This window comes from Ambystoma mexicanum, chromosome 5p (assembly GCF_040938575.1).
Source record: "Ambystoma mexicanum isolate Mex_15411 chromosome 5p, UKY_AmexF1_1, whole genome shotgun sequence".
Classification (NCBI taxonomy): Eukaryota; Metazoa; Chordata; class Amphibia; order Caudata; family Ambystomatidae; genus Ambystoma; species Ambystoma mexicanum.
Genome location: NC_090930.1, coordinates 734,574,406 through 734,862,763, shown reverse-complemented (window position 1 = coordinate 734,862,763; position 288,358 = coordinate 734,574,406).

Below are 288,358 nucleotides of genomic sequence, written 5' to 3'. Positions count from 1 at the left end.
AAAGCTTTTTAATAAAGTAATGCAAGTACGGTTCACTTCCACACGCCCGGAGCTTCTACCATAGCCTGGCTCTGGGGACTGTGTCGAATGCCTTGCTAAAGTCCACAAAGCAGAGGTAAAGTCTCTTTGGGCCTCATTACAAGTGAGGCAGAATGGGTTAACGGGACCCGCTAAAGGAGGCGGACCCGATAAACCCGTTCCGCCTCATTACAAGCTCCCCTCGCGGGACCCGGTAAGTAACACCTGGTCAAACCAGGCGTTACTTACCGGGTCCCGCGAGGGGAAGAGGGAGCAAACAACAGGCCTCTCGTAATCGGCCCGTTGTTTGCTCCTTCCCCCATTCCCATTCAGCCCTATGGGGGCTGAAATGGGAATGGGGAAGGTCTGGGCCTGGGTTCCTGGAGGGAGGAATTACCGGGCCCTCCGAACTCGGAATTGCCCGGTAATTCCCCATTCTGGTAACCCAGACCCAATTTTGGCGGCATGGCTACCGCCAAAATCGTAATGAGGCCCTTTGCCTTGGGACGTGCAGCCTCTGACATTAAGCAATGTAAAGCACAGATATTAAGCCTGGTGGAATGCTCCTGTAAAAATCCTGTTTGTAGTTTGTAAAGCAAACCCTGTCCTTCAGCCCATCTATTGAGTTTCCTCAGAAGCAACTTGCAAATATCTTCAGGCTACTATCCTATCGATCATTGCCAAGAGCCTATAATTATCCAGGCAACACCTATCTCCCGGTTTAACTACGGGACAGAGCACTGTCATCCACCAACTCTCAGGTATGTTACCAGTATTTAAGACCTTAAGAAACCATTGAGACAGAGCGATCGCCCAGAACGATGGATTTGCCTTAATAACAGCGTTCGCCAGACCATCGGGTCCTGGAGCGCGGGAGTTATTGACTTTCTTAATAATACGCAGTACATCATCTATATCAAATGGCAGATTTTGCTCTGCATCCACAGGCTCATGCTTAATGTCGGTATCACAGTACAAGGTTCGAACTGTCTTAGACCATGTCGAATCCGAGACAACATTATCTTCCTGTGCAGTTTGTGCTGCTGTAAAGTACCTAATTAGGAACCAACATATCAAAGCGACCATGGGCACGAAGCAGTCGTAAAAGTATGTTTGTTAATTAGCCAAGGTGTTTACCCAGTGCCCTCATAAGCTCATCTTTCTAAACAGCCTAAAAAGGGAAATTCCCTAGCAAGAATGTGTGCATGAAATGTACTAAGATTCGATCCAGTTCAAACAATACGGTTCCCTTGGGAATTAATTGTAACGTGAAGTGTACCCAATAAACTAAAATAATCTCTGTTTACAACTCTAGCTAGAAAGCACCAAATAAATCTAATACCTTCTTGAGCAGTTGAACCGTGAAGTGTGCCTAAAAGCGTGTCATCACCGACCTTAGAACTACAATCAGAAAACCCTCCTAAACCAATCTTAAAACTCGCACCAATCATGAGTGCACCCACTCCACCAGAATCAGTCAGAAACACCACCCATGGACCACCCCCACTCTCCGATCTGTCTTCCATCCCTTCCCACCTCTCCCAAACCCCCCCACCCTCTCTCGCACTCCCTGCTTTTCCCCTCTCCAAACACCAAGCAAGGGGGGCACGATGGCGAGCCACCCACCCCAAGACCACTCATCCCCTGAACCCCACCCCGACCCACCAGCATTACCCAAACCTGCTCCCCTCTCTATCATACCTGACACACCCCACCCTGCAATCACCCAACTCCCGCCCTCCCCTTGTACCCCTGCCACCATCCCCACTCGACCTCACCCCTTCCCCTCCCTAAAAACTGCACGGCTAGCCCTAGCAAGAACCGAAGCTGCCTCCCGCTCACCCTCCGACCCCCCCACTCTCTCCCACACACCAGTCGCAGCAAGGAAACTAAAGAGGAAACGTTCTTGGTCCCCCTCAATCTCACAGCACTCCTCGCCCCCCCTATCTCAACCAATCACATCTATCCTGCAATCCCCCCTCTCCCCCGCGGCTTCCCCCCGCCTGAAACCCCTCTCCCTCGATTTCTCATCAGCTGCAACTGAAACTCCTAACCGTCAACATCCCTCTTTCAAATCCCCCTTCCAAAACCCGACCATCCTATCACACGCAGCCTCCCAACCCCTCCCGAAGCCTGCCAATCTCTCTGCTCGCCCACTATTCCCATCTATCATCCCCCAACCTACCCCCCTCCCCCCAAACTCTCCACCACTGCACCCTCCCCCTCCACCACCAAGATCATCCCTGACTGCCGATGTGAACTGCATCCTATTTAACGCCCGATCAATAGCAAAAAACAGACATTCCATCTTTGACCTCCTCACCTCTGACAAACCAGACCTAGTTTTCATCACTGAAACCTGGTTCTCTGACGACTTCGGCCCAATCGCCAACGAAGCCTTTCCCATCAACTACTCCCTCAACCCACTGAACCGTCCGTCCAGGGGAGGAGGGGTAGCATTCGTCTTCAAATCTCTCTTCCGCGCCTCAATCATCGATAACCAACCCTCCATTCCATCCTGCGAATCTCTCCTTGTTAAACTATCCCTCTCACCATCGCTCTCACATAGCTTCCTAATAATCTACAGGCCCTCAGGCTACGATAGACACTTCGCAAATAACCTTTGCGACTCTATTGCCACCCTCCAACTAAACCATCCCAACCTCACCCTTCTTGGGGACTTCAACATATGGCTCGACATCCCCACCAACCCTATGACATACTCCCTGGTTGACGGATTAGATGCAATTAACCTCCAACCCCACATAAACGGACCGACCCACTATAAAGGACACACTCTCAATGCCATCTTTAGCTCCAACAACCTGATTCAGCTAATGCCGCCCACCCCTATCATCTGGTCTGATCACTTCATTCTCCTTTCACCATCCACTCACCCGAACCCCTCCCCTTACTCATATCCGAACCTCCGAATATAGGCAAATGCTGGAAGAAACTAATAATCAACCCAGACCTAGCCGAGGTTCTCCTCCAGTCTCCACCACCATCCTGCCCTCTCAACAACCATCTCACCCCTGAGGCCCTTGATTCATGGCTTAGCGCATCTCTGATGCGCCTCACCCCCTCCTGCAAACCATCAACCCGCCGTGGCCCTTTCCCCAGATGGTTCACTCCTGAGCTGAAGACCACTAAACGACTATACAAACACCTAGAACGCAAATGGCATAAAGAGAAAACCCATGAGAGCAGGACCACCTTGGCCCGAACCTGTATCGGTACAAAGCCGAAATCCGGAAAACAAAAAAGGCCCACTACAACTCCCGAATCCTAAACTGCAAAAACCCAAGTAAAGAACTCCACAAAATTATCTCCGAATTCACCAATCCAGCTTGTAACACAACCATCCCGACCGCATCGCAATCACTCTGTGACTCACTCTCCCTCCACTTCTACTCCACAGCTATAGAAAGGACAAATACTCTAACCTCCAAACTAGCACTCTTACAGCCACTAGACAATCCTCAGCCCGTACCACCCAACCCATCAGCTGCAACCTCCACGCAACCAACGTTCGACTCCTTCAGTCCATTAACAACAGAACAGTTTCTCAAACTCCTATCTGCCCGCAAACCATCCGGATCACCATTGGATCCATGCCCAGCCACTACCCTTAAAGAAATCTTTGCCTCCACCTGCGCAGGCGAACACGCAAGATCCATCATAAATGCTTCCCTCTCTTCCGGTACCTTTCCGGACGCATTCAAATTGGTGCACGTCAAACCCCTGATTAAAAAACCCTCGCTCGATCCGCTCGAGCCCAAAAACTACCGCCCCATATCAAACACCAGGTTCCTCGCCAAACTCATTGATCGAACCGCCTACTCTCAACTTAACGCCTTTGTTGAAGCCAACAAACTCCTAGACCCTGCCCAATCAGGCTTCAGAACTTGTCGCGGAACTGAAACCACCCTAACCTCTATCTGGGACGACCTTAAAATGACTGCTGACTCCGCGGGATGCGCCGCACTAATCCTTCTCGACCTATCAGCCGCCTTTGACACGATCAATCACTCAATACTCCTTGATCTCCTCCACTCCCTAGGAATACGTGGAACCGCCCTCAAATGGATAGCCTCATTCCTCAAGAACAGGCACCAAATAACGACACTCTCCAACTTTACCTCCCAAGCCCGACCAGTCGACACAGGAGTCCCACAAGGAGCGTGTCTATCCGCCCTCCTTTTCAATCTCTACCTGATCACCCTCCCACCGATAATTCGTGCACACAACATCCTATGTTACAATTACGCCGATGACACACAACTAATTCTAAAATTCTTGAACACGAATCCTAACTCACGACCTGACCTGGCATCCTGCCTCCTTAACATTGAACGCTCGATGACCCAAAACCACCTCCTGTTAAACCACTCCAAAACAGAAATCATGGTGTGCGGCAACCCAGATCTTCTCCCGCACCCACTACCCTGGCCAACCGCCATGGGCAACTCACCGATACCCTCCAACACAGTGAAAAATCTTGGATGCACCCTAGACTCTGACCTAACACTCTCGCGCCAAGTCAACAATGTCTCAAAGTCCTGCCACTACCACCTCAAAAACCTTAGGCGCGTCTTTCCATATCTATCATTTCCTAACAGAGTCTCTGCGGTACAATCAATCGTCATCTCACGACTGGACTACGGCAACCCCCTATACCTCGGAATCCATGCCTACCAAATGAACAAACTTCAAAGAGCACAAAACGCGGCGGCCAAAGTGTTACTTGCGCTTGGTCCAAGAGACCACGTATCCCCAGCCCTCAAGACACTGCACTGGCTTCCAGTAGCCCATTAGGGTAGCTTTCAAAACCTATGCCTCACCCATCGAGCAGTACATAAAACTGGACCGCAATATCTTCAAGAAAAACTAATAGCTTATCACCCCACTCGCACCCTTAGATCAAGCACAGCCGGCCTCCTAGTAATTCCTAAAACAAACTCAGTCAGGTTAGGCGGAGCATCATTCTCAGCCCTAGCCCCAACCCTGTGGAACTCTCTCCCACCCCACATCAGGCTAACCGAGGAGCTAACAGCTTTCCGCAAACTACTGAAAACCTGTCTCTTTCCCTAAAACCAACCAGTTCCGTTCTAGCATCATCAAAATAACACCGACCCAGCGAAGCACCTAAAGCAAAAGCAAAAGCAAAAAAAAAAAAAAAAAAAACGGATTGTATCAAATATTCACAAAAGAAATTAAAACGAGTAATGTAGATCTAAACAGTGAAGTCAATAATACGAATTGATCACTGGATAAAAGAAAAATAGAGCGTGGACGAGCTTGGAAAGCCGATGAGTGTGGTGAACGGATGAGTGAGAAGGGCAAATGAATAATGATGATTCTAGACAAGTATAAATGAGTGTGGTGAACGGATGAGTGAGAAGGGTGAATGAATAATGATGATTCTAGACAAGTATAAATGAATGTGGAGGATGAAAGCGGTTGACAGGTGCGTCTGGAAGACGGTTGAGTCTGGAGACCTGATGAATAATACGAGCAAAATCAATGGGGATGACGGATGAGTGTGTAAACCAATTGACTGTAGAAAGCGGTCCGAGTATGGAGAGCAGCTATGTGTAGAGAGTGGAGGAAGGTAGAGAATGGAAGAGCATGCAGAGCGAAGGAGCTTGTTGAGCGAAGAGAGCATACAGAGCAGAAGAACGTGGAGAGCAGATGCGCGTAATGAATAGAGAAAAGTATCAGCGACTGAATGGGGGAGCGACAGGGTGTGGAGAGCGGAAGAATGTGGAAAGCGGAGGAATGTGGAGGGTGAGAGGCCGGAAGTGGGAGACCGACTGAGTACCAACGAGTGGAATGCGCGTGGAAGATGAACGCTGCTGACAGATGATTGTGGAGGGCGGATGACTGTGGAAGGTGGATGACTGTGGAGGGCGGATGACGGTGGAGGGTGGATGACTGTGGAGGGCGAATGACTGCGGAGGGCGGATGATTGCGGAGGGCGGATGACTGCAGAGGGCGGATGATTGCGGAGTGCGGATGATTGCGGAGTGCGGATGACTGTGGAGGGCGGATGTCTGTGGAGGGCGGATGACTGTGGAGGGCGGAGGACTGCGGAGGGCGGAGGACTGCAGAGGGTGGATGATTGCGGAGGGCGGATGACTGTGGAGGGCGGATGACTGTGGAGAGCGGATGACTGGGTAGGGCGGACGACTGGGCAGGGCGGATGACTGTGGAGGGTGTATGCCTGTGGAGGGTGTATGCCTGTGGAAGATGACTGTGGAGCGCGGATGACTGTGGAGGGCGGATGACTGTGGAGGGTGGACGACTGGGCAAGGCGGATGAATGTGGTAGGTGGATGCTTGTGGAAGATGATTGTGGAGGGCGGATGTCTGTGGAGAGCGGATGTCTGTGGAGAGCGGATGTCTGTGGAGAGCGGATTTCTGTGGAGGGCGGATGACGGTGGAGGGCGGATGACGGTGGAGGGCGGATGACTGTGGAGGGCGAATGACTGTGGAGGGCTGATGACTATGGAGGGCGGATGACTGTAGAGGGCAGATGACTGTAGAGGGCGGATGAATGTGGAGGGCGGATGACTACGGAGGGCGGATGACTGCAGAGGGCGGATGACTGCGGAGGGCGGATGACTGCGGAGGGCAGATGATTGCGGAGCGCGGTTGATTGCGGAGGGCGGATGACTGCTGAGGGCGGATGACTGCGGAGGACGGATGATTGCCGAGGGCGGATGACTGCGGAGGACGGATGATTGCGGAGGGCGGATGATTGCGAAAGGCGGATGATTGCGGAGGGCAGATGATTGCGGTGGGCAGATGACTGCGGAGGGCGGATGATTGCGGAGGGCGGATGACTGTGGAGGGCGGATGACTGTGGAGGGCGGATGGCTGCGGAGGGCGGATGACTGCGGAGGGCGGATGACTGCGGAGGGCGGATGATTGCGGAGAGCGGATGATTGCGGAGGGCGGATGATTGCGGAGGGCGGATGACTGCGGAGGGCGGATGATTGCGGACTGCGGAGGGCGGATGATTGCGGAGGGTGGATGATTGCGGAGGGTAGATGATTGCGGAGGGCGGATGATTGCGGAGGGCGGATGATTGCGGAGGGCGGATGATTACGGAGGGCGGATGATTGCGGAGGGCGGATGACTGTGGAGGACGGATGACTGTGGAGGGCGGATGACTGTGGAGGGCGGTGAGCGTACAGAGCGAACGAATATGAAGAGCAAATAAATGTGGTGGACAGATGAATGTGGAGAACACATGAGTGTAGAATGCGGCTGAATGAATATGGAGAACACATGAATGTAGAAAACGGTTGAGTGTAATGAGGGGAAGAACATGGACCGCGGAGGAGCTTAGGGAACGGCTGAGTGTGGCTATCGGCTGAATCTGACGAGCGACGGAGTGTAGCGAGCGGCTGAGTATGGCAAGCAGCTGAGTATGTCGGGCGACCGAGTGTAGTAAGCGGCTGAGTATGGCGAGAGAACGGGTATGCGTCGAACGAACGAGAATAAGAGCGAGAGAACGGGTGTACACAAAACAGATAAGTACATTGTACGGAAGAGTGAATGGAGCTGATGAATGCAGAACTGACGAGTGGCAGATGAGCCTCTGAAGCGAATGAGTGCGTAACAGATGAGCCTGGGGAGCAGGTGAACGCACGAAACAAATGAATGAATGGACCAGAGCGCATGATTATGCTAGATGGAGGAGTATGCTATACGGATGAATTCGCTGAGCCGATGAATAGTGCATGAGAGCAGATGAGAAACAAAACACATTGCACAGACCGGACCCCTCTGAATTGCGTGATGTGCAGACTTTGATGTGGAACGCAAGGAACCGTTGTAAGAGCATACTTCATTTCACACCCCACGCTTACTCTCTCCTTACACCACCACTCAAGTAGAACACAGAGATACTATGACACCATTCGGTATAACTGTTCATATCAACATCCGCCGCTCACTCCCCATCACTCTAAGTAAACATTGCTGGTTTCTCACCCCCAGCCAGGCGTTCTAGTCAGGCCTAACGCTGCCTCATTCGGACTGGATAACTCCTGCCAGACCGAACACATACTCCTGATTCCTCAACCACCACACCTATTCGCTAGGAAGCAGCTACCACAGAAACTCCGCACCAGCTGCACACATACCTGGTGCGCACACGCACCTTTGACTCTCTCTAATCTCTCCACTGACCCGAACCTCGGTTCCCAAGGGCATTCAACCTACCAGCGCCTTCAGACCATACCAATGGTATATAAGGCGCTATATAAATGCAAAATAACAATAACAATAACAATAACAATATTTCTACGATACCTCGTTTTATCCAATGGTATAGTTCATTTCAAAACAGCATGATCACTGTATCGAGTGTGATGAATGTCCAACTCACTACAGCGACCTGCTGTGTCATAGTCTGCAAAAATATAGTCTAGGCAGGAGTTAACTCTACCATTCTTCCAAGTAGGACAAGGCCCCCCTTACATTAAGACATGCCATATCTTGTGATTCAGTGAGTATATCCGGGTCCAAACTTCCCCTGCCCTGTTTACCACACATACCTAAGCAGGAATTACCACTCCAATGGTTGTCTCTAGTAGCCAGGTGATCATACAATGTGGGAGAATTGAAGGCCCCACCCACGGTCACTCTTCCCTTTGGACATTGCTATGCCCATTAGGATAGTAATTTCTCTACCACCTTTATTAAATCAGTGTGTCCTCCTCTGTTAGGGGGAGCATATACATTGATGAGCAGTATGTGCACCCAAAGAGAAAAGGGGTCAGAGATGTTTGCAGGTAAGATATAAGAATTAGGGGGGGGCACTGATGAAGGGTGTTAATGTAAAATAGACACGAACACCAATAGCTAATCCTCCTGTTAGACGGCCCCTTGGATGACTGCTGGATGACATGAAACTGGAAATCCATCAATATGAAAATCACGAGTGAGCCAGGTCTAACAAATACCTGAGAGTCCATGATGTAGTCGAGTCCCCCCAAATACCTCAGAAAAGAACTGTATTGCCTGGTGTTCCAGAACATACAGTCAATATTTGACTTGACTTTATTATGGGACTCATTAAAAGTCGGCCGGTCCGGGAAATACGGTAGCGGTAAGTTTGCTGGTACTGTAGTTCCCCGACCGCCAAACTAGGAGTTCTGCTTGTGGGTGCCATTACGTCCACCAGTTCTGACCTGGTGGCCGTAAAGGCACCCGCGAGCAGAGCATGTCAAATGCACCAGCACCATTCAGAATGGTGCCGGTGCATCCAACCTCCCCAGTCCCATTGAGCCCTGTAGGGCTCAATGGGAATGGGGAGCATTCCATTCCGGCGCCCATGAATAGGCAATTACCCGGTCCGGCAGGGCCGTAATGACCCGGTAATTGCCCATTCGCGGCGCTGGAAAAAATTGCAAGTTTTGGCGGCAGCCTGTCGGTTTTACCGGAAAGGCTACTGCCAAACTTGTAATGAGGCCCATGTCAATGATTGCCAAATCTCAATGTGTCAGGTGTCCATTGTGTGACTCGCTTTTGATCAGTCACTATATTTTTGTGATGGATTAATGAGGCACGTAGACTCTCCCTCTCAGTAGTTCATTTAGCAATGGAGTCGGGGCTCACTGGATTAACCTGTGCTGTGTTGGTAATATTTTGCTCGGGGGTACTGATTACATGTTTCCCATCTTATTTAGTTCCACATTACAGGTACTCAGCAACGTAGAAACAACTGGTGTGATAAACTCAGTCAGGGCCCAGTTGGTAGTGCTCTATGGAGTTAGGAGTTCTATGTGAAGAATGTGTTCTGAAGCAATTCCACTCAGCCTCGGAATTTCACTCCAGAGTTCAAGGAGGAAGGCATGATTGAGGTGTGGGCTCATATCACTCAGGTTCACCTCTTCCAATGTAACCCATTTACCCAATGGGAGATTCGATTCTGATTCATCATAGGGTGGTACATAATGTACACTATTTTTGTCTGGATATGGTGTACCCCTTTGATGTGGTTGGAAGGTTAATGGCAAATGAAGGGGTAAATGTGAGGGTAAATGAGAGATAGAAGGGGCTGTGAAGGTGGAGACAATGGGCCACATTACAAGTGTGCCGGTCTGGTAACAAAAGTGCTGGTAAGCCTACCGGCACCTTTTCTACCGGACCGGCACACTACGAGTCTAGGGGCGGGTGCTGCCCTGCCCGCCAGGGTAAGACCTGGAGGGCGGAACAACACCCGCCCGCAGTCTTTCGCGGAAGCATCGGCACGGTTATTAACAGTGCTGGTGCTTCCTTTATCCCTGTTCCCGTCGGACTCAATGGTAATGGGGATTTACATTTACCGGAACCTGACTTGTCGGAACGCCGGGGTCGTAATACCCCAGTGTTACCGGGAAGCTAGGTGCCGGTAAATATTGCAAGTCTGGTGGCAACCTGCCGGTTTTACCGACACGGTTACTGCCAGACTTGTAATGAAGCCCAATCTCTGCATTTCATCAGACAGCAGTGCGTTATGACAATGTTCCTGAACACATAACCTCTGAGTGTGATTATTGCCAATGGGTACAGAGATAGTTATTGAATTCCTCCCATTTATCGAATTACCACCCAATTCCGAAAAATGTACCGGACCATTAGAATAGGTTAGGGTGGTCGGCTGTGGGCGTGAATTCTTAGGGACCGTATGGTCAGGTACCACCACTTGTAAGGGACCATTTTGTGGAGCTTGCCCACCTAACTATTACCATAATTCCATACCATACCTTTTCGAGACCCCTGGCCATACTGAGTGTTAACATTACCCACATTGTCATTCATATTCTAAGGATCAGGAAGTTGCCAAGACTGTAACACAATTTAGGGCACCATAGGCGGCACAGTGGGAAATGTTCTGGGGCAAAGCCATATATCCAAGGGGCCTCTAAGTGTAACCTGTTTAAAGGTACCGTCCGCTTGGTCTACCATATAATTGACACCTGTATGGGCCCCAGACTCCAAATCAGTATGGGGACCATGCACTTCCTGGTCAATATGCTGGGTTTCATTGTTGTTCATATTAGCAACCACAGATCCAATATTCCTTGGCTTGTTCCTCTGTTTCTTGTTGATTTATTCGTTTTTATTTTTCCCTTTTCTTTCCCTCCCAGGAACCCAACGATGGAACCAGAACACCTTTGTAAGGTGCAGACCGGTGTCCAGTCATTATCTTGAAAACAAAATGTCGAATTACAATAATGTCGAAAACAAAAATGTCGAATTGTTTTTTTTTAAATTTACATGTTTTTTTGGGGTTCCGGTGGTAAAAAAAAGGGGTAAAACATAAATAAAAACAAATAAAAAAGGGGGGCTGGGGGGGAACCCCCCCATTTCGAATAAAAATCAACAAAAAAAAGAAATTCGACATTTTTGTTTTCGACTTTATTTTTTCGACATTATGACTTTCGACATATTTGTATTCGAGATTATGACTATAAACCGTGCAGACCCATTACTTGTTTCCACCGTAGGGTGCTCTTTCTAATACCCCAATTACATCCGAGTTCTCTTGAATGTTTGGGAGTGGTGGTATGGGGACCATCCCCTCATCAGTCGATGTGGGCCTTTGCAGGATAGAAGGATTCATAGTCGCTAAACAAGGTTCATTAGTCATGTCCATGGAAGTGTTCACGGGCAAATCCACATTGCATGCAAGAATGACATCTACAATTTTGCCCAATATATGCTTTTGTTCACGTTGCTTATCTGCCATTACAGAACATAGTTGGAACAGAGATTCCATTTTAGCCAGGAGCATGTTATCATAAGATGTGGGAGTCAAAATTGCAGTTGCTTCTGCCAAGGTAATGGCAGCCGAGAGGAGTGAAGTCTCATCGGCACTACGAGTCTGATGAATCAGAGAAGGTGGAGATCAGTCTCTCTAAATCCAGGTTAGCCGAAAGTTGTGTTATCATGTTATCAATCCCCAAGGAAGTCTTAGGTAGTGCAACCCCCCCCCCCCCCACCCAAGGAATATCTCTGATGGCTAACACACATCTGAAGAAGAGAATGGTTATTATCCATGGCCGGTGAGTCAAACGAGTTTCTTTCTAAGAGAGTCTCATTATTAATGGGTGGAGTGGGGAGATCAATCTTCTCAAAGTTTTCAATTTGGGATTCAATAGTGTGGTATTGTTTGTCTTTATTAGAAGCAGGTGGGACGTGCGTCCCTGGCGCTTTCCCTTTCCTTTTCCCTTTAAAAGGTGCTGGACACCGAGCCCTTTTTTGCAACTGCACTCCGAAGGGAATAATTACCACTCGTCATGTTCAACAGGCACAAAACTCACCAATGTCTTTCTGTGTATTCGAAGAGCTAGAAAGAAGCCAGTGAAGTCGTACGCTGTGCTTTAACCTCCAGTCCCCGACAGAGCACACGATTGATAACCAAGTTTCCTGTCTACAGAGGAAGGAGAAGAGCAAATCAGCCACACCACGACTCACACAGCGAATTGGCAAACTGGCTTCTCCACGTTGCCACACACCGCCGCCATATACGTTCCCTTGGTCTGATGTGTGCGTGTGCCTTGTTAAGTTGCCTTCATGCAGGACCGCTTCTCGCCAATTCCCTTATTCTGGAAAATGATTGATCAAGGATATGATTGGCAAGCAAACATATTAGCAGTGTCTCAGGCCAAAAAGCTAATGTTCAGGGACACTGAGCCACTGACACTGCTTTCAGAAATGGATACGCTGAAATATCTGAGATCTTAATCTCCAAACACCATGCAGAGAAAGTCAGCGAACAAATGCTTTGCGCTCAGTGTAACTTAATTTCTTTCATCCCTTTCCTAAGCGGTATGATCGATCTGTAATCACGGATACAATGTTGTGGATCCTCAGCTCCCTTGCCTCCCTTCAAGAGAAGCTGAGTGTCGGTTTCACTCGAATGCACGTTCTAGTTAAATTCGAATCCAACCCCCAGACCACCATCAACATGTTACTCCTTTACCGCCAACCCAACAACACCAGCAACCCAGATGGTGACATGCCCCACCTTGCCACCCCCCTCCTTAAACCTAACACCAAATTCCAGCTCTGGGGTGACTTCAACCTAGGTTTTAATGATCCAAAGGACCGGAAGTTCACAGCCCTTACCACATCTCTTTACGAGATGAACTTTACACAATCAGTCTCTGCACCCACCCATTCTAAAGGCTGGATCCTTGATTGGACCGTAAACCTCAATTTACCTTTCACGTTCACCTCCATTGACCCAACTACCTGGACTGATCACTCCGTGATCTACTTTACCATGACACTCAAGCTCACCACCACCCAAAAATAATATCCCACTTGCCCATCACTGCAAAACACACCCGTAAATTGACCAAGGAATTACTAGAAACATACTTTCTTGCCTCCCTGGACACGCAACCCGACAGCGCTGACTCCGAAACCATTATTAGCGCCTACAATACTGCCTTCCTCAGGGCACTTGACCTGCATCGTCCCCTTAAATCTATGATACCCAAAAAAAGTATTTGTCACAATTGGTTTACTGATGAATTAATCTCCACAAACTCAAACGTGCCCAGGGACATCTATGGAGAAAAAATACCCTCCCCGTCCAACAGAGAGGTGTTCAGTGGCAATTCCTACAAAACATCCAGCATATACAATGCCAGGATTCAAGAAACCTCCTCTAACACCAGAGCGTGCTTCAAAATCCTCAAGGAACTGGAAGCCCCTGCCCCCGCCCCCATCATCCAGCTTCCCTAAGAACAAAGCCTGGTGCTCTTCAGTACAATCAGCTTTGACCAATAAAAGCAACAACCCCAGAGAAAAAACTATATTCAAAAAAGCCCTGCTTACTGCAACGAAAGCTGACCCTGCCGCCCCAATAGCCTCCCTCACTACCACCAGCCCTACATTTCACTTCTCCCCGTCGCACAGGATGAGGTACTCACCACCATCCAACAACTTAAAGCATCCAACTGCTCAGGCACCATCTGTCCAGCTCATATCATCAAGACTTGTGCTGGCCCCCTCGATCCCACCATTGCCAAATGTATCAGTGCTTCATTCAAGGCTCACCTAGTGCCCAAATACATCGAAGAAGATTGGGTCACACCCCTCCTGAAAAAACGCTCCCAGGACCCTACCCTCCCCACCAACTACCGACCTATCACAACAGTTCCTTTCCTCCTGACAATTCTGGACCGCACTCCCTACACCCAACTGCAAACCCACCTAGAAGCATAGAATCTACTTGGATCTCGCCAATCCAGTTTTAGGCACAGACCGAGCACCGAAGCTGCCCTTTTCGACCTCAAGATTCAAATTGATCACATCCGTGACACAGGGGACGTTTCCATCCTCTTCCTATTAGAGCTTTCGGTGGCTTTTGACCTCGTCAACCACAATATCCTGCGTCACCATCTCACCATAACCTTCAACCTTTCCACTAATGCAGCTTTTTAAATTGTATGTATTTATTTAATTTTCATATAGCACCACATGCCCGCAGGACTCAGGGCACATGTGTTTCCCAAGAATAACTGTGCTTACCAAGGACAGCTGCAAGGTCAGGAATGAGTTGGAACAATATATCATACTCAAGCAGGGTTTAAATGGTGGGGTAAAGCTCATTAAAAATGCAAGTTTTCACCAGCTTGCACAAGGTAGTGTTCCTATCAATATTGGTCAATGCTTCGAGTCATATGATCCACAGGAAAGCACCTATGTTAGATGGTGTGTTCCGTCCAGCGTCTACTTTACTGTATTTTACAATGGAGAGATCAGCCCTGCCAACATATCACAGTATTTATTCTAAGGTGGTCAAATTGGCCTTACTCATTGCTGGGAGTAAGAAGACCTTATTACTCGCATTTCCCGAGGGACCACACACTCTTGAAGCGAACTCTCCATACGATGAGCAGTGGTGAGTCTGGTACAGATTTGGGTGGACATTATTACAGGGTTTGATCTTTGGAATCATTAGTATGCTTACTTTTATACTTGACATATTTTATTGCCTTCAATGCAGTTATCCTGGAGAAATGTGAATATGGAATTGCAGTGATCTAGAAAGGACACAATCAGTATGTACTTCGTATAATATATTTAAGTCCAGACTAAAGTTTGCAAAAGCTTGAGTCTGTAGCTGCAGTCCGGTTTGCCTGGGGTGATTCAGTGCTCAAAACGAGATTTGAGACAAATATCATTCCTGGATGCCCGGTCCCCCATGTGGAGGATAGGATGTTTCTCTATTGTTCTAAATCCACATTTTACATTTCAATTTCACTTGCACTTTCATTCAATGCTAAGATGTTTTATTGCTTGCAGGCAGGCATGTTTTTTTGCTGGTAGTCATCCTTTCAATGATTTGCTCATGGCTCAGAATCTGTGTTTCCAGAGTCAATAATTTGAGTAAATCGGTTAGAATTGAACGATTAAGTTGTTCAGGATGTCCCATACATTTCTAAGTTAAGGTCAATGTCCGCCTCACACAAATGAAGCAAATCTAGAATGCCCACTTGAGGTCAGTCAGTTAGAAATGCTTTGATGAAAAAAAATGATGTTAGCTTGCCAATGGTGATATCTGCATGTTCGTTCTTTGCATTCTCAATGACGGGTCAGTAGCACAAGGCTTTCAATCATGAGTGAGTCGGACAGTCTTAAACTTGCATCTTGTAGGCATTGAAGTCACACATGCATTCCCCTCATCCCACTCTACACCAAGGAAGATGATGTGCTTTTTGGTCTCACATTTTCGTAAGCATATGGTTCTCTTTTTAGGGTTCTATGCGTTACAAAACTCGCCCAGAGTCAGGCTTGTCAGTGGGCCTCATTACGAGTTTGGCGGTAAGGGAAACAAGTGTCAGTAACAGAATTACTGCCACTTTTACTGCACCGCCTAATAACAAGTAGCACAAAATAGGTGGTAATTCCTCTGATGCAAGTTCTATCAGAGGAATCAACAACAGGGGAAATATCACCAAAAAACAGTGTCACTTACTCCAGTGCAGGTTCCTGCAGATAAAATAATGGCAAAAAAGAAAATGCTAATTCTGCATTATTAGAAGGAGAAATGCTACCAAAATACAGTTACCTCCACCTCATAGGTCTAGCTAATTGTATCCAGATGATATAAATAAGCAACAAATGCTTCCAATTGCACCCAAAATAGTATTTAAGGCCAACACCCTTCCCAAAACCCATTTCAATACAGCATGGACCCCCCTAGCAGACATTGGGGGTCATTACAAGGTTGGCGGTAAGGGGTTAACGGCACTGGTAAAGGTGCCGGTGCCGTTAACCCCTTACCGCTGCATTACGAGGTCCTTTAGCGGGTCCCGCTAAGGGCGGCTGATTTTACCAGGCGCCCTTAGTGGGGGCCCTTAAAGGACCAGCATGCTAACAACGGGCCTGTTATTAACAGGCCCGTTGTTAGCATGGTCCCCATTCCCATTGAGCCCTATGGGGGCTCGAATGGGAATGGGGATGGGTTCCCTGAATGGGGAAATACCGCATCCTCCAAGGTTGGAATGGCCCGGTAATTCCCCATTAAGTGAACCCGGACCCGGTATGCGGTAAGGGGCCATGGCTACCTCCAACCTCGTATTGACCCCCCATTGACTATGAGCTTCACAGATTGTCACTGTACATCAAGCTGCAGAGACATTCAGTGCAACACCTGTCAAGGATACCGACTCGGCAAATGTAGAGGGCACATGTGATGAAGAGTATCTGATCCTACCCCTGGGGACATTGTACGTGGATTTCTGGTAAATAGCAAGACTAACAATGCAATACATGTCTAGAATAAATAATGAGAATGGGGTGACACGGGGGCACAGGACCACTGCCATACAAATATCATGCTTCCATGATCAAACCCTTGTCAGTACATAATGCATGTAACTAAAAGAATGCAAGTCTACATGGGCAAACCTCTCTAAAATCATGAGTGTTAGCATAGCAGAAGAGCTTCATAGGTCCTTACACACAAAATCCTGGATGTCACTACAGGTCCTGCAATGCCTTGCACAACATTCCTGAAATAGATAATGGCCAATATAATCCCCTCCACCAGGAGCAGTGTGAAATTAGTGGGCAAAATATTAACAGGGTAATTCATAGAATTTTGCAGAAAAGTGTCGCAAGCGGCTGGCGCAGAGTGTCCGCGTGCGATTGTCTGCGCCAGGCGCGTGCGCCAAAACCGATTTCCGCGCACAGCGTATTCATGGATTTTAGGCTCCCAAACCAGCCATGGCGCAGAGTATCGCAGCGACCCTGCAGCAACGCCAGTAACGCCCCCAAGAACGCCCTCGCGCAAGGAAAAGCCATCAAAATCGCTAAATCATTGCAAAGGGCTGCGCTAACCCTGGACCAGTTTACAGGGCTGCCAAACAAGGAACGCAAAGCGGGAAACGTTCATATCAGGGGTACGCGGGAAGTTTTACATGCGATTAGCCAGGGTAAGTGTATTACAGGGGTACACGGGAAGGTTTACACGCGATTAGCCAGGGTACGTGTATTACAGGGGTACGCGGGAAGGTTTACACGCGATTAGCCAGGGTATGTGTATTACAGGGGTACGCGTGAAGTTTTACACGCGATTAGCCAGGGTACGTGTATTACAGGGGTACGTGGAATTATCACACACGATTTGGCTGGGTACGTGTATGACAGGGGTACGCGTGAAGTTTTACACGCGTATCACACGCGATTTGGCTGGGTACGTGTATTACAGTGGTGCGCGGGAATTATCGCACGCGATTTGGCTGGGTACGTGTATTACAGGGGTGTGCGGGAAGTTACACACGTGATTAGGCTGGGTGGGTCCTCACAGGTGTTCCCTGTACACGCTCCACGGCCCCTGCAGGCAGCCCACAAAACAGGGGACTACCCTGCACACCTGCTCATGTCTCCCACCCCCCACCCCCCCAGCAGTGCAGGGGCAGCCTCCACCAGGCCCCCACCCATGCCTACCACCACCCCCACCCCCCAGCAGTGCAGGGGCAGCCTCCACCAGGCCCCCACTCATGTCTCCCACCACCCCCACCCCCTAGCAGTGCAGGGGCAGCACCACCAGGCCCCCACTCATGTCTCCCACCACCCCACCCCCTAGCAGTGCAGGGGCAGCACCACCAGGCCCCCACTCATGTCTCCCACCACTCCCACCCCCCAGCAGTGCAGGGGCAGCCTCCACCAGGCCCCCACTCATGTCTCCCACCACCCCCACCCCACAGCCACCAGGGCAGCCTCCACCAGGCCCCCACTCATGTCTCCCACCACCCCCACCCCCCAGCCACCAGGGGCAGCCTCCACCAGGCCCCCACTCATGTCTCCCACCACCCCCACCCCCTAGCAGTGCAGGGGCAGCACCACCAGTCCCCCACTCATGTCTCCCACCACCCCCACCCCCCAGTCACCAGGGGCAGCCTCCACCAGGCCCCCACTCATGTCCCCTATCACCCCCACCCCCAGCAGTGCAGGGGCAGCCTCCACAAGGCCCCCACTCATGTCTCCCACCACCCCCACCCCCTAGCAGTGCAGGGGCAGCACGACCAGGCCCCCACTCATGTCACCTATCACCCCCACCCCCCAGCAGTGCAGGGGCAGCCTCCACCAGGCCCCCACTCATGTCTCCCACCCCCACCCCCCTCAGCACTGTGGGGCACCCTCCACCAGACTCCCACTCATGTCTCCCACCACCCCCACCCCCACCCCCTAGCAGTGCAGGGGCAGCACCACCAGGCCCCCACTCATGTCCCCTATCACCCCCACCCCCCAGCAGTGCAGGGGCAGCCTCCACCATGCCCCCACTCATGTCTCCCACCACCCCCACCCCCCAGCAGGGCAGGGGCAGCCTCCACCAGGCCCCCACTCATGTCCCCTATCACCCGACCCCCCAGCAGTGCAGGGGCAGCCTCCACCAGGCCCCCACTCATGTCCCCTATCACCCCCACCCCCTAGCAGTGCAGGGGCAGCCTCCACCAGGCCCCCACTCATGTCTCCCACCCTCCACCCCCCCAGCACTGTGGGGCACCCTCATCCAGGCCCCCACTCATGTCTTCTACCACCACCACCTCCTAGCAGTGCAGGGGCAGCACCACCAGGCCCCCACTCATGTCCCCTATCACCCCCACCCCCAGCAGTGCAGGGGCAGCCTCCACCAGGCCCCCACTCATGTCTCCCACCACCCCAACCCCCAGCAGTGCAGGGGCAGCCTCCACCAGGCCCCCACTCATGTCCCCTATCACCCCCAACCCCCAGCACTGTAGGGCACCCTCCACCAGGCCCCCACTCATGTCTCCCACCACCCCCAACCCCCAGCCACCATGGGCAGCCTCCACCAGGCCCCCACTCATGTCCCCTATCACCCCCACCCCCCAGCAGTGCAGGGGCAGCCTCCACCAGGCCCCCACCCATGTCTACCACCACCCCCACCCCCCAGCAGTGCAGGGCAGCCTCCACCAGGCCCCCACTCATGTCTCCCAGCCCCACCCCCCCAGCACTGTGGGGCACCCTCCACCAGTCCCCCACTCATGTCTCCCACCACCCCCACCCCCTAGCAGTGCAGAGGCAGCACCACCAGGCCCCCACTCATGTCCCCTATCATCCCCACCCCCAGCAGTGCAGGGGCAGCCTCCACCAGGCCCCCACTCATGTCCCCTATCACCCCCACCCCCCAGCAGTGCAGGGGCAGCCTCCACCAGGCCCCCACTCATGTCTCCCACCAGCCCCACCCCCCAGCAGTGCAGGGGCAGCCTCCACCAGGCCCCCACTCATGTCCCCTATCACCCCCACCCCCCAGCAGTGCAGGGGCAGCCTACACCAGGCCCCCACTCATGTCTCCCACCACCCCCACCCCCCAGCAGTGCAGGGGCAGCCTCCACCAGGCCCCCACTCATGTCCCCTATCACCCCCACCCCCCAGCACTGTGGGGCACCCTCCACCAGGCCCCCACTCATGTCTCCCACCAGCCCCACCCCCCAGCAGTGCAGGGGCAGCCTCCACCAGGCCCCCACTCATGTCCCCTATCACCCCCACCCCCCAGCAGTGCAGGGGCAGCCTACACCAGGCCCCCACTCATGTCTCCCACCACCCCCACCCCCCAGCCACCATGGGCAGCCTCCACCAGGCCCCCACTCATGTCCCCTATCACCCCCACCCCCCAGCAGTGCAGGGGCAGCCTCCACCAGGCCCCCACCCATGTCTACCACCACCCCCACCCCCCAGCAGTGCAGGGCAGCCTCCACCAGGCCCCCACTCATGTCTCCCAGCCCCACCCCCCCAGCACTGTGGGGCACCCTCCACCAGTCCCCCACTCATGTCTCCCACCACCCCCACCCCCTAGCAGTGCAGGGGCAGCACCACCAGGCCCCCACTCATGTCCCCTATCATCCCCACCCCCAGCAGTGCAGGGGCAGCCTCCACCAGGCCCCCACTCATGTCCCCTATCACCCCCACCCCCCAGCAGTGCAGGGGCAGCCTCCACCAGGCCCCCACTCATGTCTCCCACCAGCCCCACCCCCCAGCAGTGCAGGGGCAGCCTCCACCAGGCCCCCACTCATGTCCCCTATCACCCCCACCCCCCAGCAGTGCAGGGGCAGCCTACACCAGGCCCCCACTCATGTCTCCCACCACCCCCACCCCCCAGCAGTGCAGGGGCAGCCTCCACCAGGCCCCCACTCATGTCCCCTATCACCCCCACCCCCCAGCACTGTGGGGCACCCTCCACCAGGCCCCACTCATGTCTCCCACCACCCCCACCCTCCAGCCACCATGGGTAGCCTCCACCAGGCCCCCACTCATGTCCCCTATCACCCCCACCCCCCAGCAGTGCAGGGGCAGTGTCCACCAGGCCCCCACCCACGTCTACCACCACCCCCACCCCCCAGCAGTGCAGGGGCAGCCTCCACCAGGCCCCCACTCATGTCTCCCACCCCCCCCCGCACTGTGGGGCACCCTCCACCAGGCCCCCACTCATGTCTGCCACCACCCACACCCCCTAGCAGTGCAGGGGCTGCACCACCAGGCCCCCACTCATGTCCTCTATCACCCCCACCCCCCAGCAGTGCAGGGGCAGCCTCCACCAGGCCCCCACTCATGTCTCCCACCACCCCCACCCCCCAGCCACCAGGGGCAGCCTCCACCAGGCCCCCACTCATGTCCCCTTTCACCCCTACCCCCCAGCAGTGCAGGGGCAGCCTCCACCAGGCCCCCACTCATGTCTCCCACCACCCCCACCCCCTAGCAGTGCAGGGCAGCACCACCAGGCCCCCACTCATGTCCCCTATCACCCCCACCCCCCAGCAGTGCAGGGGCAGCCTCCACCAGGCCCCCACTCATGTGTCCCACCACCCCCACCCCCCAGCCACCAGGGGCAGCCTACACCAGGCCCCCACTCATGTCCCCTATCACCCCCACCCCCCAGCAGTGCAGGGGCAGCCTCCACCAGGCCCCCACTCATGTCTCCCACCACCCCCACCCCCTAGCAGTGCAGGGGCAGCCTCCACCAGGCCCCCACTCATGTCCCCTATCACCCCCACCCCCCAGCCACCAGGGGCAGCCTCCACCAGGCCCCCACTCATGTCTCCCACCATCCCCACCCCCCAGCCACCGGGGGCAGCCTCCACCAGGCCCCCATTCATGTCCCCTATCACCCCCACCCCCCAGCAGTGCAGGGGCAGCCTCCACCAGGCCCCCACCCATGTCTACCACCACCCCCACCCCCCAGCAGTGCAGGGGCAGCCTCCACCAGGCCCCCACTCATGTCTCCCACCCCCACCCCCCAGCACTGTGGGGCACCCTCCACCAGGCCCCCACTCATGTCTCCCACCACCCCCAACCCCCAGCCACCAGGGGCAGCCTCCACCAGGCCCCCACACATGTCTACCACCACCCCCACCCCCCAGCAGTGCAGGGGCAGCCTCCACCAGGCCCCCACTCATGTCTCCCACCCCCCCAGCACTGTGGGGCACCCTCCACCAGGCCCCCACTCATGTCTCCCACCACCCCCACCCCCTAGCAGTGCAGGGACAGCCTCCACCAGGCCCCCACCCATGTCTACCACCACCCCTACCCCCCAGCAGTGCAGGGGCAGCCTCCACCAGGCCCCCACTCATGTCTCCCACCCCCCACCCCCCCAGCACTATGGGGCACCCTCCACCAGGCCCCCACTCATGTCTCCCACCACCCCCACCCCCTAGCAGTGCAGGGGCAGCACCACCAGGCCCCCACTCATGTCCCCTATCACCCCCACCCCCCAGCAGTGCAGGGGCAGCCTCCACCAGGCCCCCACTCATGTCTCCCACCACCCCCACCCCCCAGCAGTGCAGGTGCAGCCTCCACCAGGCCCCCACTCATGTCCCCTATCACCCCCACCCCCCAGCAGTGCAGGGGCAGCATCCGCCAGGCCCCCACTCATGTCTCCCACCACCCCCACCACCCAGCAGTCCAGGGGCAGCCTCCACCAGGCCCCCACTCATGTCCCCTATCACCCCCACCCCCCAGCAGTGCAGGGGCAGCCTCCACCAGGCCCCCACTCATGTCCCCCTGCCCACAGGCCCTGACAATCCTCAAGCATGGGCCTCATGGCCAGCCACCACAGCCCAAAGACACAACCAAGTATTACATGCGCCCATGATACTACTCCAATGGAAACAATGTAAATGAACACATGTGTCTCACACACACACAATGGTTGCAAGTGAACCTGAAAACCCATATCATGACATGCATGAAAACAATGAGATGAAACCACACATTGAAGAATGAAAAAATCAAAATAATGTATTAAAAACAACAGTAATGGCAATCAAAATGAAACAAAATACACAAGTAAAAAAAAAAAAATTAAGCTGGCTGTCCCTTTTGAAATTAAAATCAATAAATGATAATCCAAAAAAATGTCTTCCAAAGTTCAAGTCCATAAAAAGGAAATGAAGGGAAAAAAGAAATAGAAAACCATTGCTCCATGGAAAAAAATATTCATAGTAAAAAAAATATCCAAATGCAAAATCCAACTATGTACAAAGTATTCAGGGTCCATCATCCCAACAGAAGAAATGAAACCTACCAAAAAACCTATCTAAAATGGAACTATATACAAAAGGTGGAGCAGTGTCCGTCGACTCCAAATAAAAATAAACTATAAAGGAAACCTATCACTAAATAACTATATACAATGGCGGCGGGTCAGTCCAGCGGCTCACTCAGTGGTGTTCCGGGCCAGGGCATCATCGAACTCCTCGTCTATGTCCCGGAGGCGGTCCTGTTCCATGGCCCCGAGGGTCCGCAGGGACGCCGACATGTTCACCTCCACTCGGCCCGCCTCAGGGCCCTCCGCATGGAGTTCTCCGCCCAGATCATCGTGAGCTGCGCCTCTTCCGCCTGCCGCCGCTCCGCATCTATGGCGTGACCCAACCGCTGCCACACGGAAGACACTTCCCGTCCAGGGTCCTCCTGCCCTCCGGCCAATGCCTGCCCCTCCGATGTTGAAGGCCCCGAGCTATCGTGGCTCCCACCTACAGCCTCCTGCTGCTGCAGCTGCTGCTGTCCATGTGCCCTATCCGATGGTGCCTGCACATCCTCCTCCAGCTGGGGTGCAGTCGTTGATGTGGCCACCCCTGCTGGACGTCCGACTCCCGACTGTGGCAGGGATCTGTTGTCCACCAGCCTGGCTGCACGGTCGGAGGCAGCTCCACAGGGCACCCAGGTGATACATGGGTGGGAAGATGGCATGGAGGACGACTGGGGCATAGGGGGTTCAGTGCAGGAGGGGGTTGGAACAAGGTCCAGGAAACGGAGGAATCCAGCCCTGGTGAGCTGTCCCAGTGGGTTAACGCGGTCAACGAGCCATGCGAGAAGACGTGCAGATTCATCATGAAAAGACAGTGCAGGGGCAGCACCACCAGGCCCCCACTCATGTCTCCCACCACTCCCACCCCCCAGCAGTGCAGGGGCAGCCTCCACCAGGCCCCCACTCATGTCTCCCACCACCCCCACCCCACAGCCACCAGGGGCAGCCTCCACCAGGCCCCCACTCATGTCTCCCACCACCCCCACCCCCCAGCCACCAGGGGCAGCCTCCACCAGGCCCCCACTCATGTATCCCACCACCCCCACCCCCAAGCAGTGCAGGGGCAGCCTCCACCAGGCCCCCACTCATGTCTCCCACCACCCCCACCCCCCAGCCACCAGGGGCAGCCTCCACCAGGCCCCCACTCATGTCCCCTATCACCCCCACCCCCAGCAGTGCAGGGGCAGCCTCCACCAGGCCCCCACTCATGTCTCCCACCACCCCCACCCCCTAGCAGTGCAGGGGCAGCACCACCAGGCCCCCACTCATGTCACCTATCACCCCCACCCCCCAGCAGTGCAGGGGCAGCCTCCACCAGGCCCCCACTCATGTCTCCCACCCCCACCCCCCTCAGCACTGTGGGGCACCCTCCACCAGACCCCCACTCATGTCTCCCACCACCCCCACCCCCACCCCCTAGCAGTGCAGGGGCAGCCTCCACCAGGCCCCCACTCATGTCTCCCACCACCCCCACCCCCTAGCAGTGCAGGGGCAGCCTCCACCAGGCCCCCACTCATGTCCCCTATCACCCCCACCCCCCAGCCACCAGGGGCAGCCTCCACCAGGCCCCCACTCATGTCTCCCACCATCCCCACCCCCCAGCCACCGGGGGCAGCCTCCACCAGGCCCCCACTCATGTCCCCTATCACCCCCACCCCCCAGCAGTGCAGGGGCAGCCTCCACCAGGCCCCCACCCATGTCTACCACCACCCCCACCCCCCAGCAGTGCAGGGGCAGCCTCCACCAGGCCCCCACTCATGTCTCCCACCCCCACCCCCCAGCACTGTGGGGCACCCTCCACCAGGCCCCCACTCATGTCTCCCACCACCCCCACCCCCCAGCCACCAGGGGCAGCCTCCACCAGGCCCCCACACATGTCTACCACCACCCCACCCCCCAGCAGTGCAGGGGCAGCCTCCACCAGGCCCCCACTCATGTCTCCCACCTCCCACCCCCCCAGCACTGTGGGGCACCCTCCACCAGGCCCCCACTCATGTCTCCCACCACCCCCACCCCCTAGCAGTGCAGGGACAGCCTCCACCAGGCCCCCACCCATGTCTACCACCACCCCTACCCCCAGCAGTGCAGGGGCAGCCTCCACCAGGCCCCCACTCATGTCTCCCACCCCCCGCCCCCCCAGCACTATGGGGCACCCTCCACCAGGCCCCCACTCATGTCTCCCACCACCCCCACCCCCTAGCAGTGCAGGGGCAGCACCACCAGGCCCCCACTCATGTCCCCTATCACCCCCACCCCCCAGCAGTGCAGGGGCAGCCTCCACCAGGCCCCCACTCATGTCTCCCACCACCCCCACCCCCCAGCAGTGCAGGTGCAGCCTCCACCAGGCCCCCACTCATGTCCCCTATCACCCCCACCCCCCAGCAGTGCAGGGGCAGCCTCCGCCAGGCACCCACTCATGTCTCCCACCACCCCCACAACCCAGCAGTCCAGGGGCAGCCTCCACCAGGCCCCCACTCATGTCCCCTATCACCCCCACCCCCCAGCAGTGCAGGGGCAGCCTCCACCAGGCCCCCACTCATGTCCCCCTGCCCACAGGCCCTGACAATCCTCAAGCATGGGCCTCATGGCCAGCCACCACAGCCCAAAGACACAACCAAGTATTACATGCGCCCATGATACTACTCCAATGGAAACAATGTAAATGAACACATGTGTCTCACACACACACAATGGTTGCAAGTGAACCTGAAAACCCATATCATGACATGCATGAAAACAATGAGATGAAACCACACATTGAAGAATGAAAAAATCAAAATAATGTATTAAAAACAACAGTAATGGCAATCAAAATGAAACAAAATACACAAGTAAAAAAAAAAAAAAATTAAGCTGGCTGTCCCTTTTGAAATCAAAATCAATAAATGATAATCCAAAAAAATGTCTTCCAAAGTTCAAGTCCATAAAAAGGAAATGAAGGGAAAAAAGAAATAGAAAACCATTGCTCCATGGAAAAAAATATTCATAGTAAAAAAAATATCCAAATGCAAAATCCAACTATGTACAAAGTATTCAGGGTCCATCATCCCAACAGAAGAAATGAAACCTACCAAAAAACCTATCTAAAATGGAACTATATACAAAAGGTGGAGCAGTGTCCGTCGACTCCAAATAAAAATAAACTATAAAGGAAACCTATCACTAAATAACTATATACAATGGCGGCGGGTCAGTCCAGCGGCTCACTCAGTGGTGTTCCGGGCCAGGGCATCATCGAACTCCTCGTCTATGTCCCGGAGGCGGTCCTGTTCCATGGCCCCGAGGGTCCGCAGGGACGCCGACATGTTCACCTCCACTCGGCCCGCCTCAGGGCCCTCCGCATGGAGTTCTCCGCCCAGACCATCGTGAGCTGCGCCTCTTCCGCCCGCCGCCGCTCCGCATCTATGGCGTGGCCCAACCGCTGCCAGACGGAAGACACTTCCCGTCCAGGGTCCTCCTGCCCTCCGGCCAATGCCTGCCCCTCCGATGTTGAAGGCCCCGAGCTATCGTGGCTCCCACCTACAGCCTCCTGCTGCTGCAGCTGCTGCTGTCCATGTGCCCTATCCGATGGTGCCTGCACATCCTCCTCCAGCTGGGGTGCAGTCGTTGATGTGGCCACCCCTGCTGGACGTCCGACTCCCGACTGTGGCAGGGATCTGTTGTCCACCAGCCTGGCCGCACGGTCGGAGGCAGCTCCACAGGGCACCCAGGTGATACATGGGTGGGAAGATGGCATGGAGGACGACTGGGGCATAGGGGGTTCCGTGCAGGAGGGGGTTGGAACAAGGTCCAGGAAACGGAGGAATCCAGCCCTGGTGAGCTGTCCCAGTGGGTTAACGCGGTCAACGAGCCATGCGAGAAGACGTGCAGATTCATCATGAAAAGACTGCAGGTCAGCTCGCATCGGCCGTTGACGCAATGCCACCCCACCCTGGACAGACTCAACCTGGTGCAGGATAGCCACATCCGCAGGGAGAGGAAGGCCAGGTGTTGTAAGCCAATCCCCTCCCTGAGAACAGGTCTGGAGGTAGGCATCCCCGCTGGTGCAAGATGATGCAGTGACAGGAGCAGGGACAGGATTGCACACAGGCACCTCCGCAGCAGCCTGTGCTGCCTCCTGTCCCTGATCCTGCACTGCACCACTAGCACCAGTGGAATCCCCACCTCCAGACCCCGCCTCTGTCGCTTGCACGGCCTCCTCCTCCTCCAAACCCCCACCAACCTGGATGACTCCGTGCCATCTTCCTCCGTTGGGCCCTGTGGGGTCCCAGCTGCCCCTTCTGCTGCTGAGGAGTCCAAGTCCAACCTCCGCCTCTTGGACCTCCCCTCGGCAGCTGCGGCCTGGGACACAGCACCGGACTCCTCACTCCCTGACGAGATCAGAACCTGGGAGGGGATCCGGGCCTTGCGTCTCCGGCTGGTGGTGCGACCCCTGCCGCTGTGCTCCACAGCACCTTCTCTGCCCTCTTCATCAGTTGACGTTGCAGACAGGGAGAAAGAAAACACAGGCATCCATCAGGGCACTGTACAATGGACTCATACACACATGACAGTTATACATGAGTGGCATTGGGAAACCTCAGACATGGCATCAAAATCCCCAACACACATGTCATTTCAACTTGCACACATGAGCCATACCACAGCCATATTGCAACAGCCAGCACCATCCATTCACATACAACAGCATGAGCAGCCAAAGGTCATCCACACATCACATGCAACATAGGGAGTACACTACACATGCACACACACCACCAAACTTGCATGCATGTGTACACCTCTGCCAACTGTCGCAGTGTTCCGATCGACATCCATGTCACACCTGACAATCATTCCTCCACATCCTGTGCCATGCAAGCCCACACACACAAGCACCATCCATGTGTCACACATGAGACCCCTCGCATGTGTCACCCTCACGGCCCTGTACACCCCCCCTACTTGCCCACATAAAAATACATGTTCAACCTGCACACTCCTGGCACACCACACGCACAGCTTACAATCAGTATGCATGTACAATTACCGCTTGACTCCAGATGGGTCTGCCTCTTAAGGACCTGGACATGGAGCGCTGGGCATATGCGTTCCAGGACCCTCATCTGATCTTCCGACAAGTGGCCCCGGCGCCCCTTAGCATCCGCTGCCTTCAGGAGGCACCCGGCCTTGTTGAGGGTCCTGGACCTGAAGTCCACCCAGCGCTTCCTGACACGTTCGTAGTCGCGGACTGCCACCTCCTCCGCGTTGATGGCAGTCACGATGTCATCCAGATCCGAGTCCGTCCTTCCTTGTCGGCACGCAACCTTCCAAAGAGGGCATCATACTGCCCCAGGACATGCTCCACCAGGACACCAACTTCAGTGGCAGTGAAGCTGGTGCCCCTCTGCCTCCTTGGCCGGGGGTTGCCACTGGTGCCAGATGTTGCAGTGCCCGACATGGCAACCCCGGAGGCAGGAGTGGGTGGGCAACTGGGTCCTGGGGCTGGGCTGTGGGGCGATGGAAAAGCAGTCGGGAGTCTTCGGTTCCAGCAGGGGTGGTCACAGCAACAGCACCCCTGGCTGATGTGCAGGCAGCAAATGTCAGGGCACGTGGGCAGCAGGCAGTCAGGCAGCAGCAGATGGCAGGTGGGAGCATGCTCAGGGCTCTGGGGGGCAGTAATTGGGCCTTCTGGGCAGGAGCATGGTCTTCCGTGTGTGAACGCGTGACCAGCTTGATACGGAGTGATTTTGCACGTGAAAATCCAGCACGTCTGCATGTAATTCGAGGAAAGGCCCTTAGCGCGTAAGCGCGTCAGCACACGTCTGTACATTCATTGGCCCAAAGGCGTCTATGAAGTCACGTGCACGTTGAATATGGCACACGTTTGAAATGTTGCGTGTTAAAAAAATGAAAGACACGTCCGAGTGTCAAAGCGTGTAATTGGTGGAAATGGCCTTAGCGCGTACACGCGGAAGTGACAAAGCGTGTAATTGGTGGAAATGGCCCTAGCGCGTACATGCGGAAGTGACAAAGCGTGTAATTGGTGGAAATGGCCCTAGCGCGTACAAGCGGAAGTGACGCTGGACGTGTGGGCCTGCATAAAAGGTACGTGTAGAACACCATTTCCTTGTACGTGCTTTTCGTGGAGAGCGAGTGGGTGAAATCTGTACTTCTTGTCGTTTCACACGCGATTTACTTCACGGCGTTTCAAGTTCGTACTCCCTGTTACCTCTGACAGCTTTTTCTCTTTTTTCTCTTTTTCTGGTTTTCCTGGGCCTGTTCCCTCAAACAGCGTTCCCTTCTACTGTTGTCCTGTCTCCTCAGACAGCGTACAATTCTTCTTTTGGCGGGGGTGTTGTCAACGCGCACACGCGCTTCTTTTTCACGCTCTTTTTCCTGGCAGACGGTGAGTAACGCACGTATCTAACATCTGTGCTTGCACCGTGTGTAGCCTACCCCTTCAGAGGTCATTCTAGGCTGCGTGTGACACGCATACGTTCATTCTTGTGTTACTGGGTGCCACAGCGTAGTGCAGGTTCATTTTTCCGCACACGTGGTCTAGGAGGGGTTGCGTGCACGTTATCTCCCTTTTTTGGGTTTCCTGTGCGTTGCGTGACCCGTCATCTTTCCCCAGGGGTCACATTCAGCCTTGCTAGAGCACTAGGGTACGATTACCATCTGGTACCCAACCCCTTTGACCCCCAATTGCCCAGGACAATAGTTTACAGCCTCTCCCATACGCACATTAACATCTGTGCCATGGTTGGGAGGCGAGGAATCCGTAAGGGTGGCAAAGGTGGACGAGCCACAAGTGGTGGCCGTGGTGGATCCGGTAGGGGACGTGGTCGTTACTTGCAGGGTGACCCTGCCCCCATGTGTGGAGGACCAGTCAAGGGCACCCATAATCCCCCCACGCCCCCCTGGTTGAGGGTGATGTGGCCGACACCATCCATGCTCAGCCCTTGTTGGACCAGCCCATTGTGGCACCAGACCTGGCTGACTCCATGGCTGACTTCCAGGTCAGCAGGCCTATGACACGTGCGCTGGTGCACGTTGATGTCATCAGGCCACGTGGATCAGGGGCAGCAAGGTCATCTGCTGCCCCAAGTAGGCAGGGTGGAGAGGCTGCGGGGCAGCTGCGGCTCCATCCACCCCAGCTCTCACACACCCAGCCAGGACAGTGTCGGTCCTAGTCCATCCTGCTGACATTCCCCCTGACATCATTACACTTGAGCCAATGCCTGCACCAACTCCCATGCTGAGTATGCAATCCCACACTCCTGATACAGAGTCCACCAGGGCTCCTGCCCCTAGTGTCCAGAGCGGCATAGGACACTCAGGATCACCACCACCTTCCAAGCGGAAGAGGAAGAGTGCTCGTCCGGCACAGGCTGATGCCCCAGACACGGCTACACAGTCCGGCCCGTTGAGGAAGCCCAGCTTCACGGATGCCGAACTGAATGCACTTGTCGAGTATGTGTCCGCACATGATAACAAAATGGTCATTGTTGCAGGATCCAAGACCACACCTGCACAACGCCAGGCACACTGGCAGACCGTTGCGGACATCGTAAGTGCCCTTGGAATCATGAGGTGCACAGCCAATGATTGCTATAAGCGCTGGAATGACCTAAAGCGCAGGGCAAAGAATATGCTGGCCTCAAGTCATGCCGCAACTCTAGTGACTGGAGGTGGGTCTCCAGTAGAAGACATGGAACTCACTCCACATGAGTCAGTCGCTGGGACCTACGTCACGGAGGAACAGATCCAAGGCGTGGGAGATCTGCCAGATTATGGGGCATTGTCCGGTGAGTGCACATGCATGTATGTGTCATCCATGTGCATGGTGTGTGTGTGAGGGCTTCTGTTTGTGTGCCAGGTGAGGGTGTGTGCGCCTGAGTTGTTTGGGTCACCCATGTGCTTCATGCAATACATTCTGCGCAGCAGCATTTGGCCATAGCAGTATTCCTTCTGCCAACAGTAGACATCTAGCCCAACAGCACGCCAGTTGCCCTTGAAGTGTCACCTTGCCACAACATTGTTGCTTATTTTTCTCTGTTCATTCAGGCAGATTGTTTGCATTCCACCACTTTTACTAGGCATTTCTCAGTCCGCTAGTCACATGTCTGACATGGCTATGGTAAAGTGGAGTGACTTTGTTACCTGGATATCATTTGTTTAGACATGTCCCTGTGTAATCGGACCATTTTGGACTGCCAGCTCCAGGTGAAAAATCAGACCTGTTTGAATTAGAAAAGCTATTACATGAGGGAATTGGACTGAATAAATAAGTGATACCCTCCTCTCCATCTTCACTCAATAGCAATGGTACATGCCATCTGTGTGATGGCATGTTTATTTCACCTGGCAATCACAGGCCAATGTGTGATGCCACTGCTAGGCAGCATGCAGCAAATGTGTTCATCTTCCATCTTGGTGTCATCAATGTGTGCCATTTTCCTCCCCTTCATACGCAGTGAGGGTGCATGCATGGGAGGGTTTTAGTCATGTGGGACATGTGTCAATCAAGTACTGGTTCTGTTGCTTCTCAGCCCTCATTGTGTGCCATGGTGCTAATGCCTGTTTCCATTTGTTTTCTTTTATGTCTTTGCAAGGGAAGACGCACCTGATACTGCTGGGGTTGTGGAGATGGTGCAGACCCAGGAGGGGTCTGAGGGCCGACCGACCACCAGTGAGGGACGTGGTGTGGTGGTGGGTGAGAACCCACAACTGCTGCAGGTCGTGCTCTCAAGGGGTGTCTCTGGCTGCACCTCCCCCGAGCTGTACTCAGGTGTTGATTCAGATGATGAGACCTACGTGCCGTCGCAGGTGAGTGTTCCTGGGAGGGATTCTGTTCTGTCCGACCCACCTGCACCAGGGTTAGAACCCTCAATGGGGATGTCAGTGTTGGCAGGTACGCCTTTGGTGGTTACGGATGCAGGGTCACACTCTGCGACATCTGATCCTGTTCCTGGGCCAGCAGATTAGAGGGGGAATGCAGTCCTGCAGCCTCAGGCAGTGCCGGCGCAGCAAGGCGCAGTTCGCCCTGCCCCAGACAGGTGTGGTGCCCGCCGACGTGGTGGCCGTACGCCACCTGGCAATACCGCATGGGAGCAATCCATTTACGGTATGGCAACCCAACAGGCAGCATCATCAGAGATGATGGCTCAGGCCATGGATAGGGTGGCCACTTCCATTGTCCCCCCCGAAAGGCTGATGGAGCGACTACAGCAGGCAACCGACTCCATCTGCCAGTCACACAGGGAGGACATGTTGGCGTCCAACAGGGACAGGCGGGCGGCACTGGCGACTCTGCAGGAAGCCATCTCCATAGAGTCCCAGGGCCACAGGGAAGCCCTGAGGCTGGAACTCCTTCACCTCAGGACGACTCTTGTTGAGCTTGAGGCTTCAACAAACCTAAGGACAGAACAGCAGCTGGAGCGTCTCACCCGTACGCTCTCAGCTGAGATGCAGGCAACTAGGGCGGAGGTCCGGGCATCCCGTGAGTTGTTGCATGGGGACCTCCGCACACTCATCCTCCAGAACGAGACCTACCACACCTGCATGCTTGCAGCCATGGAGGAACAGACTAGGGCCTTGCGTGGGCTGCCTCCCATAGTGCCACCACCTCCGGATGCAGCTGCACAGGGTGAGAATAGCGACAGCAGTGATACTCCCACAATAGGGTAGCCGTGTGGGCCATGAGCCCATGGAGGTGTTTTTTTTTTCGCAAGATCCACACAGGTGGGTTTTGGTGTGCACCCTGTCCTCGGACCTCCTGGGTGGCCTCCCCAAACCCCCCGGGCCCATTAATGGCCATTTTTGATTATTATTATTATTTTTTTTTTCTTTCTTTTTTTGGGACAGTGTGTTGCCTTGTGTGGCTCCCGTGGGCATACGCTGCATTGTGGATGGGCACATGCAGGCTTGTCATGTATTTGGTTCAGATGCTTGGGTTTTTGTCACACACACCCCTCCTGCTTCCCGTTTCCATGGGCTTGCAAAGGGTGTGCCCAAGTGACATTGACGTACATGGTGACATTGGACTCCCACTACATGTGTGGGTAGTCTAGTCAATACTGTGTATACATTCCTAGTGCATATTGCTGTTGTGTTGTACACTGCATGTTGCATAGATGTGTAACTCATCATCCATGTCTACCTCCTAATTTGCAGGTCCTTTCCTCATGTCTACACAAGGCCCTCTACTTTGGAGATGGAGTCCATGTTGGCAGCAGTGCACCTACAACTCTACATGGCGGCAACACTGTACAGTTGGAAGTGGTGGGAGTGCAGGCATTTCCAGGTGGTGAGACTACTAATTTCTTACATTCGTAATGTCATGTTAATGGTAGTTTTGAGGGTCAGTAGCTGATAAGTGTTATTGCTAAATACCTGCTCAAGTGTGTTGTTGGTCCTGCATTACTGTGAGCATTTCAGGTGTCGCGAGTTTCAATTAGGGACACTGTACTTTGTGACACTTGTGTCATGTTGTGGGGATTACTTTGTTTACCCGCACATAGCATGACATGGTATGGTGTGTCGTGTGGCAGTGCTGGGGATGGGTTGGGTGACATGGCACTGTCCTCATGTTGCATTTTGAAAGTGGGTATTCATTTTAGCTGCATGAATGTGTCTTTTCACGAAACTGCATTGGTGGTGTCTGTGTAGGTAGGGATGCACACATTGTAACACTTCCAGGTGAACAATCACAGGCTGATATGGTTTTGACGGTAGATTCTCCAGACATTCAGGATCATTGTCAGGTTGAGTCATCATTGATTGTCAGATGGTATGTGCCTGGGCAGTGTGCACTCCACAGGGGTGTGATTTCTATGTGAAGTAATTAGCCACTAGCTGTGTACGGGCTGCCTCCCCCGTGCCCTTTCCACTCCCATGCGCAGCGGGCGTGCATGTGGTTGGGGATGTGGGGGCACCACCATGTCCACGGCCAGGCCCCGGCGTGTTGCAACGTTGTGCAGGACACATGCTGCCACTATGATCCTGCACACTACTGGGGGAGCGTATAACAGCTGCCCGCCAGAACGGTCAAGGGAGCGAAAGCGTGACTTAAGCACTCCGAATGTGTGCTCCTCTATGCCCCGGGTTGCAATGTGGGCTGTGTTATATCTTACCTCGGGTGGCGTGGTGGGGTTCCGAATTAGCGTCATCATGTGGGGGCTGAGAGGGTAGGCACTGTCCCCTGTGGAGGTGGTGATGGGTATCATTGGTGGGGTTGTGACCTTGCTCAGTATCTGACATGCAGTGGCATTCATACTCACCAAGCAGCCATGTATCGCCATGCTGCCCAGGGTGGACATTCGGTAAATGAAGCTGTCGTGGGTGGACCCTGGATAGCTGGCATATACTGAGGTGATGATTCCCTTGGCATTACATACTACCTGCACGTTGATGGAATGCCAGTGCTTGCGGTTCCTATAGATGTGCTCAGATGCCCTAGGGGGACGTAGAGCCACATGGGTGCAGTCGATGGCACCTAGCACTTTGGGGAATCGTGCCACACCGTAAAAATCCAGAGCGGTAGCATGCCTTTCTGCAGGTGTTCTGGGCAGGTATATGTGCCTGCCGACTGATGGGCGTGCAGTGATGATGTTCAAGACCTGGTGTAGGCAGCGTGACTGCGTGGCCTGTGACACCCCACCCATTATGACACTTGTCCGCTGAAATGATCCAGTGGCTAAGAAGTGCAGTACATTGAGGACCTTCTCCAGGGGGCTGAGTGCTTGGGAGCACAGGGTGGGTGATGTGAGGTCATCCTCCCACTCACTCACCAGGTCCAGTATTATGTGTGGTGGAAACCTGTACCTCCCATACACCTGGTCATCAGGCATCCCAAAAAGGCTGGTTCTGGGTGTGAAAATTCTGGCCCTGACTATCCTCCTCCTCCTCCTTTGGTAGCCTACGGCCACTGCTGCTAGGAACAGTATATTCAACCTGGCGTCTGAGCTTGTTAGTTTTTTGCGTGCAAATTTATGCGTCGCGGGTCAACGTATGCCTGCTTCCTACTGGCGTACGTGTTTCTTTGCGCGTGTTGTAGGCAAGCGTGTGAAACTTCCCGCGCACCCCTGAAATCCACATACCCAGACCAATAGCGTGTGGAAATTCCCGCGCAGCCCGGAATACAAGTGCGCTGATGTACTCGCGTGTGTAAGTGCCCGCGCACCCCTGAATTACACGTACATAGGCCAATCGCGTGTACGCGCACTTTTGTCCAATTACACGCGATGACACTCTGAAGTGCAGTCTTTCCACGTGTGCTCCGTCATCACGTGCTATGAGGGAAACACCCGTGCGGGTCACGTCACAGACACGCTTACGCGCTGAGGGCCTTTGGTCCAATAGAATTGCGTATGCGTGCCGACGCGCTTACGCGCTAAGGGCCTTTCCTCGAATTTCCGCTGACGTGCAGGATTTTCACGTGCCAAATCACTCCGTATCAAGCTGGCCAGGCGAAAACACTCGGAAGGCCACGCTCCTGCCCAGAAGGCCGAATTACTGCCCCCCCAGTGCCCCGAGCAGCCTCCCACGTGCCATCTGCTGCTGCCTGCCTGCCTGCTGCCACCGTGCCCTGCCATTTGGTGCCTGCACATCAGCCATCTGCAGGGGTCCAGTTGCTGTGTCCACCCCTGCTGGAACAGAAGACTCCCGACTGGGATAACATCGCTCCACAGCCCAGCCCCAGGACCCAGTTGCCCACCCACTCCTGCCTCTGGGGTTGCCATATCGGGCACTTCAACATCTGGCACCAGTGGCAACCCCAGGCCAGAGGGGCAGAGGGGCACCAGCTTCACTGCCACCGAAGTTGGTGTCCTGGTGGAGCATGTCCTGGGGCAGTATGATGCCCTCTTTGGATCGTCCCGCGTCAGCAAGGAAGGACGGGAGAGGATCTGGGCCGACTGTGTGGTTGCCATCAATGCGGAGGGGGTGGCAACCCGCGACGTCCAGAAGATCAAGAAGCGCTGGGAGGACTTGAGGTCCAAGACCCTCGTGAAGGCCCGGCGCCTCGTGGAGGGGGGCCGGGGCCGCATGAGTTCCATCCAGATGAGGGTCCTGGAACACGTACGCCCAGCGCTCCACACCCAGATCCTTGAGAAGGAGACCAGTCTGGAGTTGAGCGGTAAGTGGCCAAGCATTGCTGTGTGAGACAGGGCATGTTGCGGTGTGCTGATTGTCTGATACTTGCCTGTATGTGTGACATAGGCCATGTACGCATGTATGTGTGCAGGGACATCATGGTAATGCATGTGCGACCAGTGATGTGTGAACCACATGGTCGTTGCATGTGTTTAAATGTGACATGGGGAGCCCTATGCAGATTTTACACATGAGAGCATGCCAGTCTCCTGGACATGGGTGGGGGTGAGGGATGGGTGCTGATGCCAGGTACATATATGGTAGCCATGTCTGTGTGCCTGACCTGCGTGTCTGTGACTTGTGAATGCCATGGATGCATGACACATGTCTGTGACAATGCACAGATTCACTGATGCAGCCTAGTTATCCTTGTATCCGCTGTGTTTGGGGTGTATGAGGCCAGATGGATGTGACTGAGGTGAAGTGTGTGCATGTGATAGGCATGACCTATGATGCATGTGAGTTCCATATCATTGTATGTTTCAAGAGTCCATTGGACATGTATGGAAATGTCCATGGCATGCACCATGCCTGTTACTGTGTGTGTTTTGCCTGGACTGACCCATGTGTTGTGGAGGGGCATGATGGAAGTGTACTTTGACAGTGGTACTCATCTGCTATTGCTTCCTGTGTAGGGGACCATTGTACAGTACCCTGATGCTTGTGTTCTATGTCTCCCTCTACGCAGCGGCTAGTGAAGAAGAGGGCGGAGACGGCGCTGTGGAGCAAGGCGGCGGGGATGCCCCCACGGCTGCATCGGAAGGGGTGGGTGAGCCCCCAGAGGGGCCTGCTATGGCGGAAGACGGTGAGGAGCCATCCAGGTTGGTGGTTTCCACAGAGGAGGAGGAGGCCGCCACTGAGGCACACATGGGGCCTGGTGGGGGCATCCCTGCTGGTGCAAGTGGTGCAGTCCAGGGGCAGGTGCAGGAGGCAGCACAGGTCACCGTGGAGGGGCCTGTGCATGTCGCTGTCCCTGACCCTGTGAGTGCACCACCATGCACCAGCAGGGATGCCCCGTCCCAGGCCCGTCCGCAGGTAGAGGGGATGTCCATGTCACCTGACTCCCCTCCACCTGTGGACGAGGGGACCCGTGGCCGTATGGAGAAGGTCCTCATTGGGTTCGTGATGCGCGCAGGTGCAATTCGTGATGACGTGCGTGCTTCCCAGGAGGAGCACGCACGTCATCACGAAGAGCACCGTGCCGACGTGGCCCAATTGGGATCTTCCATGTTCGGGGGTTTCCTGCATGTGTCAGCCAATCTGGCGGCCCTCTCCTCCTCTGTGGAGGCTATACGCCGGTCGTTCTCCTTGCCGTCTTCCGGCCCAGATGCCACCATGGCCCCCTGTGGACCTGCCCTGACCAATGCAGCCAGCTCGGTGGGGATCCCATCCCTGCCACAGTCGGGAGTCGAAGGTCCAGCAGATGGAGGATGTGCCGGCATCATCAGGCAGGGCACGTGCACAACGGCGTCGGTGGATTCCATCAGTCTGGATGCCGTCGTGCTGGCAGAGGCGGTTGCGTCGGAGGCAGCAGCAGAGTCAACGTGGGAGGCATCATGGCTCGGGGCCATCAACATCGGAGGGGCAGGCATCGGCCGGAGGGCAGGAGGACCCAGGACGGGAAGTGTCTTCCGTGTGGCTGCGGTTGGGCCAGAAGATAGGTGCGGAGCGGCGGCGGGCGGAAGAGGCGTGGCTCATGATGGTCAGGGCGGAAACTCCATGCGGAGGGCCCTGAGGCGGGCCAAGTGCCTCGAGGCAATCCGCAGGGGGTTGGAGGAGCAGATGGCGTCGTCCCTGCGGACCCTCAGGGCCATGGAACAGGACCGCCTCCGGGACATCGAAGAGGAGTTTGATGATGCCCTGGCCTGGAACACCACAGAGTGAGCCGCTGGACTTGCCCGCCGCCTTTGTATATAGTTCTTTAGTTTTAGGTTTCCTTTGTTTCTTCTTATGATTTGGAGTCGACGGACACTGATCCACTTTTTGTATATAGTTGCATTTTAGTTAGGGTTTTTTGTAGGTTTCCTTTGTTCGGTTGGGCTCATGGACCCTTGGATGTTTTGTACATAGTTCTTCATTGGATTGTTTTATTTTTTTTGTTTTTATTTATTCACCATGGAGCAATGGTCTTTGCATTTATTTTTCTCTCTCGGATTGATTTTATTTTTAATGTGACTTTGGACAAAATTTTTTGAATTTGGATTTGTAGTTTAATTTTTTTTACGGACATGCAGCTTATCTTTATTTTATTGCCATTGTAGTTTGTTTTATTTCATTTGCATTACATTTTTTACAATACAATTTTGTTCTCATTCTTCACTGTGTGGTATCATCTCATTGGTTTCATGCATGTCATGTTGGGTGTTTTCCCATTCAATTGCAACCATTATGTGTGACGGACATGGGTTCATTTGCTTTATGAACATTGGGGGTGTAACATGTAATTTCCATTTCCATGTGGGTGAATGGGTTACTTGGTTGGGCCTTTTGGCTGTGGAGGCTGACCATAACGCACATGATTGGGGATTGTGAGGACCTGGGTGCAGGGGGACATGAGTGGGGGCCTGGTGGAGGCTGCCCCTGGTGGCTGGGGGGTGGGGGTGGTGGGAGACATGAGTGGGGGCCTGGTGGAGGCTGCCCATGGTGGCTGGGAGGTGGGGGTGGTGGGAGACATGAGTGGGGGCCTGGTGGAGGCTGCCCCTGCACTGCTAGGGGGTGGGGTTGATAGGGGACATGAGTGGGGGCCTGGTGGAGGCTGTCCCTGGTGGCTGGGGGGTGGGGGTGGTGGGAGACATGAGTGGGGGCCTGGTGGAGGCTGCCCCTGCACTGCTAGGGGGTGGGGGTGATAGGGGACATGAGTGGGGGCCTGGTGGTGCTGCCCCTGCACTGCTGGGGGATGGGGGCGGTGGGAGACATGAGTGGGGGCCTGGTGGAGGCTGCCCCTGCACTGCTAGGGGGTGGGGGTGATAGGGGACATGAGTGGGGGCCTGGTGGAGGCTGCCCCTGGTGGCTGGGGGGTGGGGGTGGTGGGAGACATGAGTGGGGGCCTGGTGGAGGCTGCCCCTGGTGGCTGGGGGGTGGGGGTGGTGGGAGACATGAGTGGGGGCCTGGTGGAGGCTGCCCATGGTGGCTGGGGGGTGGGGGTGGTGGGAGACATGAGTGGGGGCCTGGTGGAGGCTGCCCCTGGTGGCTGGGGGGTGGGGGTGGTGGGAGACATGAGTGGGGGCCTGGTGGAGGCTGCCCATGGTGGCTTGGGGATGGGGGTGGTGGGAGACATGAGTGGGGGCCTGGTGGAGGCTGCCCCTGGTGGCTGGGGGTGGGGGCGGTGGGAGACATGAGTGGGGGCCTGGTGGAGGCTGCCCATGGTGGCTGGGGGTGGGGGTGGTGGGAGACATGAGTGGGGGCCTGGTGGAGGCTGCCCCTGCACTGCTGGGGGGTGGGGGTGATAGGGGACATGAGTGGGGGCCTGGTGGTGCTGCCCCTGCACTGCTAGGGGGTGGGGGTTGTGGGAGACATGAGTGGGGGCCTGGTGGAGGCTGCCCATGGTGGGTGGGGGGTGGGGGTGGTGGGAGACATGAGTGGGGGCCTGGTGGAGGCTGCCCCTGGTGGCTGGGGGGTGTGGGTGGTGGGAGACATGAGTGGGGGCCTGGTGGGTGGGGGTGGTGGGAGACATGAGTGGGGGCCTGGTGGAGGCTGCCCATGGTGGCTGGGAGGTGGGGGTGGTGGGAGACATGAGTGGGGGCCTGGTGGAGGCTGCCCCTGCACTGCTAGGGGGTGGGGTTGATAGGGGACATGAGTGGGGGCCTGGTGGAGGCTGCCCCTGGTGGCTGGGGGGTGGGGGTGGTGGGAGACATGAGTGGGGGCCTGGTGGAGGCTGCCCCTGCACTGCTAGGGGGTGGGGGTGATAGGGGACATGAGTGGGGGCCTGGTGGTGCTGCCCCTGCACTGCTGGGGGATGGGGGCGGTGGGAGACATGAGTGGGGGCCTGGTGGAGGCTGCCCCTGCACTGCTATGGGGTGGGGGTGATAGGGGACATGAGTGGGGGCCTGGTGGAGGCTGCCCCTGGTGGCTGGGGGGTGGGGGTGGTGGGAGACATGAGTGGGGGCCTGGTGGAGGCTGCCCCTGGTGGCTGGGGGGTGGGGGTGGTGGGAGACATGAGTGGGGGCCTGGTGGAGGCTGCCCATGGTGGCTGGGGGGTGGGGGTGGTGGGAGACATGAGTGGGGGCCTGGTGGAGGCTGCCCCTGGTGGCTGGGGGGTGGGGGTGGTGGGAGACATGAGTGGGGGCCTGGTGGAGGCTGCCCATGGTGGCTTGGGGATGGGGGTGGTTGGAGACATGAGTGGGGGCCTGGTGGAGGCTGCCCCTGGTGGCTGGGGGTGGGGGCGGTGGGAGACATGAGTGGGGGCCTGGTGGAGGCTGCCCATGGTGGCTGGGGGTGGGGGTGGTGGGAGACATGAGTGGGGGCCTGGTGGAGGCTGCCCCTGCACTGCTGGGTGGTGGGGGTGATAGGGGACATGAGTGGGGGCCTGGTGGTGCTGCCCCTGCACTGCTAGGGGGTGGGGGTGGTGGGAGACATGAGTGGGGGCCTGGTAGAGGCTGCCCATGGTGGGTGGGGGGTGGGGGTGGTGGGAGACATGAGTGGGGGCCTGGTGGAGGCTGCCCCTGGTGGCTGGGGGGTGTGGGTGGTGGGAGACATGAGTGGGGGCCTGGTGGGTGGGGGTGGTGGGAGACATGAGTGGGGGCCTGGTGGAGGCTGCCCCTGCACTGCTGGGGGGTGGGGGTGATAGGGGACATGAGTGGGGGCCTGGTGGTCTGCCCCTGCACTGCTGGGGGATGGGGGTGGTGGGAGACATGAGTGGGGGCCTGGTGGAGTCTGCCCCTGCACTGCTGGGGGGTGGGGGTGGTGGGAGACATGAGTGGGGGCCTGGTGGAGGCTGCCCCTGGTGGCTGGGGGGTGGGGGTGGTGGGAGACATGAGTGGGGGCCTGGTGGAGGCTGCCCATGGTGGCTGGGGGGTGGGGGTGGTGGGAGACATGAGTGGGGGCCTGGTGGAGTCTGCCCCTGCACTGCTGGGGGGTGGGGGTGATAGGGGAAATGAGTGGGGGCCTGGTGGTGCTGCCCCTGCACTGCTAGGGGGTGGGGGTGGTGGGAGACATGAGTGGGGGCCTGGTGGTGCTGCCCCTGCACTGCTAGGGGGTGGGGGTGGTGGGAGACAAGAGTGGGGGCCTGGTGGTGCTGCCCCTGCACTGCTAGGGTGTGGGGGTGGTGGGAGACATGAGTGGGGGCTGGTGGAGGCTGCCCCTGCACTGCTAGGGGGTGGGGGTGGTGGGAGACATGATTGGGGGCCTGGTGGAGGCTGCCCCTGGGGGCTGGGGGGTGGGGGTGGTGGGAGACATGAGTGGGGGCCTGGTGGTGCTGCCCTTGCACTGCTAGGGGGTGGGGGTGGTGGGAGAGATGAGTGGGGGCCTGGCGGAGGCTGCCCCTGGTGGCTGGGGGGTGGGGGTGGTGGGAGACATGAGTGGGGGCCTGGTGGAGGCTGCCCCTGCACTGCTGGGGGGTGGGGGTGATAGGGGACATGAGTGGGGGCCTGGTGGTGCTGCCCCTGCACTGCTAGGGGGTGGGGGTGGTGGGAGACATGAGTGGGGCCCTGGTGGTGCTGCCCCTGCACTGCTGGGGGGTGGGGGTGGTGGGAGACATGAGTGGGGGCCTGGTGGAGGGTGCCCCACAGTGCTGGGGGGTGGGGGTGCTGGGTGACATGAGCAGGTGTGCAGGGTAGTCCCCTGTGGTGTCGGCTGCCTGCAGGGGCCGTGGAGGGTGTACAGGGAATACCTGGGAGCACCCAGCCAAATCGCGTGTAGAATTTCCCGCGCACCCCTGAAATCCACATACCCTCCCAAATCGCGTGTGAAACTTCCCGCGCACCCCTGAGATCCACGTACCCAGCCAAATCGCGTGTAGAATTTCCCGCATACCCCTGAAATACACAAACCCAGCCAAATCGCATGTGGAACGTCCCGCGCACCCCTGAAATCCACGCACCCTGCCAAATCGCGTGTGAAACTTCCCGCGCACCCCTGAGATCCACGCACCCAGCCAAATCGCGTGTGGAAATTCCTGCGCACGTACCCGGCCAAATCGCGTGTGGAACTTCCCGCGCACCCCTGAAATCCACGTACCCTGCAAAATCGCGTGTGAAACTTCCCGCGCACACCTGAGATCCACGTACCCAGCCAAATCGCGTGTGGAAATTCCCGCGCACGTACCCGGCCAAATCGCGTGTGGAACTTCCCGCGCACCCCTGAAATCCACGTACCCTGCCAAATCGCGTGTGAAACTTCCCGCGCACCCCTGAGATCCACGTACCCAGCCAAATCGCGTGTGGAAATTCCAGTGCACGTACCCGGCCAAATCGCGTGTGGAACTTCCCGTGCACCCCTGAAATCCACGTAGCCTGCCAAATCGCGTGTGAAAGTTCCCGCGCACCCCGAAATACACGCACACGTTATTTTTCAGTCAGCGGGTGTCCGTGTTTGTGGGTACCCCTTTGCACGTCATTTGTCCTGGAGGGCCACAGTATAGGACATTCATCATAGCTGTATATAGGTGCTATTTGTTGGCGCACCTTTTGGCGCACATTTATTACAGGCGCAGAGACGCTACCGCCTGCTTTCTTGTGGCGGTCGTGTTTGTGCCTGTGCGCTGGTTTGACCGTGCGCTTTTTTGCCCTATTCGATTCCATGAATATGTGTTGTAGGCGAGCTAGTGGCCATTCCACGCACTTGCACCCTGTACTTCCCCCGTGACGCCCACATTTTTGCAAGTTGTTCCCCATTCCGAGTGTTACGCCCCATGTTCCGCCTACTTTTGTTGTGTGCGCCGCGCTATGTGCGATTTTCGCTGTGGCCTGTGCGATTTTCGCTGTGACCTGGCGCACGCCGTTAGATGGCCTGTGCGCCAACGTGCGCCGCGCACTTTTTTAGCGAACATCCGATGGTTTTCTCGCGCACAGCCTTCCATGAATCGCTGTGCGCTGCTTTTCGTGCGATTTTCGCACTTGCACTGCGATTTTCGCTATTCCACTGCGAATCGCACGTTTTTGGCCACTTGCGCCGCGCTAATTATTCCATGAATCGGCCTGTAAGTCACACAGGCATGCAATAAAGCATGTACCCCAATCCTTGACAATAACAGTGTCTCTGTAACTTCCTGAAAGGAATGCCAATGACAAGAGCACCCAGAAATGCACAATACAGGCAGCATAGAATCCCTGCAACAGGTCTGCAATTGGAAACTGACATTGCAGCTGGGTAGTAAGGTAAGAATTCTGACCAACTCATTCCCCATGGAGCCAGATTACCAGTGCCTGTTGGCAATTTCCTTTTGTAATATATGACACCCCAAATGTTATGGAATGAGAGATTTCATGTATAAAAAGATAGGCCACTGACACAGTAGAATTATGTTCACTTACAGAACATACACTCCCTTCATGAAACAGTTCTCTCGCCTATTGCACGTGACTCTCGCCCTCCACTGCTGCAATGGCTGATGAAGCCCATCAGAAACCCTGCAGCACCACAGGAGGTGGCCTACAACGTGGAATAAATACAGACATGGGTATATAGAAGGCACATAAGGACTGCTGAAGGACATATTCTGGTGTCTCCATCTGACAGGTGGGGCACTCATGTAGAGCCCTGAGAAAGTGGGGAAGATAGTCATGGTCTGTGCATTGCTGCACAGCATGTGCATTAGAAGGAATATCCCTATTCCTCCAGAGGACAGCAATGCTCGCCCAGACTCAGGTGATGATCGTGATGATGCAGGTGATGACAGTTCACCTCAGGGTGGATGTGATGATGGAAGGGAAGGATGCATCATCCATTATAAGCTCATTGAAAACTATTTTTGAATACATATTACTCCACATTTCTGTAATTACCATTAAAGGGCATCTTCTGACAGACACTAAATAACAACTGGATTTGTTTGCTGGAATGTGAACAGTGGCGGCTGCTTATTTAGGGCGTAGGGGCACCGCCCTCCCAGCCCCCAGGGAGCACAGCGAAAACAGTGTTGGCTATGTTTATTCCTTTTTGTTACACGCGATGTGGCTGCAATGTTAAGTACATATATAAATAATGAAATCATCTTGCCGTGTCAGAGCTGGGCCTGCCACATACAGAGGGATGCGTCCCATGTTACGCATTTATTTCCTATAGTATAGTGCATGGAGCTCAAAGGCTCCACGCACTTAGCGTAACCCATTATCATAAACGAGGCTGGCGGGGCGCTAGAGCTGTGGCCCCGTCAGCATTAATGTGTGCGCAAGCAGTGCAGTGTAGGATCCTCATCTGCATTACACCATAGCAACAGAATTTTCGGGATTTTCATTGGCTGTTTGCAAGCCAATGATAATCGTGTTGTGATGACTGTGCGCCACCGTCTGAGTATGTTTCAAACTTGCAGAGCCCTCAGCCAGGGAGTGGTCGGTCAAGCTTCTATATCCCCCAGAACAAGACAGCATGCAGCAGCAGAGTAGAGCCACGTGCGCAGTGCAGCCTTGCTTTCACTTGTGGACCCTCACCCATCTGAGGATTCTGAATCTGAACGTAAGTGCTGCCCCTCTAGCCTGTACCACGTGGCTGAACCATTACTAGCCCAGCCGCGGTACGGCCACAGCCATGCCCTGCCCGGGGCCCAGTTTTCAATTTCAACGCTCTCCTTTCCCCTGTGACAAGAGGTCACGACGGAAACCGAGAGGGGCGAACTGTCGAACAAGTAGCCTGGGCTGCCTCAACGCTTGAGGGTAAGATGCCGGAGGCAGTAGGCAAATGAGTGCACTGAGCAGGGGTGACTGGGCGATCGGGGCTTGTTCATGAGATTCCATCAAATCAAACATATAATACTGAAACAGCAGCAATGCTTTGCAGTTTGTCTTGATGTTAAGACGGATTTGATGTACTAAATGCCTGGGGTAGGTGCCGCGGAACTGGTTTTCATTCCAACACTGAATCCACGCAAATCACACAGATCGACCGAACTATGCTGGCTGTGAATGCCCCCCTCCCGCTTCCATCAAGATACACGATATCACTTTCAGGCTATGCAGTGCTTCAATCACATAAGTGCTTTCAAGATCTAACGCTGTCCATAGTTGTTGCTAGATAGGCCTCTGTTCATCACAGTGCGCACAGAGCAGGTTGATGCACCGACAGAGAACTCTTTGATATGAATTGTATTTGCACATTGTGTGCACATATATGACTGGAATATTTCACGGTGCAGGCGACACAACCTCACGTTTTAAATAGATGCCGTTTATTATTTTTGCATTTTTAATTCCGTTGACCGACGTACATCAGCATTCCCCGTTATGTACTTTAGCAAGCACAATATTACAGCACGCCTGCCAGGCCCAATGCCTTTCCTGGTGTTTTCCAATAAAGGGCATTCAAGAATACCTTTACCCAATCTCTATTTAGCTTTTGTTCTTTTAAGATGAAATGAATCAACCCTCCAAATTACGCTCTAAGGAGCGCATTGCTTAACTTTCACCCATTTATGAAAGCGCGCGCAACCCGTCCGCAAATGTACTTAAAAAAAAGCAAGGCTATTACAAGTTTAAAGATGGCCTTTTTATGGAGAAATGTAAGGATGTTAGTTTTATTGACTACAAAAGTGTGTCTCCCTAAAAATTGGAAATCCTCGTCAAAAAGAACATGCAGTTATGATATTGCTAGTGCGTTGAATTAAAACTAACATTACATTGTGGACACACACATTTATAATTAAAGTGTCGTTCTCGAGTCGAAAGGATCGTGTTGAATGTCTGAGCCAAATGCTCCAAAAGCAGAATGCGGGTCTCGAGCATTAGCACAACAGCAGGCGCTGCCTTATCACCCCGTGATATTACTGCAGGCGATAATCACCTAAGTGTACTGGGTAACCCCTCAACTAACCGGACCGCATTTGGGTTGGAGCCAGATCACAACACTTTCTGCATTCATCCATTTACGCCAATTTAAAACAATCCCAGGATACATTTCACGTGGCATGGAAACGCTCAGGGTCCCTTTCTCCGATTTCTTTTCTTGCATCACAGATGCCAGACATGACATACACTGCTACCAGGACCAGTGCGCTCACAAGCCTCACTTGCACATTTGTCCTTGATGAGTCTTTGGAGGTTGCACTGGCATGTATGCACTCTCTCTACTATAAGATGTGCAACCTCACTTCTCGGCTATTTGCCTTCTCTGGATGTGTACCCATATTGTCATTTGTCTGGTCCCTGCTGCCCGTTCATTCACCCAGAGGGATTGCATGGGATATTTACGGCATTGGGTACGTAGAAAGTACTGTGAGTGGTAAAAAAACAATATTTACTCCATGTACTTCTTTATATACATGCTGTAAATATACCATGTGATTGCTGCTATCGAGCAGACAGAATTATACAAAGAAGTGATATTTAAAATGCCACAGCCTCAATATATGTATGGAAGTAATGGTGTAAACATGTGGGGTCAGATTTTCAAACAATCACTCGAGAAAGCAAGGGGGTGCCCTTTTTAGTTCTAGCTATTGGGTGGAGCTAAAGTGCAACCTATAAGCAAAAACGATTAATTTGCAGTACAGTAGTGGGGAAAAGGGATATGAGCAGGCACACAAAGCTTGCATGTGTTCTTTGATTATTTACCCACCCACTGACTTCCGTGGCCATGCTAATCCCTATGACGATTCCCACCCACTTCCTGCCCCTCCCCACCTAAAACACATCCACCTGGGATGTCGTTGAGTAACATCGAACTTTGTGCTTGAAGTGCCTGCCAGTGTTATTTCAAAGCAGTCTTCGGAGTGTTAATCTTTAGTTGGAGCTGTAAATGGATTACTAGTGTAATGAACATTTCTTAACCAAGTGTGCATTCAGAGCTTGTTGCATATCCTTCATTGAAATCCGGTCAAAAGCAAGCACTGGCAAATCCAACAGTTTGGCCTTCTGTATAGGTATTAGGCATTTGCCAGGCACTGTTACTATATGCTCAGGTATTCACACCATTTTGAAGCTGCTACAATTAATGGCCAATTAGTCTAATTATTGCAGTGCCTGGCAAATACCTATGCCAAGCCTACACACAAGCCAAAAATGTTGGCATTGCAAATACTTACTTGCACGGCTTTAAGAAATACATAGTTGACATTATCTGCAAAGGTGACCTGAACATTTTGTGGGATTCAGTGAAAAAATGACTTTCTGTCTTGCCCCTTAACATTCATTAGTGCTAGGAAAGCATTCCAGACATTAATATGGTAAAGCCTCCCATCATTAGTACCTAAATCCTAATACTTTTCAGGTAATCTTTGTGTTGGTTTGGTTAGTAAATTGGACATTTTGGAAGCCCTTTTTCCAAACATTTTGCACGGGAACCCCCATCCCCCGCTCACCCCTTGATGTGGGTCGGACTCACTCACTCGCTCGCTTCTAAATTCGCCCTGCTAAATTTACGCCCCACCACCTTTCAAAGTCACCAGCCGCGACATAGCCATACCCACAAGCCTCCCTCATTCCCAGCAGCCATGTGCATCCACCTCCCTCATCCTCAACGCCCATGCCCACCCACCTTACTTATACCCAACACCCATGACCACACAAATTCCTAATTCCCAACATCCATGCCCACCTAACACCCTCACCTCCAACACCCATACTCACCAACCTTCCTCATCCCCAATGTCTGTGGTACTCCATCCCCTAATTATGTGTGTTATTGCCACTTTCATTTGTAGTCATGAGGGGAGCACTCTCCATCGATAGCACCTCAACTGGGTGCTGGGGACAGACACCGCCTGTGGCCGTGGCCAAAAGGGAGCTGGTCATGTCACCCCATGAATATTCCATAGAGTGAGGGTAATGGCCATCCGCATGATCATGTTGCTTGAGGAAACTCCTGTAGCCGTGGCCCCAGTACCATGACAGCAGCAGTGGTATCTGCTATTCTCCTGCTCTGCCTCTCCACAGCGGATGCCACCCGCCACAATGCCCCCTGAATAGCATCACACATGGCCTCAGAGTCTCCCCATTTTTCATGTGTCATGGGCTTTGTATGCTCCTGTCTCTATTCCATTTGGCTGAGTCTCTGCCATATGATATCAAGTGTGCTTTGGGGGACTGAGTATAGTAGCTCTGTATCACTACATATTATCCCCACCAAAAATAGCGCCGTATATATGGTTGTTTAGAACGGCCATAGGTAATATTTTAGGGGGGATAATTTTCAGGGTTTTTGCGAGCGGGACTTGCGGGGGTGTCCCCCGCTCCTTTAAAAATAATGCAGGGGTTGCGGGGGTGTCTCCCGCAGTTCCATGCCTTAATATTGTCGCACAAATACCGCAATTATTTTGTATGGCGACATTTTTGCAGGGATGCTAACACATGGAACCAGTAAATCATGGTATAACCTCCCCAATGCACAAGGCCTGGCATCTACAGTGACATCATTACAAGTAGAATCAGTATCATGTTCATGATGCCACTGAAGAACATGGCTAGTGTATAAGGGGGACAGCATAGTGGAAAGAGGGAAGAGGGAGAGAAGGTGGCAAGTACAGCAGATGAGTATCCCGCATTGAGGTAACAGGAGTATGTGCGATGGAGTCTTCGATTTACACATGCAACCTTGTCCCAGAGGTGGTAATATCCTCAGTGATGGCTGGAGACACAAAGTCATATGGGGATGGGTTGATGGCTTCAACAGTGGTTGCTGTGGTGGAGAGTCACCTGTGGTGATGTGGTGGTATATGTGTCACTGCTACTGGAGGTGGGGATGGCACATGTGCTTAGTGTGCTGACATACACTGTAGGTTAAGTGTTGGAGGTTCCCGGCAAGACAGTAGTAGAAGCTGACTGTGTTGTTTTCCTGTAACTGAAAACACTCTGCCATTCATCCCTGGAGGTATGGCTGGAAGGTGGAGATGGGGTTAATGAAGTGGTCATAGAACTAGCTACTGTGTTCGTGCCTTCAACCTCTTCCTTGATGGCATTGTTACCTGTTTTGAGAGAAGGGACATATTGTCACTTGCAATGTCCAAAAGTAATTGGTTGTGTATAGCAGTTGAGTATGTTCTAGGCCATGAAATAAAGGTCATGTAGGGAAGTGTGTGGATGTTACACCTTTTGACATCTAGGACTTGAATGGTTGTTTCCATGCACCCAGTGACAGCATGGCATGTCTACCAGTTAATGTGCTTGCCAGGCAAAGTGCTCTTGTGGACATATCATCTAGATAGTGCTGATGGTATGGACAATGCCTGATGTCTACCTGCATTAAGAAGTTAATGTGAGATAATAGTGATAGTGGTTTGGGTACAGGTGGTGTTCAGAGCAGTGAGGTTTAATGCTACTTATCATGGAGTGCCCCTTCACTGATAGCTAATGCATCTTACACAGGTCTTACTGCTTCTTGATAGGTCATGGATAGGTGACAAGTGTTCCATATATGCCTGTCAGGCACACTACATTTCTTGTGCGGGATGCAGGACTGTCACAGTAATGGGATGCATATCTATGAACTGGAGATTTTGTGGGAAATTCAGGATACATTGTGCAACCTCTCTCTGACTGGAATAGTATTTTGAAGTGTGATCTCTCACTGCATGTCAGGTTTTCCAGGATGTGAACTCTCTGGTGACCCGATTATTGCTTTACTCTATTGTGCATGTGAATGTCCAGCCCAAGAGTCTGCAGGTTGACAGGCAGTGTAGGTATTGCCATTCTGTATTGAATGTTACATTGGCAAATGAGTTTTCATTAACTTACTGTACTGGGCTCAGCGTGGCTACCAGCTACACACTCCGTGGGTCCTGCACCTTGCAAGCCAGCCATATGGATGCTCTCGACTATATCCTCCCAGGGCATCAGGTTAGATGGCTCTATGTACCTCCTCCTGTGGCAGCTGTCTTCTTGCTATGGAGTGCCAGGAGACTGCACACCCTGCCTTTTAGATCATTCCCGAACTTTATTTACACCTTCTGTGTCCTGGGGCACTGTCCCAACTACCACTACCTTCACCGTGCACCTTTTCCTAGATGTCAGCCTTCCTCTCATGGGTGCTTTTTTTATGTGGCCCCAAATGGATGTTCAGCATATGCCACCATCTCATCAGCAGGCGCGATGAACTCTGTCCCTGTAACCTTTGGCTTTTGCAGCAGAGTTTCTGGCACTTTAGGTTTGCTTTTCACCCTTGCTGTATCCTTCTCTGGTACGGCAGCTGGAAATGGGTGCTATCCAGTGTAGTGGATTTTTCAAAATGGCCACCTGCCAGGTTACAATTTTTGCCTGGTGCTAATTCTACAGATTTTTTGGAGGGATTACCATTTGGTAAATCCACCAAATACTAGTTACAGTAATGATAATTCCTTCAAGTATTGCAGAATTAGTATGTGTTGATGGTTTTTGATGGTAGTTCCTCCAAGAGGCCCATTAATTGTGTCTTAATATGCAGTGCTGACTTTGGGCTGTATCCCGCAAAACAATTCTCTGTGGATCTTAGAATGCTGTGGCCCGTTGTTTAAAGTTTGCTGTGGGATGGGATTTGGACCATGGTTGCTCGTTTCATAGGTGAGACACTTTCTCACAAGACCAGTTAAGGCTCTTAGCAGGAGTGTGTGGAATTCCTGGTTAATTCTGCACTGTATAGGATATACTAATCTATATATATAAAATGCTTAGGCAACCCATATATATATATATATTTATGAATACACTCAAAACCCAGACAGTTTTGTAAGTGTTAATGAAACCAATTTGAGAAGGAGGGTTAATTTAAACATTGGGCCTCATTCTGAGTCCAACGGTAGCCTTGCCGGTAAACACCGGCATGGCTTCCACCGGAGCCATACATTTACTGGCACTCGGCAATGGCCAATTACTGGGGCATTCTGGCCCCGCCGGACCCGGTAATTGCCCATTGCCGGGTGCCAGTAATAATTACTCCCCATGGTCACCTGAGGCCGGATGCACCGGTACCATTCATGAACGCATCCGACATGGTCTGCTCGCGGGTGCCAGCACGCCTTCCACGTCAGACCTGCCGGGCGGGAAGGCACCCGCGAGCAGAACTCATAGTTTGTCGGTTCTTTGTGTTGATGGGCTCAAACACAAATTGCTCTTAATTTACGATGAACATTTTGAATAGGTTTTACTTTCCAGCGTGTTTCTGCAGCAGCAAAAGTGCAATTGATTTATATGAAACATTAAAAGCAAGCCATTTATTGATATTGCATGATCTGGGCCTTACCGTTTCTAAAAGCACTTTTGAATGGACATTATTTGTAAATGTTCTGTTCTATCACTACTATAGATGAAATATCAATACGATCAGAGGTGTTTTAGCTTTGTTGTAGGCTAGGAAAGGGCTTGCATTCAAGTATGTAGATTGTGTTTATGCAAAATTGGAAACTGCGTTTTGAGCTCCCCTAGCCCCCACCTTAAATATATGTCTTAAACAGCACGTTCCATGCCCGCTGACTTGGCTGCGTCTCAGGAGCATAGGTTGGTGTATATCGGTAGCGATATGCATTTCCCTATATAGTCCACCAGTTTGTATATTTTAATTCAAACGCACATGGGCCTTTGATTAACACATATGAAACATTGAACACAACATACATTTTAATTTGAGGAAATTACAAGAGTAGTGTACAGAAGGCCATTGCTCTGCTCAGCTCCAGATAGCTTAAAACAGAGATGTCTGCCGCCTCTGCTTTCAGCTATCCGGAGCTGAGCAGAGCCATATATCCGGAGCTGAGCAGAGCCATGGCCATCTATATACTAGAACGGCTAATGTACTTTAAAAGCCATGCACATTTTATACTTTGATGATAACATAAGAAACAACGCTATTTTTTAGATTGTTCATAAATATTTATGGGGGGTCAGAAACCCTCCTCTGCTGATGCTGCTTAACCCACACTCCTCTTTTACCCTCCCCGCCCGCTGGCATTAATGGTAATTCCATATTGGGTAATTAGTGTCATATTTCCTGCCAAGCTCGTAATGAGGCTCTGTGTATTGAACAGTGTGGCTATCATTGCCTTGACCTACTGATCGGTTACAAAACTCGATAGCCTACAGCACCATGAAACTGAATGGCTACGCACAGCAGAGGCCTGCAGAGGACTCAGTTTGGCAGAACATGACGTTTGGTGGATGGGCTGTAGCAATGCGTTCCAAAGGTGTGTGCTGTGACATAGGCACGTGGCCATCTTTGATATGTCTGACATTGCTGACACCTTTTGCCATGTTTCATTGTTTGATGGGATGATTTCACAAGGTCCTCTGTTGGAGTGCTGGTATGTGTTAGCATTTGAGGGATGTGCAGCCTTTTGATTGCTGTTCATCGTAGTTTGCGATTTGCCAGGAGTGCAGATCTCTTAAATTTCGCTTTGCACATCCTGTTTAATTTCCACTTCATTCTGGACTTGTAGTTCTCCCCATTTGCGAAGAGTAAGAATTGCTGAACGCAGAGCGCAATGAACGTGAAAGACTGTCCTTCTCACGCATCCCACGTCAGACCATGATAGCTCTGCAAGGGCAGCCAGATAAAGGTTTCACTTGCGTGCATTGATTTGTAAAAAAGGGGTGTTATGGGCCAGTGCAGTGTGGCCTCTTGATGGCTCCTGTGATGTAGGCAGGATCCACAAATGCCACCAGCTGCATTTGCAAGTTGTGGAATCAGCGCAGCAATCTGTGTTAGTACAAAAAGTATACTGGCCAACCTGACCCTTACAACTGACATGCACTGATTTCAGGCATGCACTAGTTACTCCTCTGACACAAAGGCAATTGAACTTTGCTAATGTTCTAACACTTATTACACTTCATGTCAATTTGTATACGCTTGTTTTGTGGCTTTTTTAAGTAGGGGGAACACATAGATTGTGTTGATTGTTGTTGGATCCCATTTAATTTGCGAACATGACATTGCAAATGTGTGGCATCGTGTTGCATGGATGGGCGGACGTGTACTATTGGTCACCGGGTGTTTTACATGCTGGTAAAATGTCATCAAGCACAATGGCCCTCATTACGACCCTGGCGGAAATCGAAAAACGATGGCGGAAATGTAATACCGCCATCGAATACCGCTCGGTGCGATTATGACCCGTCACCGTAAAGTACGATGCCATTAGCGACACCGTAGTGAACGCCAACGCTAACTGCACCAAGTACGCGCACGCGCGCCATGCAAAACCGTAATTACCACCATGGCGCAACGGTACGCAAATTCTGACCCTAGCGGACATTTACTTAACGCCATCAAGCATGGCGGAAAGTACCATTCCGCCATGGTGAGAATTACGGCATCGTGAACCAACCGTAAATGGCCCTACTGAGTGCCTGTACACCACTCCCTGCCCACATTGCACAACTCCTTGTAGGTGCAATGAAGTTACACAATGCAACCAGTGAAATGTACAAGTCACCCATGCATGCCAACAAACAAATGAATGTAGGGGCTCCAAGTGCCTTGTGAGTGGCCATCCATATTTGGCATGTCACCATTGCCGTACTGATGCAGCACAGGCATGTGAAGGTTCAAGTACAGCAACATGAACTGAAATGTGAGACAAAACAACAACAGGCCCCCATCGCTTGACACCAGTGTAAGGCAACATTCAAAGCAGTATCCTGAGGGAGACTGCACCAGCCCTGTACTCTTGCCAGTAAACAAACCAACCATCAGCATAAGCATGTACCACACAAGTTGGCAGAGTGACTGAGCAGCCAGGCTCATCTCAAGAGGGGCCAATGGGAGCTGCAGGGCACAGATGGCACGAATACAGAAGCTATTCCAATGAACATGACCTCAGTCTCCCTCCAAGAAACGCACACAAACACAGGCACCTGTGACCAGCCATTTTCTGATAATCACATCATTCCACCAATCCACCTGGCTGACCGGCATCTGTTACACAAAAGCTAATCCCCCGCCCCTGAGCATGACATCATTAAAACAGTCATAATGGCAGCCCCTATCCCTGACCTTACTGGGCTTCGTAGGCAAACGCGGCCAGCACAGTACCACGCAACTATACTCAGAAGCCGGAACCCAATGCAGATCTTCTCACAATACATCGCTCCACAAATAGGAATATGCTACATTACTTGCAAAGAATAACGCTACACGGTTAATATCAGAATAAAAATTTAATGCACATCAAATTCACCAAGCCCATACAGCTATTAGGTCATAAACTCCAAAATATTTTTCATTACTGTGGGCTGCATCCGCAATAAATGACCAGCTTCTTCTTGTGTGACGCCCTGTTCCTTCATGGTACACAGGGGCTACATTCACGTTAAAAAAGGCAACATGGAAGCGCCTAGAACCGCAGGGCCGTCCCATTAGGTAGGCACTAGTCCAGCTGAAAGGTTGATATGTTGCTCCTAGCCACTAGTACTGCGTAAGGGCATGTGGCCCATTGGCGATCGTCCCATAAGATCGTAATTGTGCTCCACTGATTAACTCGAAGCAGCAGGTGTCGGGAGTAAAAGCCATCTGCAGGAGTGGCATACAGATGGCAGCGGCAAAAGGGGAGGAGATACCTGTCACCCAAATGAAATGAAAAAGAATAGTGTGGGCATCAGAACTTCATTTGTATTACTCACTTCAATGATCACACTAAATCTACAGCCATATGCATGCTAGCCCACTCAAAAGGATTATTTCCACCCAAAAATCACTTGCGAATCATAACTATATAAATCGAGGTGAAAACACTATTACAAACGAGTGTTTGTGTGCATGCGTCTGTTAAAACAGAATCCATTAGATGGGATTAGTAACGTGCATAGACACAAGTGTTTGAAGGCGCGTCGAGACAGGGAGGGTTCAACAAGGGCAGATAGACGATGGTCCCACTATGGCAGCTCTGCATCACATAGCGCAGGGGAAGGGGATAGATTCCAAAAAGCCATGTACATGGCAAACTCTCAATTAAATCATCTGTCCATGCATCCATACATCATTCCCTCATCCCGGTATAAAAACGCCAGATTATTTACTCACATAACATTTGAAATTTCCATTGAGTCTGTGCGTAATGCAGTCTGCAAAATCCACTGTGCTCCAGCCCGGAATTCTAGTGTTGTGAAGTAACATGTATTTGGGAACGTCCTGCCTTATCGTCCACTACGCTATTGCGCATCCCATACTATTCATATCAATCATTGCATTCTCACCATGGCCCCTGTCCCAAGGACATTAAACAATAGAACGTTATATTTGCAGTCAGACCTGTGGGCGTCTCCTCGCCGCTAGCTGAAAAACGAAAGCGCTGTCCTTCGAATTCCTCATTTGCAACATCACGTCGAAAAGGCATCTGTGACCGCTAGAAATCACAAATTCATCCATGTAGTGCGGCAGTGTGTGAAAATGGCAACTGGCTTCACTCACAAATGGGACGCCCCGCCCGTCGGTGAACCTCGGTACAGTGCTGCATGAGGGTCCACCGTTAATCGAGTACTACATTCCACTGACCCTTCACAAGTTTGTTCGCGACTGCAAAGATAGTATGTGAAACAATGGGACCATAGCAGAATGAACATATAAACCAATATTTCACTGCCATCGGGATTAAATACATGATTGTAATAGCAAGATGCCATGCGTCAAATTGCAGCGTTGTGTGCGGGACGTGCTCGCCCAAAGGGGATTGCAGCTGGCACAGGTGGAATGAATCACCACAGGTGGAGGCTATACAGCCTGAAAACACATAAATTGCACACCCAACCCCCTCCCACAACCACACCCACTCCAAAATGCTACCGGCAGGACTAGCGATGTTGGCCCTGGGGGACCTGATAGCACTGGAAGTACTCCAACTTCAAGAAGAAGACGAACACCAACTACTACAACAACCGGCCGCACAGAGGAGACGCAGGAGGAGGAGGAGGGCAAGGCAGGGCCAGCAAGGCCCACCAGCACAGCCACTACCACCACGCAGGCAGCCCGCAATCCCATGCCTCCGAGCTCATCCGTTCAACCTCACTGCTGAGCAGATCCACACCCTCTACCGTTTGGACCGGGACACCATAACCGCCATTGTGAACATGACACACGCTGACCTTGTCAGCATGATAGATAGCCCAACCGCCATCCCACCCCTACTGAAGGTGGTGTCTGTACTCCACTTCCTGGCCACTGGCACATACCAGCACACAGTCGGACAGTTGCATGGCATTTCACAGCCACTGTTGTCACGGACACTATTGCAAGTGCTCGATGCCCTCCTGAAGCACGCAGACGACTACATCTCTTTACCACGCTCGGAGCAGGAGATTACAAACACAAAAGTGGGATTCCATGCACTTGTCGGCATACCGGGTTGCATTGGTGCCATCGACTGCACCCATGTGGAATTGGTTGTCCCACATGCCATGGAGGTCCAGTACCGCAACCGGAAACAATATCATTCTCTTAATGTACAAATGGTGTGTGACTCCAACAGGATCTTTACACATTGTTGTGCCCGATTTCCTGGATCAACCCATGATTCTATGGTCTTGAGGAACTCTACAATATCACGCTACATGGAGCGACATGCAGGGAACAGATCCTGGCTACTCGGTGAGTCTCATTTCATGCATGATAATGTGAGGTATGTGATGCGGCAATGACATGGCAGGAAGGGGGGGGATGCGTACGTAGTAATGTCATTCCACAAACATCCTTTATTGTCCACATACAGGTGATGCCGGGTATCCACTGAAGAGATGGCTCCTTACACCACTCCGGAACCCACAGAACCAGCATGAGGAGGACTACAACCATGCCCACTCACGTACCCGTGTAGTCATAGAACAGGCATTCGGCCTACTGAAGGCTCGTTTCCGCTGCCTCAGCAGGTCTGGCGGGGCACTCCTGTACCACCATGAGAAGGTTGCAAAGATGGTCATGGCATGTGTCATGCTACACAACATGTGCGTACGTAGAAATGTGCCCATGCCCCCTGACGCAGAACTGCAAGCACCTGAAGATGGTCATGATGAGGGTGGGGATGTGGCAGCACCTCAAGGAGTCCGCGAGGCACAGGAGGCCCGTGAAATTCGTCAGAATATCATAGATTCATGCTTCTAGCACTCACGCCTGGTGGCTGATACATGGACACTGGACTTGTGGCACTGTGTGTGTCTGGAACATGCACAATGTGGACTGTACGCCTATAAAGGCCTCGTACACAAAGATCAATGTCCACACATCTCATTGGATGATCATGAAATTTTTATAGCATATGTGAAATTATATTACACACCCCATCGACCCGCCACCCAAGAAAGCCCAACACCCCCGCTCCACCCTCCTACCTCCCCCCCGAACACCAGTGTCCAAAGATGCTCATTGTCAGTGGGCAGACGCTATTGCAAGCCCCCTCTCCGGGTATCAGGGGCACCCCTGCCTGTGGAGCGCAGGTTCCTCCCAGATCTATTTTGGCGGCTGCCCTGGACGGAACTTGCAACGGATGATGTCTCTGCCTGCTCACGTCCATGCATGTCCCTAAGGGTTTGTGAGAGCTCAGTGAGCACACAGCGCACAGCGGCAAGTTCAACACATACGTCTTTGGACGTCGCATGCAGTTCCCCCCTCAGGCTCTCGGTGGTTCTCTCCATTTGTACCCTTAGTGTCTCTGTACTTCTCTCCATTTGTACCCTTAGTGTCTCTGTACTTCTCTCCATTTGTACCCTTAGTGTCTCTGTACTTCGCTCCATTTGTGCCCTGAGTGTCTCAGTAGATGTTTCTATGGCTGCCTTAGAACCCCCACATTCATCAGCATGCTCCTTGAGGAGCGTGGCCAGTTGCTGCTGTTGCACGATCACCTGGTCGAGGGACTGTTGCCTCTGCTGGGCCATGCCCATTTGCGGTGGTGTCACAGAGGGGCTGATCACCTCATGTTGCCTTGCCACAGGGCTTGTGGGGGATGGCCAGTCGTCATCTTGTGGGTGCCCCTGCGTGGTATCCTCATGGTGTACGGGATGAAACAAACAGGGGGATTGAGACAGGTCATGGATGGGTCCTACATCGACAGCACCGTTTTCTGTGTCGGAGCATGCTGCCATTAATGCAGTGTCACCTATGGTGCTGCTGCCACCAGAAGCAGTGCCTTCTGTGGCATCCATTGGGGGGACCTGTGGTGCTGCTGTTGTGGGCATGCTGGCTGCTGGGGTGCCTGTTGAAGTCCCCTCCTGTGTGCTGCCACTTGATTTGTGCTGCTGCCGTGTCTTGATCCGTGCAGCTGAGGTGGAGGCTCTTTGGCCGTTGGTCTTGGCCCTCCTTGCAGGTGTGCTGGTAGGGGTGTCCTGAAGCTCGTCGTTTGAATCGGACCCTGTGGTGGAGTAAAGGAGGGCGAGCGTTATTTATGGGTGTGTGGAAATTGGAATGTCAATGTATCACATGCATTGGGGTGGTACCTGAGGGTGATTTGGGTCAGGGCCTTGGAGGTGGTTTCATTTTTGTGTGGATTGAGGATGCAGTTGTTTTGCAGCCTGCAGTTAGGGTGTGCATGCTGCACGTGTAGAGGGTGTTTTTAGGATTTTTAATTTTTTATGTATTTAATGTGACTTTTAAAGTGCGCTATCAGGCCAATGTATGTGGACGTTCTCCTGGACATGTGTTTCTGTTGCACTATGTGGACACATGGTACTTCACATGATTGGACATTATGGATTTAGCATTGTTTTATTTGGCCCACCTACCTGATTCTTCGGATGTCTGCACTCCTTTCTCCATCCCTCCGACTCCCTCTATACTCTCCATTGCAATGGTGGAGGCACAGATTTCTTCCCAGGGGGTCAACTTGATGGGTGATTCTGATCCTCCCCCGGTAGCTGTGGCAATGTTACGGTTGGCTGATAGTATGCTCCGTACGCGTATCCGCAAGTCGTCCCATCGCTTTCTGCATTGCTGTGGGTTGCGGGGTGCGGTCCCCACCGCACTTACCCGCTGTGCCACCAGGGCCCATATGGCCTTCTTGTTCGCAAGTGCCATCCTGGTCATTTGCGTCGAGAAGACGACGGCAGCATTCTCCTGGAGGGTCTCTGTGAGCACGGTGAGTTCCTCATGGGAGAAGTGGACCTGCCGCTTGCGGTCGCACGCTTTTTTAGCAACTTTTCCCATTTTGATTGTTTTAACTAGGGTGGCTAACGGGTTGGGATGTGTCTCAGGGTCGGATTTTTAATGGTTGTGTTGGGATTCTCATTTTATAGGTGTACGGCGTGCTGTTTCCCGTTCCGGCCCCATGTTTTTGCTTCCGTTTCCGTATATTTACGGTCACCATATTTAGCGATTACCGCTCATTACGGTGACCGCTATGATGGGTGGCGGAATTGCACCTAGGGCGCCGTACGACGGCGGTGAGGGGCGTTTTGGGGACATTTCCGCCATCGTGGACTTTGCACTTCCGCCATGGCGTAATGCTCGTGCCCGATGGGTCAGAATTAGCCGCACTTTACTCCATCGTGCAATGGCGGAAACGCTATTTACGCTATGGCGGTCAGGTCAGTTACTTTCCGCCAGGGTCGTAATGAGGGCCAATGTGTTGTGTGCATGAATAACTTAAAAAGCTGTTGTGTACAATGGCGGATTGTGCATGAATCGACTCTGCAAATTAGCGCGCAACCTATCGACAGCAGCCTGTTTTTTCAGTTTGGCGATCACCTTTTTTTTCCCTTATGACTTACCAAGGAAATGTCTCTTTTATTTGTTATTTGCACTTGGCCAACGAACCACCAAATCGACTTAGGAGATTTTCAGACTGATAGGTAGTGCTACAGTTTCTATTATGAGGCTTGTGGTAGTGTACAAAGACACATTGATCACAAAAGCTCAGCCTGTACAATGTAGAAGGATTCATAAACCATATTGTTCATTGAATAGTTCCAAAGGGGTCATGCAGGGATTTCAGAGTGGATCTTCAGAAGGGCCAAGTGCAGGCTGTGGCATTGTGTTTTGAGGGGAGATGTTGTTACCGAGTCACTGTGACTTGACTTCCTCTCCTTTCTGCTATGCATTTACTTGAACTGTGCAGATTTTTATGTATTTTTCTCAAGTGTTTTAGCATTTTTATAGCAATTTAATTTAATTTCAGGGTGTAAGTCAAAATGGGTACACTGTTGTTGGATCAACACATGCCTTTTGGTGACTAGGGGTGTGCCTGTTGAAGAATCGCTGTAACTCCTGATACATAACTTACTTCATTAATCCGGCAAATGGGTCATAATGGCGCATGTGCGCGTGGCTCTGTGAGGTCACCATGGTTCTGGTGGAACGCTGGAGGTTGGTGACAGTCGGGCAGTTGGAGATCGTAGGTGGCTTCAAGGGGTGTGGTCCTGTTGTCCCGTCTTGTGTGTGTTCTGTCTTACCCTGAGAATACTGAGCTAAGAACAATAAAGCACATGGCTTATGTTGCTTACCGGACGTCCCTGTCTACATTTTATCACTGGCGATGAGGATGGGATACCGTGATACTGTGTTGTGGCCAGCTGTGTTGTGGTCCGGGGTTGGTTCAGTGAAGGTTGTTTTTTCTTCCTTTGTGCTTTGTTTTTGTTTTTGTTCTCGAGGGTTCATGTGGTCCGGGTTAGTTATGTGGGGCCATTTAGGGCCCTTTCTCCATTTCGGTGGGTCGTATCCCTGTTATCTTGTTGTGTGGTTGGAATGGACAAAGAATGTGGTTAGCTTATTGGTGGTGGTGTGCGTGGTGGTGTTTAGATGGTTGCTGGGAACGGTATTGCAGTTTAGATACTGTGATACCGTGTTGTGGCCAGCTGTGTTGTGGCCTGGGGTTGGTTCAGTGAAGGTTGTCTTTTCTTCCTTTGTGCTTCAGGTCTATTGATAGGACAATAAAGCACATGGTTTATGTAGCTTACCGGACGTCCCTGTCTACATTTTATCAAAATGCCACTTCCATTAGCCGGTGTACAAATTGACAAATGAGGGCAGCACATCTTGATATGAGTGTAAATTCGTATGTTTATATGCAAAGCAGGCTCAATAGTCACTGAATAATGATTAAACTAGACGATTACGTGTAAATATATGCATACAATAAGAAGTGATGGACGTAAACAGCATCTATGACATGCTCACATCTGTGGATTGCATAGGAGCTAACGGAAATCACATTAAGGGCCATTTCTGCACACAGCATATTATTTTTAATATATGTGCATATAAGTTCATTGTTAACAGCTCTGTCACAATGGCTTGCTTCCTGTTTCTCAGAATTAATTACCCCCAGGCAGTGTTAAACAGCATTGAATTGCAATTCATGAAACATCATTGTTCTATGAAAGAATCTGCTTTTCCTTTAATTGAAATTCATGTTTTTGCAATTATTTCTTCATAATAATCAGGTGGATAAATAAACCAACATAATACTGCAGAATGTATACTGTATGTGAATTTCAATGTAACCTCTTTGGAAATAGCATTGACTCGCATCCGTTGAATGACAGCGGATGAAAATGGACTTTGAAATCTTTCGAACTGAGGCTGTCATGAAACTACTTCTGCACGACAGGTTGACCTTAATTGGTTCCATTGCACAGCTTTTTATAGAAAATTAACTATTACATTGTTACTGTGCAATTTCCTAACAAGGACCTCTTTTTCCGATGCTACCAAAAATGATCATAAATGTCAGCTCTAACAAAACGACTGGTGTGGCCCAGATGAATAATAGTGCCAACATTGTCTGCAACAACTAGATGACATCAATGTGAGTTAAGGCTGTTTATAAAGTGGTGACAATGCTCTATCCTACACAAACGGTTGTTAGGAAGGATTACTCTTTACAGCATCTTTCCCTCAATTTTTATGGACCCCCAAACTTTTTTCTTTTATTTTTTTGTTTAGAAAGATTTTAATTAAATTAAATCATACAAGGTGTAAAAAAAGGATCATAATAGGTCTTATATCCAGTTTTAGCATACCAGAGAAACAATATAAACTTAACTGTTACGGAATGAGAGGGCCTTGTATGAATACATACTCATTAATCATTAAAATTTCAATTTAATGAGGGGTACTGGGGGTTATGCATACATTTAAGAACATGACATAACAAGAACAGAACATACACACGAAGAATGTTGAGTATAAGGAGGGGGAGGGGAGAAAGGGAAAGAGTGCGTGACAAGCATTAGGTAAACAACAGTTACACCAATGTAATTGTGCAAGAAATTTAATAAAACGTTTCCATTTTAGTTCATGTTTTTATAGTAGAGACACAGTAGAAGCATTACACCTTTCTAGTCTATGAGTGTTACATATTGAATTCCACCATATTTTGTAATGAAGTTTGTCTAGATTTTTCCAGTTGCATGAAATAGTTCTGATAGCTAGCATAATGAACAGATGCTAATGTCTGCTAGTAACATTTTGAAAAATAGTGCTTCCAGCGAAAGGAACTTGGGGACAGAAGTCTATTGATATATTGAACATTTTTTTGATGGTTTTCTAAATGTCAAGCCAAAAGTTTGCAACAAACCTACATTCAAGAACCATATGCTTGAAAGATCCAGAAGGTTGAAGACAACTCCAACAAATGTCATTTTGCATAAGACCACACTTGAAAAGATGTGATGGAATAATAAAATAGCCGATTAAGGAAGTTGATACCCAGAGAGACATGGCCTCCAAAAAATGTACGTTTTATTAATTCTAATTAAAGGGTTCAACCAAATATATGATGAGATGTACTGGTGGGGCTTGGAAATTGGCGGGAACAAATACATTCTAAGGTAGCGGACAGATAAAATGGTACACGTACATTTAATACATTTATTTTTTGCTTTGATGAGAAAGCAATCAGCAAGACAAAGAGGAAGTACCTTTGCTCTCTCTGGGCATAGCCATTAGGGCACATCATTAGAAAGTTCATAGATAATCCATAACTGAACTTGCTTTAACACAAAAGCTATATGATCATTTCTTAAGTCGGAAACCCAAACCCTCCAGCTTCCTGTGGTTGTTTGAGTTTATGGAGAGATAATCTATGTTTCTTTTTCCCCCCAAAGACATTTGACTAGACAAGCATCGATATATTTAAAAAAATGAGGAGGGAAGAGTAATAGGCAACATAAATAGAAGGTACAAAATAATTGGAGAAATCATCATTTTGATGGATTCTAATCTACCCCACCATGACAAGTAAAGGGGGGACCAGGAGTTTGTGAGTTCCTCTATTCTATGTAGTATAGAAGTAGTGTTAAGGTTTAGTGATGTCTTTGATAGAGGAGGAAATATGTATGCCAAGATATTTAAAGCCATTCGGACCCCATTTCATACCTGAGTTTAGTATTTGATATTCGGTACAGTGCACATTAAGAGGTATCATTTCCAACTTGTCTGTGTTCAGTTTGTATCCTGAGGCAACAGACAATTGTGGGATAATGTCTAAGTTATATGCAATGAAGTATCAGGATGTTTAAGTAGCAACAAGACATCATCAGCATATGCAGCTAGTTTCATTTGTACATCACCACACCTTATAACTTTTATATAATTATTTTGTCTTATTCTTTCAAAGAAGAGTTATAGAGCCAAGATAAACAAGAGAGGGGAAAGAGGACTTCCTTGAAATGTGCCTCTAAATAATAAAATATGGGGATAAATGTCCATTGATAAAAATGGAAGTCATCAGATAAGAGTAAAGAACTTTGACCATATCTAAGAATGGGGTTTCAAGGCCATGCCATTTAAGGGATTCAAACATGTAGTTCCATTCAACCCGATCAAACGCTTTCTCAACATCAAGAGCAACTGCTGCATATAGATCTTTGGAACCGTGAATAGAATCTAGAGAGTCTAGAACCAATCTTATGTTGGAAGAGGATAGCCTACCTTTAATATAACCAACTTGATCATGTTCAACTAGTTTATGCAGTACCGATAGAAGTCTGTTGGCTAAGATATTTGCAAACATTTTACAATCTGTGTTGATAGGGGAGATGGGCCTGTAGGTTTGGGGAAACTCAGGATCTTTACCGGGTTTGTGAAATACTATAAGAATGGCTTCCCGAAATGATCCCTGAGCCCCACCTTCATGGATGAATTGGGAAAAGTTTTCATTAAGTTTAGGTACTAAAATGTCTGCAAAGTGTGCAAGAAAATCACTGGGACAACCGTCAAGTCTAGCAGCTTTACCTTTATTGAGGAAATGTGATGGCTTTATGAATTTCGCTAATGGATATGGGGGTATTAAGCAACTGAAGTTTGGTTAAAGGATACCTAGAGTTATTGCGTGAGTATTGAGATTCTAGGGACTTAAGTTGTTTCAGAATGTTCTCAGATTCCTGTCTGAGCTGCGTTTTATTATTCACTATAAAGTAAATAATGTGTCCCTGAAGGACTTTGTAGCAGTCCCAGTTGTTAGTAATGGAAGTGTCTTGGTTTAGGTTCTCTAAAAAGTAGTTATCATTCTGTTGGGTTATGAAGGGGGTAAACGCCACGTCTTTAAGAAGGGCTGAGTTAAATTTCCATCTGTTAGAGTTTGTACATTTTTGCATAGAAGATAATTGAATATGAACAGGTGCGTGATCTGATAATGCTACACAGTCACTTTTTGCATCCAAAAGGCAATTCACTAGGGGTTTAGAAATAAATATATAGTCTAATCTAGATAGAATTTTGTGGGGGCTGGAGAAGAAAGAGAATTCAGAGTCAGAGGGATGAGTAATACGCCAGGTGTCTATAAAGCCCAATTCTGAGATCAATTTGGTGAATTGCATATGGGACTTCATAGGTTTATAGCGAACAATGGATTTCCTACAAAGAATGGATCCATAATCTCATTGAAGTCACCACAAACAATAAGATTATTAGGGTTAGTGAGAAAAATGTGATTTTTAAGTTGCACCCAAAAGGAGGGATCTGGCGATGTAGGTTCAAATATGTTGAGGAAAGAATATTTGGTGGAATCAACTTAGAGTTTCACCATTACCTATCTTCCAATATCATCGAATTAATTCGCCAAAACTTGGCAATTACATTTCTTGTTAATTAGAGTTACAACACCATTTTTCTTTCCATTAGCAGCACCTGAGAAGGCTTGAGCAACCCAATGACGCTTAAATTTAGGTGCTTCTGCATTAGAAAGGTGAGATTCCTGGATACAGGCAATGTAGGATTTGGTTCTGTTAAGATGAGAAATATTTTTCTGCCTTTTAATAGGGTTATGTTAAAACTTTAACATTCCACAATGTTATATTGAATGCAAAAATGACAGCAGGATAATAAACATGTAACAAAGCTAAAGAACACTTGGGTTATGAATGCTACAAGAAATGGTGTAGGAATTATATTAAACCTAAAACTAGATAAGGTATCAAAAAAGTGGTAAACTTCATGAGTGCACTTGCCCAGGACACAGAAGGTAGGATACATAAGGGGAGCGGGAAGACAAACAAAATCAACATGGATAATATAAATCCAGAGAGAAAAGCATCACAATGAATTGTGGCTAAAAGGTAGTGACCACTCCAATCCATGTTGAGCAAGAAGAAAAGTATGGGGGTGGGAGTGATTCTAAGGAGACAGGTACTGCCACACCCCACTCTGGTGATTAACCCTTATGGTGAAGATCTGTAGCAATTAATGAAACATAAGTAGTGACAATCAAGTAGGTGGTATCGACGTATCTGTGTCATCTCTCTTCTGATATTGGATAAAGTGTCTTAGGTCAGATGGACCTTGAAAAGTAGATGTGTGGCCATTGAGAGCTACTTTATGAATGGCTTAGTGTATTATACCATATCTTGCATTGAGCTGTTTAAGAGCAGGCTTAAGGGCAAGTAGTTATTTCCCTCTGGTTGCTGTTATATTGGATACATCTTGGGTGATGAAAATCCTTCTGCCATTCCATGGAAGTTGTTTAATTGATTTGACTTTCTCCAAGATCAGGAGCACATGAGTGTAGTCCAGTAGAGCAAATGTGATGGTTCTAGATGAGTTGTTGCTTGTACTGTTAGAAGTCTGCATTGAGTTCATTGGTCCGATCCGGTGAGCCCTTTGGATATTCAGTTGAACTGACTTTGGTAGTTCCAGGAGCTTCATCAGAGTATTAAGGAACAGAATTGGATCTTCTTCCTCAATACCTTCAGGCAATCCAACAATTTGTAAGTTGTTCCTTCTGTTCCGTGTTTCCAAATTTTCGGTATGTTTCTGCAGGGACTTATTTACTAACTCTCTGCTCCACTTCAGCTATTCTTTCTTCTAAAGTGGACCGTTTTTCATCAATTTGTTGTAGTTTAGCGTTGGTTGCTTCCATAAGGGGTTCAGAGCCTTTATTTCCATAAGAATGGCCTGCATGGTTGGGTCGGGAGCGTCTTCTTTAGGCATCTGCGATTCGCTTTTCTGTCGCTTGTTAGATGGAGAAATGGATATTTCCTTAACTTGGCTTTTCTTAAAGGCCATATTGAGGAATTAAATGAAATGCCATTCCTGTGATTAGTTATGCACTTGTACTTCACTTGCCTTTTGATAAGATTCACTCGAAAGCAGAAGTCTCACTTACAGATAGGTTTGCTGTAGGCAATACCATGTCATGGTAAATGTTCAACAAGGGAATACCGGCATCTTTTTTTAAACAGATAAACACATAGGGCATCATTACAAGTTTGGCGGTAGCCTTGCTGGAAAAACCGACATGCTGCTGCCAAACTTGCTAATTTTTCCAGACCCTGGCAATGGGGAAATACAGGGCCTTTACAACCCTGGTGGACCCTGTATTTCCCCATTGCCAGCAGCCGGAAACTTTGACTCCCCATTCCCATTTGAGCACTATATGGGAATGGGAAGGCCGGATGCACCAGCGCCATTCACAATGGTGCCGATGCATCCGACATGCTCTGCTCGCAGGTGCCGGTAAGGCACCCGCAAGCAGAACTCGCAAGCTTACCGGTACCGTAGTAACCAGACCGGCAAACTTGTAATGAGGCACATAGTTTCCGATTCTTAATTCTGCCTTGGTGACTGCGCACAGTTGTAAGAAAGAGTAGCCAGCAAATGTTCACCTGTAAGTTCTTGAAAGGGTTTAACAGCTATATTTTAAAATAGCAACTGTGCTTTTATATGAAATAATTATATATCACCAATTGCCCATTGAATTGTTAAAGATACCTTTGTATCAGGCAAGTTTTTCAGTTCTCAGTGCTGCATAGGAGAGTGTGCAGAATTGTACGAAAAGTAGCCAGTAAATGTCAGCCAAATGCTCTTGAAAGCGTTTAACTGACATATTTTTATTAAAATAAAAGCAGTTGTGCATTTTTGTGGAATGATTATAATTCACCAATTGTGCAATAAGTTGTTCAAGATACCTTTATTTCAGTTGAGCTAAAGAAGGTTGCAGAGTTTTATGTAGGAACCGGGTCTGTATCGTGAGAGAAAAGAGCTTTGCTCTCTTTCAGCGTGTCCTGCTGAATATGCCTACCCGAACAGCTGACTAAAATGTCAGCTCTGGAGTTACAGGAACTTGCGGCTTTTAGTCCGATCCCCATGCATATGCAGGACCACCGGAATGGCCCTGGCAAGGCAAACGGGATACTCCATGGCCCACCAGGGATATTAGCAAGGTAGGCGAGACATTCTACTTTAGAATAGTAAGTGCCGGGATGTTACAATAGAAGTATTCATATTATGTCGCCGCGGGAGCACATGGGCTAAGCGGCCATCAACAACAGCGCTAACCGACGCCCCCAATCTTGCTTTTATTTTTTAATCTGACCTGCTCATTTTACAGTGCAGTGAAGCCTTCAGCTTAATTACACTGGGCCTCACTGGGCCTCATTATGACTCCGGCGGTAGCTGTGCCAGTAAAACCGGCACGACTGCCGCCGGAGTCATTTTTTTCCGGCACCCGAGAACAGGCATTTACCAGGGCATTACAATTACATCCCTGGCAGACCCAGTAATTGCCCATTCCCGGGTGCCAGGAAAAATACTCCCCATTCCCAGTCGAGCCCCATAGGGCTCAATGGGAATGGGGAGGCCGGATGCACCGGCACCATTCATGAATGGTGCCGGTGCATCCGACATGGTCTGCTTACGGGTGCCGGTCTTCCCACCAGGTCAGACCTGGCCAGAAAAAAGGCACCTGCAAGCAGACCTCGTAGTCTGCCGGTCCGGTAACCACGGTACTGGCAAGCTTACCGGTACCATTGTTACCGGACCGGCAACTTTAGAATGAGGCCCACTGGCTTTTGCTCATTTAGCATGGGTGAACTGACATCTCCTTCAGGCAGTCAGTACTGGGAAATATTGTTTCCCTTAGCCTTGTTACATTGTTATCACATTTGAAAACTTTTTATCATTGTATAATGCATCTTACAATGCAGTACAATGCGGTACACTTTATTTTATCCTAGACCAACACTCAGATGTCTTTTAGTTACTCTCTAGGTGTGCATTAGGGATAAGCTGGTGGCAGCAGTTACTTTCAGCTATTTTTTGGTATATTTTACTTTAGCCTTACTGCGTTTACTGCATTTGGCTACCTAGTGTTGCTACTGTCCAAACATGCCCATGCTGCAAGGTCTTTTGTTTGTCCGTTGGCCATCTTTTCACTACCCTTCTTCCTGACCTGTGAAGACAGGAAAATCCTTATATGTTCTTCCAGTGCCCATGAAAGTGGAGGCTTTCCGTGGGCTACTGCAAGGCCATGTGTGTTTGCTGCTAGGAAGTTTGCTGGGATCTATCCACAAACTGGTTTCATTGTGTCTGAATGGTATACACGAGCTGTGCCACCAGTGGTCCTGATTGGACTACTGCTGGGGTGTGTGTGTGTGTGTGTGTGTTTGGGCCAGATCTTTGATTGGCTAGAGGAAGTTATGGCTCTTACCTGCTTTTTAAATAAGAAGAAGACCCCAGCACCCATTCTTCAAAGATCCTGGAAGAAACCTGAAGGAGTCAAGCTGCAAGATGGACAATGGACCTGTTGGAAGAAGGCCTTGTGACCAACTTCTGCTGCTGTCCTGGAAGAGCCCTATGGCTGTCCAGCTCAGAGTTTGGGTTAACGTGCTGCAGACATCACCATTCTGTGGTCTGGAACTTGGGGGATAGACAGTTTGTGCTACAGGACTCATCTATGCCAAAATGTTGTGGTTACAGCATCAAGGAGACCCGAGATACGAGGAAAGGTCTGACCGCTGTAAGTGTTTCCCCCTGAATCGACGTGCCTCAGTGGCTGTCATCCAAAATATCTGTCCTGCATCCAATCCTGTGCCTAGAGAGGACCTGCATCAAGTTCTTCAGCATTCTCCAACCTGAAGACCTTGCACCAGTATTTATCATCGGCCGGAAAAGTGCTTGAGCCTGTAACCCCTTGGCATCAAGGACCATAGATGAAGGCGGGAAAAGCTACCTTCACCCTCTTCTGGTGACCTGCCAAGTCCTAAAAAGAATCAAAGTATGGGGGGTGAGTTGCAACAGTACTAACCTGAACCCGCTAACTCCCTTTTTAAAGTTTGGTAACTTTTAGAAACTTTTATAACAGTTTGGCTTTGCCATTGCTTGCTCACCCAAGCATTCTGAAAGTGGGGGACACTTTTATCAGCTAGAATAACTTGCCCTCTTTTCCTTGGAACTCTCCATTGGACCCCAGAAGCCCTCCACCAACTTTTTCCCATCTCACAAAACTGTGGAACTTTGGTGCACTTTTGGGCACAAGGCCTCATACATCTTAGGGGTGGACTTCTAAAGTTAGTGTTGTATCTCCGTGGACCTGGAGTACTGCATACTAATACTTACCTTCCTTTATAGGGGGTTGTTATGTATGTTGCCCTACTCCAGTGATTATACATATGTATCTTTTATTTAGTCTTGTGTGATAAAAGTGCATGCTAGTTGTCATTTTTCATAGTGTCATATGGTCATAAATAAATAAGTATTTTTTATAATTGATTTTCTAAGTGCATTCCTTAATTTTCACTGTGTGTACGCATTATAGAATCCTTACAGGCTCACCACCTCTTGAGACTTAGCCTTGATCACTCGCCTTGCTACCTTGAACTGGTTTGGCTCCTGCTTGCAGAGTTGTCGCTGTCACTAAACTAGGTTGGCCTTCTATACATCTGTCCACCAGGGCAGAGTATAGGGATTAGCCCTAACAAATTGGTGTACAGAGGTGGGATGACCCCTCCACTTAACATTTTGGTGTTCAGAGGGGAAGATCGGTATTGGGTACCTCAGTGTTGTTCACTGGTGAGATGTCTGGATAACACTTACACAGTACACTGTGATCTTTGATTGCCTGTAGTTGGAAGTCATCTAATATAATTGATAGCATGGAGACAATCACATTCACTTCCTTAACTTCTTCTAAAGTGGATCACTTAAAAATGTTGTGTAGCGGCAGAGGCCTAACAGTCTCTGTCAATAAAGCTGAATTATTTGGCATAATTCTGGATTCTGAAAAGAATAAGGGTGTACCTCCCCTAACTAATGGTACTAGTCATGATGCTGGGGCTGGACCCAGCAGCAGCAACAGAGTTGCTGTCACTGCAGCTACTGCTGGTCAGGACGAGGAGGAGGATGGTGAATCTTCTGGACTATTGTCTGTAACAACCTGAGAGGCTAAGGCCATTTTTGATCTGAAAAAGGAGAAGCTTAGGCTCAAGGAAAAATAGCTTGAGTTCAACTTGGCAAGATTAGATTTTGAGAGAATTGAGAGGCAGAAGGACAGAGATCACCAGATGGAGCTTGCCAAGTTGAAAGCTTCACAGTGTACTTCCAGAGGATCTGGAGATGTTTCTGGGTTCTCTTCACATCCAAGGTTCCCAAAGGATCTCCTCAATATGTATAAGGAGCAGAATGATTTAATTAATTGGCTAGTGACATTTGAGTATGCACGTGAAGTACAAGGAGTGAGTGATGCTGATAGAATTGCATGGTTGCTCGGCAGACTGCCCACTTCTGGCTGCAGTGCCATTATGTAAATGTCAAAGGCTGAAAGGAAAGATTTTGCAAAACTTAAGTAAACTCTCATCTTAAAGTTAGGGAAGATTCCTGCCCAATACTCAAAGAGATTTAGAGAGAACAAGAAAAAAGATAGTATGACTTATGTTACTTATGTTACAGATTCCATGAAACACTTGTGTGGCTGGGTAGAGGGTTATCAATAACCACCTTGGGCATGATCAACTTGGTCATGCTTGAGCACATGTTTGCCCTTTGCTCCCCAGAGCTGAAGTAGCATTTGGCTGACTCTAAGGAGTTAAATTCTAAGAGGTTAGCCATTGCTTCTGACGTATGGCTCTCAGGTAAGCAGGAGGAGGGAAAGAAGCAGAAAGAGAAAGAGGGTGGGGGTACAGATAAAAACCTTTCCCAAGAAGTCCCACAAAAGGTTTGATAAGGGGAAGTCACAAGAGTCAGGTCAGGGTAGTGGGACTAATACTTCCAAGCATGAAGGTGGTTTCTCTAGGTTTCTTTAAGCCTCCCTAATAGGCAAGGCCCAGTGGGACTTGTTTCACTTGTGGAGCCAGTGACCACAGGAAGGGTCACCCCAAGTATAAGGGAACGGCCTAGGGGTTCCAATCTACACATCTGGCCTTTCCTCAGGATGAGGAAGAGGAGTTTGCAGGGGTGTCCTTCCTCTTGGATTTCTTCCTCACAGGTGAATAATCTGAAGTTAGTCTAGATTCCTTTGAACCTAGTAATGCTGGAGCTACTGCTCTCATCCCAGTCATGTCCTTTAGTCATGTTTCTTCTGAGGATAGTGTTCAGGTGACAGGTATAAATAGCTCTACCGTTAGGAACACTTGGCCCAGTCATACTCAAGTAGCTTCCTCCATGGTAAACCCACAGCTTCTTGTCAGAGATCCTGTGAGAGATGTTTAGTTGGCTGGCAGGCTCTCTCTCAATGGTCCAGTGGCACCTGTCATGAGGGCTGTGAATAGTGAAATGGTCAGGGCATCTGTTGAGGTTAGGATAACTGTTCCTAGAAGAGTTCTGGATGAGCTCAGTCATCAAGACTTAGGTCTTGGAAGGCACTTCCCAGACACTCAGAGCACTAGGTCTCAGAATCAAGCTGTCTTAGCCACGTCTAAGGGAAAGCCTAGGCCTAAGGAGAAACTGGTGGCCAGAGGAGTCAGAAAAAGAGACAGAGGGAAAGATAATATTCCCCCATGTCCTACCTACCACATCTTTTGAGGTGGTTGGTAGTGTCCCTAATCCAAGTTTGGAAGAAGGGCCACCAGAAAATCATGGATCCTATCAGACTCCTGAACTACCCAGCTTGCTGGAAGAGGAGATTCCTAGCGGAGAGATTAATATGGGACAACAAAGAAAGAAACCATCTTTAAAGGCCTGTGGAGAAAGGCCTGCTTCCAATGGGAGGGTTCCCCTCAAGAGAAGCAAAGGATACAGCAGGAAGACAGGTTACTGGATATTAAGCCCACATAGCCCATCAGCGGTAGGAGACCTTGAGAGGTTGGAAGTGCCTCAGGATGTGTGGCCCTTTTTCCAACAGTTGGTGTGTGACATTCCCCTGGTGGTGCATCCTAATGCCAGGATACCACCAGAGTGGTCTAGCATACAGTCTTGCTGACCCAATATGAGGGTCCGAGGAGAAAACCACTGTAGGGGGTTCACTCCCAGTTTTCAGACGGAAATGAGTGAGACAAGTATTCAGTTACTCCAGGATTCACATGTAGGAGTGGAATTATTGTTACCTGAGGCAAGGCTGAATTTGGTTAGCCCTTTGACACTGGACACCTTAGGCAATAAGTTACAACTGGTGGTTGCTGATCACAACATCATATGTCTTTGTGCCAACTTACAGAGAATGACTGGCAAGTCGGTCATTGACACCTTACTGACTGTCAGTACCAGAGGTAGCTCCTCTGCTGTACTCAGTAATGGTCAGACCCAGTGGAAGGAAGGTGCAGTGACCTGTCATATGTCACTTATCTGTCACCCACAGGTAATGGTCTGAGAGGGAGACTTGTTAGATCTCTCTTAAGTTTGATTGGAGCGCATGGTGAGCCCCAAAGAAGGGAGTTGGACCTTCTCCTGTCAAACGTGTTTCCTAAATCTCTGAACACATGTGAGTGGACTGGGCCTTGCCAAGTCTCCCAACCTGGCCTTGGTGGACCTAGAAAGGTTACCATAGAGTTCCCTATTAATAATATGGAGGATTCCATCTTGAGGGATAGAATTGTAGCCCTGCTTATGGCTACAGAAAGGGGGCCAGAGACATCTGGATGTCTCCCTGTCCTGTACCAGGGCAGCCATTCTAATGGCTTCAGTGAGGGTGTCCTAGAGTCTCTTCACCTGACTCCACATCAGCAAGGGGAGGTGGAGATTTTGCTGAGGAAATAGCGCCCCTTGCTTACATTGAAACACTTTAAAGCCCCTAATAACAGATTGGTGTGTACCAGACTGTATTATGGGAATTGGTGAAACCCCCACAATTGGGTATTGTGCTGGTTCAGAGCCACATACAAGAAGTTGTAACAGATGGTGTGAGATCAACACTGTGTTGGCACAATGGGTTTTTGAACCTTCTAGCTGTCATGGGCCCAGTTCTGAGGATCTGGAGAAAAATAGAGGTAAATCCAGTTTGGGATTCTGCATGGACACTAGAGCTCAGTATGCTGTCCACAGAGCTATGCACACTCCCCATCAAGAGGTGACGTCTTGATGGACCAGCTATGTACTGAAAGGTGCAGTGGCATTTCTGATCTTTCTGCAGGGTATGGCAACATATCTCTGTCAGTTAATGCTAAAGAGATGACACCAGTTTCAACCTTCTCAGAGCCTTACTTATGTAAATTGACTTCTGAAGCGGTGGCTACAAATGACACCTGCCAACTGAGGTTAGACCCTGGTCTGAATGGGAGAGAGGATCTCTGCAATACATATCGGGTGATATGGCATTTTCTGACCCACTTGGCAGGAACTTGGAATAACTCAGAAGACTGTGTTTCAGGACCTTCATCGGGCCAACTTGTTCAGAAAAGCAAGCAAAAGTCAGACTGAACCGAAGTCATTGGCCTTCCTTGAGCATATCATTGGTGTAAGTGGAGGCACGATGTAACCTCTTGTCAGTTAAGTACATGATGAACAGAACTGGGCAACTCCACTACCAAAACCCAAGTGAGGACTTTCCTGAACCTAACTGGGAAAGACAGGAGTAAAGTGGCAGACTATAGCCAATTAGCAGCCCCTCTGACTGCCTGCACTACTTCAAGGGGACCTAAAGAATGATTATGGACTCTGGAGTGTAAGAAAGCCTTTATTGGCCTGAAAGAAACCCATGTTCAGGCGCCTGATCACAGGACACCAAATTGGAAGAGACTGTCATGATCACAGGCCCAAGGAACCTAATAGGCCAACAAGCAGTGATAGGCTGGACCACCCTGGTGCAGTAAAAGCATTTACACATCTCTTTCCAGCAAGTAAAACCCTTTAAAGATGACTGTCGCTGTGAAGTCACAACAGTTCTACGAAGATGGCCACCATTTAGGACATTCTCTGTAAACCTCATGCACCATTTTATGTTATTAGTCATGGGCCAAGGGCTATTTAAACCACACCCTGGACCCACGCCCATGCTTTGCATTAGACAACTGTCAGGAAAACAACGTTAGCCTGATCCTCGCTCGCCTATGCTTCGCTTATCCGGATACCTTCCACAATGCACCCAAAACACAGAGGGAAACATTGGGAGCTCTGTACTCCACCAAGCATAAGCACTCACACACTCTACCCAGCAGAAGCACTCTGGCGCTTCACCAACCAGAATCACTTCCGTGCTCTACAATGACAGAAGTGCTTCAATGCGTGCAGTTTCCTCACTTACCGATTTAGCGTTGGGTTGCAACAGGACCTGGATAAAGAGACAAAAATGAAAACAAAGAACACAGTGGGGACAGTGCACGTAGCCCTGCAATCTACATCACAAAATAAGCAACTCTTGATTGTCACTGGCATTTCACATCACTTACCTTGTGGACACAACCACCCCTCATGCTGATTTGCAAGCCAGGCTACTCCTAACAGCTGTATGGAAAAACAACAGACATAAACAAAAACAAAATACAAGAAAGAATATACAAGAATACATTTGACACCAAGACAGCGAAGACAACAAGACTGAAAGCAGTACATCTGCAAACACAGAGACTCTGAGCAAGAGTGGAATTATATGGAAGACCGGTGAAATAACGTGTTACAGAAAGACACATCCTACACCTCCTTATCGCACCAGAAGGTGAGTCCAGCACTGACTGAGTAGAGTAGGGAATACCAGGGAAGGGGCAAGGCACAAAGCTAATAGTTTCAATAACCCCCTACACATTCTTGTTTCTGGGGAGACTATAAATGCCCATGGGCAGCATAATGTCCTGGTGCAACACCTTCAATTACACAACAACTCAACCCCTTCTACAGAGAACACGTCAGTGTGCCTTTAAGAGCACTGCATGTGATCCGGTTGCAGGAGGATTGGGGCATTCCACAATCCTGCCAGACGGCCCCACAAGACATCAGGTAAGTGTTACAGAGACCTTATTTGGACTTCCAGTGCCTCTGGAAGTGGGCTGGGACTGTCTGGTCGTAATCCACAAACTGGTTGAAGTGTGTCTGAATGGTATGCATGAGCTGAGCCATCAGTGGTCCTGATTGGACCACTGCTGTTGTGTGTGTGGGCCAGATATTTGACTGGCTAGTGGGAATTTTCGGCTCTTACCTGATCTTTGAATAAGATGATCCCGGTACCCATTCTTCAGAGATCCTGGAAGAAACTTGAAGGGGCCAAGTACCCTGTCCAGCTGAAAGATGTGTAAGGAGACCATGGACCCATTGGAAGAAGGCCTGGTGACCAACCTCTGCTGCTGTCCTGTAAGAGCCCTGTCTTTTAGGTGATGTTCAGACTACCAAGTCAGGATCAAGCATGTCCTCCATTCTTCCATCTGGGTGAGGGCATTACTTTTGCTTATAGCTCAAACATCCTGAGCTGGATCAAGTCTCTGTTCATTTATTGGTGCTTGTGTGTGTTGGCAGGTGCTGGGGCTGCTCCTGCTTACTCCTTGGCATTTTGACATTCTCGACCTGGTGAGTTAAAACTTCCCAATTTAACAATACAATGGGCCTCATTATTAGTTGGTTTGTAAGTGGGAAAAGTGGGGTAATGGAATTACTACAACTTTTACCATTCTGCTGAATTAAGGGTCACTGAAAATGGGCACTATTTCCTCGGACGGAATTAATTCTGGTTATTGTTGCAGCCCACATGTTCTACTGTGCTTAGTCTGGTGCTGGCCAAGCACATAGGATGGTCCACTCATCCAGCATTCACCACAGCACATCTCCCTGCCCACCACCCCTGCACAGGCACATGCGACAAAGGCACAGTTCTATGCAGCCACCATCTTCCCTAACATCATATCAGCTTTGGGCTGCACAATGCTGTCACCCCTGGTGTTAAAAGAGGTGCTCCGGAACAGGAAACATCAATATTCCCTTAACATGCAAGGGACCTTCGACAAAGGCCTCACTGCGACCCATTGCTGTGCCCGCTTCCCAGAATCCATCCATGATGTCATGGCCCTGCACAAAGGTACACTGCCAGCATACACAGAGACCTACAAAGGGCAACATACTTGGATTCTGGGTAAATTCAATCACTATCAAACAACACATACAGGTTGCCCAAGTGCCGAGGGTATGCTAGAGGGGTGGATTCCTTTATTTAATGGCAATGTAATGTGTGCCTTGTCCAAGCCCTGTGCATGGAGGACCGGCCTTCTGAAACAAAACATGAGAACCACCATACCCCTGGGAAAGGCACTGCAAGGACAATGTCTGAGTATGACAGAAATTCAAAAGCCCAATGTATAAACTGGGAATTACAAGTACCACAATGCACAGGGAAACCATGCCTACACACGATACAGTACAGTTCCCCTGTGAAAGATGACCGTGCAACCCTGACTGGCAGTGATAGCATGAAGGCTGCACCCCATGAATGTTATATTCCTAGAGCCTGATCACTATCACTAAGTACACGAATATCAGAATGCATATCAGAGCGCATACAAGAGTGCCTAGAACTGAGGTAGATGACATGTTCATTAGCATTCCATTTACAGCGTATGTCTGTTACCTATGGTAGGTCAGTGATGTGTGAAATGGGGGATTCCCCTAGTGAACTGTATCATTTCCCCCCAATTCCATGAGCCATTATATAAATGAGGAAAAAGAGACAAGTTGTGAATATCAAAAGTGCCCTATCTACATAAGCTGACATGCTGACCATCATGATTACTTGTTACACTTGCTGTTTGTTTTACGACCAACACCTATCCCCATTTCCCTTGGCGGTGACTCTGGTCATCTATCTCCAGCTTCTGTGGCTGATGACAAATATCGGGAACCTACAGACAGCACAGGATGAGGGGTACAATAAGGAACATGTTAGGACCAGGTTCTGCATAGATCTTACCTCTGGCCTGCAGAAGGGACGGTCCTAGTGTATGCATCAGACAGGAGACGCCATAATGTAAAAGCAAGGCGAGGTGGGCAAAAGCTTTGTTGTGTGCACCAGGCTGAAAAAAAATGTGTATTAGGCGACATGGCCTCTAACCCCCCCCCCCCCCCCCCCCCCCGCTCCCGCATGTTGACATGGACCCTCCAATTGAGGATGATGACATCCCGGGGACCAGTTGCTTTCACGCAGTGACCATGACAAAGGCTGGGACAGTGTGCCAAGAACGGATTGAGATTTGCTTTTAAGGACCTTTGATTACACATAACTCACACACTTGTTTATAGTCAGACAATAAATGTGTCACACCACTCAAAGATGACTTCTGGCATCTTTTGAAGTGTATATGTGAAAGTATTTCCATTTTAAAAAAACACCCTTGTCCTCCTAACTCACTCATCACCAACACCCTTGCCCTCTTACCTCCCTTGTGAGTACCATGAGTGCCACATGAACTGAAGTCTTGTTTGCATGGCCATTTCAGCATGACAGATTGGTCAGCCTCCATGCATGCCACAGTATGTTGGGACCTAAGACTGGGGCTGTCAGGCAGTGAACCTTCTGTAGAGGTTACTGAAGTTAATAACCTTTTAATGCTTAAAGACCAGTTATGTTTGCCAATAAAAGGGGCATCCATGGGATGCACTTTTGCTGCCTGTTTGGCCAATCTACGTATGGCCAATTTTGAAGAGACCCATGTATTAACCACTAGCAATCCATATTTGACTAAGGTACAAATGTATACAGGTTGTATTGATGACATTATTATAGTGTGCAAGGGGATTGGAGTTATATTACATGCTTTTATTAATTGGTTAAATACACTCAATTTAAACATAAAATTCACAGCATCTCAGAGCAAGTCTGACATAACATTTTTTGACTTAATCATCAAAGTAGAAGATGGTAATTTGTGCGCTACACTTTTTAGAAATTAACTGACTGAAATACCACATTGCAATATTTGAGTTTCCATCCCAAGTCTTAAATACAAAATATACCATGAGGACAATTCTTTAGGGCACGAAGGAATTGCAAAAATTAGTAGCCAGAGGATATTAAAAAAGCTACTCAAATAGTCGTATAGAAGGGTGAGAGTGGCAGATAAAACAGCATCATTGGAAAAAAACAAAAACCCAAAGATAGGCAATAGATTGGTTTGTATCACAACATTTTGTTCTTGTAGTGATGCAATTAAACAGCTGATCTAACAAACAAAAAACAGACTATATAAACAATGGCAGAACCAGATTTAGATTGCCCCTATTTGCATTCACAAGATGGATCAGCTTACACAAGTCTTTAGTATATGCAGTACGATCAAACAAAATGAAAGAAAATAATTTAATGAAGTTATGGAATTTACCTCTGAATTGAGGACATTGGCCCTACAGCACATATGCAGTATGAAAGTTTACATCTAAAACCATGCATTTGGAAGTAGAGGCAAGCAATGGGTCCTTGACGAACATACACATTGTTGCTTGTGTTGCGTTACTTGTTGTCCTTACAATAAAATCTATGCTGGCAAAAGAAAAAAACACGTTAATTGTAGAATTACACAATATAAGTCACGCATTCGGATTGCAAGGTGTCTGCAAAACTGGTTCAACACTATTTGGAATTGAAACACAATGCAGATGATATCAAATGGTGAGCCTTAGAAAAAGTGAAACATGAATCAAGAGATGGTTCAATTGAAAGTAAACTAGCCAATATAGAACATCTATGGATGTACCACCTAAAGTCCATTGAAAATGTTTTGAATATTCATGCAGAGTGGCAATACTTGTGCTGTATTTAATAGCAAGTCCATAGTCGTATATAAAAGGGAACAGTTTTTATCTTTTTTTTCACAATTAGTTATAATCTAATACTGAGCTCTTTGTTAGAACACTCCATTACAATATGGCCGCTTGGTGATCAGTTATGCTAAAGTAAAGTACAAACATTGAATTGAGGATGTCACACCAACCAACATATAAAGCGTGGAGATGAACAACTGGATAGCGAGCTTGGGCGGCATTTAGTGCCCTTCATGCCACACAGTACGACGGGTAAGCGCTCATGAGTATGTTTTCAGCAGGATTTGTAGCTCTTCCAGTTTTCTTTTTTACATCAGTTAAGTATGCATTAACTACTAACCAAAGTTGTGTTTAAGCTTTCATAGGTTGCACATCACACCAAAATATCTATTTCTTGATTGTAAGTGATAGTCGTGATGCACACATTATATAGGTGCATTTTGTAATCCAAGTTAGGGGCTATATACACACTAAGTGGTTATGCAATTAAATTGATGTGACCACATTTTGTAATTTATAGTGAGAAGGTTGTTGAATGCATCCCTAAATGCCTGCAGGATGAACAGGTGCAGTATTTTCTATGAGCTCCTTGCACTACTTTATATTGTTGAGCCTCTTCCAGATAACCTTAGGGCATACTGCAGCACACTAGCAGTGGTGTGGACAGTGCTGGGGGTCTCACTCATGTACCTGTCCCCTCAACCTCTTGCCTACACTGGCCCAGTGTCATTGTCATCACTTGCTGTATTAGTGTCCTGATGCTCATGGCATTGAATCAATGGACCAGGTGACGAGTGGTAAGTAGGGACCAAGAGAATTTTTTCCAATGTCACCTCATGGATGGCTGGTGTGGTACTGGAGTGGTCATTGATCTCCACATTGGCATGCAGGCTAGTGGTGCTGGCAGCAAGTGGAACTGAGACATTGTCAGCAATATCGGTCCTAGTGCCAGCTTGTGGTGGGAGAGCATCAGCGGCAGTGTCAGTGGTGTTGATGGCAGTGCCCACAATGGCTGTGATGGAACCAGTCCAGCTGTTGGGTGCAGCTGGCATGTTGTTAGTGCCAGACACTGACTTTACAAAGGTCATTTGACACGTGTTTTGAGTGCAGGTGCAAGGGTGGAGGCTGAAGTGCAAGTGGTTGATGTTGGCCCCTCAGTGCTCTTAGTGGCATGTCCCGTGGAATCTCCCACTGACCCTGAAGTACTAGGCCCAGTTTCATCTTCATGGGTGGGTTTTAAACCTGCTGGGTAATGAATGATATACAGTCACTCATCCTGTAGACTGGTACATGGCATAGTAAGACTCTCATGCATTTTGAAGGATGCCGGCCAAGGCTAATGGGGTTAGTCTGAGTTCATGTGAAGAAGGATGACTACTCAATCATTGGTATTCATGGGCTCCTATGTGCACACCCCTTGCATGATGGGAGAGTTTACATGTGTGTGCCATGGCCTTTGTTGATTCCTCTGTGGAGTCAGGATGGTGCTGTACCATCATGCACAGGGTATTATGTTAGGGCCTGCACACAGCACTTGTGAGGTGGGACTAGGGTAGGGAGACATGGGGTTATTGCCCTGAATTTATGTGGGCCTTCATTGGAAGATGCATGACTCATGTAACATTTACATGGGTCAGGCGAGTTATTGGCATTGGTGTTTTCAATGTTGGCCACATGGTTTTTGGATGTTTTAGGAATGCAGTCGGCCAGAAGGCGTTTCAGTTGATCCCATGGCCATGGATTGCCTGAGGTTACATGTGCATTGAGGCAATGGTGTGTTTCTATATTCAGAGTCCTGTGGACATGGTGTCCCACCATGGATGGCACATGCATGTTATTGCACTAGCATTGCTCCCATTGCTTTTTGAGTAGGTCACCGTTGTGTCCATCTGATTCCGCAGCCTGGTACATGACTAGGCAAGGGAGTGAGATAATGTATTCAAATCACAGAGGTGTCATTCTTACTAACCTTGCTCAATTTGACTGGCTGCCCCAACCTCTGCTCTTCCAATTCTCCCAATGCCAGCCATATGGAAGACACTGCTGGACTTTTCCTCTCAAAGCATGAGGGTGAGTGGCTTGATTGTGCCACCTCCTATGGCTGCTGTCTCCTGCCGGTGGATGAAAAGTAGGTTCTGTACCCTGGCATTCAGGTTATTCGACCACTTACGGCTATTTTGTAGTCCTAGGGCACAGTTCGAAACTGCAACAACTTTCTACTGTATCTCTGTTCAGCTAGCATTCTTCCTCTGGACAGAGGCTGTTCTTCATTGTGCCCCAAACAGTTATTTAGCATGGCTTACTAGTTCATCAACAAGGACCTTACGGAATTTGGGTTTACCAATCCACATTTCAGGTTTCATCCCTTGATCTTTGTCACCAGGCATTTTTGTCACTGTTTCTGGGGTTGCAAGGCACTAGAAAATGAGTGATTTAGAATGGATTGGGTTTTTAAAGATGGCTGCCTCTGAGCTTCACTTTTGTGGATTTAAATATTTCTGTTTGGCGCTGATTCCACAGGAAGAATTATAGGATCTCATTGTGAGTTGGGTGGTATCCTGGTGGTAAATCTTCTGGAATACTGCCCAAACAAATTACTGTTACCGCCACCTGATCCAGCAATAATTTATGCCGGATTACATGTGGTGGTGGCGTAAATCCCCATTTAATTTGAGTGCATTGGACTCAATGGGTTTTTTTGGCGGAATTATGGCCACAGTAATTCTGCAGCTTCTGAAGATTGTTTGGCGGTAAATTGGAGGATTTACCTCCAGGACATACCAAACTCAGAATGAGGCCAGTAATTCCTCCAATTTTACAGTGGTAACGCTAATTCTGCTGAAACTTGGAAGATTTACTGAATGGAGTTGGTTTTTGTTGCTAATTCCGTTAGTTCCACCAAAAAGAATTACTGTTTCCGTCAATGGTTGGGGAGTGCACAAGTGAATTCATAATTAGGATGCCATGGCGGTAACGGTAATTCCATAAGGAGGAATTAGCACCAGATTTACCACAGTGGTCTTAATAGGACTGAAGTCTCTCAAAAAAATGTCTGCTTCTTTGAATTTGCTAATACCTAGTGCATGTGATGAGCAATGTGCTTTATTTCTTAACACAAATAGTTCACATGTGGTCCAATATTGTATTGTGCAGACCATGTCTGTGAAGGCTGCAGTGGTGGCCATGTCATATATAGCCAAGGGCAGTTTTGACTAAGCGGAATATGGGAATAAAGGCTATTGCTGCATATGTTTTATAACCAGGGTTTATTTGCTTTTGTTGGTTTTCATGGGTAGGTCCTTTGTCGTACAAGCAGCCACGCTGTGGAACAGACTTCCTAAAGTCCTGCATGCAGAAAACAATCTGTTGAAATTCAGAAAACGGCTGAAAACCATTATATTCGAGTAATAAATAATTAGACTAGATGACCGCTCTCCGTCCTCCCTGCCTTCTTCTTTCTTACTTCTTTTCTCTGCGCCCTGATGCCTGCGGGCTCCGGCGGATCACAAATAAATAAATACATAAATAAATAAATAAATAAATAAATAAGTGTGATTGTACACTGTGGCTCTTGGCACATTATTGTTATGAAGAACTTTTGTGAACAATGCAATGGAGGCCTTACAATATTGAGAGTAGGATAGGACATATTAGATATCAAGCACACATGCCACAGTTCCACACAGCAGCCACCCCTGAAAGTTCCCCTTGAGTTCTGAAGCACTGAGCAATGCACTGTATCTGTGCAAGTTAGCTCAAAAGTGTACATTTTTCTTCCATGTTAGAAAAGTGTCTTTGTCATATAGGGCAGGGCAAATGTATGCATGTCTTTATTAACCCAAGACATGCAGCTCTCAAGGATGCAGACAGCCATATACATGTTTCACACTCATCGAGGATCTTCAGAGTTGTAAAGAAATAATGTCAATCACTTCCGCAAGCAGGCATAGGAAGAAGATTGGCAATGGAGCCCTATAATAATATTGAGTTCTTATATAGCTATTAAGCACCACCTTCTCCAGCTTCTAAAAACTCTAATAACGAACAAGTGCTGTTATTGCCCCATATTTTCTTTTTAAATGGCACTTGATATTTCAACCACAGAAGAATGAAAGGATAAGCTGGCCCAGCTTCTGGATTTGAAATTGCAAAAGGAGGCCTGCCTTCAGACTAGCGAGCAATGCATTCAATTGTGTAGTTATTCACCCTATAACCAGAAATTGGAATGGGGGGAAGGTTTTGATTATTTAACCACTAGTATGCCCAGACGTCTGTCCCAAGCCTGGTGCGCCTAGTGACCCAAGAAGCACTTCACTCAAGATGCTCAATGAGACCAAAACATATCTGGGGTTGCTTTTGGTCTCCCACAGACCAAAAGCATCCCCAGCAGTTTGATCTGTACTACTATTTTTGGGGTGGGATGAAGCCTGATTTGAATATAGACTTTCCTTTTCTGTAATGGTTAGGCCTGCTGAAAACGATGGTCCGGAAGGGTTGCTGAAAGCTATGTCTGTGGGTATGATTAATTCGACAGCTTCCAGCCATCACCCTTAAATTCTTTTTATGTCACCCCGAGTGGGACGCTATGCCCAGAAGTGGGTCCCTAGCTTGCTGTGCCTATAAACCCCAGATGTACCGTACTGATGATAATGCGTCAGAAACCTGTCTGGCACTGCTTGTGGCCCTGCTTGTGGTCTCGTGCAGAAGGGATGTGACCTAGCATAATGGGGTGGACTGCTCTTTTTGGGGTGGGACAAAGCTTTCTTTGTGTATAGTCTTTCAGCTTCAGTATTGGATTGTCAGGCTGGAAAACAATGGTCTGGAAAGTTCTCTATAGCTATTCCCGTGGTAATTATTAATTCAAAACCTTCCAGCCATCAATTTATTGTGGTTGTAGGGCGAATAGCTACATGGGTTAAAGCATTGGTCTCTGATATGAGGGCATGTGTCACTTCCAAATCCTGAGGCAGAGCCATTTCAGCATTTCACCCTTCTGAGGATGCTATAGCTATTCAGTTTTGCATTTCACCCTATGACAATGTGGGGCAATTCCATTATTCATTTGCTATTGAAACTGTAAGGGCAGTTAAAAAAACTGTTGTTAGAGGGAGAGATATAATAAACCAAGGGTTGTATGCTCAGTAAATTCACAAGGAGTTTTACAAAGATGAGAGACTTCTAGCACAGCAAATGGATACTCCTCATTCTATGAAGGAGATTAAGGAAATGATTGACCTTACACTGGCCCTGCTTGAAACCTCATTCGGTGACATGGCACAAATGTCCTTTTGGACAGTGTCAGCTAGCTGGGTTATATTCAACGAACTTGAGCAGAATTTGCTCATTATTGCAAACGTGTGTGCTCCTATTTTAAAACAGCACACACCAGGGGCGTAGGAGACACATAAAATCTGGGGGGGACAGGGGACAGCTTGGAGACTTTGCTTTATTTATATATTTATTGTGTTTTAGTCAAAGACCTCGACTTTTCACAAAATTAGAATTAAAATAGCAGTACGTATTAAATTACAAATATCACTGTACAAAACAAGATAAAAGAAGAAAAGAAAACAGAAGAAAATTAAAGGATGCAGCAGCAAAGAACATGTCTTTGTATGTTGCATTTCTGGATTTTTCATCTGACTGTGAGCTCATGGTAAGAGAGAGGAAATAACAATTACTTCCAGTGGGCCACAGCTAGGGCGCCAGCTCGTTAAGGGGCAGATCACCTGTAAGTGGACTCCTGCCAAATAAAGGAGTTGCAGCCTTTTCTACCAACTAAAAGTTGCTACTTTTTATGTGGGGCAAGGAGACGTGGGTGTCTCTTGGAATGGAAGGATGGGGGTTTCAAAGAAAGAGGAAATCTTGTTTGTACCTCTGAGTAAGCCCTGTTATGAGAGTAGAGGTACCATGTGTGTGATGTTGCTGCTTTGATTGTCCTCTGGGGTTGGGGGGTAAAGCAAACAAGGGAGGTGAGCGATCGCAAGCCCACCCCCTTATAAGCACTCCCCAGGTCCACGGCCGGATGTGTCAGACCCGGGGGATGCCTAGTAGGTGGGGTGTAGGTGGACCCAGGGCAGCCCGTTATGTGGGCTGCCCCTCTAGCGCCCCGCCGAGGGCCGGGCCAGCCTCTCACGATGAGTCTGGTCCCTCTTATTTCATCTCATACTGGCTTCAGATCCTAGCCTTTCTTTGCCTTTGTTATTCTGAATGCAGCGCTGGACTCTGTTCCTTTCTCGTTTAACATTTGCTGAAAAGCCTGATCTATTTGATTAGTTCATATTTTACTAGGACGGCAGAGCATGGGTCCTCTGACCTGTTACATTATTCAAAGAGCCCCTCTGGCCTTTCTTTGCCTCTCCCTTGTCTCACTGCTTGCTTGCATAGCATACATACCTCCTTGCTTGAACACTCAACATATTCTCCCTAACACAGCAATGGCAGCTGCAGTCTGTCTTAACTTCTATTTGTTCTGTTTCTTGAATTGGCCTCTTATTTCCGCTTTTCTGTCTGCAGGGGAAAGGCATTTGCCAGTCACTGCCATGATGGTTCTACCTGGCCATAAAAGGGCAACATCTAGCCAATATTGGAAGAACATGGGCATATTATGCCAGAGGCTGGCAACTGCCTTCCTAATGCCTACACAAGAGACACAACTCTTTCCTTTGTTTCTAACAGTAATTCAGTGGATGAAGAAATGCGAGAACACACATATTGCTTATAAATTAAGGGGATGATGTCACACTTGGTTAAGACATTTTGATCATGCCAGGAGCTAATTTCCAGCTGCCATTAAGTGATCACCTTTTAGACTTCTGGCTTTAAATAACATTAGTATCACCTGGAAAGCACAGAGGTTGCTCAACAGGGTTCCTGGAGCACGAGGGGTACCCTACTCGTGAGCATGGATGATTGGAGAGCATTCTTGCCCTGGTTTGGAGCCTGGCCCCTACAGCCATGATGGGGCGAGGGGCCTATTACTTTTGGTTGTACGTACCCTTTGAGGGTGGGCAGACATTACCTCCTGCTTTAGCCCAATAACAGCTCTGCTTTGCAACTTTATCACACATACCTGTCAGGTGGCATGTAACTCAATGCTACTAATTTTATCAGCCTCAGAAGTCTGGAATCCTTTGCCACATCAACTAGGGTACAGGCTTGCCACCTGAGACTTACCCATGTCTGAGTCGGCATCTGTCGCCCTGTGGGGAAGACACACACAGAAAGAGCAGGGTACAGTGCCCTTGTGGGTTTTTCACACTTCCTCGGGGTGGGCACAATTCACACCGCAGAGAAAGTGGCACATGCTGGGCAACATTCTCCCTCTTTAACAATGTCACCCAAAGAGCGAAATTGGCCGTTTGAAATACCTCTGTGGACTTATTATTGCGCAATCCACACTGAGGGGTTTAAGCACATGCTTAACGCGTGATGGCAATTAAAGGCATTTGCCAGCGCACTCAATAAGCACAGGACACCCTCTTACCATCAACATGCCATGCTCACTCATTCTGATCACAAATTGCATTTATCTGGGGTCATGTTAAATGTATTTATTTATTTATTACATGTGTAGCATCACGCAAAACCCCCAAGCATCAAGGCGCAAAGTAAACTGCATGGAGTGGACCACTTCTTTTGGCGCACGTTTTTACTTTTCCGCCACAAAATCGAAGATTTTCGCGTAAAAGGCAGGTGAAATCACATTGCTTTTCCACTTTGGAAGAGTGTAAATACCTTGCACAATTAGCGATCGCTGGCGGAATTGACAATGGCTTCCTCTGGACTACGCCTGCTTTTACCAGGTTTCATTTCCAAGCAGATCCCAGAAGAATCCCTTTCCTTATTTCCAGCATGAGAATCCATGCTGGCAGTGAGGCCACATTTGTCTGGTGGTGCGGGAAATACAGGGGTTCCTGGTGTGTCCACTCAGCTCCCAAACTCCACCCAGAAAATGCACGAAAATCTGGCCAATTAGGAAAAGCGACAGTAATAGTGTTTTCCACCACTTTTTTTGAACCAAATGAACTGGAAAATGCTGTGTTGCATCAGAAGCTGAATGCATTGACTCTGCCTATTATCCCACCAGAAGATTAAGCAAGGTGCTGAACACAGGTGTTACATATTCCTGTGCACAATCTGCATTTGGAGCATTAACTAACTCAGCTACCTTACAAATGATATCTCCTCTGGGGCTTATCGTCTTAACCCCTTAACTTGGTGATTTTGGTATGTCGCCATTCAATCCCTTGTAACTTCTTTGTTACCTGAGATATCTCGGCCAAAGTTGGCCCCTTTTTTCCCACATGTAGGTGGTCGTAACGCCACCCAGGAATCCTAGTTTGCTATAGGTGGGTGAGAGAAAATGACCAAAAAGGAGAACATTTGGGGGTTTTTCAGAAAATGCCAATAAAATGTTGTACAAAGAAACCTGTGGTGTTTTCCTTGTAAGAGCTAAGAACAAATGGTTTGCTGTGCTGGATTTGCCATTTTCCAAGCTTTCATGAACAGACTGAGTGAAAACCAAAATAACATATTTTGATATGCTAATCAGCCGTTTTGTGAGAGGTAGGCGATTTTTTTTTTGTCCAATAGGACATGCGTGGATGGAATGGAAGAAAAGGGTAGGAAAGCTGAATGGGAAGCCAGAAAGGCATACATTTCTGAAAAGTAGACAATATTCCAAGTTTAGGAAGGGGTGACTTTCTCAGGTCAGGCAACAACTATGCAGGGAACGATTCCATAGTTTGGGGGGAAATCGGGACAATGACAGAAAAAAAACACAATTTCTGCGAATTTCACTCTGGTCACCCACCGAAACACGCAGCCAACAACACATAGCCTACCTTCCCGCATTCCCACAGGTTTCCAGACGAAAATGGTACCTCACATGTGTGGGTGCACTTACCTGGGTGCAAAGGGAAAAGCCTAAAACACTGGTAACCCCAAGTCTTTTCGCACAGCAGATTTTCTGGAATTTTGCTCATGTGGACAACCTACAGATTTGGGCCTAGGGTGTTGAAGCCACGAAGGAAAACAGGGAACCCCATGCATTTCCGAAAAGAAGCCACCCATGGGAATCCACAGGGGTCTGACTTGCACGAATCGCCCCGTAAATGATGACCCACAATCCCTAACAAAGTCTGAAATTTGGTGGAAAAAACACAATTTTCACTTTGTCTGGGATTGTGGGTAATACATTTTAGGGCAATTCGCACAAATCAGACATCTGTGGATTCCCGCAGGTGTCTTGTTTTCAGAAATGCATGGGGTACCCTGTTTTCCTTCGTGGCTTCGACACCCTATGCCCAAATCGGTAGGTTGTCTCCCCAAACCCTTTGGGGGTTACCAGTGGTTTAGCCTTCTCCCTTTGCGCCCAGGTAAGTGCACCCACACATGTGAGGTACCGTTTATGTCGGGACACCTGTGGGAACACAGGAAGGTAGGACATGTGGTGTTGGCGGCATGTTTCGGTGGGTGGCAAAATGGAAATGTCTGAAAATTGTAGTTTTTTCACCAAATTTCAGACTTTGCCGGGGATTGTGGGTAATACATTCTGGGGCGATTCGCGCAATTCAGACCTCTGTGGATTCCCACAAATGTCCTCTTTTTGGAAATGCATGGGGTTCTCTGCTTTCCTTGGTGGCTTCGACGCCCTAGGCCCAAATCTGTATGTTGTCCACATGAGAAAAATCTGCTCTGCCGAAAGGCTTGGGGTTACCAGTGGGTTAGCCTTTTCCGTTTGTGCCCAGGTAGGTGCACCACACATGTGAGGTAGCGTTTTCATTGGGACCCCTGTGGAAACGAAGGATGGTAGGACATGTGTTGTTGCCGGCGTGTTTCAGTGGGTGGCAAGAGTGAAATGTCTGAAAATTGTGTTTTTTTCCACCAAATTTCAGAGTCATTTCCTTCTGCCCACCCACCGAAACACGCCACCAACAACAGGTGTCCGACGAAAACAGTGCCTCACATGTGTGGATGCACCTAACTCGGCGAAAAGAGAAAAGGCTAATCCACTGATAACCCCAAGCCTTTCGGCAAAGCAGATTTTGTTCATGTGGACAACCTACAGATTTGGGCCTAGGGTGTCGAAGCCACCAAGGAAAACAGAGAACCCTATGCATTTCTGAGAAGAAGACACCCGTGGGTACCCCCCTTTCCACTTAAAACATCCATGCCAATTTAGTGACCCCCACACCCACCCAAAACAAGTTATAATTTTTTTTATTTTTGTGTTTGTTTTGCCTCTTTACTAGGGGCAGATTGTGCTAGCAATCTGCCCCCAGGGAGGGCTACATGAGATGCCCCCATCCATTTGGGGTGGGGGGAGAGGGCCACCCTCCTTTCCTCTAAAAACATTGTTGGTGGTTCAGTGGCCCCCCACACCCACCCAAAACAAGTTATAATTTGTTTTATTTTTGTTTTCACCCTTTCCTAAGGGCAGATGGGCTGGGCCATGTGCCCCGGGGGGCAAAACGTACTGCCCCAGGCTTGGGGGGTGGCTCTGCCAATATTTGCAGTGGCCTCTCCCCTCACCCCAAATGGATGGGGGCATCTCATGTACCCCTTCCTAGGGGCAGAAATCTGCCACCAAGGAGGGCTACATAAGGTGCCCCCCATCCACTTAGGGTGGGGGTAGGGCCACCCCCCTTTCAAACACAAAAAATCCTGGTGGTCTTGTGGTCTCCCCCAGCCCCACCCAAAACAAGTTATAATATATGTATTTATTTTTTTCCTTCCCAAGGGGCAGATGGGCACATGTGTGTGGCCATCTGCCCCATGGGGGGGCAAAATGTACTGCCCCAGGCTTGGGAGGGGTGGCTCTGCCAATATTTGCAGTGGCCTCTCCCCCCTCCCCAAATGGATGGAGGGCATCTCATGTACCCCTTCCTAGGGTAGGAAATCTGCCTCCAGGGAGGGCTACATAAGTGCCCCCATCTACTTAGGGTGGGGGGCACCCCCCTTGCAAAAATCCCTGGTGGCTAGTGGTCCCACCCGCACCCACCTCACCCAAAACTACATTTAAAACAGGGTATTGCCCTCATGCTTTGGGGGCTGGTGGGATAGGGCAGCTTGCATAATAAGCAGCCCCTCCCCCCACTTCAAAAACATATCCCTGCACGACACACCAAACACATATTCTGGGGGGGATAAATGACATTACATCCCCCCACTTAAAAGTGTGGGGGGGATTTGTCCCCTCTGTCCCCCCATGTCCTACGCCCATGGCACACACGCGCTCACTTTTACAAACGTGTGTGTCCCTACTTAAAAACGTGTGTGTTTCTACTTAAATGTAGCACAAATGTGTTCATGGACAGTTTCAGTTAGATGGACACAATTTCACAAACAAAATTTACCAATTAATTTAAAAGAATGGCTACTTTAACCCTTTTGTGAACATAGGGTTTTCTTTATAAGCAATACCATGACATTTAGGTAATCACCCTTTTTCTTGTCTTTTCCCGGACAGACAAATTCGAATTTCGAGTCATTTGTGCTGAGTTAACATCAGCATCAGTGATATATAAGGCAATAGTCGTTCGATTACTGGAACACTTCCATTTCTGGTCTCGAGGTGAGTGGCGGATCACTCACACTTAAGTACACTGGCATTATGTAACGCTCCAAGGCAGCACTTGAATTAATGGTTTTTCAACTTATGATGCTTAATATGTCATTTCATATTTAGAAATCCTTTGAACTTACCTTGAGTCACACTTACGAGTTTGACCACTAGGAGCATATGACATTGGGAGTCAGGTCAGTGTGGCTACATTGACCTTTGTGTTATGTTTTGGTGCTTCTGGTTCTTCCCACGGTGATGGTGTAACTCCACTCGAGACACAGTGGTCATTTCTGGTTTTAGGGCTTCACAAACCCTCTTGGATACTCTGCAACAATAGGGACACCTTGGGACTTATCACCACATGGTGCCTCCTCTGTATTTTTAAGTGTAAGTGATGGTATTAACAATTGCATGCTGTTAGCTTGAGCCAGCCAGTTTAGGCAAGTGGATCACTGCATATAATTGTTGTATTTCTGTGTTTTTTACAGTGGTAGTATTGTATCAATTGTTTCTCCTGACGAAGACGTTGTTCCAATTGTTTTCAAACGTCGAAACTGGTAGAGAAGAACATCCGGGGATGGGACTTACCATTTTCTGTTGAATGTACCCACTCCGTGGAATAGAGCACATTTTTGGATAATCATTGTGCTGCTACACATTCTATGTGGATAAAATGAAATATTTAAGATTATGTGGGGCTAATTTATGAAATGCTACCACATATATATTGTACTAATAGTTTAGTCCAATTTTTACTGTGAGTGAATGAGGCTGATTGATATGAGTTGCAAATGATGGTTTGATTGTGGAAGAATGATGGTTGTGTTAGGTTTTTATCATCTGGTGTCTTATGCTCTCCTGCAATATTAATGTAATTTAATGTGTGTATTAATTGATGATCAATTCATTATGGAAAATAATGTATCTCAATAAATACATTTTTGATACCTTTAAAAATAAAAAACAACCTCTGGACAATTTTTCAGTATACCCTGCTTGAAACCAATACAGAAAGTATTGATTATTTTTATATGATTACTACAAAAATATTGCATACGGAAAACCTGATTCTTAATTGGGAGATAGAGGATACATTTTTGGTCTGGATTTTTCCGGAGCAGGAATTTGAGAAAATGAAAACGTTCATAATAACTGCTAGAAGGGCAACCTAGTGCTTGTAATTGAGGATTGTATGGCCACACTATTTAATAGGCTGCTTGAAGGTTTATTCCCCATTGATATCTTTAAAGCTGGACGAATTTTAGTTTTCCTCAAACCCGAGAAATATCCACATCTGTGTGGGCGGCATAGACCCTTCATACTTTTAAACTCAGATTATAACATACGAACCAAGCTTATAGCAAATAGAGTGGAATTACATTAGTAGTCTTCATTTGGTAGCCCTTGCACGGAATAAGTTTATCCCCAGTAAAGGAAGAATTATTCAGCAATATTATAACTTGAAACTGAAAAACCTTGTGTCACGTGGACTGGGAATGAGTACGTCTCATAGGTCTTTTCCAATTATATTCACTAGGTCGATTCAGTAGCTTTATAAGGAGGCCTATGTGCATATGAAAATGGTGAGCCATATCACGGGTTCAAGTGGTTTTGGAAAAGAGAACCAGAGGGGTGTCAGCTATCCCCACCACTATTTGCGATTGTGAAGCAGTAAATTAATATTGTAGGCTGTTTTAAGCCTCCCATATCTAAGATTCATTTATTTGAGCATGACATAACACTTTATTGTGCCTCTACCTCATAGAATATACAAGGAATTTTGACGAATGTGTTTTTCTCAATTAACAGGAAAACACAACTAACTCAGAGTAAACTGAGGCTTTTGTACTAAAAAGTGGATGAACCTTGCTTGTCCCGCAAAATAAAATGGTTGAATTCTTCCTCCCCTTTAATTACAAATCTAAACAGGCAATTGTAGTATGGACATTTTGAACCATATTTGTGAAAGGTCACTAACTTACACGACTTTCACTCTCGTTCATAGGGCACGCATTAGGATCACTACCGATAACCCCTAGCCCCTCATAGGCATGTTCTCAGATTCCCCCCAATTATCAGATGGCTCCTCTTTAGCTCCTGCAGGACTTCCTCTCCTTCTCATGCTGACAATTGTAAATGTAATTGTTTATTTGTAAAGCGCTTATACACAAGTGAAGTGCTTTAAAGCGCTTCAGTCTGGGAAGGGAACAAGGGGATACAGTCGCCATTCTTAGGCCTTGAAGATTCCGAATGATTTAACAACAATAACTAGCATACTATTCCAGAAGAATATCTACGAGTAAAGTGCTTGACAAAGAGTGAGGAGAGAAGGGGGAGGAACATACAGATCAATAAACTTCAGTACTTGCCTGCGAACATTCCTAATTGCTTGGTCGTTGGTCATCAAATGTGTCTATGCATGAGTATTTCCAGCATGACCAAGCTAGGGAGGGGAGAGAGAGGGAGGGCTGGACAGACAGACCTGCAAGGCCTGGAACATTCAGCATTGTGCAAGTGCGCAGAACAGGAAGTGCGAGGGAGGGGAAGGGGACAAGTGCGCCCAGTCCGGCAGGAGCCTGGGTTAAGTGCAAACTGATTGCCCCTATCATGGAGCATATTGCAGTAGCACCAGGCAGAATGCAGAGGCCCAGAGGAAAGTGCAGGACTGGCGGGGGAGCCTGGGACCTGCGAGGCTGTGGAGGTGCACCAGGAGACCAGTCAGCTAACTGAGCAGGCTGAGGAAGAGAAGGAGGGAGGGAAAGAAGCGAAGAGAAGGAGGTTAGCAGGGGAGAGCGAGAGAGAAAGAGGAAGAGAAGAGGAAGGTCTTGTCACAATTGAATTTAAATATTTCCAAAGATATGAGTTCTGGCATTTACCTGATCACACCCAGGCCCCTGAACGAGTATGAGGAATGCCAAATATTGAGAGTGGGACCACGTATCCTTGCGAGCCAACAGGTGACGGCTCTGCTTGGGATGCAAATGCGTCAAACTAAGGCACACTGTTATTTGAAGAGCTGCCCTGTGAAGTACGGATCGTGGGACCACCAGGATCTGTTTGACAGTCAGGGCCCGATTCTCATCTTGGCGCAGTGAGCGTGCTAAATAGCACGACTCACGGTGCCATTTCATGATGCCCAGGCACCACTGCTATTCTCATGTGGGCCTGGGCGTCTTCGCAAAGCACGACAGTGCTTTTGCTGTAATCCGCCTGTTTCTAATGGAAACAGGCGGATTGCAGAATCTCGGCAGCATTTTCGTTAAATAACGAGAGAATCGTTATTCTACAAAAATGCTGCTGAGAACACAGTTCCTATACACCAAAGTGAGCAGTTTCAACATTGCAGAATGTTGAAGCTGCTTACTTTGGTGTATAGGAAAGTGTTCATATACACCCGTGTGGTGTATATGAACACTTTCATGTACACCAAAGCAAGCAGCTTCAACGTTGCAGCAACTTTGAAGCTGCTTGCTTTGGTGTACATGAAAGTGTACATATACAACACGGGTGTATGGACATTCCATTTACACCAAACAAGGCTTCTTGTGGCACTCCTCCAGTTTAACGGCACCAAAAGGATACCGTAAATGTGTGCTAGTTTAGCGCACATATTAAACTGGAGGAGTGCCACAAGAATAGGCTTCCAAAAAGCCAGTTTACAAATGTGGCGGTTGCTAGTTTGGTTTCCAACCCATCCCAGCAACCGCCACATATATTCCAAAATTGGCGCATTCCTTCTGACTTAGGAGGAATCCTCCAACTTCAGAATAGGTCTTAAGTACCGAAAAGGTCGTTAAGCCATTTAACGCCCTTTTCGATACTTGAGAATCGGGCCCTCAGTGTGACAGCAAAGATGCTGGTGTCTAGATGTGCAGTTCGAGTCAGGTGGTTTGATACAGTGTTCGAAGGCCGCAGCTCAATGGGTTCCCCAGGATTTTGTTGACTGTTGATGAAAATCAGCAATGAAAATGTTGGCCGTTTCAAGAGCGGTTTAAACAGTGCAGGTGCATTGATGGTTTCTTGTTCTAGATGAGGCAATGATGCGCTCAGTGGGTCGGTTGTGGCGGCAAACTAGTTCTAAATGTACGGGACAGAGGTTCGTAGATCAGGTGAGTGCCAAACTCAGCACCAGCAGGTCCTGTTGGTTTCACTGGGTTGGACCAGCTTGAATCATGGTTTGACAGCGAAAACACAGAGGTCCTGGCTCTGGGACAAGATGGGCCTCGGTCTGGGACAAGACAGGTCCTTGACAGGTCCTTGTTCTCAGGCTCCCATGCACGGGGGAGTCTGGAACACAACTGCAGGCACCCTTCAACACAGTGGGGTCATGGGTACCATTATGGCTAGCAGGGAGAGACAGGTCTTGTTCCAGCAGCAGGTCATCCCTAATATGCCAGTGGGTTGAACATAACACCCAAAAGGGAGTGTAGGAGGCAGGAATGAAAGATAGAGACAGAGAGGAACAAGTTGGTGGAACATACATCCAGCTATAAGGAGTTCCAACTGTCTACACTAACTCCATCCCATTTTCTGTTCAATAGATTCAGATGCCATTTTGCTATGCAGCACCCTGGTGTGATGCCACTTGTTTTGTGAATTGGATGTGTTCTTTGATTCTTGTTCCCAGGACAGCTTCCTGTGGAGTGGCTGTCCGTCTGGGGAAGGTGTTGCCTGCAAACACAAAGGAGCAAAGAGAGTAACCCTGGGCTATAATCTTGCTTCGAGCAGCAAAAACAGCCTGGCCTGGGGGAATACACATAATCATTCCACAACTGAGCAGGGTTCACAGGACTGACACATGTGTGATATCAAATAGATGTGGCCCGGATAATTATGAAAGATATTAGTCACCACAATAGCAACTCTCATAGTTATGTAGTTTTCAGGAAACAGTGGTGCATATCTTAAATGAGGCTTCAGTGCTGCATTGACTTGGCTGTCACAGAAGCTGTCAAATGGGCACCTGTAACCCCTAAACCTGCTCTGTGCCACTGGACAGCAGGAGATGCAGAAAAGGAAACAGATCTAGCTGGGCACAGGTGTACACTATTCCTTTGTCTTGGAGTTGGCGGCTTAGATGATTATGAGAAATACTAGCCACCATACCTCAGGTATGGCTTGTATTGAAAGATTAATGTGTCATCAGGATAGCAGCCCTCATAGTTATGTAGTGTTTGGAACAGGCAGCCATGTCTTAAATGCAGCCCTACACTGCAGGGACTTGACTGTCACTGCAGTTGTCAGAGGGGCACTTGTGACCCCTAAACATGCTCTGTGCCATTGGAGATAAGGCTCCTGAGACTGGGATGCTGATCCAGCATGACAGGGGTATACTATGCTTTTGGCATTGAGCTTATGAAATGAAGATCTGATCAGCAGATTTCCCTTCCTGAGATGGAATTACCTGTATGATTTTATTAATTTAAGAACAATCAAAAAACCCTGAACTTCTTAACCCTCACCAGATGGCAATCCATCAAACTCCCTCAAGTAAATCTGTAAAAAAATGGTCCACATGATGCATTTTAAAGCACATTTTCTCTTTGTAGGGATTAAAAAGTAGTTAAGCATAACAAAAAAGTAACATAAAATTTGTAAAGAGTGAGAATTTATTACAAATGCTTTATTTCAATAGGATGTGGCAGATGAGGAGAGATGGCAGAAAGGGTGGCTGGGAGAGAGGGCAAGAGGAACAAAGAAAGAACCATGGTACCCACAGAAAAGATGCCCATGGTGCAGAGGACCACCGGGAAATATCCAGAGTTCCATGTAGGCCAGTCTAAGTCTGCACATCTCCCATGTTTTCTTACAGCTGTTCATGTCTAGCCTCTATAGTCTTCTCTGTGGGTGGGCAAGTTGTAGTGATGGCATTGGCAGTTAGGGTGAACTTTACCAGGTGTCTGTGTTTAGTTAGATACACAATATTTCAATTGCAAGGCTGGGAAGAGTTATATGTTGTAATGTGCATTTATTTATTTGCTAGACCACAAAACAACCTGTCATTTGCTAGTTATCGACGCTGAACAATTCCCCACCGATAGATGGACAGTGACTTATCCAGGACAAAAGATTTTAAATGTACAGGGCAAAACATATCACATTTCTCTATGTCACTGGACAGATGGAAATACCCAGGAACAGTGCTTAGGCTGTGCTGGTTGCTGCCATCTTTGTCTAAAAGACCAGTAGTTACAACAAACCATATTCAATCATGTTCAATATATTTGTGTCAAATACTCAGATTAGTTACAGCTTTCCCCTCTTAATGTAAAGCAGATGCCCACACACACCTTTCAACACTCTCTGCATAAGCCCACAATACTATCTTCCCTCACAATGGTTTTCAAATCCTCAGCTTCCCGGAACTCTCTGAGAACCTTGACCCAGTTCCTGCTATCCCCAACCTTCTACTTCTCCTATTTCCATAGATTTGACCACTGCACCATGTGGATCTGGCCTTATACTGCATATTTTAAAAAACTGCAACTTTCAACATCAATCTCTGCATTTTACATCTTCCCAGGAGCATTAAACATCTGCCCTTGTCCAATTGGTACTAGGCTTTGATCATTTTATACTGACTTTGCAGGCAGGTCAAGCTCCATCACTACTCCCTTATACTCTTCTCACATGCACAATTCCTTCATGGGCCTTTAAACCTTCTCCCTTACTCCCTGCACTGTATATTTGTCTGTCTTCTATTTCATTATCCACTGATACCTTTCATGGTTTAAAGACAAGTCATTCATTTGTGCATAAAGGCAGCAAGATTATGACAATAATTAGCATGCAAGCTGTCTCACTCCAGGAAATGGAGCGTCCTATGTTTATCATAAACCCAACTGAGTATATACTATTAATGACACAGTAACAGATCTTCCTGCTCTGCTTACAATGACCCCTGTCTGCCAGCCAGCGAGGCACCCTAGACTATTCTCCTTGTTACAGTGAGGGACTTTCATAAGGTAATCTGCTAACAGAGGGCCCCACAGTTCAAGGGTCTGCACTGAGCACATTACAAGTTCTTCACACAACCATGTACATCGCTAATTCTGCTACCACAGAATCAATGCCCTAGAAATTGATGATTCGGAATATAGATCTGCATCACAGACAGGTTTTGGTGCCTCTTCTAATCTACATAAGCTTGATGCACTCGTAATCATTACAGACTCACTCTCATACCATAATTCATACTCCTTCCATGAACACCCTTTCACCGTCCACATTCTTTCCCTCTATTCTAATGCCTGATTCTTTTGAGGTTAGTCCCTCGTGGGCTTGAGGTCCTGAGAAGCTGCAATACTAGACTGTACAGCTCGAGGGCAGTCTTCTGGCAAATGGGCTTTGGGCTCCACTTACCCCAGTTAGGACACTAAATGTGGGATACTTTTTTCTCACAATTCCCACTTCTAGCACTCTTCACTACCATCACTAATGTCTCGAACACATCATATTGTGGTCTGTTCTACCTTTTTAGGCTCTTTCAAATGCTCTCAATGCCATTTAGAAAGGTATATTCACTAACCAGATCCATAAAGATGCTTTAAAACACCCATGGACATATTGTAGGGTACTGCCTACTCCTTCCACTGCCATTTACAATTATAATGCTATCACCTAGTCAGAAATGCAGATCTATGGGATGTCTTTAAATGAATGATATATATATGAATAGTCTACTTTATGGAAGGTTCTTAATGATTTATTTATATGAACAATTCCCTTTGCTATTTTCCTCTTTTTTTCATTTTTTCTTTCTTTCTCTTTTCTCTTCTCTTCCCTTCCTTCTCTTCTCTTACGTTCTCTCTGTCTGTCTGCTCTTCCTTTTCTGCTTTTTAAGTTTGTTGTAAAAGTTGTGCAAATATACGGTTTTGTTATCTAAATTATGTTTATCGGTTAGTTTATGTTACTGTTCTTTCTTTTGGTATATTACAAAATTTCAATAAAGAAAGTATACAAAAAAAAAGAATTGCTGTCCATTGTATATGCATATGGTATTGGGGTGCAGTCTAATATGTGAGGTACGGTGAGCTATTCCAAACCAGAAGGTTAACATATAGAATTAGTTTAAAAATGATGCTACTGAAAGTGTGTGGCTGGGAATCTGTCAAAGAGGAGCACTTCTAATGTTGTGCACCGTTTATCTGATGCTTCATTTGTGGGATCATTTGCAGGGGTCAAGTCCTAAAAATGTAAGTGGGGGGACTTCATCAACTAATGCAATGGGATGTGACGTTGCCAGAAATTAGCATATCACGGTGAAATATTCATATTTCATTAAATTGGCTTTGCATAACCACCCAAATTGCACAGGACAAATGGCATTTGCCTTTTCATAAAATCAACACACACAAAACCAAGAGAGGATATTTTCTTCTAATAGTGTTTTTGAAAACGTTAAAAGGTGTGCATGTTTTAAACTCTAAGAACCAATACATATGTTTACCCTGGGATTTGCAGTACCAAAATGGAACATTTTACTTTTGGCTGTATATTTTTCATCAGGTTATATAATGCAGTGGTGAAGAGTCCGGCAAACAAACCTGATGACTGTGGTTCGATCCCCACCGGTCGGCTTTATTTCATAAATTCAAAGAGGACATTCAAGGGTAATTCATAAAATTTCGCACAAAAGTGGCGCACACGGCTGGCGCACAGTGTCCCCATGCGATACACTGCGCCAGCCGCGTGCGATAAAATCCTTTTCATCGCACAGCGTATTCATGGATTTTAGCCTAAAAAACCAGCCGTGGCGCAGAGTGGCACAGCGACCCTGCAGCAGCGCCAGTTACGCCCCCAAGAACGCCCTCGCACAAGGAAAAGCCTTCAAAATTCCCAAATCATCGCAAAGGGCTGCGCTAACCCTGGACCAGTTCACAGGGCTGCCAAACAGAAAACGCCAAGTGGGGAACGTGTATTTCAGTGGTTCGCGGGAAGTTTCACACGCGTTTGTCCTGGGTACGTATACATCAGGGGTGCGCGGGAAGTATCACACGCGATTCCATCAGGGTACGTGTATTTCAGTGGTGTGCGGGAAGTATCACACGCAAAATCAGCAGGGTACGTGCATTTCAGGGGTGCGTGGGAAGTATCACACGCGATTCCATCAGGGTACGTGTATTCCAGGGGTGCGCGGGAAGTATCACACGCAAAAGCAGCAGGGTACATCTATTTCAGGGGTGCGCGGGAAGTATCACACGCGATTCCATCATGGTACGTGTATTTCAGTGGTGCGCGGGAAGTATCACACGCAAAATCAGCAGGGTACGTGCATTTCAGGGGTGCGCGGGAAGTATCACACGCGATTCCATCAGGGTACGTGGATTCCAGGGGTGCGCGGGAAGTATCACACGCAAAAGCAGCAGGGTACGTGTATTTCAGGGGTGTGCGGGAAGTATCACACGCAATTCCATCAGGGCATGTGTATTTCAGGGGTGCGCGGGGAGTACTACACGTGAATTGCCCGTGTGGGTCCTCCCAGGTGTTCCCTCTACACCCTCCACGGCCCCTGCAGGCGGCCCACACCACAGGGGACTACCCTGCACCTGTCCCGCAGGCAGCCCATCCACCAAAATGCCCCCCAGCCAACCCACATGTCACCTTGCACTACTGCCCACCAATGCATGTCCCCCTGCACCCCCACCCCCCAGCACTTTGGTGCACCCTCCACCAGGCCCCCACTCATGTCCCCCTGCACCCCCACCCCCCAGCATCCAAGGGCACCTTCCACCAGGCCCCCACTCATGTCTCCCAGCACCCCCACCCCCCTGCATCCAGGGGCACCCTCCACCAGGCCCCCACTCATGTCCCCCTGGACCCCGACCCCCCAGCACTGTGGGGCACCCTCCACCAGGCCCCCACTCATGTCCCCCTGCACCCCCACCTCCCAGCACTGTGGGGCACCCTCCACCAGGCCCCCACTCATGTCCCCCTGCACCCCCACCCCCCAGCACTGTGGGGCACCCTCCACCAGGCCCCCACTCATGTCTCCCAGCACCCCCACCCCCCAGCACTGTGGGGCACCCTCCACCAGCCCCCACTCATGTCTCCCAGCACCCCCACCCCCCAGCATCCAGGGGCACCCTCCACCAGGCCCCCACTCATTCCTCCCTGCACCCCCACCCCCCACCAGTCAGGGGCACCCTCCACCAGGCCCCCACTCATGTCCAACTCATGTCTCCCTGCACCCCCACCCCCCTGCATCCAGGGGCACCCTCCACCAGGCCCCCACTCATGTCTCCCAGCACCGCCACCCCCCAGCACTGTGGGGCACCCTCCACCAGGCCCCCACTCATGTCTCCCAGCACCCCCACCCCCAGCACTGTGGGGCACTCTCCACCAGGCCCCCACTCATGTCTCCCAGCACCCCCACCCCCCTGCATCCAGGGGCACCCTCCACCAGGCCCCCACTCATGTCTCCCAGCACCCCCACCCCCACCCCCCTGCATCCAGGGGCACCCTCCACCAGGCCCCCACTCATGTCTCCCAGCACCCCCACCCCCCTGCATCCAGGGGCACCCTCCACCAGGCCCCCACTCATGTCCCCCTGCACCCCCACCCCCCAGCACTGTGGGGCACCCTCCACCAGGCCCCCACTCATGTCCCCCCTGCACCCCTACCCCCAGCACTGTGGGGCACCCTCCACCAGGCCCCCACTCATGTCTCCCAGCACCCCCACCCCCCAGCACTGTAGGGCACCCTCCACCAGCCCCCACACATGTCTCCCAGCACCCCCACCCCCCAGCATCCAGGGGCACCCTCCACCAGCCCCCCACTCATGCCTCCCTGCACCCCCACCCCCCACCAGTCAGGGGCACCCTCCACCAGGCCCCCACTCATGTCCAACTCATGTCTCCCTGCACCCCCACCCCCCTGCATCCAGGGGCACCCTCCACCAGGCCCCCACTCATGTCTCCCAGCACCCCCACCCCCCAGCACTGTGGGGCACCCTCCACCAGGCCCCCACTCATGTCTCCCAGCACCCCCACCCCCAGCACTGTGGGGCACTCTCCACCAGGCCCCCACTCATGTCTCCCAGCACCCCCACCCCCCTGCATCCAGGGGCACCCTCCACCAGGCCCCCACTCATGTCTCCCAGCACCCCCACCCCCCTGCATCCAGGGGCACCCTCCACCAGGCCCCCACTCATGTCTCCCAGCACCCACACCCCCCTGCATCCAGGGGCACCCTCCACCAGGCCCCCACACATGTCCCCCAGCCAACATGTCATCACAATCTAGATCCCTGGCCCTTATGGTCAGCCTCCAAATGCCAAACACCCACCCGAGTATTGCATCCACCCACTTAGAAATGGCAATAAGATGATAGAACCCCAATTGTAAGTTTGGAAATGAACACATGTCCCTCACATACACCCAATGGGTGTCAGTGAATGTCAAAACCCATATCATGATATGCATGAAACCAATGAGATGATACTACACATTGAAGTTTGAAGAAAAAATATGTATTAAAAGCAACATAAATTGAAACAAAAATGGGAATTTAAAAAAAAAAAAACAGCATGTCCGTGAAATGATGCAAAACCACAAATCATAATCCAAAGGAAAGGTGTCCAAAGTCACAGTCCACAAAAGTAAATCCAATGGAAAATTAAAATCGAAAACCATTGCTCCATGGGTAAATCATTAAAAAAAATGAAAATCCAACAGTCAACTATATACAGATAAACAATCCAGGGTCCATGATCCCAACAGAAGAAATGAAACCTATCTAATAACACTACCTAATAAAAAAAACTATATACAAAAATGTGGCCCATTGTCCAAAAGGTCCAAAAAAAAATGCAAAAACAAAGGAAACCTAACACTAACTACAGAACTATTTACAAGGGCAGCGGGCTAGTTCGACGGCTCACTTCGGGATGTTCCGGGCCAGGGCATCATCGAACTCCTGCTCAATGTCCCGGAGGCGGTCCTCCTCCATGGCCCGAGGGTCCGCAGGGCCGTCGACATGTTCACCTCCAACTCCCTGCGGATTGCCTCGAGGCACTCGGCCCACCTCAGGGCCCTCCGCATGGAGTTCTCCGCCCTGACCATCGTGAGCCGTGCCTCTTCCACCCACTGCCGCTCCGCATCTATGGCGTGGCCCAACCGCTGCCACATGGAAGACACTTCCCGTCCTGGGTCCTCCTGCCCTCCGGCTGATGCCTGCCCCTCCGATGTCGAAGGCCCTGTCATGATCTCTGCTTCCAAAAGGTCAGGGTTTTCCCAACTCCCTTGGAAGCAGATTCATAACCCAGGTTCCGAGTGCCAACCAGTCCCAATTGGGACCTTTTGGACCCAGTCCTGGCGCCAGTGGCACCAGGCTCATAAATATGCCCAGTCCCAGTGCTGGAAGCGCCGGGCTCATAATGCTTGGGTGGACTTACCTGCAGCAGACCATGCTGCTTACTTGCCTGCCAGTTGAGCCTCTGATCCTCTTCTGTTTGGAACTACTTTTCCTGTTGGGTGGGGCAGGAGCCACTCCTTAGGTTCAGAACACTGGAACTCTTCTGGAAAGCAGGAACTCTTTTCTTACCTAGGCGTGGCTGTGGAAGGAGACACCTAAGCACTACAGGAGGCTATTTATACCACACCCGATGGATGAATCTTGCTTTGCATTATTCTGCATCCTCTGCAGCAGAAGGCTCATCGTGTCTTCTGCATCTGATCCTGGGCCTAAGGAAAAAGGCTTACCATCCTGAATCCAGTCTTCAGCAACACCTATAAAGACAAGAAAGAACAGGTTAGCATTACGGTCTTCAGTGACAGCTCTTCACTTACCTGGGCCATCGGCTGTCACCAACGCCTCGCGCTGCATTCTGAAAGACAAAGGCTTACCTACTCTTCGTGCGCTCCGGAGGTCTTCACACTGCATTCCGGCATCTGAAAGACAAAAGCTTACCAACTCTTCGCACGCTCCGGAGGCCTTCGGCGCTGCATCCCGCATCTGAAAGACAAAACAAGGTGCGTTTAAAGACATTGGGGAACTTAAATACTCACGTGCCATTACTCCTTTCCACATCTAACCCAGTGGGTATTCCGGCACCCTGCAGCCGCTCCGAACTTGTACCTGCAAAATAAAAAGACAGTTAGAGCGCATCGTGAAGCAGGCAACAAGCGCTTACTTACGTGCTTCCAGGCGCTTCTATTCATCACATGGGCTCCATCTTCAACTCACTTCAGCCCGTCATCCACCATCGCCGGAACCCTGCAAAACAAGAGACATCATTACTAAAGACTTTAAAGACATTAGAATTACTCAAAACTTACCGTTCGTGCAGTAAACGACGGACAGCAGTCCTCTGAAGTCAAGAGGCCTGCTCCCCTTATCCAGTGAAGAAACTGGTTACAGCACCCTGCCCCGAGGCAGATGGAAAGCACAGCGTTCACTTACCTAAGACATCTTACCCTTCGAGTCAAACATACAGTGCACAGAGGTCCAGCCCAAAGAGCCAGCCGTGTGTTACACATCACCTTTGAAGATACGGTATACGCCCAGTCAAGACCGGCGCCTCTACGGGAATCAGGTGAGCGTTACAGAATGCAAAGCCTACCACAAAACTCCCGTCCAGGCGCTATGGAAACCTCGGATACCGACCAACTAGCCCAGTTACTTGGGGAACTAAGGGCAGAAGTGCATGCAGCCCGTCAGGAAACGAACGCTCTAAGAAGGGAACTGATTATTTCCAAGGAGCGAACAGATGATCTCGCTAGACAATTGCTACAGTCACAAGCCGGACAGACCCCGTTACCCGCATCTGGGGGAAATCTTCGTTCTACATCCTCTATGAATCCAGTGCAGATCAACCTACCTGGGAATGTACCTCTGGCTCCGCCCGAACGATTTTCTGGTGACCCAAAGAGGTTTGCAGTATTTATCAATCAGTGCCGGTTGCATTTCTTATGCCGGCCAGCAGCCTTTCCAACTGATCAAGCTAAAGTAGCTTTTGTGCTTTCGTACCTTAGTGGCAATGCGGCAGACTGGTCGATCCCTCTAGTAAATCAAGATGATCCGGTCCTCCATGATTTTCAAGCTTTTCAGCTCAGTATGGAAAAACTGTTCGCAAGACATTCACAGGGGCAGACCTTGGACAATGAGCTTCTTTCGTTGCGACAAGGTAATCAAGACCTTTTGGCTTATATTGCGTCTTTCATCAGACTGATAGTGGAAACTCAATGGCCTGAGGACAAAAGGATTACGCTGTTTTATAGAGGTCTACGTGGAGAGCTCAAAGATGTGTTAGCCCAAGTAGTGAATCCCCCACAAGATTGTTCGGACTATATAGACTTAGTCGTTCAAATAGATCGCAGACTGCAGAACAGGAAGGCCGATCGTTCCAAGTTTGATGCTCGAGTATTTTCCAAACCGCCAACTCCTTCAAAAGGAGTAGACTCCGGGGAACCCATGCAAATAGGGGGTCTGAAAGGTCCTCTAACACAAAAGGAGCGGGAAAGGAGAAAACAGTTGCAATTATGCCTCTATTGCGGGAACTCAGGGCACTTTCTTCGAGACTGTCTGGTGAAACCTGCTAAGAAGGCAGTAGGAGCTGCAGTTACCAAAGTTACAAACTCTGAGCAGGGAAACGACCTCGCCCGACAAGAATAGAGGTCCTCTTGCCGAGCGTGAAAACCAGTTCCGTGACCTCGCATTTCGTGATACCTATGGTCCTCATTAGCCCTGATAATCCGGATCGATTACATGCAATTGAAGCTTACGTCGACAGCCGTGCCATCGGCAATTATGTGGATCATGAAATGGTTTTGAGGATGAATCTAACTCTTTGTCCCAAGGCTGTAAAGGATGTCATTACTACGGTGGATGGTACGGAGATAGCCTCCGGGCCAGTAACGCATACCACTCAAGAAGTGACGCTAATAAGTCAAGATGGACACCATGAGAAGATCGTGTTCGATGTGATCAAGGCCCCTCAGTTTCAGATTATTCTAGGAATACCTTGGTTAGAGAAACACAATCCTCTGATCGATTGGCGAGCAAGAACGGTCCAGTTTCCAGAATGTGTCTCTACTTGTCACCCTCCACCTGGTGTTGCACTGGCAGCAATTTCTTCAGAGACTCCCCAGTTACCTCCCGAATACCTAGAATACCAAGATGTTTTCCGGAAGGATCAGGCTAACTCTCTACCTCCTCATAGGTCTTATGACTGCCAGATAGACCTGATACCTGGATCTACTCCTCCTTGTAGTAGAATTTATGCCCTCACCGAGACTGAGAACCTTCACCTTCGACAATACCTGGATCAATACCTGGCAAATGGGTTTATTCGTCCTTCCAAGTCCCCTGCTTCTTCAGCTTGTTCTTCGTTCCAAAAAAGGAAGGAGACCTTAGAACTTGTATAGATTATCGCTCCCTGAACCAGATCACCGTTAAGAATAGATATCCGTTACCTTTGATCCCTGAACTCCTGGACCAAGTCAGAAAAGCATGCATATATACAAAGCTGGATCTTAGAGGAGCTTACCACTTGGTACGAGTAAAAGAGGGCGATGAATGGAAGACGGCCTTCCGCACCAAGTATGGGCTATTTGAATATCAGGTCATGCCCTTCGGACTTTGCAATGCCCCGGCCGCCTTTCAATATGTTATGAACGATGTCCTCAGAGAGCTCATAGATGTGTGTGTTGTTGTTTACATTGACGACATCCTCGTTTATTCTTCATCGGAATCTGAACATCGGAAACACGTGAAAATGGTCCTCGAAAGATTGCGTCAACACAAACTTTTCGCTAAGTTGGAAAAATGTGTTTTCAACGTGACTGAAGTTGAATTCTTGGGATTCATATTATCACCTGGCGGAGTGCGTATGGATTCAAAGAAGGTCGATGCAGTTCTCAAATGGCCATCACCATCCTCCGTAAAAGGTGTGCAAAGCATGTTAGGCTTCGCTAACTTTTACCGCAGGTTTATCCCCGAATTCTCTCGAATAGTCCAGCCCATCACTGCCTTGTTAAAGAAAAACAAACGTTTTGAATGGTCTGCCGAGGCGGAACAAGCTTTCCAGGATTTGAAGACTAAATTTATCTCTGCACCAATCTTAAAACACCATCACCCCGAACTCCCCTACATCGTGGAAACTGATGCTTCAAGCCTTGCCATGGGGGCAGTTCTATCACAGAAGGACCCGGTAACCAATCAGTTGCATCCCGTGGCATTTTGGTCCCGCAAATTCTCGCCTCCTGAAATCAATTACACGATTACTGACAAGGAACTTCTGGCTATCAAGTCTGCCTTTAAGGCTTGGCGGCATTTTCTGCTGGGGGCCCGACACACCGTTACTGTGATTACGGATCACCGAAACCTGCAATATTTGAAAACCGCAAAAGCCCAATCCTCTAGACAACTCCGTTGGGCATTATTCTTTGCCGAGTTTGACTTCATAATTACCTATCGACCTGGTACAAAGAACGGTAAAGCTGATGCCCTTTCTCGGATGGGAGTGGAAGAACACTTGATCAACCCTAAACCTGTACCAATCATTCCCGAACAAAGAATTCTGGGTGTAATCGCCACAGAATCCATAGAGGAAGTTAAGGATAAAGCCAGGCAACTTGTAACTCCAGCAGACATACAGAATTGGCATCTGCAAGGAAAGGACTTTGCAGTAAAGGACAACTTATTGTATTTCCAAGAACGATTATACCTACCCAGCACAGATTTACAGAAAGAAGTAATCTCTTGTTATCACGATTCTTTAATGGAAGGACATCCCGGGATAGCCAAGACCTCAGAAAAGATCAAGCGCTACTTCTGGTGGCCATCTTGGAAAAAAGATATCAGAGACTTTATAATGTCCTGTGGAGTATGCGCCCAAAACAAGAGTCAAAAGGAAAGACCAGCAGGCCTCTTACGCCCTATTGACATCCCACCTCGCCCTTGGCATACGCTTTCTATGGACTTCATCACCGATCTACCTCCATGCTCCGGATACAATACGATTCTAGTAATCGTGGACTTATTCTCCAAGATGGCGCATTTCATTCCGCTCAAAGGCTTGCCAACAGCAGCAACTCTGGCCCGAGAATTTCTCGAAAACATCGTCCGACTGCACGGTTTTCCTTCGGTTCTAATTTCGGATCGAGGTAGTCAATTTATTTCTCATTTTTGGCGAAGTTGCTGTCGGTCGGCTCAAATTGATGTGAGACTATCGACCAGTCACCACCCTCAGACCGACGGACAAACCGAGAGGACCAATCAAACTCTGGAACAGTATTTACGCTGCATGCTGCAACAAACTGAAAAAACTTGGAAAGACATCCTTTGGATAGCCGAATATGCCTACAATAACTCTGTCCATTCGGGAACTGGGAAAACCCCGTTTTTTCTTTTGTACGGCAGTCACCCTCGAACCTCGGAGTTGGATCCCCTCCAAGATCTTGAAACACCAGCAGTAGACTACCTGCATTCTACAATCACCCAAGCCTTTAAGGAAGCTGTTTCTCACCTTCAAAGGGCTAAAGAACAATACAAGAAAGGAGCAGATCAACATCGGAAGGAAGCCCCTCAATATCGAGTAGGGGATCTAGTCTGGTTATCCACCACATATCTACCTCTAAAAGAGCCACGCACATTCAACCCAAGATACCTTGGTCCCTATTCCATCACTACCATAGTAAACCCAGTAGCGGTCAAGTTGGACTTGCCCCCGCACATGAAGATACATCCGGTCTTCCACGTCTCTCTATTAAAACCCGTGCAACCTCAAACCCGACTAACTAAATCTCCAAAACCTATCCTAGTTGATGGGGAACTCGAGTTTGAAGTCAAAAGCATTCTGGACTCCAAGATCTCCAAATCTAAACTATTTTACCTAATTGACTGGAAAGGCTACGGCCCCCAAGAGAGATCCTGGGAACCTGCTGAATATGTCCACGCTCCTCGCCTAATCAAAAGATTTCACCGAACATTTCCTGACAAGCCAAAACCCCCGGAGAAGCCCGGTTTGGGAGGGGCCTTGAGGGGGGGTACTGTCATGATTTCTGCTTCCAAAAGGTCAGGGTTTTCCCAACTCCCTTGGAAGCAGATTCATAACCCAGGTTCCGAGTGCCAACCAGTCCCAATTGGGACCTTTTGGACCCAGTCCTGGCGCCAGTGGCACCAGGCTCATAAATATGCCCAGTCCCAGCGCTGGAAGCGCCGGGCTCATAATGCTTGGGTGGACTTACCTGCAGCAGACCATGCTGCTTACTTGCCTGCCATTTGAGCCTCTGATCCTCTTCTGTTTGGAACTACTTTTCCTGTTGGGTGGGGCAGGAGCCACTCCTTAGGTTCAGAACACTGGAACTCTTCTGGAAAGCAGGAACTCTTTTCTTACCTAGGCGTGGCTGTGGAAGGAGACACCTAAGCACTACAGGAGGCTATTTATACCACACCCGATGGATGAATCTTGCTTTGCATTATTCTGCATCCTCTGCAGCAGAACGCTCATCGTGTCTTCTGCATCTGATCCTGGGCCTAAGGAAAAAGGCTTACCATCCTGAATCCAGTCTTCAGCAACACCTATAAAGACAAGAAAGAACAGGTTAGCATTACGGTCTTCAGTGACACAGTGACAGCTCTTCACTTACCTGGGCCATCGGCTGTCACCAACGCCTCGCGCTGCATTCTGAAAGACAAAGGCTTACCTACTCTTCGTGCGCTCCGGAGGTCTTCACACTGCATTCCGACATCTGAAAGTCAAAATCTTACTAACGCTTCGCACGCTCCGGAGGCCTTCGGCGCTGCATCCCGCATCTGAAAGACAAAACAAGGTGCGTTTAAAGACATTGGGGAACTTTAATACTCACGTGCCATTACTACTTTCCACATCTAACCCAGTGGGTATTCCGGCACCCTGCAGCCGCTCCGAACTTGTACCTGCAAAATAAAAAGACAGTTAGAGCGCATCGTGAAGCAGGCAACAAGCGCTTACTTACGTGCTTCCAGGCGCTTCTATTCATCACATGGGCTCCATCTTCAACTCACTTCAGCCCGTCATCCACCATCGCCGGAACCCTGCAAAACAAGAGACATCATTACTAAAGACTTTAAAGACATTAGAATTACTCAAAACTTACCGTTCGTGCAGTAAACGACGGACAGCAGTCCTCTGAAGTCAAGAGGCCTGCTCCCCTTATCCAGTGAAGAAACTGGTTACAGCACCCTGCCCCGAGGCAGATGGAGAGCACAGCATTCACTTACCTAAGACATCTTACCCTTCGAGTCAAACATACAGTGCACAGAGGTCCAGCCCAAAGAGCCAGCCGTGTGTTACACATCACCTTTGATGATACGGTATACGCCCAGTCAAGACCGGCGCCTCTACGGGAATCAGGTGAGCGTTACAGGCCCCGAGCCATCATGGCTCCCACCTCGTTGCTGCTGCTGCTGTGCCTCTGCCCATGCACTGGCTCCTGCTGCCTGCACATCTTCCACTGGCTGGGGTGCAGTCGTTGATGTGGCCACCCCTGCTGGACGTCCGACTCCAGACTGTGGCAGGGATGCCTCCTCCACCAGCCTGGCCGCACCGTCAGAGGCAGCTCCACAGGGCACCCAGGTGACTAATGGGTGGGAAGATGGCACGGAGGACGACTGGCGCATAGGGGGTTCAGTTGAGGAGGGGGTCTGAGCAAGCCCCATCAAACGGAGGAATCCGGCCTGGGGGACCTGTCCCAGTAGGCCGACGCAGTCAACGAGCCATTCGAGATGACGTGCAGTCTCCTCATGAAAAGACTGCAGGTCACCTCGCATGGCCCGTTGACGCAACGCCACACCAGTCAGGACAGGCTCAACCCGGACCCAGATAGCCACGTCCGCAGGCAGAGGAAGGCCAGTTGTTGTGAGCTCATCCCCTGCCTGAAAACGGGTCTGGATGTAGGCATTCCTGCTGGTGCAAGATGATGCAGTGACAGGATCAGGGACAGGATTGCACACAGGCACCTCTGCGGCGGCCGGTGCTGCCTCCTGTCCCTGGTCCTGCACTGCACCACTAGCACCAGTGGAATCCCCACCTCCAGACCCCATCTCTGTTGCTTCCTCCTCCACCAAACCCCCCACCAACCAGGATGACTCCGTGCCATCTTCCTCCGTTGGGCCCTGTGGGGTCCCAGCTGCCCCTTCTGCTGCCGAGGAGTCCAACTCCGACCTCCGCCTCTTGGACCTCCCCCGGCAGCTGCGGCCTGGGACGCGGCACCGGACTCCTCACTCCCCGACGAGATCACAGCCTGGGAGGGGAGCCGGGCCTTGCGTCTCTGGCTGGCAGTGCGATACCCGCCACTGTGCTCCACAGCACCTTCTCCGCCCTCTTCATCAGTTGACGCTGCAGACAGGGAGAAATATAACACAGGCATCAGGGCACTGTACAATGGACACATACACACATGACGTACATGAGTGGCATTGGCAAACCTCAGACATGGCATCACAATCGCCAACACACATGTCATTACAACTTGCATACGAGAGCCATACCACAGCCATACTGCAACTGCCAGCACCATCCATACACATACAACAGCATGAGCAGGCAAAGGTGAGCAGACATCACATGCAACACAGGGAGTGCACTACACATGCACACACACCACCACACTTGCATGCATGTGTACACCTCTGTCAACTGTCGCAGTGTTCAGATGGACATCCATGTCACATCTGCCAATCAGGCTTCCACATCCCGCTGTCACATGCATCCATGTTGCATCACTGTTGCACCCTTGTCAAAATACACACACATGCACATGTACACAGTCCTGATACATGCAGCTGAAAACAACATACATGTGTGACATCACGAACATGCCAACTTACATACACATTCATCCAAACATGTGTGCCCACACAACTGCATTTGGCATGCAAGCCTACACACACAAGCACCATCCATGTCTCACACATGACAGCCCTCACATGTGTTAGCCTCACGGCCCTGTACACCCCCACCCATACTCGGCCCCATACAAACAGATGTGCAACCTGCACACTACTGGCCCATCACCACACGCACAGCTTACAATCATGATGCATGTACACTTAACGCTCGACTCCAGACGGGTCTGCCTCTCAAGGACCTGGACGTGGAGCGCTGGGGATATGCGTTCCAGGACCCTCATCTGATCTTCCGACAAGTGGCCCCGGCGCCCCTTAGCATCCACTGCCTTCAAGAGGCGCCGGGCCTTGTTGAGGGTCCTGGACCTGAAGTCCTCCCAGCGCTTCTTGACATGTTGGAAGTCGCGGACTGCCACCCCTTCCGCGTTGATGCCAGTCACGATGTCCGTCCAGATCCGAGTCCGGCCTTGTCGGCGCGCAAACTTCCGAAGAGGGCATCATACTGCCCCAGGACTTGCACCACCAGGACACCAACTTCGGTGGCATTGAAGCTGGTGCCCCTCTGCCTCTCTGGCCGGGGGTTGTCAGTGGTGCCAGATGTTGCAGTGCCCGACATGACAACCCCAGAGGGAGGAGTGGGTGGGCAACTGGGTCCTGGGGCTAGGCTGTAGAGCGATGGAATCCCAGTCGCAAGTCTTCGGTTCCAGCAGGGGTGATCACAGCAACAGCACCCCTGGCTGATATGCAGGCAGCAAATGGCAGGGCACGTGGGCAGCAGGCAATCAGGCAGCAGCAGATGGCAGGTGGGAGCGTGCTCGGGGCTCTGGGGGGTAGTAATTCGGCCTTCTGGGCAGGAGCGTGGTCTTCCGTGTGCTTACGCGTGGCCAGCTTGATACGGAGTGATTTGGCACGTGAAAATCCAGCACGTCTGCATGTAATTCGAGGAAAGGGCCTTAGCGCGTAAGCGCGTCAGCACACGTACGCAAATTCATTGGCCCAAAGGCCAACAGCACGTATGCGCGTCTGTGACGTCCGTGCGCGGGCGTTTCCCTGTACTCGGGTGCATGTTACACGTCCAATGACTGCACGTCAGAGTGTCAGCGCGTGTAATTGGAGGATGGGGCCTTAGCGCATGTACGCGGAAGTGACGCTGGACGTGTGGGCATGTTTAAAGGTACGTGTAGAACGCCATTTCCTTGTATGTGCTTTTTGTGGAGAGCGAGTGGGTGAAATCTGTACTTCTTGTCGGTTCACACGCGATTCACTTCACGGCGTTCCAAGTTCGTACTCCCTGTTACCTCTGACAGCTTTTTCTCTTCTTGTCTTTTTCCTGGGCCTGTTTCCTCAAACAGCGTTCACTTCTCCTGTTGTCCTGTCTCCTCAGACAGCGTACAATTCTACTTTTGGCAGGGGTGTTGCCAACACGCACACGCGCGTATTTTACACGCGATTTTTCCTGGCAGACGGTAAATTGCGCACGTATTTGACATCTGTGCTTGCCCCGTGTGTTGCCTACCCCTTCAGAGGTTATTCTAGGCTGCGTGTGACACGCATACATTCATTTTTGTGTTTCTGGGTGCCACAGCGTAGTGCAGGTTTTTTTTTCCACGCACGTGTTCTAGGAGGGGTAGCGTGCACATTATCTACCTTTTTCGGGGTGCCTGTGCGTTGCGTGACCCGTCTTCTTCCCCCAGGGGTCACATACAGCCTTGCTAGAGCACTAGGGTACAAATTCCATCTAGTACCCTTCCCTTTGACCCCCAATTGCCCAGGACAATAGTTTACTGCAACTCCCATACGCACAACAACATCAGTGCCATGGTTGGGAGGCGAGCACGCGGTAAGGGTGGCAAGGTGGGCGAGCCACAAGAGGTGGCCGTGGTGGATACGGTAGGGGACGTGGCCAGGACTTGCAGGGTGCCCCTAGCCTCCCATGTGTGGGTGACCAGTCAGGGACACCCATGCCCCCCCCCCTGGTTAAGGGTAACATGGCTGACACCATCCCTGCTCAGTCCTTGTTGGACCAGCCCATTGTGGCACCAGACCTGGCACTGGATGACTCCATGGCTGACTTCCAGGTCAGCAGGTCTAGGTCACTTGTGGCGGTGCACATTGTTGTCACCAGCCCACATGGATCAGGGGCAGCTATGTCATCTGCTACCCCGAGTAGGCAGGGTGGGGAGGCTGCTCGTCCAGTACAGGCTGATGCCCCAGACACGGCTACACAGTCCAGCCCACCAACGGGTCGAACTTGATGCACTTGTGGAGTACGTGTCCGCACATGACAGCGAAATGGTGATTACTGCAGGATGCAAGACCACACCTGCACAACGTCAGGCACACTGGCAGACCATTGCGGAACTCATAAGTGCCCTTGGATTTGTGAGGCGCACAGCTAATGATTGCTACAAGCGCTGGAATGACCTTAAGCGCAGGGCAAAGAAAAAGCTGGCCTCAAGTCATGCCGCAACTCTAGTGACTGGAGGTGGGTCTCCGGCAGAGGACATAGAACTCACTCCACATGAGTATGTTGCTGGGACCTACGTCACGAAGGAACAGATCCAAGGCGTGGGAGACCTGCCAGATTACGAGGCATTGTCCAGTGAGTGCACATGCATGTGTGTGTCATCTATGTACATGGCGTGTGTGTGAATGCTTCTGATTAAGTGCCAGGTGAGGGGGTGTGTGCCTGAGTGGTTTGGGTCACCCATGTGCTTCATCCAAAACATTCTGCGCACCAGGATTTGGGTGTTGCAGTATCCCTTCTGGCAACAGTAGACATTCAGCCCAACCTCACGCCAGTTGCCCTTGAATTGTCATCTTGCCACAACATAGTTGCATGTTATTCTGTGTTCATTCAGGCTGATTGTCTGCATTCCACCACTTTTACTAGGCATTTCTCAGTCCTATTGTCACATGTGTGACATGGCTAGGGTACATGCCATCTGTGTGATGGCATGTGTCATGTATGTGTATTGGACATGCCAATCACAGGCCAATGTGTGATGGCACTGCTAGGCAGCATGCAGCAAATGTGTTGGTCTTCCATCTTGGTGTCATCAATGTGTGCCATTTGCCTCCCCTTCATACACAGTGACAGTGCATGCATGGGGGGGTTATAGTCATGTGGGACATGTGTCAATGAAGTACTGTTTCTGTTGCTTCTCAGCCCTAATTGTGTTCCATGTTGCTAATGCCTGTTCCCATTTCTTTTCTTTCATGTCTTTGCAGGGGATGACGCACTTGATACTGCTGGGGTTGTGGAGATGGTGCAGACCCAGGAGGGGTCTCAGGCCCGACCGGGCACCAGTGAGGGACGTGGTGTGGTGGTGGGTGAGAACCCACACTTGCTGCAGGCCGTCATCTCAAGGGGTGTCTCTGGGTGCACCTCCCCCGAGCTCTATTCAGGTGTCAATTCGGATGATGAGACCTATGTGCCATCGCAGGTAAGTGTCTCTGGGAGAGATTCTGTACTGTCCAACCCACCTGCACCAGGGGTCGAACCCTCAATGGGGATATCAGTGTTTGTAGGTCAGCCTTTGGTGGTTACGGATGCAGGGTCACACTCCGCTACATCTGATCCTGTTCCTGGGCCAGCAGATCAGAGGGGGAATGCAGTCCTGCTGCCTCAGGCAGTGCCGGCACAGCAAGGCGCAGTTCGCCTTGCCCCTGACAGGTGTGGTGCCCGCCGACGCGGTGGCCATACGCCACCAGGCAATACCGCCTGGGAGCAATCCATATACGGTATGGCAAACCAACAGGCAGCATCAACTGAGATGATGGCTCAGGCCATGGATAGGGTGGCCACTTCCATTGTCCCCCAAGAAAGGCTAATTGAACAACTACAGCAGGAAACAGACTCCATTAGCCAGTCACACAGGGAGGACATGTTGGTGTCCAACAGGGACAGGCGGGCGGCACTGGAGACTCTGCGGGAAGCCATTTCCATTGAGTCCCAGGGCCACAGGGAAGCCCTGAGGGTGGAACTCCGTCAGCTTAGGGCAACTCTGGTTGAGCTTGAGGCTTCAGCTAACATGAGGGCAGAACAGCAGCTGGAGCGGCTCACACGTATGCTCTCAGCTGAGATGCAGGCAACTAGGGCGGAGGTCCGGGCATCCCGTGAGTTGTTGCATGGGGACCTCCGCACAATTATCCTCCAGAACCAGACCTTCCACACCCGCATGCTTGCTGCCATGGTGGACCAGACTAGGGCTTTGCGTGGGCTGCCTCCCATAGTGCCACCGCCTCCTGATGCAGCTGCAGAGGGTGAGGTGAGCGACAGCAGCAAATCTCTCACAATAGGGTAGGCATGCAGGCCATGAGCCCATGGAGGTGTTTTTTTTCCGCAAGATCCACACAGGTGGGTTTTGGTGTGCACCCTGTCCTCGTACCTCCTGGGTGGCCTCCCCCGCCCCCCCCCCGGCCCATTAATGGCCATTTTTGATTTCTTTTTTTTTTTTATTTTTGATTTTTTGGACAGCGTGTTGCCTTGTGTGGCTCCCATGGGCATACGCTGTATTGTGGCTGGGCACATGCAGGCTTGTCCTGAATTTGGGTCCTGCTACCCGTTTCCATGGGCTTGCAAAGGGTGTGCCCAAGTGACATTGACGTACACGGTGACGTTGGACTCCCATTTGATGTGTGGGCAGTCTGTAGTCAATACTGTGTATACATTCCTAGTGCATATTGTTGTTGTATTGTACACTGCATGGTGTATTGATATGTGCCTCTGCATTCATCTCATCCTCCTAATTTGCAGGTCCATTTCTCATGTCTTCACAAGGCGGTCTACTTTGGGACTGGAGTCCATGTTGTAAGCAGTGCACCTACACTCTTGCGTGGCGCTAACACTGTATACTTGGAAGTGTTCGAAGTGCTGCCATTATCAGGTAGTGAGGCTACCAATTTTCTAAGTCTGTACTGTCATGTTTATGGTAGGTTGAAGGTTGTGTAGGTGATTGGTGTTCTTGGTAAGTATTTGGTAATGTGTGTTGTTGGTCCTGCATTACTGTGAGCATTTCATGTGTGGCCAGTTTCCATTAGGGACACTGTAGTTGGTGACACTTGGGGCATGTTGTGGGGATTAATTTGTTTGCTCTCACATTGCATGATATGCCATGGTGTGTTGTGTGGCCATGCCGGGGAGGGGTTGGGTGACATGGCACTGTTCTCATGTTGTATTTTGCAAGTGGGTATCCATTTTTGCTGCATGGAAGTGATAACACTGCATTGGTGGTGTTTGTGTAGGTAGGGATGCACACATTGTGACACTTCCAGATGAACAATCTCAGGCTGCTATGTTGACTGTCCCTTTGTTCATCATAATTGTCAGATTGAGTCATCATTGATTGTCAGATGGTATGTGCCAGGGCTGTGTGCACTCCACAGGGGTGTGCTTTCTATGTGAAGTAATTAGCCACCAGCTGCGTACGGGCTGCCTCACTCCATGCCCTTTCCCCTCCCATGATCAGCGGGCGTGCATGTGGTTGGGGATGCGGGGGCACCAGCATGTCCACAGCCAGGCCCCGGCGTGTTGCAACATTGTGCAGGACACAAGCTGCCACTATGATCCTACACACTACTGGGGGAGCGTATAACAGCTGCCCGCCAGAACAGTCAAGGGAGCGAAAGCGTGACTTGAGCACTCCGAATGTGCGCTCCACTATGCCCCATGTTGCAATATGGGCTGTGTTGTATCTTACCTCGGGAGGCGTGATGGGGTTCCGAATTGGCGTCATCATGTGTGTGCTCAGAGGGTAGGCACTGTCCCCTGGGGAGGTGGTGATGGGGATCATTAGTGGGGTATTGGCATTACTATGTATCTGTCATGCATGCGTGTGCTGTGGCATCGCCATGCCGCCCAGCTTCCATGTCCCGGTTTAGGGTTGACATCCTGTAAATGAAGCTCTCGTGGGTGGACCCTGGATAGTTGGCATATACTGAGGTGATGATTCCCTTGGCATCACATACTACCTGGACGTTGATGGAATGCCAGTGCTTGCGGTTTCTATAGATGTGCTCAGATGCCCTGGGGGGACGTAGAGCCACATGGGTTCAATCAATGGCACCAAGCACTTTGGGGAATTGTGCCACCCTGTAGAAATCCTGGCTGACAGCCTGCCTTTCTGCAGGTGTTCTGGGCAGGTATATGTGCCTGTGGACTGATGGGCGTGCAGTGATGATGGCCAACACCTGGTGTAGGCACCGTGACTGCGTGGCCTGTGACACCCCCCCCCACTATGGCACTTGTCCGCTCAAATGATCCGGTTGCCAAAAAGTGCAGTACATTGAGGACCTTCTCCAGGGGGCTGAGTGCTTGGGAGCACAGGGTGGGTGATGTGAGGTCATCCTCCCACTCACTGACCAGGTCGAGTATTATGTGGGGTGGAAACCTGTACCTCCCATACACCTGGTCATCTGGCATACCAAATAGGCTGGTTCTGGGTGTGAAGATTCTGGCCCTGACTATCCTTCTCCTCCTCCTGCGGTATCCCACGGCCACTGCTGCTAGGAACGGTATATTCATCCTGGCGTCTGAGCTTGTTTGTTGTTTGCGCACTCTTTTATGGTGCGCGGGACGTGCGCCTGCTTCATGCTGGCGTACGTGTTTCAGGATTGGTCCTTTTATTTTTTGGCGCGTTGTAGGCGAGCGTGTAAATCTTCCCGCCCACCCCAGGAATACACGTAACACGCTCTCCCAGGCCCAGTCGCAAGTAAATAATCCCACCCACCCCGTGAATACACGTACCCCACTCTCACAGGCACAGTCGCGTGTGTAACTTCACGCGCACACCGAAATACACGTACCCTGCAAATTTGCATGTGAAACTTCCCGCGCACCCCGAAATACACGTACCCTGCTGAAATCGCGTGTGGAACTTCCCGCGAACCCCGTAATACATGTACCCTGCTGATATCGCGTGTCAGACTATACGCGCAACCCTTATATACACGTACACAGGCGAATTGCACTGCTGGGGGGTCTGGGGGGTGGTAGGAAGGAGTGGGGGCCTGGTGGAGGGTGCCCCTGGATGCAGGGGGGTGGGGGTGCTGGGAGACATGAGTGGGGGCCTGGTGGAGGGCACCCCACAGTGCTGGGGGGTGGGGGTGCAGGGGGACATGAGTGGGGGCCTGGTGGAGGGTGCCCCTGGATGCAGGGGGGTGGGGGTGCTGGGAGACATGAGTGGGGGCCTGGTGGAGGGTGCCCCTGACTGGTGGGGGGTGGGGATGCTGGGAGACATGAGTGGGGGCCTGGTGGAGGGTGCCCCACAGTGCTGGGGGGTGGGGGTGCAGGGAGACATGAGTGGGGGCCTGGTGGAGGGTGCCCCTGGATGCTGGGGGGTGGGGGTGCAAGGAGACATGAGTTGGACATGAGTGGGGGCCTGGTGGAGGGTTCCCCTGACTGGTGGGGGGTGGGGATGCAGGGAGACATGAGTGGGGGCCTGGTGGAGGGTGCCCCTGGATGCAGGGGGGTGGGGATGCTGGGAGACATGAGTGGGGGCCTGGTGGAGGGTGCCCCACAGTGCTGGGGGGTGGGGGTGCAGGGAGACATGAGTTGGGGCCTGGTGGAGGGTGCCCCTGGATGCTGGAGGGTGGGGGTGCTGGGAGACATGTGTGAGGGCCTGGTGGAGGGTGCCCCTGGATGCTGGGGGGTGGGGGTGCAAGGAGACATGAGTGGGGGCCTGGTGGAGGGTGCCCCTGGATGCTGGGGGTGGGGGTGCTGGGAGACATGCGTTGGTGGGCAGTAGTGCAAGGTGACATGTGGGTTGGCTGGGGGGCATGGCCATGGTGGATGGGCTGCCTGCGGCACATGTGCAGGGGTGCAGGGTAATCCCCTGTGGTGTGGGCCGCCTGCAGGGGCCGTGGAGGGTGTAGAGGGAACAGCTGGGAGGACCCACACGGCCAATTCACGTGTGGGACTCCCCGGCACCCCAGAAATACACGTAGGCTGCTGGATTCGCGTGTGAAATTTGCCGCGCACCCGGAGTACACGTACCCTGCTAATTTGCGTGTGAAACTTCCAGCGCACCCTGAAATACACGGACCCAGGGCAATCGCGTGTGGAACTTCCTGCGAACCCCGTAATACACGTACCCTGCAAATTCGCGTGTGACACTTCCCGCGCACCCCGGAATACACGTGCCCAGGCCAATCGCGTGTGGAAATTCCCGCGAACCCCGTAATACACGCACACGCTAATTTTCACACAGCGGGTGTCCGTGTTTGTCGGTACCCCTTTGCACCTCATTTGTCCTAGAGGGCCACTGTATGGACCATTCATCATGCCTGTATATGGGTGCTTTTTGTTAGCGCACATTTTGGGCACATTTATTTCAGGCGCAGGGACGCTACCGCCTGCTTTCTTGTGGCATGCTTGTTTGGCCCTGTGCGCGTCTTTCACCGTGCGCTGGTTTGCGCTATTCGATTCCATGAATACGGGTTGTAGGCGAGCATGTGGGCGTTCCACGCACTTGCCTCCTGTACTTCCCCCGTGATGCCCATATTTTCACGGGTTGTTCCCCATTCCGAGTGTTACGCCCCGTGTTCCGCCTACTTTTGTGATGTGCGTCGCGCTATGTGCGATTTCGCTCTGGCCGTGGTGCACGCCATTGGATGACCTGTGCGCCGGCGTGCGCCGCGCACTTTTTCAGCGCACATCCAATGTTTTTCTCACGCACGGACTTCCATGAATCGATGTGCGCTGGCTTCCCTGCGATTTTCGCAGTTGCACTGCGATTTTCACACTTTTACTGCGAATCGCACGTTTTGGCACCTCTGGGCGGGAATTTTCGGCGCACATTAATTCCATGAATCGACCAGACAATATTTCTCATTTTAGCTGGGACAGACTGAGTCCACTCTGAAAAAAGTGGGTGGACTCTACCCCCGCGTGTACCCTCGACTTCAGCCCTGATCATTTGTCTCCCCGTCTGAAACAAAGGTCTGACTTTGGGCATCACTATAACAATACTATATGTGACCTCCTACATGCGCTTTAGATGGCAAAATACTGTATTACTTGTGCAGCCTGGTCTGAATTGACAATGCAAATTGTGTGATCCAATGCTGTTATTTCCAGGATGTAAAGCCTCCCGCAACTGCTCAGAGGGACACATGTCTTGGCCATGTACAGTTATGCCAAGCTGTATGTGAGGAGATGCAAAGAAACAGAACAGGGCGGTTCACCCTCTCTTGTTTTTCAGGGCCATCCACTTACTAGTTATGGTATTGCATCCAATGTCTCTTGCTACAAAGCATAACTTGTAGCGCAATACTAATACACTTAGGACACAATCATTGCTTTTTGCTTTTTTATTCCAACATGCCTTTCTGAGCAAGGAGCTGGGGATAGTTCTTGTCTTGTCCTTATTTCTCGATTCCCTCTCACCTTGTGCCCACCAGTTTTAACCTGCACAAGGCCTGAAACACTTGTGTACGAGCGCGATATAAATAAAATATCATTTCATCCCTTGGTCGTGGCACGTCCGCTAGTTTGGATGGCACCTCCAGATCCCCCAACATGCCACTGGTGGAGGCATTTCATAAATGCCATCTATCAAAGTCTGCATGCTTCACGGGTCTGTCAAACACATTGTGAGTTCATCACATAACCATGCCCTGACTCTTTCGTTTTGGAATACATCAGCACTGATAATGCTTAACTTTACGAGCAGGGTCTCATTACCTGCTTCAGATCAGCATTTCATTTGATCCTCTTTGTGACTACCATAAGTATGCAATCTTACTTCGGCAACCGCATTCCTGCTTCCCCTATTTTGCACTGTACCATTCCCATCTTTGAGTCTGATGTTTTTATTGTCCTCTTCCACCTCTCCTTCTCTTTATTTGCTTTTCCTTTGATCCACAGACCATGGTTTGGCTCACCCTTAGCAGTGACACAATGCACCAATCCTTCAGACAAGCAAGCGTCATAAAACTGATTTGGCGGTGATGTCACAGTATGAATATTAAATAACATAACATTAAAAAGTGGACGAAAATTCCTCTATCACGAGTGAGACTTGTACTTTCAGTTAAGCCATGTCAAGCTAAGATTATTTCAAAATATAAAAAAATCCATGAAACGTACATCGGAAATAAAATGTATGCAACATAGCAATGCAATGATGTGTTACAGGGAACATAGCATACAATAATGCATGTGTGAAGTTAAAAAACATACAAGCATACAGCTTTTACATTAGGAGTAGCATAACATTAGTTAATAGACTATCTGGCAGTTAGTTGCATACGTTTATACCTCTTTAATGTTAAGACAGGTGGGTAAGATAATATTGGTAGTAATTCAACTCCTTTCTAGATATCATTTGCTTATTTGAAGTGCTTGTCTAAGGCATGGCAATAGTGCCCAGCCAACAACTTGCAATTCAGCCCTTAGAATAACATAAAGCAGGGCGGCATTGATAAAAGCCAGCATCTTGTAAAAATGAGTTTGAGTGTTCAAGGTTTTATTTGTTCACAGGCAGGACAAAACAACAGAAAATGCAACACATCTTCAATGCTTTCAATGCAGAGCAGGTCATTTGTTTCCTCTGGTGGGCCTTTCCAGAGGCCCATGATAGTTTTCACAGGAATACAGTTGAATCTTGCCCTGCTAATTAGAATTCTGTCATATGCATAATTAGACCACAGATTGTATTCTTGTTTAGTGCTCGCAGAAATTAACCAAGTGCTTACGATTTGTCGGTTTCACACATTCATTAGTGTCCCATAAATCATGCACATAAGACAAAGTGCTAGAATATAAGGTTGGTTGAAATCATGTTCCTAATAGATCTCTATTATGCCTCACCTGTGGAATTGTCATGCTGCCCCGTTTGAGATTCCACAAATTAATAATTTAGTAAACTCAGCTTTGTTGTTCGACCAGATATGACACCAATACAGCACAGGCACTAAGAAATACTTGACCTCTATAAAAACTAATTCGAGTTCCATATGTGCTGCGTGATTGGCAGCCTTTTGTTTTATAAAATCATTCTCTACAGTTTGTATAGACCTTGCATTTGAGAAGCCCCACAATGTCGCTCCATATACAGCTGTTGCATTGGACCTAGCAGTGTATACTTTCAGTATCATTTTTATGGGTTGTGATTTACACATATTTGTGAAGCAGGCAACACCCCACAATGAGTGTTTCATTTTCGTACTGTGCTTGTTTAGGTGTTCTTCACAAGTGAGGCGCTCTGAAAAACATATGAGTAATGTGGTGGCACTTCCAAATGGAGGGTAGCAACTGGGAACATATATTTTGGTGAAGTCCCTCTTTTATGACATCTTGTGCTCAAATTACATTAGAGCTTTAGAGAATTATAGGAAACAAATTGTGATAGAAAATTCCATTAGAAAGTTGTGTGAAGCAACTACAATAAAATATATATTAATGCAAGACTGGGCTATTTTCTCAGGCCCCTGATAGCTGTACCATTGATAGGGGTCCAGAAGGGGTCTCAAATAACGAATGACTGAGAAAAATGAATTGTGTTATGTATTTGGCAAATATTTTTTATATGTTGATCATTTAAAATAAACATTCAACATTAAAAGTTCTCCTGTAAGTCTATGATGTATTTGGAACATTTGGATGCTTTTTATATTCATTTGCATGATTGACGTTTAATATGATCGTTTTGAATAATTTCTAGTAATGATTTGATGATTTGAGTTTTTCTATATATAGTGGAAATTTGGTGTATGTCGCTCCATTCACGCTAGTTCTTCGTTCATCCCATTTGGTGATAGTGTGTCTAGTCTATCAATCCAAAAGGCTTCTTTTTGTGCTCGCTATTTCTTAATGTCCTGGTTGATGCCTTTAGTAGACATCACTTCAAGTATCAGAAACCTTAGTTGTGTGATTGAGTGTCCGTTGTTGTTGAAATGTCTTGCAACCGCTGACATTCTATTCTTGTTCCTAATGTTCGATTTGTGCTCATTCATCCTGATGCGAACCTTTCGCGATGTCTCTCCCACGTAATATTTCCCACAAGGGCATTTGATAGCATAAATAACATTTTCAGATAGACATGTAGCGTGTAGCTCACGATATGTTTTCTTAATATACCTCAAGTATCATAGATGTATTTTACTGTTCTAAGATCATTTTTTTACCATATAATTTAATTTCTACACTTTTCAGATTCAATCCATACTTGGTTTGTTTCACATTTAATGAGTCTGATTACCATCAGCTTTAAGTAACTTAGGCATGTTAGTGTCTTGAATCGATCAAGTTATCACAGTTTATGATTAAGACATGATACAACTGGGGAGCTAGGTAAAATGTTGTAAGATGGCCGCCGCCGTTACAAGGACACTGGCCGTATGCATAGTTACGCTTCCCTAACAATCCCGAGAGCTATAATACCTTCTACACGAAGCGCGCGCTCCCGCAGCATTCTTTGTGGATTCACTCTGGTGGTTGCTAGGTAAGCAGCTGCGATTCCATACTTGTAATCACAGTACACTGTCATACCATCGCAATGCGAGTTGTTATAATATGCATTATATCTTTGCACTTTTGTATTTTTTTGGTAGCGCCCTATTGTTGCTAGCCACCCACATCGAACAGATTTCATTGCACAGCTTTACAGACTAAAGCAGTAACACTGGATGCACATGCATGTCAGTCCATTCAGCTTATGGCTCACAGTCAAACTAAATTATGCCCAATTATGCCATTAGCTAATCGAGCATTTCTCTGTTTTCTTTTTCTTTTCTTCTTTGTTCTTTCTCTTCTTTTTTCATCCTATCCGTTATTGTTTATGCTGATTAACCTTTTATGCTTCCCTGACTTGGCACGTATGTATGGATCTTATTTATTTATTTTTCTTATTCTCTCTATATGTTTGTTTTATTACACACGTTACAATCTAATGGGATGCTGAATGGGGATAACATTGTCCATTGATGGTGGGGGAAATGTACACTTTCTGTTAATCATGGCGACACTATACTTTATTGCCTAATAATGTTTGTGGTAACGTTTCTTGCTCAACTACTGCTTACCCTACGATTTTCTTATGACATTTGATGATAATGAACCAACACTGTACTATTACTTCTATTTTAAATACACGTGTCTAATGCATTATGTATATATTGTGGGATACAGATTTAACCAGTAATTGGTTTTGATGATATAAGCACTACAATGAGCTGGCCCTGATGAAGGACATTGACTCCGAAATGCATAGGCCCAATTGAGCTCATGTGATGCATCTGCTTAAACAGTGATGTACAACTGTAGAGCACTAAGGAAAGCATGAATTAAACATTATATTCCTAAAAGCATTTACAAAGTATTTTAAGAATGATTACCTACAATTGACTAACATTAAGCAGTTATACCACTCAGTGGTAACCGGGAGTGCAGCCCGCACCGCTGGCCTCACGGCCTTGGTCCACATTCTTTGTTCATCATTGTGTGCTATTTCACGGAGGCACCACACCAGCAGGTTTGCACCCCTTCTTTAATCGCATCTATATTAGAACTAAACGGAACGACCAGTACATTAATCTTGGTGGTGCACGTTCACCTCAACCGAATTACCCAGGGCCCCCATGACATCCTGCACACATCCTCCCTCTTCCGCCCCAACCACTCACCTGCAGGCATGGAACGGCTGTTGCCTCTTCTGTCGTTATTTGTCCGCAGACTGGCACAATAATTTATAAAAGAATGTATCCCTTTTCTATTTACTATGGCAGGGGCCATCTTGTTTTCTTACTGGAGATTGGGCTTGCACAATGCATGCCGAGCCCATCCCCTCCCATAAAAAAACATGAGAACAATTTGCAGCCTGGATGGAGCCCCAATGTGCGAACAGCTACCACTCCTGCATTGGGGGTTGCATAGAAGGCTCTACCTAGGTACCTAGGCGCAGACTCGTGGCCCATTACCGGCTCTGTAGACCCCCGCTCCCCTTGATGTGGGTGTGATAGCTATGTTGATGTTTTAATATGTTTACATTTGATAGGGAATGAAATAGGAAAATCAAACTGTTTTTGATAATGTTTGTATTCCCTATGTTCTCAATAAAGTATATGTTTTAAAAAATCCCTGATGATACTAATGTATTGAGGCAAATGAGGTGACAAACGAAGTGGCAGTCTCCTTGCAGGAACAAGCTATTCTTGAAACAAGTGATACAGAGGAATAGAAGGAGGAGGACAATGCCACAGAGTTAGGAGTCAATGGCAAACCCACTCCTACAACTGTGTACAGGAATTTTAAAACACAGCATGGGTAATCGTGAAGTTTAAAATGGCAGCTTGTGGCAGTCACATAACCAACTCCACAACCTCCTCAACCAGGAGAACAAAGTAAGAAACAAAGTCTTGGACCACCAGTAAAATCCCAAAAGTGTAACTTCCTCATGCAGGGCAAAGAACAACAGCATCGCTAACAAATCTGAGAGGAAGGAAATCCAGAAGATTGCATTCACCAAAGCCGAAAATGAGGCGAGGGGCATCTAGGAATTTGCCAAAAGATCGGACCATAGTGTCTTCATTTTCATGAATGAAGTCTTTCTAATCTAAAGTTGGTGGACTTTTAGGCTAAGGAGTGGAAATCTGAGGTGTTGAAAATAGCATAGAACAGATAGTTACTATTAAGAAGAAAATATGAAAGGGGCATTTCTGTTTTCCACGAGCAGCCACAGCATTGAGAGTTTAAATAACAAAGACAAAATCAATTGCCCTCCTGTGCACTAAGCTGTAAATTGGTCCACTAGAGCAGAAATGTATTTGGTTGACCAAATCTGGAGAAGAACAATTGCGCAAAATCAAGTCAGCATTACGGAAAACAAAAATGGTGGATCTAGCAGGAATATTGGATGACAATAATCCAATGCAAGCTAAGAAAAGATTTTTTATTAATCTAAAAACAATGTTGCAGTTCTGAAAGGAGAGGCATACAAAAAAGGAAAGATAAATCTCCTTTTCTGGATAACTTGCAAAGATAATTATTTTGCTCAAATCTCAGCCTTCTATCATATTTGGCCACAATGATCTCAAGGAAACCTAGGGGGATGCTCATGTAAGGTTGAGCCTGCTCCAAGAGGCAGAGTTTAGCAAGAGGGGGTATAAAATATTGACACATTAATGTTCATGTGATCCAAAGAGAAGGAGATCCTTAAAGCACTTTGTACCGCAGTGCCTATGATAACGCAAAATTTGAAGAAGTCAACTTCTGGCATCCAGAAGATGGAAAATATTATGGGAATGATTCACAATTATTTTCACTGGAGCAAATCCTAAGTGTGATGCTGGAAATGCATCGGAGGGACAGGGCCTCTGTATCCTTGCCCTTTACTGCTTTTTATCGTGTGTTCTGTCATGTTTTCAGCGCAGGAGTTCATGTGGGACTCCAGGCGGTGCATCTCTCTCTCTTTTAGTTTGGTGAACAGACCCGTGTGATACCCTTATGGCATCCATGGGTGGGGGTACAAACCTGTGCCCCTAGTGTATGTTTTTGGGCACCTGTGTGTGACCCACAGAGCAGCGTACAGGCTGGTGGCAGCTCCGTGCTGAAATGACTGGTGCTCTGAGCGTCCTCCATATTGGGATGCCCACGCCCTGTCGTTGGAATCGGTAGATTCCTGATGGAGATGGAAAATATTATGGGATTGATTCACAATTATTTTCACTGGTGCAAATCCTAAGGTATACAAAGTCTTTCAAGTCAAATTATGACGTGCTGGCCCCAACATAAATGTGTAAAATCAAGAAAAGGAATTCCCTATGGTTTTAGAATTTACTGAAGAAATGAAGAGCCAAGCAAGAGCCCTAGAAACTAAGTGGCACAAACATTACTTTGTTTGAAACAAGATATTTTATTAACTTGGCTTGACTCAATACCATGCAGCCATAGAGAAGGCAGAAGACATTTTTTGCACCACCAGAGTCAGAGAAAATGAAAATAGAGATAGCGCTCCAGCCATAGAGGAACCTTCTTCCGCATCAGCTTCTTCCATATCCTTGACTTCATCTATTGAAACCTGTCTTAACATGCATATTTCTTTTTAAATTAGTAAACTAATTGAGCTGATGAATAGGAGGGGAACACAGAATGTTTGCACATCAGGAATCTTCTTTATATTAATAATTTTCCTTCAACAAGGTTTATAGTACCAATATTGTGACTAAAGTACTAGCCTTCAAATCATCAAATTCTCAAGTGGATCTGTTGTTTGGGGATTTTCAAAAATCTTTGTTCATAGCGCCATAGCTACCTCCAACCTCGTAATGACTCCCAGTATGCCAGATTTCCAAACAAGTGCTTACTACGCTAACTACGGTGCCACTAATAATGCTCAGTTCACGTGCGCGCGACCCTTCATCCCGTAAATGGCGCCATGCCACTAATAGCCCACCATCACAAGCCATGCGGACATGCTAATAGCGTCATGGTAAAGCCCCAAAAACCCCTTACCGGCATGGCGATAATACCGGCATCGCAAACCACCCGTTAAAAGAACAGAGCAGTGTTCTCCCCTCCCACAGGTGGACACAATCAGCACAGGTGAAGGCAATGGAGACTGTGGCAGCACAAAAGGAGCACACCACACCCCTTCCCACACCAAGATGGTTCCAATACTAGCAGCATTACATGGGCTGGAGGACATGATTGCAGTGCAGCAGTAACAACAACAGGCAGCAAAGAGGAGACGCAGGAGGAGGAGGAGGAGGGCAAGGCAGGCGCAGCAAGCACCACCAGGGCACCTAGTCATACCACAGAGGCAGCCACCAATCCCCAGGATCAGAGCCAGTCCATTTAACCTAACCCCTGAGCAGATACACACCCTGTACCGTCTGGACCGGGATACCATCACCAGCATCGTGGACATGATACATGATGACATAGTGAGCCTTATAGACATCAGAACTGCCATCCCCCTCTACTGAAGGTGGTGACTGTGCTCCACTTCCTGGCCACAGGCACCTATCAGCCTACAGTGGGGCAGATGCATGGCATCTCACAACCAGTATTCTCACGCACGCTGAACCAGGTACTCGATGCCCTCCTGAAGCATGGACGTGAACACATATACATGCCCCGGACTGCCCAGGAGATTGCAAACACCAAAGTTGGCTTCTATTCACTGGCAGGCATCCCAAGTTGCATCGGGGCCATCGACTGCACCCATGTGGAATTGGTGGTCCCTCATCACAATGAAGTAGTCTACCGAAATAGGAAGCAATTCCACTCCATCAATGTCCAAATGGTATGTGACGCTAACAAGATAATGACACATTGTTGTGCCCGATTTCCCAGATCAACCCATGATTCCATGGTCCTGCGGAACTCAACCATACCACGCTACATGGAGCGACAAGCTGGACAAAGTTCGTGGCTACTCAGTGAGTAGCCGGCCAAGCACATGGCAGTGTGATTGGGGGGGGGGGGGTGAGAGATACATACTCCAACTGGGTTTGTTTAGGGGGGGGAGAGATACGTACGTCCGTAGGAGAAATGGACATACAGATCTACCCCAATGTCCATCAGTGAAGGACGCAATGTACCTGACAATAACCCACATGCAATGATAAGCTGCACAACATAGAGAACAATCCAGGTCAACGAATGCTACACATCCATCCACATCCACATTGCACACCATGCCACACCACATAATACACAAATCAGCAACATGGCAGCAAGATGGTAATACAGAATTAGTGCAGCACAACATCAATACAGAAATGTGCCCTTGAATGCATGCAAAGGGATCACCCCTAGCCATAGCATTCAACCACACACCTATAGCACCGGTGAAGTGATTCTACACAGCATTGCAACATCGATGTCGGAATGCCACCACACTAGCAGTGTGGTTTCAAATTTGCCTGGGCCCATGGACACCTAAGACCTGGGCTCACCCAGGACATGTCAATTGGTGTCGGAGCCATGATTTGGGCATGTCCATTTGCAGGGTCAAGCTCACCTTTGCACATTGCAGTCACACAGATTGTCTGCGTGCATGCTGCTAGTTGTGGATATCAATCACAATGCAAAGTTGATTTGTCTGATATGTACAGGCCACTCCAGAGGTGACCAGTAACAGGTCCCCATTCTTCCCCCCATACAGGCGATGCCGGCTATCCCCTGAAGAGGTGGCTCCTTACCCCTGTACGGAACCCACAGAATCAGCACGAAGAGGACTACAATCGTGCACATAACCGTACCCGCGTCGTGATAGAGCAGACATTTGGCCTTTTGAAGACACGGTTTAGGTGCATTAGCAGGTCTAGTGGCACTCTCCTGTACGGCCATGAGAAGGTGGCCAAGATCACCATGGCATGTGTCATGCTGCACAATATGTGTATCAGACGGAATGTGCCACTGCCCCCTGACGTTGAAATACAAGCACCTGATGAGGATGATGATGGTGATGAGGACAGAGGTGACGGGGATGCAGGTCATGCAAGAGGCGATGGCCAGGAGGGACGTGATGTGAGACAGCATCTGATCAACCAAATATTCTGAGTAACATGGTTTCACTCTGTAGGATGGAGATGGGTATTAATGCACTGGTGTCTGTGTTGAAGCGCACAATGGACCCTGTCACCAATAAAGTACAAATACACAATGAAGAAGTCCAAGCCTGTGTTTTGAGTAATCACCAGTGTATTAAGGAATATTAAGATATGAAAGTGCGTGTCCCCAACTATCTCACCACCCTTCCCCTCTCTCCCCACAACAGTCCCGAAACACCCTTTACCCCCTCTCCCCGACAACAACCCCTTATGTGTCTTGCACAATGTTGTTGTCCTGCTGCACACGTGGAAGGTTGACCCTGCAGTCTCGATTCCCCATTGCCACCACCAGCATTAGGAGGCTGGGTTGACATGCGCCTCGTGGTGCGTGTGGAGCGGCGGAGGGGGCTTGTCTGCCTCGAACTAGCAGATGATGAGGTGGCTGTCTTTCCCTGTGGTGGTGGTGGGAACTGACGGTCCATCGCGTCCGCTATATGCGTGAGGACCTGCCTGAGTTGGCCAATCTCCACGCACAGCCTTTTGGTACAGGCCTCAATCGCCTCCCTCGAGTGCCTGGCAGTCTCTGTTATCTCCCCCCTGAGACCGGCAGCCTCTTCCACATGCTGCCCAACCAGCACAGTAATGTCCTCCTGGCGCTGCCTGATGCTGGCCAGGTCAAGGGCACTATGGCGTGCTTGTGGTGTGGCTGCTGCGCCTTCATCTGCATCCAGGGCATATGGTGAAGCCACCTGTGGGCTACTGCACCCTCCCGTGTTGTCCTCGCCAGACTGGCCATGGACACTGGACCCTGGTGCTTGCTGTGGAGTTGCCTGTGGGGTTCCTGGGGGGGTTGGGGTGTGCATTTCCATGGAGAACTCTATTGGGTCCTCCACATCTGAGAGCGGCGCTGTGGCGGCTGCCTCATCTGTGGAACTTGTGGCAGCGGAGGGTGGGCCCTCCGTGGCTGGAATCTGTGGTGGGGGGTTCACATATGAAGGTGCGGCAGTTGTTGCTGGAGTGGACTGCGGTATGGTAGCAGTGGCGCTCCGACGATGTTTGGCACTCTGCATGGGAACACTTCTCCCTTTGCCCCTTGATGTAGTGGGGGTGTCCCCTGTGTCCTGTGGCCTGGGTTTTTTCTTGGCAGGGGGTGCCTGAGTCGCAGTGCCAGGTTCTCCACTGTCTGTATGTGAGCCTGTGGGGGACAAAGAGGGGGATGGCATTAGTGATGGTTCAATGTACTTCATGCAGAATACGTTAATCATGCTGTTGTGTGCATTGGGACTTCATTGGTAGGGATGCAGGTGATGGGTCTGTTGAGTGGGTCATCCATGCATGGTTCTGTGTGGCACTTGTCTGTGTTGATGCGTGCATGTGTGTGTGTTTGGGTTTGACACTGACATGGCCAGGGTTGTATGCATGTATGGATGTTGGCGCATCCATGAGGTGAATCTGGGCTCACATTTGGGGGGGACCTCAACATTCACAGTGCATAGTTTCATGTGTACACTCACCTCCATCTGATGTAGTGGCCATACCATGCTCCCGACTCCCTCGATTGATTCAACACCAATCGTGTTGGCGCAGGTCTCCTCCCACTCCTTCAATTTTATTGGCGATTCGGCTCCACCTCCTGTGGCCATGGCCATGTTGCGGTTCGCAGACAGTATACTGCGGACCCGGAGGCGGAGATCGTCCACCGCTTTCTGCACTCCCGGACAGTGCGGGTGGTGGTGCCTACCGAACTCACTTTCAGGGCAACCTCTGCCCAGATAGCCTTCTTTCGGATCAGGGTCTCCCGCCGCATGTCGTTGGAAAATACCACATCGGCATTCGCTGCAAGGGTCTCAGTGAGCATTGTTAGCTCCTCGTTGGTGAACTTCTCCTTGCGCTGGCGGTCGGTTGTTTTTTTTTATGGCCTTAGGCATGGCGAGGGATTCCTTGTGGCTTTGGAATGGCACAGTTCTCGAAACAGGTCCAGGGGGCAGAGGATGGCAATGGATTGTGTTTTTAAAGATGGCCGCCATGCTCTTTCCCATTCCTGTGCGATGACTCTATTTCCGGTTCTGCTATTTAACGGTTACCACTAATTGCTGTGACCGCTAATTGCGATGGCCGCTATTAGCGGTGACCGCTGTTTGCATGTTGCGGGAGGTCGGAAGTGCTATCAGCGCTTTCATCGGTGCCCTCTAAGGGTCTTTTTGGGGTCTTTAGCATCATGGTGGTAGGGTCATTACCGGCATGGCGCTATGCTTGTGTCCGCGTACTCGTAATGGTACGCTATTAGCGGCCTCTTGCCAAGGCGGACACGTTAATAGCGCCATGCCGGTAAATGTCGATTTTTACCGCACAACGTGTAAAGGGGCCCTTAGTCTTAATCAAATGCAAATAAAATGCAAACAACCAGTCAGAAAACACTAGAAAGCCCATCCCTGTAAAAGAATGCAGACTTTGTGAAAGGGCACTGTGGATAGATGAGTGCAGGCAATAGATTAGCAATAATGCCACTTTTCAAGGATAAGTCTTGGAAGAACGAGATAGACAAGGGGTGCTTACAATTCATTATAGCCCTTTAAAATACCCAGGTGCTAGGAACTATTCAAATACCTTTTGTCTTATTCGTAATGCTCAAAAGCATCAAGAAATATTTCAATGTGCGTTCCAAAGTGATGATTCAGTGTAGGTGGGGACATGGGTGACTGGGTCCAACACACAGTGTGGTTCACAAGCAGCAGCAGCACTTGGCATGAAGAAGCTTGGGATAGGCAGGCAATTTCCGAGTCAGGGTAGCTCAAAGGCAGTTTGATGTAGCAAATAGGTGCCACAGCTATTCATTGACTTCTCAGTTGCTGGGGAGGCCCAATCCAGGGTATCAATAGACAAGGTGAGTCCTTAAGTTCTGTGCTTCTCCTCAAGGAAGTTGGCATTCACATACAGGGGATCCTTTAGTAAACATGAGCCTGGTTCCAGTGCAGCCAGGATAGAGGCAGGACTTGGTCCACAGTAGTTCAACCCCACTGGAGATGGTTAGGGGACACAACTCTCTCCATTGGATGCCTTCTGTCATCACCTCAAAGATGGAGGACTTTGTAACGGACAGCACGCCCAACAGAGGTACAGTGGATTCTTCTCGTGTTTCAAAAGTCCAGATATGAATAAAAGAATGAGGCGGGGCCTCTCTCCTTTTAAGGGCAGATTGCCACTTCTCCCTCAGTCCACTTCTCCACTCTTACTACTGATACTCTGACCTTTCCCTTTCCTTATGACCTCAAAGGGGATATACTGATCCGCACCCAGTGTCAGAGGGGATAGTTATGCCACGTCTGCCTCCCTCTGAAGCACAAGTTACCAAAAGGCCTCCTGGGGGAAGGCATTCCCTTTCCTGCAAGAGAATCAGAGGCACCAACCTGGCTATTGTTCCGCATAGCAGTTGTGGAGACAGTCAGACCAGCCACCAATATTCATCAGTCCTGTAAAGCTGGGCCCTGTTCACAGGGTGGACACTAATGTAATATCAAAGTACTTTGGCTGCATAATTCTGTACTCTTAAGTCATCATGGCAACACTAAGCATGGCTCATACTTACAGATTTACGTGCCACCAGACTGACTAAGGTATACAATTATTACAATTTAAATCAGAGGTGCAGAATATTTATTAAAAACCACCTTTGCCTGCAGTGAAATTGGGTTCCAGGAGCTGTCATGGATGCCCATGTGACCTTTGAACATGCTTTGGAACAATGTAGAGCCGTGGCTTTTGAAATCATGAGCATGTTTTCAGCAAAGGCACATATGTAGAACAATTTTGGCCTGAAATATTTAGGAAAGTGGGGTCTAAATACCAGACCTCGCGTTACTCACATAACTTTATATACTAAAAATCCCCAAAAATGTGGGCTTTTACAAACTCTCAGGTAGAAATCTGTCACAGTATGGAACATCTTTGAGATGTTCATGTGCAAATGTAATGCAAGATTGGCACTAGTTGCTCCAGGAAGCCAGTTTCTAGTTTTGGGCTTTGCCGTATCAGGAGCAAATCTGAGATGCTATGGGAATTTCCTGATTTGCTCCAGTGCAAATCTGTGTGAATAATGCCATGTGTATTTTCCACTTATGGACCAAACTCCCAAAACAACATTTTAAGTGGGAAATTAAGAAACGTGTGGTCCCTGTGGGCAATAAAACAACAGGCGGAGGAGGAGTGAGGTGTGATGGCCTGAATAAAGACAGAAGGAGCATGGGATATCATTACACTTTTAACAAAATCCCCTGCAATTCTTTTTAAAAGAGTCAGTATCTTGTCTGAGAAATTGGCATAATGTGCTCCTTCCCTGGCTAACCAACCAATAGTGTGTTGAGTACGAAAAATACAAAGGGAAAAACATGAGTGGGATGGAGATGTGGGAATAGAAAAGGCACAGAATTAACAGATAGGGAAGCTATGGCTGGGTTGAGGTAGAAAGAATGTGATTGTATATTTAGTGGTGCATGTATTTTGGTAGGCAACAGATTCAAAAAGAGTGCTACTCTAGAGTGAGGGCAAGGAAGACATCTTATGGCAACAAACATTTTCAGTGATGTCAGTTTTTAAACCAACAGAGGGAAGTACTAGCAGCAGTGAAAGCATGGTTATGTGATAGTTCAGACCTGTGCTTAGGTAGCCATATAAGTGAAGTCAGTTTTGTCAGGGAACATATTTTACATAACCCCTGCAAATGCCAGGGATATAAACTGTGAATTTCAAGCAATCTGTCTGTGGTTAAAGTGCTAATGATTGGCTCTGTATTAAAAGGTGAGTGCATGGAACCACACTGGGAGAGAAGGAATAGGAGAGGGGATAGGAAGGAAGAAGTGAAAACCACCCTACAAGAGCCATATGTGCATAGTCTCTCAATGAGCGTGAATTTACTAATGTGAACTTTGGGATATGCGGGAACTGTGTGGCATGACTGCATTGTGTTTAGAGATACTTCAATATTCTGTTCCTAGCTATGAACTAGCTATTGTATATCTAGACCCACCTATGCACTCTGGGTAGTTAGAGAATGGATAACATAGTGGTTGGAATAAAGACGATTGGTAGATACGGGAGATACCAATCAGAGCGCCGAGGTGCAATTGTGAGCTAGGAACTGTGGAGACAGCGGTTGCAGCGTTTATTGATCATCGGTCACTCATCAGCCTGTGGGGCGTTTGCAGCGTTTGTAGAGCGTTTGAAGAGCCCAGGCGAAGTTCCACTGTGACCTGTGATCTGTGAGGGGTAGTTACAGCATCCAGCAGTCAGTACTGGTACTGTGGGGTACTGCGTGGGGGAACAAGAGGCAATGCTCTTGGCAGAGGGTGGCACCAGTCGGGAGACTGCGGGAAGTTTCTTCCTTTGATCCTGACCAGTGGATTTTTTGCTGTAATGTGTGGTGCTGGTGTGGTCTGATAGTTTTCCAGTGGATGGTGAGCCCTCTGGAAACCAAGAGATAATCTCTTACAGTGCAAACAGTACAACTATTGGTGAAGAACGCTGACCGGAAATCTATCTTGTGTTTCAACCTACTTGTAGCAGCTATTGTTATACTGTTAACTGCTAATACCACCGGGGGTGGAACAATAAGTCTGTTTTAGTGGAATTCCTGTAACTAGTACAGGAGCAGAATGTCCCCCCGACGAAAACCTGCACAGAACAAATACAATTTGTGCAATAAGCAGTTTAAAGCACCTATTGCTAAAATGAGAAAATGTGATACTGATAATAAACGTAAACAGCAAATACCTACGAGCAAAGGTATTATTACACATTTATCCCCTCATAACACCTCTTCTGGACCCATGCCGGATATTCCTGAGAAGGATATAGGGTCTAATCAGAGAATAAGTATTGTTCAAGACAATTCTTCAGTACTAATGATTGATAATAATTCGTTATTGGAGCTTTGTCTATCTGTTCAAAGATCGCTGATCCCTGTCTTAAATAGTTCGACCATAGACAGGGAAAATGATGTGCCATTGAAAACACTCACACCACCTGCAGCAATTCCTGAGAGGCTATCTATGTCCCCGGACATGGCGAGACATTCAGTAACCACCAAAGTGGAATCTAATATGGGCTCCTTATTAGATACGAATACCTTGGCTGAGATGCAATCTACGATGGCTTCACTGCAGTTTGCTTTGAAAATACTACTAAAACTGTGTGGCCGTATTTTGGAAAATACAATTAACTTGGCTGTAGCAAATACAGGAGAGAAAGTAGTGATGGAGGATACTGAGAACAATCTGTCTGAAGCCATTTGGATGATGAAAGATCCCACCCCACCGTTGGCAGTAGATCAGAATGTCACCCCACCATTGGAAGTAGACCAGAATGAGACCAATAACTCTTCTTACGGAAACAGCAGCACCTAGCTAAAAAGACCATAAAAAAGAAAAGACCATGTGAGGCACCTGGATCACCTGCGGAGTGTGACCTTGTGGTCAAAAACACGAAAAAAGCAAGGAAAAAAGCAGCACAGGCTAAAAAGAGAAATTTCGAAAGGGAAGGGAGCCTTACGAGTTGGCTCATTCTGGAGAAAGATAAAGTCCTATCCGAGGCAGAAGAAATTACACCTGAACCCTCAAATATGCCAAATGACCAATCAGTAGACAACATCTCATCTACTCCAAATAATTCTAGGCTGACTCCCTTCATCGAGTCCACACAGAAGTCAAGGCATATGAATGAGGGGCAGAAGCCAGATATGAGCAAGAATCGCATTTGTGTAATCAAGAATCTTTACCAAAATAACGATCATGATTGGTTAACACGAACAGATTTCTTGATTAGGCTTCACTCTATCTCCCAATTAAGAGTATTAACGTCTGATGATTTTGAATACATTGAACCATTAAATACTCCTAATACGAATGTTTCGGCAATTCATTGTAAATTTTTGGCCACTGCTAACTATAAGGACAACCTGTTGGAAGTTGATGCGGAAATTGATGTGGATCCAGGAAAGGAAGATCCGAATTGCCCAAGAAAAGTGCCGTTGTTGCCTAAGATTAAGACCAGTACAACCCACCTACCTGCAAGCAATGAAGTTCAATTAGCAGATGTACAAAACATCTTAAAATGGCTGGCGGAATCTTTACCGGTGGTATTGAAAAAAGATTGAGGGTTTTCTCTCCTCTCATGGAACACGAGGGGATTCAGTCATGTGATCTCTCAGGAGGGATCATTGCCATATATTAGTAATTGTACATGTTTCTGCTTACAAGAGGTATGGCTGACTGACCCAATTGTGTTGAATGGATACACAGTGTTCCAATCCCTCGCCAAAAAAGGTGAAAAGGGTAGACCTTATGGGGGCCTGATGACAGGGATTCAGCATAATGTTAAATCACGTCGTATTGAAACTAAAACAGATGACTTTGTGATTGCGGTTGAACTGGGTATCCATATTGAGAAGAAGGATGAGAAAATGATATTGATTAGCTTGTATAATCCTCCGGGGGATGCTCATACCACTGCTATCCAAGAGTCCCTGCATGATATTTTAATCAATTGGACATATAATCAGGGAAATAAATCCATAATGATTGTTGGGGACTTCAATTGTTATATGCCTGGCGATGTGGGGACCTTGAGTAATCCAAATTTAAGACCCAAAAGTGTAATGTCCCTTAAGAAAGTTGACCCCAAAGGACAGTATTTTCTGAGTTGTTTTGAACTATGGGATATGGAGATGATTAATTGCAGAACACTTAATGATTTTCCTGGACAACCAACGTGGGAAAGTGGTGGCTCAAAGAGCATTCTTGATTACATGTTTGTGTCCCCTGATGTTGCAAGCCAGGTGAAGGATATGAAGGTTGCTAAAAACATTTGGAGCGATCACGCCTCACTTGGGTTAACTCTGAATATTGAGGTGTTAAATCACGTGGTTAAACCGATGGGGGACCTAAGGGTAAATCATGCAGGAACTAGGTTCCCTGGTCAGAGAAAAACATAGCTAAAGTGGTAGCTATTCTATCACAAGACCAGTATAGGGATACCAGCAGCTTTCAGGATATGTCCATTCATATTGAACACTGGATCGCTACACTTGCCCATGAGCATGCCAGTGCTGGTAAGGGTGGAGCGGTATTGGGGCGCCCAGGAAAAATCAATTTGATTATGAACTTAGAGATGCTAAAAGACACCTCAGAACAGAAATTAGGAAGATAAGAAAAACATCTGTATCAATGAAATCCTTCTTCTCCATCTGTAAAAAACTCAAGGGCAAGTACCAATCTTGGTTAAGACAAAGAAAGTATCTTAAGAATTTAAAACAATGGCAAGATACTTTATGGCTACTATGTACCAAGAACTCTCGCAATATCTGGGCACTCTTGGGAGAAGTAAGAGGTAATAGGATTAATTCAATCCTTAATCCTATTGGTGCCCACATATGGGAATGTTTCTTGAGAGAGCGTAATTTGCCTAATAACATGGAAATAACAGAATTTGAAAACATGTTTCCATCTAGGCCCCCGTTTATAGTACCAGTCTCTACACTAATTGATAAGATAAATAACTTAAAATCTTCAAGGGCACCTGGTCCTAATGGTCTGGCCAATATTACTCTGTAAAGTAATCCTACATTCTGAGCCAAGCTATTAAAGATTCTCTTTGACAAAATTATGTTGGAAGGCAGGATACCAAGCTCCTGGCAAACAGCTACACTTATACCAGTACATAAGAAGGGTGATAAGAGCGACCCTAGTAACTACAGATTATTATCAATGTTGGATTGTATTGGGAAACTCTTTGCAGGTCTAATCTTTGACAAACTACATGAATGGCTGGACAAGGAAAATATACTTAATTGTTTCCAAAGTGGTTTTAGGAGGGGCTACTCTATGACCCACAACTTGGTCATCCTAGATACCCTTTGTTCACTAGCCAGAAAGAAGGATAATCCTCCCCTATATGTGCTGTATGTTGAATTTAGGGCAGCCTTTCATTTGGTCCGCAGAGATATTCTATGGGCCAAATTAAAATCTCTTGGTTGCCCCCAAAGCCTATTATATTATCTTAGGCTTCTCCACCAAAACAATACAGTTTCCCTGAAACTGGACCATCAAGGGAATATGACAGCGCAATTGAACACAATAGAGGAGTTAAGCAGGGCTGTGTTACGGCTCAACCCTGTACAATCTATTTACATATGACCTACCAGCTGCTGTTGAAAAGGCCCTCAACTGCCCGCCTAAAATTGGTGATAAACATTGTGTAGTTCTCGCCTATGCAGACGACCTAGTAATTTTAGATCATACCTTTGGTGGTCTGCGTAGATCAGCAGAAGCTTTGTGGCTTTACGCTAAAATCAATGGTCTAATAATACATCTGAAGAAAACTCAAGTGATGCTGTTCACTACAAAAAAAGTAGCACAAACCTGTCTTAAGATTCAGGAGCTGGAGATTCTTTATACCCCAAATTATAGATACTTGGGTATTGAATTTGAAATCAAAGGGGATTATCTACTATGTAAGCAGATGAGGATGATCAGGGCAGCCGAAATTTCTGCCATGGTATATCGTTTTACCATCTCCCATGCTGGCTTTGCTGTCTGGGCAGCGCGTTTGCTTTATCAACAGGTTTTATTGTCGATGATGACCTATGGTGTTGAAGCCTTACAAACAATGAACCTGGATTGGTTGCAGATTGTGGAAGGCAGATATTGGAAAAAAATCCTTGGCCTGCCAACCTGCATACCAATGGCCGTTATTAGGCTTGAACTAGGTCTAACTTCTTTAAAATCGCAGGTTCTTAAGAAAATGGCAGAATGATATCCCCTAATGGTGAGTAACTCTGGTAACCAATTAATGAACACCATGGGAAAAGAGATCAATAGACACACAGGGAAATCACCACTGAGAACTAAAGTAGAGAAATATACCTGAAAGAAATTGGTTGGTATACTTGTGACAGGGAATTTACTCATAGAGCTAAACAGGCATTACAAAAAAAAGCAGATTTAGGTGACTGGCGTGAGATTTATGTTCACCTGGAAAAGCTTAAGAAATATCATTTTATCACATATATGTATATATACATATAAAAAAATGCAATTCTATCTCAATCCATGTCCGTCAGTGAGAGTGCGACACTTTATTTTGCTGCTTAGGTTGAACCATCTTCCTGTGTTGGCTAACACAGGCCCAATAAAACAGATTGCTTATGCTGAACGCTTTTGCCGGCTCTGTGAGAACCATTCTATAGTAGAAACAGGCAAACATGTTCTAATGAACTGCCCGCAATTACTAACAACTTACTTGACCCACTATGGTAAATATGTTCATAATAGTGAGTACATAGCAACATTAGACTTTTGCCGTAGTAGTCTTAATTCAGTAAATATCAATATTTTTCTTGCTATGTATAATGTATGGCTATGTATTGAGAGTTTATTAGAAATATCTATTTGAACTGTTTTGCTTGAATGGGTTGAACTAAATTTTGGGGAAAAAGGTTCCACATTTCCTCTATGCCTGAAAGCAATGAATAACAGTTACTAGTCATTCGCTATTGGAAAACAAGATCATCCATTTACTCTGTTTCCCATAGTTTAGGTGAATGAAACTAGTACATGTTTTTGGTGTGACCTGATCTGGGTGCATTTCTGCCCACTGGTAAGATATGCGCTGCAAAAAACTTATGTAACTGTGGTGGTTTAGGTTTTACTTTATCTTTTTATATATTTTAAATAACATGCTTCTACGCATTTCTGTAACTTGTTTTGAAATTATGTTATTCAGTCAATTGTTTTTCTCTCTTTAAATGTTTTTGTTTTTGTTTCTGTAAATTGTTCTTAAATTGTTGTATTATGCAAACTGTTCTGAAATTGTTGTACCTTGTAGAATTTCATTGTTATGTGTAAAGTCTATTAATAGACTATATCACATTAATAATAAAATTAAAATTAGTAAAGTGATTGGATGAGGCATGTGCCTTTGGTTGAAACATGTCAGGAGGAGCAGATAATCTGTGAGGGCAGCTTTTCTTAGACTCATTCTCAATTGTGTTTTGTGGAAATTATAGCAGAGATTCAGTGTTGCTGATGAAGAGAGGGACCCTGGAATGCCCCTCCACGCAACCATAAACATGACGGCCCGAAGAGTCAAAGAACGCACAAAGCCACTCACTATTAGGACAGCCCTCAGGGAGGTCAATGGTGTCGACGTATGCAGAAAGATATTCTCTTAGTCAGCCATTCAAACCTTATCCAATCCACGTCTTTATGGATGCAGGTGCTTCAACATTGATCATGGACCCAGACACCTCAATGGATGACGTTGACTAATGCCGAGAAACCAGTGTGCTGACATCATTAGTGACACCACAACATAGAACGTTAGTCACGAAGTACACTTGCAGTCATGTACGATGTTACACAAACACACATGTGAACACGCGAAGAACATGCTTACACAGTTCTGTAGATAGAGGAAAGATACATATACATTATGTCAAAAGCTTGTATTATTGTTCTCATTAGCTAAGTGCAGAAATGCTGAACACAAGGCAACAAAGAGATGCAGAGCAAGCTTGCAGATGCTTATGGCCACTAACCTAATGTAACTACAGGATCACATAAGGATCCTGGAAGGACCAAACACGACTAACCTATGGAAAACATAGCACGGTATAGATATGTAGAAATCATAGCCTAAGCATAATGAGGATCACATGAGGCCATAAACCGTAGGATGAGAGACAAGGAAAAGCAGAACCAGGCTGCACAGAACAGCAGACCAGGGCTTTGCAGCCAAGGTCAGAGAAAAGCAACACATTCCAAGCCTAAAATGGCAAGGGGCCATCTGCAGAAATAAAACAGAATAAATCCTCATAAATTGCAGACCAGAAGAGCTCGATTTCATGGTCCTCTACCACGTTATGCAGCTGAGCTAGACAATGGACATTAACCCACGGTGGGAAGACAAACGCTTCTCAGCAACAGAAACATGTAGTGAAACATGGCCCTGTTAACATTGTTGCAATGTTGAGGGCACTCTCACAGGCAAAAGTGGTAGTGCTAACAGATACATTGGGAACACATAGTCATTCTCATTACATTGAAGAGGTCACAGAACGCTGAGAACAGAGCTGGGTCCCGGGCCTGGGGAGGCCAGTACCAGCCGATCAGGGGACAGAAATCCAGGGGTGGATGGCAGAGGGCAAGTGCCAATGGTAATCCTGCGACCCTGCAATAATGTAATAGACAGTTTTTTGGGGAAGGGCAGACCAGCCATCTGACATGTGAGGTCCAATAAACTAAGATCAATAGGGGTTATCCATAAGCGATACTACTCCTAGCACCCAACCAAAAAGAGTGATAGGTTTTTCAGGGTGGAGCCCATGTTGTCACGCCAGGGGACAACAAAACATGCCGACATGGGCTCAGAAGGTGTGATTCTGGGAATGCTTGAATGTCCTGTATGATCCTGTTGGTTTTTGTAATAAACGACAGTTCTAACTTGCCCTTGGCTGAGTCCTCTGTTTGTTACTGGGGGAGGGTTGTTGGGCCCTGGGAGCTGAACTGGTAAGCTTATAGTAACCCCCAGACCTCTGGCATATCTAGGCCAACACTGGCCTAGGCCAACACCAGTCAGTGTCCATTTCTTAAAGTGAGAGGAAGGGGCTGCCATTGTGTGACAATTAGGAGGAGGAGCACAAGAAGCAGAGAATCAGGGACTGGGGCTGGGGATACCAGTCAGTGTCTATCTTGTGAAGTGAATGTATGTGAGACATGCCACCTGGCGACACCTATGAGGAGGAGCCCGGGAAGCACAGAGAATCCATGAGGGCAGCTTTTGTGAGACTCACACTCACATGATTTGTTTTGGAGAAGTAAGTGAATGAGGCATTTACCATCAGTGAAAACTGGGAGGAGGAGCAGGAGAATAAGTGACTTGCAGACGGCAGCTTGTGTGAGGCTTGCACTCATATGATTTTTGGGGAAGAAAGTAGCTGAGGTTAAGGGAGGTGGGAGTTACCAGTCAGTCTGTCTCATGAAGTGGAAGGTTGTGACACTTGGTAGCAGAAGGAGCAGAGAATCTCACAGGGCGGATTTTCAAGACTCATGCTCATTCGATTTTTTGTCTGTGAAATTAGCAGAGAATCTCTGAGGCTGGAAAAAACATTCAGTCTACATATTTTTCATGAGAGGACAAGGCAGGTGCCATCTGTAACACTTGGAGGAGGAACAGGGGGAGCAGAGAAGCCGTTAGGGCAGCATGTGAAAGACTCATGCTGACATGCTAACATGATTTTTGTGAAAGCAGAGATTCAGAGAGGTGGGAGATACCAGTCAATCATCTGTGTCATGAAATAAGCAGACAAGACACATGCATCAGTTGACACATACCAGGAGGAACAGAGAATGCCTGACAATATCCTGTGCAAGGATCATGCTTGTGTGGTTTTTGTACAAAGGAGTAGCAGAGAGTCAGGAAGTCAGAAGATACAATCAATGTCAGTCTCTGTAAGTTTCTGGCCAAGATACTTTCCATCGGGTGACATCTGGGATGAGGAACAGGGAAAGTAGCGAATCCCTGGCAGCTTGTGACTGTCTTCTGTATTTTTGTTGGGAGGGAGTAGCAGACATTCATGGTGGTGTAGACACCGGTCAGTGTCCATCTCTTGAAGCGAGTGGCGGACTGGCAGCTAGTCGCTTAGGACAGAGGGATGCTGACCCCAGAGTTCAGACTTCCAGAGTAAGAGACAAGGTGCATTATGTGCTAACAGGCACATTCAAGTGCACTGTGGCCCAGGAACCCATTGAATAAAGAAATATTCTGGCTTGGACCCGAGTCAAGTGATATGGCTATCATGTAACGTGCAGGTGCAACAGCGCCTCCCATTCCACGCAGGTTTTCTTGTATTGCTGTGCAAAACCCTGTGGGCTCTGCACAAATAGTGCAAAGAATTCAAATCAGGAGCTGTCTGGGCATCAGAAGTGTGGCCCCGCCAGTATGATGTTCTGCGCAAACAGCACAGTTGAAAGCTTTCCCCTTGTACTGTAACTATCAGTGCCAGGGGTCATCAAAATTAATTTGCTGCTTTACAGAAATTGAATTTGAGATATTAGGGAGTTGGCGGTACTCTGAGCCGAATGTGGATCTAGGTGCGGGGTCACCAGTGTCTCCCAAAAAAGAAGGAGCCAACAAAGCTGAAATGCCTGTGTATACCTTACTCCACCAGGCCTCAATGTAAAGTGAAAGGGCCATAGTGAGTTACTGTACAAAAAGCAAAATATTTATTCATTTATTTGGTATGATTACATCACACGGACTGGACGTTCCATCACTTGTTTTTGCTTTAGGTGTGTGGCGCTCAAATCACTCCCAGTGGCCCAGCCATGTCCGATTGCTGATAGTGAGAGAAGATGTTACATTTTCTGACAAGTGCAGTGTGACATTGAGTTTACTGATTTATTTCATCCTGCCGCCGCCAGTTCCCCCCCCTCAGCATGAAAATGAGAGGGATCTCTTATTTGGGCACTCAGTGTCATGCAATATTGCTGCCACAGTGAGTGACTATTTTGCCTTTGGTAGGCTTGTCATATTTGTTATAAGAATCTAATCACTCCAGGCCATAATTTAATTGTGCTTTTACAATTGGTGTCAGGCCTTTTAAGATGGCTGCCTATTCGCGCAACACTAACAAACGAGAAGAAACCAAAGACGCACTATAAAAAGTTGGACGTTAGATTACGCATACGTTGTTAGTTCGAGACACAGAACAGAGTTACTGGGCCTCATTACGACTCAGGCGTTAAGGGTTAACGCCGTCGTTAACCCTTAACGCCCGATTCCAATTTTAACGGCTGCTTTTAGCAGCCGTTAAAATCCATGGCGCTAAACAGCCTTGGTGCTAATTACGGCACCGTAATTTACGGTGCCGTAATTAGCGCCTTCCCCACTCCCATTATGCCCTATGGGGCAAAAATGGGAATGGGGAAGGGTAAATGGGAAATGGGGATTTACCGCCCCACTCACCTTGGAATGGGGCAGTAAATCCGCCATCCACCATGGTGTAAACATAGTTTACACCATGGTGGTAAAGTTGGTGTACTTACCGTCTGGGTCGTAATGACCCACACTGTGTAAAATCGAAGGAAAGGATAGCAACAGCCAAGGCAAGATCCTTTCATTGGGCCTCATTACGACCCAGGCGGACTTCGCGGTGCTAAATGCACCGCGAAGCATGGCGGAAAGCCGCCGATAGCGCCATGGGGGTTGGCGGATTTACCGCCCCATTCCGACCTCGGCGGAGCGGTAAATCCCCAATCCCCATTCTGCCCTTCCCCATTCCCATTTTCGCCCCATAGGGTATAATGGGAGTGGGGAAGGAGTTAATTACGCCACCGTAAAATACGGTGGCGTAATTAACAACGAGGTCCCGTAGCGCCATGGTTTTCTCCGGCTGGTAAAACCAGGCGGAGAAAACCTCCATGGCGCTACGGGAACTCGTAGTATGGCGGAGAGGTACGCCATGCACTACGCTGGCGTAATACCCTCTCCGCCAGGGTCCTAATGAGGCCCATTGTGTACTTCAGTGAAAGCATCCAACTTTATCAATGCATACGACACGACACGTTTAAGCACGGTAGCCGAGATTGAAAGTCAGTCTGTTACATTTTATGTTTTTGCAGGACTCTAATCCACAAGAGTTCCGGCAACGCTAGCTATGTGTAAGCACACAAAGCAATAGTTAAGGAACGAATAAAGCTAACGGGAACTACACCATGACCTGCTGGACATCTTAATATATACTGAACAATGATCACAGATAGTCTGACTACCGGATTGTGCTCCAGCTACTAGACAATGAGTAAGCACTTCTTTCATCTTTACTTCAGCTGTAAAGTAGACACAGTATCGATAATTACAATGTTATCATCTGCATTGTATAGATGCCTCACACAATTTAACAAAACTGATCTAATAACATCAATTAATCTAAATCAGCTACTCAGAATGCATTGCAGAGACTTGTTGCCTGCACTTCCCCGTCTCTTTGAACTGACAAACTTTAACACTCTAGAAGACCATCCGTGCATCAAAAAGCAATGTACACTAGCTACTTGCTAGAACTATTTCAAGTAAGCATTTGCTATATCACCGAGATATTGTCCATTACTAGTAAATACAATACTATTTACTGACTTTGGGTCAAAATTATTTGTATTCGTATAGGACGCGAGAGAACAGAGAAATGGATTCCCCCCCCCCCCCCAATTAGATTCTTAAATAATTGAATAGGTAAGTGTGAGAACTAACTAAGGCAATATATTCAGTAAAGATTATTGACCTTTTACCTTGAGACTAATTGATATATTCTCAAAATTACAATGGACAATCAATTAAAAGAAATTCATTTGTATTTCTCGATACAGGTGACCATAAAATTGAAAAGGAGCGAACAACTTCATTTGGTCACCATGCAAACAGAATAACAATCACAGAATATTCCCCTGAAGAATTTCCTAAATTAAAGAAGAAAGATATAACAGAAAAGAAACATGTTGGGATATCAGTCTGTATTTCTTAGGCTAAATGTTTTGAACAGTTTATGATTGAATAAGCCAATTGAATATCACATGAATTGTCTTTTATGTAATATTATGTGTATTGTGAATGTAGCACGTTCACTGTATATTTCTGTTTATATGTATGGTTTTATAAGATTTTTTTTACAATGTTCACTTCATTTAATAACCTGTTGTTTTAATAGTTAGTAATCAAACATTTTTCTACTATTTGTTCATAATTTTTCTACTTACATTGTTGTCATTTATTTTCTATGCTTTTGAATCTTAATACATTTTCTAATTGAATTTAATTTAATAACAAGGAGCGAATTTAATTCTTTCTCTCCTTCAAATTTAGATTCCATGGTCCCCTGTATATATGATTTAATACACTCGGTCTCCATTAACTATTTCCGAGTCAAGCAAGAGTAGACCTTGTGGGTTAACGTGTGCATGCAAGGGCGTTATAGTGAGCTAATTAAAAGTTAGAAAACTGTGCACTCTGCCTTTCACACATGTTTCAGTTTACAAGAAAATAGATGCATCTTTTTACACCATAGTGTAATATAATCAGGAAAGTGCCTGCTTGTAGAAGGTAAACGTTCCCCAATTGTAGTATTCCAAATAAACATACTTTTGTCAAAGGTTGAGTCCTGCTTGCACAGAGGTCCACATTTCAGCCCATACATTTGACGAATGTGCAGCAATGGCCTATTCAGTTCCTGTTTGAACATTTTGCCCAATGTAATTATGACCTTTGGTATTCATTTGAGGATGTAAAAAAAAACAGTGTAGATTAGGAGGGATAACTGTGCCCTGTGGTTTCACTGTTAATATTACTCAACGTTTACATCTGCTACTCACACTATGCCGTTTTATTGACTCTTATGTACAGGACAAGAGCAGCACAGGACAAGAACACACTTCACAGCATTTGTTTTTTCGGGAATGCAGGCTGTGTTTCTCATCAACGCAGGTAATTTTACAATGAGCACTCACAGCGCAGATCATTTTCCGGTATTCATATAATGATAATGCATCTTCTTATATAGCAGTTCATGTTAGATTCTTCCTGCATGCTGGTACTATAATGTAGTGGTACTCTGTAATGAGCCAACGTTGTTGTCATTTTAACTTCATAGATGTAGCATGAGGGAGGATTTATTTAGCGTTAGGTGTCAGACCATTTAGAGGCTGGCTCAGGAATCACATCAAGAGCATTGTGATAGGCAGAAAAGATGAATTGCTATCACTGTGACCTCACCCCTCGTTTAAGCTAAGAGTTTACCCTGGTGTTTGTTGCAAATAACTTACAAATATTGTGACATTTTGCATTCCCTTGTCTTGAAAATGACACATTTAAATATATATTTCAGTGTTTTAAAAAGTGTTTTGCCCCACATTACAGCTGCCTCAATCTGCTGATAGTGGTGGGGCTGAAAGGGGTGAGGCTGGAAAAGGAGGACAAGGGAAGACAGCAGATCAGTTTCACAGAGGCAGAGAGATGTAGTTTTCTGTGGCAAGATTGGGGGCAAGCCTGGGTGTTCAGGGGTAGGGAAACCAGGCTAGGTAAAATCTGCAGGATTGCTGTGTCAATGACGAATACCGGGAGTGTGATGTCACTGGTCTACATTGCTCCATCCAGTCTGGTTACATTTTCTTATTGTGCCATTACATTTTTTACTGGCCAGAAATCATAAAGAAACATGAGTGTTATATCTTGGGATGACTGGCCTACATTGGTGCAGCTAGTCTAGCTATATTTTCTAACTACTGCATGGCATTTCTTACTGGAAAAGCCAGCAGGAGTATATTCTTTTATGATAATGCTGGCATATATTGGTACAGCTTGCATGACAACATATGGACACAGCCAGCATGTACACTTTCTATTATACTAACATATATTGTGGGCAAAGGCATCATGAAAATGAGTTGGAAAATGCTCCTGTGCATTGCTGGTGACTTGAATCTATTGGATGTTTTCATGTTTTACCCTACAAAAGCAGTTTCAAACTGTGTGCCTTTTGGTCCACGTTTATCACACAAGGTATGCTATAAAATGATCCATTGACCCATTATTTAGAAAATCTTATTGGGGGAGGGGAGAACCCCCCAGACTATCCTTGCTTTGTTTGGGCTCCTTCACTACTTTCAGTCGCGCACACATTTACATGGAAAACATTGACACCACCCCAAATTAAATAATTCACCAACTGCCACTGGAGTGAAGGAGACACGTGCTTTGGTGTGACATTTGGGAGGAAGAGTAGAATGAACAGAGAATCCCTGAGGAAAGATTGTGTAAGACTCACACCTTTGGGAGGGAGAAGCCGCGATTCAGAGATGTGGGAAATACCACTCAGTGTCCCTCTCTGGATGTGAGTAGACAAGACACATGAAAATGTGTGACATTTGAGAGGAGGAGCCAAGGAACAGAAACTCGGCCGGAAGCTTGGCTGACACTCACACTCATGAGGTATTTCTGGATGGGGTATCAGAGATTCAGGAAGATTGGACATACCGGTCAGTGTGCGACTTGTGAAGTGAACAGACAAGACATGAGTGTTCATGTGACACTTGGGAGGAGAAGGCAGGGAGAACAGATAATCACTGAGGAAAACTAGGCGACACTTGGGAGAAGGAGCAGAGGGTTGTTTTTGCAACACACAAACCTGCATTATTTTTGTGGACAGGAGTAGCAGAGATTAAGGGAGGAGGTAGGAGATAGCAGTTAAAGAGGTAATGACACATTGAGGTTACCTGTCAACACCCAAATGATCCAGAAACAAATGGGTGATATGCTGCTTGTGGTCTCTTTACATTTGCTGCAGCACTTGCTGTATGCACTAAGGACACTGGAATTGCACATTGCCATTTGAAGTTAGTACCCAATTCACACTTATCATTCTCGGTCACAAGTCGCTCTCGGGTACCTGTACCAGTTCAAATACATGCATGGTTATTGAACCACGATGATGAACATCCACTGAGACTGATAGTGTAGGATGTACTTTTAGTTGCATCCACTATCTCGGGGAAGAAAGTGCAGATCCTATTTACTGATGATTAGGGAACCACAACACAAAGTGTAGATGAACAGAAGGATGCAATTTAGAATTCCAGGTATCCATCTCCTCTACCTCCATCACTGATAAGTCAAACAATAGCGAGAAAGCATATGACATGGATTATGATCAAGACAAAGATCATGGGGGTCATTCCGAGTTGGGCGGTAAGGGTTTACGGGCACCGGTAAGGATGCCGGTGCCGGTAAACCCTTACCGCCCTATTCTGAAGTCCATTAGCGGGTCCCAGCAGGAACGGGGGGTCTGACCACACGTTCTATGCGGTTCCCGTTAAGGAACCTTGGAGCTAATAATGGTACAGCAATTTGCGGTACCGTTATTAGCGCCTTCCCCATTCCCATTTGAGCCCTATGGGGGCTAAAATGGGAATGGGGAAGGGTCGGAATTGTTATTGTTATTGTTATTTTGCATTTATATAGCGCCTTATATACCATTGGTATGGTCTGAAGGCGCTGGTAGGTTGAACGCCCTTGGGAACCGAAGTTCATATCAGTAGAGAGAGTAGAGAGAGTCATAAAGGTGCGTGTGAGCACTGGGTATGTGTACAGCTCGTGCAGTATCAATGTAATAGCTGCTTTCTAGCGGTAGGTGTGGTGGTTGAGAGGTCAGGAGTATGTGTTCGTTCTGGCAGGATTAATCCAGATCGGATGTGGCTGCGTTAGGCCTGAGGAGAACGCCTCGCTGGGGGGTGTGTAACCAGCAGTGATTATTTAGAATGATGTGGAGAGAGCGGCGAATGTTGATATGAGAACAGTTATACCGAATGGTGTCATAGTATCTCTGTGTTCTAGTTGAGTGGTGATGTAAGGAGAGAGTAAGCGTGTTGGTGAGATATGATGGGTTTCATGCCCTTTCAGAGACTTCTACTTCACAGGGAGGCTATTGGGGACACTTCTAAATTCAACTTCATAGAGAGGCTATTGGGCACATTTCTAAAATCAACTTTCAGGGAGAGGCTATTGGGCACATTTCTAAATTTAACTTTCACAGAGAGGCTATTGAGCACAATTCTAAATGCAACATTTCACAGCTATTGGGTGCACTTCTGAATTCAACTTTCTAAATGTACTTCTAAATTCAACTTTTCACAGAGAAGCTATTGGCTACACTTCTAAATGCAACTTTCTAAATGTACTTCTAAATTCTACTTTTCACAGAGAGGCTCTTGGGCACACTTCTAAATTCAACTTTCCACAGTGAGGCTATTGGGCACACTTCTAAATTCAACTTTTCACAGAGAGGCTATTGGGTACACTTCTAAATGCAACTTTCTAAATGTACTTCTAAATTCAACTTTTCACAGAGATGCTATTGGGCACACTTCTATATTCTACTTTTCACAGAGAGGTTATTGGGCACACTTCTAAATTCAACTTTTCACAGAGAGGCTATTGGGCACACTTCTAAATTCAACTTTCCACAGAGAAGCTAATTGGGTACACTTCTAAATGCAACTTTCTAAATGTACTTCTAAATTCGACTTTTCACAGAGATGCTATTGGGCACACTTCTATATTCTACTTTTCACAGAGAGGCTATTGGGCACACTTCTAAATTCAGCTTTTCACAGAGAGGCTATTGGGCACCCTTCTAAATTCAACTTTACAGAGAAGCTATTGGGTACACTTCTAAATGCAACTTTCTAAATGTACTTCTAATTCAACTTTTCACAGAGAGGCTATTGGGCACCCTTCTAAATTCAACTTTCCACAGAGAAGCTATTGGGTACACTTCTAAATGCAACTTTCTAAATGTACTTCTAAATTCAACTTTTCACAGAGATGCTATTGGGCACACTTCTAAATTCTACTTTTCACAGAGAGGCTATTGGGCACACTTCTATATTCTACTTTTCACAGAGAGGAATGACCCAGTAAGTCCCCATTCAGCCAGACCGGACCCGGTATTGGAGGCACCCATGGTGCCAATAGCACCATGGCTACCTCCAATCTCGGAATGACGCCCTATGATCCATCAGATTCCAAGCAAATACATGCATTGCTGTGGGAAATCTTGGATTCTGAGGAGAAGAATGACACTACTGATACAGAGACTGGCCCGAGGATTGCCAACCTAAATAGAAATGCCAAGCTAAAGTTTGATGGCACCAATGGCCATCATATTATTGACACTTGTTGAAAAGTTGTGAGCTGTGTGCTCACAACCTGCGGGGTGGCGATGCTGCGGGACACCTTTCTCAGTGACTCTGGCATCTTGAATACTGAAGAGCCATCAACAGAAACAGACAGCACATCACCAGCTTCCCAGATGCTTGATCTGTATCTAGTGGTAATTTCTCCTGTGGAAAAAGATAATGACCCAGTACAGGAATCATACAGCAAGCAGTATGTCCAGCTTCACCTGAGTGAGATGCTATTGAATTTCTAAGCTGTCCATTTTATGTGTGCTGTCAGAGAGAGTTTTTCGTGTGACTCAAACCACCGGAGAGAAACCTCTCAGTGCTGCATGTTAAACAATTGGCATTTATAAAAATTAACAGTACCTTCATTGCAGAACACTTGTGGAATGAGATCTATCCATAGCTAACACAGCAGCGCGGATGATGATGATTTGTTACCCGGTACATGTCAGACATATGTCTGACATGTCTGACACTTCGCGCCCTGAAAAACATGTATATGGGCGCGATATGAATAAAATATCATATCATATCACTGAAAAGTGTAATGGGATTGTTGTGTGGTGTAAGTGTTAGGGAAAAGTAAAGCTGTTTTTAGTTACTGACCATTTGCTGATCTACAAATGCCATTTCTTTTTGTGCCAATAAATACAGTTTATGAGTCCTACTATTGTAACATACGAAAGGACCACTTGCCAATAGTTCTTAGGCTCTCCCACGAAGCTCTGGCACTTCATAAAGTACCCAGGCTCTGCCACAAAGTGCTGCGATCTCTTAAAGTTCATAGACACCCTTACAGAAGCAGCCACCCCTTAAAGTCCACAGGCGTGCCCACATAATTCAGCAACATGGTAAAATTAACAATCTCTCCCATAGAGTGCTGCCATTCTCACTTGTGAGTAAATCACCCTGACAGTTCCTCCCACATGACTGCCTCATTTCTTTGCTCTTGTACAGCGACCTACAGGAAGTAAGAATGGTGCTGCAGAATATGCATCTACACTGTAGCTGTAACTGGCGTGGATTCCAGCTCTCATCGGCCAAAAGGTAGTAGGCAATGAATGCAGCGGGTGTGTGCATACCTTATCCCCCGATCCCACAGCTTCTGCCCAGATACGGGTGCTGTCAGTGGTGTGTCACCTCCACTCCTTTGTTAGGGCGGCACCAACAACATGGGCCTGCTGCTGGCCACAGTCACCGGTGGCTCTGCCACTGATTGAGCAGACTTGGTAGGTGTGGTGGTTGTGCGACTGCCTGGCATTGCGAGGTTGTAGCACCCATGTCCTCACCACCGCTGGAGGAGGTGGTGGCAGCCTGGTCACTAGTGGTCTCATTGAAGCCGGGGGACTCATTCCACTGGTAAATGTGGTTGTGCATGCCATTGTCCTGTCCCAACGGTTGAGCCCTTTTGTCTCTACCCTTCCTCACTTTCTTCCCACTTTCTTCCCACAGCGCTCCGCACTGCAGAATTCCTCACCCACTTCACCCTTTAAAGTCTTCCCCAGTGGCAAGTCAAAATACTGCCATAACCAAAGCAGGACGGCTAGGTGGGGGGATAGGTATTTTCTCTCTTGCAGTGGGACTTATGTGCCTACCATGCCCCCTCCGCAATGGCAGGAGGAAGGAAAGTCTCTTTCTCCGCCACTTGCTTACTCCCTCCTCTTCCTCCTCTCCCTCATGTACATTCACCATCTGCCGAAGCACGACTACAGGCTGGTCTGCCATCTGAGGCTCCTCCCCAACATGGGGCTCCTCTTGAAGGATCCCCCTCCATAGCATCCTCAGAATCCTGAGAACCCACCTGCAGAGGAATGACCCCACTTTACTCCTCCTCCAGGGTAAATTGCTTGCAGCAATCGGCCTCTCCTCACACACGAGGACCATGTGCATGTCTTTCTGCACCTCCTTTATGCCCTTCTGCTCCACCACAGGTCCTGCCTACACGGGAGCCTCCTAGGGTCGGATTGATGCATAAAATTGGATTGGGGACCAATACAAATGTGATCCAAAGTCACACATGTAAAGTCTTTCATTTTGTAGCAGGCTGTTTGGGTAGTACCCAAGGGGGAGTTTTTCAAACAAATGTTGCAAACTGCATTTTAAAGAATATGTGTCCAGTAACATCTGTCAAAATTAATAGCTGCACAGTAATGTAACTCACACTGTCCCACCTTGACCAAACAACAATCTCACTTTGACCAAAAAATAGGGCCCATACGAGCACGGTGGACCTGCACTTTGGGCATTACCACATTGGCTTAGCCAGTCTGAGGCTGGAGCCTCAGTCACAAACTTCTGGCCTCCTCTGATGGTCCTGCCATCTCTTTCACTACTCCTTCTTGGGCCACCCCCAGTGCATTCGCCTCCCCAGCCAACTGGAAAGACCGGCAGTGCAGAGTAGCCCATGTCCATGAACCGGCACCGGCAGACGACATAAAGTTCAGCCTCCTCATTAATCAGGTGGGAATCCTCATCCTCCTGTGAGGAGAACCTCTCTTCTCGCCTTCTTCTCTTCCCAGCATCACAATGATGATATTCACCTCATTAAGGTAAAGAATCAGGAAAACCTAAAACTTCATGAAATACGACGATCACGCCCAAGGAGCAAGTCAAGACTCAAGAAGAAGAAACCAACACAAAAACAAACGGGGAAACAAGATGACAAAAACAAACGGGTGAGAGTGAAAAAGGGATAGAATCATGGACAGGAGTGTTCTTCTGGCTTTTTCAGTTTTATCAGAGAAAACTGTTATTTTTTCCTTTTTTCGTGGAGGGAACTAACAAAACACTGTACAAACTAAATATAAGGGAAAAAAGTGGACAATAAAAGTACTACTAAGAACTCCTAACTCCTAAATCTCCACGTGCAACCACTCAAATCTCTTCCCATAACTCTACAAATGCACCAAACACCCTCCAAGTGTGACCCTGCCCTGCATAACACCACCTAAGAAGTGAGCCGAGCTTTTTATAGAGGCGCAAACTTCTGTTCACAGATTTAAAGGTTCTGATCAGCTGGACAAACTCAACAAATGAGCCAGGAATCGATTTAATTGCCTGAAGGAACCCGATTATTAAGGCAAAGATCCAACCGAACGGCTGCTGCTCCTGATTGGCGCACAAATTATTGCAAGAGGAGAACCAGAAACCTGCCAGGAGTTTGACGAATTGTGCAAAAAATATTGGGGCCTGCCGGTTCTCATTTTATAATGTTCATCCAGGTTTACCCTAAATCATGAATTGAATTGCCGTTTTAAGATTTGCATCATAACCATAACTTCTCTTCAACTGCACGTTAGAGAGAAATGTTAGAATCTGTTCCCAAAGACATTCCATGCCACGTGTATGGGGCAGGACTTGAACTCGAGGTTTCTTGAAGCCAGACAATAAAGTGCACTGATTCCTGTTACAGATGTCCTTGATCATACAACACTTGAGGCTCATTCTCATGAGCTGAAAAACAAGTTTCCCCGCCATGTTGACTCAGATCCAAATATTCCCTAAGGATTGACAAATGTGACATTCCTTAAACTTATCGATATTAAGTAGCGGACGCTGAACTGCGTGCTTTTTTTCTTGAAGCATATCTGTAATGGCATTTTGAATTCGAGCAAGTTCACGAATAATTTAATTTCTTAAGAGCGGTATCGGATGGTTCAAGTGTGTTTGTTTTCCACATGTGGCGCCGTGAGCTTTTGATTGCATTCTCTTCCTGGAGAGGTGGAACGCCAAGCTTAATAACGAATGGAAGGGGATCATTGATTAAATTACCATAAGTCTGAGGATGTCTGATGAAGGGGTCTGTGTCGTGAAGCTGATTTGTGCATGGGTACCTTCCATAGGCAGAGTTTAATTATCTTTTATTCTATTTGCAAATTACTTGCGCACTGCTCGAAAGGTTAGTTTAAGGCTTAGTTACAGATCACACCTAACAAGTACATCCACTTAAATACTTATTTAGCAAAGAATCATGTTTTATTTACAACCAGACAAATAGCAGAATTCTAATGTCTTAAACACAACCAACTTATAATTTACTTTTGCTACTTACTCTACTGAGGGCTGCGTTCCTAGCTCAGCACCTCCTCATGGACATGTGGCCTATGCTCTTATGAAAGCCGCCATTTTAAGGTGCGGCACGCTGCACAAAGGGACGCATATGTCAGAGCATTTAAGGGCAGTGCTTTAAGTTGGCTGGGGCCAGACACGGCCGGGCACCTGCAGTCTCCAAAAAGTGGGGCTGAGTCGGGGAATTTGGGAGATTTGGGAGATTCGCCCACCATTAAGTCAAGCAAGCTGACAGAAGTGCCAGCCAGCCACAGCGTCGCTGTACCCGGCTGACACTTCTGTCACTCACTGTAACTTCCTGTGGTGACCTCTCGCGGGAGGGGTCACCAGAGGAAGTTACTGTCCCTTCGTTTCCCCAGGTCGCTGAGGCGTCTTTAACCCTCGGCGAACCTGGGGATTCCTTGACATATTTCAACGTTTATAAAAATATGGCTTGAAAAGTACACAATTCAAGCCATCTTTTGTAAAGCTTTGCCGATGAACAAAGACGCCTTGGGCTTTGTCCGTCGGGAACCACGAAAGCTTTCCTGACGGACAAAGCCCAAGGCGTCTTTGTCCATCGGCAAAGCTTTACAAAAGATGGCTTGAATTGTGTACTTTTCACGCCATCATATAAACATAGAAAGGTTTTAAAAAGATGTCTTGAAAAGTACGCAAACCGTAAGGTATGCACACAAATATATATATATATAAGTGTTATATATTTGTGTGCCCACCTTACTATGGTTTGTGTACTTTTCAAGCCATCTTGAAGTACACAAAACATAATAAGGCACGAAAACAAATGTATAAATGTAAGCATTTATATATTTATGTGCGTACCTTACTATGTTTTGTGTACTTTTCAAGCCATCTTTTATAAACATAGAAATATGTTACATATTTCTATGTTTAGAAAAAATGGCTTGCATAGTACACTAACCATAGTAAGGTACGCACATAAATATGTAACATTTATATATATTTGGTGCATATACGGTTTTCGTACTTTTTTAGGCCATGCCCATCCCACAAGCCACGCCCCCAAATGAAGCCCCCCCTCCATTTTTTACCCTACTTAAAGCCCTGTCTAAAGGTGTGCGCATATGCTTAGTTTATAATGCTGCTCTTGTACACCACACTGCAGAAATAAAGTGGGCTGATGATCACTCATTTTTAGATGCCTGGCCACATTACAATTTAAGTGACAGATGTAAAACAGGTAGCGGTTCATTTCCTATGTGGCGGACTCCATAGGTATCCATTGCAAACACTGTCTTCCATGCATACATGGCAGGTGGCGTTTACTTCATCTGCACGCCGAGTACCAAAGTGAAGGGAAAAATGCGGCATGCATGCTTGTATGCCGCCTTTTGTCCTGCACTTTTTCACTCCGCTATGCAAATATCTAAAATTCAGCGGTGAGGATCCCTGAACGCCAAAGTCTAAGCATGCAGATCCCCATCGCCGAAATACGCAGGGACTCAAAAATAAGCCCTGCTGTGTTTGTAAATACCTCTGCCTTATTATGGATCTTGGAACCCAACACCAATAAAATCACCTGCTTTTTTGGCAGCATTGTCGCCCACAAATAATATAGTATAATTTGCTACTCACCACTGAAGTCATATAGGACTTGACAAAGAGGAGCACTGAAAATCCTAAATTGATTTATAAATTACATATTACTTCAAGCGTTAATATCAAAGTTTGATGGTGACACTGTCAAAGTAGCATGACTCCTGACTACAGTGTTTATGCAGTGCTGCATAAAAGGGATCTGCGTGAAAGGACCAAATACAAAAGTCTGACTACCAAAAGTCCAACTTTTTTTTTCTTTTTTTCCCCATTTTTCTGCAAATCTATATGTGGGAGGAGATCCCCATGACCCCCCCACTTTAACCCTATACATTTTTATTAACTTTACCCCCCCCATACATATCTGTGGAAAAATGTGGGTCGGACTTTTGGGGGGTCAGACTTTTTGCATTCGTTAATTTCGTACAATACTCATACAAGACATAGGAGACAGATGCTAAATTAACTCAGGATTACGCATGTGTTCATTGTGGCATCTGGACAAGTGCAAATGGGTGGCAGGGGTAGATAGTGACGTAGTTAAGAGGGTGACAGCTGATAAAGCCGAAAGAGAGGAAATGTTATGATGCGTGTGGGTCTCCCTCTACCTTTTTCTCTTGTAATCATCTCTGTGTTCACGAATGTCTAAATGGCGGGATTGACAAGCTCATAAGGTTTGATGTATCTGTGTGATCTAATAAATAAAGTTTTTTTTTAAAAAAGAGGGTGGCAGGAGAGGAAAAATAAATTCCAAGCCTAGTTGTGGCAGAACGATCTAGGATCATAACGATAAGAGCAATACAAGTGAAAAACATAAATAAAAAGAGCCAGAAAGGCTGTCCCAATGATAAGGACCTAATCCGTAAGAACCCTATGCAGGAAAAGCTGGACTAAATAAAAGTGCTTTCAAGGACTTCCCAAAACGAATCAGGGTACCTTACAACAGAATGTCAGCTGGAATATAATTCCAGACATGCACAGGGGCTGCAGAGAAGGCACGGTTGCGTATTCTGCTTGCCTACATAGTGCAATGCCCAGCGTTCATGTATCAGCACTCTTGGCGGACCTACTGTCCACAGAAATATGGAGTTTCTTAGCATCTTAGCAAGATAAGTCAGAGTTCCCAGGCCAAAACCCTTGAAGGCCATGCAGCATAGTGGAAACTAAACACAAGACAGAATGGGGAAGCAGTGTAAATGGAGCATAATTGCAGTAATGTGATCATTTGATGGATACCGACTACCAGCCATGCCATTGTGTGCACATCAGATTTCAAGGGTGCAGGAGTGGAACCATAAGTTCCAGAGAGAAGAGCATTTCTGCCAACCACTCTAGAAATGATCAATCCTTGAATAACAGACTAACCGTCAGAAACAGTGAAAAATACTTTTTTGTGTCTTAGTAAATGTATAAGACACTAAAGGTAAAAGAAACACTTCTGAGATAGTCTGAATATCTGAGGCAGATATTTTGAGAAGAATCTAAACTGAAACCTAAAGAACAGACTAAAGAAACAAAAGTGGAAGACGGACCAAGAAATGTTAAATTAGCTTATCAAGATTGCATGAATGAGCGAGAGGAAGGAGATGAGGATAATAACATAATGCCAGTTTTGTGGGGATTTAACTTTAAGGAATTCATGGACTTGCAGTCTTCTACAGCACCAAGGCCGAACCACAGATGGAAGACGTCTGGGAACGACAACACCTTTAGATATGATTGAGCGTCATCAGAGTACTGGTGGACGACAATACCTGAGCCCTCAAATAGATCTCCCAGAGGCTCCATATATATGTTGAATAACATGGAAGACAATGTTGACCCCTGGAGCTTGCCTCTTGTTACTAGAATGGCAGATGGCATGGAAGGACCCACATGAACAAACTGAGAGCATCCAAATAGGAAGCAAGATAAGTCAGATCAATATTTCCTTTGCACATGCTCCAAATGTCCAAGAGCGCCCCATGGTCGGTGTGTCAAATGCTGTTGAGAGATGAAGGAGGACAAGCAGGGCTCAAGTCAAGGGTACACGCGGGTGGACGGAGTCCCCCCACTTGTTTTTCAGGAGTCCCCCAATTTTTTCAGAGGGCACATTGATATGCTTATTTCTGGTGACACCACATTCAACAAGTAGGTTAATGAGTCCCCCCACTTTTCTTTTAGCACTTGTCCCCTGATGACAAGCAAACAGATACCACTCTCATCCAGCAATAGAAAAGCATCATCCACAACCTGAAGGGTTCTGACTTGGTATCACAGACAGAGCAGACACCTAGATCCTTATCCTTATGAAAAAAATAGAATGCAGATGAACACCCAAGTGAAAATCTACATAGCGGTCAAGTAAGTTTTCCTAGAGATCAGTCTAACATTTGCTAGGTCTGTAGAACCTAATCCATGTTTTTTCGAAAGAAGCCAAACCTGACACATTTTAAAGATTTAATTGACCTTTTCTTGTTCTGAAGAAGAATTGATCAGTGGACATAGCACCTGCTGAGGCCTTAGTACGGTGGGCCAATGCACCTGCTGAGGCCTTAGTAAGGTGGGCTGGTACAGAGTCTCCAACACCTTTATCGACTTCACTGAATTTATACACTCAGCCTCTGACAAGGAGGTTGCCTCAAATCTAGGAATGCTACCTGAAGGAGAAATACAAGTAGTTAAGTTGTAAAGCTGCTTGGAAAGAATGTCTTCCCTTAGCATCCTTATCTTTTCATATGAAGATGCGTAGACTTGTAGTACACCTTTTCCTTTCTGTGACATTAACAGCAAATATAAACTCAATTTTAAAGAATTAAAGCTAGCACTTACAGAACATATTTTCTACTTCTGTGATGCTGTCTAAAGTTGAGAGCAAACAAAGACATGGCAATGCCGGTAGAGGTACTATAAAGAACCCTCTGTTGTTATAAGTAGGCACTTAGGGGCACACCCCACTGGTACCTAACTAAGTTGATTGAGTGGTCTTGGGGAGTGTTGCAGGAGTTGGGCTTGTTTTTCACAATTTGGTTTAGTAGGCTTCAACTTCCCTTAAAGCTCGATGTGATGGTCAAGATTGACAACCCGATCATGTTTAAAGGGACACTGTGGGAAGCAGTGTGATGCACGGCAAAACCACAAAGACCCAGGGCCTCATTACGAGTAGCCCGCTAAAAACGGGTTCATTACCGGCATGCCGGTAAGAGCTGGTCCGTGCTCGTATGAACCCACTAATAGCGGGTGATTACGAGTGCATGAGCACACGTGAACCCCCATGCCGTTAATGGAAATACCGGCATGCCGCAAAAGGCCCTCCAACCCCCCCGATAGCGGCATCACGGGACCCGCCGATACCGGCACCACCTAGGAGCAACCCCTAAATACCAGCCCGGTAATACCACCATGCTAATACCGGGTTCGCAAAACCGGACCTGGAAATTACGTCATTGCGCAGGAATGGGAAATGGGCCGACAGCCATCTTTAAAAACACAATCCATTGCAATCCTCCCGAACCACCAGTCGATACTTGGAGAGCACAGTGGAAATCTATAGAGAATGCCAAAGGCTACCAGGAAGACCACCCACCGGCTGCGGAAACAGCATTACTCAGACGCAGAGCTGACCATGTTAGCGGACACTCTAGCTGCACATGCAGACATAATCCAATCCCACGACAAGAAGCGGGAGGTGCAGCAACAAAAGAGGCAAATCTGGCAGGAGGTAGCCGCAAGTTATCAGCCGTAGGTACCACCCCGCGCAGTGGAAAAGACTGCAGGAAGCGGTGGGATGACCTCCGGTTGAGGGTACGCAATATCATGTCCAGTAATCGGAGGGAGGCCATGGCCACAGGCGGGGGTGCCCACTCCCCTGCCAAATTGCTGCCCTGGGAGGAGACGGCTAGCAGTTTCATCAGTCCTGAGTCCATCGAGGGATTTGGGGAGATGGAGACGGGTGCGGCATCAACGGCGGAAGGAGGTGAGTGACCCTGCAGGTCCCTGTAGTGGAAACCACGATGTAGCACAAGTGATTTGGTAGAGAGTCTAGGCAAGGCAATGCATGTCCCAACACCCACATGACTATATCCAAGTCCAGATGGCGGGCCAAACGCTGCCACACTGAAATGCATGCTGAGTGCCAATCCAATAACCAACACAGAGCCAACACACCTGGACCTTGCCCATGTAATACATGATACAAACCCCAAATCAACGGCATGCCACCTGCCATGCAGTGAAGGCTAACATGCCCCCTCTGAATACCCTGCGTGACACACCTCTAAGACATGAATGCATGATCAAATGAATAACGAACAGCACCATTGTATGCCTCTGCCATGTCACACCATCACTGATGCCCTGCATCTCTTCTACCCCCCAGGCACCGGTGAGGAAGATGCGAGCCAGGAGACCAGCGCAAGGGCATCCACCTCACACCCTAAGAAGAGGGCTACCACCTCCGCTGGAGGCAATTAGGCCACAGACAGTGCCAGTGTGCCTGTGCAAGCTGGGACACAGCCAGCAACACCTGCTTCCAGTGTGCCTGACACACTACAGACCCAGCATGCCACACCCACACCTGTCAAAGGGGAGTCCCTGGAAGCTGTGGATGAACTGGATGCCAATGTGGAGCCGGAGGGAGTCACTGGGGTGACATGTCCACCCACCCCTCGCCCCGTGCCCACCCCCTCGCCCCAAAACCTGCACTCACCCACCTGCAGCGGAGCTGATCCCTGCCTCTGTGACTGTGACCTACCCACCTCTGAGGAGTACAGTCCCGAAAATGCTGTCCCCGTGACTTCACAACCCACCACTCCAGCTCCCTCCAACACCCTGGAGACACGACTGGCGACGGTGGAGGCCCGACAGGAGGCCATGTTAGATCTACTCCGCCAGTACATAGTGGACGGGGAGGAAACCAGGCGGGGTATTGCCACAGCAATTGCGGGGACCACAGCGGCCATCGCAGCCAACACAGCCGCTGTTAATGCATCAGCTGTGCTCATGAAGGACTGCCTGGGGGTGGTGACACAGGTGCTGACTTCCATGCTGCTCCACATGCAGCGGCCACGTCTTGCAGGAGGTGTGGAACCTGCCACCGACTCACCTTCAACCTCCACACAAGCTTCATCTGTCCCAACCAGCCCAGTGCGCCAGACACATAGGAGTGCAAGGCACACTAAAATGCTGCCTACGGACAGGAAGAAGTCCCGGAAGTAGTGCGGGCGGACAATGGGAGTGGGACACATGGTTGAGGGTGAAGAGGTGCATCTTGTGGAGTCTATTGGGGGGTATCAGTGTTGGTTGGGGGGGTTTGGGAGTTTGTTTGGGGGTCTAGGAGTTTGTTGGGGGATTAGGGAGGGGGGAGTGGGCACATGTTTGCTGTTGGAAATAATACACACGTTGTGATAAGAAAAATCCATGGCTGGACATTGTTATCTTTGTGTGCATCCATTTAATGTGTTATGGTGTTCAGTGCCCAACTCCCAACATTCCCTATGTGCATGTCCTCATTGGGACAGTGTCTGACTGACACATGTCTTTCATAGTCCCTGTGGGTAGGGAGTATTCGTGGATCTGTGCTTGGCGTACTGCATGGCCATCCCATGCATCACATACAGGCAGGGGGGCTACTTCACCTCCGTCTACATCCTCATCATCCTCACCCAGTGCATGCATGTAAATGTCAGGTGGCAGTGGAACATTTCCCCGGGCGTACATGTTGTGCAGCATGACAAAGGCCATGGTGTTCTTTGCCGCCTACGTAGGCCCATAGAGGAGTGCCCCACAAGACCTGAATAGGCAGCGGAAACGCACATTCAACATGCCAAAGGTCTGCTCAATCACAACACGTGTACGGGGTGTTCACTAATGTACTCCTCTTCATGGCTGTTCTGCGGGTTCCGCACAGGGGTAGGTAGCCACGGCGTCAAGGGATGTCCTTCATCACCTGCAGGTGGATACGTATGGGGGTGTGACACTCAGAGCTGCCACCTTCAGGAAGCACAGTGATGGCTGCACCTATATGGTGTGGACATGTACATGTCCCTGTATATATGCAAGGATGTTACCACAATGCATACTATACTGCTATGAGGTGTGGTAGTCTGGATGGCGCTCAATAGATGATGCAGGGTGTAATCATGCATGCTGAGGCGGATGTACTGTGGTAGTACGACAATGTTTAGCCTCCCATTCAAGCAGTTAATTCTACACTATGCATGGTCACACTAGCCACATTGACACAGTTGCCATCCTGTACAGTCATGCATTGCTTGCCATCACCATGGTGGCCTGGTTGTGCCTCTTACTTGTTGTCATCGATATGCATTATTTGTTTGATTTGTGCCAGTGATGTGTCATGTTCCATATGGGAGGTTCAGGTCTGGAGTGTTTAGCTCTGCATGCATTCTCCAATCACCGACAATTGCCACCCTGGTGGAGTATGCTTCCCCCCCTTTCCCAACCAGGTGGAGTATGCATCCCCCCCTTTCCCAACCAGGTGGAGTATGCATCCCCCCACCTTTCCCAACAAGGTGGAGTATGCATCCCTACACATCAGTACCCCAAAGCACTGCCATGGCCCAGTTGTGCAACTCACCAAGCAGCCAGGCACATGGTCCAGCATGTCGCTCCATGTGACGGGGTAGGGTGGAGTTGCGCAGTACCATGTCATCATGTGTTGATCCGGGATATCGGGCGCAGAAATGTGTGATGATCTTGCTGGAGTCACATACCATCTGCACATTGATGGAGTGGTATTGCTTGCGATTGCGGTACAGCATGGGGGACTATCAATTCAACATGGGTGCAGCCCAGGGCCCCCAACACAATTGGGCATGCCTGCCAGTGCATGGAAGCCTACTTTGGTGTTGGCTATCTCCTGGGCAGTCCGTGGTAGGGATATGTGGGTGCTTGCCTGCTTCAGGAGGGCATCCAGCACTTGGTTCAACATGCGTGAAAAAAGTGGTTGTGAAATGCCATGCAGCTGCCCCACTGTGTGTTGATAGGTGCTTGTGGCCAGGAAGTGGAGCACGGACACCACCTTTAGTAGCGGAGGGATGGCAGTGCGTATTTCTATGAGGCTGGCAATGTCGTTGTGTATCATGTCCACTATGGTGGTGATGGTGTCCCGGTCCAACCGGTACAGGGTGTGGATCTGCTCAGGGGTTAGGTTGAATGGGCTGGGTCTGGTGCGAGGGATTGGTGGCTGCCTACCAGGCACTGCTGGCTGCACTGGTGGTAATTGCTGGACCTGTCTCACCCTCCTTCTCCTCTTGTGTCTCCTCTGTGCTGCCTGTTGTTGCTGCTGTAGTTGTTGTTGTAGTTGGTGTTGTTGCTGTAGTTGTAGCAGTATTGCCATGTCCTCCAGCGCCATGATTGCAACAGCTAGTGGTAGCATTTTGTTGTTGGAAGGGGTGTGGTGTGTGGGTGTGCTCATTTTATACTGGCCCAGCCTCCATTGACTCCACCTTTGGGGATTGTGTGCACCTGTGGCAGTTGGCTTGTTTCCTGATTGCTGATTGCGGGTGGTCCGCGATGCCTGTATGGCCGGCATCATGCAGCCCGTGATTACAGGCTTCGCGATGCCGGTATTTGCATGTCTGCGTCGGTTGGAATGTCCTCCTATTACCTGCATGCCGGTATTTGCTCCCCGAAGGGGCGCATGTACGCGCCCATGCCACTATTAGCGCCACCGTTATTTAGGGTGCCGCTAATAGCGGGTTGCCGTGTCAGAATACACCGGAGTGGTAAGCGATGCCGGTAATCGTTTACCGGCATCGTTTTTCGCTTACCGGCAACCTCGTAATGAGGCTCCTAGACTATTTTAAAAAAATAAAGAACTTAGTCAGTGATGCTGTTCTCCATTGATCGATGTCGACATGAGAAAACTCTGCAGTTGACGTAAGACACTTCTGCACAATCCCTGGTGAGACCGAAAAACCCCTAAAATGACCCCAATAATTAAGATAATAAGAGAGTGAATGATGTGGAAGCATATACTGCTACACATAGTGCGGGTCATTTTCAAATCCTCCAGAGCACAAGAGTGACAATGAAACCAGGTGTAAACGTGTTATGCCAGGTTTAATATCACTTTGACCACTTTGGAGGCTTTAGATTCTTTTGCCATGGAGAACGGGGGCATGGGCATCCTCACGCTATGTACCAAAACTGAATAGTTTTCCTCCATCATCCCATTTTCATGGAATCCATGTGAAATGCCTTCGGCCATGCATACATGGCGATATGCATTTACATTTCTTTGCATAAAATGCGTGTAAGCCAGAATCTACCAGGTGAAACGCACATTTATTACAGGAAAATTACATGGACAGGACTGGGGTCAGGTAAGTGCACACATTGCTGGCCCCCTTTGTGCCATGACCACTTTTTAGAAAATGACTGCCACTCGCTTTAATTTATTTATTTATTTATTGTGCTAAATACAACACTTACTCTCATTGAGCGATAGTGGAGAAAGCTATCATCTTATCAAGCTCTACTTTAACTCTTTTTAATCTTGGGAGCCTGCCTTACATCATTCATAGTTTATTTCCGTCACCATACTCCCAATCCAGCATTTCCTCTGGGAGTACAGCTTTGAATGCAACACACCTAACTGTGTCATAGAATATTAAATGCCTGATTTATATTCCAGAAAAATACTTTGCACAGTAAATGATGTCAAAAACATATGGCCTGATTTATAAAATCATTTTTACAATAGCACAATCGCATTGAAAAAGGCTTTGTAAATCAGACCCATGGTGTTAATGTAACTTTCACCAGCGGTGCACATAGAGGTGGAGTGATTGTGGGCCTGATTCATGGAATTGTTAGCGAGATGCAAGGTGACTTTGCACAGCAAAATCACTTTGCCCTGTGCCACAAATTCCATGAATCAGGCCCTTTCAGTGAAATTAACATCGATAAATGGCAGAAAAGTTAACTAAATTGTAGCATATTGTCTTCCCCCATTTCCCATAATTAACAACATTTTGTCGAGTAAAAGTACAAAGCAGGGTCATTGCAGGCAACACAATCAAAATCTGCAAACTAAAAATAAAAAATGATTTTATTACTTTTGCTGATAACAGATAGGACCAGCAGAGCTTTATAATTAAAGATTAAGCTGGAATTATTTCTTATTGCCTTATTAGTAAAGACATGCAAAGAAGTAGCTCTAATAAAGCGAATGACCAGCTCAACTTTTTAACAGTTAAACAAGTTCTTTGGGTCCCAGACTGGCACCATACACGGGTGCCCTGTGTATATGGGGCGGAGGGGACTTTAACTGCACAATGGACCCTGCCCTGGACAGATCAGATGGAAAGCACAGGAAGCGAGCACCATCGCCGAAAGCGCTGGGCACACTGCTGTGGGAACTGGGGCTGAGAGACCTATGGAGGCAACTACATGCTGATGGAGGGGCTACTCTTATTAACCAAGCCTGCATGATGTGCACAGGAGAATAGGCTGCATGTTTACAGAACCTGAGTCATTAGGTGACTTTGTTGCAGCCGAGTACAGGGCGAGGGTCCTGTCTGTAAGTGACTTCAATCCAGCACTCCAACTAAGTCAATGCCTAGTCTGGGATACCCAATGGAAGCCCTTATTTATATATTTTTATGTCAAAGTTCTTTAAATCTGGATGATGAACACTTACATAAAGCCCCTCTCTTTAAATCTCCCCGACCACACTGAGCCAAGAAGTAGGTTTGTTTTGCAAATTAAAAGGTTTATTTGAAGAATTGAACAATATATATATCACACTTTTATGAATAAAATAATCTCTGAATAGCACACTTATGAATATGACAATGATCAGCAATGGGTAATATTACAATCTCAACAATCTCTTTAATCAGTAAGGAGTAGGAATATGAGAATAAGGTAGCAGAGAATACTTTTACGGTTCAAGGAAATGTAATAATAGGAAAGAATGCAACACAGAAATAAACTTGATAGGGTTTTAATCAAAATACAATATGATCACTCTTTGCCCTGTGACTACTCACTCCCCCCACGATGCAATATGAAGAGATGGAAATGAGAGCACACAGGTTTCAAGAATACAATCAATAATGCAGTTCAATTCCAGTTCCCCCAGCAAGCTTAGAGAAAACAGGTCTGATTTTAAAACAGGCAAAAATTCTTTTGAATGTGATTGCAATGAATGGGAAAATATGCTAAAATGATTTTAATTCACTAAAGGATATTCAGCACCAGCGAGAATTACTTTGGATTGGTACAGGTCAACACTAGCAATGATTCATGAATGATTATCAGATTGAAAACGAAATTCAGCAGTTGCAAACAAGAAACAGCTATTCTGACATGTGGTGAAATGGAGCTAAATTGCAATTCGCAGCAAAAGTTACAGAGGTTTTTGTGAAGGTAGATTTTCAGAAATAAAGTCAAGATTTCAAAATGACAGATTGCGCTTTACAGATTTGGAATCAACAGGATGGACACAAGATTCTATAATGCAGTTCTGGATAAGTGGAATGGTTGGATTAGTATTACTTTAAACTAAGAGATGACTATGCACCGTTCTAGACTAAATACTCACTCCTAGACTTTGGACTGGAATGGGCCTCATCAAAGGTGTGGTCAAGGGTTTGGCTTCACTCTCGCCACCGGACAGGCCTCAGGCACTCTGGGTTCTGCTCTCAGCACTGCACTGCGGTCTGGGCAGCCTCTTGGACTGGATCTGACGGGTTCTGGATACAGCGCTGCTTTCTGGATCTTGGTTCTAGCACAGGGTTCTTAGCTAGAAGCAAAACAGCTGAGCCAGGCTGTTGAATGGTTTAGTTAGGCCCCGTGGATGTTTAGGGGTTAGAATCAGGTTGCTAGGTATTGAAGGCCTGCTGCAAAGAGTTCAGTTTTGAGTTAGGCCTCTGCTTTAGGGTTCTAGAGTTTGGTTCTAGAGTTTCTGTCTAGATCTGGAGTCTGGAGTCTGGAGTCTTCCTGCAGGGATGCAAAGCCAAGAAATCAGTTGAGTAGTGGAAAAATGTGTGTCCTATCTGTCCTTTTTTATGTATTTTCCAAAGTGGGTGGGGAGGCTGATTCTCTATGCCCAACCCTCTAAGGATTTGATAGGTTAGAGGATACCCTGTCCCCTGATTTGAGAAGGGAGTAATGTGTCATCCTGTGACATCAGGTGTCATGTTTATGGCTTAGGGAAAGAACACTCCCCTTTGTGTCTGTACAGCATATCTTATTTTCCATAAAACACATATTTACAATATACACAACTTGTTAATACTACATAAATCACATGACAGATTAACTAAGGTATATTTCTGTTCAACTCTTCTCTTCCTAAGAGCTTTGTTTCAGAAATGACAACATTTTCGCGCTTTTGGAGGGTTTCTCAATATTCATTCTGCACCAAATTGGATACATGCATGCGTATCCTCTCTGAGCATATTACTGTAATTTCTTATGTTCAAAAAACACTGCAGCTACAATATGAATACATTCCGGGGTTTAGTCTCAGAACATCGCACAGAGTCCAGCTTAGTCTTAAACTGTGAGTGAATTTTTCTTTTTCACACTCTCAAAATTTTATATTTTTGTCAGCTCGGTACACTTTGTTATAAGTATTTTTATAAAACATACATTTGCTTTCAATTCAATTCACATCTCAGTCTGGTCCGCCTCCTAGAGCTGGGCTGACTCAGAGGGTCACATGTCTTGTTTCCTTCCAGCAGTTTGTTGTCAGTTACACCCGAATTTAGCATATTCCTATTCATCCCAAAGAATCCATTGTTTTGACTGAGAGCAACAGACCAGGGTGCCTCTGCTAGTTCCTGTTCACACCAGCCTGTCAATCTCTTGGCCAAGGGCAGGGGAAGCTTCCTTTGTCCAGGGAAAAGGTGTGAAATTCATTTGAAGCACAGTGTGGGAAACTCTTAATTCTTAAACTCAATGTCTACAAATTGTCTTTTCTTATAATATAACCCACATTTTTAACACATACATTAAACAATTTCTTCCTTCAAGCCTTTTCAGAATATAGTTTTAAATCGTATCCACCTCTTAGACTTCTGATAGCAAGTCTTTCTTGGGCATAGTTTGGGGTTCAATTGGTCAACTTTACAAAAAATGGTTTTAAAACGCCAGCTTTCTGGTAGAGGTGAGCAACTGTATTACACCCATTTTGGACAGCTGTCTTTCCATAAAGGATCCTTAAAAGAGAATTTTGTTCTGAGAACATATGATTTTTGCTGACATTGTATTGATGTGGATTCTTACAGTAATGATGTGGAACACCCAACAAAGAGGTTGGATCTTTTAGGTGCTTTGTGAGCCATGATTTTAGCAATTTTTGACAATCAAGAAAATGGATTTTCAAACAGCTCTGTGTTTCTTTTTCAATCAGCATTGCTATTTCCAAGTGGTTTCAGGCTACTTTGTGGGTAGCTCAATGGTGGTTTTCGGCAGTGATCTCCTGTGCTCACTAAGATAGGCAAAAGTGGATGGTGGCCGATTTTTCAGGTTTTCACGGCACAATTTCTGGTGATTTCTAGTGAGCAGCATGCTTTCCGGTGGCCATTATGATGTTTCTGCTGCCAGCAATGCACAGTGATGTTGCTGGGCTTGGATGAGTGGGTTGATACATCCCACAAGTCGTACCACGCGCTACTGGTTGCAATATGGCATAGAGCAATGGCCAGACCCTCAATCCCTGAGTGGAGATTAAGAGCAGAAGTACTGCTGGACAAGCAATTTCGGGCACATATGGGGGAGAGGATAGAGGCATTTTTTTGCCCAGATCATGGGGAGCTTGGAAAGGGCTGGGACACTGTGGAAAACCTTCAAGGTAGTGATGGGAGAGGAATCGATAAGCAAAATAGAGGGCATAAGAAGTATTGCAAGCACGTAAGCGCAGATGGAAGCTCTGGCAGAGGAGACAGAACGGCCAGCGGGGTGGGGGAGAAGTCACTGAGCTTAGATAGAAGTGTATTGTGGATTGGGAGCGGTTGGGAAAACATGATTATACCATGTACTTGGAAAGACTCCATGAAAGTGAGGACAAGGCTTGGCGATTGTTGGCCTGGCTATGTCGCACATAGAAAAAGAAGGGAATGATCAACACCATCAGGGCTGAATCTGGGGAGGAGTGGCAGGCCCAAAGGGAGATTAATGAGACCTTGAGCCGTCTTTCCTGACATCTATATAGCACAGATGAGCAGGGAAAGGCTGCAGAAATAGAAGAGGCCCTAGTCGATATAGCGTTGCCACGACTTGAACAAGAGTAGGCAGAGATACTGGAAGATCCGCTCACTGAGGAGGAGTTGAAGGTGAACATGCTCTCGTTACCCACCCGCAAAATGCTGGGGGCCGACTCACAGCATTATTTTAAAATGAGTATCTAGGTGAACTAGCACCGAATCTCCTGCAGACACTAGACGAAACATCTGAGGTTGGGCTACTGCCTGAGAGTCTGCCGGAATCAATCATAGTGCCAATACTTAAACCGGGGAATTCACTGCTCGAGTGTGGCCCTTATAGACCACTCTCAATGAAAAACCAGGACTGTACAATCCTATTTGCGCTCCTAGCGAGCAGGCTGTGCAGTGTAGTCAACACCCTAGTACACCCAGACCAGACAGATTATGTTCCTGGCAGGAACACACTCTGGAACTTGCGCAGAGTGCACCACATAATAGACAAGACCAAAGGGGCAGAGGTAGAGTATGCAGTAGCTTTGCTGGACACAATAAAAGCGTTTGACTCTGTGAGGTGGGAGTGGCTGCATGCGGTCTGAAGATGCTTTTGGGTGGGCCTGTGGTTTTCACGGTGAGTGCACCTATTGTATAAGAAACTGATGGCTTGAATGAGGATGGGTAAATATATTTCTTAGGCATGGGAACTGTGAAGAGGAACCAAGCAGGGGTGCCCTCTCTCCCCCACGCTCTTTATTTTGGCGCTGGAACCCCTGGGAGCCTTCCTTAGGGTGGATTTCAAAGATGCGCGTATCCCATTGGGCAGCAGCATGCATGTGGTCTCACTGTATATGGACGATATACTGTTGTACACACAGAACCCAAAGGTCAATTTGCCATACATGTTAGAATTCCTGGACGGTTTTGCTAGATTGTTAGGCATAAATATAAGAAGGGAATGTTCCCAATGGCGAGCCTAGAGAGTTTGTAACGAAGCTGCCTACCGAACTTGGGGTTGCAATGGACAGTGGATACCTTCATGTATCCCGGGTGCAGATGTTTACCATGACACAAGAAAGAAGCATGAAAAGAACATGCTGAGGGCCCTGCAGGGGGTCAAGAGATCCATGGAGCTCTGGTAGATGCTACTGTTGTCCATGATGGGCAGGGCGGCGCTTCTTAAAATGGTGGTACTGCTGTGTTTGCTATATCATTTTGTGAACATACCCTATGACATCCCAGACCAGTTCTTTCACAAGCTCGATTCACTGGAAACAGGATTTCTCTGGGGTGCAAGAGTTGCAAGAGTTTGCTGGGAGCACTGAACAGGGATTACAAAGACAGGGGGGATCAAGCTGCCGCACTTCGAAGCATATTACCTAGCAGGTCAACTGCAGTTTGTCATGACCTGGCTTTCAGATGAAGGTTTGATAGATACTGGGCTACTACAGGGGGAAGTCAGACTGTACTACCTGAGGGAGGTCCTCTGGGTGGGAGAAGTCATCTTGCCAGAGGCACCAGCACTAATAGCACTGGGGCGAAGACTATGGTGCAGACTGTGGAAGATTGTCGGGAGGCAGGAACTGTACTCTGCTAATATACCCTTGACAGCGTTCTGATTGAAAAGTCAAGAGGAGGTTCATAATATTTGGCTCAACTGGGAGCCAAATGGGATAATAACTCTAGGAGATGTGCACCAGGACAGCACAAAGAGTGGGCTTCCCCGACTCGACAGAGAGATACGATATCCCGAGAGATCAGTTCTTAATGTACCACAGGCTGATTAAAACAGTTGCAGCCAAATGGCTGGGATTAAAGGAGGGAGAGGAGGGTGACACCATGCTGGATGCATTCTGTGACCTGGCGGCTGGATGACATATGATCTCTAGACTATGAGATGCTGATAGATTCACTGGGCATGCCAGAGCTCAAAGTAAGGGCTCGGTGGGAGAAAGAAGTAGGGAGACCCTTCACAGACGGGGAATGGGTCAAAACACTGACATACACGAGAAATGTATCTGGGAATGCCAGATTCAAGCAGGCGCAGCTGTAGGTCACACGCAGGGTGTATGACCCCACAAGCCATTTTGCAGTTCCTGAGGGCAGACGAGCAGAGATGCCCTAGATACGATAGCGACACGGCGGGTATGCTACACATGTTTTGGTCATGCCCAGTTATCAGGTACTTTTGGCAAGACATAACAAACAGGGTCATAAATGGAGGAATATTCACAAGTGGCTGCTAGAGGCAAGGCTGCTGGGACTCTTCCTGAAACGGAGCATAGAAGCACCTAGCCAAGATGAAGGACCTCATTTGTGTCCTGGCCAAACATAGGCTTGCGCAAGCATAGAAGTCGGCACAAATAGAGGCATGGTGGAGAGACTTAAAAAAGTGGACGGAGGCAGAGACAGTGGTGTGCCATAGGGCGGTACACAGGGGGCAAAGAGAGGCTAGTAAGGATGTTGCAGCATGGAACACATTAGTCCAAATGATGTTTACATCACAGTAAAACAAGCCACCCAGAGACCAGCAAGGAGGCAAGGGGGGAAGACTTGAGTGGCAGACAACGCAAAGCCTAGGCTGGGTGTAGGGTGGGATGAGGTTTAGGGGTGGGAGGGCGCGGCGGGGAAGCATGCAGCATTTTGTTGTGTTTGTTAACTTATTGTCTTTATTTTCACTGCACTGCTACAAAATGCTTGTTGGCTGATTGTTTAAATGCAATAAAAAGAAGTTAAAAGAAAAAGAAAAAAATTGAATTAAACTTGTATAACTTTAATGTACCGTTGACATCCTTTAATATCCCAGCAAAATATCTAATAATGTGCAAGTAAATTACTGATATTGTATATTTAAGTCATTTGATGGTGTGGGTAAGTGTTTAAGGAAAAATAAAACATCCCATTTTCTAAAAAACAAAACGGTATTGGTTAGTGAACAATTATATAACTAACTGTAGAAATGTTTATCAAACACTCGCAACTTTGCCGATTTCCTTGGAATGATAATAACTTACAGAAATCGATTAGACGCGGCCGGTTAAACTGGTTATATTCACTTTGGCAATTATATGAAACCTTCATCTCATTTAAAAAATAAGGCACTATTATTTTCAATTTGATTTGAAAGTAGTAAGCAATACTGTATGCATTACTCTATTGTAGAACTTCTATTTCATTTCATTTTTTTTATTTTAATTTATAGATTAACATTCACTTTTCCATGCACTGGATGTTCAGGAATCAACAGAATACAGAACTGCAGTGAAACGAATGAAGAAGCTCCTACAGATGATAGGACTCCATGGGGCCAATTCACTAAGAACTGGAGAACAGGTTTTGAGGGGGACTTTGATTCTCAAAATGGAAATATGTCCCTTAGGGCTGGTGCCAGGGACAGGCAGCCAGCTTGTCTCTGCATACGTATGTGTGCACCCCGTTCTATACACCTAGGGATGTTTGGCTAAATGGTTCCTATCCTACGTTGTGATCAGCGGGCACACATTGGGATTTACTGACCTCTATGGCACTGGCACTGAAAATTACATCTCACTATGGGGCAGTCAAATATTAACAGAGGTCTGGGAAGAAGACCCCTGAAAGCATGACATCCGCTGCTCCTGATTTCCGACAGTAGGGACCATGCAAAGGGGAGGGGGATCAAGTGTCTAAAGGTTCTATGTCAATTGGTCCCCATTATTTTAGGACTGCTCAGACAATAGGAACATTTCTGCCTGGTTTTCTTGATGCTCATGAATGATACCATTTCTCCAGTTGCTTAATAAGGCTCCCGCTTTGCTCTTCTGACTGAGGATGGAATGTAGAGAACTGCTGGTGCTCCATCTTCACTATATCACTTATTTTGTTTTAAACTATGATGAACACTGATGCCTCTATCACTCAACTATATGGACAGTAAACAATTAAAGTTATAAATGTCTTCTAAACAGATTTGTGATAACTTCATTTATGAGTGTAACCCAGTCACAGCAACAAAATGATGGGCTATTTTGGAACACAATCCACCACTACCAATGTTCTTATATTCTGCTATACCATTTTGAAATCAGAAATACATCCAGTGATACTGGATGACAATGTTCTTTGGATATTGGCAAAGTCATCAGTATGACATTCAAAATTCTGTGGATTGATTTTCTTGAAGACAATTGAAATCAGAATGTCTCTAAATTACCAATCACAGTACCCATTCAGAGCAAAATGAACCCTTCTAAGGTGGAATGGAAAGCACACTTTGAACCTACAGCACATTTACAGGCAATCGGATGACTCACCTCAGCACTTGTTTCCGGCATTTGTTTCATCAGCACAGTTTCTCGGATTCCAGGAGACAGACACTTCTCCTACAAAACAAACATAAGTGAGAAAACTGTTGGTCAACTCTTTGTTTACCCTGGACCTCCTAGAGCTCTGCACTAAAATACAGCTTGCAGAATCTAACTGGAAATAATCACCCTCTGACACTCAGAAGTTGCTGTTCTTTTCTGCAGCCAAACAATACAAACAAGCTATCATTATGGCCAAGTCCTACACATATAATTCCAGAATTTCTTATGCTAAATATGATACCCGAGAGATTTTCACCATCTTCAGGGAATTGGAAAATCCGGCTGCCCCCCCCGCCCACTATTACTAAAGATGAGGCATGATGCACCAAAGTATAGAGGGCCTTGCTTGACAAAATTGACACCCTACATAAAAAAAATGCTCCTCAAACAATCTTTACTTACAATTTCACAACAGTTCAACCCTACCATTCATCCACCCACTGCCACCAGTCAAGATGCCACTTGTTCCACTTCAATGACGTCTCAGAAACAGAGGTCTCAGGGACCTTAAAGAGTCTCAAACCTTTGAGGTGCAAAAGTGACATATTCCACGCCTCCATCATTAAGGACTGCTTTGAAGTCTTGACACCCTTCTTCAACATATTCATTAGCACCTCCTACTCCTCAGGCATAGTCCCCACTACCCTTAAGGAGACCTGGATACTCCCACTGATTAAAAAGCCCTAACTAGAGTCGATGATCCCAAACAACTACCAGCTGATCACTACTGTCCCCTTTCTACTTACAATTTGGACAGAGCGGCCTACATCCAAATTCAGCACTACCTAGAGACCAACCGCATCCTGCGAAAGCATCAGTCCGGTTTCTGTCCATGCCATGGAACTAAATCGGCCCGTCTTGACATGAAGAACCAGCTGGATGAGCTCAGGGATGATGGGAAGCCTGCCCTCCTCCTTCTCCTAGACATATCAGCAGCATTCGATCTGCTTGACCATGAAATTCTATGTCATCACTTCACCACTGCAGTCAACTTTTCACCAGAAGCAATGACTAGGATTGCCTCCTTCCTAAAAGACAGATCAGTCAGAGTGTTTGCCCCGAATGCTAGGGCCCCCTCAGCACCCATCTCCTGCAGTGTGTCCCAAGGATCCTGTGTATCCCTCACCCTCTATAATATCTTTGCTAAACCACTATTTTACGTATTAGACTTCATTAGCATATATTAAACCTACTATGCTGATGACACACAAATCCTCCTTCCCCTCGGGCATCTACCTGGAAGACACTAGCACCCTAAATGCTAAACGCTGTTTATTTGACCACCCAGGCTTGGATGGCCACTCACTACCTTTGCCTTAATGATGAAAAGACAGAGATATTACTATAAGCCTCTTTCAACATTGACAGCCTTCAAATCCCGGTCTCTTCCTCAGTGAAGGCATTGGGAGTTTACCTTGATGCCACTCTTGCTTACTCACCAAGTGAATTCCATTGCTTCCTCCACTGCCTACATGACAAAACTGATCAATGCATTCAGACCATTCTTATCCCAGTACGGCTGCCTAACAGTGGCACGAGCAGTCATTGGCGCAAGACTCGATTACTTTAACACTCTCTTTGCAGGCACCTCGTCACATAACATCTGGAAGATGCAGGTTATCTACAAGAAGCCCTTCGAGCAACACTTAGAATTCCCAAAAACGAACATATCTAGGCAGCAAGAAGAGATATCCACAGGGTCCCAGTTCGAGAAAGGATAATGTTCAAAGCCCTGTCGATCACACACAGATGCCTCACCACTGTCACTCCACCTTACCTCTCACAGAAAATAATCAAAGCACAGTCTTCCAGGCCCACCAGATCAGCATACTCACACAGTCTCGTCCAGCTGAAATTCAAACGCACGAAAGCTGGAGGCACTTGCTTCCCTTATACGGTGGCAAAACACTGGAAAGCACTTCCGCCCACCTTGAGAGCAGAATAATCATAGTGGGCCTTCCAGAGAGCGCTTAAAACTTGTCTATTTGTATAATCTTTGAGACTGGACTCCCAAATGTACTTCCTGAGGCCCTTGAACCATGCATGTGAGTAAATGGTTTTGTAACAGCTCCACAATGCCCCAGGGTTTTGTGAACTTTATAAATGAATACATAAATAAGCATTGTACCAACTATCCCTCCTGTGGAAAATCAAGCTCAAATATACCAATTACAGATCCGATGTACAGGAACTGGTCTCTAACCTGTACAGAGGAAACAATATGCTCATTGGACTACCCACCTCCTATGAGACACCTTCTGCCCCCCTCATCAAAACTCTCTGGAAACATGATCACATAAGACCCGCACCACTTGATACCCCTACAAGCACTCATCACCTTCATTGCCAGCCGCTTCATATAAAAAGCTGTGAAGATGCATGGTCCCTCCTACCTTGCAGACAGACTCACTAGCTCTGGTGGCCAGTACATCACCAGAAGGCAACATTTGGGATATGAGTAACACAGAGCACCTTTTACTGGGAAAGCTGGGACTTGTCTATCTTTTGGTACAGGAGCTAACAGTACCCTCCACTCGAGTCCCAAGGAAGGGCCTTGGGCATTAAACATGCGTTGACACACAGAAAAATCAGTATGTGTTTAAAAATTAGAAACACCTATTCACACATGATTATTTATGTCAAATCTGCATGATTGAATGCTTCCATCTTGAATATGTGTATGTCCACTAAAAAAACCAACAACATGTGCTGACTTCCCACCATGTTTACAACATTCTGCAAAAGTCAGGATCCTTTCCGATGAGAGCATCAGAAATGCAAAAAAAGAATCAGGAAACAAGCATTGTCAGTGTACACCCTCAAGACTGTCTAAAGTCATACCCATGAACATCAGACTCAACGCCACCCTCATGAAAATGCACAAAGGAAATCAAAACCATGCTCTTCAAGGATCACCTTCTTCACCCTATGAAAGACACATTGCCCTAGACCACCCAGTCCAGTATTACCCCTGATGACCTAACTTTACAGTGCAGTGTAATTTCTTCTGCTACCTACCTCATAAACCACTAATAAATGCTGTGTTGTAGGGAGTGTTCCCCCTTGTGATGTTTTCCTCTAACCGTACTTGCCGTACAGCAATCTGTTGCTTCCTAGACTAGGTTCATAGTCAATCAATACTCAAAATAAAACTAATAATAAAATCTGCTAAAATAATTTCTCTTCACTTAAAGTAATACTGGTTGCATATGCATTTTTTCAGGATTTAAATGTGTTGCTTCTGCATACCAATCCCCTACTCTAGTGGACTCAATGTATCACTCTAGCATTATAATAGACAAAGCCTAAGCTTTAGATATACATTTATGTGAAATGAAAAGTGTGAATGAAAGAAAGGATCCCCATCGGGAGAAGATGTACTGGGATCCTTTCACTCGAAACAAAAAGATCCTTTTGTCTAAAACAGAACAAAAAAAGGATACCAATGTGAGCGGAGCGCCGTGGACAAAATGGTTTTCTCACCCCTAGCTGAGGAGGGTTGAGAGGCGCTCTACTCTGTGCATGTATTGCTGCTGCTTGGGTCAGAACACAGCCTCCCCGGCATCCTTCCCAACACTGCTGCCGTCCTCGGCACTCTAATTCCTGGTGCTTCCCACAGTGGGGAGCGCCAAACATTGCAACATCCTCCTAGGCTGCATATTAAGTAAAGGGGCTGCCCCGTGACAGGTGGCCCACCTGGACTCATCAGCTGACCCTTGTATACGCAGCCCGGGTTGAGGAGTTTGTGGGGTCCCCCAATGCTGCAGTCAACATCGGGCTGTATCTGGAAATTGTGTTTTTACAACCACCAAAATAATGGCTGCACCACCCTGCCACACACATTTCAGGCGGGGTTGAACAGAGTACACACTTTAGGAATGTGCCAGTGTGCTCTGCTACATTTAACATTGCCTTGCTGAAAACCTCCATAATTCCCTTTATAATGACACCTTTTTCAAACTTGAAAGTGCTGTTTGACGCTAAACTTATCCAGTCCTTATGAATCCACTGTGATTAATCGGCCCTGCAATACCCAGGATCATCCATTGTGTCTCAGCAAAACCAGGCCTAATTCCTGAATGACAGCCCCTGTCAAAAGTAACTTTGAAAAATTAACCAAGGACTGCTTTCACTTGCATGGGAAAGCGTGCAATTTTTCCACAATGTATCAAACGCCAGCTGTCTTCAAAAGAACTTCAACTATCTGAACCTGGTCAGTTTCATGTATCATTGTTCAGATAAAACTCATGCTTCCAGGAAAATTACTTTGGCTGCAAGGCAGTTTTGCAAAGGCAGCTGGTGCTGCCAAATCAAAATGAATGAAAGAAATGTTAGCAGTTTTTAACACATGTGGTAAAATGGGTTTTGCTGACTGGAGAAAAAAAATGGCCTATTTAAAAGTAAATTGTTAATTAAAGCCTGCTTACTTAGCAATGTAAGGGGATTATGTTTGTGGCTGGTAATAATATACACATAGGCTATTTTTATTCCACAGGTCTGTTAAATCAAGACATAGAAATCAGGAAATAAAGACTTTAAATCAACTGGGTTGAGTTGGCAAGCTCTAAAAAAAACGGGTAACTTCCTTTAGAATTGCAGACACACCATAAACTTCAAGGACAGGAAAGCGCTAATTGCCAGCTTCAAAAACTTTGAATGGACCAGGACAAAGGAAGTTCACATGCTCATCAGACATGCGTCTGTGCTCCAGGCTGGGACAATAGCAGGCTGGGATACTCACCTGTTAAGTGTGAAGGGGCACTAAAAACCTTCAATTAAGACCGGAAGTCCCACTTTGGCTTGCAGGAAGGGACAGTTGGTGTCAGTTGGAGGAAAGAAAAAAATGATCAAGTTACAATGGACTTCCTTTTGGTTTCAAAGGCTATTTTATAACTGAACTTTAAAGACTTTTAACTCTGCAGCAAGAATTATAAAATCTTTGATAAAAAAAAAGAATTAGTAAAAATGTGAAAAGTTTGTAGTTTTAAATCTAATTTTATGTTCTTTCTGTTAAAACTTGGTAGAACTCATTACCGCATAGGGAACAGAAGTTATAAAATATGACAGATTATGGGGAAAGTATTAATGTTGCGAACATAAACATGAGTACACGCATTCCTGGGGACAATTTGCATCTCTGAATAAAATTGGGGAATTTTAGGCCAAATCTTTCATGTTTAAAATCACCAAAATGTATCAGAAAGGTGAAGTGAGATCCCACAGACTTGAGGTTTGGATTCAAATGTGACACACAAAATATGTAACCTGTGTATCTGATTTACTAAGAGGTTACAACTGCATAAATATATTTTTGTGGCAAAATTAGATTTTAGTTCAAGTAAATGTAGGAGTGTCTAGATACTGTAAAAACCACCTCCTATACATGACATCACTTTTCTGATATCCAACCAATTGTGAGCAAGGCGGAGACTTATGCCCTTGCCCAATCCTGTTATTAGAGGCTAGCGTAGTGAATCCTGCCCCTGTCATATACTGTAATGATGTCATCTGGCATTATAAATAAGGGCCCCTGACTAGACTCAAGACACACTGATTCCTGACTCTCTTCCTGAATTTCTGTGTGGCGTTCGGTTCCTGTTTCCTTCATCCTGTTTTGATCCTGATTCCAGATTATTTTCTTTGCAAAGCCAAAGCCAATGCATTGCTGACCCCATTCCCAGCAAGGCCTCAATCTGAAACCTCCACCCTAAAATCTCATTACCCAAATTGTGGGAAGCGTCCTAAACCAGCTTGGCCTGCTGCCACTACATGCATGCCTGCTGCAAACCTGCAATCCCGCTGATCTGTAGTATCCAGTAACCAGAAGTGGCAGTCCAGTTCATCCGACGACCAGAATTGCCCAGCTGACCTGCCCCGCTGAGTTTGCCCAGCTATCCTTTGTTAGACCAGATCCGTGTGGTTACCAGAACCCTTGACGGTCCAATATCCTAAATTAAAGTGGTCTGTAAGTATCAATAGGAACCATAGAAAACCATAGTATACCTTGCCTTGCCTTGTCCTATCCCAATCTCTAAACCATCCTATCCTTACCTTAATAACTTGTAACATTGTCAGAATCCTTATTGCAACCCTGTCATTGATTTCTAGTGCAGGTGCTATCTATTTAGTAATTCTTGGAATTTAAATCCTAAGCTATCAATCCTATTTCGAGTGATCGGATTGGTTCCACCAGGGCGGGCGCTAGGGAACTAGGGTTGAACTCATGAATCAACCCTGGAGCTTACTGTGTCCCTCTTTGGTATTCTAGCCTGAATGCTCTAGTATAGAGTAAACCTGTTCTTGTCCAAAATGAGTTCCTTTCTTTTTCACTACCCATTTTTTCTAAAAACGCCTCTTATTCTACATTACGTATCTCCCTCAGTTTAATAGCGAGAGACTTAATTTCACTTCCAGATTGTACCGAAGATCAATCTCTGCATCTGTGATGGCGCATTGCGGGGAGTATAGGTCTTTATAGTAAGCATAGAAGGTTCCCTTCAGCTTGTCCTGATCTGTGGACATCGTGCCATCAGGCATCTGTATGCAGGGTATAGTGGTGGGGCCGTTCTCTCCTCGTACCACTCTCGCTAATAACTTCCCCGGGTGTTCCCCTTCCCCATATCTACGAGCTGCAGCGGGTCGATCGAAGTATCTGACCTCTTGATCCGCTGTCTCAGTGTATTTGTCTAGTTTGGCCTTTATTTCAGAGCTGAGCAGGGGTGACGGGGAGGATGCTTACTGGGATTGCAAGGACGTTATTTGAGTTTCTAGTCTAGTTAACCTATTTCTAATATCTTTGAGGATTCCACCCTCCACGGATATTGAGTGACCTCTGACGCCGACTTTAAACGCCTGCCATAGTATAGACTGGCTAGAAACCGAGTGTTCATTGACATCGAAGTACTCCTTGTATATATTGTTTCATCGAGTTGGTATAAACCAGGTCTTTCAAGGCCACAGGCTTGAATCTCCAAGGCGGCCTGCTGTTGATCTTATCGGGGATTCGTAGTGTCAGTTGTATCGGCGAGTGGTCTGAGTATGTTCTTGGATGTATATGGGTGTCTGTGACCCATGACATGCTGTCTCCGTCTATTAGCCATTAATCTATTCTGGAGTGCATCTCATGGACTGTGGAGTAGTAGGTGTATTCTCTCCTGGTGAGATTCAACCTTCTCCAGGCTTCTTTCAGTTGTAGATCTGCCATGTGTAGGTGTATTGCCTGTGCTGCTTTGGTCAGTGTTCTAGTTTGTGTTGATGTGCGATCAAGATGTACATCTAGAATTGTATTGAAATCCCCACCACATATCACCCGGGCTGTTGGGTATCTTGCTAATTTTTCGAATACTGAGGCATAGAAGTCTGGTTGGTCAATATTTGGTCCATATAAGTTAAGAAAGACAAATTCTTTATCATAGAGATTGCCATGAAGCAAAACATATCTCCCCTCTGGGTCACACTCAGCATTAATACATTCAAAAGACAATGTTTTGTGTATCAGAATTGCAACCCCTCTCGCCCGGCTGGAGTATGTCGTGAAATACTGATGTGAGCCCCAGCTGGGCATCAATTGTTCACCTTGTCGAGGTCCGGAATGTGCTTCCTGTAGGAAGATTATCTTGGCAGCTCGCCTATTGAGGTAGACCAGAATCTTCCTTTTCTTGATCCTGGATCCCAGACCCCTTACATTCCAGCTAAGCACATTAATATTATCTTTGCCTAATTTAGCCATTGTCAATGGGGCGATCGCTGCCATGTAAACCCTGATAATCTGCCGTTGTATGCTGAAGTGTCTTCGTGCCTGATACCTGTGTGCTTTTTGCTTTACCAACCATCCTATGATAACAAAACCCCAAAACTCCCAAGTTAAACCCTCCCCCCTCCCACACAGTTCCCCTAACTTCAACTGTGTCGTTATATAGCCATCCCTCCCCTCCCAACAACATCTCGAGCACCTGCTACAGGGGGGGCTGCGGCGTCACCAGTGCCCAAGCCAGCTTTATTTATAAGTATGTGTCCGGTTCACGCATGTTGCTCTCGCACATCCTAAAAACTTTTGGGACGATGTTTCCATTGCACCTTAAGACATGTACATTCTTTTTTAACATCCCCGATGTGGGCCTCCAGGAGGGAGGCCTCTGACGTTGCTGTTCCTTCTTACTTCGAGAACGTGGTGGCAATGTTTAGGCCTCAGAATTGTTTAGATCGCCCACACTTTGGTCTGTCCATTGTTAGGGGGAATATGCATTTCTATAAAGTTTGCCGCTTCTTCGGGAAATGTGAAGAAATATGGCTTGTTTTGATGTTGGATTTTGAGCCTGGCTGGGTAGAGCATTGCATATTGCACTTGCCGTTCGCGTAGCATTTTTTTGACTCCTGTGAATAGTTTCCTTTCCTGTTGGACCGCCAGGGTGAAATCTGGAAAGATGCGAATAACATTTGCCTCCCATTTTAGCTCCTGCCTCTCTCTGGCGGTTTTTAGGATCAGGTCTCTATCCCTGTAGTTTATCATGCGTGCTATGATGGGCCTGGGTTATGCCCTCGGCTTCGGCTTCGGGGCCATTGATCTGTGTGCCCTCTCAACTATGAACATCGGCGACCATCCGGGATCACCCAATAGTGTACGTATGAGGTCCTCTACCGCCTTCTCCATTGATCCTTTTATGGCCCCTTCCAGAACACCAATAATGCGGATGTTATTTCCCCCGGGATCTTGCCTCCAAATCTTCACATTTGGATTTCACTGTGCCAAGTCCGATAGCCATTGTGGATACCGTGCTCTTCAGGGCTTCCAAGGCGTCCTCAGTGCCAGATATCCTGGATTCTGCCTCAGTCATGCGAGTGGTTGTCTTGTCAAGTTGTGTTTTTATATTGGCGATACTCGCCGTCAAACCATCCAGTTTGCCCGTGAGTGTTGCGAAGCCCTGTTGCATCGCCTGAAAAACAGCCTGGGGGTCCATCATGGTAGCTGGGGGGATCTGCTTCTCATGTACCGCCATTTCCTCATCCCTCTCGGGCTCCGTTTCCCTCTGCATCACGGTCGTGTATTTAGCGATAGTTCCTCTGCCTTTCTTCGAGCCAAAGTTCTTGGGCATCGTCCCTGGTCTGGGAGATGTAGCTTATCCTAGCGCTCGGGGGGAGGGCTATGATAATTCTACCACATTTTACTCTGCGCTATATCGTCTCGTCGTCCCAGGCGCCCCAGACGCTGTGGCGGAGGAATCAGTGCTCAGCCGTTGCTTTAATAGCAGCCTCTGATGTTTCTTTTAGATCTGTCATATATGGCAGAGTGGAACACCAGTCCCGGCGCCCGGGCGCCGAAAGTTCCAGGTTTAGATGTGGGTTGCTTAGGTGGTACTGAGAGGCCCTCCCACTTTCCCGCCGAGAAGCGGAGCACACGGCTCACGCTAAGCTGGGGAGTCGATGGCGCCCGTCTACGAGGCAGAAGCCGATGAAAAAGGTCTGGTTTTTTTTATCGGGGCAACCGCCTGTCTCACAGCCTCTGAGCTCGCAGGGGGCAACGGTGTAGCTCGCTGGGCGTGCGGAGGGGGAGGATTTGCACGCAGGGAGCGGGAAAGGCCTACCTCTGTAGTCGCGGTCCGATCCGGGAGCGGGCCGCCTCTCGCCCGAGTCTCTGGAGTGATGGAGGTGGAGGGGGCGAGTAAGCTCTCCACGATACTCGGGGCAACCGCGACTCTCCCCTGCTGGATGGATGATACGAGTGGTCCGCTGCCACTGCACCCGCCACATCGGGGCAGGGCTCCTCTCCCCTCTCGCCGGCCGCCGAGTCTCGGGCTGTCACACTGACCATCTGGGTTCTTATCTCTGGAATCGTTGCACCGATCAGCCCAAAATTTCGTGTGGGTAATCTGATGATATTGTTACCCATTCTCTGCCAAAATTGCGGAAAACCGGAGCCGGCAAATTATCTTTTCTGGCTTTGCGGCCCTGGGTCTAGCCGGAGCTCACACAAGAGCCGCCATTTTCTCGCATGCGCAACAGCGCCCCCCCTTATCTCTATTTAGAATTGATTATGTGAGGGTTGAGGAATATTGCAGGGGGAAATCCTAACTTGAGTGCTATCTTTCCAAAAATGCAAAAGTATCTCTATTCTCTGGTGTTTTCTATCTGTGTTGCTAAAGGGTTTATTTAAATGCATTGTTCACATTCATATTTGTTATTGTCACCACATTGGTGATTGCTGCCCCATAAATTAAAAAGTGTATGATTTTCTTGAATTTCTAAATAAATAAATAAATAAATATTGCCTTTACCAACCAGCCGGGTTCCTGGTCCATCGTGACCCCGGGAATTTAAATAAGGGGTGTGATATGAGTGGTGTATCTCTCAAATATTGAATCTATATATATAACAAAATAGGCATTTCAGTTGTGCGCTGCATACTAGCCTGAGACCAGGGTGTATCACCTGATTAAAAAACTTAACAAGCTATTTGCTGGTATCACTGGCAGATATGTGCCAGTTGCATGAATACCGGCACCTAAACTGCCGGAATCACCAGCGCCAGAGTTACCGCACCGGAATTACCAGCGCCAGAGTTACAGGCACCAGAATTACCGGCGCCTGAAATAGCGTCACAGACAGAATGGGAAGCTCGCCAGTGGCCACCTTGAAAAAAACAATCCACTCTCAATCTCCCATTTCCTGTTGCCATCCAGTGCGAGAGGAGGCGTAAAACACGTCACATGAAAAAAAGGCATGCGTCCCTGACACCCGCATCAGTAAGCCTAAGTTCTCAGAGGAAGAAGTGACATAATTGGTGGACACAGTTGTCCAGCACTGAAATAAGCTGTTTTGTGCTGGACACCGAAAAACAAGCCAATAGCAGAAGACCGCCATATGGCGTGACACCCATAGGTACTGTCCCCTGCACAACCAGGGACTGCCAAATGTGCTGGGATGACCCGTGTCTAAGGGTGTGCAAAATCATTGCCACCTACAGGACGGAATCCTCAGCCACAGGCGAGGGGTCATGGTCACCCCTCACCCTCATGCCCTGGAGGAATGGTGCAGGTCCATCATGCACTCGCAGGGCATCGAGGGTGTTTGGACAGCAGAGGCTGGAGCAAGGACCCAAGATGATGGTGGCAAGTACATAAAAACATATAAGTGGCATTCATGCGTCCATCCCCAGGCAGAGAATCCAACACATGTCAGACACAGCAAATGGCCTGATCCAAGACACATGCAAGGGGATTTGGGTAGATGTAGTCATGCACAAGTACTATTGCCAATATGTACAATCCCACACATGTGCGCCAAGGTAGGACAGGATATGACTCACAGGCTCACAGCACACACAACAACAGGCCACCTTGGAAGACCACAAAATTCAAAATTGGACCAAATGGGCCATTAAACCTGGACCAAAGGCCCATAGGGTGAGTACACAACAGAGTACAGGTAATTCTGCATTACTTAGAATTTGCATAGAGCTGTTTGATTTGGCTGTGTTAGCCCTCCAAGCACCGCTAGATGTCACAGGTGTGGTGACCAGCCCTAGTGGGAGCTACCACCACACATTTGGTCAGTGGCCCCACTGTCCCTCCTGTGCCCCCAACTCCACCACGGGCACAACAGCCACAAGGCCATTGGTTCTGGGTTGGCATGAAGGAGGACGACGACGATGAGGACACAGCATACCCATCTGGTTACAGTCCCTCGCCACCCCATAGCCCCCCACCATTACCACTGCCCCGCCTATGTACCATCGATGCACGCCAGCATGAAATAGAGGCCAAGAAGGGGGAATTTACTGCCATTGCACATGAACAGCTGAATGAGATGAGACTCATAAGGGAGTACATGCGGGCCTCCAGTCGCAGGAGTGCCAAGTCCCGAGGCCTTGCAACCGCAACCCTTAACACTCCTGCACAAATTGTGAGGGAGGGGAATGAGATTGCCGCTTCCGGGGTAGAGGTCATGAGACATGACGTCCAACTCTGTCTGGACAACATGCAGGCCAAGGGGTCAGAACCACCCACTTCTGTGACCACCACTGAGGGCTTCCAGCACGGGAGCCCAAGGCACTGGTCACAGAGACTATGTCCCAGACATGAGCCTGGCAAGAGCCCCATGGGCAGGGGGGCCCCAAGTGACAATGACATTGACTGGATTCTCTACTGGTTGGGTTTGGGGAAGGGTTGGATGAGGTGTTTGGGGAGGGTTTGGAGGGGGGTGTTGGGGAGGGGTTGCAGAGGGGTGTTTGAGGAGGAGGTTGGGGGTATGGGTGCATTCAAGTTACTGTTAAATACATTCTTTTCACTTGAAGCACTGACTGGGAATTCCATTTTTTCAAACAAGTGTTTACTTTGATTGCAAATGATATACAGTAAGGTACAAGGGAAGTGCTGAGTGGAGGGGGAAGTCAGAAAAAGTTCTCAATGAGTTTGTGCCAGGTCATGGGTCCATCTCTGGTCTCAATGCGCTCAGTGTGCAGGTGCATGTGACAAACTGGCTCATCATCATCATCCTCTGGGGGAGGAATGTCCAGATCTGGGGGTAGGGGTATGTTGGGCCTGATTCAGGCCCATACAATCTGTCCCATCTTCTCTCGTCTGTACATGAGCGCACCCTCAGACCTGTGCATGCTCCTGAATAGGGCCTTCAGGAGGCCAAAGGTCTGATCAATCACCACCTTGGTCCTCACATGAGTCCAGTTGTATGCCACTTCCTGCAGCATCTGGGGATTTCTCAGAGGGGCCAACTATCCAGAGTCACATACAAGGTGGAGAGACACAGGTGTGAGTACTGTAGATTGGTAATGACATTGCCCGTGAGGGTGGCATTGCAATGGTCAGTCTGTGCACGCATGTCCCATTTCACATTGCGCCACACTGTTTCACATTTCAGTCCTTGCATGTATATTGCACTGTTCAGTGTGTTGTCCCAGGACATGCATTTGGTGACCATAGCTGACCATTTCTGATGATAAACTTCCTTTGCATTGGGGGGCGGGGTGGTGTTGCATCCTGGTACCTGTGGTGCGTTACGTGTGGTTGTCTCATTGGGGTTGCAATGGCTTGTTTGGTGACTGATACATCTCAAGTCATGTGCAACCCCTGTGTGTTGTGGCCTGTCAATTTAGGATTGTGCTGGAGGGTCCTGCATGTGCAGGGTGTATTTCGGACATGCATTTGTTACATTGTTATACCCCCATTGCCTGTCACTGAAGCTGCAAGGTAGATGGAATTGTACATGTACTTACCCAACATCCAGGTCCTTTGTCTTCTGTGACGCATCATGTACGCTGGTAGGATGCTGTTCCGCAGGATCATCATATTGTGGGTTGTGATGGCCAGGTTGGCATCACAGGTCACCTGGACATTGAGGGAATGGAGCTGCTTCCAGTTCCTGTAGACCTCCTCTGAGGTGTGGAGGGCACCAGTACCACATGGGGGCAATACAATGTTTCCACCACATTGGGCATGCTGCAATGAAATAGGCAGGCCTTGGTGGCGTTGAGCTGTGCCATGGTGGTGTGGAGGGCAATGTGCTGGACCAAATAGTGCAGGAGGGCCTCCAGCACCTGCACTAACACTTGGGAGAAAGCAGTCTGCGATATGCCATGCATCTGGCTCACAGAGTGCAGGAACGTGACAGAGCCCAAGAAGTGCAGGACGACACCAGTTTTACCAGCAGTGACATGTCTGTCCTGAGGCAGACCCTGCTCCCTATGTCCACCTGGATGTGGGTGAGGAGTTCTTCTCTGATGGTTTCCCTGTCAAGGCAGTACAGGGTGAGGATGTGTGAACAGCAGGGTCCATGGTGTGGCCCTTGTGCGTGGAATCACTGCTCGCCTCCTCCTCGCCACCTGCATCAGCATCTGCAGCATCCTCCTCCTCCTTCTCTCCCTGGCCTCCTGTCACCACTGCTGGTACTCCAGTCTCAGCAGCTGTAAATCAGCACATAGCACTTCCAGATCCCTGTTACCAGCAATGAATGGCAGCATGGTTGTGTTGGAAAGTGTTTTTGGGGCAAGTGTGAGCCTTTAGTATTTTTCCTGTGTGCATCAGGTGCGCCTGTGTGGATTGGGTGCACATCTGCCCTGTTTGACATCACCTGTGTCCATTTACTAGCTGATCTGAGGTGCTGGTATTTCTGCCAGAGATTTGCCGATAATACCAGCTAATTAGAGCCGTGCTCTTGGATATCCAGTATTCCGTTGTTGGTACTATCGGCTATGGCGATTTCGGAAGGTCCAGTGTCCAGCAGCAGTATTACCGGCAACAGTGTTTCCGCCTAATTGTAATTTTCCTGAATGTTACCAGTGCCAGTAAATGCAATTACCAGCACTTTAACGTTTACCGGCAAACTTGTAATGAGGCCCAGTGTATTTCTCCTAACCCCTTTTTCGGAAAATCCATCCTACCCTAAGCTTTGCCTTTCTGTCTTCACTAAACGCCATATCAAATTTCACCAAGGTGATCTCGAACCCAGATAAGCAGGGTTTGGAGAAAGGTCAGAAGCGAGTCAAGCTAGGTCTCTCAAAAAGGTGTGAGATACGATCCCTTCACTATTGTTGCCATAAAACAGGACATAGCATTCAGTTTCCCATTTCTGTGTCTTGTATGTATGTATGTATGTATTTTAGTTTATAACGCGCCGATCGCCCGCAGGCATCAGGGCGCGGGGCAAGATCCAAATTAGTAGTACAAGTTTCAAAGCCATTCTGACATGCGGGTGTCGTACTGGTTTTCACCTAAAGAGGTGAGTTTTCAGTAGTTTCCTAAAACTTAAGTAATTCTCTTCCTGCCTTAGGTTTGGTGGTAATTTATTCCAGCAGATTGCGGCCATGACTGGAAAGGATTTTCCCCCTCCATGCGCGCGCTTTGCTCTGGGGACTTTCAGAAGAGCCTTGTTCTCTGATCTGAGGCCCCTTTGGGGCATGTACAGTGAAAACTGTTTTTTGAAGTACTTCGGGGCTTCTCCATATACACATCTGTGTACTATGGCCATAGATTTGAAGAGGATTCTTTCTTCCACTCTTAACCAATGTAGGGATCTTCTCCCTGCTGTAACATGCTCCCTTTTTTTATGTTCTTAATGCTACGAACTGTGTCGTTTTCCATAACCTGACACTTTTGAAGTTCTCTTTTTGAGGCTCCAATCAGTAGGCCGCATTTGCTTCATTTATAAATGGTTTTATGGCTCTCATGAGTCGCATATAATAGTTATTATTTTTCTGCAGGTAATTTATCTGTGCCTCTGATCCTAGTGAGGCCTCCACAATCATCCCCAGGGTTTTGACCTGCGGCATCACTGAGATCTTGGCCTGTTTAATAGTGAATGCCTGATATTCTATCCCTAATCTAGATCTGGCTTGTTGAGTCCCAAAGATCATCAGCTTAGTCTTGGTGTTATTAAGACACATCCAATGGCGTTGCATCCGATTGTCAATAATATTGTACACTTCTGATATTTTGGCACTGTCTATGCTATACTCTCCTTTAAGTTCAAACACAAGCTGTGTGTCATCGGCGTAGTTCGTAAAGAGCACGCTGATTTGTTCTAGAAGCTCACATAAACCTCTGATGTACAGGTTGAATAATAAGGGAGACAGGCTAGCACCCTGAGGAACGCCGTAGAGGATTGGGGCTGCCTCCGAGAAGATGTCACCCCCAATGAATCCTGGCGCTTCTATCCTACAAAAAGGATGCTAGCCACTCCAGTGCTTTGGATGAACACCCGGCTACTCTTGCCAGTGCCTCCTGCAGGAGCTGATGGTCAACCAGGTCGAAAGCTGCGCTTAGGTCTAACAGCATACGGATCCCGGTGTTACCATTATCTATCAGATTTAACATATGAGTCTGAAGATCAAACATCACCGATTCGGTGCTGTGTACAGCTCGAAAACCTGATTGCTGTTCATGTAATAAATTCTGGTCTTGGACATGTTTTTGCAATTGGTTAGTGGCGATTTTATCTAAGACCTTCAATACCAAGTTAGAGTTTGTTATGGGTCTAAGATTGCTCAGGTCCTTTGGATCCAGCCCTTGTTTTTTCACTAAGGGGGTTATTGTTACCTTCTTGATTTCTTTTGGTACTACCCCTTCCCTGAAAGAGGCATTTATTATCCTTGTCGATACGGGTGCAAAGATTTCTTTATTGTCTAGTATAATTTTAGACGGTAAGATATTCTCTGCACAGGAAGTGGGGTTCATTTTGGCTAAGGTTTCACAAAGTTCTTCCTCAGATATGGGGAGGCAACTAAAGCTCTCTCTTCCTTCAGGAATGCTAATCTTGTTTTGTGGGGTTATGACCTCCCCTTCTTTCCTGGCTAGGATGATGTTTTTACGTGCCTTCGAGTTCTTAGCTGCGAAAGCTTCCTGGACTTTATCACACTGTTCTTTTGTGGGAGTGTGTGGCGGGGAAAGTGATATTGGTTTTTCGAAGCCTTTAAGGATTTCAAAGATTTTTCTGGTTGTATTATTTGCTCCATCTATTTCCTTGTTATAATAGTTTCTTTTGGCTTCCCTTATGCCTTTCCTATAACTGTGGTTGGCATTTTCCCACTGTTCTTTGTTCGCTGGTGTAGGTTGTTGATGCCATAACCTTTCTTTCGCACTTTTGATGGTTATTATTTTTTCTAACCAGTTTTTGTTTAAGAGGAGCGTTTTCTTCAACCATTTCCTGCATGTATTTATTATATTTTCCCAGCATACACTGGCAGTTGTCCTTTTCTGCGAATGACCCGGCGATTTTCTGTAGACATGATTTCAGGATCTCAGGTCCAAGATTTTTTAAAGTTTCTGCTCCATGTTTTAATGTGAGGGTTTTCATGATAAGTGATGAAATAGTTTAACCAGGTAAGGGCTAAAAATAAAATGCCATCACTTTGATTTACCCACTTTGTACTCAAATACACTCAATGTGTGTGATCCTTAATCGTTCCAATACTGTGTCCAAACTTTATAAAGTTCTTTAATTATCAGCAGCCCTTTAACACATTTAGTCTATTACTATCTCCTCCTGAGATTGCATGTGCGGCAACAGAGCACCTTGGTAAAATATTGAACATGTTTTTTAAACAGCATTTTGTAGACACCGTGGCTATTGCAGAACTGGGGATGAATTGTGATTTCAGTTTCTGAATTGTAACTCCTTCCACTGGTCCCCACTTAAATCTTCTTCTGGCCCCCTGGGCGTTCGACCACTCCCACTCCTTCTCCTTCTGGATTTTCTGGGCTTTTGTTGCTTTCCTCAGCTCATTTGTCCCAGCGCTCTGCTAGTGGATTGTTCCCAGACTTGCCCACTTTTCTGCCAATTTCTAGCCTGGATGCCTCGGCTCTACATGATTCTGGGGACCGTGTCATGGCTTTCGCTTCACTCGGGTCTGTAACTTAGTCTGTGGGCTGTTACAACCCGGTAACGCTGCTGTTTCAGGACTCATTCCTTATATAAAAGTTAAGAAAACATGCACGTCATTGGATTAATAATTTTGGGAAGAAAAAAAAAACAAATGAAAAAGACATTTAAAAAGCATGATTGTGCTAATGAACATGTTTCATCTGCACCTGAGGTCGGCTTGTATTAGGACAATCCATGTGGCATGTGATGTATAAAACCATAGCGATAGGTGAGGATTGTATAATCCTCTCTTCTAGACACACAGGTTCTCGGTTGAACAGATAATTAAAACAATTCTGAAAATGGTGGAACTAATCTAATTCAAGATACCAAGACAGATTTTCTAAAACACACTAGAGTAAGTAAAGAATACAGTGCATGTCACAGAGAGGCCAATCCCCAATGCTTATATAGAAAGCATGATTTTTTTTGTATAGAGATGACAAAGGCGCACCTGTGTCTGTTGCTAAAATTAGCAGCAATTACAAAGATCTCTAATACCTAGGGGTAAACACAGCTACGGGCCCAGAGAATGTAAAGAAGCAGTGTATGCCCACATGGAGTACACGGGTCAATGGGATGGACATGAACATGCCGAGTATGATTCTGTCGTAGTTTACTACAGTGAACGATCAGCACATGGCTTCTGCCATGTTTTCCCTTAGGCATCACAAATCTGAAGGCCTTGGTCTCAATGGAAATCCATTTTTAGTTACGGATGTGGGCAACATGATGAAATCTAAGCAACCTCTGGCCCTCACCATGCTAGTTTGAGTGAATGCATGATGGATGGAAGGTCAGTGTACGTATGCATGTTATCTATCGCATGTTTTACAATGTCGAATATCATGACATAATAGATACACAATAAATAGCCTCAAACTCGCCCATAAATGAGTAGGGCATTTTAGGGACACCATTTCTCTTAATAAGGGTTCTCATCATATTTTGCCCATATATCAAAAGAAGCAAATACTTTGGCCACATAGCTACCTTAAGCTAATCTATCAGAGTTCCAAAATTGAATCATGAGACCAAGTTCCTGGATCCTAATTGTCAAAAACAAGTTGATGCCACTCAACATCTTCAGACCATGGATATGTGCCCTCAGTCCAAGTATCCATCTTTGCTCTAATTAGGCCTGGGAAATTCGCTTGAAAACCCATCCACAAATCAAGATGCCTTCACTTTTTGGATGAGATAAGGAAGCCTGTACACAGATGCAGAGATTGTGTGACGATTCAGAGGCGATTGTAATCCCGCTCTGGAATTCAGGTGAGTTCTCGTGCAGAAAGCGAGTTTGCAAGCCTATAACCTGCAAATCCCTGTTTTCCTTATATGATGAGCTTTGCTACATGAATGCGAACTAGGGCTGATCCATCCACACCACACAGTTGGAGGGTCTGGGAATGTTTTCCAGGGAGATTTAGCTGCAGCTTCTTTTGTTGCCAGGGCGGAGCATATTGTGTTGTTCTTGTGTGTTGTATTGTTTGGATAGGAAAGCGTATGTATTTTCTTAGTGCGGATAGCCATTTTCGTTTGTGAATCCAGACTGGTTTGGGGTGTCAGCAAGATTTGAAAAGAAAATTGTATTTATAATTTGGTAGATATCACTTTTGTTAGAGTAACCATTTGTTGCATTTTATTTTAAAGGACATGACAGGGTGAGAGACCACATATCTAGATAGCTTACATTTCGTTAAACTAATCTTGGATTGTATGCTGCACATCTGTCCACACAACACGATTTGACCTATTTCAATGCCAGGCCTGTCATTTAAGGCCTGCAACAAAGATACATAATGGGGAGACCCACCTTATCTCAGGCGGCTGATATTTTAAGGTGGATTACATAGGATGGCAGGGTTTCCTTTAAGGTGGTCAATAGGAGTCAATAGATATCTGGCAGTACTGCAATCCATGCATACAGGGAGTAAAACACACTTCATATGCTGAATCAATGTTGAGACAGTGGCAGCTCTCTTGTGATCATGTGAATAACCCACCTAAAGTGGCCTGCACTCCTCATGAAAACATATTATTAAGTGTACCAGTGTGCATACCCCTATATTTGAATCCCCAACAAGAGGTGGGAAGTCAGGGTAGCATACCAGTGTTTCTTTTGTGAAGGCACAAATAAGAGGCCCTGGGAGTTGTCCTTGCCCTGCTGTCCTGCTTCGTTAGGTTTCATTGTGCTTTAAAAGTGTAAAAAGAATGTCTAATCTTTGCCCACAAGATGTGTATGTAAAGATTTAATTCTACAAATGAATGAGCATACAGGTGGCCGAGACTGAATCATTTTAATGAAATGTGTACGGATATGGTTTAAGGCACTTCTATGGGCTTGCCTTATTGTACGTCTTTGATTCCTATTATGTATTTCTAAGCATTGGCTATATTATTAATAATGTCTAGCTAAGCTTGACCCCGTATTTGCTTTGTACTGCCCATCACCACAGGACCTCCTGCATAGCTGGTAAGGAGAAAGGGACGAAGGACACCACATCAGAGCAAGAGCTGATTGACTAGAAAGTGGGGAGACATCATTCTCTAAAGAGCTTGGTGGTTCGCTTCCATTAGACACATTCTGCCTGGCCAGCATGTGGCCTATTTACTTCAGATCGACAGAATATTGTCCTACTGTTGGATTAATGAGATTTAGCAGAGCAAATGATGACACTTCAATGTGCAGCTTCTAATAGTATGCTTTCTAATCTGCTCATGTGAAGACTGCTACTTTTGTTTGAGACATCCTTACATTGATCAATTAGGAGGAAGAGTCATATTTCAGTATAATTACCTTTTCAACGTTCTAAGTAGAAGTCTGTTCCATAATAGCGGTTGTCTCTTACAGAGTTCCCACAGGTTTCTCTGCCCCTCTCTCCCTCACACGCGTTATCCCTCCCAGTCTTTACCAGTGGCACGTATGCAGTCAAGTGAGTAATTAACCTAAATCGAAAGCATAAAATGCATGGTAAGAACTTAGCTCAGTGGGCAAAGCACCAGCTGAGGACTTTAACTTGCATGTGGCCACGTTTGATATTGTAGCGTTAGCACCCCTTTCCAAGGACTGGAATGGAGGGTAACGTCCCGGAACCCTGCCCGAGAGAAAAGGTGGCCTGTAATGAGGGCACCGCTCATTAACCCCCATCCCCGTTCCAGCACTTGGTACGGGGTGCTAACGCTATTAGCTCCCCAGGTTTCCACAAATGGTAACCAGGGGTGTTACAAAAAAGTATTTTCTTTCAAAGAACGGGGCGCGCGTGTTGTCCCATTCACTGAATGAAAATACTCTGCCAAGATGGCCACCATGGTTATGGAAGGCGGGTCTCCATATGGAGCCCCTCTTCAATGTCCATGACAGTCGAAAACCGAGAAGGAGGGAAGCTGATGTGACGGGTGGTGCAGCTGCCACTTTCAGGTAAGTGGGGCTCGGGAGGGGCACTGGTATAATAAAAAAAACACACAAGGGCAAGGATGGGTAGAAGATGTCATCCCACAGCAGAGGAGGCAGTCTGCGGGTTTCCGAGAACACGGGTTGAGATCAGAGATTTCAACCTGTAGTCCGCCTTTATTGGCTGCGGCTCATGCCCTGGGTGCTAATGGGGGTTAGAGCTGGGATTATCCACATTCAAATTGACTAAAGAGAAATGAACATGCTCTAATGTTTCATGCAGATGGTTAATGGATATCTTAAACAAAGTCCGCGCTAAAATACAACCTTGTTTAACATGATTTGTGAGTGGGCGTGAACATCTTTGAGAAAAGGATGGTGTTCTGGTTGATCATTTAAAAAAGAAAAAACATCAAGCCTTTCCCTGAGATTCCAAAATGGGAGTCTGGATGTGTATGCATTCTGTCAGAAGAGCCAGAGTCCAATTAATACCAATGATAAGTTCCTTAGCTGCACCAGGGTTGGGAATATGGACAAATGACAGAAAACAATCTCAAAGCTTGATCTATGAGGCATTGGAGTTGCACACATTTGTGAACCCTTTGAAAACGTAATGAGCCTGAGAATAGGGTATACGTTGGGGCCATAAACCGGGGATGGTGTGAAATTATGGAGGCAGTTTGAGTAAGAGAGGCAGAGCGGAGAGAGAGGTAAAAAGAAGAGAGAGAGGAAAAAGAATGGTGAGAGGATGAGGAAGGAGTTCAGAAGATGTTAGGAGGAGGAAGGGAAAGAGAAGGGAACCATCAGGAGGAAGAACGGGAGAAGATGTTAGCAGGATGGTGTAGGAAAAGGAAGTAACTACCAGGAAGGAGGAGAGAACATTTTGGGAGAAGAATGGAAGGGAAAACGGTACCATTGAGTTGAAGGGAGAAGGCCAAAGCAGAGGAAGTGATGGACAAGCAGGTTCATTAAAACCTGGCGTTGTCAAGACAAGCGGTGCAAAGCTGAACTTTCTGAGCCAGAGTTGCAAGAATTTCACAGTACCAGTGCTGATGCAGTTGAGAGCCTCAATGAACTGGGGATAAGAGCATTGTTGTGGCCTGCTCCGGGATCACCGGAGCGGGCCTCCGCAGATGTCGGGATCACTCGACATGGACCATGGAGCTGCGTCCTTGCAGCATAGACAGTGTAGGGAGCACCCTGCACACTCCGGATAACCGGAGGGGGACACCTGGGCTGGCGGCACCCAGCCAACCACAGCCCCGGCGCTGTGGGCACACAGGCTGGGTTTGCACCAAGAGCCGTGGTCACACGGCACAGCCATTCCGTGGGGACGGTGTTGCCCAGCGGGGGCACCGTCTGGATGCAGGTTCCCACCAGTGGGCCTGCGGCACGCGGTGTGGCACCAGCATGGTGCTACCAAGAAGCCCACTGGAGTCAGTTCTTGTTTGACTGACGAGACGGAACTGGCCAGTCCCTTTTATTATGTTGGTCACATGGTTAGCACCATGTGACCATTACACAAATCCAGGAGGGGTGACATGCAACAAGCAAGTGGGGCCAAAACACTGACATTCCTGAATAAGCAGTCTATGGTGAGGCTAATCAGTAGTCACAGGCCAGATCTGGTGGAACTGGTAAGTCCAGTTAAACAAAAAGGTGATGGCTGGAAAGTTTAGAATTTATATTAACCTCTGGCATTGCTCTGGAAAACCCTCCAGACAATTTCTCTTCACCTGCTAAGCCATGACAGAAAGGGGAAAGGCCATATTCAAATCAGGAAGTCCAGCCTGAGCTGCTTGGTCAAATCCTTTATGCACGAGATGACAAGCAACCCCAGACAGGCTTCAACCTTATTGGGTGTCAGTGAGGTGTGGCTTGGGTCTCTAGGCTCAGCAGGCACATGGCCCATGTCTAGGAATACCCATCCTACTGGGGGTGACTACAGTATTCCACCAGTAATACAAAATAACACTTGCCTAGCAGTACAGAGAGATTGACTACAAACCCAGAGGCTGCATTGGGTACTTTAGACCAATAAGGGTCCCAAATATTGTGTCCAGTTATGAAAGGAGAATCATGCATGTGATGGGCTTGCACAAGATTGACTCAGCATAAAAGAGTGATGAGATAGTGCTCCTGGTGGGGGGCTATATTGACAATGGACTGACTATCTACTGAAAGCTAATAGGTAAGAAATCAGTTGTCATCTGACAATCATTCTTATTCCTTCCTCCACCCAAACACCCTCGGGTGTTTAGGACAAGTCAAAGAAACTGAGAATGACTTTGTTTTGTGGACCTTTTTCCTTATAAATGTTTATTGAACGTTAGCCCCTCAGGGTACAAAAATCAAAAAAGGATTGGACCTGATATTGGATTATGTTCCCTTCACTTATTAAGTTCATAGCTTCACTTTGTTTAAAGAGATGTGTCATACTTTTCTTTTACTTTGTCTCCTACCTTATCCTGTTTAGCACAATACAGCTTAGTTGTTACTACTAAATGCCTGCCTCTTAAGCCCACTGCGAACAACCTTCTCCCTGACAGAGCATCACCATAGCCCATATGAAAAGTTACTATAATATATCATCAACTGCAATTTTCAAGGCATCAGTAGAAATAAATTGAGGTATTTTTCAGGGTGTTCTTGAATGGAAAAATAGAAAGAGGCACCTGACCCTACATGAGATTTTTGAGACAGGGCACAATCAAAAAGCAAATAAGGTTCTCTCACAACTTTTGAAGTAGGGCAGCATGATCCCAGCTCAAGCTGCCACAGATTAAAGGATAATTGGTCAGATGTGTCTTAATGAGAACTTCTGTCTTCTCAGAAATATGTGTTAGCCAATTCACTTTTGTCTGTGCCAAAACTTTTGACAAGCACAGGAAGAAATTAATTTAAGTAGTATTCAGCTTGCCATCCATTATTATCAGTAGGTGGGTGTAATTCCAATAGGCACAAAGAAAGTTCCAACAAGTGGTGTAAGCAATTCCACACAACCATTCTATATAAGAATTAAATAAGAGGGTCAACAAGTACCAGACCTGTGGGATTCTCATGGTACAGCTTTGCCTCTGGCTGTTATTTTCTTTTTACCTTTTCCTGTGTTATTGCCACTTCCTTATTTCCTTTTAGGCACAGGGTTACTCCCGGGCCGCGGCGGGTGACTGGCCACCTCTGACTAGCACTGCATTTTATTTATTTCATTATCTGATTTTTATTATTTTAATTATAACTGGCACGTTTACTTTATTTTCCTTGTATTTTAGGTTATTTTCCTTGTGGGTAGACGTGCTGGCCTCACAGCAACCTGAGGCTTGGCTCTGGCACTGCCATGCCTTTTCCTTTCCTACTCGCATGCAAAAGATACCAGAGTCTATTGTTGCTCTTCATTCCTGCTCCGAGCTGATTGGCTATTGTGGAGCTAAGGCTTCCTACTGTCTCATCTCGCCTCGGATTCTCATGCTACCGCTTTGCCTTGAGCTGTTAGTTTCTTTTACCTTTTCCTGTGTTATTGCCACTTCCTTATTTCCTTTTAGGAATGGGTTAGTCCCCGGCCGTGGCGGGTGACTGGTTGACTCCGAGTAGCCCTGCATTTTATTGATTTAATTATCTGATTATTATTTTAATTACAACTGGCACTTTTACTTTATTTTCCTTGTACGGCGTGCTCTATTGGGCAGAGGGAGCCGGGCCTCACAGCAACTCGATGCTCGGCTTATACATGCCACTTTTCAATCATCTACCGACCCCCAGGGTCAGTGGTTGGCGTTCATGAGTCCTTCCTGGATTTTATGGCAGAGCTTCAGATGAAGTTTGCCCACTTAAATGTTCTTGGTGATTTTAACATAAAATTTAACAGGCCTCGTGTGCCTACTTTAAATCAATTTTTTGAAAGCGTCCATGACTTGTGCCTGCATCAGTTCGTGACTGAGCCTACCCACAAGCTGGGAAACAGGCTTGATCTTGTGTAGGCCAACAAATTAGAACCTGTACTATGGTCCGATCATTACCTTCTGACATTCTCTACGAAATTCCCACGCCCCCGCTCCAAGACTTATCCCACTAAAGTCTTGCACCGCAACTGGCGCTCGGCGGACTTTAAGATGCTGGTCACATTAGTGAGTACATAGTGCAGCCAACCTGTGAGGTAGACCTATCACTTCTATCCCATTCATTGGAAGAGGCAGCCATCTGAGCCGTCGTTTTCAGACCAGTTTAATCTAGCCCGCCTTGAGCTCAGGCAAGCTGAGCGGAGGTGGCGTTGTACGTATAGCCCTACTGAAAGAGCATGCTACAGGCAATGTGCCACAAGCTACTATGGTAAAAGACCTTCTTTGAGCAAAAAATCGATCAAGCCTTTAGTGGTTAGATCACTGTCCTCTAAGGCCACTCTCGCCACTTCTATTGTTCTGCCAAAGGAGCTATGTGACTCGTTGTCTCCGTTTTTCGTCACAAAAATGGACACCATTCGGTCTAATATTTCGTTGGCCATTCAGGCTACTGCTCCAGCTAGCACAGCCTCATGTGTTGCCAGGGCCATATGTTCCCCTGAGTGGTCATCCTTCTCTCTGTCTTCAGAAACAATGATCAGTGCATCGATAAACCTGTTGAAGTCGGCATCCCCTTTAGACCTGGTGCCTTTGTCTCTGCCGAAAGACATATCTACTGGACCTATGGGTGTGATTACCCAAACTGTTAACGCTTCCTGCCAGGCCGGCTATATTCCCAGGGAATTGAAGCAATCCATGGTCATCCCACTTCTAAAGAAGCCCTCTCTGGACCCATCCCTTCCCTCTAACTTCCATCCTATTTCCTTGTTGCCCTTCTTTAGAAAAATTCTAGAGGCTCTGATCTCACCACTTCTCTCATCCTTCGTGGAGAGCTCGGGATTATTCGACCCCTACCAGTCTGGATTTCGATGAGGCAGAGGCAAAGATAGTGTCCTGTTTTCGGTACAGGACGCTCTGGCCAGGCTAGGCGACAGGGGTGGGGTGGTTGCCCTGATTCTGCTTGACCTATCAGTGGCATTTGATACTGTCGACCATCCAACCCTGCTGGCCCGCATGGCCCATGCCAGCTTCATTGGCCAGTGCTGGTTTACTTCATTTCTGGCTGAGAGAGGTCATTTACTTTCACTTCCTCCCTTCTCTTCACTTCCTTGTTCTCTCTCCTGTGGGCTCCCCAAGGCTCCGCCCTGTCTCCCACATTCTTTAATATCTATATTCAGCCACTCGTGTGTCTCATCCGCTCCTTTGGAATCAGATGCAATTCTTATGCCGATGACGCTCAGATCCTGATCTGGCTAGATCCTGAGCAGGCTGAGATGTCATCTCACCTCTTCCGGTGTGTCTTGCTTCCATGGGAGACTGGATGAAACACAACTGGCTGAAACTCAATGGAGACAAGACAGAGGTGTTTTTGGTTGGCGCCCCCCGTGATCCTTCACTGTGGGTGCCTTCCTTTTGGCCATCGTCATTCGGGTGCCTTCTGAGTCCAGTCACGACTGTAAAAAAACCTTGGGGTTATGGTCTCTTCCACTCTTTCCATGGATCATCAGGTTTCTGCGGTATGTACGGCTGGACATTTCCATCTAAAAATCCTGCAGAATACCCCCCCATACTACGTTACCTCCGGCCCCCAGTCGTGGCTGCCCTTGTTCTAAGTCGCTTGGACTATTGTAATGCGTTCTATCTTGCCCCACCTAAAGGTCTAGTCCGGCGACTACAGCCCCTTCAGAATCTTGCAGCCTGAGTTGCCATGGGGCTCACATTACCCCTGTCCTATGGACACTGCATTGGCTGCCTGTAGTCCAGCCTGTAAATTTAAAATCATTTAGCTTGGTTCACTGGACTGTGGGGCTAAATATCTTTGGGACAAATGTGTCCGCTACCTCCCTAAACGGGACTTCCGCTCTAGGTCTGTTGGCCTGCTTTGTGTTCCCACTTTTTGACGCACCAGAGTGGGTGGCTGGGCCTTTTCAGTGGCGGCCTTCCAAATTTGGAACACCTTACTGCCCCCACTCAGAGATTTCACTAACCACCTGCAATTTAGTCGATCCTTGAAGACTCTTCTTTTTTGGGCCAGAATGTCCTATGATATTCCAGCGCCAAGATACCCTTTGGTGACAGTTCACTTTATAATCATTGATAACATAACATAACTCCACAAGGCATTGTTGAGTAAGAGGATATAACATTATCAATGTAAATATCAAGTTGGCGATCATTTAAGAAATTAGTTAGCCAAAGAATCATGTGTGCATGAGGTCAATTTTTCAGTTGTGTCAAATTCTGATAAAAGTTTGAATAATTCACGCTGGCTACCCACACAACACAGCATAGACTTCAAGGAAGGATCTCTAGCACTGCTTTTTGATCATGTTTGCTTCTCTATTCTGTGCGGTCTCGAGGTCTCCTATTTTAGAGGGTATCATACATGCTACCGCAGTTGCCAAATTTTGAAATCCATAAAACCTTGATTGCTGGTATTTTGTGTTGCATGTCAAGATCTGGTAGGATCCTTCTCAAAATATGGAGTTGGAAGGACAGCTGCTGAACACTGGCGCAATTGGCTCCGTGAAGCAGAGATGATGGAATAGGAAATTAGATTTTGAGTATTAGTGACTGGGGAAAGGGGGGCATTGCACCAGAATCTTGGAATGGGCAATGGCTTTCCTGGCCACAGTGGAGAATTTCCATTTTTGCATGGGTTTAGGCTGAGGCGGTTCTGCATGATCTATTGTTGGATGGCTGCCGGGTACGCAGAGTAATTGGCAAGTCAGGTAGGTTTCAGAACCTTCTAAACCCAGAGAACACTCAGAACATCAAGCATGGCAGGTGGCTTACTCTTTACAGCAGCAATCCACGTATCTCAGCGATTTATAATAAAAAATAAATACATGAGGGTTACTTCATAAATAGCTTCATAATCTAAGGACCGCATTTTTTATTCAATCCTGCCTTAAAAAGAGTGGCAGTTCAGGGTATTCAGAAAACGGTAGATAAAACAGAATATTCCCACTTTTATCTCTCACCTACCCAAGTGAAATGTTGATTTTAATGGCCTCAAAACAAATTTGGGAACCCCCAAAATGATTGTATTCCTTCATCAATATATGATAACACACATTTTTGAGCCGCAGATCAAACAAGCTTTGCTGGTACATAGGATTTTTCTGAGGAAAAATATTTGATATTGATCTAATTGTGCTCTTTAAGACATGCCCGCAGGGCTAGTTTACTATCAGTCAGAAAGCCCAGTGGCTTTGCAGCTGGATAAATAGATAGGGGGTGTGATCATTGGCCAAAATGCAGAGTCAGAACTGAACCATATTTGTAATATCTCCAGAAGAGGAGAAGAAACGCATTGAACATAAAAGTCACCATTCAAGACTCAATGACTAAAAAATAAAAAAGTATGTGACAGAACTCTTCCTCCAATGACATCTAAGATAGAAATGGATGTTAGCATTCTAATCAATAGAAATATCACACTTGCCCACTAGACCATCCAAAGGATCATATCAAGATTAATCAAAATTGGTGGCAAAAGTAATTACTGAGGCACATGACAAGGCATGAGTAGAGAGAGGGCCTTCACCTTCTAAACAAATGGAGACATGCCATAGAGGTACTATCTAAAACTTTCTAGAACCCTACCTCACACAATCCCATGCAAGAAGATAAAATTGCTTGGAGTGCCTCAATGTCAACGATATTAAAGGCCACCCACAGGTTAAGCGGCACAGTGTTTAGCAGAAACCTGTGCAGTTCCCTCTAGGACCACTGCAAAAGATTTAGGCTTACAGGGGTTTGGCAGTAAACCCACTTGGTAGCAGTCTGTACCACACAGGTTCACCTGGTAGCTGTGGCTGAGCAGTCAGACTTGCCTCAAGAAGAGTTAGGCAGTATGTGGAGTATACAAGATAGGGCAATTTACACAGTAGAACAAGCAGACACGGAGCAGAGCTTGGGTGTAAAGATATATCATTATTTATTTTAAGGACACATCTATGAAAACACTCTGGCACTAATACGGCAAACAACTTCAATTACAGTTACTATAAGTATATCAATCCCCTAACAATATTTCGACAAGCCTAGGTTCAACGGCACCACTTATTTGCAGACAGAGGTGAATGCTTTAACCTAGATGGCACTCTAATATTCGTTAGAACGGGAGAGAAAAGGCAAGGTATGAAACCAACTCGGTACCAACACTTTTACGAAGCAAATGCAAGGCCCGCAAGGCAGGGTCTACTGTGGATTACAAAGTTCAGAGGCCGGGCACACTCGGAGAGAGGCAAGGCGATATGTCCCAACAAGTATCACAGTGGAAACGCACTTCGAGTCTTTGTAGCAAATTGTCACAGAAAGGTTGGACCAGTTTAGAACAAAAAGTTAAGAAGGTCTGGAGGTGACCCAATGGAAAGGTAAGGATTTAAGACACCTCACGCTAACCGTCACAAGGGAAGCCAGGTGGACACGGTACCTTGTAAGTGCAGAGACAGCTCCGGCGGGGGCAGTTGTTCCTGGTGGTGGATGCAAGTCGGGGCTTTGCCAAGAGATGAGATGATCTCGTCGTCGAAGGAAAGTTGAAGATCGTTGCACCACCAGGGAAGAGACCAGCCGCGGAGTGCTCCGTCACAAGGCACCACCTTTTGGTCGCGGTATGGACTAGTGGCTATCTGGTTGCCGGGGTGCTCGGCACGGGCAATTCGACCACTACGCCCTCGAAGCGAAGAAAAACCAAAGGGACTGGTTGTTCCCACCAGTCAGGGGGAGAAGACTCTCCAGCGGGGAGATCTCCTCTGTCGTTGGGAAGTGGTGAGTCGGTTCAGCAGGGCTCCACCGGAGGTGTCGTCGTTGCAGGTCGTCTTAGCTTTACCCTCGTCGTATTCTTAGGTCCTGTGGCGACTTCTGAAGATCCAAAGCAAAGCAACTCAGTCTAGGGTGCCTAAACCCCCTCCCACACCCCCTGTGGTACCCAGACAGAATGGCACCACCCTGGAGAGCTTCTGTGCAGAAGCCCACCAAAAGTGGAACAAAGGGCTCAACCTTTGGTTCGGAGTTTCAGAGGTGAACACAGACGCCATTTTAAAAACCGAGTTCTGGCAGAAAATACCGACCGGTAGATTTATTTAAGACAAATAAACCGGCGGTATGTTAGAGACTAACGGAAAAAAGTATTAGCCTCCAACAATGGGAAGAATCCCATAGAGTTATATTCGGGGTCGAATATAACAAGTAGTTTCCACTGCCACCAGCCAAAACTCGACGAGGGGGGACGGGACAGTGCCCCCTCGAATAACAGACCCAGGGGTAATCGAATCACCCCTACTAGTACGTCCACAATAGGATGGTTTGTACCAGTTCTGTTAGTAAATTTAGGTCTAGTAAAGCCAATGGTGGCTTTACATGCCCTGGGAGACAGTAGTCAGTCCCAGGGTATGGAGTCTATGGTGGGGGTCCTCTATGACGCCCCAGTGTTACGGCACGGAGGGTGCGGTGTAACACACATACTAACACACATGAGACCTATGGAGTAAAAGACCCCATAGCCCATAGAACACATTGACATTCACAGGAATCAACCATATTCGTGTCCAAGAGTGGGAGAAAAGAGTCTCACTCTTGGCAGGATGGAAAAAAACAAACTCCAGAAATCCAGCAAAGCTGCTGGGGGACTCACTAGGTTAGGAAATTCAGCCTGAACAGAGAATTCTCCCTAACACACAGGTAGACAGATGTCTTCCCCACAGTCGCCCAACAACGTCATCAAGCACCAGAAGTGTAACAATATCTGTGCTATACTGGGGTGAAGACCGGAACTCACAGGAGCATAAAAGAACCCAGCATTTCATATTCTTCAAATTGCAACGAACTGCATTGGCCAAGACATTGCCACTAATGAGAACATTTGTTATAGGCCGAAAGTCACACAGAACAGAGTGATCGGAAGTGACCTTGACTGGAATAGGCAACATTAGCCCCTCCTTGAGTTGATAATGAAGGGTCCTTAACTGAAATCAATAATTTCGTATATTACATAAAATTCTCATTTCTTGATGAAACATCTCTTTAAGGAATCAGGATTAAATTGCATTGTTTTGTATAGAAAGTTGGTTTTATCATTTCTTTCTGATCACTATTTAATGCCAGATGGAGGGATTCGATTAGAACTGCTTTTTGTATGAACTAACTAGTGTCTCTAGATTGTTAGTTGCTTGAGTAGCTTATGAATCATAATGTGTTGATTTAATTGCTGCAAGTAAGGCCTTTCATTGTATATGAAAGATTATCAGAACAATTAAAGTCCTTGCTGTTTATGCCGTATGCGAGAGGGTTTCCTAAATGTTATCTAAGTCTGCTTGGGTTACAGAATTTAGTTAATCTTTGAGTGTACCAAAGAGACATTCAGGGTAATTCATGGAATCAAGCGCAGAAGTGGCACACGCGGCTGGCGCACAGAGGCAGCTTGCACCAGGTACGTACGCCAAAACCCATTTTGACGCACCGCAAATTAATGGATTTAAACATCCATAACCAGCCATGGCGCAGCGTGGCACAGCGATCCTGCAGCAGCACCAGTTACGCCCCCAACCGCCCCGTGCGCCAAAAACATCTGCACAAATCCCCTACATGGCGCAAAGGCCAGTGGACCAGCATATAGCCCCCCAACAACGAAATCGTGCTAAAAACGCCACTCAGCCCTCACGCAATAACCCAATCATGTGTAAAACTCCATGCGCACCCCTCGGAATATGCATAGCCCGCTCGCGCCAGGCCCATCGCGTGTAAAACTCCCTGTGCACCCCTCTGAATATGCGTACCCCGTTCGTGCCAGCCCAATCGCATGAAAAACTCCCCGCCCACCCCTCGGAATACGTGCACCCCGCTCGTGCCACCCCAATTGCGTGTAAAACTCCCCGCGCACCCCTCAGAATATGCGTACCCCGCTCGCACCAGGCAAATTGCATGGAAAAAGTCCCCCCTGTGGTGTGGGCTAGCTGTGGGGCATGGCCAGGGTTTGTAGGGGTGTCCCCTGTGGTGTGGGCTGCCTGTGAGGTATGGTCAGGGTGGATGGGTTGCCTACGGGGCATGGGGAGGGTGGAAGGGCTGTCTGCGGGGCATGTCCAGGGGTGATGGGCTGCCTGTGGGGCATGGTCAGGGGTGATGGGCTGCCTGAGGGGCATGGGTAGGGTGGATGGTCTGCCTGCAGGGCATGAGGAGGGTGGATGGTCTGACTGCGGGGCATGGTCAGGGTGGATGGGCTGTCTGTGGGGCATAGGGAGGGTGGATGGGCTGTCTGCGGGGCATGTCCAGGGGTAATGGGCTGCCTGCGGGACATGGTCAGGGTGGATGGACTGTCTGTGGGGCATGGGGAGGGTGGATGGGCTGTCTGCGGGGCATGTCCATGGGTGATGGGCTACCTGCGGGGCATGGTCAGGGGTGATGGGCTGCCTGCAGGGCATGGGGAGGGTGGATGGGCTGCCTGCAGGGCATGGGGAGGGTGGATGATCTGCCTGCGGGGCATGGGGAGGGTGGATGGTCTGCCTGCGGGGCATGGTCAGGGTGCATGGGCTGTCTGTGGGGGCATGGGGAGGGAGATGTGCTGTCTGCTCGGCATGTCCAGGGGAGATGGACTGCCTACGGGGCATGGTCAAGGTGGATGGGCTGTCTGCGGGGCATGTCAAGGGGTTATGGGCTGCCTGTGGGGCATGGTCAGGGTGGATGGGTTGTGTGTGGGGGGTGGGGAGGGTGGATGGGCTGCCTCCGGGGCATGGTCAGGGGTGATGGGCTGCCTGCGCAGCATGGGAGGGTGGATGGGCTGCCTGCAGGGCATGGGGAGGTTGGATGGTCTGCCTGCAGGGCAAGGTCAGGGTGGATGGGCTGTCTGTGGGGCATGGGGAGGGTGGATGGGCTGTCTGCGGGGCATGGTCAGGGTGGATGGGCTGTCTGTGGGGCATGTGAAGGGTGGATGGGCTGCCTGCAGGGCATGGTCAGGGGTGATGATCTGCCTGCAGGGCATCGTCAGGGTGGATGGGCTGTCTGTGGGGCATGGGGAGGGTGGATGGGCTGTATGTGGGGCGTGGTCAGGGTGGATGGGCTGCCTGCGGGGTATGGGGAGGGTTGATGGGTTGTCTGCGGGGCATGTCTGAGGGGTAATGGGCTGCCTGCGGGGCATGGTCAGGGTGGATGGGCTGTCTGTGGGGCATGGGAGGGTGGATGGGCTGCCTGCGGGGTATGGGGAGGGTGGATGATCTGCCTGTGGGGCATGGTCAGGGTGGATGGGCTGCCTGTGGGGCATGGTCAGGGTGGATGGGCTGCCTGCGTCGGGGCATGGGGAGGGTTGATGGGCTGCCTGCGGGGAATGGGGAGGGTTGATGGACTGCCTGCAGGGCATGGGAAGGGTTGATGGGCTGTCTGTGGGGCATGTCCAGAGTTGTAGGGGGCTCCCCTGTGGTGTGGGTTGCCTGCAGGGGGTGCATGTGGCTCCTCACCACACAGGTGTGTGAATATGGGGGTACACGAGCGCGCTTTACATGCGATTGGGCTGGCGCAAGTGGGTACGCGTATTCAGAGGGGTGCGCAGGGACTTTTACACACGATTGGGCTGGTGCGAGTGGGGTACACGTATTCCGAGGGGTGCGCAGGGGGTTTTACATGTGATTGGCCTGGCGCGAGCGGGGTACATGTATTCCGAGGGCTGCACGGGGAGTTTTACACGCGATTGGGCTGGCGCGAGTGGGGCACGCGTATTTCGAGGGGTGTGTGGGGATTTTTAAAAGAGATTGGCCTGGCGCGAGCGGGCTATGTGGATTTCGGGGTACGCAAGTGTGCTTTACACGCCAATTGGCAGTGCAGGCCCTCCCAGGTGTGCCCTCCCCCCTACCCATGCCCCACAGGCAGCCCACACCACAGCAGACCACCCTACACCCCTGGGTATGCCCCACAGACAGCCCATCACTCCTGGGCATGCCCCGCAGGCTGCCCACATGTCACCATGAACTTGTGAGCCCCAACACATGTCCCCCCCACCGGTGACAGGCACTTGCCAGCAGGCCCCGACACATGTCCCTCCCACCAGTGACAGGCACCTGCCAGCAGGACCCAACACATGTCCCCCCACCTCACCCCATTGACGGCAACCTGCCAGCAGGCCCCGACACATGTACCCCCCACCAGTGACGGGCACCTGTGAGCAAGCCCTGACACATGTCCCCCCACCAGTGACGGGCACTTGCCAGCAGGCCCTGACACATGTCCCCCACCCGACCCCCATTGACGGCAACCTGCCAGCAGGCCCCAACACATGTCCCCCCTACCAGTGACGGGCACCTGCCAGTAGGCCCCAACAAATGTCCACCCACCCCACCCCCATTGATGGCAACCTGCCAGCAGGCCCCGACACATGTCCCCCCAAACACCACGTCATAACAAGACAGACCAATGGCCCTAATGACAACCCAAACCCCACCACCCGACACCCCAGTACAAACACGCAACCATCCACTGCACCCACTCCCTAGTAAATTACCCATGCCATGAGAGTCTGAAAAGAACCAGCATGCCCATGAATAAATGTCCTACAGAGCCACACAGTCGCAACACATGACTGAGCCAATGCTCATAGAGACATGCACGAAACCAATAAGAGAAGACCACACAAATAATATAGATGCAATAAATGTATTAAATGTAACATGTAAACTCAAAATCAAAAGCACACATGAAAATGGAAATTAATCAGAGGCAGTATGACAAAAAAAATCAAATCCAAGAAAAAAGCGAGATCTATGAAAAGCCAAATGAAAAGTGGTCCATTGCCAATGTCCAAGAAACGAAATCCAAAGGTCAAAATGAAAAACATTACCCCATGGGTCAAAAAAAATAAAAAAATGTATGTACATGTCTGCAACTATTGACAAAGAAAGTCACAAGAGTCCATGATCCCCAGAAGAAAGAAAACCCATATAAAAGCCAATAAAAAACATAACTATGTACAAAAAGATGGCGCAAAGTCCAGGCACTCCAAATAATAAAAAAATTAAAGGAAACCTATGTCTAAAGAACTATGTACAAAGGCGGCGGGCCAGTCCCACAGTTCACTTGGTGATTTTCCGGCCCAGGGCATCATTGAACTCCACGTCGATCATCCGGAGGCGGGCCTGTTACCTGGCCTCGAGGTCTGGCAGGGATGCAGCCATGGTATCCACAAACTCCCTGCGAGTTTCCTCGAGGCACTCAGCCCGCCTCTAAGGTCGGTTCATGGAGTCCTCCGCCATGGCCATCCTGAGCTGTGCCCTCTCCGCCCGCCGCCACTCCGCATCTATCTGCTGGCCCAACCGCTGCCACATGGAAGACACTCCCAGTCTTGGGTCCTCCTGCCCCTCGGCCGATGCCTGCCCCCGGGATGTTGATGGCCCGAGCCATGATACCTCCCATGCTGAGCCTGCTGCTGCCACCAATGCAAATGCCTCTGGCACCACAACGGCATCCAGGCTGATGGAATCCCCTGGCGCCGTCGTGCACGTGCCCTGCTTGTTGATGCCTGCACGTCCTCCATTTGCTGGGGTCCAATTGCTGGCGTGGCCACCCCTGCTAGACCTCAGACTCACGACTGTGGCAGGGATGTGTCTTCTACCAGCCTGGCCGCTGGCTCAGGGGCAGCTCCACAGGGGGCCCAGGTGATACTTGGGTTGGAAGATGGCATGAGGACGACTGGCGCATAGGGGGTTCAGTTGAGGACAGGGTCAATAGAAGATCCAGCACACGGCGGAACCCAGTGCGATGACCCGGCCTAGTAGGTTGATGCGCTCATACAAGAATTCGAAATGACATGCATTGTCCTGACGAGAATCCTGCACGTCATCCCGAATACCACGTGCGCGCAATGCCAAACCAGCTAGGACAGGCTCAACCCGGTCACGGATTACAACGACAACAGGGAGAGGGAGGCCAGCTGTTGTTCGCCCATCCCCTCCCTGAAAACGGGTCTGGACGAAGGCATCTGTCATGACCACTGCTTTCAAGGAGTCAGGACCTACCCAACACCCTTGGAAACAGGCTCATAACATGCCTTATCGGCACCAGCAAGTCCCAATAGGGACCTTTTGGACCTTGTCCTGGCACCGGTGGTGCCAGGCTCATAGTAAGGACCCGTCCCGGCACAGGAAGCGCCGGGCTCATATCAAGTGTAAAAGTGCTTGGGTGAACCTACCTGAAGCAGACCATGCTGCTTACTTACCAGCCAGATGATGCTTTACTCTCTTCTAACAGGGACTACTTTTCTTTCTGGGTGGGGCAGGCACCACTCCCTGGATCACTGATGCTGGAACTCTTCTGGAAGCAGGAACTCTTTTACCTGGGCGCGGCTGCGGTGGAAGAAGACACCTAAGTACTCCTATGGGCTATTTAAACCACACCCGATTGGTACCACATGCTTCGCGTTATTCTGCATCTGCAGCAGGACGCTCACCGTGTCAGCTCCAGCAAATCTTCAGCTCCGGATCCTGTAGTTACGAAAATTACCTGCTGGGAACCAATCTTCAATCTTCAGCAGCTCCTGCAAAACAAAAGGCACAGGTTAGACAAAGGCAAAGTTAGCGCTTCAACTCACCCGAGCCATCGGCAGCATCCAAGTCGTTTTCTTTTCTGCATTCCGCGTCCGGCATCGGGCCTGCAAAGACAAAGAACATTGGTTAGTAATGTTCAGTTACAATACTGCTTACCTGTGTTGCGCTTGCTCCAACTTTGTTCGCGCTGCATTCCGGCACCTGTAAAAACAATAGGGGACATTAAGGTGCATTCTACGGCCCTAAAGCAGTCTTCCTACTTACGTGCCTTCGAATTCACCATCTTCTTGTTACGCTCTCTGCCACGAATCTGGGAGAGCATCTTCTTTGGCATCGACAGCATCCTAAAAGCAAAAGACATAGACATAAGGAAAAAGACATTTAAAGAGAGCAATCCAAAGAGAACTTTAATACTTACAAGTCACGCTCGTGCAGCAAAACGGCGGCATCGCTCTCACCTTCCCTCTGCAATCAAGAGGCGGAACTCACATCCAGTGAAGTAACTGGACCCAGCGCCCCTGCACAAGACGCAGGATGGAGAGCTCAACATTCACTTACTTAAGGTGAGCACAACAATCATCTGAGTACCACGGGGAGAAAGGGAGAGAGGGGCTAGGAACTTCTCCCATCCTTCCAGCCACTAATACCTTGATTTTCCACTTGCAGACACCTCACTCTGCAGGTCAAGCTTTCGGTGAGTAAGGGGCCAAATCCGGGAGCCAAACGAACCCTACGCCTAACTTTGAAGACGTTTGCAGCGCCCAGCCCAAGACCAGCGCCTCCGAGGGAACCAGGTGAGCGTTACAGAACGCGAAGCCTCCCAAACATTTCCCGCCCAGGCGCAATGGAGACTTCAGACACAGACCAATTGGCCCAGTTGCTCGGGGAGTTGAGAGCAGAAGTACACGCAGCACGCCAGGAAACAAATGCCCTAAGGAGAGAGCTAGTGATTTCTAAGGAGCGAACAGACGACTTGGCTAGACAATTGTTACAAGCCCAAGCGGGACAGACTCCTCTGCCTACCCCTGGTGGAAGCCATGCCCCAACGGCTTCCTCTAATCCGGTGCAAATTAATCTACCAGGAAATGTACCTTTGGCTCCGCCTGAACGCTTTTCAGGTGATCCGAAAAGGTTTGCTGTGTTCATCAATCAGTGTCGTTTGCACTTTCTGTGTAGACCTGCCGCTTTTCCAACAGACCAGGCTAAGGTAGCCTTTGTGCTCTCATATCTAAGTGGCAGCGCCGCAGATTGGTCTATTCCTTTAGTGACTCAGGATAACCCTATCCTTTATAATTTCCAGGACTTCCAAGCTAGTGTGGAAAGATTGTTCGCAAGGCATTCTCAGGGACAGGCTCTGGACAATGAACTTCTTTCACTACGACAGGGCAATCAAGATCTTCTGGCCTACATTGCATCATTTAACAGACTAGTGGTTGAAACCGGATGGCCTGAGGATAAGAGAATCACCCTTTTCTATAGAGGCCTTCGTGGAGAATTTAAAGACGTTCTGGCCCAGGTGGTGAATCCACCACAAGACTGTTCCGAATACATTGATCTGGTGGTGCAATTAGATCATAGGATACAAAATCGAAAAGCTGATCGTTCCAGGTTTGAAAATCGAGTTTTTTCAAGACCACAGAGCTCCGTTAAAGGAAATGATACCGTGGAACCCATGCAGATTGGGGTGGTGAAAGGACCTCTAACCCAAAAGGAAAGAGAAAGGAGAAGACAACTACAATTGTGCCTCTATTGCGGGAACTCAGGGCACTTCCTCCAAGATTGCCCAGTGAAACCAAAGAAGAAGACAGAAGGAGCTTCCGATAAGGGTGCCAAAGGTTCAGAGTCGGAAAACGACCTCGCCCGACAAGTGTAGAGGTCCGCTTGCCGAGCGTAAAAACCAGTTCTTTGACCTCGCATTTTACCATGCCCATGGTCCTCGTGAGTCCGGAACAACCCAATCGTATGCATGCCATTAAAGCATACATTGATAGTGGCGCAATCGGCAATTACGTGGACTGTGAATTGGCCGCCAGGATGAATCTGTCTCTTTGTCCTAAGTCGGTGAAAGACGTCATCACCACCGTGGATGGTACGGAAATAGCTTCCGGACCAGTTACTCACACCACCATGGAAGTGACGTTGGTAAGCCAAGATGGACATCAAGAGAAAATCGTGTTTGACGTGATCAAGGCTCCACAGTTTCAAGTTATCCTGGGAATCCCTTGGCTGGAAAAACACAATCCTCAAATTGATTGGCGAGCAAAGACAATCCGGTTTCCAGAATGCGCACCTACCTGCTATCCGCAGCCCCCCACGAAACTAGCTGCAACTGCTTCTGAGAGTCCTCACCTGCCTCCTGAATACCGGGAATTTCAGGATGTCTTTCGAAAAGATCAAGCTAATTCACTGCCTCCTCACAGATCATACGACTGCCAAATAGACTTGGTTCCAGGATCCACTCCTCCATGCAGTCGAATTTATGCCCTCACAGAACCTGAAAATCTTCACCTAAGGCAGTATTTGGATCAGTACCTGGCTAATGGATTTATCCGTCCCTCGAAGTCCCCAGCCTCTTCAGCTTTGTTCTTCGTGCCAAAAAAAGAGGGAGACCTAAGAACATGCATAGATTACCGTGCCTTGAACCAGATTACGATTAAGAACAGATATCCGTTACCATTGATCCCTGAACTTCTTGACCAAGTTAAAAGTGCCTGTATCTACACAAAGCTGGACCTCAGAGGAGCTTACCATTTAGTACGAATAAAGGAGGGCGATGAATGGAAGACGGCCTTTCGTACTAAATATGGACTGTTCGAGTATCAAGTAATGCCCTTTGGGCTTTGCAACGCTCCGGCAGCCTTTCAGTATTTTATGAATGACGTCCTCAGAGAGCTCATTGATGTATGTGTAGTTGTCTATATTGATGACATTCTGGTCTACTCGTCCTCTGAGGCGGAACATCGAAAACATGTCACCGCAGTACTGGAGCAGCTCCGAAAACACAGACTCTTTGCAAAATTGGAAAAATGCGTTTTTCACGTCACAGAGGTTGAATTTTTGGGATTCATTTTGTCACCAAATGGAGTCCACATGGACACAAGAAAAGTGGACGCTATCATTAAGTGGCCCTCACCAACGTCAGTGAAAGGAGTTCAAAGCATGTTGGGCTTTGCTAACTTTTATCGAAGATTTATCCCAGATTTTTCTCGAGTTGTCCAACCAATTACAGCCCTCCTCAGAAAGAATAAACGTTTCGAGTGGTCTACAGAGGCTGAACAAGCCTTTCTGGAACTAAAAACAAAATTCACCTCGGCTCCAGTTCTAAAACATCCTCGCCCGGAACTTCCCTATATCGTAGAGACTGATGCTTCCAGTCTCGCAATGGGAGCAGTGCTTTCGCAAAGAGACCCGGAAACAAATCAGTTACATCCAGTGGCATTTTGGTCCCGCAAATTTTCAGCTCCTGAAATCAACTATACCATTACAGATAAGGAACTTTTGGCGATTAAGTCCGCCTTTAAAGCTTGGCGGCATTATCTCTTGGGAGCCCGACACACAGTCACCGTCATCACGGATCATCGTAATTTACAGTACCTTAAATCAGCCAAAGCTCAATCCTCTAGACAACTTCGCTGGGCATTGTTTTTCGCCGAATTCGACTTTGTGATAACTTACCGACCAGGCAACAAGAATGGTAAAGCAGACGCTCTCTCCCGAATTGGAGTAAATGAACTCACGACCAATCTTGAACCCGTACCTATAATTCCGGAACAGAGAATCCTGGGTTTAATAGATGCACAATCCATTGAAGACATTGAAACTAAAGTTAAAGATCTTCTGACTCCAGCAGAAGTGCAAGACTGGCAGCTCAAGGGAAATGATTTCACAATGGATAAGAACCTATTATACTTTCGAGGAAGATTATATCTACCATGTACCGATTTACAAAGACAGGTGATCTCTTGTTACCATGACTCCTTAATGGAAGGACATCCCGGCATTACCAAAACGTTGGAAAAGATAAAGAGACATTTTTGGTGGCCATCTTGGAGAAAGGACATTAAGGACTTCATTAATTCTTGTGGCGTGTGCGCTCAAAGCAAAAGCCTGAAGGAGAAACCAGCAGGTCTCCTACATCCAATAGACATTCCTCCACATCCATGGCATACTCTCTCCATGGACTTCATCACGGATTTACCACCATGCTCCGGATTTAATACAATCTTAGTGATTGTGGACCTATTTTCGAAAATGGCTCATTTCATCCCATTGAAAGGGTTACCTACAGCTCCAATTTTGGCCCGAGAATTCCTCGAAAACATCGTTCGGTTGCACGGCTTTCCTTCAATTTTAATCTCAGATAGAGGGAGTCAATTTATTTCTCACTTCTGGCGGAGTTGTTGTCGTCTAGCCCAAATTGACATAAGGCTTTCGACCAGCCACCATCCCCAGACCGACGGGCAGACCGAGAGGACCAATCAAACCTTGGAACAGTATCTACGCTGCATGTTACAACAATCAGAGGGCACTTGGAAAGACATTCTCTGGATTGCGGAGTACGCTTATAATAACTCAGTCCACGCCGGAACAGGAAAAACTCAGTTTTTTCTTTCATATGGAATCCACCCTCGCACCTCAAATCTTGACCCACCTCAGACTCTTGGAACACCCGCTGTAGATCATCTGCATTCGACAATCACTCAAGCCTTTAAGGAGGCCACATCTCACCTTAAGCAGGCCAAGGAACAATATAAAAAGAGTGCGGATCTACATCGAAAGGAAGCTCCTCAATATCTTGTGGGAGATCAGGTCTGGCTGTCCACCAAACATTTACCCCTAAAAGGACCGCGTACTTTCAATCCACGATACCTGGGGCCTTACCCAATCACTGCCATAATCAATCCAGTGGCGGTAAAATTGGGCCTACCTGCTCATATGAAAATACATCCAGTTTTCCACGTTTCACTACTGAAACCCATGCAACCTGGAACCCGTTTGACAAAATCTCCAGACCCTATTCTCGTGGACGGAGAACTAGAATTCGAAATACAAGACATATTAGACTCCAAGATTTCCAAATCTAAATTATACTATTTGATTGACTGGAAAGGATATGGCCCCCAGGAACGATCTTGGGAACCGTCGGAACATGTTCATGCACCCCGTCTGGTTAAGAAATTTCATCGAACTTTTCCTGATAAACCAAGACCCCCGGAGGGAACAAATTTGGGAGGGGCCTTGAGGGGGGGTGCTGTCATGACCACTGCTTTCAAGGAGTCAGGACCTACCCAACACCCTTGGAAACAGGCTCATAACATGCCTTATCGGCACCAGCAAGTCCCAATAGGGACCTTTTGGACCTTGTCCTGGCACCGGTGGTGCCAGGCTCATAGTAAGGACCCGTCCCGGCACAGGAAGCGCCGGGCTCATATCAAGTGTAAAAGTGCTTGGGTGAACCTACCTGAAGCAGACCATGCTGCTTACTTACCAGCCAGATGATGCTTTACTCTCTTCTAACAGGGACTACTTTTCTTTCTGGGTGGGGCAGGCACCACTCCCTGGATCACTGATGCTGGAACTCTTCTGGAAGCAGGAACTCTTTTACCTGGGCGCGGCTGCGGTGGAAGAAGACACCTAAGTACTCCTATGGGCTATTTAAACCACACCCGATTGGTACCACATGCTTCGCGTTATTCTGCATCTGCAGCAGGACGCTCACCGTGTCAGCTCCAGCAAATCTTCAGCTCCGGATCCTGTAGTTACGAAAATTACCTGCTGGGAACCAATCTTCAATCTTCAGCAGCTCCTGCAAAACAAAAGGCACAGGTTAGACAAAGGCAAAGTTAGCGCTTCAACTCACCCGAGCCATCGGCAGCATCCAAGTCGTTTTCTTTTCTGCATTCCGCGTCCGGCATCGGGCCTGCAAAGACAAAGAACATTGGTTAGTAACGTTCAGTTACAATACTGCTTACCTGTGTTGCGCTTGCTCCAACTTTGTTCGCGCTGCATTCCGGCACCTGTAAAAACAATAGGGGACATTAAGGTGCATTCTACGGCCCTAAAGCAGTCTTCCTACTTACGTGCCTTCGAATTCACCATCTTCTTGTTACGCTCTCTGCCACGAATCTGGGAGAGCATCTTCTTTGGCATCGACAGCATCCTAAAAGCAAAAGACATAGACATAAGGAAAAAGACATTTAAAGAGAGCAATCCAAAGAGAACTTTAATACTTACAAGTCACGCTCGTGCAGCAAAACGGCGGCATCGCTCTCACCTTCCCTCTGCAATCAAGAGGCGGAACTCACATCCAGTGAAGTAACTGGACCCAGCGCCCCTGCACAAGACGCAGGATGGAGAGCTCAACATTCACTTACTTAAGGTGAGCACAACAATCATCTGAGTACCACGGGGAGAAAGGGAGAGAGGGGCTAGGAACTTCTCCCATCCTTCCAGCCACTAATACCTTGATTTTCCACTTGCAGACACCTCACTCTGCAGGTCAAGCTTTCGGTGAGTAAGGGGCCAAATCCGGGAGCCAAACGAACCCTACGCCTAACTTTGAAGACGTTTGCAGCGCCCAGCCCAAGACCAGCGCCTCCGAGGGAACCAGGTGAGCGTTACAGCATCCCTGCTGGTGCCGGATGATGCAGTCGCACGATCGGGGACAGGATTACAAACAGGCACCTCTGCGACAGCCTGTGCTGCCTCCTGTCCCTGCCTCTGGACTGCACCACTAGCACCAGTGGAATCCCCCCTTCCTGGCCCCATGCGTGGGGCTGTCACGGCCTTCTCCTCAACCAAACCCCCCACCAACCTGGATGACTCTGTGCTGTGTTCTTCCATAGGCCCCTGTGGGGGCTCAGCTGCCCCTTCTGCTGCCGAGGAGTCCACCTCCAACCTCCGCCCCTTGGACCTTCCCTCGGCAGCTGCAGCCATGGACGCGGCACCAGACTCCTCACTCCCGGAAGATATGATTACCTGGGGGGAGGGAGCTGAGCCTTGCGTCTCTGGCTGGCGGTGGCATCCCTGCCGCTGTGTTCCACAGCACCGTCTCCGCCCTCTTCATCAGTCGACACTGCAGACAGGCAGAGATAGAACACAGGCATCAGGGCACTGTACAATGGTCTGATACACATGAGTGTCAGTGTCAGACATCACCGATGGCATCACACTCCCCAACACTCATGTCATTTGAACCCACACACATGCACAAATTAACAGGAATCATGCAGCAGGCATCGGCATCCATACACACGCAACTACATGAACATCCAAAGGTTGGCATGACGTCACAAGCAACATGGGGAGTGCCGAACACATGCACACACGCCACCAGACAGACATGCATCTGTACATCTCCACCACCTGTCACAGTGCAATCATCAGCAACTATACATGGGCCATGTCAGACATATGTCCAAGCTGCACACTCCTGCCACTCTCAACATGCACTGTGTGGAATGAGGTAGGCCAGACACTCATCGCTCGACTCCAGACGGGTCTGCCTCTCTATGACCTGGTGGTGAAGCACTGGGTTGATGCGTTCCAGGACCCTCATCTGGTCGATGGTAAGTTGGAAGTGGCGCCCCCTGCATCCTCTGCACACAAGAGGTGCCTGGCCTTCATGAGGGTCCTGGTCCTGTAGTCCTCCCAGCGCTTCTGGATGTGTTTCAAGTCACGGGTTGCCACCCCCTCCGCGTTGATGGCAACCACGATGTCCGACCAGGTCCTTTTCCGTCCTTGCTTGTCAGCGCACGGTCATCTGAAGAGGCCCACGACTTGCTCCACCAGGAAGCACACTTCTCCGGCTGAGAAGCTGGCAGCCCTCTGCCTCTCTGGCTGGGGGTTGCCAGTGTTCGCAGATGGTGTTTGCCCCGACATGGCAACCCCTGAGCAGGTGTGGGTGGGAAATTGGGTCCTGGGGCTGGGCTGTAGAGGGATGGAACACCAGTCGGGAGTCTTCTGTTCCAGCAGGGGTGGTCACAGCCACTGGACCCCTGTCAATGGCTGATGTGCAGGCACCAAATAGAAGGGCACGATAGCAGCAGGCAGGCAGCAGCAGATGGCCCTTGAGAGGCTGCTCAGGGATCTGGGGGGCAGGAAAATGGCCTTCTAGGCAGGAGCGTGGTCTTCCGTGTGATGTCGCGTGGCCAGCTTGAAGCAGAGTGATTTAGCACGTGAAAAAACAGCACGTCAGCTTGTAATCCAAGGAAAGTGCCTTAGCGCATAAGCACATAAGTGACGTGATGTGTGCAGGCGTTTCCCTCAGCATGGGTGCTGAGTGAATCCGCACGTGCAAAAACAGCACGTCCGCGTGTTAATGCATGTAATTCAAGGGAAGGGCCTAAGCGCGTAAGTAACTTGACGCGTGCAGGCATTTCCCTCAGCACGGGTTAAAGGTGATCGTGGCACACCAGTTTGCTGTACGTGCTTTTCGTGGAGACCAACACGTGTGTTGCTACTTCTTGTTTTACGCGTCATCACTTCAGAGTGGATCGAGGACATACCTCTTCTTTTGGCGGGCGTCTTGCCTACGCATGTTTTTCTTTCCCACGCTAGTCAGACGGTGAGTCGCGCATGCTATTTTTCCCACAGCGGGTCCCCCTGTGTATCGCTTCCCCCTTTTCGAGGTCATAGTAACCTGTGTGTCCCACGCGTATGCGTTTTCTGTGTCCCTGGGCGCCACCGCGTACTGTGGGAGGTTAATTCCACACACGTGGGCTACCTGGGGGTGCGTGCACGGTTTTATTGCAGATTTGGGGTGCCTGAGGGTTGCATGGCCTGTCATTTTCTCACAGGTGTCACATACAGCCTTGCACAAGCACAGGGGTGCTATTTACATCATGTACCCTGCACCCTTTCACCCCACTTGCCCAGGACAATTGTTGTGTACACCTCACATTGGCACTAGTACATCCGTGCCATGGTTGGGAGGCCACAAAAGGTGAGGGGCGCCTCAGTTGGGTGTCCTCCACATGGTGTGCATGGTCAGGGACATGGCCGGGGTGACCAGGGAGTAGGGGGAGTCCAGGGTGGCCAGGGTGGCTGCAGAGGGGGCAGAGGCAGGGGTGTGCCACTTCGGCAGGATTTTCTGCCACATGTTGGTTCAGTCATGCCACCACCCCCTGCGGCTTCCAGAAGATGCTGCTCTTGCATCTGACATTGGTGCCCATGTGACCCGGCAGTCAGTTTCATCTACTGCCACGGGCCTAACGGTAGTGGTAGCTGCAGGTGCAGCTGTGGCAACCACCACCCAGGCTCAGGGTCGGCCAGCGCATGATGCGTTGGAACCTGAGGACTCCCAGGCAGAATTCCAGGTGGTCAGGAGGCACAAGCAACGTGCGCGCAGGGATGCTCTGACCGAGGCACATTTCCCTGGGGCAGTGTTGTCATCTGCTGTCCCGAGCAGCCGGGTGTTGGCAACTGCATGGGCAGATGCAGCCAACACCACCCCGGCTGTGAGTCTGCCAGCCAGAACAGTCTCATTCACAGACCTTGGCACAGCGGCTGTTGCTGCGCTGGGTCCAGTCAAGAGCACCCAGCAGCCACTGATGCAAGCCAGGGCTCCCGTCCTAGTTCCACCTGCCACTCCCTTGGTCCAGTCCACCAGCGCCACTGCCCCTACTGATCAGGGCGGCATTTGCCAGTATGGGTCCGTACCACTGCCCAAGAGGAGGAAGTTTGCTCCTGCGCAAGAGGCTGGGACCCCAGACATGGCTCCAGCCTCCGGCACGTTGAGGAAGAAGCCTTTCAACAAGCAGGAACTGGACTTCCTTGTGGGCTACGTGTCGGAACACGAATGCGATATGCTAATGGTCCCAAATTGCCACACTACGCCTGCCCAGCATTGGGAACACTGGAAGCATGTTGCAGATGGTGCATTCGGACATGAGGTGCGCACAGCTCAGGACTCCGAAAAGTGTTGGGATGACCTCTGACACTGTGCTAAGCAAAAGCGTGCCTATAATTATGCCATGACTCAGGTGACTGGCAGTGGGCCATCACCTGAGGAGGAAGAACTCACTCCGCACGAGGTGATCGCTGTGGAGTTCATCTCGGCAGAATTGATCGAAGGACTGGGAGAGATACAGGATTATGATGCCCCGTCCAGTGAGTGTTGTTGTGTGTTTGTCCAGCCCATGTGTGGTTTGCTTGTTTGATGTGTTGTGCTTGACTGCCACTACATGCTATGTGTAAATGGTTCTCATGTGCGAGTCATGCAATGCTTCACTAATGCGTGCCTGTTGTGATGCATGCTGGACATGTGAAGCAGACTGGGACCGTCCTCATCACCACACATGCACCCTACTCACATGCTAGTCACCCGGCTGCCCCTCTTGTCCATGTTCCAGCTCAATGACCTGTTTGCATGTATCCTGTGGTGTCTTTCCACTCAGCACTCGGACTATGTCATCGCATGACTGATGTGCATGTGTGTTCAGCCTGCATGCAGGTACTCCACGCGGGCATGCTTCCTTGCCCCTCCGCCCCCCCTGCACCTCAATTTAACCATGGCACTGGTGGGTAACATGTTGGACTACTGCAATGGCCTGTTGCACGCTCCTGTGTACATGCACACTTCGCCCTGTGAACCTGCCAGACACATACTGTGGGGTATATCCTTTGTCCTTGATGCAGGGTGTCTCACTCGGACTGTGCAGATGGCAGAGGCTCCCCGGGGACGTGAGTGCCCATTCATGCTCCATGTGCATTCCATGCATGCCCCTATGTGTCCTTGGCAGGATGCTCATTGTAGTACGTGTCCAGGATTACATACGTATCATGGCATTTGGTCATCCATTCCATGCTCAATCTGGCTCAGTCCTGCAGCACGCACGTGTTTAGGGTATCATTGTCTGTGTGGGGCACAGGCCTCCCCTGTTGCAGGCCCCCTGACTCTGTTCAACTGGTGTAGTGCCTTCTGCATGAATGGTTGTACTACTGAGGGTTCATCATGTATCCTGCTTACTGTCCCATTCTCATCTGCTGTGGTGTCTGTTGACTGAGATGATGCAATTGATGCTAGCCAACACTGTCTGCCGATGCACAGTTCTCTGGTCAACCTTTCATTGCCATGCAATTCCTCCCTGCATTTTCACTAGAGGGGGGAGGCGTTAACTGTAGCCATGCAACCCAGTGCATGCACATTGCACATGATGGCTGAACTTGCCCTTACACTGCCGTCATGTTTAGTAATTGACATCAAAACGTACTTGTTGATGTAGATTGTTGGTAACGTACACATGTTCTGCACTGCACCCATCCACTTCTGAGCCATGTTACACCGTTCTACATGCCTACTCACTGCTGCAATATCAAAGTGACCTGGCATGTATGTTCAGATTTTCATCCCTTCACTGTTATGAAACGCACTAGCACAGGTGCATCTTGTGACACATGTACTCTGTATTGGAACACCCTAGCGGGTGTTTAGCAAAGTAGATTGGTCAATCTGCGGCCTATACTAACTGGTATAGGCCGCAGATTGATTATAGCCTGCCAATCGGGTTATAATTACTGTGAAGCTGACCGCATGTGTGTATGTGTACACTTTCACATACATCAAAGCAAGCAGCGTTTAAGCTGCTTGCTTTGCTGTATAGGATGCTGTTCATATACACCATACGGGTGTATATGGACACGGGTGTATTTGAACACTTTCACATATACATATGCAAGCAGCTTCAACGTTGTGTAGTGCAACATTGCAGCAACGTACGTAGGTGTGTGTGAAAGTGTTTATTCACACGTGTTCTCAGCATTTTTGTTGAATAACTAATATGTCATTATTTTACATAAATGCTGCTGAGATTTCAGCATTGCGCCCGTTATGTTCAACAGGCACAATCCTGAAGGTGCACTGTCGTGCAGTACGGGTATGCCCAGGCACACTTAGCAAATCTGGTGGAGCCTGGGCTTGGTGATTTCACATCATGAATATTGTTTTTGGCACATTCAAAGCACCAAGTCCTGAATCGGGCCCTGGAGGGTGTTCTGGAGGCTTCATGGACCGGCAGATCGGACCGTACTGGGCGTTATGGTCCCTCATACCTCGTTGTAGTCCCTCGCTTTGCTCGGGACATTCACTATGTTTTCAGGGCCCATGACACCCAGTACAGGCCGAGCTGCAGATGGATGAAGCTCTATTGGTGAGGATGATTTAGTGATGCATGTGTACATGCATATTATGTGTGTCATCGTGTGTTTTGATTCACTTGCAGCTGTGGCCATTTGGCTGTTCAAACATGCTTATGTTACGTGCCATATCTTTGTTGCCATCTGTCATTTCTGCCTGTGATATGTGCCTGCCAGAGGTGGTGTGTGATGGAGGTGATATACTACATTCAGCACATGTGTAGGCTTCGCAATTTACACGCATTCATTTCTGCTTTCGGGATGCCATTGCATATCAATGGCACTGGATGCATGCCGGAATTTGAGTTGTGTGTGACATGTCTGCTTCATGTGGTGGCTGTCGATGTGATGTCTATGTGTGTGTGGGTTATGTGCTGCTGACATGTGTACTAATGTTTGTTTTGTTCATGTTACAGATGATGACGCAATGGAGCCAGAGGATGGTGATGTCATTCCAGACACGGGATTGCTCTTATATCAGCAACCCGGCACAAGTGGGGGTCGTGGGGTGGTAGACCACGAGAACCAACTTGTGCTCCAGACCATCGTGTCCAGGGCTGGCAATCAGTCAAGCGCTGATGATCACTCTGAGCACAATGTCGAGTTGGATGCGCATCATGACCATTCGTCGCCGGTGAGTGATCCTGATGTGGATGATATTCTGTCTGCGACACCTGCACTGAGGGGCCAGACAGTGTTGGAACATCTGCCTGTGGTGGTTCTGGACGCACGGTCACACTCCACAACAGTTGCTGATGTGCCTGGGGCATCATGTCAACGGAGGGATGTAGTCCTGCAGCCTCGAGCGGTGCCAATCCAGCAAGGACCATGGCTCCTTGGGTCCCGCAGGTTTCATGTCCGGCAAAGCGGTGGCTGTGCACCACCAGGGAATAGTGAGTGGGAGCAATCCATGTATGCCAGTTCACAGCAACAGGGGGCAGATATTGATAAGATTGGGCAAGGCATGGAACGTGTGGCCCAATCCGTGCTCCCCCCTGATAGGCAGGTGGAGCTCCAGCAGCAGGCAGCGCAGTCCACGCGCCGCTCACTCAGGCTGGGCATGGCAGCCTCAAACAGGGCACGCCAGGCTGAAATGGTGTCTCTGTGCGAGGCACTTGCTGCTCAGGCAGAGGCACACAGGGAGGCCCTGAGGGATGATCACCAATCCCTCAGATCTACCCTGGGTGTGCACAACATGTCCCAGAGGCAGCGGTCAGAAGAGAGGTTGGAGCAGCTTGAGAACACCATCTCGGCTGAGCTACGTGCATGCCGGGAGGTGCTCCAGATGTCATGTGAGGCCATGCAGGCAGATTGTTACACGTGCTACCTTGCAAGAGGAAGCATGCATATCACATTAGGTGCTATATGCTGACCTACATGCCATTGCCACACAGGACTGGGCTTACCAGACACGCATGCTTGCTGCCATCGAGGGGCAAGCTGCGGATAGGCATGGTCAGGCAACTGTGCCACGTCCACCTTATGATTTCCATCCAGAGGGTAAGCAGGATGACAACTTATCTCCCACACAGGTCGGGCCCTGCAGGCTTTGAGCCCATGGAGTTTTTTTCATCTCAACATCATTGCATGTGGGTGTTGAGGTGCACCCTGTACCTCCCCCCTTCTGGGTGCCTCCCCCCGGGTCTTATGTGGCCATTTCTTCTTTTTTAATAATATTGTTTGTCTATTGTGCATTCATGTGATGGTGTGGTGCTTTGTGGCTTTTGAAAGCATCCACTGTGTGTTCCAGCTGGGAACATAGAAGCTTGTCTTGTGTGTGTGTCTGTGACTTGGGGTCCTGACACATATACCACTCCTGCTTCCCCTTTCCATGGGCTTTCAAGGATGGTTCGGTTTGACAGCAAATTACTCAGTACATTGGACTTTTGTCATATCTGTGGCCAGTCTGCTGTACTACCTGTGTATACACCCCTAGTGGGGATTATGGATGTTTTCTCCACGGCATGTCTGCAATCAATTTTGGTGAGTACATTTTTTAACTGTGCTTTTATTGAAGTTGATTGTGATGTTTTTTTCATTTCTTGCCTGTATACATGCTTGATGCACTTCATGCTGTAGACGCTAGCCTGCACCCTTTAACTGTCAAAGCCACACTGATGGTGGGAGGGGGCCGTGTGGTGACAATGTCAAGTTGGTACGTGTTAGATTCAGCCCCTGGGAATTGTGGCAAAGGTGGAAGCATTTGGAATGTGACCCAAGAACCACAACTCACGGTCCTGTGCTCACCTGAGATGCCCGCCTAGACTACTCTGTTCCATTTGGACGGCACGTGGTATCTGTCTTGCCTCTCTGACTTTTTTGCTGCGTGATGGCACAGTTTTCCTACTGGACTACAGCTCATTTACTCATTTTTTCACACTCTGGTGCCTTTGGTCTCGGTTTTTCTTCCTGCTACTGTCCTTGTTGCAGATCTGTCAGCCCATCTCTCGGGCAGTTATTTCTGCATACTTGTATGCTGCCTCGGTTAGCCTTGGAACACTTCTGTACCAGAGCATCTCTCTCTCTCTCGCTCTCTCACTCCTCCTATCTTTCATCTGTTACATCCATACCTTTATTTTGACTCCTGCCTTTTACCAAAGCTAGTCAACTGTTCTGGCTCTTAACTTGCTGTCAGCTGTTTCCAGCTATCTCGCATTCACTCTGTCTTTCCAGACTTGTGCTGTCTCTGCCTTTCTCCGTTCACACTATCAAGGATTGATTGGGTTTCAGCTCAACCATCCAGTTGTGCCAGCCTCCTTGGTTATTTTCTACTCAAGTTTCAGCTCACAAGTTTCAGTTGTGGCATCCTCATTGATTATTGTCTACTCAAGTTCCTACCCATCCTGTTGAACCATTCTACTACTGTGCAACCTTGGAAGTTATTCTATCATTCAGCTTGGACATGTACTTGGCCATATTCTACAACTTCAAGTCATCTACTCGAGACTCTTCCAGGGTTTTTTGGCACCTTGAGGCTTTTTCCCTGGTTTGGGGGTTTGCCTCCTTGGAGTTCTCGTCAAGGTGGCCTCTGAGGGAGCTAGACCCTATTTACACAAAAGGAAGAACATGAAAACCAAGGGGAAGGAGAATCCTAAAGCCAGGTACAGTAGAAGGAAGAAGACGATGAACCCCAGAGACAGTTCTTCTGAAGGACAATGTGATAAGAAAATGAGGGAGGGGCTCACTGTCTGACATTGTCAATGTGGGGTACTATGTACATGATGTGTTCTGCTGGTCAATGGATGTTCCTGTGTTGGGTTTACTTTTCAGGTGTCAGAGGATTGGTGTGGTTTGACACACTGAGGTGTCCACATGGGCAATGTTCACATGTGATGTGTACAGGACACTGAAGGTCACTTCTTTTCACATGCATGTATTGAGTAAATGTCCCTACTGACACACACACTTACACAATGCACCACCACACATACAACCACCCATCCATGCCCACACGTGCACACAGATTACCTTCTCTGCAATGCTGTGTCCATGCAGCGCATGATCACTTGCAATTTTAGGATTGTGTACATGTGTCACTGGGTAATTTTAGTTGCTTGTCCTTTTTTACATGATGCTCAAGGTGTATCCCCAACACAATGGCCGCTCACTGTGCTATGTGCTGAACGGTGTGTTGCAGGGGACACACACAGCACACGGTTTTGGGATGTGTGGATTTGGATTGCCCAATATGCATGCCAACAGGCATTCTGTCTTTTGTTGATGGTGCCGCTGGTGGCATGCATTTGTGTATGACTTTGTATGTGAGGGAGGTTGTTGGTCAGTCATTTCATCTGATTACATGTCAGGTGTGATTGTCTCAGGCCTGTTTCCATTTAGGACGTGGCACTTCGTAACTAATTTGTCATGTGTTGTGCATTTGGTTTGCTCTTTTGCTGTTGCATGCCATGCCATGGTGTGGCCAACGAGGGTAATGGGGGTTGGGAGAGTTTGGGTGACATACCAGTGATTTTCATGGCCTGTTTTTCAGGGGGGTGGTGGGATATGCACCTTGCATGTGTTCCTTTGGTCACACCGGATTGGTTATGTTTAAGTAGCTAGGGATGCACACAATGTAGGATTTCTGTGGAAACATTCTCAGGGTGATAAGGTTGTGACAGTTGACTGTCTCTTTGTCATCATCGATTGTCACCTAGTATGTGCCAAGCCTGTGTGCACTCCGCAGGGGTGGGAGTTTAAGTGAAAAATGTGGCCACAAGCTGGGTCTGGGCTGCCTCGCCAGGTGCCCTTTCCCCTCCTATGAGCAGCGCCTGTGCATGTGGTTGGGGATGTGGTGGTGCCACCATGTCCACCTGTATGCCCCGCCGTGTTGCAGCATTGTCCAGGACACATGCTGCCACAATGATCCTGCACACTATTAGGGGTGCATATAGTAGCTGGCTGACAGAGCGGTCAAGGGAGCGGAAGCGTGACTTGAGCACTCTGAATGTACGCTCCACTATGCCCTACACCGCCATGCTAGCCAATGCCATTGAGCACCTCACCCCACTCAAGCCCTGGAAAAAGAATTGTAGGCATAAAAATACCCCTACCCTTTACAATATCTATACTAAAGCACTATAAGACCACCTGGACTCACTGGCTATCACGTTCACGAACTATGTGGATGACACCCAGAACCTCATCCTCCTCTCCGGCGACAACGAACAGGACTCTGCGAATGTAAACCAGATCTATGACATGATCCAATTGTGGATGGTCCAACATAGTCTATGTCTGAACGATGAGAAGACAGAACTCATCATAGTTGGGACATCAGCCCGCCTGGCAAAACTCGACCCAGCCTTTGGGTTCTTTAGCATCGACGGCCACAACATCCCTGTCTCCCCCGAAGTGAAAACCCTTGGAGTCCACACTCAATTTGACAAACCAAATCAGTCACAACATCTCCACTGCAGCTTATGCCAATAAGCTGATACGGGCTAGTAAACCATTCTTATTCACTGACAATCGTCTCACGATCGCCCACGCCATCGTAGGCTCTAAACTAGACTATTGTAATGCTTTGCTGTGTGGGTCCTCTGAAAAACCTTAAACGGGCTTCTGGTCCCACAAAACAATTCCCTCATTGCAGCATTGCACAGAAGCAAGTATGACCACATATCTGATGCCCAAAGGTCTGTGCATTGGCTCCCTGTGAGAGAAAGAATTACTTTAAAAATCCTTTCAATCGCTCACTGATGTCTGTCCAACAATGCAACAACGTACCTTGCCCAGAAAATCACCACTCATATGTCATCCTGACCCCTGAGATCTGCCCAGTGCCAGTGTCAGATCAAACCAAGATTCAGACACAAGAGAGCCAGAGGTCCGAGTTTCCCAGTTGTGGAAGCTAACCTTTGGAACAACCTACCACTTCGCCTGCACGCTGGCGAAGTGGTAGGTACGTCTTTTCCCAAAGAATCTCAAGACACACCTGTTCAACTAATTAAGACTATATGAACCGAGGTTCTGAATGTATCATGTCTGTACCTAGCACCTAGATGGACATGGGCTAGGCACGCTCCTATAATTGTAAAATAAATGTATTTTGCCATATTTTAATGGCTTTCCAGCCCAACGGATTGGAAGTACATTGGCTGCAGCAGATAACTTGCCTTATTTTCATGTTGCCCCCCTGCTGTAACTATGTAACTATGAGAAGGGGGTTGAGTTATTTTTATTCAACATTGTTATAAGATGTGTCTGTAGCACTTGCATATATTTCATATGTAAACTTTACCATTTGACAAGACCGGATGTAGAAATTTAGTTATGTTGCATTAATATTACAGACTAGTCTAGGTGCTTCTCATAGAATGACAGTAGGCAATTAGTGAGAGAACCAGATATTAGCATTGAAACCACGATTCCTCATTCCAACCTGCTCTCACTTGTGTCCAGTTGGCAGACAGCTTATGTTCTTATCGCTTCCTCTAAAAGAATGTTTTCGGACCTAACCAAAAGTAGACAATTAGCAGCAACAATTACCTCTAGTGCACTCAACTGTAGAACACACTGCCTTCTCCAAATCGTGGGTAGCAGAGATCTGAAAGCACTCTTTCAACTAACATAACATAGAAGATGACAGGCTTGAACCAATAGAGAGGAAGCAGTAACTTTCTAATCCTTGCAAATTAAAAAATATCTTTATAATGTTATAGAGCCAAAATAGGGGACAGAATGGGGGTGAAGGGGTGTAGTTTAAGCAACACAGACAGTTTTTTGAAGGGGCGGAATCTGGTGAAGCTGCATAGTCTGGCGGAGGTGGAGAAAAGCTGGGATGGGCGCATGCACTTATTGGGGCTTAAGGCAGCAGGAAGCCTAAATATGCCATTGGTGGGGGGACCTCTGATGAAAGCAAGTAGTAGTGGATGAGCAATGCATGGTAGAGACCAAGGGGGGCATGTGGTTCTGTCCTTCCCAGCCTCATATGCCACTGACTGCACTATTCAATCTAGGATGCGAGAGAGCAGAGTCAAACCTGATGTCACTGCATCTATGTCCTCATGTTACGCTCACCTGGCTCCCACAGAGGCGTCGAACTGAACTGGACAGCTGCGGTCTCCACCAATGTGACGCATAGGGCCGAGATGACAGACTGGACTGGCCCACCTAACTTCGTTTGCTTGGCCCGTAGGAATATTCTTCTGCAAATGGAGAAAGGGAATTAACCACCTGTGGAGTTGAGCGTAAATCCCTCCACCCCTGCTATTCTCCCCACAGATCACCTTTGATGTCTTCTCTTATAATCTCACCCGATGGTTTGAAAAGATGAGCTCTCCATCCTGCATTGAGCGCAGGGGCGCGTTGATAACCAGTTGCTTCACTGGCTCGAAGGAATTGGTGAGTTCCAGAACAATATTGACTCCGAGATTCCCGGCAAGACGCCGTGAGTATGAAGTTCGTAAGTGTTCAAATGCCTGACTTTCACTCTTGTCCAATTCCTTGCAGGTTGCAGCTTGACCCTAGTGAAGAGTTCCTCGTGGAAACCGGTAGTATTCTGATAAGGATTTGTATTTTCCAACACAGTTCGATAAAATAATGTCAATATGTATTCAGGCGCTGAGAGAAAGTATGAAGTCTCAGGGAGTAATTTCTCTGGCTGTAAAATCAGGTAAGTCTATTGTGGTGAGGAGGGTTCCCCTTGTTAGTCCCTTTGTTTCACCTGGCTGTCCTTTTGTTTCCCCTTAGGGGCCGGGGTTCGGCGAAGATACAGTGGAAGCTGCGCCGACCCGTGAAGAGGAATAGTACCCCTGGTGGTAAAATCAGGTAAGTCTATGGGGGGTAACTAATATTCCTCTGTGTATTCCCTTGGCTCACCTTGCTGTTCTTGTCTTCTCCTAAGGTGCCGGAGTTTGGCGGGAACATGTAGGAGGATGCGGTGGAATGTGAAGATGCTGCGAAGGCCGGTGAGTTCAGTGCGGCGCTGCAGCAGGCGAGGCGACGCGCATAAATAACTTCTTTCTTCCAGCTTGAAGGCGCGATGGATCGGGAATTCAGGTAGGGTTCAAAGGTATTGCTCTTGTTCTAACCTTTTCTCCTTCTTTCTCCCTTTTTCTAGGAGCTCCAAGCTCGAGGCGGGCGTGGCAGAAGGCTGGATGCAGACTTGCAGGCACGGCGAGCGTTATGCTGCTGGATGCAGAATAATGCGAAGCATGTGCTGCTCTTCGGGCGTGGTTTAAATAGCCTCCAAAGTAGTCCCAGGTAAGTATTCCTCCCCAGCCCTGCCCTAGTAAAAAAATAGTCCCTAAGTAAAGTAGTCCCTTCCAAGCCTCTTTTGGCTCGGAGCTCTTGCAGCATGGTCTGCATCAGGTAAGTTAGCAGCATGGTCTGCATCAGGTAAGTTTTAATCTATGAGCATGGTGCCTATGGCACCAGGACTGACTCTCCATATGAGCCTGGCACCATAGGTGCCAAGACTAGACCCAAATAGCAGGGGTTGTTGGGCTTGCTTTGGATAAATTGATGCCTGCTTCCGGGGTTGCTGGACTTGGTCTGGGTCCCCTGGGGTAGGCATCATGACACCTCACTTATCTGCTGTCTCTGTAGAGTTAAAATAGTTTCCACAGACTCCTGCATCCTATTTATGCCACCTCTCCTCCTGTTCTGTTTCTGTTTGACCTATCAGTGGCATTAAACTTAGTCCATCCCAAAAGGCAGCTACACAGAGTAAAACAATCATTTAGAACCGCTGGCACAAACTTGAAATGAATTGCTTCCTTCTTCAGAGCTTTCGTTGTTAAATCTGGCACTTTCAGCTCCCTATCCTTCAGTTTCAGATGTCTAGCCCATCATGCTCAGGCATAGCCCCTTCACTGTTTAACTGCTATGTGAAATCCTTGTCATATTTCCTTGACTCCTTCTCCATTCCTTCTAGTTTTTTGCGGATTACACTCAATGTTTACTGAAGGTGTCCTAACACTCTAGACAACACCCAGACCATCTTGTGTTGCCCTGTTTCCTTACAAGACTGGATGATTGCCTACCATCTTTGCAAGAATGCATCGAAGGCAGAGTTATTTTTATAGTGTCCAACAGCCCCATTTCCCTCCCTTTCAATTGGTTTATCTCCAATCTTTGAGAACCAAGATGCCGGAACCCTTCTCCACTTGTCCTGAGCTCTCACTGACTACACTAGCTCTGCCCCCTTTTCATACCCACAACATCAAAGACAATTTGCTATGCAGCGTCCTGGTGTGAGGCTAGTCCTTTTGTGTGTACAGTGTGCCATTTCATTACTGCTTCCCAAGACAGCTTCTTCTGGGAGGTTGTCCTGCTGGAGAGAGGTGCTAATAGACATCACAAAGGATCAAAGAAGAGGCACAGTCTTTCGGCCGCTTGTCCTGCAGACAGTCTGAACAGAATACACACAATGCTTTCATAGCTGTCCTGGGCTCACCTTTCTGACACATGTATGATATAAATCAGATGTGGATTCTTATAGTTATGTGAATTGCTTCTTATAGTTATGTGAATTGCTAACAGTGAAACCAAAATTCTGACCTTGGGATTCAGGTCAATTTTTACAGGTACAACACCCAGATTGTTTTATCATTTCCTTTGTTTAATGACTCTATGCATCATTGGCGTTCTTCTTGTCTTTTGGCAATCTGTTTCTGCTTTCTTTGTCTACACTCTAAAAAAACTGAAATTGTATTTTTCCAAGTTTCCGATAAGATTTCTCCTCCTTTAACAAATTTCCTTTTACCGCTCCACTTGCCTAGGTCCTCTCAAGCTCATAATGTAGGAATTGTGTTTAATCCTTCTTTTTCATTTCAGATTCAAAATGCATCAGTGGTTCATTATTGTCTTCTTTTATTTAATATTACGACAATACCTTGTTTGCTAAAAACATCACTTCAATCCTTGGTTCTTTCATGGCTATAATATTGCTTTTCACTTCATGTAAGCCTTCCTAATTATGCTTTTTATCCTCTACTCTCACGTTTACACTCTGCTGTCAGGGGTCTCTTCTTCTTACCCCCAGATACTCATATTTTTGCATTTTTGCCCTGTCTCAAGTGGCTTCCAGTTCAAAGGCATTGTGAAGTTTACTTTCTTTGTTTTGTTTTTAAATGTATCCACAGACTTCTCCCTTTTTATATCATTGCATTGATTGGTCTACATCACACGTTAGTAATCTTCATTCTGCCGCTCAATTTTTACATTCTGTACGTCTGACCCTTGTGCTTTCTGTTGTTTCCGTTCATTTCAACTTCTTGTGCCCAAATTTTGGAATTCTTCACCCCCTGACATTCATTAATGCTCTACTCACACAGTTTGAAAACATCTATAAAGTTTTTTACTACTGATTTCATATCCTGAATGATGTCCCTGAATCCTAACCATTCAATCATATCTGTGTTTTTCTCTCATTTCCTTATTATTGTACTATTGCTACCTTTTTGTCAAGAGTTTTCTATAATAGTGCTATATATATTTTGGAAATAAATACAACTCTGTTATGGATTTATTTTAAAAGCTTAAACTGTCAGCAGACTAGTAAATCCTTGCAATTATGTGGTTTTGTTTACATAGGTGCAGACTTTAAATGCAGCTTCTGACTTGGCTGTCACAGCAGCTGTCAATATGGGACCTGTGACCTCTCAACTTTCTCTGTGCCACTGGAGAGCAGGTGCTGCATATCAGGAAACTGATGCAGCAGGGCCCATGTGTCAATATCCTTTCGGCATGGAGCTTATGAAGGGGAGCTCTGGTATCACTCGTTTTGAGATAAAATGATGTGAATCATTGAATTAATGAATACAAGTAAAAACGGCCAAAGCTTCTACACCCTTGCCAGATGGCACTTCCTCACAGCAGAGCCTCCAAGATCATCATCACCATCAACAACAGTGATTTGAAAAATGTCTCAGTGAGGATGACAATAGGGATAATCCTTTAATCCCTGCCCACCTAGATTGTTCTGGGCACCTGTGCCTGCTGTCTCATCCACAGCCCTCCTCACTGGCACAGTGTCCACAGACTGCGAGTACATAGAACCATATGGAAGGTGCAGACAAGGTAATGATGGTGGAAGGAATGGCTTCCTTGAGGATAACACGCTGCATCTTATCCTCTGGCTGCTTGCCATGGATGATTCTGCAGGGAGGGGGATGTAGGTTGGGCCAGCGGCAGCATGCGGGGATAGGGTGGTGGTGGCTGCAGTGGTGACAGAAAAGTAGGCTGAGGTGGCTGTTGTTGCCATGTTGGCAGAGGGGGTGGAGTTGGTGGTAGCTGCAGTGGGGGTGCTTGTGGCAGTAGTAATAGTGCTAGTGGCCTTAGGACAGGCAGTGGAAGGCCTGGCAGCTTTTTCCTGGCTTGTGTGCCTGAACCTTTTCCCTTGAGCACTGCTTTTTCAGGATGGGTCTGTGCCGCTCGCCATGGTTCTGAGTCTTCCTAATACACTTACCATTTAGATGCCCTTCAGGTTTGGCATCTAGATTTGGGCATTAAGATCGGCATGTCTGGTTGGCTTGACCGTTATATGCTCTTTGACTTTAAAATATGTTGAGGGGGCCAGCCCTTTGTGCTTCAAGTCATATTTCATTACAGGTGGTAGTCATGCTGCAGGAATTTGTCTCAATGAGGTCATGGATGTGTTGTGGGTGCACACATCAAATGCTGATGTACAATTTTGTTATGGCTGTACATGACGGAGTTCTTAGATGGTAATCATTTGGGAACTGCAGGCAATGGAGTTTATAAGTGCTAGGCAGAATAGGCATGTACTAATGTGCATTCCCTTGCCTCTTTGTGTACTGCTCTTACACAGCTGGTTATGTATAGGCCAGCACATGCAACAAACCTACAAACCGTCTGCCATCATGTAAGTGAGGTTTGGTACGACAAGCCGTGCCATCCATGCATTTGGATACTATTTCTCATGGCTTACTCGGATTTGTGGTCTTCCTTTCAATGAGTTAGTTTGGCATTGCATAGCCATGATCGCAATGCCTACCCATGTCACATGTTTGGGCGAGGCAAGTGAGTTCACTTTAGGGCTATGGTGGTTATGGCTGCTACATGGCCTTCCAGTTGAGTCAGATGAACACTTTGCAGTATTGACTGCACTAGTGTGAGTACAATATGATTCAGTTGGAAATGTACTCACCATTGGCAACAGATGATCCAACTTCCACATTCTGACTCCAGATCTCCTCAAAGTTAGCCATGACTAGCCATCTCCTCCAGGGGGAAGGCAAGCAGTGGCCACAGATTCCTGACGATGTTGGAACACACGAGTCTGGATGTGCTTCTGAAGGTCAATCTGCAGCTCTTCACCTCCTTGATGGTATGGGAATGGGTGATGATGGCCATGATCTGGCCCGCAATGACTTTCCATAGCCAGGTGGGCTTAAAGGTGGGATTTTGAGACACGAGGTAGTCAACTACCCGAGGTGCTTCCTTTGCCAACTCCTCCACAAAGAACTCTAGGGCCTGGTCCAACAACCTACATTGCTCATTTTCCATACTGACCAGGTGCTCCTTCGGACACCATTTGACGGCTCCTCTTGCCTGGATGCCTCTGGGAACTATGGGATTCAGAATGAATAGTGAAATACAAAATTATGCTGCACCACTTGATAGTTGACGTAAATGCAGGCTCGGTTCGTCCAGAAATGGTAACAGTGTTTCCTAATGCATTTTAAACATTTTCTGCATGCAGTAATTACCAGTACTGCATGCCCAGCATTGTCGACACTAGCGCACACAGGTATTTTTCATGAAAAAACTCCCCAAATTATTAATAATTCCCCAAGATTCACATGTGCTGTGCATGCCTCTAAAATGTGTCATAACTAAAAGTTGAGGTTGGGGGGTGCCATGGGACTAGGGGAAACAGCGACTTTAGGGTGTGCTGTTTTCACCTTTGTACTGTAACTGTTTCACATGAGCAGTTCTTCAAGTGTCATGTGATTTTCTTTCTATCTCCTTTCCTCAAGCTAGATTTCAGGCCGTGGTCATGTAGGCCACCATATTTCCATCGCGATTGTACTTGGCATTAGCTGCTTTGCATGTTGCTGGGCAGCTCTGTTTACTATGTGAGTCCCTCGGCTGCTTCGAGTCTCCTCGCCTGTCACGTGACGCTGCGCGTATTCTTCAGGCGCCCCAGATTTTTCAACGTATCCTTATATTTTTTATTTCTAAAGAGGAAGTTGTGATCGCTATTAATCTCTGGTACCTGATGTCTGTAAGAGAATATGAAAATGGGAAGGAGGCTCCTGCGTGTCAATTTGCCGGCTCTCCAAAGAATACCAGCCACCTGCACGCTTTTGACGGCGCGAAGAGGAGAATTTAATCAGGGACATGTCCTTATTAACAGGAGCCACGCATCTTCCGCGGCGCGCAGAGCAGCCGCAAAGGGAAACAACATTAGCAAAAGGGCAGCGCATTTCTAAAGCACTTGCTTGGCAAAGGCAGCTTGTTTTTCCACGTAAAGGTTGTAAAAATGTTAAGTCTTTAGCTGCTTTTTAAATATTTGAGCAGATGACAATTCGCGTCTTGAACAAGGTTCAGCCGTACGAATTAGCACCGAGAAACGGAGGCGCCTCCATCCCTCATCGCTCCTGGAATGATGTAAACATATGGCGGGAAGTTGGCGCGCTCCTCTCCACTGTAGATGCAAAGATTGATTGAGCACCGCTGATTAATTACAAGCCATATGTCGATAGGAGGCGAACGACCACTCAGACATGATGGATTTACATTATAATTGTACTTGATTTCAAAATAATGGCACGCTGTTTAAGCACATTTTGAATACAGCAGTTGTCACATAAAATGGATTAGCACCAATCATTTTCGCTGCTCTTAAGTTTAGCATTTTCATTACAAAGGGTACCTTCATAGAGAATCGGGAAAGCAGAATCCGCCATGTTGGGAATAAAGTGAAGGAAAAAAAACACAGGTAGTTGCTTGCTGGTTTCTCGTTTGGGAATGTGGAGGTTATCATTGCTTTTCGCACACAGCAGTGCTGCGGGACTGCTCTAGCTGAGTGAGTTGGTCTGCAACAATAGTAGATCCGACAAGAAGGAGCTTCAACTGGTTACATGAGGTTATATCTAATGAGAAAACAAAGAATGAATTTTAAACGAACAAAAAACATCCCAAAAAAAAATAGGCTTTTTTTCGTTGTTTTTTTAAAAATACTTTTCCCCCACTTCCAAAACTACTATTCCCATTCACAACTATATATATATATATATATATATATATATATATATATATATATATATATATATATTTAATTCATTATTTTTATTTTTAAAAATCCATTCGCTGTTTTCTATTCGATAATATCACTGCATACCCATCGAGCTCTCTAACAGGGCTCTTTGGAGCAGTGTGTATGGGGTCTCTGGGGTCAATCTGCTGTGCTGCAAAGAAGAATGAGTGCAGCATGGCGAAAGAACTGTTACTGCAGTGATTGTACAACTGCGTTCGTTTGTGAGAGAGCTGTAGAAGTGTGGGAGGGGGCATGGTGATGGGGTTTGTGGGGAGTGGGTGCAGGCCAGCAGGGAACATAGTTCCACTAATTCTTTCCATATAGTTCGACCACTGTTCAAAATTAGCTGCTCCGTGATGCACAGGACCTCATTCATAGAGGCACTACATTGTAACTAATGCAACATTTCAGCGGGCACCATACTGGAATGGAATGGCCCACACCACAATGTGATTTTTAACTGTGGATGTCTGCTCAGCTCTGTTATAATGTTCTGATTCAGTGTGTGTTATCCTTGTATGCAATATCGTTGTGTGTTACCAAATGGGAACATGTTCACTTACAAATTAGATCTTTGACAAGACAGTGTAATTGAATAATGCACAAAATATGACCTGCATGTCAGAAGTGGTCCTGCAGGGCACAATTGATGGCCATGAAGTCAGTGGAGTTTAAAATGAAGTGCAGCCCTCTTCTGGCTGCTTGAATTATAACATTAAGTGAACAAACAAAGTAAGATAAGCAGTTTCCGGTTCCCAACCACTACTCGTCTCCAAAGCATTTAATTATTGCATGTATCAAAATCAAAGACAACCCATTCTAGCCACTGACGTGTAGCAAATAAATAGCTTCAGAATCCAGTGAAAGGTGCTTCCAACTTTCATATTCATCAGGAATTTTACAACAGCAACAGATTCTACCGGAGCCTGGGATACCTAGATGAGGGCCCATGGCATCAAGTGTGTACAAGACATTAAAGTGAAACCACAAACATGACATGCAAACCTTTCCATCTGGGGATACCATTAAATAGGGTGGAACATATTACATCCCCTTTCTGTATATTTAGAATGTTTGTCTACTTTATATCTCCTAATTTTGTCATGTTGCTCTATCCAATCCCAGGGAGTATTTGCTAATTTTACTTTATTGGGATTAGAGAGCAGTTCCTCAGAATTTGATTGAATTTCCCTCAAATAGGTTCAACATTCTTTTATTTTCATTTTAGCAAGCACCTATGATGTTTCTGACAAATTAGCTTCTTGTAAATCTTCAAAAAGAGATGTTTCTGGTGGATTCAACATCTTGCTAACATATGTTTTTGTAGCTAATAAATTAATTAAGAGATTGTAGACCTAGTTCTATACGGGTTAGAGAGATTGGCATACAAAGTGGTAGGCGCAATGTTTTCCTTCACAGAAGACCTTCTAATTCACCTAAAGAAGATGTTTACAGTGTATTTAGAACCTCCAACCCATGTATCAGGATGGGATGACCTTACCCTTATAAAATTGTCTAAGTGGTTGCATGGAGAACGCACAATTTTTATTGTATATGTTCGCCATTTGTACTGAAAGAGGAGTCAAATTGCTCCTTCATTTATTCATAATATATATCAGCCTAATTTTGGAGTAACACACACAGAAAAGATGTGGTCAAGCCATACTGTTTCTTTTGCAAAGGATTCAAGGCTTATTAGCCAGTCACACAATTAAAAAAAGCCTCTTAACTTTTTACACGTATTTCCTTAGGCAAAAACTTTGTCAAAGAAGCCGTTTTTCCAAATTTGTTTTATACATAATTTTTGTAAACTTGCTCATACATTTTGAATTCATCTCTTCAATACAGAATTCACCAATATATTTAGGCTAACAACACAATACTAAAGTGCAAATGAATACCCCGTCAACCTCACATCACCCAATCATAAATTACCAATGATCCCAGCTACACTGCATTCATACAATACTCAGTTAGAACAACAATAGAGGGTCAATAAATAAACCTCAAGTGCACAATATAATAAAAAGACAGTGCACCATTCCTTAATTGATGGCCTGCATCACATTTAATTTAGAAACAGATTAGGATTTTACGACGTGAAGATACTGTCACACAGTTAAATTAAATTTAGATTTATATATCGTCGAATCGAGTTTCGGCTATATGGACTGCCTAGATTCCATAGACCAGACATCATCAGGACAATACAAATTCGATCGACAGGGTGCATCCAATCGTAAGGAAAAAGAAAAAGAATAAAAAAATGTTGGAAATCATTCTACATTGATGTATTGGGTGCCATTTCTGAACTCTACATTCATTAATCAATCTAGTGTGGGAGTAACCACTTCAAACTAAGTATCATACCTGCTGTGAATTAGAATCTCATATGTCAGCCTATAGCTCATTTGTCCAAATCAAAGGCTATTGAAATGGTTGCGACCATTTAGGGAAAACGGCCACCCATACTGTACAACACTATATCTACATTCTGGTCTTGGCTCAAAAAGCAGACATCCCAAGTAAACAATGTGCTTCAATGATGCTAGCAAATTTTTATATATGTAACATATGTAATCAGTTAATTTCTTGTCTTGCTTGGATGCCATCAATGAAGATGTATTGATACTTTGATCTTCAAATCATTACCAGACTATATAGAGAGGGTTGTAATCTAATGGGTGTCTGATGAAAGATCACAATATCATTGGCAAAACACACAATCTACTAATCACATTTTCTCTATGCCTAGAGGCTCATTGAAACATTGATAATATATGGTTTTACACACCGGATTTCCTTTATGCCTATAACATTAATTTATTTAGGGAATTAATTAGTCCAACTTCTTCCTTTTTTCTCTGATATTTTCTACCTTATATAAAAAAAATAAGATTTTAAAAATACATTGAAAATGGAAACACATCTTTTTTCTTTATAATAGACAAGAATGATCTAGTGCAGAAAGTAGAACAAAATTGCTTATACATTTTTATGAACAGGTATTCATAATCTTGGAACCTTACCAAATTGAAATCTTTAGAATTGTGTGAATCAAATCTTATCAAGAGAATGCGAGAAAGATAACAAGTCCACATTTTGAGGGCTAAATCAGATTTCTTACATACAAAACTCATGGGGGACAATAATCAACCAACGGAACTGTTTTCCATTATTTCTAACTTTTGTCATCCTACTTGTGTCTCTCTTCCCTCTGTTTCCTCTCTGGCGCAGGCTAACACTTTTAAATTTCTTTTAAAACCAAAATTGAATTGATTCAGGAAATAATCTGCACTAATCAAGAACAGATAACTGAAGATAAGAATTACCCACATAAGGTCCTTAGTTTAGTGGGAGGCGAGTAATCCTGATCATGCCCCCCAGTTTGAATTCTCACCAGTATCAGTGGAGACCATCCAGTCGATTGTGAGAGGGCTAAAGCCAATGAATGACACACCTTTCCATTGTCAAGCGCGGATGGCAAAACACTTAGTTGTGGAGATCTTGCCATTTATGGCACTGTTCGTGAACACATCACTGGCCTCTGGCATAGTGCCAGTAGAATTGAAAAAGTCCATAGTCACACTACTTCTGAAGAAATTTAATTTGGGCCCAGAGAGTTTCCAAGATTATCGGCCAGTAGCAAGACTCCCATGGCCCGGCCAGTAGCAAGACTCCCATGGCCTGGAAAAGTGTTAGAGAAGGTCATCACATCACATTTACATGAGTATGTAGAAAAGGAGTGGTTGCTAGATCCTCTTCAATCAGGCTTTCGCTCAAGATTTGGCACCAAGACCGCATTACTAGCAGGATGGTGCGACCATCTAAAGGGTGCCAAAAAGGGGGATTTATCCCTCTTGTTCATGCTGGACCTTTCAGTTTGTTTTGATACAGTGGATCACTGTATCCTAATCAATCTCCTAGGTACGATTGGAAAGGTATTGGCACAAGTCATCACATGGTTTGAATCTATCTTATCAGGGTGACAGCAACAGGTCAAATTGGAGGTTGGGTCTCTGACCCTTTGGACCAGACTTGCGGTGTGCCACAGGGGTCCTCACTGTCTCCTTTATTATTTAATTTATATCTTTGTCCTTTGCTCGATATTCTGAGGAAACATTAAGTAAACTTTCAGTCCTATCCAGATGGCACACAGGTGTATGTCAAAATAGGCAAGATAGTGGAGTCCGTCCTCAGAGTTAAGCTGTCCCTGGATGAGGTCAGTAACTGGATGTAGTTAAACTGATTGCAGCTTAATGCCAACAACACTGAGGTGGTGTTGTTCAGCCCTAAACACCCCTCGAGATCCGGCAAACACCCCGTTACAGAACTTTTTGAGAGCAGACCTGCCATTCTCTGCCAAGATTTAAAAAAACATGGGTTGTGTCTGGCAGGGGAATTCGAGTAGTGAGGGCCAGGTGAGTGCCCAGGTGAAGTCCATATTTCACAGTCTCCGTCTTTTGGGGCAGGCGCTGCCTTACATACCATCAGTAAAATCACGTAGCAGTAGTTGGAGCTTTGGTTAACTCACAGCTGGACTGCTGCAATAGCTTGCTAGCAGGCATTCCAGTCAGTGCGTACAGCTACATAGGGATCAAAATACTGCACTAAGACTGGTGGTGGGGGTAAGGAAGTCCGCTCACATCTCGGGATTTGGTCAGTCCCTCATTGGTTATCAGTGAGGGACAGAAGTGATTTTAAAATTCTCTGTTTTATATTTAATGCTTAAATAATATGGTCCCAGGTCATCTGGCAGGAAAAATCCACTGATACCTCCTGACCCGCTCATTCAGGTCTGAGAATAAACTATTCCTGAAAATTCCCACCATCTACCTGTATGTCTCGGGGCGACCAAGGATTTGCAGTCTATGGACCCAAGGCTTGTAATAAACTACCCCAGGAAATTTGGACAGCAAAATCACTTCCAATTCAGAAAAGCGCTAAACACCCATCTATTTAAATGATTCATAAGTGAGTTTGGGCTTCAATGTTTCTGGATTCTGTGTTTTGCTCACCTGCATTATAGTTCTTTAGTTGCTAGACAGCGTTTCTGCCGCTTCATCTGCTCGTAAATACGATTAGGTGCATCAGTTGTGCGAAATTAATAAATCAAAATAAAATCTTATTTTGGGTCAATAATATAAAGATTGAAAAACATACATGAATACAGGTCTGCAGTTTATTTATATACAATATTGACATTTGTTTATGCTAAAAAGAAAACACAATCATCATTTGACTATTATATGCTCTAATACATGTTTCTTTTTTGTATTTTCGATTATTTTCCTTCAATTTTGACTTTCTAATATGATAATAGGGGCCCTAAAAAAGCACATACCTTGTGTGTATATCTTAGCACATGCAGTAAGAAACACGTATCAGCCAATGGCTAGTTTCTTTTCGTATAAGGATTCTCTTATTTAGTATGTAAACAGTACTAGAGGCATTACGTTCACAAAATATATTTAGAGCTGTTGCCAAGGTAAATCACAGGATAATTGATTCTGTAAACATTGGTTGATAATATAATATGTACTATTTTGTACTTTTTCTGTGCTAGAAACGCAACACCTGGGACCGCGGAGAGCAACAGAGGAGGCTGGAAAGGAGTCAAGGAAGGGTAGGGTTAACAGAATATAGGAGACTGCAAAGAATGTCAAGGGGGCAGGGAAAGACACACCCTGAGGGTGGAGATTTACCAGACACAGCAGGCTGGAAGAAGGTTGGAGAAAAGAAGGTTCTGAAATTGGGAGTGATACTAAAGAACTAGCAAACCCTGGCCATATCAAGTGGGTAAAATGGGATGACATAAGGGCTAACAGGGTTGAAGAAGGTATGAGTGCTGATAAAGAACTTGAAAATGCTGATTGGTACATACATGGTGTGCAAAAGGGTGCAGGCCCTCAGAAGTGAAGAAAGTGGGAGTGATACTAAAGAACTAGCAAACCCTGGCCATACCAAGTGGGTACAATGGGGTGACATAAGGGCTAACAGGGTTGAAGAAGGTAGGAGTGCTGATAAAGAACTTGAAAATGCTGATTGTTACATACATGGTGTGCAAAAGGGTGCAGGCCCTCAGAAGTGAAGAAAGTGGGAGTGATAGTAAAGAACAGGAAAACAGTGCATGTGAGTTGCCTAAGAGGATAAAGGAGGGGCCCACATGAGTAAGAAAGGTAGAAGTGATAGTAAAGTACTAGAGCACCCTTTCTAATACAAACTTGTTCTGAAAAGGAATGATAAAGGGGCCCAAAGGGGCGAAGAAGTTGAGAATGAAAGTAGACGGCTGGAAACTACTTGTAAGATGTGTATAAGAAGCGAGCATGAGGTCGAGGAAAGAGAAGACGATTTATAAAAAGAGTTTTAGAAAGATGATGTGGTGATAGAAAGAAGTGCATGGGAAAAACTGGGTAACAAAGAGGAGGTAGCCGAAGGAACTGAAGAGGTGAAGTGAAAGACTGTTAAACGACTGGGGGAGGAGGTGGTCGAAAGGGGTATGAATTACATTTTGGTAAAGAGGATGTGGACCAAAAGGGGTACAACTAGCACATAGAATTGCTATCTGGTAAGGGTCTGAAAGTTGTAGCTTGTTTTATTTTTATTAAATAATAAAATGATGTGGCTAATTTCATCTCAGAAATGGTGGTCTGTTAATCAGACCCCACCTTTCAGAAAGGTCCATGACAAAAGCATGGTGACAGCTGTGCCTTGCTGCACCAGGCTCCTGCTCTACAGCACCCGCTTTCCAGTGGCACACGGCAGGTTCAGAGTTTGCAGGTGCCCACTTTGACAGTTGCAGGTGACAGCAAAGTCACTGCAAACAGAGGATGCATTTAAATCCCCACCTATGACCCACAACCATAATAATTATGAGGAATGTGACAAGGTCAGTAAACTGACCTTGCCACGAGGGGATAGAAATCCCTCTCAGCCTTGGATAAGAGGCCTACCAGGTTGGAAGCAGGAGCTAGTCCTACTCCATAGTGGGATGGTGGCTGTTGAGAGGGCCTCAATTCCTGTCCCCTCCCCAAATGCCTGTTTATAGATGAATAGTACCAACTTGTATCACCCCATGCCTCTTGAGAATTATGCTGGGTAGTTTATCTGTCTTCTTTTTAGAACCTGAAATGAAGCAGCTTACGTATGGAAAGGAAAGCCCACCTGCAGGAAAGTGTGGGTTGTTCGTGTGAGGTCAGAGGAGGAGGTGGGGGACCAAGAGACCAGGAGGAGGAAGAACGGTGAACTGGAGTATGGAGGTGGACTAGAGAACATGTGAGGTATTGATTGGTGATAGCAAGTGGAAATGTGTGGTGAGTGTGTGTGAGTGAGAGTGTTAATGGCAGTGTAGAAGTTTTTTATGAGTGTGTAGGGAGGGTGATTGAGTAGAAGGTGGGGTGGAGTAGTAGTATGGAGAAGGGAGAAGTAGTGTGACTGATGGTAGTAGTGTGGAGGTTGGAGAATTAGTGTAGAGGAGGGAATAGAAAGAAAGAGTTAGGGTATTAACATCAAAAGTGGAGGTAGGTAGTAGAAGGAGAGACAGCGACATTGGAAGGACAGATGAGGAAGATATAGGGAGGAGGATGAGAAAATGAATGTGAAGTTGGATGGAGAGGTGTAGCGAGCAGAGGATAGCAGTCAATAATAGGGAGAGGAACAGCAGGGTGTGAGAAGGAGGTAATCGAGTTGGCCAGCATTTCTGAAAAGCACAACCCCATAACCACTTTAGTTACTAACAACATTGATAGTGTAGGATCAGCTTAAAAAGTCCAGGAGGAACTTTGGTAGAGAAGGAGATTGCTTTTAAGCGCTCTTGAACAGTTATCCAGAGAATAGACAGTAGGGTTAATAATCTAGTTGACCCTCAAGAAAATCCAAACAATGATGAGAGGGACCGAATTGTAGAACACGCAACTTTATTACAAATGCAAAATAACAGCCGGGAGAGTCAGTCATTCTCGTGACACTTAAGACAGTAATATTTAAAGGTGAAAACCACACAATTAGAATACATTTATTATTTGTAACTAAAATCTAAGCATCCTATTGGCTCCTGCCTATATAAAATCTAAGTCAGCAGAAATTGCCCTGTTCTAATTGGTTAGTACATTTCTCTATTATGATTTGTTAGTCCAATTCCAGGCTACATTTAGATGGCCATCCCCCGCAGATTACCCAATCGCGCGCAGTTAGTATGAAGAGCGAAATCTAATCAATAAACTAAATACAAGGCTATTCTCCATGAGACCAGATCACTTGGCAACCCATGCTATTCCCCACACCTGCTGCTTTCCACATTCAAGCCTGTCCTCGTTACTATTGCATGCTTGTCTGGCTATGCCATGGACAAAGACCATGATTTTGTAGTGTGCTCGACTCCTTTGGGAAAGATTTCATGAGAAAGTGTAACAGACGCCAGACTCCTAAAATAATAGCTAACATTTGTGCTGCCCGGCCATCCTGTCACATACTTAGGCATCCCAAAGTCTTTCTAGAATGTGGCAGAAACAGAGCCCAATTAAAAATGACAGCGACACTCAAATACAATGGCAGAACACTCAGAGGCCAAGTTCCTGGTACAATGGTTAGTATTTGTGCTGCTAGCGCACTCTGCCGAGGACTTGGCAGTGCATTGACTCTCTAGAGTGACACAGAAACAAAGCCGTATTCAATAAAATGTCAAAAACACTCATATTAATAGCAGTCGCACAACATGTACATTTAGGACGTTGCACCCCCATATTAACAATCTATATATACTAACTTCTGAACTAAGGATTCCTGGGCTAGGATGGAAAACCACTGCATCAAAACAAGAGAGTAAGGGACGGCCCTAGCACCCTGTCGGAAAACCCAATAAAAACTCTTGAACCTTCTCTGGGAGTTGGAGTGCTCTTTAATCCATCTCTGACATAAACTACTACCTGGTTGCATGGTCATATAAAAACATAGCCATGTCTAGGTACTGGCTAATACATAGCTTGTCAGTCCCCTCCCTCCAACCCTCTGAGATGCAGTGGAGGGAGTTGATAATAAGCCTTACACAGTCTTCCGTTCCTCCTTGGGAACCAATAGTCCTTAACCCAGAGTCCAAACAACTATGATGACTCGAGGTCAGTGGAAGGACCCTCTGGTTTCCAGGAATATGTTTCACCTGTTTGACTTGAGTTAAGCTGGCCTGGAAGATCCAAGATTACAAAGAGGATCTGGAATCAGTCAAAATAAATCAGTCAGACTAAATAAAAGAAATAGTCAAAGTGCAAGGCAAAACCCAGCTTTATTATCATCAAAATAAAGCAGGGAAAGCATACACACATTGAATTCTTGGAGCTCTCGCTTGTTACATAAAAAGCAATGTTTTTTTTCAACATTTGTCATAGCTGACATCATACGGTAATCTTAGTTACCAAAAGCCTATGAGAGACAGGGATTGGTTAGTGATGGTGATTACATATACATTCTATGGGTGTTCCATTTCTAATTGGGTAAAGCTTGTCTGATGGCTCCTACCGAGGCCACCTCTAAAGTGATAAAGGTAGAAAGACATTGGGCCTCATTATAAGCATGGCGGTCTGGGAACTACCGTACTGGTAAGCATGCTGGTACCGTAGTTCCTGGACCGCCATACTACAAGCTGTGCTTGTGGGCAGGTCTGGCCTGGCAGGCAGAGCGGCACCCGCGAGTGCAGCATGTCGGATGAACAGGCTCAAATGGTAATGGGGACTGACAGGCACCGGCACCTGGCAATGCAGGAATTATTGGGTCCGGCAATGTTGAAATTACCCGGTAATTCCTTATTGATGGGTGCTGGTAAAAATGCAACTCCGACGATAGTCGTGCCTGTTTTACAGGCACGGCTACCACCATGCTTATAATGAGGCCCATCATCTCTGCAACAGGTAATTGACTAGCAGCTTACTTCATGGGCAGCATAATATTGAGGGTTTTCATTAGCTGGCTTCATAATAACCAACCTTGGACAACTAACAGGTTGTAAAGATATGAGCCAGACAGGAGTCAGGAGAGAGGGTTCCACAGACTGCTTTCTTTTCAATTAAAGAAGATACCATCGCTCAGTTCTAGGCCATGAGCAAGAGTGATCCCTTTGTATTTGGCCTTCTGTTGCATTTTGTGTCTGAGTGTACTTTTAAGGTGTTCTATCTGTGTTTGTTGCTAATGAATAGACAGTGTTCATCAATTATGGGTCATGTGTGATGGGTCCATGCTTGGAATTATTTCACCCTGCATTTATTGGGATTTTAGCAAATCTTACTGTCAGTGTTATGGTTTATTTTCCCACTGGGGACACTACTGAGTTATTCTGCATGGATTTCTCTTGGCTTATAATTGCGTTCACCTGGCTAACAATGGTTGGTTGTGCTCTTCTAAAATTTTAATTAATACGGGAGGATACTTCTGCATCCTATCAATTGCTATCTTGTGCCTTCTCTGCAATGTTGGGCCCGACTCTAATTCACGGTAATCATGACTGTTTACCAGCTTCTGCCTGGGCTCTGCATGGATCAGTGTTTCTGTGGTTTCAGCATTTTGTGTTCTCTCAAAGCCTTGAGGCCTTTGTCTATCTGAAATGTAAGGAACTCATGGTGGCAACAGTAAAGACAGGCACAAGTGATCACAGTTCAAGGGTGTTTATTAAACTGTATATGCTGTTTGGAAAAACGCCTAATTTAAACCTAAGTCTAAGATGAGAGAAAGCTACGACCATCTAATAATAATAATGCAGTCCTAGTGGCGTCTTGTCAAATACAAGTGCCTATACTAAGAAAAACCTATTGCCAATCCTTACGCTAAATACCAACAAAGAGTGTGGGATAGGGTTCACAGGAAAGAAAGAAGTGTTCACAAATAATGAGTCAGGATGCGGTAGTCGGGGTCTCCCTTCCCCATATTTTGAGCACAGTACAAGGTAGGACTCTGGAGCAAAGCACGTGTTCAAGCTTTCCTAGCACGAGCTAACAGTTCTGCTTTTAACTATCAGGGCCTTGGGTGGTTAAGGTTCTTTTCTGATGTGTTCCAAAATAATAAACAAAAGTTCCTTTCTGCTTGCAGGTTGGGTGTTGTCTTTTCACCTCTGAATCCCTCTCTTCCGGGCTCAGACCCTTCTCGAATGTTAGTCTCCCTCCTTCAGGCTCACTGCGGCTTTCAACACAATCTCTTCTGTGAAAATCACAAATCTTATTGTCTTTTTAAACAGTTCACTGTGGACATCCCTCTGTCGGGTTCACTCTTGTCAACATTTGTAATTCACACAGTGCAGGATTCACTCCCTTGCTTTTACCTTTATTTGCCGGTCAAAGACTTTGAACTGTATAGAGGATTTTGCTAGACCCCCGTATGACCACTTCAACCCTCTTCTTGCACCGTTCCCAATGCCTTCTGGTAACAGTAGTTCTAACCATAGGGTATTTGTCCTGACTCCTCTGTATCTGGTTTCCCCCTCTCATTTCAAAAGAACAGTTCTTTGTACTTTCTTCAATTCGCGGTTTTGCTACTTTTGTTCAAACACAGTTTGGTTTCTTATCAGCTCTCGCCTCGACTCACCGGCTGTGAGGAACCACTTGGCTTTTCTTGTCTCTGGAGTCAAGGTCGGTACCATAGTGGCAAGTGTCTCCCCTTGGCTTAGTTATCAGCAGATGAGGGCCTTGTGCACCACTGACATCTGCTGCAACACATGACGGCTATTGTTCGCGGTCTTACGCTTCCTTCTTTGGAGGTTTCACGGGCCTGGCTTGGAAAGGGCAAGGTTGCTTCTTTCCTTGTCACCCTCTCAGTTTGTGCCATCTTTCTCCTCCTCTTGAACTGCCGTGCTGAATTAGCTCTCTCATTGTGCGGTCTGCCTTGCTCCTAATGTGCTCTCTTGCTCCACCTTTTATCCCTGTGGGGAAGGGAAAAACCGCCGGTTGTGTGTAATTCTGGTCAATTGCTTGATCCTGGCATTGGGACATGTCAGATTAATGGCTTTGGTGTTTGTCCTTTGTAATGGGTGAAAGTGTTTTTGTCAGAAAGGGGGTGGGGTGAGTATCCTACGGGTTAGGATGGGGAAAAGGTTTAAGAAGGGGGATACCGAGTCTCAACCGTCAGTGTCCCATGCTGAAGAATTTTACATTATCAATCTTGTCTCTCGAGTGTTCAGTGTTCCAGTGTTCCGCCAGCACCTTTTTCTTCTCTGGTGTCTGTAGGCTGCGCAGGTTTTCCCTTATTCTTATACAAAGTTCTCTTATGGTGCTGCTCACGTAAAGTTTGTCACAAATGCAGACGAGGATATATATTAAATATGTTGTTTTACAATTTATGAATTCATTCACATTGATCATGCGGCTATGTCTGGTTATATGCGATTGAACATTGCTACAGCTCGAGCATTTGTAGACGCCCTGTAAAGGTTGGCCAGTTTTGATGCTTATTTGCCTCTTCTGTTTCTTATTTGTCATATAACTAGAACTCACTTTCATGCCTATTGTGGGAGCCCTGGTATATAGAATATTAGGTTGTTTGGTAATATGATCGTTAAGATCTGGATCCAGCCTCAGGATTTGCCAGTTATTTCTTCAATTCAAAGTTTTTATTTTCAAATAAACAAAAATATAACAACAATTGAATAGATAATATCTATCTGCCAGTTATTTCTAAAGATTCTTCTGACTGTGTTGTTTTCATTGGAGTATTGGGCAATTAATGTCTTTATTGGATTCATTGGTTTTAATCTTGGGTGCCAGCAGTTCCCCTCTGTTCCGTGCTGTTATTTTCTCTCTAGCTTTGTTGACACATTGGTAAGAGTAGCCCCTGTTAAGGAATATGTACTTGACAGTCTCACATTTTTTATGGTACATTCCATCTGTGCTACAATTTTCTCCTAGCGCTAGTAAATTCCCATGTGAATATTTTGTTTATAGTGCTTTTTAGATGTGAGCTGTCTGCGTGTAGTGTAGCAATGGCCGCTGCCTTTTTATGGTATGTTTTGGTTTGGATCTTCTTCAATGTAAATGCATCGATTTTACTCTTTTTTAACATAAAAGACAGTCCAAACATTGTTTAGGTATTCACAGTATTCATCACATTTTCTAGTGTTGCCTTTCCATATAATGAACACATCATTAATGTATCTTAAATATTTAACACCATTCTTAGACAAATTTGGGTGAGTCATTGCGTGTTTGTGTTAGAATTATCCCACAAACAGGTTACCCAAATAAGGCCCCTGGTTATGGCCTTGATGAAGACAGATGTGCATGTGGACCTTCCAACTGGTTGCTGTGGGGTCTTTTCACCCCCCCCATCCAGTTTTGGACCTTGTACCTAAGTGACGTGTGCATAGCCCTCAGCGAACACCTGTGAAACCTGGTGGACTTACTCCTAATTAGTTAAAAATCAGTTCAGAATAGCCTCTCCAAACCCATCAAGGGGAGGTTATTGGTTGCTTTAGTTGCATGATTCTGAAGCTCATAGAAGTAGCCTAAGACACCCAGGAACTGAGGAAATTACAGCTGTGAGGATACCAGTATGAGGCCCAGAGACGCATTACAAGAAGCATTCACATCGATTATGAGAGGTGTACAAACACTGTTTTTGCTGTGAAAGTGCCAGGTCAGCTTTTCCTTGATCTGTGTGAACTAAACAAAACACTGCAGATGAGGCCTGTGGAGCACTGGAAATATGCTACAAACAATTGATGACCCAGGTAGCACCAAATAGAAACTATGATGGCAGTGTTGGCTTGTGTAGCTGTAGATAATATCCACTGAGTACGAAGTTTAGGCACAGCACCAGAAACAGAATGAAGCCTGCCATCCACCACCTGGCCTACTATGGGCAAGACAAATGTATCTATGTCCTCTTCTACGGGTAGACCCACAGGGTACTCCTGGTCTTCCTGGACAATGTGTTGGAATGCACGTACACCGTCCCAGCTAGGCAAAAAGGTTAAAGTCAAGGAAAACCTCTAAGAGAGCAACCTTGAGGGAGCAGGGTGAAGGCTATGCCACAGACAGAGTATGCATTTTTAGTTAGTCTGATGCATTTAAGATACCCACATATAGCAACATAGAAAGAGCAACAAATTGTGTTAATGTTGCGGTTGCAAAATCATAGATAGGGCAGTATTATAGGCCTGGAGTTTAGTTGATGTATTGTAGTAACATATGATAGTGCAATGTGCGGGAAGGATTGAAATAAGCAGAAGATGGAGTAAGTAAGGTAGTGTGGTAACAGCGAGTTTGGTGTGTTATTTCGGCAGAAAGAACACCATTTTAGATGTTAAGGCCGAGTACACAATTAACACAAGAGAACACAGGCCTTTGTGGGGAGCTGTGGCTCTGTTCGTTCAGCTCTAAAAACAAATCCATTTAACCGTTCCCCAGGAGAGAAGCCAAGGTCAGAGGCACCCATGGTGCTCAGATAAGCACAAACTGTATCCAGCTGTGGGGCCTTAACGTGAAGGAAATGGAATGTTAGTTGGTAAAAGAGTAGGAAGTCATGCACCCTTTGAAGGACAAATTCATGAGAATAGGGCATGAGGCTATGTGGTGCCAATAAGCCAGGCAAAGATGTAGAACACTACTGCCCTCACCGCAGGGGAGACATCCCATATGAATTACACATAGACACAAAATGTAAGCAACCAAATCCTCAAAATTCAGACTCAGGAGCGGTGCCCTGGTCATGTGCACCTCTGGTTGGTCGGATACAATGTGGGAGCCGTGTCTCGAACATCCTGTGAGTCAGGACAGGAGGAGCAGAGGTGATGCCAATAAATTTAGTACAAGTTGGGGGGTGCAGCTCTTGTGCACCATGGTGTCTTGGTAAATGAGGAAGCCTATTGTTTCATCAAAAGCAGGGTTGGCCTCAACAAGGTATTTTGATCGCATCTAGTACAGGAAGAAGCACATCACATGATGGTCCCAAATGTATAAACCTATTGATAAGAACCCACCAGCCATATAGAGGGGTTTGACATTGACGATGTAGGTAACCACGTGTCTAGGGGATGGGAGAGTGTAGATGTGGCCAATCAGTGAAGGTACTAGAGGGGTGATTAGCATGATCTATAGGTGGTAGCCAGTGAGGGTGCTGGGATTATGATGTACTTCTTATTATGCATAGTATTGTTAATTTGCAGTTTTTCTGCTATAAAAGGTGTAACTTCTTGACATAAGACGAGCTCTGTGTCAGTTTGGTTCTACAGAACCATCTGAAATCCTTTTTATATGTAATAAACCTTGTTTTCAGTTGCAAAGAGGTGCAGTGATTATTTTGGTTGTTTGGATTGTTTTTATTCTATGTTTCTTGGGCTGCCATCCTCTTAAAAGTCAACCACAACATCCTCAGTAGAAGGAAATCACATTTAGCCATCAGCTTCAGTTGGGGAAATTTGTCCTCAAACCTGAATCAGGTGGACAATCTTATGCTTCTGAACTTGAACCTATTCTGAAACTTTGTCCAATGGGGAAGCTATGAAGAGATGATAAGCAGTAACGTGTTTGAAGAAGATAATCAGATCAGGAGGAAGCTTTTCCAATTGGGATCCTATCCTGGGAAACTTGGAAAGAAGTTCCATTGAAAAATATGTGTGATTTGGCTGAGGAACATAAAACACCATTTTGTAACAAAATGGACCTGGAATTTGGACAGTTGACCACTTTGACATACAAGAATACAAATATGGAAGTCCTTAACATTTACACACCAGTAAACACTGTCATGACTAGGGCCATAGGCCTACCCATGCACAGAACCCTCACAGTAGGACATCCCTGCAAAGATACAGGGACAACAGTCCCTCAGATAGTCCTGCCTAGTGCAATGATGGAGGCAGCTCCAAAGGACAATATCTAGGCCAACACTGGCTGTTCTGCATCACAGGATCCACTGCTCCCAAAATCCTGCGAGAATTTGAACTCTCGCAGGATGTGAGAAGCACAGGCTCCATTTTGGCCATGCAAGGCTATATAAGACCTGCCCAGCCTCAAGCATGTGCTTAGTGTTCATTTAATACAACGCTGCACTACTTGAGGCCTTTCTTAAGGCTTCTCATGGTACCCCTACTCCACCTGGAAAAAAACATACCTGCTTGTTCTCCTCACCTTCCCCTGCATAGGGCTCTGCGCCCTTCACCACAGCATCACCTTGGAATCTGGTTCTCAGCTCTTCACTGTTGTGACACAAGAAGGACCAGTAAGAACATCCGCCCATACATCCTAGCAGTGCATTGCTGGAGCACCTTACTGAAGAGACTTACCAGTTGGTCCATGCTCCTCACAATCCTGCTCCGGAGTGGACTCCATCCCGGTACTGGGTAAGAAACTAGAACAAGGAGGACATATTAGACACTTATAAAAATCAGTAAGGAGGTAACATTAGACACTTTATGGAAACCAGCAAGAATAAACCCTTAGACATGTTATACACTCGGAAGCAAGGAAGGATTCTAGACATTGACATTACACAAGAAGAAACAAGGGAACAGTACCTCTAGCAAGCCCCTTTTGCCAATGAAGCTCATGTCGGCAGGACTCGGCTGTTGATTCCAGTGAAGTAACTGGACCAAGCGACATCCAGCCCATCTTTGCCTTGCATCAAGGTAAATGCACCTTCATCTGGGGAGACAAGGAGAGGATGGACATGGACCAGACCATTTATGCCACAGCGAACACAGCTAGGGCAATGAGGAGAAGGACACATGAACTATCCCTCGCAGATATCCTCACACCACTCTCGCTGATCCCACTAGTACCACACAAAAGCCATTTGGGATTGATGTGGGTTGGTGGGGACTTTGCCGGGATCTCGACGAGGCCTCTGCAAGAACCGTAAAACAGGTGAGTGTTACCGATCACTAAGCCCATGAAATCGTCTTGCCTGGGCATCATGGAGAACTTGGATGTGGGTGCCCTGGCTAAGCTTTTGGGTGAGTAAGGGGCACAGCTAAGTACAACACCAATGTGTTGCAAAGAGAGTTGGTGATGAACAGGAAAAGGATCAAAGATTTAGTCTCCAGCTTCAACCAAGTCCAAGCAGGCCATGCCCCTTTGCCTGGGGATTACAGTATAGTGTTATGTCTAGGTGCCGTGGATAGTCTCTGTGCCATCGATGGCGCCGTGCGATGGGGTTGCAGTTGCCTCCTCTCAAGATGGTGCCAGCTACTCAACTTAACCGTGCAGTTTCCACGGAGGATGTGACTGGTGTTGCTCCTCCCCTTCATCCGGATCCAGTACATCAGAAGCTTTATCCATAGCAACAGTGCATTGCTATTATAGAAGCCACACTCTATGAGTCTCGTATTAACATAGGTTTACTAACTCTAAAATACTGCTTGGTGCTTGCTTCTTACTATCCTACTTAACCTGACTTCGACAGAATCGAGAGCAGAATACACAGTTATTGGCTTCTCTCTCTGAACGTAGGTACCACGATTCCGGTAGCAGAATTAATCATTAGACTGTGTCTGATACCGTTCTTTATCCCTCAGTGCAAAGGAGTAGCTCCCAGCACCCGAACTACATTGCCCAGCATCCATCAGGGTAAACCATCAACAACAGCTACCGCTGTCTCTGACAACATCGAATGGCTTACTGCCGTTGGTAGGGTTTATTGTCAGTAATAGTTATTTTCTCCTGATCTTTTACCATTACTTTGGACCATCAGGTTTGCAGTCTTTACCGAAGGCTCCCATTCCGGCCCCTTTAACAAGGTGTGGTTCACCAAAGGAATTCTAAGAACAGGTTAAATCTTTCAACTCTTTCGCACACTCTTCAAAGGCAGCTCCTGGAATCCATAATCAACTCACCCTTTCATTACAGCACCGACCCACTGGATCACACGATTGGGAAAGCTGCAGCAGTCTTCAAGTCCTGACATCTTCAGCTACAATGCTCACTAGCTACGAAGGGTTTTCTCCCCCACAAGGGTTTCACTTGTGGTTTCACTTCATGCCGGATATTTCTGGTGTGGAGGGAGGCAGCGAGATGAATTTCTCATTTCTTCAAGCTTCTTCCGAAGATAAGGTCAGTGATTGCCAGTTGCTTGACTGTCATTTATTGTGGTGTTTTATTAATCCAAACAGTGATATTATAACATTAACAGATAACATATACCAACTGGGGGTACTCCTCGTCCTGGAGAAATGGGTGTTCAGAGCACCACCCCCATCCATGTGTTTACACAAGCACCGGTCTCTCTAGCACTACCAGAAAACCCCAGGCCTTTCCCAATGACATCACCAGGGGAGCCATTGTCCTTTCCGACCTCGGGGGGTCACAAATCCAATTGGTCTATATCACTGGTAGAAAGGGATGACCCCATCCTACGAGACTTCTGAGGTTCCTAAGGGCTACTGGAGAAGTTGTTTGCATGAAAGACCCAAGCCCAGAACTTAGAAAACAAGCTGCTCTCCATAAAACAAGGGTCCGAGGACCTCCTGGTCTATACCGCCATGTTTAACCGACTGGTAGCAGAAACTAATTTGCCAGAGGAGAAATGCACCATGCTATTCAATCGGGGGTTACGCAGGATTTAAAGGTCTTGTTGGGCCAAGTGGTGAACACACCGGAATGGTCTCCCGACTTTATCGACCTGGTAGTGCAACTGGACCACCACTTTTCCAAAAGAAGGGTAGACTGCACCCACTGCGACCCATGCCCTGTCTATGTGCGCCCCAAGGAACTCCCCATGCACTGCAGTGGTGCGGGTCCAACAGAACCCATGCAGCCAAACCATCCCAAAAGGCCATGGGGGCACTTGAGGCGCAACCTAACAGTCCATTGGGAAATGGGGAAGCCAGACAAGCATACAGGCTGGTTGGTCAAGTAAAAGGAAAATGCAGGCCTTGAATTTTGATATCACCATTATTTTCATTCTTCATAAACAGACTCAAAACATTTTTGGGTTTGAAGGTTATCTTGACTGTGGAGCTGTTCGAAATTACATGTACATAGAGTTGGCAATTGGCAACCCAATTATGAGTACCTACCTTTTCCAAAGCTGCCACAGAAAAGGTGAGAGCAGTGGATGGAACGTGCCTAGCCTCGGGACCGGTCAACGCCTGCACAAAAACCTCACATTGCTTTGTCAAGATGGGCAGTGGTAGAGTATTTCCTTTGACCTAATAAGTACCCTTCGGTACTGAAAAATTAGAAGGGTGCCTTGGCTGGAGTGGCAAAACCCTAGGACTGATTGCAGGACCCTGACCTTCCCACCACCTTGCAAGGAAACATGCTATCCTGTTATACCCAAGACCACAATTCTGGGACTCCCGTCATTGCCATCTCCCCTAGGTAATCTGACATTTGGGATAATTGGGAAACTAACAAGGAAGTACCAGGACTAAGAGGATGTGTGCCACAAAGAACAAGCAAATACGTTGCCACCACACTGCCTGTACATCTGTCAGATTGACCTAGTACTGGTTGTACAGATGCCATGTAGTCGTATCTATGCACTCATAGCCCCAGAGAACAAAACCTTATGGGCATATCTGGATCAATATCTGGCTAACAGATCTATTAGTCCGTCCACATCCCATACAGGCTTGCCACTGTTTTTTTTTTGTCTCAAAAAAAGAAATGGAACCTACGGACATGCATTGACAATTGAGATCTGAACTGGGTGACCGTGAAGAACGGGTACCCTCTGCTGCTTATAGCGGTAATCCTGGACCAGGTGAACGATGAAATTCAAACTCTGTGGAGCCTATCATCTTGTGCGTGTAAAAGAAGGTGACGAGTGGAAGACGACGTACTGTAACAAGTACAGGATTGATGAATACCAGGTCATGCCCTTTGGGTTGTTTAACGCCCCGGCCACCTTCCAGGATTTCATTAATGACCTGCTGTGGGAGCTACTGGATGTCTGTGCCATTGTCTACATAGACAACATTGCGGTCTATTCAAGAACCATTCCAGAGCACATTGAGCATGTATATTAAGTATTGGAACGATTGAGACACAGTTGCCCTTTCGCAAAGCTGGAAATGTGTTCCTTCCATGTACGAAAGGTGGCATTCCAAGGTTTCATCCTGACCCCTGTGATGAATCCTGCAGAGTCATCATTGAACCAAATCCTAAGGTCTCCTCCCATCTGGTCAGGGGAAGGCAGACGCTACCTTAGCCTAACCCTAGGTTTGGTATCAGGAGGGAGGATCACATGGGAGGAGATGGCTATCAAGGGGAAGTGGTGACTCCTTTGGGAGAGTCACAGTATTCATTGTCTTGTGAGGAGTAGTGTTCTGTAATTCTCAAATATATGATGGCATGCTGCCATTGCACAAGTCCCTCTCATGAGGAAACCCAAGGAACCTTCTGTCAAAAGTTACATAGACAGATTAAGTTGTATACCTTGGGAGTTCCTCAATTAGATGTCACATCCTCTAACGGCCATGATCCTGTCTTGGGTAAAAGTCTTAGTCCTAATGTTAAATCACACATCACTCATATAACATCTCCTACCTCTGACAACATCCAGTTCAGCAAAGTAGAAATTAATAAATGTAAAAAACACAAACTCATTATGGATGTCAGGATCCATAATGCCTTTAGTACTGGGATGAGAAAGTAGGAGCAGGAGTCAATGAGGATCAAAGATGCAACTTTAGGTAATATGCATTCTAGCTGTTTGAAGGCAAGGCACCTGAGCAGGACATTTAAACTTGAAAGTGTACCAGAGATGGGTGCATATGGAAGTGGAATGAGAAGGAAAGGATCAGTGGAGGAAGAAGTCGTCAGGAACGACACTGAAGTGGTTGAAGCTGCAGCAGGAGTGCGAACACCAGCAGAAGCCGGCACAAGAAGGGAAGGCGTTCCATTTTGTAGAGTGCAGGCAGCAGAAAGCTGAGTCATGGTCAGCAGCAGGGAGAGAAGCCCAGCTGTGTGGGAGACATGCTCACAACCCGATACGAGTTCCCTGGAAGTGCTGGAGGATGCAGAGACCCAGCCGGGTCGGCGAGGTTCAAGAGAGAGGCCGTGCAGGTGGAGGCAGGTACGGAAGAGTTGTCAAATGACTTCCTGATCCGCCGATGGTCCACTGGAGCAGCAGGGAGCAACACAGAGATGCCAAACAGAGCAGGAGAGTGGGCCTGAAATACAAGGTAACCCCAGGGCACTCCGATTGGAAAGTTTACACAATTCACACTATTTTAAATACTGAGCAAGTAGAAGAAGAAGGCAAAAAGAGTGCAATTCTCCATTTATGAAATGTCAGCTTTGGGACACCTGTAACCCCCATTGCAAACAACCAAGAAGCTATCTGGAAGAAGGAGTGCCAAGAGGGCGCAGTTCTCCCTATATGAAATGTCAACTTGGGGAAACCTGTAACCCATATTGCCAACAGCCAAGATGCTATCCAGAAGAAGTAGGAGTGCAAAGAGGGCACAATTCTCTATTTATGAGATGTCAACCTGGGAAAAACTGTAACCCACATTGCCAATAGCTCAGAGACTATAACAAAGGGCAATATGGGTGCAATTCTCCTTTTCCGAGACACCAGTTTGGGAGAATCTGTAACCTATATTGCCACTAACAGAAGAGATCAACTGTAGTAGTAGGAGTTTTCTTTCTTCCTGGCAGGAGAGTGAACCAGGGAAGGGAACATTTGTAGTGAATCCTGGCAGGCGAGTACACCAGGAATGACACATTTGATGTGAAGAAAAGTGGTTGTGTTAAAAGGTGTTGTGGAAAGGCATTGGTAATAATATCATTTTGACAAACTGGCATTTCAAAAAGTAGTAGTTTTGCTATACCGACAAAAGGATTCCAGTCGAAGAATAATTGTGACATGCTAATATTTTCTTTGAATCCTGAGAAAGACATTGTGTGGAGGAAAACAACTGCCTTGGTTTGTGAAATAGTGTTTTGTGCAAGAGACATTTGCCTTACCAGGAAGGATACTGTGGAGGAGAATAATTGCTGTGGGTTGTGAACAAGTGTTTGTGAAAGAGACATTTATTTTACCAAGCGGAAGGATGGAGTGGATGGAAAAGACCTTTTGTGTTAAACTGAACAGAACTTGGTTGAATCAGAACATTTCCAAGGGTATTCCTGAATTGATCCAGGGGAAGGGAGCCCAATCCTGGTCACAAGGAGTACTTTCTAAAAACTATATGTTTGAATTTTTGCATTGTTGTATTGAGCTGAATATTGGCAAATATTATTTGTACACTTTTGTTATATGTATTAGTGTGAGGGTCAGTTGCTTTTTGGACACTAGGTCATCTTTAGTTTTAGTTTGCTCGGTAGGGACATTATTGTTAGGATAGGGAAAGATAGGCATTTATCTCTCCCCTTTTTGTTTGAATAAATGGCAAACATTGAGAAAACGATACCATTGTGTCTGTCTCGCACCTCTGACCCCTCAAGGCGTCGTCATGGATAACAGAACTGTGGAAGCCATCCTTCAATGGCCTCTCCAACCTAGGTCTCGGCCGTCCAGAGTTTTCAAGGCTTTGCACATTTCTACATGTGCTTCATCCCAGGATTAACAAAGTGGTGCTCCCAAATACCTCACTTCCCTTTGAACCAGGAAGCCGAACAAGACTTTAAAGCCTTAAAGGCACGATTCACTTGCGCCCCAGTGCTGCTAAACCCAAACCCAGAACAACCCTATGTGGTGGAAACAAACGCCTTGTAAGTTACCATGGGTGCAGTATTCTCACAACAGAACCCAAAGACAGGCATTCTCATCCAATGGCTTTCTGGTCCAAGAAATTCTTCTCCCCGACAGAAATTAACTATTTGATCACAGACAAGGAACGTCTGGCAATAAAGACAGCCTTTAAGGAGTGGTGACACCATCTGCTCGGAGCCAAACACACTACAACAGTTTTCACCAACCATCGTTATTTGCAATTCTTGAAGTCTGTTCATGTCCTGTCTGCACGCCAGTTGCATTGGACGCTCTTTTTTGTCGAATTTGATTTCATCATAACATACTGCGCCGGGTTTTGCAATGGAATGGCCGACGCTCTTTCCCAAATGGGCCTAAATAAGGAAGAAGAGGAATCCCACAATCCCAGAACCACTCCCATCATGCTGGCAGAGAAAATCTTACGAGGAACGGAAAAAAAGGCACATAGTGGGTCTACGGTATACAACGACGTCGGATGCCAGCTATCAGCTCAAGAACTACTGACATGGGCAGCCACAAGACATGGACGCAGTATCAAGGATGGCTTGTCCCATCACCTCGACCGGTTATACCTCCCTAACCCCCACCTACAAAAACAAGTTGTGAGCAGTTACCATGACACTCATATGGCAGGCCACCCAGGGGTCAAGAAGACAACCACAAAGATACAACAGTGCTATTGGTGGCTCACTTTAGTTAAGCACATAATATACTATGTTCTATCCTGTGCCGTCTGTGCTCAATGAAAACACCAACAACAGAAACCGCAAGGACTCCTCCAACCACTGCGGGAACCCCTGTCTCACTGGCACAGCCTTTCTATGGACTTCATCACAGACTTACCCTCTAGTCGTGGGTTTAACACCATCCTGGTATTGGTGGATCACCTGTCCAAAATGGCACACTTCATCTCTATGGAAGGGATAACTAACTCTAACACACAGACACACACCATTCTACAACGCATCGTCCATCTCCACAGCTTTCAGTCGATCATCATTTTTGAAAGAGGGAGCCAGTTCCTCTCCTGTTTCTGGTCTGGTTGCTGCTTCCTGGCCCAAATTGATGTGCACCTCTCCACTAGCTACCATCCTCAAACCGATGGGCAGACAAAGAGGGTAAGCCAATGCCTGGAGCCATACCTGAGGTGAATGCTTTCACAAACCAAGTCAGAGTGGGTCGACCTCTTATGGGTAGCGGAGTATGCTGACAATAACATCACCCATATTTATTTATTTTATTTATTTATTAAATTGATTACACGCTGAGACCCGTGTGTATCACGGCGTAGTTACAGACATCTTAGGCATTGAAGTTAGGCATGGTCACTTACATAAATGTAGATCAAAGAGTTGCATATATACAGATTACAGTTATTAAATATACATAGGATGGCACAGTGCAAGGTCATGTTGATATCCTTAGTACTGGTTAAATAACCAGGTTTTTAGGGATTTTTTGAATCCCAGGAGGGATTCCTCTTTTTTGATATTAAGAGGGAGGGAGTTTCAATGTTTAGGAGCCAAGACAAGATGCTACCTCCTGCTCCAGAACTGTTAAGTATTTCAATCAGGCGAGATACTCTGGTCTCAGCCTAGTATGCAGCGCACAGCTGAAATGCTTATTTTATTATGTCTATAGATTCAATATTTTGAGTGATATACCACTCATATCACACCCCTTATGCAAATACCCCGGGTCACAATGGACCAGGAATCAGGCTGGTTGGTAAAGGTAATATTTATTTATTTATTTAAAATCCAAATCAAACATACTTTTAATAGGGAGCAGCAATCACCAATGTGGTGACAATGACAGATAAAAAAGTATGTAATGCACTTAAATTCACTCTTTGGCAACACAGAAGGAAATCACCAGAGAAACAGAACACTTTTGGCTTGTTTTGGAAAGATAGCATTTAAGTTAGGATCACCCCACAAATAAACAATTCTAAATAGAGATAAGGAGGCAGCAGGTAATCAGGAATAAAGAATGATAAACAGAATTCAAATACAACCTTCCCCCCAAAACAAGAGAGAAAAACAGATTTGAAATCTTACACTTTAAAATGACATTTCGGAAATGGCTGGGTAAAACAATGAATGTGTGCAAAAATTCTTAAATCAATGCAAATCTCTATGGGAGTAACATGGAAAGATACTAACAATCATGAGCTATAGTTTGAGAAAAAATAAATACTTTGAATCTGAATGGAAGTTTGAAAATAATTTAGAACAAAAATCACACATGTAAAACTTTGCAAAAAACCGCAGTTTCTCGTCTACAATTAAGCAAACGGTTTTTAAGATAAACTGGTGAAATACACTGATTTTGAGTGTGGGATGTAGCTATAGGTCTTAGGTACACTCCAGAGTTGACAAGAAGTCTCTAGCTATTTAATTGATGCAGATATGCAATGGTGAATGAGAGGCGTTTTTAGAAAACTCGGGGAGTGAAAACAGAAAAGAAACTCAGTTGGGACAAGAAAATAGTAACTATAGTTTTACTCTATGGCTAGAGAATTCTGGATAGAATACCAAGGAGGGACAAAGTAAGCTCTGGAGTTGATTCCTGACTTCAACACCAAATTCCCAGTGGCCACCCCAGCAGAACCAGTCGGATCACTCAAAGTAGGATGAATAGTTTAAGAGTTGCACAAGATAAAAATGACTAAAAAAATGGCGCTTAGCAAAATAAATCAAGGCCGGATGGCAATAAGGATTCTGACAATGTGAAAAGTTATTAAGGTAAGGATAGGATGGTTTAGAGGTTGGGATGAGACAAGGCAAGGCATGGTATGCTATGGTTTTTCTATGATTCCCATTAATACTTACAGTCCACTTTAATTTAGGATTTTGGACCGTCAAGGGTTCTGATCATCACACGGATCGGGTCTAACCAAGGACAGCTGGGCAAATCAGGTGGAACAGGTTCAGCTGGGCGGTTCTGGTCAACGGACTGCACTGGACTGCACTGGACTGGCCCTTCTGGTTACTGGAGACTGGAGATCAGTGGGATGGCAAGTTTGCAGGCATGCATCTAGTAGTAGTAGCAAGCCAGGCTGGAACAGGATGCTTCCCTCGGGTTTTTCGGATTTTTAGAATTTGAGGCCTAGCTGAAAAGGAGTTCAGCAATGCACAGGCCTTGGCTTTGCAATGAAATCTGGAATCAGGATCAAGTAGGATGAAGACGTCAAGAAAGGATGCCACGTAGGAAATCAGGAAGAAAGTCAGGAATCAATCTGTTTGTGTGTTGTCAGGTGCCCTTATTTATCATGCCAAATGACATCAGTAAAGTATATGGCAGGGGCAGACTTACTGTCCACACCCATAATGCTAGGATTGGGCAAGAGCATAGTTTCCACCTTGCTCTTTGCTGATTGGTTCATAGAAAAGGATGTCATGTTGATGGTGTTACTTTTACAATGTCTAGAAACCTCCCCTAGCTCCTAGAAACAAAATCTAATTTTACCACAAATACATATTTATACAGTGATAACCTCTGAGAATATCAGATACAGAGGTTACATATGGTGTGGGTCATATTTCAATCCAAACCCCAAGTCTGTGGGACCTGGTTTAGCCTTTCTGCGATATTTTGTCAATTTTAACCATGAAGGATTGGGCCTAAAATGTCCCAATTTTGTACATAGGTGTGCATTTACCCCTGGGATGTATGTACACAAGGCTATGTGCACAATATCAATACTTTCCCCACAATCTGTAATTCTTTACAACTTCTGTTCCTTGTGTAGAGTTCTACCAAGTCTTCTCAGTTTTCTTTCTTTTCCCCAACTGTAAGCAAATGTCAATTCCTTTGAAGCAGGGTGAGGGGCCTCTCTCTCGACTGATTTTTACTGCCCCTCCCACTTGAAAGGTGAGAGCCTTAGCCTGCTATTGTCTCAGCCTGAAGCAAAGACGACTGTCTGATTGCGACTTGGGAAGCCCCTTTGTCCTGGGTATTCAAAGCCTCAAGCTAGCAATTAGCCTTTCCTGTGCCAGCAGTTTATGAGGTGTCACCCTTTCTCAGGGCTAACACTGGCAGAGCCGTTTTGTTTTCTTTTAAATAGTTTACAAACTCATCCTGGGTTTAGCTTTTATTTTCTCATTTTAAATCTTGCCTGAAACCTAGGAATCAAAACAGTTCATAGGAGCACTTTTACCAGCAAGAAATATTTTTACATTTCTAAATGAGCATGCTTTTACACAACAATGTAGTTTTAAATAGGCGATTTTGCTCTTCATTCAGGAAAAAGCACATTTAACTTATTTCTTTGAATTCGTTTTTTCATCTGCAGCAAATATACACTTTGTACAGCTCTATTTCTTTCCTTGACTGCTGGAGTTGTTTGCAGCATGGATATATGCATCAGGCATCTGTTTAGAGTCTTTCACTTACAGCTGATTCTTTAGATACACTTGCAAAGTGTAAGCCACGTTTCCTGTGTAAAATTAAAAACAAAGCCCCTGGTTGATTTTTCAAGGATACATTGGACAGGAGCTGTCATTCAAATGTGGCCCAGTTCCTCTGAGACACAAGGAGGATTCTGGGCATTGTAGGGCCCTTTAATTGCAGTGGTTCAGGAGAAATTGATGAATTTAGCACCAAGCAGCACTTTTTAAGGTTGAGAAAGTGTCCTTTTAAAGAGGCATTTTGGATTTTCAGCACAATGATGCTGCCTCTTTCACTTCACTCCATGTTAAATGTTGCAGAGCACACTGACACATTCCTGCAATGAGTGCTCTGTTCCACCCCACCTGAAATGTGTGTTGGCAGGGCGGTGCAGCCATTTCTGGTTGTTACAAAACACAATTTTGAGTTCTTGGTGCACACAGGAGTCAGCACGGCCATTTTGTGTTGTTTCTTGCACCAATGCAGTAAAGTGATGTAGCATAGCACAGCTCAGTGGGTCAAAATATCCCAGAGATTATTTGGAGTGAGGGACCTCGAGGAGCGTGTGTAACGCTCACCTGATTCTCGCAGAGGCGCCGGTCTTGACTGGGCGACTACCGTATCTTCAAAAGTGATGTGTAGCACCCGGTTGGCTCTTTGGGCTGGACCTCTGTGCACTGTATGCCTGACTCGAAGAGTAAGATGCCTGCAGATAGAAAATATGGGATTAATGAACTGGGGTTATTGGGGTGTCCCTATCTCTTTCCTTTTCTCCTCTCCTGTAGAACCCCAAAGGTTAACGCTCTCACCTTAGGTAAGTGAACGCCGAGCTCTCCATCTGCCTCGGGGCAGGGTGCTGTAACCAGTTTCTTCACTGGATAGGTAGCGCAGGCCTCTTGACTTCAGAGGACTGCTGTCCGTTGTTCACTTCACGAACGGTGAGTTCCGAATATTTCAAATGTCTTTAAAAGTCTTTTGTAATGCTGTCTCTTATTTTGCAGGGTTCCGGCGATGGCGGTTGACTGTCTGAAGTGAGTTGAGGATGGACCCGTATGCGGAATAGAAGCGCCTGGAAGCGCGTAAGTAAGCGCTTGTTGCTTGCTTCACGATGCGCAGTAACTGTCCTTTTATTTTGCAGGTACCAGTTCGGAGCTGCTGAAGGATGCCGGAATGCTCACTGAGTTCGGCGTGGATGGAGTAATGGCATGTGAGTATTTAACGTGACCCAATGTCTTTAAACGCACCTTCTTTTATCTTACAGATGCGGGATGCAGCGCCCAAGGCCTCCGGAGCGTGCGAAGAGTTGGTAAGCTTTTGTCTTTCAGATGCCGGAATGCAGTGCGATGACCTCCGGAGCGCGTGAAGAGTAGGTAAGCCTTTGTCTTTCAGATGCAGGAATGCTGCGCGAGGCGTTGATGACAGCCGATGGACCAGGTAAGAGATGCGCTGTCACTGAAGACCGCAGTGCTAACCTGTTCTTTCTTGTCTTTATAGATGTTGCTGAAGACTGGATTCAGGATGGTAAGCCTTTTTCCTTTAGGCCCAGGATCAGATGCAGAAGACACGATGAGCGTTCTGCTGCAGAGGATGCAGAATAACGCAAAGCAAGATTCATCCATCGGGTGTGGTTTAAATAGCCTCCTGTAGTGCTTAGATGTCTCCTTCCACAGCCACGCCTAGGTAAGAAAAGAGTTCCTGCTTTCCAGAAGAGTTCCAGTGTTCTGAACCTAGGGAGTGGCTCCTGCCCTACCCAACAGGAAAAGTAGTCCCAAACAGAAGAGGATCAGGGGTTCAACTGGCAGGTAAGTAAGCAGCATGGTCTGCTGCAGGTAAGTCCACCCAAGCATTATGAGCCCGGCGCTTGCAGCGCTGGGACTGGGCATATTTATGAGCCTGGCGCCACTGGCGCCAGGACAGGGTCCAAAAGGTCCCAATTGGGACTGGCTGGCACTCGGAACCTGGGTTATGGGTCTGCTTCCAAGGGAGTTGGGTAAGTCCTGGCCTTTTGGAAGCAGAGATCATGACAGCGTGTTATTGTTGGATCTGAATGTCCTATTGGCTGTTTTTTCTTGAAGATGTTGTTCATGTAGATAGGGGCTTTATTGAAGAGACATTTGTGTGTTACACATAATGATCTAAATATAATTCTGGCCTTGATGGGAAGCCAGTGTGTTTCTTTCCTGATATTAGAAATGTGATCTTTTTTTTTATTCCTATGGCTGCCCTTAATGCTTTGTTCTGCATTAGTTGTAATTTGCTGATGTTGGTATTGGATGTTCCTAGTAATAGGGCGTTACAATAATCCAGTTTTGATAATATTAGGGCTCTGGCTAGAATAACACAGTTGTCGGGTGTGAGGAATTGCCAGCTTAATGCAATACGTTTAGATGTGTATGAGGTGGAGGACAAGAGTGGCGAGATGTGTTTGGCCACACTAAGGTTGGCATCTAGGTACATGCCTAATGTTTTGACTTGTTTAAGTACTGGGATCAGCGTGCCATTAATGTTGATTGAGGAATAGTCAGAGGGAAGCATGCCTATTTTGGTTTGGGTACCCACGATGAGAATCTCTGTCTTCTCATCATTGAGGCAGAGGCTGTTCAAGGTCATCCAGTTTTGAATAATGGCATAGACTTTGTTGATGGTGAGGGTGTCCTGCATATGTCAACAGGTTACACCCCCTATTACCTATTACATGGATGACACCCATGCACATCTATGTTATATGTAACAGAAGCCATTAAAATACCTGTACATTAGTACAAGCAAAGGTCAACCTACAGCAAGCAAAAGACACCTACAAATGGTTTGCAGACTGATCCAAGTGAACGGCCCCATTGCTTATTAGGTAGGGGATCAGGTGTGGTCGGCCATAACAAACATTTGTCTAAAGGGTCCAAAGAAATTGCTCCCAAGATACATAGGTCCCTATCCTATTAGTACCTTAATAGGCATGGCTGCTGTCCGCCTTGACCTCCCGGCATCACGTCACATTCATCTGGATTTTCATGTCTCCTTGGCAAAACCTCGACACATACTGCTCTCAAGATGTACCCCCACCCGTACTCATGGATCGGGAATACAAATATGAGGTGCATAAAATATTGATTAGAAAGGGCACGGGTGGCAGACCGCTCTTGGAAACTCGCAACAGAGGTACATGCGTCCCGTTTAGTCAAGGGCCTTCATAAAGAACACCCCAAGAAACCAGGTTTGGGAGGAGGAAGGCTTTTAGGGGGAAGTACTTTCATGACTAGGGCCATTGGCCCCCATAGGTCTACCCCCACACACAACCATCACATCAGGACATCCCCACAAACAAACCCTCAGACGGTCCTGCCTGGTGCAACGGTGGGGGAAGGTCCAAAGGACAAGATCTAGGCCAACACTGGCCGTGCTGCATCACAGGATCCACTGCTCCCGAAGTCCTGCGTGAAGGGAAACTCTCATGGGATCTGAATAGTACAGGTTCCATCTTGGGCTGGCAGGGCTATATATGCCTCGCTCAGCCCCAAGCAACTACTTAGCATTCATCATTGCAATTTTCAAGCTCACCTGGGACACATCAAGGTGGGTAACTTCCAGCCCCCTATTGCCACCACCTGTGGCTGTGCCCCGAAGTGCCAGCATATTTATGGTTAAGGCTGCAACTCCCACTGGCTATAGTGGGTGATGGATGCACTACCCAAGGCAGATGGGCTATTTTCACATACCAGTCAACATAAAATGACATATCATACTAGTTTAAGGCAATTGTTTGATGGCTTCTTTAAACACATCAGCATTGTTAACATTTTGCTTGGATTCTATTGGTGGAGCATGGTGACTATCTAGCCACAGTATCCACAGAAAAAAGACCAAACACTCTTTCCTCTTATGGTAAATTGATTAATTACATGCAGGAAAAATAATTCCTGAATGGATGAACTTGCCTTTCAAACACTGCGGTAAAATTTGAATTTAGTGAACGTAGGCACTCATGACAGACACTCCTCTTAAGTTGTGGCCTTTTCCCTGGCCTTGCCCAAGTGTTGGTGCTGTTAGCTGGTGACTGTCATCTTGTTGTCAACCCCTACCTACTGTGGTAATGTTGCAGGTCTTTACAGTAGTGGAGCTGCACCAATGTTATTCAGTATGAATGGAGCAGTGTGTGGGCATGGCCAGCACATACACCCAGCATTGTCACTTTCCAACTCATTGTCATCCAGGAAAATGGAAAACTAGCATGGTTCAGCCCATGTGTCATCAGGTTAATGAATAACAATGAGCCAGCCAAGGATTTGGAAATGTGTACCAGTTCACAATGGTGTTGCTTGTTGTGTGACAACTACTGAATGAGAGTTAAAAAAAAAAAGTTGCCAAAGCACCACATCATAATAAGGCTGAAGCTGAGAAAATAAGTGCTGGGCAAAGACCCCCACAAATTAAGCACTGGTGCCATTCATTTAATATTATGCTGCACTGCTTGGACCTTTCTTAATACTTCTCTCAGTTCCCTGCTCTGCCTGGATAAAACATGCACCTGTTTGTTCTCCTCACCTTCCCCTGTATCCGGCTCATCACCCTTCATGGCAGCATCACCCTGGAATCTGGTTCTCCACTCTTCACTGCTGCAAGACAAGAAGGAACAGTAAGAGCATCAGCCCATACAACCTGAAGACGGCATTGCTGGAGCACTTAACTGAAGAAATTTACCAGTTACTCCATGCTCCTCACCACCCTGTTTTGGAGCGGGCTCCATCAAGGTACCTTTCTGTAAGAAACAAGAACAAAGAGGACATATTAGAGATTTGTAGAAATCAGTAAGGATGTAACATTAGACACTCCATGGAAACCAGCAAGAATAAACCCTTAGACATTTTATAGACTCTGGAGCAAGAAAAGGTCCCAGGCATAGTGCCTCTTGCAAACCCCCTTTGACAACCAAGCTGACATCAGCAGGACTGTGCCGTTGGTTCCAGTGACAAAACTGGATCAAGCAGCTTTCAGGCCATATCCAGCTCGCCCCAAGGTAAAACAACATACTAAATCTCCCTGTATGCTGACAATATCCTGACTATGCCTTGGGGGTTTAATAGCTGAATTGGGAAAATATGAATTGGTCTTAGGCATCATAATCCATTATCATAAATCCAAAGGCTTGAATGTCTCCAAACTCTGTGGGAACATTCCATGAGTAGAGGAACTATGCCTGCTTCCATGGGTAGAAGATAAAGTGGAATATTTAGGTGTATCCATCCCAGAAGATCCTTGGGAGCTTTATAAGATCAACTTCCCAAAGGTATTTAGAAACATGTTGGAAAACTCTGACATCTGCCGTCTCCTGGAAGAACTCGACCTTGATGTTCTCTGTCTTACTGAGACTTGGTTCAGGGCCAGATCTGTCACAAGTTTTGACACTCTCCTCCCTGATGGCTACAAGATCCTCTCCGTGCCCAGATCCAACTGTCCCAGTGTGGGTGTAGTCCTGATCTTCTTGGAGTGGATCCCTGCCTCTATCATTCCTATGCAGGTCTACTCCTCCTTTGAATGCCTGGTCTTCAGGCTCTCTCTCTCTCGCCCGCTCTCTTACTGTGGCTACTATCTGCTGACCACCTGGTCAGGCAACCTCCTTCCTCTCTGAGTGGGTTGACCTCTCTTCCTCACTCCTTGCCTCAACCACTCAACTCCTCCTCCTTGGAGACCTCAACATCCACCTGGATGTTTCTTGTCCCTCCTCTGGACTCTTTCACAACCTCTGTGATTCTCTTTCTCACTGTAATCTTCCCTCTAGCGCAACCCACTCTGCAGGACACACCCTGCATGTTCTGATCCACTCAACCTCCCCCTCTCTAACTCTCTCACCACTCCTCTCTCCTGGAGTGACCACTTTGTCCTCTCCTCACATCTCTGGGCCTCATTACGAGTCCGGCGTTAACCGAGGCGGTAAAACCGCCTGGTTAACGCCGGACTCGTATTACCATTCCGCCTCCGTGATTCCCGGAATTACCGGGGCATCACAACCCCGGTTTTCCGGGAATCACGGAGGCGGAATGGTGTAAATCCCCATTCCCATTGAGTCCTATGGGACTCAATGGGAATCGGGATCATGGAAACACCGGCAGCATCTTGTAATGCTGCCGGTGTTTCCTCGTCCGCCTGCAGGCAGGCGGTGTTAAACCCGCCAGGTCAGACCTGGCGGGAACATCACCTCCCGCCTGCAGGGGTCGGGATCAGGCGGTCCGGAAACAACGGTTGCGGCGGGTTTACCGCCACCGTTATTTCCGGACCGCCACGGTCGTAATGAGGCCCTCTGTCTCTCTCTCTCTACCCCTCAGGCTGAGCCAACCCCTGCATTGCCACCCACCTTCTAGGTCATCCGACCCATGAAGAATGTGTCAGTTGACTCACATCCGGACACAGCCCTTTCCAACCTTCATTCTTCTATCTCTGACACTCTTGATGTACTTGCCCCTGTCATGAGGATCCGCTTGAAGCCCAAACCCAAGTGTACCTCTTAGTACGACTCAGACCTCGTCACCCTAAGCAACCTCTGACAAACTGGCCTGCTGCCCTCTCCAAAGGCAGTACCGACTCTCTGCCAACACTAAGAAGACAGCTCACATAAAATTCTGTGTCTCTGCGGCATCTAACAACTCGGCAGAACTCTTTAAAATCTGCAAGGAGCTGGCCAAACCTGCTGCAGTCTCTACCTCTCCTGTCCGCTCCCAGGCCCTCTGCACGGCCTTGCAATGTTTTTTTTTCCCATCTATGCATGTACGGGTGTAGTTAGGGCTAAGTTTCTGTAGGTTAGTAGGAGAGCCAACCAGGAGCATCTCAGTCTTATCATTCAGGCAGAGGCCGTGGAGGGCCATCCATACCTGAATGATGGTGTAAATTTCATTGATCTGAGATACATCTGTGTCATAGGTGCCTCTAGGGGTAGGAGTAATCTAGGTGTCATCTTCATATTCGGTGTAGGTGACACCCAGAAGATCCAGTATATCGAATAAGGGCTTTGTAAAAATATTATACAAAGTAGGCGAGACCTTGTGGCACACTGCAGGTGATGGGTATCAGGTCAGCTGCTGCTGTAGGTGAGAATACGTGCATGGTCCTGTTGTTGAGGAATGATTGAATCCACGTGATAGTGGAGCTTGAGAAGTGAGCTGCCAATGCAAGGTTGTCACAAAGTACCTTGTGGTCGACCAGGTCGAAGGCCGCCGGCAAGTCTAGGAGGAGTGTGATGGCTACTCTGCCTTTATCTTTTAACTCATCAATCTGGCTTTTGAGGTGAACAAGGGCAGTTTCTGTTCCATGTTGGGGTTTGAAGCCAGATTGTCGTGTTCCTAGTAGTTTGTTAGTCTCAAGATAATCTTGGATTTGTTATGATCGGTCAATAGTTTGTAGGTATAGAAGGATCTAACGTTTGTTTCTTAAGAAATGGGAGTACCGAGGAAAGCTTCAAGTTGCATGGTACAGAGTTACTAGTGAATGATAAATTGATTCGTTTGGTGATTAAAGGGGCCAGGTCCCTGGCCGCATCTTTTGTGATCTGAGCTGGGCAGCAGTCACCTTTACAGTTAGAAGGTATCACTGATCAGGAATTTTTAATTTGCAGCCTTTTCACAACTGATGGCAAGATCCCTTTATTTCAATAGGATGATCATGTGTTGGTCTGCTGCACTGTTCTTGTGCTTGTTTGCATTGAGGCTGCCCAATGTATGAAAAGTAATTTTGGCCAAATAACAAGTACCTTTACGTGGTGCACATCAACCTTATTTTATTTCAAATTATATCATTGCTGATTTTTTACCAATTCTTCCACATTTCAATATTATCATCAATACTGTCATGATTCATGTTACTTTCACAGTTTATCACCAATACGTTCACAATTCCTGTTCTTTTCACAGTTTGTTTACGTATCAATCTCTCAATCCAATATTTGCACCAATTCTTTCACACTTCAAATATTGTTACCAATGCTTTCACATTTGCTGTTGATTTCACAGTTTGTTGACATATCAATCCCTCTACACATGTTTCCCCATCATGTTTAATGGTTCCTCAGGAGGGAATATTAAATGCAATTGTTTACAATTCGTTTTGACTTTAGTGCTTGAATCAATCTTTAAATTATGTTCCTTCTGTATTGCTGTCTGCATTAAGGTTATGTTCTTTTCTCACTATCTTTGCTTGTACATCTTGTTTATCTCTGTTCGCTTGATTCATCTCCCTCGCTTGTTTTTGTGTGCCACACGGACATGATAATCCCTGATCAGGCCCTGGCCTGGCTGACCTCCTTTCTCTCTGACCGACCTTCCCGGGTCCAACTTGGGTCCTTCCTCTCCTCTATCGCTTTCTCTTCCTCTGGTGTTCCCCAGGGGTCTAATCTTTCTCCCTGGCTGTTCAACCAACACCTGGCACCTCTCGCCCACCGCAAAGCCCCTCTCTGCTCCAACTTTCAGTGCTAAGCGGATGACACTCAGCTCGCTTTCAGGCTCCTCTCATCCGCCTCTTCCCCTCTATCATCCCGGATTGTCTGTCCACAATCCAGGAATGGTGTGCCACCAACGATCTCTGACTTAATGTCAGTAAGACAGAAATCCTCCTCATTGGCTCACCAGCACCTTCCTTTCCTGGGACTCTCTAGCCTCCCATTCTGGGCACTCTTCCTGTTCCCACATGTAAGGCTAAGAACCTCGGCTCATCTTTAACTCCACTCTCTCCTTCTCTCCTCTCCTCAAATCTCTGACATCTCTAGGAAGTCACACTACTAGCTGCACCTCCTCAGAGTTATTCTTCCTTTCCTCACTTTCCCCAGTAGCACACTGTCTGCAGAGCTCTGGTTCTATCTAGGCTGGACTACTGCAACAGCCTTTTTCTTAATCTACCTGTCTCTACAATCCGTCCTTTACAAATCATACAGAACAGGACTGCGAGAATTGTTCTTTGCCTCAAGCCCAGGGATTGTATCTCTCCAGCTCTGAAATCTCTCCATTGGCTCCCAGTGGCTGCAAGGATCAAGTTCAAGACCCTCTGCATTGCCACAAGGCTTTATGGGGCCTGGGACCTCAATACCTCCAACTCTCTCTATGAAAAATATGTTCCTACTCCAGCTCTTTGCTCCTCCGCCTCCTTGAGGGTCAGTCGCTTCTCCAAGCAATGAGTTGGGGGCAGATCTCTTTCTTCGGCTGGTGCCTCGCTCTGGAACAGCCTCCCTGCCTCTCTGAAACTTGAGCAGAGCCATCTCCGGTTCCAGAAGCACCTATAGTACTTTCTCTTTGCTTCTGCCTTCTCTCGTCCTCTCCCCTGCTGATCTCCTGTCTGATATATGCACTTGTCACCTGGCAACACTCTGAATACCCACGCTGCTTCCTGGCACCCCCTGCACTTGTGGTCTGTATCTGTAACCCTACTGTCCCCCTTCCTGCACTTATTGACACCTGTTGTCTGCACTTCAAACACAAGCACTTGCCACCTGTTGGCTGCAGTACTTGATGTGTTCTGATTCCTTGTCCTGCACTTGTCCATCCTCCCACGCCCCTCCCCTGGCACTTTTCCGCTCCCCTCTCCCCTGCACGTGTGCAATCCTAATGTCACTAGCCATAGTAAGATCATTGTTTTTTGTCCTTTCTCTGTTTCCCCTCTCTTCCCTTGTCACTCCTTGAAACACTTGTGTATAGGCGCGTTATAAATGCCATATCATATATACCTACAACATTGCTGCAACTAAGAAATCCTCTAGATGGAATTTAACATGGATTGAGTTCAGAGATTTTATATGTGCCTGCCTGGCTTTGCCGGGTAAATTCCATCCACCACACTACATGTAGCTCACCAAAAGATAATGACCTTTATCTGGGGGAAGGATGGAGGAGACTTCTAGGATAGAAATTATGGCGAGTGCTAGGAACGGAGAGCTGGGGACACAAGACCTATATCGATATAATATGACAGCACAGATAGCTTGTATGCTTAGCTGGAGGTAGATAGCTTATGCTTCCAAATGGGTCAGATTGGGCAAGCAATCACAACTGTCCCTCTCTCACATTTTCCGTTCATAAGTTTTCATAACATTCCAAGGGGGAATCCCTGTTACAAACCACTAAGGCCTTCATGCATTGCTAGAACCAAGCTATAAGGAGATGGGAAGTGAAGCCGGGTCAGGGGGCAATCTCCCCTGTACTGGGGGCATGCGACTTCCCACCTCGTTTGTCACAGGGAGCTTTCAGAGCCTGAACCCTGATAGGGCTTCAGCGACTATCTCAAATGTAAGAAGGGAAATCACCTCTAACTTTTGGAATGTGCAAAGCCAGGATTGGATTGGGGAAGAGATACACATTCCAATACGACCAGTTACAGTACTGGATTTCTGAACCCACAATGAGGTACCAAGCCACAAGGGACCAATTATTGTTGGAAATGATGAACAGGAACAACATCAGGGAAAAAACTGCCATGTATGAATAATTGGGAGGGGAAATTGTTGACTGCTATTGATGAACATTCATAGAATAATATATATATATATATATATATATATATATATATATATATATATATATATATATATATTTATTTATTTTTTTTTGGTTTTGGTTTTACAAAGAAAACCTTTACAAAATGAAAAATGTACTCTAAATTTCAAAATAACACAAAGAATAAAATATAAAAAAACATACAGGAAAATAAACTAAAATGAGTCCGAAACACCAGGGGTGAGCGGGAAGACTGGTCAATCATGTCTAATGTGCTCACTTAAGACGTCCTGTGCTTTAGTAGTTCGTAAGTATGGAGACGTTTTCCAGAATTGTTACTATTGCAGCAGTGAGCATGATTTCTTGGCCAGAGATCAGTCTATCCCAAAAGGAATCCTGTACTAAGCTCTCCTCTCTAGTTACAAATCTCCCCAGTAGCAACAGTCTTATATCCCATGTGCCTTTGCACTCCAACAACAGATGTTTGAGGGATTGTAAATTTCGGAGAGTCACAGATCCTGCAGAGTTTTTTGGCTTTCTCACCCTGGTTTCTTCGGGCCAGTATTTCCCCTGTGTGAGCTATATTCAATCTGAGTCTGAGAAAGTTATTTCTTATGCTTTGTTCAGGGAATTTTTGGAGATATCGTGGGAGGGTGCCGAGCTTTCTGGCCACCTTCAGGAAGATATTTGGTGGATTAAGATTTCTTACTCCATCGATTGTTTGAATCCAATCATTCATCTCTAGTTGTTTTTTGACTTTCATTGAGTTTTGCATGAGAGTTTCTGTTGTTAAATCCAACCTAAGCAGGATACATCCCACTTTTTTCTCCAAGCCTAGGAGATGTTTCGACTTTGCTTTTTTTAGATGTTCATTTGCATTGAAAAAGAGGGTGGACACACCTGCTGTTATTATGTTGCAGAAGAGAGACAGAAGTTTCCAATCCGCTCGACAGCCCAGGGAAATCAAGCCCAATTTGAATCTAAAACTAACTAGAGGGGTACACATTGGAAGATGTAAAGATGTTTTCCATAAGAGACCCTCAATTTTGTTCCAATTCTTGTTCCACAACAAAGGCTTTGCTTCAAGGCCATATAAGAGGACCGGGACTGCTCTGCCTATGTAGAATTTGACAAGGGGAAATATTGAAAATTTACAAACTTTTCTGTTCAAATTCTTCATCTGTGCGATGATTTTGGAGGTCTTTAAAATAAATAACCGATGTCACCTTGTTCAGGGCTGGGGAGGCTAGAATTTCGGAACCCAGATAGGTGAGCTCCTCAACATGAGGAATCACTTTGCCATCCAAGATCCACTTCCTTGAGGTCACAATGTTTGAATATGAGGATCTTGGATTTCAGTGGGCTGATTATGAGTCTGTTTAGTTTGGCATATTCATTTAGTTTGGACCAAAGTTGCTGCAAACCTATTGCTGAGCCATCCAACAGGACTAGGTCATCCGCATAGGCCAGCCAGTGGAGTCTTCTGCCATTATTCCTAGGGCAGACCAAAAATGCTAGAAAATCTCCAATATCTGACAAGAAAAGATTGAAGAATAATGGTGCACCCAAACACCCTTGACGTACTCCCTTCAGAACCTGTATTACCTCCAATAAATTGCCAAGATCATCCAACCTCACCCTAATGGTGGTGTTCTTTTGTAGCTCTATGAGCATGGCCAAAAGGGGAGCTGGAATCCCCCAGCTAAAGAGCTTCTGCCAGAGAAGAGATATGTCCACTAGATCGAATGCTTTGGACAGATCAACCCAGGCCCCATATAACGGAGTGCCCTCTTTCTCATTAGATCTTTCACTGAGCAGGTTCAAGATGAGTCCATTTAGGCTGCTAGAGAGTCCTTTCCTGAAGCCCGTTTGATGCTGGGAGAGGATCTGTCTGGAGTCCACCCACGACGTGAGTTCTTTCAGCAACAATCTCATAAAGAGTCTGCTGTCTATATCCAGAAGGGCGATAGGACGATAGCACGCTGGATTTAGCCTATCGCCCCCCTTGAAGAACGGAATGATTAGTGCGCCCTTCCACGATGGAGGGAAGACTCTGTTCTTGACGATTTCCTGGAAGAGATGAAAAAGCAGCTTTGCCCATAGTTTTGGTTGATTTTTTAGCACCTGATAGGTGACTCCATTAGGGCCAACAGCCTTTGACGTAGAGGAAGATGTTATGAGATCCTCAATTTCTTGTTCATTGAATATCAGGGATCAGCTAGTATTAGGGAGGATGAAATCTCTGGAGCCCGATGATTCGAAGTTTTTGCTCTGGGACCAGGTTGCAAAGGGAACTGTTTTGACCAGTTTCAAGTTGGTTTAGTGCCGCCCAGAAGTTTCTACAGTTGTTAGCGTTGAGGAGATAGAGCATTCTCTCCCCATCTTCTTGCAGTTTTTGGTGTTTATGGTTCTTTGTCCAATTTCTATAGATTTGTTTAGCTTTCTTATGTTTTTGCATGTGAACAAAAGGGTCCTCTGCTCCGTTCTTTCTTATATGGCGGACTGTTTGTCGCAGGATTCTCTTTTTGTTATGTGTTTCTTCATCAAAATGGTGAAGATGTGTTTGTTTGCCTGCAGCCTTTACCACACTTGGTTGGCAAATGGACCACACAAACTTCCCAAATTTCTTAGGATGGAATTCCTCGGGCCATGTTGCAGATGGTACCATTTCAAGAAGAAAATTCAACTTTTTCCCTCCATGTTTATACTTGACCACTTTCAGTTTCCCCTTTCGACCTTCAAGTTCCTGGGGGATTGTGTAGATTGCGAGGTTTCTGAATTTCGGAAAACAGGAGTTCCAAACTAGCGTGGTCACTCCCCCCTTCCAATCAAGAGTGAGGATAGGGCAGTACACTGTGAGGCCCGAAGAAACAAAGATATAATCTAAGGTAGATTGGAGGGACCCTTGACGCCAAGTTGGTCCAGCAATTCTTGCTCCCCATATTTTTTCATGTATCATTTCAAAGTCCCATGACAGCAAGAAGTCCCACCAGTATTTGCCCTTCCGCATGGTGCTCAACTTAGGTTGCCCATTCTTCACACTTCCCGGGTTGATATGGTCTGTATTAAGATCCCCTGCTAGAATGATGTGGGCTCCTTCATAGTCGATCTTCACCGCCGTGAGTGTAGTGTGCAGGATTTCTATGAACTCTTTGAGTTTCAAGCTGGCTGGGTTCCAGTAGATATTAACAAGCACCAAAGTGGTCCGGGGGATTTCCAGTCCTATCTCTACTTTACAGGCTTGTATGCCCACCACATTGTTGCACAGGGGAACAATTTCTTTAATACTGGAGTTTTTGAGTGCTATTAATAAGCCTCCTGCCGGTTTCCCTTTCAGTTTTTGTGAGGCCCTGAGATTCAATGGGGTTAGCAAGCCAGGTCTCCTGGAGTAACAGAATGTAGTTATGTTCCAATAGATCATTTTTTAGTTTCTTTTTTCTCAAGAAACTGGGACCTCTCGTATTCCAGGAGACTAGTCTTAGACCCTTTTGTCTAAAGACTATTTTGCTCCTCGCCGAGTTTCAAAAAGATTTGTGAGATAATCTCAGGGAGTTTTGTTATGAGATTCTCATTCAGCTTAAGCCCAGATGATGTGCTCCTTGTAAGCTCTGTAGTGCCGACAAAGGGGACTGCATCCTCCAACCCAGTTTGTTTTGCACCTGGACGGTTTCCACACCTGCCTTCCTCCTCTGATTCATAAACCCACAGGCCTTCTCTGGCCAAATCATCTCTGTTGTTGTAAAGTGCCTGTTGGGCTCTTCTTGAAGTGAGGCCAAACTCCACAAAGAAATTGTCACCAGTTGGCGGAAATTTCAGGTACTCTATGTCTTCTGTGAGGGAAGAGAAACAGGTTGTAGTTTTTTTTAATTTCCGACAGTAGAACAAATCTGCAGAGTGATTTTTTCTTATTCTGTTTTTCTAGTCTAATACAAGCTTTCAGAATTGTAAAGTTGGGTGTTGCGCTTTCCACTTTTCTTGCAGCTAAATTATGATGGATTCCATCTAGCTCCTCTCTTACTCCGCTCTGAGGAAAAAGCTTGAGATTTCTGGATTTCCCTGACCCGTTCCGACAATCAACTTCACTTGGTGTAGACCTCGATGGCACCTGATCTGAAACATGAGGTAGGAGAAAGGTGTTAGTAGTAGATATTGAGGATACTGGTCTTGGCACTGGCTTTAAGAAAATTGGAGCCAGTTTGATTTTGATGTTTGGGATTTCTTGTAGGAGCTCCATGTTAGCCTCGTCTGAATTCCCCTTGCGAGCCTTATGTTTTAAAAATATTGGGGCTATCTTGATGTTTGTATTGCCCAATTTTTGATTTTGATTATTTGGGGCTGCAATCAGGGAGTTTGTAGGCCCAGTTTGCATACCTGTGTTTGAGGCTGGCACCTTAGGGCTACTAAGGCCTTCCTTACATCTGACAGGGGCATTTTTTTCCCCATTTTTGCCAGAGACATGCTTGCTGGCAATAGGTTCAGTGGGATTTAAACTCTCTGATGGATCTTTGGCTGAAGATGCGGATGCAGTGGGTTTAGCTAAATTCTCACCAGATGGAATAGCCAGATTTTTCAGGAATGCGTTTTTCCCTGTTTTTATTGAGGCCATATTTTCTGATTCTTTGATTTCTTCAGAGTTTTTTCCGATTGCAAATGTGAGTTGGTGTCCTTAGCTCTGCCCCTTTTTTTCCGCTTTTGACGCTTTCTTCTCTTGGAGTTCTGGGAAGCCCCTGCACTCTGGTTTGATCCACCAGTCGAACAGTCCTGAGGGTCTTCTGCATTTGCCTTTGGTGGACTATCACAAATCTCTTCTATTTCATCAATATCGACATTTGCCAGTCTTCGAAATTCCTCCAGGATTGAATCTGACAGCGGGGTGTCATCGAAACCGTCGATAGGGCCATCTTCACATAGAATCTGACTCTGAGTTCTAAGATTTTATATTTCCATAGGGAGGTTCTTTAAGAGCTCCTGAGTTGCAACATTGCCTTTTGCCCCCTCCTTAAGTAAGCTGTGGATTTGAGCAATGTCCAACCCTTGCTTGACTCCCTCTATTTGTGTTTCTTTTAGAGTTGGAATCACAATAGTGTTCATAATGTTGTTTGACGCAATCATTGCTGATTCATTCTTGGGGACTTCATGTGAAATCTCCAAGAGAAGGCCTGCTTGGGTTTGTACCTCTGTTTTCAAAAGTTCAAACACTGAGACCAAAGAGTTTAAAACGAAACTCAGGGCTGCCAGTGTACTTTCACTAGCTGGGGGGATCCATCTCGGCAGGTGATTGTGGGCCCTTCTTGTTGGTCTTGGGGAATGGGTGATCTTCCCCTATTTTCTGGGCTGATGTCTGATGTCAGTGAGTTGACCTGTGAACAATCTGTAGGAGAGGTACTTTCCACATCCTCTTGAGTGTGATCAGGAAGCTGCCATGTGGTATCAATGAGGTCAACCAGGTCATTAGCACTCTTATTCCTTTTCCTAAGGAAATGCTCATTTATTCGGCTCTGGATTTTTTTTGTCGTCAGAGTATATTCCAGCCCTCGTTTCCAGCCCTTTTGAATAAGGAGGTTTGGAAAGATTTACTCCGAAGTTTGCTGTGTATCTGTTTGGATGAGGGCTTGGGTGATAGTCGGGGCTGGCTGAGATGGAGTAGGGGCAGGGATATTGGCAGCCACTAGTCCTACCTCACTCTCTGCATCCAGAAATGAGCCGTCCTTGTCAGCCATATGTTCCTCAAAGGGAGAGCTCTGCAGTCTCATTTAAGACGTAAGAAGCAATGTGTAATTGGATAATAGGTAAAAATAGCACTAAAATATGAAGGTTTAGGTTATGTACAACACAACTCCATTGAAGAAAAAACAGCTGCACAGATTACTGTAATGCCGTGGCCCCGGCCCCACAGTGCCGAACAGTCGCACAACAGTCACCGGCTTTACCCCTGTTGGGCTTAACACAGCGAGGGTGATTTACTCTGGCCTTCCAGGATGTTTGAAGTCACGTGAAAGATCACGTGTGCAGGACAGGCCCCGCCTCCTCCAGGAAGCACACAGCCACCAGCAAGAGCCCCTTGTCGGCTCGCAATGCCGGGATTAGCACAGATGAAAATGAATGTTAAGCACAAAGAGAAATGAATTTCCAGGTAACAGCACACGCCGCTCGGCCGTTTCACTCTGGCCTTACATAGAATAATATTCAGAATTACAAATCCTCAAGATGCGCCATGAATAAAGAACGTTTCCTTAAGCTGTGTTACCATTGGTACCTCCTCCCAATGAGACTTAATAAAATATACCCTGCGTATGCGCCCCTTTGAATAATGACTTTACCTGATACAAAATTGTTAATCCTTCTGATGGGCTATAGGAATGGCCAAACATGTGTTGAGTCCTCAGGGATTCTCAGCCTCTGCTATTTATCCAGATGTCTTCCTACCAGCACTTCTCTTTCTGATTTACAAGCTCTGACCAGTCCAAGTCACTTGACAAGTTTTAAATGCTGACCATAGTCAAGTGAACCCAGAAAAAGTTCTTCAGCTTCTTCACTACTTGGCTAGCACTGGCTCTGATACATCTGACCTGACGCTCCTAGAATCGACTTACTTCCTTTGGATTCCCTGGTTCCTGGACATTTCACACAAAGATGATGATGGTTTTTGCAAACCTCTTCAATAAGACAAGCAATCGAAGAGCCAGTTAGAATATCACTGGTTGCAAGAAATACTTTGGATATTTGTTTTATAATCATTTAGTGGTGAAGCTGAAGGTCCAAAAGACACCACTCAAAGCTCCTCACAGATGAACATCCAAACTACAACAAAGGCAATTGTCCACTAACAAGACCATTTAAAGCCCCTTGTGCAAGTATTAAGGTGAAGAATATTGAACAATTGTAAGAGGCCCGAACTAGTGTCCACAAACCAAACAGGTGTGTAGGTGAATGGAGCCTCCACTCCAAACTTAGGTAATTTGGGTATTTGTCTTGGGGCCTTGTTCTGCCATCCTCGCTCCGATTCTGCTCCCAATGTTCACGGGGATGGCCAATGTGCAGAAGAGACTTTACCCTAATTATTTCAGATTTACTGAGGGATACACACACTCTGCTCACTTTTACAGAGCTTATTTGCCATGGAAGGAGCCCTTGATCCAAACTGAGGCAAAGTGTGCATTTGGGAAAACCTTTGGGTCATTTTCTTCGAAGCATTGGGTAGCCATCCCCTCTCCTGCCCTTGTCCCCCAAACCCACAACAGACTTCCAGCCAGCCTTTGGAATCAGTAGTTGAGTGACTAGACCCTAATCTGATAGGATCATCTCACTCCTTCCAAGCAGATTTGCTGGTGAATGGAGCCTCAGCTCGAAACTCTGCTGAATTGTGCGTTTTAGAAAGATTTTGGGGAATATTCTTTGAGGCTCTGAGCAGCCATTCTTCCTCCCACCTCGCTCCACCATCTTCTGCACCACTGACGGTCCCTACCCACAACCTTTGGAGTCACATACCTGGACCCTGATCTCTGCAACATATTCATCAATATACGTGTGCCCCTATCTGTATCTCAAAGTGGAAAATGACTGTGTTACGACTATCCACTTTGTTTTGGATGTCCGATTTGTTCATACCTTGTCCAAACGCCTTATTAGTGGACAAGTCATCTAAAGGAAGCAACTCACATAACTCTTACATATATAACATTAATAAATGGTATTGAAAAAAACCAATGAGAATTCATATGATTTTAAATTTTTCATGTGATTGGAAAAATATTTTTGTTTTAAAGAATAAGATAAATCAAATACATAAATCGTTCCGTATACAATATCAAAGGTGAAATCAAAAGGAATCAATCCTGATCAAGTGTAAATCAATTGTCATTTCTCAATCCAACATAAATCAATATCTAAGTGTCCCACCCATTAATGTACATTGACGATCTTGGTACGTAAAAAGAAAGAGAAAATCAAAAAGGTTAAAAAGTCATATGTGACTGGGTGATAGATGACTACAATCTTATTTGATTCTTGCATCCCATCGTACATCGATTTAGTACTTAGAAATGACATAGACTCAATATTTGTACAGTTCATGTACCCATTCCCAAAAAGTTAAATACTTGGTAGTGATTAGAGGATTTGCAAAGTTGTCCTACTAATCCTGTGGCTGTAAGAGTCCGATGCCTGGGTCTTTATGGTAAAAGATATCTTTGCCAACGTGAAATGCTGAGTGACAAACACATTTAGAAAAAGTGCAAGGGGCCCGAATGCTGACTTCTGGTTCCCTGCTCTCTTCACGTTTCAGCGGATGCTGAAGTTAAGGATACCGCCTTCATCAGGGCGTCAATTAGAAGACCTCTGTGAGTAGATACATAAGAGCAGTGTGAGTAGACCTCTCAATCAGTGCTTGTAACTACTAAGCATAGATTAACTAAATTTACAATCTAGTCACTGGCTTTTATTTGACCTGCCGGGAACTGAATCCCAAGATTCGGCATGTGCCTGCAGTGGAGAACAAATCAGTTACTGGAGACATGTACGATAAAGTAGGAGTGTGTTGAACCCTGCATGGATGCCCACCATTTGGTCCAGTTGCAACGTGTGCACCCCTGATGGTTCCTAAAATGGAAAGGTTGTATCGTTAGTGGCAGACCCACAAAAGTGTAAACATTAGTGCGCACATTGCGTATCAACAATACAATTGTTCACCTGGAAGAGTGGGTGTCCCAGTCTTGTGGTGATAAATTTGATAGGTTTGGTGTGACATTTTCCTAGTATGTCCTTTCCCTGGCTTGGGCGATAGAGAGTGCGCCCTTCCGTACGTATAGAAAATGGACCATATTGTTATGTATATGTGTTTTGTGAAAGCACATACTTGCTCGGTTCGTCTATGTAATGGCCCACATAGTGCGGGTCTCAGTGCTTACCTGTTTATATAATACTGTGCAAATCGGTTCTAGTGCCAAATGGGATGGACTACAGTTGGTCGGGAGTCTTTCTGATCCTACTCCTATGGGGAAAAGAGAGAGACTCAGATTCACTGGGTCCTCTTCCCAATGTACAAAATTCAAAATTTTAAGTACCCTAAGTCTGCCTTGCGGATAGTCTAAAAAGGGTAGGGACACCAGTCTGGTGGAACTAGTGGTGTCCGCTCTGATCCTAATAATCCAGAACTAATGTGATATTAAAATAACCTGACGGGCTATTATGTTTTGGGCTGCCTATTCACCATGTGGTGCAGAGAAATAGCCCGGTCTCTAGCAGACAAGGCCGTGCTATTGCGGCCCATAAAGGAATAAAGAGAGCAAACGTGCTCGAATGAGCTCTCCTTCTTTCCTAACTCTTCCATCTTTCCTCAAAATGTGGAGAGCTGCGAATGAAAGTGTTGTTCGCCGCGGACGCGCTCCTAAAGGCGAAGCATATACACCAAATTGACTTCTTCAAACTTAAGCTGTAGACATGGTGACTACGTTCTATACATGCTATTCCTATTGGTGCTTGGACACGTAACTTAATGTCAGGTGGGACCCGGTCTGTTTCCTCAAACTCCAGCCGTAGCCATGGAGACTGCTTATGGCTTGTGCTGTCTCTATTTGTGCCTGCATGTGTGACGTGCTGCCGGGAAGGGCGTCTCCCCAACTGTAGAGGCGAATTGCAGGCTGGGATTCTATAATCTGCAGACCCGCCTGTCTATAATGTCAAACACAGGCGCATCAGTGAAACGTGTCTCCTGTGTATCTCGAGTGAAAGGAACAACGACCAACTGTTCGGACTCCCTATACCTCGGGAGTATGTGCTCTGGGGCTCGATCCCAGCTGCGGCTACACCCGCTTAGTGGCCAAACTGAGGGATGAGCGAGCCCATCTGTCAGCTTCGTACACCACCAGAAATTAGGCCATCCAACTAGCAAAGTGCCTACAAATCAGTCACAAAGTAGGGTCAGATTCTGTTCCCTTATCTAGTGGGATATCTGGTGCTGTTGTGTCACTGTCCTGTATCCAATACTTAGTATAATAATGAAGAGATGTATAGTGGGGCATGATCCTGTCCAGACTGTTACAGGACTGTGTCCGGTGCCTATATAGAGCTGTCATGTGGGGAATTTCTCACTCGACGTCAGGAAGCTCTCAGTTGCTGCACGTGAATGACAGTGCTCATTAGCCCTGTCTCGGCATACACGTGAACATTGTGTGTGAAGGCCTGATGTTGGCCTAGTAATTACTCTGTATGTGGCCCATGGATCTTAATGTGTGATACCAATAGGATCCTTCTAGTTAGAGGAAGGTCCATTTGTTTGTTGAAAAATCTTTCAAAAAGTTATCGGTTGAAAGATCTCATTAAGGCCATGATGGTATGTCTTGAGGCGATGTATCCACCTGGATTCCCTGTGGAGGAGACTTTGTTGTATATCTGGTTCACCTTTGATTCTCTACAGGACCCACCAGAACAAATCATTTGGTGTATGTCTGGCCTCCAAGTAATGTGTCACTAGGGGTGCTATCAAAGTCTTGCACTGTATCCTTGACCGATGTTCCGATATTCTGAGATGAATCGCTTGAGTGGTCTGGCCAACATATATCAGGCCACACGGGCACTGGAAGCAATGGATCACATTTGAGCTTTTACAATTTGTGAAATCTTTGAGTAACCATTCCCGCTGGCCAATAGGAAAGGATTTCAGCTTTTTGGTAAACTTACAGGCCACACAATTGCCACAGGGATAATGTCCTTGCAACTGACGTAATGTTCTTTGGCCCATGTGCCGTAAATCCGGTTGAAAAAGTGAGTGAACCAAATATTCTTTGATATTCTTCCCTCTTTTGTACGCAAATCAAGGTGGCAGGTCTTCAGGTGAGTTGAGACGAGATATGTTCCAGTGATGAGTGATAATTCTCTTGATCTGTGACATGTGCGTACCATGGGTGACTCCGCAGGTTAGGCGGTCTTTACTGCACTAATCTCTGCAACAACATAGAAAGATACACAGTTTCTGCCCATATCTCCAAAGCACGTGTGGTGGTGAAACAAGCCTGACCTCTCCAAAGTCAGATGATCATGAAGGTGATTTTGTTAATAAAAAAGAGGAGGAATTAAGATCTATTTGGACAGAGTCAATTATTCAACATCTATGTAGTAAGACCATTGAGGCAATCCGCCATTTAATGAAAGTCATGAGGGTATTGATATACCTTACAGTAGAGTAGATTGCATGAATTGCAACTAGAATCTTTTCATGGGGGTTGGGTAGCAGTTTTACCTATGCGCTGAAAAGCAATGTACAAAGGTTGGACCCCCGAGAATGCCACAGAGCAGTGAGTGTACTGAAGAGGTGAAAATTCCTAATTTCTTATAAAGGCAGGTCCGAGTGAAATGACTTGGACCAACTGTGTAGCAAGTGTCCTGGACTGAGCTGTGATAGTCTATCGAATGGGGCAAAGTTAGAGCTGTTGAGTTCTAACAGCTCATCAGTGATGCATGTTACTGCAGTTTCAGTGTCTCTATCAGAACTAACACTAGCTCTGTGCTTGTCTAAAATGATGTTAGATGACACATTTCACAATTATCTTGGCTATGGCAGGCATCATGGTGGTGGCTATTTTGATGAAATGATTAAGTCTATCAAGGGCAGGATTATCAGTAGAGTGGTCGTTATGGCAGTTCAAGGGCTGAGGACAGGGTATCCATGATCTGAAAGTAATTTGACACAGTTTTGATGTAATCCTTTGGCTCAACACACTTTAGTATACATCATGTGCATAATTTATGCAGGCAGACTGTTTGCCTATAGACACACTATTTTTGCTCCTTGCCTTAACTGCAGAAGTAAATGGCAACCCTTTCCCCAAGCTCTTCTGCAAACTCAAGACAACACACTGAGGGAGGCAGGATGTAATGAAATGAAAATGAAACCTAGTGGCATAAAAGTACCCTATTCTGGAGTATGTATGTATGTATGCTTATATAGCGTGGCAGCCCCCGGGCATCAGTATTGCAGGATATTGAGGCAAGGAGAATTCATATCCACTGGTGAGGAGTTATATATGCTAAGCATCGGCCATTGGGGGAAGCATTTTGAGCAATGATTAGCCGTATTAGAAGAGGTAAGGAAAGAAGCATCTTATTGGAACGGAAACATCTGATATGCTGACAGACATCTTATCACTTAAACAAATGAATTTCTTTTGCTGCTGTATGTCTCTGCAAGCAGTCCCATGTGCCAACTTTATCTGTCCCTAATAATATAGTGCTGCAAACCCATGCTGTCATGCTGACATTGCCTGCATTTAAGACCATTGCCTGTCTGGGCTTGTGTGAAGTGGATCACACGCCCCATCGCCTCCCTCCGGGCCGCATCGCCCGCATCTCCCGACATCAATGGAGTTCAGAAGCCACATATTCAAGGCATGATTTGGCATGAGCTTGAATTAAAGATTGCTGCCACAATAGAAGCTCCCGGGCACTCAGAAGCGCAGTGCGGTGGTCCAGCCTCCCACAGCGACATCCAACCCCCTCTCTGATGATTAGCCTGCATGCTCTGTTAACACAGAGGCAGACATTCATCAGCAGGCACAGCCAGCCCAACATCAAGGCCTTCATTTAAGGCCATCAGATGTCCGGGCCTGTCCGGGCAGGTCCAGATCTGAATTTAAGAGACTCCCAACTAAGGCATGGGGATTCCTCCCACCCCATCCCTCAAGCCACACGATTCCTCCCAAGACTTAGCCCCGCCATTGTCGACCCTACACCCTTTCTTTCGCCCCTGAGCATGAACAACTGTACCATTGCTTTGCCCGCTCTCACCTCTTCTTGGTCTGCCAGCACACTCCCCTCACTCTCTCACCCACCCTCACAAGACCACCAGCCCATGCAGAGACCCACTTAGACTCCACAGGATCTCAGCCCGTTCCTTCCCATCCATGCCGCCTTGTTCACTTCCCCTCCCATCTCATGTCAGGAATGAGTGCCTCTGCTTACGTACCTGGAGCCCCTCTCCCAGCGCTGACTACTCTCTGCCTCAAACGCCCTTACCTGTTCCACCACCTCCACAACCCCCATAAGTGTCCCACTCACCTGCACCCTCATCAACACCAGATCCATCATTGACCATGCTACTGACATTAGAGATCTTATAACATGCAATAAACTTGACTTCCTTGCTATCACAGAATCCTGGCTCCACTCAGCAGTTGGTGCTGCTCTCTCCATAGCCATTCCATCAGGTAACTCTATCGTCCAATGCAACCGCATATTGAAAAGGGTGGTGGTGTTGCCCTTATTTACAGGGAAGCACTCACTGTCAGACCTATCCCCACAAGCT